At 46.8% G+C, this 288,358-nt stretch overlaps 1 protein-coding gene across 2 annotated transcripts; it reads left to right on the top strand.

The window, feature by feature from the left end:
• The first annotated feature begins 74,359 nt into the window (after positions 1–74,359).
• On the top strand, positions 74,360–283,954 carry HDAC11 (histone deacetylase 11). Of its 2 annotated transcripts, XM_075320630.1 has the most exons (10): positions 74,361–74,511; positions 147,826–147,974; positions 154,672–154,772; positions 162,877–162,993; positions 182,812–182,854; positions 204,284–204,360; positions 242,829–242,891; positions 245,499–245,595; positions 259,952–260,130; positions 283,368–283,954. In XM_075320630.1, coding segments are annotated over exons 1-10 (1,011 nt in total). In that variant the 5' UTR covers positions 74,361–74,509; the 3' UTR covers positions 283,551–283,954. The 2 variants fall into 2 exon arrangements, with proteins under 2 accessions (XP_075176746.1, XP_075176745.1); XM_075320631.1 differs by lacking the exon at positions 242,829–242,891 and having other exon boundaries at positions 74,360–74,511.
• Positions 283,955–288,358: the final 4,404 nt, after the last annotated feature.

Genomic DNA, 288,358 nt, shown 5'->3' with positions numbered 1-288,358 from the left:
GGAGATGTTACAGCTTGGGGTAATCCAGGCCTCCCATAGCCCTTGGGCCTCCCCTGTGGTGTTAGTACCCAAGAAGGATGGGAGTACTCGATTTTGTGTGGACTATCGGCGACTAAACGACCATACCGTCAGCGATCCTTACCCAATGCCTCGTATTGACGAACTTCTAGACCGACTGGCTGGGTCCCGATATGTCACTACCTTGGATCTCAGTAAGGGATACTGGCAGATCCCTCTAACGGATGAAGGGAGAGAACGGTCCGCTTTTATAACCCCCTTTGGTCTGTATGAATTTCTAAGCATGCCTTTTGGAATGAAAAATGCCCCGGCCACCTTCCAGAGAATGGTGGATCAGATCCTCCGGGGATGTGATGACTTTGCTTGTGCCTACTTGGATGATATCGCCGTCTTCAGCCACACATGGGAGGAACATCTGAATCAAGTAGCCATTATTTTGGACCTGATTCTTGCAGCCGGCCTAACTATTCGACCCGATAAATGCCAATTGGGGATGGGGGAAGTCCAGTACCTAGGACATAGAGTGGGAGGAGGGAAGCTCCGACCTGAGCCTGCCAAAATCCAGGCTATTAGAGACTGGCCTGTACCCCAAACTAAGAAACAAGTTATGGCTTTTCTGGGCACTGCCAGTTATTACCGAAAATTTGTTTCTCATTTCAGTACTGTGGCCAAGCCTCTTACCGACCTGACCAAGAAAACAATGCCCCGGCTGGTGATCTGGACTCCAGCCTGTGATGAGGCTTTTCACCGGCTGAAGGATGCTTTGATCTGCGATCCTGTCCTGGCTGCTCCAGACTACAAGAGGAGATTCATTGTGCAAACGGATGCCTCTGCTTATGGACTGGGAGCTGTCCTCAGCCAGGTGAATGCAGCTGGGGACGAGCACCCCATCGCCTATCTCAGCCGGAAACTGCTGGACCGAGAAGTGGCCTATGCAACTGTTGAGAAGGAATGTCTGGCTGTAGTGTGGGCCCTTAAGAAACTACGGCCGTATCTGTATGGACGGGAATTCACTGTGGTTACTGATCACAATCCCCTCACCTGGCTGAACAGAGTCTCTGGGGACAATGGACGCTTACTGCGATGGAGCCTGGCTCTGCAGCCCTATAACTTTACCATACAATATAGAAGGGGCAGCCAACACCAAAATGCAGATGGACTGTCCAGGCAAGAGGAGCCTTGAGTCCTGTCAGCCATGCCTGCGTGTACTTAACCAGCGACCTGTAGAGGTCCCTAGTACGTACACAAGTTGGGAGGGGAAGGAATTGTCATGATGTATTTTACCTTCTCACTGTATTTGCTGTAATACTATGTCAGGATGTGATGTCACTTTCCTTTGGTTGTACTTACTGAACACTTTGAAATGTCTTGGGATGTAAGTAACCATACCTTCCCCCCATCTCCTGTGTCTCTGGGCCCATAATGCAATTATCTCTTGTCCACACAGCCAGGGGAACTTCTCATTGTTTCGTAAGCAGTGGATAACGCCAACTACACAAACCTGTAGACATCTCGGAGCCAACCTTCTAGAATCTTCTAGTGGGCCCAACCATTGCATAGACCCCTACCCTTGAGGGGCGGGCCCACGAGCTCAAACAATTCACTCCTGTTTCTAAATGCAGTTGGGAGTTGAGTTTTGAAGAGGAAGGGAGCGAGATCTGAATCTGCGGACAGACCTCGCCGTCCAGTGGATTGTGTGGGATTTCTGGGACTCTGAAAAGGACTATTACGTTGTGATCTGGCACTTTGGATTATCGGGAGGTGCCCCCGAATCTGTTTTATTTGGACTTGTCGTGTGCTGTTCCTGTATTCCTGTTAGTAAACCTGTTGGATCATCCTCGGCCTGTTGTCTCTCTTTGCTCTGATGTACACCCCGTCACAGTTAATACAATATTAATATGTTGATATGACATTGTCAATTTGGATACATTACTGATAACAATTGATACAATACGATACAATATTAATAATGTTGATAAAATACCGATGATGTTGAATACCAATAACATTGTTAGAATATTGACAGTGTTGCAAAGTCCTGATATTGATACATTTCCCTTCATTATAGGGAGGGTGGGTGGGACAACTGCTGGTTCAGTCTTTGAGTCCAGGACAAAGGAATGACACCTTAACATGGGACCTATTTCTTATATGGCCCCTGCCCCCCGTCTCTCCTCCTGCTCGCTCGCCCACCACCACATTCCTTAGGTAAAACCCCCCATCCCTTACTCCTTAACCCTTTCCTGGATCTATCACTGCCTCAGTCATGTACGTTACGGCTATCTGCCTTCACTCTGCTTGACTGATGGACTAGTGAATTGCGCTCCTGGTAACCTAATAAATAAGACACCACACACTGCGTGACATGGATTAAAATTTTGGCCACAGCAGCCCTTTATTTTTAATAAGAAAAAACATCAACAAGAAAAAACAAGATTATCGGCCCAGAGATGTGGTTGTTATAAATCCCAGCCCCATATCCCCCTCCGCCGTGTACACCTAGCTCAAGGGGGAATCTGGGTATACCCCTTGATCATTTTCCTTGTGTCCGCTGAGCTCCTCCCCAGGGACCCATCTATTCCACTGTCCACTGAGCTCCTCCCCAGGGACCCATATTCCACTGTCCGCTGAGCTCTGGCCCAGGGACCCCATTAAAAACATAATTCTCCAACCAACAAAGAGGGGGTTTAAACAACCACATCCCGCCAAGACTCGCTCTTGTGACACCTTACAAGAGTGAGTTCCTCCACAACTTAATGGCTCGTTCTACTCCTTCTTGTATTCCCAACATCCATATATCAATGCCAATGTCATTAAGATGTACCTTATCATCTCTCCAAAAATGTTCCTTTGTATTTTCCAGCATCTGGTGACGTATGGCCACCCCTCCGTTTTCCAACACAAATTTTGTTATTTTTTTATTAACCTTTATCCTTGTATTATTGATGCGAGCCACTGATCGCGCTGTTCTCCACATTTGTCTAGCTACTATATCCGACCAGACCACCACTGTTTCTGGGTAAGACCTCCATAAATTCAACATATCAAGCTTTATGTTCCTAACTAAATGTCTTGATGTTCTTATTGCTAAATCATTACCACCTAAATGGATAAGTAAGACGTCCGGGGGGCGGTAGAACTCCACATGATACTGGATTTCTTTTAACAGCTGATGCCACTGCATTCCCCTCTTTCCTATCCATGTCACCCGTGCCAAGGAACTGGGCAACCCCAACTGTTTACCATTAGGCCTGACTGCTGCACGTAAGGCCCCCCAAAAAACAAATGAATGTCCCATGATCCAAACCAGGCATTGCTGTTCAGCTAAAACAAAAAACAAAAACACAATTATCACACAATTATCTAAATGAAGACACAACTACTATAAGATTGCCACAATGTACACATATATATACATGTACGCCATTTATAATAAATGTAATCGAATGTAGCTCTTAAATCTGCTCGATTCCCATCTCCCGATTTTTTTAACTATGTCAGGCTCTAAGCCCCATCTAGCAGCTTCTGTGGCTGCTCCTATCCTAAATGAGTGTGAAGTGAATGCGTTTGGAGACTCTCCCAATATTGTCAGGCATTTTTTAAGAACTGCTGTGAATTGAAATTGTGACAATGACTTACAATCCTCATGAATTAGTAATGAACCTTGGATATTTGGCCTTCTTGAGACATAGTTTCTAAAACAGATGACCGGGCAGGCCCTGGAACCGCTTAAAGGAAACAATGTGATCCATTTTCCTCTACCCTGTTGATCAGTTTTTGACTTTGCCAGAAAACATTCCAATCTGTCTGTGTACTGATGCACGTCCTCGTCTTGTAGACCCCCACTTCTGGTGGAGCTACTCGCCACCAACTCGCTGATTCTAAAAGCGCCAAAAAAGGCCAGTGTGAATGCACAACTAAAGAGAAACACTTCAAAGGGACTGCTACAGACTCGGCCTCGTACACTCAGTATCTGCTGCAATAACTGGAAAGAAATCGGACGCCGTTTATCTCTGGTCTTCTTACAACTTTTCCTGTAACCCTTTAGGGCCTGCTTAACTAAAAAATGCTTTGTGTAATCAGTGAAGTCGAGCAACTTAAACCAAAAAGCTAATCCAGACATTTTACTATCAATACTGGACAATGAAGTACCATCCACAAAGGCCCTGCTAATGTAAAATAACAACAAGGAAACATTGTCATGTAACCTGGCATCATGTCCCACTAGAGCACACAAGTCTTCCCATTCCCTCCATGCTGACTGGTACCTCTGCCATGTGCTTACACCCACAGACCGTTCTATCAGAGCGTATGCAGTGTCACTGGCAGTGACCACAGAAAATCCGGACACTTCTTGCCTTGTACCTCTGCCATCGGGGCTAACGAACGGAATCTGTCCCACTGAAAACGAGACAGAGCATCAGCCACAGAATTGCAAACACCGGGGACATGCACAGCTGTAATCTGACAATTTGACTTTAAACAGCGCAGCACTAGATGACGCAGCAACGTAACAACAGGCAGGGAAGAAGCTGATTGTTTGTTGATGACTTCTACAACTCCCAAGTTATCACAATGAAATCTCACTTTTCGGTTTTGGAAAATATTGTACCAAATTTCACAAGCAACCACTATGGGGAACAATTCAAGGAGTACTAAGTTTCGTGTTAACCCATTGTTTCTCCAACTCTCTGGCCACCTATCTGCACACCACTGTCCCGAACAATATGCACCAAAACCAGTTGACCCCGCTGCATCAGTGTGGATGTCTAGATCAAAATTTGAAACCGGTGGTCTGATCCACAATGACCTCCCATTAAACTCTATTAAGAACTGTTCCCATACCGCCAGATCGTCCTTTAATGTTCTAGCCAGCCGCACAAAGTGATGTGGAAAGGTTATGCCTGAGGTAGCTGCAGCTAGGCGCCTACAAAAAACTCTACCCATTGGAATAATGCGACACGCAAAGTTCATTTTTCCTAACAGCGATTGTAGATCCTTTAATCTGATCTTACGGTGAGATCTAGCTTCTCTGACTGCCTCCAGCAGATCACTGACCTTGTCATCCGGTAATCTGCACTCCATTGCTTCACTGTCAATCAAAATTCCTAAAAACTTGATAAGTGTAGACGGGCCTTCTGTTTTATCTGATGCTAACGGTACTCCAAAACACTTAAAAACCGACTGAATCGCTGACAATAATGAAGCACAAACAAATGACTTTGGTGGACCTATACATAGGAAATCATCTAGATAATGCAGGACAGAACGCACGCCGGCTTCCTTCTTTACTACCCACTCCAAAAATGTGCTAAATGAATCAAACAAGGAGCATGAGATGGAGCAGCCCATGGGTAAACACAAGTCTACATAAAACCTTCCCTGCCACTGACAACCCAAGAGATGGAAGCTTTCTGGATGGACTGGTAAGAGTCTAAAGGCAGCTTCAATGTCTGTTTTTGCCATTAAAGCTCCTCTGCCGTACTTCTGAACCCATGCAATCGCTGTATCAAATGAAGTATACGAGACTGTGCAAAGTTCCTGATCGATTCCATCATTAACTGAGCTTCCATGAGGGAAGGACAGATGATGGATCAGCCTAAACTTATTGGGTTCCTTCTTTGGGACCACCCCCAATGGAGAGACCCTTAAGTTTTCTATTGGCATTTTGGGGAATGGACCTGCCATGCGGCCCAGGTCAATTTCTTTGTTTAGTTTTGTGGAGACAATGTGAGAATATGTATAAGCTGAAGCAAGGTTACGAGAACAGGTTAATGGGCCTGAAGTAGATGGGATCTTAAAACCTTCTGAGAAACCCTCCCCCAGCAATTGTGCTGCTTTTCTATCTGGGTACCTGCTTAGATAGCCCACCATCTCCCCGAGTCTAATTGGGGTTTCCCCCTTTTTGGTTAATCTCTGCTGTTGGGGTTTTATTTCGTGTAAAGCATTTTGATAGGCTATGGTTTCCACTACAGAAGGTGCATTCATGTCTGTACCTGCATGTGTTTCCGAATCTGCACTGGCTATCATTGAACTGCCAGCAGCAACCTTTTCTGTTTGCTGCCGACAATCCGATTGCTGATGATCTGCCGACATAGCCCTGAAAGGGCTGATTAACCCCACGTGGCGCTGTCATGAGACGCATCCATAAACCAATATCTTTGTGATCCCAACGAATCCCTTGGCGACCAGCCTTTCGTTGGCGAAACTGCTCATCATAGCGCAGCCATGCTAAACCTCCATACACACGGTGCGCCTCCCAGATAGAATTCATGTAACAAAAATAAGGCAGAGCAATGTTCAGGAGTTTTTTGGCCTATTACACTTGCTAATATGGCAAAGGCATGGAACCAATTGCTAAATGTTTGGGGGATGAGACAATACCGTCTTTCTTGTTCCTCTCTTTTCCTCTCATCAAACCTTACTCTATCCAAGTTATATTTTTCTAAGGGCAATAATGAAAATATTTCCACATATTCGTCGGCCCAAATCTTCTCCCTAACCTCCTGTTTCAAATGAATTCCTAGAGGACCCTCAAAACATACATATAATTCTCCTTTTGCTGCATCAGATAATGGAACCCCTTGTGAAATTACTGCGTCCTCCTGTGTGTCTGGATCAGCACACGACTGACTTACCACCTCCGATGTCCGGCGACCATTCCCGCACCATGCAGCAATAGGAGAAGAGGTTATGGGTAAGCTAGACTGACTCAAAGCCTCCTTAACCCCTGACACTAATTGCTGTACTACTGAATTAAGATCCCATCCTACATTGCCGGGACCTGTACCCCCAACTGCGCCCACTGGATTCATTACGGGTGTTGTTACACTAGATATAGGACAAGAAAAAGTGTTCTCACCAATACCTGGCTGCGTCCTAGGCTGACCAGCCGTCCGTGACGTATTAGTTATAGTCTCTACAGCCCCTCCATTATTGAAGTGCTGCGTGCTGCTGCCCTCTAGTGGGGAGTCGTTATCTGTGTCATAGTCATTGTCTGGAATCTCTTCTGAGTCTTGTAGCTGTAGATTTATTGCCTGACTCACATCCTGAGCCGGCTGAAGAAGTCTTTGTCTGGTTAAAGTACTTTTGCGCAGTTGTCTTTTTGGATTCCTACCACTCCTCGTGTAATGAGAACCCGGATCCGGAAATGTTGTGTGTCCTAAGCCCGTCCCCCCGTGGGGTGAGGCCGTATGATGTCCTCTAGAATGATACAAAGTTTGTTGAGGAAGTTCTAAGGATTCATGGTGGGCTGTCGTCACGTCAGTTGTAGCTTGTGTGGCTGCTTCTCTGGCTGGCACATCAGTAGAGCCGGACTTTCTCCTTGCACTTCTTGGTGTCTCTCTGGTTAGATGGTCGGGCTCTTTTCTCTGTCCCTTGTTATTCTTGTACTGTAGTTTCCTTCCTGGTTTGTAAGCAGGATCAGAGGCCGTGCTACGCTTTGCTCTTTTCCTAGAAGTAACGGAAGGACTTATGATCCTATTGTGAGTCCTATTGGCCATTTCAGAAGTTAGTCTCTCAGGAGGTCTTGATCTTCTTAGAGTTTGATGTTCAGAAAGTTCAGAAGGGACAGATGCTGTATCCCGGGCACTCTTCAGCAATTCGTCTAGCTGGGCCTGAATCCATTCGGGCCTACATGTCAAAGCCGCGGCCTGAACGCTCTTCAGCAAGGCATCCATACTGCTGGTTCAGTCTTTGAGTCCAGGACAAAGGAATGACACCTTAACATGGGACCTATTTCTTATATGGCCCCTGCCCCACCCCCCCCCCCCCCCCCGTCTCTCCTCCTGCTCGCTCGCCCACCACCACATTCCTTAGGTAAAACCCCCCATCCCTTACTCCTTAACCCTTTCCTGGATCTATCACTGCCTCAGTCATGTACGTTACGGCTATCTGCCTTCACTCTGCTCATCTGACAGCACATAACACATCAGACAGCACATAACACATCAGACAGCACATAACACATACAGGCAGCACATAACACATCAGACAGCACATAACACATCAGACAGCACATAACACATCAGACAGCACATAACACATACAGGCAGCACATAACACATACAGACAGCACATAAACACATCAGACAGCACATAACACATCAGACAGCACATAACACATACAGGCAGCACATAACACATACAGGCAGCACATAACACGTACAGACAGCACATAACACATCTGACAGCATATAACACATCAGACAGCACATAACACATCAGGCAGCACATAACACATACAGACAGCACATAAACACACCAGGCAGCACATAACACATCAGACAGCACATAACACATACAGGCAGCACATAACACATACAGGCAGCACATAACACATCAGACAGCACATACCACATACAGGCAGCACATAACACATACAGACAGCACATAAACACATACAGGCAGCACAAAAACACATACAGGCAGCACATAACACATACAGGCAGCATATAACACATCAGGCAGCACATAACACATCAGGCAGCACATAACACATCTGACAGCACATAACACATACAGGCAGTACATAACACATCAGACAGCACATAACACATACAGGCAGCACATAACACATCAGACAGCACATAACACATACAGACAGCACATAACACATACAGGCAGCACATAACACATACAGACAGCACATAACACATCAGACAGCACATAACACATCAGACAGCACATAACACATCAGACAGCACATAACACATACAGACAGCACATAACACATACAGACAGCACATAACACATACAGACAGCACATAACACATCAGACAGCACATAACACATCAGACAGCACATAACACATACAGACAGCACATAACACATCAGGCAGCACATAACACATCAGGCAGAACAGAACACATCAGACAACACATAACACATCAGACAGCACATAACACATACAGACAGCACATTACACATACAGGCAGCACATAACACATACAGGCAGCACATAACACATCAGACAGCACATAAAACATACAGGCAGCACATAACACATACAGGCAGCACATAACACATACAGACAGCACATAACACATACAGGCAGCACATAACACATACAGACAGCACATAACACATACAGGCAGCACATAACACATACAGGCAGCACATAACACATCAGACAGCACATAACACATACAGGCAGCACATAACACATACAGGCAGCACATAACACATCAGACAACACATAACACATCAGACAGCACATAACACATCAGACAGCACATAACACATACAGGCAGCACATAACACATACAGGCAGCACATAACACATCAGGCAGAACATAACACATCAGACAACACATAACACATCAGACAGCACATACCACATACAGGCAGCACATAACACATCAGACAGCACATACCACATACAGGCAGCACATAACACATAAAGGCAGCACATAACACATCAGACAGCACATAACACATACAGGCAGCACATAACACATCAGGCAGAACAGAACACATCAGACAGAACATAACACATCAGACAGCACATAACACATCAGACAGCACATAACACATACAGTACATGCAGCACATAACACATACAGGCAGCACATAACACATAGAGGCAGCACATAACACATCAGACAACACATAACACATACAGGCAGCACATTACACATACAGGCAGCACATAACACATACAGACAGCACATAAACACACCAGGCAGCACATAACACATCAGGCAGCACATAACACATCAGACAGCACATAACACATCTGACAGCACATAACACATACAGACAACACATAACACATCAGACAGCACATAACACATCAGACAGCACATAACACATCAGACAGCACATAACACATACAGGCAGCACATAACACATATAGGCAGCACAGAACACATCAGGCAGCACATAACATAAGACAGACATAACACATCAGACAGCACATAACACATACAGGCAGCACATAACACATCAGACAGCACATAACACATATAGGCAGCACATAACACATACAGGCAGCACATAACACATACAGGCAGCACATAACACATACAGGCAGCACATAACACATACAGGCAGCACATAACACATCAGACAGCACATAACACATACAGGCAGCACATAACACATCAGACAGCACTTAACACATACAGGCAGCACATAACACATCAGGCAGCACATAACACATCAGACAGCACATAACACATACAGGCAGCACATAACACATCTGACAGCACATAACACATCAGACAGCACATAACACATCAGACAGCACATAACACATTAGACAGCACATAACACATCAAACAGCACATAACACATACAGGCAGCACATAACACATCAGGCAGCACATAACACATCAGACAGCACATAACACATACAGGCAGCACATAACACATCAGGCAGCACATAACACATCAGGCAGCACATAACACATCAGACAGCACATAACACATACAGGCAGCACATAACACATCTGACAGCACATAACACATCAGACAGCACATAACACATACAGGCAGCACATAACACATTAGACAGCACATAACACATCAAACAGCACATAACACATCAGACAGCACATAACGCATCAGACAGCACATACCACATACAGGCAGCACATAACACATACAGACAGCACATAACACGTACAGACAGCACATAACACATCAAACAGCACATAACACATCAGACAGCACATAACACATCAGACAGCACATACCACATACAGGCAGCACATAACACATACAGGCAGCATATAACACATCAGGCAGCACATAACACATCAGGCAGTACATAACACATACAGGCAGCACATAACACATACAGGCAGTACATAACACATACAGACAGCACATAACACATACAGACAGCACATAACACATCAGACAGCACATAACACATACAGGCAGCACATAACACATCAGACAGCACATAACACATACAGGCAGCACATAACACATCAGACAGCACATAACACATACAGGCAGCACATAACACATACAGGCAGCACATAACACATCAGACAGCACATAACACATACAGGCAGCACATAACACATCAGATAGCACATAACACATCAGACAGCACATAACACATACAGGCACCACATAACACATACAGACAGCACATAAACACATCAGACAGCACATAACACATACAGGCAGCACATAACACATACAGGCAGCACATAACACATCAGACAGCACATACCACATACAGGCAGCACATAACACATACAGACAGCACATAACACATCAGACAGCACATACCACATATAGGCAGCACATAACACATACAGGCAGCACATAACACATCAGACAGCACATACCACATACAGGCAGCACATAACACATCAGACAGCACATAACACATCAGACAGCACATAACACATACAGGCAGCACATAACACATCAGGCAGCACATAACACATCAGACAGCACATAACACATACAGGCAGCACATAACACATTAGACAGCACATAACACATCAAACAGCACATAACACATCAGACAGCACATAACACATCAGACAGCACATACCACATACAGGCAGCACATAACACATACAGGGAGCACATAACACGTACAGACAGCACATAACACATCAAACAGCACATAACACATCAGACAGCACATAACACATACAGACAGCACATAACACATACAGACAGCACATAACACATACAGGCAGCACATAACACATCAGACAGCACATAACACATACAGGCAGCACATAACACATCAGACAGCACATAACACATACAGCCAGTACATAACACATACAGGCAGCACATAACACATACAGGCAGCATATAACACATCAGACAGCACATAACACATACAGGCAGCACATAACACATCAGATAGCACATAACACATCAGACAGCACATAACACATACAGGCACCACAAAACACATACAGACAGCACATAAACACATCAGACAGCACATAACACATACAGGCAGCACATAACACATACAGGCAGCACATAACACATCAGACAGCACATACCACATACAGGCAGCACATAACACATACAGACAGCACATAACACATCAGACAGCACATACCACATACAGGCAGCACATAACACATACAGGCAGCACATAACACATCAGACAGCACATACCACATACAGGCAGCACATAACACATCAGACTGCACATAACACATACAGGCAGCACATAACACATCAGACAGCACATAACACATCAGACAGCACATAACACATACAGGCAGCACATAACACATCAGGCAGCACATAACACATCAGACAGCACATAACACATACAGGCAGCACATAACACATCAGACAGCACATAACACATACAGGCAGCACATAACACATACAGGCAGCACATAACACATTAGACAGCACATAACACATCAAACAGCACATAACACATCAGACAGCACATAACACATCAGACAGCACATACCACATACAGGCAGCACATAACACATACAGGCAGCACATAACACGTACAGACAGCACATAACACATCAAACAGCACATAACACATCAGACAGCACATAACACATACAGACAGCACATAACACATACAGACAGCACATAACACATACAGGCAGCACATAACACATCAGACAGCACATAACACATACAGGCAGCACATAACACATCAGACAGCACATAACACATACAGGCAGTACATAACACATACAGGCAGCACATAACACATACAGGCAGCATATAACACATCAGACAGCACATAACACATACAGGCAGCACATAACACATCAGACAGCACATAACACATACAGACAGCACATAACACATACAGGCAGCACATAACACATACAGGCAGCACATAACACATCAGACAGCACATAACACATACAGGCAGCACATAACACATCTGACAGCACATAACACATCAGACAGCACATAACACATACAGGCAGCACATAACACATTAGACAGCACATAACACATCAAACAGCACATAACACATCAGACAGCACATAACACATACAGGCAGCACATACCACATACAGGCAGCACATAACACATACAGGCAGCACATAACACATACAGGTAGCACATAACACATACAGGCAGCACATAACACATCAAACAGCACATAACACATCAGACAGCACATAACACATCAGACAGCACATAACACATACAGGCAGCACATAACACATACAGGCAGCACATAACACATACAGACAGCACATAACACATCTGACAGCACATAACACATCAGACAGCACATAACACATCAGACAGCACATAACACATACAGGCAGCACATAACACATACAGACAGCACATAACACATCAGATAGCACATAACACATCTGACAGCACATAACACATGAGACAGCACATAACACATCAGGCAGCACATAACACATACAGACAGCACATAACACATACAGACAGCACATAACACATACAGGCAGCACATAACACATCAGGCAGCACATAACACATCAGGCAGCACATAACACATCAGACAGCACAGAACACATACAGGCAGCACATAACACATACAGGCAGCACATAACACATCAGACAGCACATACCACATACAGGCAGCACATAACACATACAGACAGCACATAAACACATACAGGCAGCATATAAACACATACAGGCAGCACATAACACATACAGGCAGCATATAACACATCAGGCAGCACATAACACATCAGGCAGCACATAACACATACAGGCAGTACATAACACATACAGACAGCACATAACACATACAGACAGCACATAACACATCAGACAGCACATAACACATCAGACAGCACATAACACATACAGGCAGCACAGAACACATCAGGCAGCACATAACATAAGACAGACATAACACATCAGACAGCACATAACACATACAGGCAGCACATAACACATACAGGCAGCACATAACACATACAGGCAGCACATAACACATCTGACAGCACAAAACACATCAGACAGCACATAACACATCAGACAGCACATAACACATACAGGCAGCACATAACACGTACAGACAGCACATAACACATACAGGCAGCACATAACACATACAGGCAGCACATAACACGTACAGACAGCACATAACACATACAGGCAGCACATAACACATACAGGCACCACATAACACATCAGACAGCACATAACACACCAGGCAGCACATAACACATCAGGCAGCACATAACAGATCAGACAGCACATAACACATACAGGCAGCACATAACACATACAGGCAGCACATAACACATCAGACAGCACATACCACATACAGGCAGCACATAACACATACAGACAGCACATAAACACATACAGGCAGCACATAACACATACAGGCAGCACATAACACATCAGGCAGCACATAACACATCAGGCAGCACATAACACATACAAGCAGTACATAACACATACAGACAGCACATAACACATCAGACAGCACATAACACATCAGACAGCACATAACACATACAGACAGCACATAACACATACAGACAGCACATAACACATACAGGCAGCACATAACACATACAGGCAGCACATAAACACATCAGACAGCACATAACACATCAGACAGCACATAACACATCAGGCAGAACAGAACACATGAGACAGAACATAACACATCAGACAGCACATAACACAACAGACAGCACATAACACATACAGTACATACAGCACATAACACATACAGGCAGCACATAACACATAGAGGCAGCACATAAAACATCAGACAACACATAACACATACAGGCAGCACATAACGGCAGCACATAACACATACAAACAGCACATAAACACAACAGGCAGCACATAACACATACAGGCAGCACATAACACATACAGGCAGCACATAACACATCAGACAGCACATACCACATACAGGAAGCACATAACACATACAGACAGCACATAAACATATACAGGCAGCACATAAACACATACAGGCAGCACATAACACATACAGGCAGCATATAACACATCAGGCAGCACATAACACATACAGGCAGTACATAACACATACAGACAGCACATAACACATACAGGCAGCACATAACACATCAGACAGCACATAACACATACAGGCAGCACATAACACATACAGACAGCACATAACACATCAGACAGCACATAACACATCAGACAGCACATAACACATACAGGCAGCATATAACACATCAGGCAGCACAGAACACATCAGGCAGCACATAACATAGACAGACATAACACATCAGACAGCACATAACACATACAGGCAGCACATGACACATACAGACAGCACATAAACACATCAGACAGCACATAACACATACAGGCAGCACATAACACATACAGGCAGCACATAACACATCAGACAGCACATAACACATACAGGCAGCACATAACACATCTGACAGCACATAACACATCAGCCAGCACATAACACATCAGACAGCACATAACACATCAGACAGCACATAACACATCTGACAGCACATAACACATACAGGCAGCACATACAGACAGCACATAACACGTACAGACAGCACATAACACATCTGACAGCACATAACACATCAGACAGCACATAACACATCAGACAGCACATAACACATACAGGCAGCACATAACACATCAGACAGCACATAACACATCAGACCACACATAACACATCAGACAGCACATAACACATACAGGCAGCACATAACACATCAGACAGCACATAACACATCTGACAGCACATAACACATACAGGCAGCACATACAGACAGCACATAACACATCAGACAGCACATAACACATCTGACAGCACATAACACATACAGGCAGCACATACAGACAGCACATAACACGTACAGACAGCACATAACACATCAGACAGCACATAACACATACAGGCAGCACATAACGCATACAGACAGCACATAACACATCAGACAGCACATAACACATCAGACAGCACATAACACATACAGGCAGCACATAACGCATACAGACAGCACATAACACATCAGACCACACATAACACATCAGACAGCACATAACACATACAGGCAGCACATAACACATCAGGCAGCACATAACACATCAGACAGCACATAACACATCTGACAGCACATAACACATCAGACAGCACATAACACATCTGACAGCACATAACACATACAGGCAGCACATACAGACAGCACATAACACGTACAGACAGCACATAACACATCTGACAGCACATAACACATCAGGCAGCACATAACACATCAGGCAGCACATAACACATCAGGCAGCACATAACACATACAGACAGCACATAACACATCAGACAGCACATAACACATCAGACAGCACATAACACATACAGGCAGCACATAACACATACAGGCAGCACAGAACACATCAGGCAGCACGTAACACATCAGACATGTGCTGCCTGATGTGTTATGTGCTGCCTGATGTGTTATGTGCTGTCTGATGTGTTATGTGCTGTCTGTATGTGTTATGTATGTGTTATGTGCTGTCAGATGTGTTATGTGCTGTCTGTACGTGTTATGTGCTGCCTGTATGTGTTATGTGCTGTCTGATGTGTTATGTGTGGTCTGATGTGTTTATGTGCTGTCTGTATGTAACACATCAGATGTGTTATGTGCTGCCTGATGTGTTATGTGCTGTCTGATGTGTTATGTGGGGTCTGATGTGTTTATGTGCTGTCTGTATGTAACACATCAGATGTGTTATGTGCTGCCTGATGTGTTATGTGCTGTCTGATGTGTTTATGTGCTGTCTGTATGTGTTATGTGCTGCCTGTATGTGTTATGTGCTGCCTGATGTGTTATGTGCTGTCTGTATGTGTTATGTGCTGTCTGATGTGTTATGTGCTGTCTGATGTGTTATGTGCTGTCTGATGTGTTATGTGCTGCCTGATGTGTTATGTGCTGTCTGTATGTGTTATGTGCTGTCTGTATGTGTTATGTGCTGTCTGATGTGTTATGTGCTGTCAGATGTGTTATGTGCTGTCTGTACGTGTTATGTGCTGCCTGTATGTGTTATGTGCTGTCTGATGTGTTATGTGCTGTCTGATGTGTTATGTGCTGCCTGATGTGTTATGTGCTGCCTGTATGTGTTATATGCTGCCTGTATGTGTTATGTGCTGCCTGTATGTGTTTATGTGCTGCCTGTATGTGTTTATGTGCTGCCTGTATGTGTTTATGTGCTGTCTGTATGTGTTATGTGCTGTCTTATGTGTTATGTGCTGTCTGATGTGCTATATGCTGCTGTTAGGGCCAGGTGGACGGGCAGACCCAGGAGGTGGATCCACTGGGCTGAACACCTCACCGAGGGCAAGGTGTCCGGTAGCCGGAGCACTACAGGTAGCAGGACAGTCCGTTCAGAGGAGTGTAGAAGTCCCTCGGACCACGGAGTCACTGAAGGTAGTCCGGGGTGACGGAGCTCAGGTTCGGAGGCTGAGATGACGTCAGGCAGAGTCCGGAACCGACGGAGCGAGAAGACGGGTCACCACAGGGATCGGAGATGGTATGAACTTGACGGGATGGCAGACCGTCACCGTTCGGGGTTCGGGTATCGTCAGAACCGGTTGGCGAGGCAGGAGCGGCTCTAGGAGAGAGATAGGTAAGTATACCACAAAACACAAGGAGACCTAACTCCTAGCTTAGCAAAACACGAAGAACAGGCCCCGCCCACTTGGAAAGGATCTCCCTATATACCCTGTACCTGATTCTTCAATATCCTGTTGGAGGACACTGGCCCTTTAAGGGAGGGTCAATGACCGCGCGCGCGCCCTAATGCGCATGCGCGAGGCCCGGGTGCCAGAAGCCAGAGCAGGGAGCGGTGAACAGGAGGCAGGAGAGCCGGGCTGGAGCAGGCTTGCCGACGGGCGCTGGGAGCGGGGACCAGGCTGCCTGGGGACCGCAGGTGATGGGGCATGGAGGCTGTGCAGCGGGCGACGCCTGGCAGAGGAGCCGGGGAGCGTGGCAGGGAAGCCGGGAAGCGAGGTAGGGGAGCCGGAGAGCGTGGCCGAGGAGCCGGGGAGCGTGACAGTACCCCCTCCCCCACGCCCCTCCTCCCCGCAACCGGAACAGGAAGGCACGTATCAGGGGAGTACCCACATTCTCCCGGGGTTCCCAGGACCTATCCTCAGGACCATACCTTGCCCAGTCCACCAGGAAGAACTGTCGGCCCCGCACGGTTTTCATGGCCGCGATATCCCTTACCACATAGATGTCATCATCAGCAATAGGAGGAGGAGCAGAACTGGCAGCAGCGGAGAAGGGACCAAGGACAACCGGCTTGAGCAGGGAGACGTGGAAGGAGTTGGGTATCCTCATCGTGGCCGGGAGCTGCAGCTTGTAGGAGAGCTCATTTATTTTGCTGAGGACTTTAAACGGCCCGATGTAGCGAGGACCCAGCTTGTATGATGGTAGCTTCAATCGGACGTACTTGGAAGCAAGCCAGACCAGAGCTCCTGGAGAGAAACACGGAGGATCCAGACGCCTCTTGTCTGCGTGTCTCTTCATCCGCAGGGAAGCACGTCCAAGGGACGTCTTGACAGAGTCCCAAATTGTCGTAAAGTCACGGACTACAGCATCAGCAGCAGGAACATCCGAGGAAGAGGATACAGGTAAAAGGACGGAAGGCTGAAGTCCGTAAATGACGTGGAAGGGAGAGCTGGAGGAGGACTCACTGACGTGGTGGTTATGGGAGAATTCAGCCCAAGGAAGAAGCGTGGACCAGTCGTCGTGATGGGCGTTAACGTAGTGACGTAAGAAGGAGGTCAAGATCTGATTGACTCGTTCCACTTGGCCATTCGACTGAGGATGGTAGGCTGAAGAAAAGTCCAGAGTCACTCCCAGATGTTTGCAGAGGGCCCTCCAGAAGCGGGAGGTAAACTGAGTTCCTCTGTCGGACACAATGTGTGATGGAAAGCCATGCAACCGGAAGATGTGCTGTATGTAAGCGTCAGCGAGTTCCTGGGCAGAGGGCAGTCCAGCCATAGGGACGAAATGAGCCATTTTGGAGAACCGATCCACCACGACCCATATGACTGTGTGTCCGGAGGACAGGGGCAAGTCCGTAATAAAGTCCATTGCAATGTGTTGCCACGGAACGGAGGGTATAGGCAGAGGCAGAAGACGACCATATGGCAGGTGTTTGGCCGTCTTGTTCCTGGCACAAGAGGAGCATGCTGAGACAAAAGAAGCGACGTCCGTGCGAAGGGATGGCCACCAGTAGTGACGTACAATTGTACTCTATGTTTTCTTCTGACCAGCATGGCCGGCTATTTTCGAGGCATGGCCCCAGTGCAACACTTTTTGCCTGTCAGTCTCAGAGACATAGGTCTTCCCGGGCGGTATCTGGGCCAGGGTGACAGGGGCCACCGGAATGATTTTACTAGGGCAGATGATGGGCTGGGATGTCTCCTCCTCCTGCTCCATGGGCATGAATGACCTGGACAGAGCATCTGCTCGTACATTCTTGTCCGCGGGTTGAAAATGGATTAAATCGAACCTGGCAAAGAACAAGGACCACCTGGCTTGCCGTGGGTTCAGTCGCTGAGCGGACCGCAGGTATTCCAGGTTCTTGTGGTCCGTGTAAATGATCACGGGGTACACTGCTCCCTCCAGAAGGTAGCGCCATTCCTCCAGAGCCAGTTTGACTGCCAATAGCTCTCGGTCACCGATGGTGTAGTTGCGTTCAGGCGCTGAGAAGCTCTTGGAGTAGAAACCGCAAGTAACCATCTTCCCGGAGGAGGACTTCTGCATGAGCACAGCTCCGGCTCCCGAGGAGGAGGCATCCACCTCCAAGGTGAACTGTCGGTTTAACTCAGGACGGTGGAGCACAGGGGAAGAAGCAAATGCCTGTTTCAGGGAGCCAAACGCGGCGTCGGCCGCAGGTGACCAGTCCTTTGGATTAGCCCCCTTCTTGGTCAAGGCGGAGAGAGGTGCAGTCAGAGCAGAGAAGTGAGGGATGAACTGACGGTAATAGTTTGCGAATCCCAGAAAGCGTTGGATTGCCTTCAGTCCGGAAGGAGGGGGCCAGTTGAGAATGGAAGAGACCTTCTCCGGGTCCATCTGCAGACCAGTATCGGAGATTACGTAACCCAGGAAGGGAAGAGAAGACTGCTCGAAGACACACTTCTCATACTTGGCGTACAGACGATTCTCTCTCAGTCTTTGTAGTACCAGCTGCACGTTCTCTCTGTGGGTCTGGAGGTCCGGAGAGAAGACCAGGATATCATCAAGATACACCACCACACAGACGTAGAGAAGGTCCCGGAACACGTCGTTCACCAATTCCTGAAAGACTGCTGGTGCGTTACACAGGCCGAAGGGCATCACACAGTATTCATAGTGCCCATCGCGAGTATTGAATGCGGTCTTCCATTCGTCCCCAGAGCGGATGCGGACCAGGTTGTAGGCACCCCGAAGATCCAACTTGGTAAACACACGAGCTCCTCTAAGCCGATCAAACAATTCGGGGATGAGCGGCAGGGGGTATTTATTTTTCACGGTGATTTGGTTCAATCCCCGGTAGTCGATGCATGGGCGTAGGTCGCCCTCTTTCTTCTTAACGAAGAAGCCTGCTCCCGCAGGAGAGGAGGATCTCCGAATGAATCCCCTTGCCAGGTTCTCCGTGATGTAGGCAGACATGGCCCTTGTTTCAGCAGGAGACAGCGGATATATCCGTCCTCGAGGTGGTGTAGTTCCCGGGAGTAGGTCGATGGCACAGTCATAAGGACGATGTGGCGGAAGTACCTCTGACTCCTTTTTATCAAAGACGTCCGCGAAGGACCAATAGGCCGAGGGCAGTCCCGGTAGGGACTCCGGAACCGGAGGTCGTCGGATGGGCTGTATCATCTTCAGACAGTTCTCGTGGCAAGAGGAGCCCCATCGGGTGATTTCACCAGTACCCCAGCTGACTGACGGTTCATGTGTCCGTAACCAGGGGAGTCCCAGCAGGATTTGATGAGACATGTGTGGGAGGACGTAGAGAGCGATGTTCTCGGTGTGCAGGGCACCGATACGTAGTTCCACCGGCTTGGTGATCCACGAGATGGTGTCAGAGAGGGGTCTCCCATCTACAGAGGCAATCACGAGGGGTTTGTCGAGTGGAGTAACAGGCACCTGGTACTTGTCCACCGTGGCCTGCTGGATGAAATTGCCTGCTGCCCCGGAATCGAGGTACGCCTCGGCCGTGAACTGCGTCTCTCCCGTTGTCACTTGAACAGTCCACGTAACCGGGTCTGAGAGAGTCCCAGCACCTAGGGTGGCCTCTCCTACCAACCCTAGGCTTTGGAGTTTCCCTGCCTCTCTGGACAGGAGCGTAGAAGGTGTGTGCCCTCTCCGCAGTAGAAGCAGAGGCCCTTGGCGAGCCGTTCTGCTCGGCGTTGTTCGGACTGCCGCAAACGGTCAATCTGCATGGGCTCGTGGACAGAGACACCAGACGACGCTGACTGAAGTACGGCGGGCTTCTGCGGAGGAGAGGAATGCCGTATCGGACGTCTCTCACGGGACACCTCATTGGATCGTTCCTGGAATCTGAGGTCCACACGGGTGGCTAGTGCGATCAGGGCATCCAGGGTGGAAGGAACATCGTGGCCTGCCAGCTCGTCCTTAATACGGCTGGAGAGTCCTTCCCAGAAGGCGGCGGTGAGGGTTTCATTGTTCCACCCCAATTCTGAGGCCAAAGTGCGGAAGCGGATGGCATACTGCCCCACCGTCATGGTCCCCTGACGTAGCCTGAGGAGTGATGAGGCGGATGCGGCGGCACGTCCGGGTTCGTCAAAGCTGTTTCTAAATGCCTGCAGGAAGTCCTGGATGTTAGTGGTCACAGGGTCCTCCTTCTCCCACAAGGGGTTCATCCAGGCCAGTGCCTCACACTCTAGATGGGACATCACAAACGCCACCTTGGCTTGGTCGGAGGCAAACAAGTGCGGAAGCAGCTTGAAATGGAGGGAGCACTGGTTTAGGAATCCTCTGCAGGTCTTGGGATCTCCGGCATATCGGGGTGGAGAGGCCAAGCGGAGTTTAGAAGCTTCCGAGGTAGCCGCCACGGGAACCGTGGCCGTGGACTATGCAGTAGTAACCTGAGATGCCAGGGACGTGGCAGATGCTTGCAGCGTGTGCAGGCGGGTATCCACCGAGGACATGAAGGCCAGCATGCGGGACTGGGTCTCGCGCTGTCGTACGAGTTCCTGCTGCAGGGTGCCCAGCTGGGCCGCTAGTGCTTCGGCGGGATCCATGGCCTGTTCTTACTGTTAGGGCCAGGTGGACGGGCAGACCATGGAGGTGGATCCACTGTGCTGAACACCTCACCGAGGGCAAGGTGCCCGGTAGCCGGAGCACTACAGGTAGCAGGACAGTCCGTTCAGAGGAGTGTAGAAGTCCCTGGGACCACGGAGTCACTGAAGGTAGTCCGGGTGACGGAGCTCAGGTTCGGAGGCCGAGATGACGTCAGGCAGAGTCCGGAACCGATGGAGCGAGAAGACAGGTCACCACAGGGATCGGAGATGGTATGAACTTGACGGGATGGCAGACCGTCACCGTTCGGGGTTCGGGTATCGTCAGAACCGGTTGGCGAGGCAGGAGCGGCTCTAGGAGAGAGATAGGTAAGTATACCACAAAACACAAGGAAGCATTGTTGACCTTAGGGAGATCAACATATCCACTGCGGAGACACCATCACGTGTTTCTCAACGCAGTGATTCTAGAGCATTGCCCCCTGGGAAGTATGCAAATAAGAAAGCCGCGGAGACACCATCACGTGTTTCTCAACGCTGGCAGGAAACTAGCCAGGTCTTTCACCGGGAAGGAACAACCACGGGAAGGGCAGTCTCCAGTCAAGGAGACCACCTATACCAAACATGGTATCCATCCACAGACAGCCGTTTCGGGGTATTTGCCCCTCATCAGTGTGGAGTAGGAATCTGGCTAGTGGGGGCAATGCCTAGTATAAGACTACTTAAGCAAGCATTGTTGACCTTAGGGAGATCAACATATCCACTGCGGAGACACCATCACGTGTTTCTCAACGCAGTGATTCTAGAGCATTGCCCCCTGGGAAGTATGCAAATAAGAAAGCCGCGGAGACACCATCACGTGTTTCTCAACGCTGGCAGGAAACTAGCCAGGTCTTTCACCGGGAAGGAACAACCACGGGAAGGGCAGTCTCCAGTCAAGGAGACCACCTATACCAAACATGGTATCCATCCACAGACAGCCGTTTCGGGGTATTTGCCCCTCATCAGTGTGGAGTAGGAATCTGGCTAGTGGGGGCAATGCCTAGTATAAGACTACTTAAGCAAGCATTGTTGACCTTAGGGAGATCAACATATCCACTGCGGAGACACCATCACGTGTTTCTCAACGCAGTGATTCTAGAGCATTGCCCCCTGGGAAGTATGCAAATAAGAAAGCCGCGGAGACACCATCACGTGTTTCTCAACGCTGGCAGGAAACTACCCAGGTCTTTCACCGGGAAGGAACAACCACGGGAAGGGCAGTCTCCAGTCAAGGAGACCACCTATACCAAACATGGTATCCATCCACAGACAGCCGTTTCGGGGTATTTGCCCCTCATCAGTGTGGAGTAGGAATCTGGCTAGTGGGGGCAATGCCTAGTATAAGACTACTTAAGCAAGCATTGTTGACCTTAGGGAGATCAACATATCCACTGCGGAGACACCATCACGTGTTTCTCAACGCAGTGATTCTAGAGCATTGCCCCCTGGGAAGTATGCAAATAAGAAACAGCCCTGGAAAGAGACAGAGAGATAGACGGCCAAAGAGAGACCTGGAAAGAAACCGCCCTGGAAAGAGACAGCCGGGCAAAGAGACAACGAGGCAAAGAGACAGACGGACAAAGAGACAGACCTGGAAAGAGACAGACGGGGAAAGCGACAGCCGGGGAAAGAGACAGCCGGGAAAGAGACAGCCCTGGAAAGAGACAGCCTGGCAAAGAGACAGACGGACAAAGACACAGACCTGGAAAGAGACAGATGGGGAAAGCGACAGCCGGGGAAAGAGACAGCTGGGAAAGAGACAGCCCTGGAAAGAGACAGCCGGGCAAAGAGATAGCCGGGCAAAGACACAGACCTAGAAAGAGACAACCAGGCAAAGAGACAGACCTAGAAAGATACAGACCGGGCAAAGAGACAGCCGGGCAAAGAGACAGAGGGGCAAAGAGACAGATGGGCAAAGAGACAGCCCTGGAAAAAGACAGCCCTGGAAAGAGACAGCCCTGGAAAGAGACAGACGGGCAAAGAGACAGACGGGGAAAGAGAGAAACAGACAGACACACACATAGAGACAGACACAGATAGAGAGAGACAGACAAACAAGGAAAAAGACAGACAGAGGGACAGACAGACAGCGACACACAGACAGAGACTGGGAGAGAGACAGAGAGACAGTTACTATCCCAGGCAACGCCGGGTACTACAGCTAGTCTATATATATAATTGCCTTATTCTGTCTGTCTGTCTGTCTGTCATGCTCCGAAATTGTGTCCTTATGGTGACACAAAGCTGATTGGCCGCTGGGCTCGCCATGGCCCCGCCCCCCCACACGGATTGGCCTCTCGCCCCGGCTCTCTGCAGGCCCCGCCCCCCTCACGCAATGCACGCTCGCTCTGGCCCAACTGACACGGAGCTCCGATTCCCAGGTGAGTACACACACACATCAGATCACACTCACTCTCACACTCACTCTCACACACACCTCACACATCACAACATGCTGGGATATCGCTTGCTTCTACACCGGCTCCGTCAGGATCCCGGCAGCGCCAGACATAACCTTGCGATGCTGGGATCTTGACGGAGGCCGTGAAAGCTGGTAACCATTATACACATCGGGTAACTAAGGTCCCTTAGTTACCCGATGTGTATCATAGTTACCAGTGTACACCGGCTCACACTCACTCTCACACACACCTCACACACACATCACATCGCATCCACACATCAAGGTCCTGCAGCTGCGGAACATACACACACATAACAGCACACACACACACACATACACACACAAATCAGATCACTCTCACACACACCTCACACATCACATCGCATCCACATACTCACAACATCCTGGGATATCGCTTGCTTCTCGGCGGCGATACTGTGCTGTTGTGAGCTTCCAGGACCTGCCGGGGGATCACATGGCCAGAAGCATGTGATATCCCCGGATGTTGTGAGTATCAGCGCGTATGTGCAATATCGTCAGTGTGTGTGTCTTTGTGTGTGAGTGTATGCGATCGGGTGTGTGTCCCTGTACTGTGCATCCATATATTAATAATGTCCCCGTACTGTGCATCCATATATTAATAATGTCCCCGTACTGTGCATCCATATATTAATAATGTCCCCGTACTGTGCATCCATATATTAATAATGTCCCCGTACTGTGCATCCATATATTAATAATACCCCGTACTGTGCATCCATATATTAATAATGTCCCCGTACTGTGCATCCATATATTAATAATGTCCCCGTACTGTGCATCCATATATTAATAATGCCCCCATACTGTGCATCCATATATTAATAATGTCCCCGTACTGTGCATCCATATATTAATAATACCCCGTACTGTGCATCCATATATTAATAATGTCCCCGTACTGTGCATCCATATATTAATAATGCCCCGTACTGTGCATCCATATATTAATAATGCCCCGTACTGTGCATCCATATATTAATAATGCCCCGTACTGTGCATCCATATATTAATAATGTCCCCGTACTGTGCATCCATATATTAATAATGTCCCCGTACTGTGCATCCATATATTAATAATACCCAGTACTGTGCATCCATATATTAATAATGTCCCCGTACTGTGCATCCATATATTAATAATACCCCGTACTGTGCATCCATATATTAATAATGTCCCCGTACTGTGCATCCATATATTAATAATGCCCCGTACTGTGCATCCATATATTAATAATGCCCCGTACTGTGCATCCATATATTAATAATGTCCCCGTACTGTGCATCCATATATTAATAATGTCCCCGTACTGTGCATCCATATATTAATAATGCCCCGTACTGTGCATCCATATATTAATAATGTCCCCGTACTGTGCATCCATATATTAATAATGTCCCCATACTGTGCATCCATATATTAATAATACCCCCGTAATGTGCATCCATATATTAATAATGCCCCGTACTGTGCATCCATATATTAATAATGTCCCCGTACTGTGTATCCATATATTAATAATGCCCCCGTACTGTGCATCCATATATTAATAATGCCCCCGTACTGTGCATCCATATATTAATAATGTCCCCATACTGTGCATCCATATATTAATAATGCCCCGTACTGTGCATCCATATATTAATAATGTCCCTGTACTGTGCATCCATATATTAATAATACCCCCGTACTGTGCATCTATATATTAAAAATACCCCCGTACTGTGCATCCATATATTAATAATGCCCCCGTACTGTGCATCCATATATTAATAATGGCTGATGCTGAGGACAGAGAGGCTGATGCTGGGGACAGAGAGGCTGATGCTGGAGACAGAGAGGCTGATGCTGGGGACAGAGAAGCTGATGCTGGGGACAGAGAGGCTGATGCTGGGGACAGAGAGGCTGATGCTGGGGACAGAGAGGCTGATGCTGGGGACAGAGGCTGATGCTGGGGACAGAGAGGCTGATGCTGGGGACAGAGAGGCTGATGCTGGGGACAGAGAGGCTGATGCTGGCGACAGAGAGGCTGATGCTAGGGACAGAGAGGCTGATGCTGGAGACAGAGAGGCTGATGCTGGAGACAGAGAGGCTGATGCTGGAGACAGAGAGGCTGATGCTGGAGACAGAGAGGCTGATGCTGGGGACAGAGAGGCTGATGCTGGGAGGAGAGAGGCTGATGCTGCAGGTAGAGAGGCTGATGCTGGCGCAGCATGGCGGATGGAGCACCTTTGGGAGTGCGCAGCATGGCGGATGGAGCACGTTTGGGAGTGCGCAGCATGGCGGATGGAGCACGTTTGGGAGTGCGCAGCATGGCGGATGGAGCACGTTTGGGAGTGCGCAGCATGGCGGATGGAGCACGTTTGGGAGTGTGCAGCATGGCGGATGGAGCACGTTTGGAAATGCGCAGCATGGCGGATGGAGCACGTTTGGGAGTGCGCAGCATGGGGGATGCAGCACGATGGGGAGTGCGGAGTATGGCGGATGGAGCACGTTTGGGAGTGCGCAGCATGGAGGATGCAGCACGATGGGGAGTGCGGAGTATGGCGGATGGAGCACGTTTGGGAGTGCGCAGCATGGCGGATGGACCACGTTTGGGAGTGCGCAGCATGGCGGATGGAGCACGTTTGGGAGTGCGCAGCATGGGAGATGGAGCACGATGGGGAGTGCGCAGCATGGCGGATGGAGCACGTTTGGGAGTGCGCAGCATGGGGGATGGAGCACGATGGGGAGTGTGCAGCATGGCGGATGGAGCACGTTTGGGAGTGCGCAGCATGGCGGATGGAGCACGTTTGGGAGTGCGCAGCATGGCGAATGGAGCACGTTTGGGAGTGCGCAGGATGGGAGATGGAGCACGATGGGGGGTGCGCAGCATAGGGGATGGAGCACGTTTGGGAGTGCGCAGCATGGCGGATGGAGCACGTTTGGGAGTGCGCAGCATGGGGGATGGAGCACGTTTGGGAGTGCGCAGCATGGCGGATGGAGCACGTTTGGGAGTGCGCAGCATGGGAGATGGAGCACGATGGGGAGTGCGCAGCATGGCGGATGGAGCACGTTTGGGAGTGCGCAGCATGGGGGATGGAGCACGATGGGGAGTGCGCTGCATGGCGGATGGAGCACGTTTGGGAGTGCGCAGGATGGGAGATGGAGCACGATAGGGGGTGCGCAGCATACGGGATGGAGCACGATGGGGAGTGCGCTGCATGGGGGATGGAGCACGATGGGAAGTGCACACCTCCCCCCAACACACACACATACGCGCGCGCACTGCACAACACACCACACCACACACACACACTGGGAACCACAAACAACTGCCCTACACAGACACCCACACACACAGACAACGCTGCACACACAAATATACGCACATACCGCACAACACGCACATTGCACAAAACATACCTCCCCCCAAAACACACCACACACACACAAACTGCGCAACACACACACAACGCTACAGACACACAGCGCTCCACAAACAACGCAACACACAAACAACACCGCTCTCACCCCCCATCACACCCAGACAACATCCAGAACATGTACAGCGCCCTACACAAACACTTGGTAACTACACACAACAACATCTATATATATATATATATATATATATATAACAAAAATCATACATGAGCTACACAATACGTAAATTCTAGAATACCCGATGCGTAGAATCGGGCCACCTTCTAGTATAATATATTTACGTACACTTTGTGAGGTAGCGACCACCAATGTTGTGGATGGTCGCAGTGGAGAAGGATCCCCCTGTGATATTAAACTGAAGGTGTGACTGTGGGACTTGTAGTTCCACAGAACTTGGGTTGTAATTAAGGGTTAGGTTCCCTTTAAACTGTGACCAGTGTGATGGACAGAGCTGGAGAATCACATACCTCCACCTGTGGGTGTGTCCGGTTGGGTTTTAAGAGACTGTTAGTTTTAGAAACAGAGAGAAGCCTGAGAGTGCTGCACATGGAGGATGTGTGCTGGAGAGGAGCCTGAGAGTGCTGCACATGGAGGATGTGTGCTGGAGGGAAGCCTGAGAGTGCTGCACATGGAGGATGTGTGCTGGAGATCTCAGTCTGTGTCAAGACTGAAGAGAGACCCCTGGAAATCAGTCCCGGTGATGACTGGGGAAAAATACTGCAGCCTGGCTGAAGAGGGCTGGAGGCTGCAGGAACCACCACAGTGATTTGTGTTCGCTGGCTGGAGCCAGAGTGTGGAGAATCCACTATGGACATTTAATTGGACTGGAAGCCCACGGTATGTGGATGTTATATTTTCCTTTAAGCCAGGAGAGGCTTTGTTACATTTGGAAGGGCAGTTTATGTTGTACTAATAAACTGCTGCATTTTTGAGAGACTGCGTTGCCTGTGTATGCCTAAGCTACCCTGCATCGCTGCAAGCGAGTAAACCCCCTGGGTTGCGGTAAGCAACATTCACAACTTGAATGAGGCAATCTACAGTGATAAGGACTAAAACAGGTCATTTTATTTTCCACACCATTGTAAACTATCATGTATAAAAAGGATGGAAAGTTTACCGCATTTTTCGGACTATAAGATGCACTTTTTTTCCCCCAAATGTTGGGGGAAAGTTGGGTGTGCATCTTATAGTCTGAATGTACGTGGGCTGGGTGATGGGCGGAGTGATGGGTGGGGGGTGCACGCATAGTAAACAGCCGGCCCACATGATCACCCCTGGCAACTACGGCCTGGATTGATCATGTGTGGCTGTATTCACTGCTCCCCGCGCATCATCATCAGCGTGGGGGGCAGTGAATAAGTACGCTATACTCACCGTTCCCCTGCAGCATCGTGATGTTCTCCTGTCTCCCGGCCAGCTGATCTGTGTAGAGAGAGATGAGCACAGCGATGACGTCATCCCTGTGCGCACCGGTCTCCACACACATCAGCGAGCCGGCAGACAAGAGGACATCGCGATGCTGCAGGGGACGGCTCCACACAGGTCAGCGACACTGCTGCTGACACAGACAGGAGGAGGAGTGATGCTGCTGCAGTGAGGAAAGGTGAGTATAAACGTTTATTTTTTCTGTACCATAGGCTACAGGCCATATAGCAGAATGGGGTATTTAGCAGGATGGGGGTATATACCAGGATGGGAGTATATTATGAGCAGGATGGGGGTATATAGCAGGATGGGGGTATTTAGCAGGATGGGGGTATATAGCAGGATGATGGTATATTATGAGCAGGATGGGGGTATTTATCAGAATGTGGGGTATATAGCAGGATGGGAGAATATAGCAGAATAGGGGTATTTAGCAGGATGGGGGTATATAGCAGGATGGGTGTATATTATGAGCAGGATGGGGGTATATAGCAGGATGGGTGTATATAGCAGGATGGTGGTATATTATGAGCAGGATGGGGGTATATTATGAGCAGGATGGGGGTATATTATGAGCAGGATGGGGGTATATAGCAGGATGGGGGTATATAGCAGGATGGGTGTATATTATGAGCAGGATGGGGGTATATTATGAGCAGGATGGGGGTATATTATGAGCAGGATGGGGGTATATGAGCAGGATGGGGGTATATGAGCAGGATGGGGGTATATGACCAGGATTTGGGTATATAGCAGGATGGGGGTATTTAGCAGGATGGTGGTATATTATGAGCAGGATGGGGGTATATAGCAGGATGGGGGTATAATATGAGCAGGATAGGGGTATATAGCAGGATGGGGGTATATTTTGAGCAGGATAGGGGTATATAGCAGGATGGGGGTATATTATGAGCAAGATGGGGGTATATAGCAGGATGGGGGTTTATTATGAGCAGGATGTGGGTATATAGCAGGATGGGGGTATATTATGAGCAGGATGGGGGTATATATCAGGATGGGGGATATTATGAGCAGGATGGGGGTATATAGCAGGATGGGGTATATAGCAGGATGGGGGTATTTAGCAGGATGGGGGTATATAGCAGGATGGGGGTATATAGCAGGATAAAGGTATATATCAGGATGGGGGCTATACCAGGATGAGGGACATATATACAAGGCTGGGTATCATAGACAAGGCAGGAGGATCATTACCAGGATGGGGTACCTTAGTAGAGAATTTGGGGACATTACCCCCCATAACAGTGTCAGCAGCAGATCCTCGCCCCATAAGTGTGTCATGACCACATTTTTTGCTTAAAATTTTATTTTCCTCCTCTAAAACCAGGGTGTGTCTTATGGTCCGAAAAATACGGTACATTTTTTAAATCCTGGACAAGCATTTTCTGTGGATGTTCCTGCGGACATTCTATGAGTAACTAAGGAGTATTTCCAGCCATATTTTCCTACCATATACTGTATGTCATCGGACATGGAGAGAAAATTGCATACATATGATCAGCAAAATTCTCAATGATTTTACAGTTGTTAATTTAACTATCTATTTTAGTTGGAACAATTAAATGCTGGAAAAACATTTCTTGCTGTGGGTAATCTGGTGAAAAAATTTCCTATTCATCTGCAAAAACCAGAGTCAGGAGCACACATTGGGAAAGAGCAGGTTGACCTAGTGAGAGTAGTGAACCAGCCGGTGGCAGCGGCTGGGGGCAACAGCTCAGAACACACAACCCAACTACAATGAGGAGAACAGCTTCAGACACAGAGCAGAGCGGACGTGCAGTGAGCAGCTCTGTGGGTCAGGGCTTTCAATATGGTGGCTGGGTAGAAGCAACCGGCTGCTTCCACAGGATCGGCGCTGTCAGAATACAGAATCCTAGGGCAGATACACTTCACGTTATCTACCAACTCTGCAAGGGTCACGGGGAACGGCAGAACAGTCACCGGACCCTTCCCAATGAGTCTGCAGCAAATAGCATATAGGATCCGGGGTTGAGTACCGGCCCCACAATGGAACTGTAAGGGGGCAGTCGGACCCCCGAGCAGTAAAAGAGAATCCCCCCCTGAAGACGCCACACGGTGTGGTGGTGAATGTTTGTTAAATGTATAACAGTAATGATAAAATGTTATTGTGGCGCCCTGGACAAGCCAGGGGCCACAGAGCACAACACCCACACACCCCACACTCCCGGTCAGGCACACCAAAGTCAGACAAAAACCCTTGTTGCCTTCCTCCAGGGGCTGATGTCCACACCAGGGGGTGGGCCAGGCGGTTGGCCCCGCCCACCGAGGAGTTCACAGTCCTGGAGGCGGGAAAAGTAAAGAGATCAGCTAGGGAAGTGAAAATGGAAGGAAGGAAAGTGGCAGCTGAGCAGACTGAAGTTGGTCCGGGTGTGTGGCCCGGACAGATCAGCAAGGTTGGCAGACGGTGGTGACCGTCTGCAGGAGTGGTCTATCGGAGTCTACCGTAAGGACCGTGGACGGGCGGTGGCCCGGCGGTACCGGACCGGTACACAAAGAGAAGCCAGCACCATCTGGCAGGGGCTTACGGACCCCGGCAAGGCTAGGAGTCGCCGTGAATTTGCCGAATTAGTTAGTGAAGGGAACCTCCTGGGTTTCCCAGCAGCCAAGTCCCGACAGAAGGCAACAGTCCAACCAAGAGAGGGAGACACCGCCACCGCCATGGCAACCGTTTCCCAGGGCCAGAGCCTGCGGGCAAAAGGGGCTCCTCCAGCCCATATCCAAGCTGGGGAGCGGGTTACCGGTGGGAACCCATTGGAACCATCTACCGTACATAGGTGCAGGGAAAGGCAGTCACCATCAACCTGCCGGGAGAAACAACACCGCAGCCGTCTGTGGGACCCGTCTATCCAGCCGTGTGTTTTACCGAGAACTGTGTCCTCATCATTGGCTGAGCGAGTACCACCGTGCCGTGCGGCACAGTGCTGCCCCCGCGACCCTGCACCTCACCAGGCCCTGTAACCCGCCTGTCATCCACCCCTACCCCCATCACCGGGCCCCGGGACAACCAACCCCCTACCCACGGAGGGGAGAACTAACAACAAGGCTGCTCCCTGTCATCGCTCCCGGGATCCCCGTCCAGAGCAGCGGTGGTGTCACCAATATCACCACAACCGTGGGTGGCGTCACGGACAATACTCAAATCCCCCACAATCAAATCCCCACCCTTTTCACTCACGGGCGAGGAGCGCCGCTCGAGTCCCCGGGATCCGGCCCACCGCTCGAGCCACCACAGAGCAGCGGCAGCAGCGGCCGGACCCGAGCAGTGGGAGAGCGAAGCGTCCCCTCCTCCGCCCGCGACATTATCTGCTGTGTTAGGTAGTAAACAGATTCCCCGCTAGGTGTCAGTAGAGAGTAGGTGGTTCCCCTGGTAACAGTGGCAGGGAGGGAGGAGTAGTGTAGTAGTGATGGGCAGTCCGGCTCTTTTTGGTGATCCGGTTCCTATGGCTCCGTTCACCAAAAAGAGACGGATCTTTCAGCTCGTTCTTGGCTCCTTATTAAATATGTGTTCACCCCAGGTGAACACATATTTAAGATTATAGTGACGCCGCTAAAGCCCCGCCCACCCGCGGCTAAACCCCGCCCACTTACAAGCGGCCAATTACATTGCTGAGTAGGCGGAGTTTAGCCACGGGTGGGCGGGGTTTGACGGCGAAAAGAGCCGTTTAGATATTTTTAATGGCTCACACTAGTGATCCGGCTCCTTTCGTTCACAGCAGGGCGCCGGATCTTTGTGTCGGATCGTTCGTGACCGACACATCACTATAGTGTAGCCTAGTTGGGGGATGGGCTCTGAATGCAGGGCCAGAGTTCAGTCAGACGTGACAGGGCAGAGTGTCAGTGTGGGAACTGATTAGAGAAGCGAAGGTGATACAGGAACGCCTGTAAGCAGAGAAGAGACCTTCGGGAAACAGGAACGCCTGTAACCAGCAAACAGAGTAGACCTTTAAGAAAGGTTAGAAAACTTGGAACTTGTCCTGAACCGGTAGCATGTACTGGATCCACTCCATAGTCTGAGAAGCCCCTGGGATAGGGCTTGACAAAATCCAGGTCGGAGTGCAGCTATCAGGGGGGTAACACGTGGCTTTTGCAGGAGAAGGAAAGTGTCCGGAGGAAAATGTTTAAGGCAGTGAGAAAAGGAAACTGTCAGTAAGAAGTGTGCTGTAAAGAGAACCTGTAATGTTAAAATTGTGGTACTGAAGTAAACCTGAGAGTTGAGAGTTGAGAATTGGATGCAAGCAAAGCATGGAAACCTTGTACAATAAACTGTTGTTTAGTTTATCATCTGCCTGTCAACAAATCTTTTCTGTGAATGATAAAGGAGCCGGCGAGCTGAAGCAGAAAGGCGTTGCTGAGAGCCAAGGTGCTGATATGAATGTGTCCCTGCCACTCACACTCTGCCCACCAAACACTCCTGCGGGGGTCAGCCTGTCGCCCTCAGGGCAGGAGACCATGACTACACCCCTCGAGGCCCCCCCTGCCCCCGTTACAGAACCACGCTATCAGCATACAGAACAAGACACTTTACTGACACTGGGACCCTCAAGTGCTTCACGCCATGGGGGTCCGATACTTAGTGCATCAAAGGAGGAAAGGGTTCACAGGCTGACACACACACCGGACTTGACCTTTCACGGATCCGGGATCAGCTGGAGCCCATCGTGGCGGAGACTGGTACTCTGGGTCAGCGCCTGAATTACTTGTGAGTAAAAAGACCTGGAAGTGGAGCCCCTGTCTCTGCCTCTCCTTTACAGGCAGATAACAGAGAGTAATAGGGATGGGTTTCAAAGCCGCGCCAAAGACCACTGGATCAGAGAGTAATAGAGATGGGTTTCAAATAGGGTTTTGTAAGACCCTATTGCGCTTCTTTTTCCACAGTTTTTCTCCTCTCCTTTACAGGCGCCAGCGCCCAGCGCTGCGGCACCAACAGGGACTACCATCACCTCCACTATCTTCCCGGGGTAATTCCGCTCCGCCTGTGGGGAGCGACTCCATTCTGGCTGCACCCAACATCTGCTCCGGTGAGAGACCCTGCAGCGGCGGCCCCATCCCTGGCCGAGTATCACATGTGGCGTCACGATCATCTAATACTCTTTCCAAACCTCCAACTACTACCTCCATCCTCCCTACCACATTCCAATCCTCCATTCTGTACGCCTCGGGGCAACGGAACTGGGCCAGGACACCCCGTGACGATGCAGAGGATCTGCATCCCCGGCCCAGCAACGAGTAGGGTAAAACACCTGCCCCGTGGGGCGCTACATTTGGCGTCACAAACAGGATAATCATGCCCTTAACAACCGGGTACTGTGCGCTTTATGGAAAAGAGACTGTTTATTTAAGTCTGGACTTAGCTGCCCTTACAGAATACCAGTTGGCAGTAAAATTCCCGCTCTTTGCGGGCTGGCGGGCTGGAGTGGCGCGAAAGTTAAGCTCCGCCCCTGGATGTCAACAGACTGCAAAAAACAAAACCAGAGATGACCAAAAGAGAGAGTCTACCCTGGAGCTCCAAGGAGGTGGTCTCACCCTGACTTCATGCGATGAGGAGTTTTCAGCATGGCAGAACCCGGCCGCCAAGGGGGCAAACCCATGCACCTATGCATGTGGACACTGAAGGACCTGGAGGTGGAGGTGCTGCACCTGACATCAGCAGATGAGGCCGCAGCAGCTGGACACCATCAAGGAATGGGAGGCTTCCATGATGGGCTCGGTTGTGGTGATGCGGGCCTACACTCGACCAAGACCACCACACCTGGAAGAAGAGCACAGCGGAGGAGTGATAACTGACCTGGTTTCCCCTGCTGAAAGCGACGCCATCCAGAAACCACCGACCTGTCTGCCTGCTCCAACCCTTGATCAGGTCTGTGACCCAACCCTGGAACCGGCCGCCGATGACCAGGCAGCTGAGGACCCAGCCACCGACACTCCGGTCGCTGAAGACCCCGCTGCTTCGAACTCGGCAGCCAATGCCCAGGCCGATGCCGACCAGGTAGTAGAGGATCCGGTATTCGACATCCCGGTAACCGAAGACCCCGCTGCTTCCAACCTGGCAGCCAACGCCCAGGCCGACGACGATCAGAGTGGAGAAGACCAGATCATTGACCCAGACCAGGATCCAGCTGCTGCTCACCAGGCAGCCACAGAACAGGCTACCGTCGACGAGACCGCCTGCAATGTTTCCCTAGCATCGGTGGCAGAGAAACCGGTTGCCTTTGAATGGGAAGCTTGTACAGAACTGCAGAACCGGGAGCTGAGGCTCGCACCGGACAACCGGAGGACACCCACCCGGGACTGGTGTGGGAGAAGTCCTATTGCACCTCTTTTGCTGATGCAACGGGGGAGTCCATGTGTGTGGACACTGATGCAGAGGAGTACCGTCGGGCCACATTTGTCCAGCTATCCGCTGGAGAAAGTAAGCGACGGGCTCGGCTGGCAGAGGTGGAACGGAGGAATTTGGCCAACAAGGAGTGTCTCCGACGGGCCTGACGATCAACCCGAGGATAGATCCACAAAGGAACTGTCTCAAAGTTTGACCTGAATAGGGGGTGGGGGTTCATCGTTGAACCGGGACTGGCCAGGGAGGTGTTTGTGTCCCGGCGGGATGTGGAAGGCCATCTCTCCAAAGGTCATCCTGGCAGAGACCTGTACCCCGGTGATGGAGTTATTTACACTTGACAAAAGGGAGAGCGGGGCTGGTCTGCCCTGGATGTGGGACTGTGTAGTCTTGAGGCGGCAGCTGCAGCATCAGTACCCACCCCAGTAGCTAAGCCAAAACCAGTGCCCATTGTCCCTCAAGAGCCCTCCAAAGACAGAAAGTCGAACTGTGATAAGGCCACCCAAACCCCAAAGGAGAATTACCTGAAACCGGCCGGTCAGGAATTCCCAAGATCCCAGTAATTGTGTTTATAATGTTCCCTGTTTGAAATAATAGACAACCGGGCCACTGGACATTGTGTGGTCGAAACGTTACCTGTAAATAACTGCACCTGTTGTGCACCCTTCCAGAATTATTGCAACATTTTGGTCCTTTGGGATATCTACTAAAAGTGGTGCACCGACCGGTGGCACACTGGACTATAGCGTCATGCGTTAATGACCGTTTTTTCCTTAATGAAGGTGTGATAATTTTCTGCTGAAAAATGTAAATACTGCTGAACCCGTGTATAAAATGTAGTTAATGTGTAATTGTGCTTTGCTAACTAGTGTAAATCGTGCTATATGACTTGGTTTGGTTTAAATGCATAACTAAAATGTGATCACTGTGAAATGTTGTGGCCCCGGAGTGCCGCAATTTGCCACAGGGGAATGTGGCACCCCTGCAGCTTCAGGCGCCACAGGGTATTGCACCCCCATTGGGGTGAAGTACTTATCCCAGGTTCAGGGAAGGTCGATGCCAGTTTAAACATACACCAACATCCAGTCAGTGGTTTGCCCTCCCCAATGGGGACTGGGCTAGGGTCATATCACAGTAGGTGGTCACTACAGCGGTGGGTTTACAGGAAGCCACCGCACCAGGATGTTGTGAATGTCATCCGAGTGTGTGCTGGTGTGGAGCTCCCTCTGGTGGTCAGAAATGGTAATGAAGCTGAGTTTGATACTGTCATTCAAACAGGTGATGTAATTAATTGGGAATCCAGGAAATCCTATTGCAGATCAGCCTAGTCTATTTAGGAAAGCCTTTTGTGCTTGATGGCCGCCGTTGATAAATGATCCTGCCTGCTTCTGAAGATGGCTGGGAGTTTTCACTTCTGTTTCTCCCATTTAACCTACGCCAGATAAGTTTACTGTTTCTGTGCTTAATTGCTGGATCTGCACTTCAGAGTGTTTCTGCTTATTCCATTTGGTTCTGTGTTTGGTTTCTTGTATATGAGGATCTGTCTTTCTGCTTTTGTGAACAGGGCAGTTCCTTCAGCAAGAAAGGGAGCTTGCTCCCTGTTCATGTTTGGAGTATTTGTACTTTAGAATATTATTTGTTCTGTGATTTTGTTTCTTCCCATTATATCTGCAGTTCTGTTTAAAGTTTCTGGCACAAGAGTACCTGATATAATGGGGGAGAGACCCAGTGGTCTCAGATCTTCTTTCCTATCAGGAGATTGGCGTTTTTTTTGCAGGGTTTTTTGTTGGCCGCAATCAGTTATCTGTCCTGTCCTGTTCTATCTAGTAAGTTGGGCCTCACCTTTGCTGATCTATATTTTCTGTGTATTGTGTTTTCTTACATCACTGTTGTTTACATGTTGGGGGCTTGCTATTTCTTTCGGGACTGCTCTGAGGCAAGTTAGGATTCCTTATTTCTATCTTTGAGGTGTAGCTACTTTCTCCAGCAGTGACGAGGTGTCTAGGTGTGTTAGAAACATCCCACTGCTACTTCTAGTGTTGTCGGATAGATAGGGGATTGCAGTCAGCTTAGTTTCCAACTACACTTGTGGTTTTGTTTTTTCTTGATTTAATGGGATTTTTCGTGATTGTGAACGGTTACCAGATCATAACACTATCACTGGCCACACAAAAAAACAGGTACTCAAAAGAAGGAAAAGAAAAATTTTTATTCTGCATATTTTTCCTCTTATTCTTTGGGTTCCGTGGAAGATTTTTTACTGGCATGGATATTAACCAGTTGTCTGATCGTGTTGAGTATCTTGCTTTTGAGGTTCAGGGTATAGCAGCTTATCTGAGACAGACTCCTGTTATAGAACCTAAAATTCCCGTTCCTGAATTTTTCTCGGGGGATAGGTCTAAATTCCTGAACTTTCAAAATAATTGTAAATTATTTTTTGCCTTAAGACCTAAGTCCTCAGGGAGTCCTGTGCAGCAGGTTAGGATTGTCATCTCCTTGTTGCGGTGACCCTCAGGACTGGGCCTTTTCCTTGGTACCTGGTGATCCGATTCTTGCTGATGTGGATTCCTTTTTTCAGGCTCTGGGATTGTTGTATGACAAACCTAATGTTGTGGATCAAGCTGAGAAGGCTTTGATGGCATTGATCCAGGGTCAGGATTCCGTTGAAAATTTTTGTCAGAGATTCAGAAAGTGGGCGGTCCTTACCAAATGGAAAGATGATGATCTTGCGGCACTTTTTCAGAAGGGTCTTGCGGATACTTTGAAAAATGTTAAGGTGGGATTTCCTATCCCTTCGGGCCTCAATGAGTCTATGACCTTAGCCATTCAGATTGATAGACGTTTACGCGAGCACAAAACGATACATACTGATGTATTGCTTGAGGAACAGTCTTCGGAGCCTATGCAGTGTGATAGGTTTCCCTCTAATGCTGATCGGCAATGATTTTAGATGGAGAAACAAGTTGTGTTTCTATTGTGGAGACGCTTCTCACACTATTTCTGTCTACCCTAAATGAGAAAAGAGATTTGCTCGTTCATTTACTGTGGGTACTGTGCAACATAAATTTCTTTTGTCAATCTCTTTAAAGGGAACTTGTCACCAGATTTTTCCCTATAAAACGAAAAGAATCACCTTCTGCAGCTCCTGGGCTGCATTCTAGGAAGGTGCACCATGGCCCTGACTCCCCTTTTAGACCTCAAAAATAACTTTATAAAACTTGGCCCTTAGGTATGCTAATTACCTTTGTGGGCCACAGGGGCTGGCTCATTTTCTGCTCCGTTTCCCCCCCTTCTGCCTCTGATTGCCGGCCTCCTTCCATGATTGACGGGATGACGCCCTCTGTCATCCTCTTCGTCGCATTTTCAAATCTCGCACCTTAGGTCTGCTCGCGCAGGCGCTGTTCACTCTGCCATATCTTGGGCAGAGCGCCGGTGAGCTAAATGCGCAGGTGCGAGATTATAGTCGGGTACTAGGATGACGCTGGTGAGGTCATGCACAGCAAACACCTCACCAGCTTCATTCTGAAGAGATGTCCTGTGGGAAAACTGTATGTTCCTGAGCAATGGAGGAGTAGAGTTATGACCGAGATTCATTGTTCTGTTTTGCCTGGTCATCCTGGAATTTTTGGTACTAGGGATCTAGTGAGTAGGTCTTTTTGGGGGCCTTCTTTATCTCGGGATGTCAGGAGTTTTGTGCAATCTTGTGGGGTTTGTTCTAGATCCAAGCCTTGTTGTTCACGTTCTAATGGGTTGTTATTGCCATTGCCTGTACCTAAAAGACCTTGGACTCATATCGCTATGGATTTTATTTCTGATCTTCCTGGCACTCAGAGGATGATGGTTATTTGGGTTATTTGTGATAGATTTTCTAAGATGGTCCATTTGGTACCATTGCCTAAGTTGCCGTCTTCATCAGAGTTGGTGCACTTGTTTTTTCAACAGGTGGTTCGTTTACATGGTATTCCTGAGAATATTCTGTCAGACAGAGGAGTTCAGTTTCTGCCCCGATTTTGGAGAGCATTTTGTTCTAAATTGCGAATTGAGTTGTCTTTCTCTTCTGCGTTTCATCCTCAGACAAATGGTCAGACTGAGAAAGCAAAACCAGACCTTGGAAACCTATTTGAGGTGTTTTGTATCTGCGGATCAGGATGACTGGGTTTCATTTTTGCCATTGTCAGAGTTTGCTCTCAATAATAGGGCTAGCTCTGCTACTTTGATGTTTTTCTGCAATTTTGGGTTTCATCCCAGGTTTTCTTCAGGTCAGGTTGAGGCTTCGGCCTGTCCGAGAGTTGATTCTGTGGTGGAGAGAATGCAGCAGATTTGGAGTCAGGTAATGGAAAAATTGTTTCAGTCCCAGGAGAATGCCCAACCGGTGTAAAACTGTTGGTCCCTGGTTTAAAGTGGCGGACATGGTTTGGTTTTCCTCCAAAAATATTCCTATGAGAGTTACTTCTAAATTTAAGCCAAGATTTATTGGGCCTTAAAAGATTTCAGAGATTATTAATGCCGTATCTTTTCGTTTGTCTCTCCCTGAGTCTTTTAAAATTCACAATGTTTTTCATAAGTCTTTGTTGAAGAAACATGTGGAGGGGGCTTGGCTTGACCATGGTGGCGTGAGGACGCGTTCTCTAGGAGCTCCATAGATCCAGGCGACATCTAACAGCTAAATCCCCACGTGGAGTAACTGAAAATGCCCAGGAGGAAGAATGCGGGGTCACAGAGTGCGCTCCCCGCTTTACGGAGCAGCAGTGGAACCGCCAGGAACAGCGAACACACATGGTGGAAGTGCTGGTGGAAGTGCTGGCGGCTGAGGAGCAGAGGGTAGCGGACACCTTACCGTCGGGACCTCGGGCTTGTCAGGTGCCTCAGATGTCGGCAAGTCCTGGGAGAGAAGAAGCGGGTGCTGCTGAGCGGGCTGCTAAGGAAGATGGTGGCGGTGAGCTCCAGTTCCCACAGACACAGCACGACTTAGAGAGCCACTCTGGAGCGGTGAGTGGGGATTCATGCCCCAGGGGTGTCCTCTTTGGGGGCAATGGGAGTGTGATGCCCTGGACTAGTCAGGTCGTCCCAGGTAGTCACACACACCCCCCTCCCTGATTAGGTGACAGCAGCCAACCTAGAAACCCTTGTCACCACCCCCCAGGTTTGATGTCCACACCAGGGGGGGGCGAGGCCAGGCAGTTGGCCTCACCCACCGAGGAGTTCACAGGCCTGGAGGAGGGAAAACAGACGACACAAGTGGTAGTGCAGAGTAGAGAGAAGTCAAGTTCAAGGGCAGACCTGTGTCCAGGCCTGCCAACAAGCTACCCCGGTGGCTGGGTCGGAGCCCAGTCACCTTTGGCAAGGAGGCAGACGGTGGTGGCTGCCTGCAGGAGCTGGGATTACAGCCGGTGGAACCGTAGGGACCCAGGTCGGGTGGTGGCCTGCCGGTACCGAACCGGGGAACCGATTGGAAACCGGAGCACCAGGAGGGGTACTCAGACCCAGTACGAGGCCAGGAAACAACTGGGATGAGTCAAATCAACTGATTGAGGACTGGACTTTAGGCCCTTTCCCACCTAAGACCCGACTGAAGACAACAGCCCAACCATTAGGGTAAAGCCACCGCCCAGGCATAGAGACCCGACGGGCCAGCGTCTGCGGGCGAAAAGGGCTCTCCTGGCACATACCAGGCTGGGGAGCGGACTACCATTGTTCAGGCATAGGAGTCGTCATTTCTGCATAAGTGAGGTGCAGGAGAAAGGCGGAAACCACCAACTTGAGAAGGGGAAAAGCGCAGCCGGCTGCGGGCACCGTTCACCATCTTGTTTGGTTTACCAGAGACTCCAGCGTGTTTGTAATAGTGAGTACAACAGTGCCTTCGGGCCGCGCACCGCGCCGCACCGACACGCCAGTACCATCCATTCCCCCGCCTCAGCACCTCCTTCGGGCCCCCGGGACCATCATCCCCCTACCCACGGAGGGGTCAACACCAAGCTGCACAACACCGTCCCTGGGAGCCTAGTCAATGGCAGTGGTGGTGTCCATCCATTCACCACAACCCGTGGGTGGCGTGACAAACTCAAATCCCCTACAAACAACTGCAGCTCCGGCCGTGGACCTACCCACCGAAGTCCCTGCGTATAGCGCCAACCCCCTTTCAGAGCGACATGACCCCCGGACCCGTGAGGAGCTCGAGCCACCCACCGACGAGCATGGATCCGAGCAGCTCGGCAGCCGGCCGAGCCCCGGGGCGGTACAGTTCCATTCTCTCTGAAGGAGTGGCAGGAAGTGGGGGAGGGAAAGCGGGACTCTTTAGGCTTCAGGGCCTGAAGAGGGTACCCTATATGTGGCCCAATGTTAAGTACACATACTTATTCCTTTCCCTAGGCCGATGGACTCTATGCCACATTTAATACGTTACATAGGTTCTCTTTCCTGAGGTTTTATTATTAATTTGGTTAATGCAATTCAAGCAATGTGCCTCTCACCTCGATGCCTCAAAGCGGAGGGGTGGGACATTGGATTTAGCTCAGTGTATTATTTCATTGATGCCTGGAGTTTGTATAGCTCTGACCCCTGGTGTTTCATGTACCCCAAGGGGTGTTCTCCCGCTCGGAGAGCATCAGGTCTCAAAAGTTTAGTGAGACTGTAAAGATTTGTACATTCCTACTCACTGGCCTGCTACTTGGCATGTTTTCTGCCTACTCTTCTCTCTTATTGTGCGTGTCATTTGCCTAACCTTTATTTCACTCTTTCTTATTTCCTCTTCATTCCGCTCACTCTTTCTCTACCTCTAAGGGTCCCCTCCCTTTGTCTTCTCCTCCCACCCCGTCCTCCACTGGTAGGGGGTCATATTTTGCCCATCGTTCGCTATGCGTGGAACAGGGAACTCGGAGGTGAAATGTGGGACAATAAATGTGAAAGGACTACATAGTCCTGGTAAGAGATCTATTTTGTGAAATATACTGAGAAGGGCTCATGTTCAAATTGCTTTCTTGCAGGAAATGCACATGTGCGAACACAAGCCGTTCAAGTTGTCAACTCGGTGGTTCCCTGATATATAGAAAGAGAAGACTCTGGCACACTACCCCAAAAATTGAGAGAAACAAAATCCTTGCAGTTAAAAAAACGTTTTTATTTGTTGTATAAGCAAATAAAGAAAAAGAAAAAAGTCCATCATAAATCAAAAGCCATGACGTTTCGACCTGACTGGCCTTCATCTGACCGGACTATCTGTGTGGTTTATGTGAATTTAGTGTGACGCCCTGGACCAGCCAGGTAGTCACAGATAAGGCCCCGCACAACACCAGTCCCCTCACTAGGTAACACCAGCCAACCATATAACACCCTAGTCACCTCCCTCATGGCTGGATGGACACACCAGGGGGTGGAGCCAGGTGGTTGGACACGCCCATCGAGGAGTTCAGAGAGCCTGGAAAGAGCAGGAAAGCAGTTGAGTTTTGTCAGTTGAGTCTGACAGTGAGTTCGGAGAGTTTCTGTCTACAGTTCAGTGGAGGAGGTCAGGCCTGTGTGACAGGCCTGTGACAGACTGACAGGTGCCGGGGTTGGAGCCCGGGCACCTTTGGCTAGGAGGCATACGGAGGCCTCTGTCTGCAGGAGCCAGGAAGATGGCTCGGTAGAACCGTGGTGGACCGGGACAGGGTAGTGGCCCGCCGGTACCGACCAGGGGAACCGACTCGGAACCGGAGCACAAGAGGGGGTACTCAGACCCTGAAACAAGGTCTAGAAACTACTGGACTGAGTTAATTAACTGATTGCGGTCTGGACTTTAGGTCCTTTCCCACCCAAAGTCCCTCATAGAAGACAACAGCCCAACGAGGGGGATAGAAAGCCACCGCCAAGGCTCAGAGATCCCACGGGCCAGCGTCTGTGGGCAAACGGGCTCTTCCGAGATACACAAGCCGGGGAGCGGACTCCTGATGCTGCAAGCGCAGGCAGTCCAACAACTCAAACAGGTGCAGGAGAAAGGCAGAGACCACCAACCGGGTGCGGGAACACGACTGCAGCCGGCTGCGGGCACCGACCACCATCATCTTGGTTTACCAGAGATTCGAGTGTTTCATTCCAATAGTGAGTACACCAGTGCCCTCCGGCCGCCCATCTCCCTGCACCACCAAAACACCAACGGGTCCCGGGGCCACCATCCCTGCCCACGGAGGGGTTAACAACTTGCTGCATACCATCTCCCCCGGGTGCCCCGTAACTGCAGCGGTGGTGTCCACCTTCACCACATCCCGTGGGTGGCGTCACAAACTTAAAACATGGCTCCAGCCGTACACCTACGTCCCCAAACTGCCAACCCCCTTTTTGGTCGGAGTGACCGCAGGACCCCCGGGTCCGGAGACCCTCGAGCCACCCACTGAAGGTCCGGACCCAAGCGGCTCGGTTGCAGCCGAGCACGGGGCAGCACATTAGCAAGAATGGTAAGTCAAACCCTGGAGGTGCAATATGGCGGGCTCCAAAGGAAAGTTACCAGGGTGAAAAGACCCAAATCCGGGTTCCTGCATATAAGTTCACACTTAAAAGGAGTAGAGGCCCAAAATTTTAATATATAATTAGCTCATAATCCACAGGGCTTCTAATGAACAGATTGCCAGCCTGAGGAAAAACTGCTGTTCATTAGAAGCCCTATGGAGAGCACACATTACAGTATTACCGAAGGCAGGGAACGATCCGACACAGTGCTCCAGTTATCGCCAAATACCGCTGTTGAATGTGGCATTAAACTTTTCGCTAAAATTCTAGCAAATAGGCTGGCACCTTTACTTCCACGGATTATCCATCCAGATCAGGCAGGGTTTATGGCGGGTCGCGAGGCCCGGGATAACAAAATTAAGACCTTTAATCTAATACATAAAGCTAAAATAGGGGGAATACCGACCATGCTACTGTCAAAAGACGCCGAAAAGGCATTCAACAGAGTGGATTAGACATTTATGGAAGCCACGCTCAGAAATCTGGGGTTGGAGAACGGAATGTTGGGATGGATATTGTCTCGACTCTCGGTACCCTCGGCGAGGGTCCAGGTGAGTGGGATTCTTTCAGACCCATTTAATATTTCAAATGGTACCCGTCAGTGATGCCTGCTATCTCCTCTAATATTCATCCTAACGCTGGAACCCTTCCTCAGACATGTACAAGCTAATGAGGATATTGCGGGCGTTGAGGTGCGCCAGGTCACGCATAAAGTTGCTGCATATGCAGATTATCTCCTATTCTTTGTTTTAGCTCCCAGAATTTCCTTCCCCAACTTGATGAAAGAGTTCTGTGCCGCCCCCACACCTGTAGCAGCGAGACTGCTCGGATCTGGACCCGCTGTGTGGCTTGAGGGATCCTCCGGACCCGGGGGTCACGCGGACACGCCCAATAAAGAAGGGGTCGTAGTTGTACGGCCTTGGCCGTATTCAGTTCGTGATGCCACCCACGGTGTGTGGTGAAGTGGGACACCACCGCTGCTGTTATGGGACACCCGGGGGAGATGTAGTGGCAGCTGGATGGTAACCCCTCCGTGGGTAGGGATGGTTGCCCCGGGACCCAGTGTCTCTGTGCAGGGTATGGCGATGACAGGGGCTTGCGCACCCAGACGTACCAGGGGGTGTTTGGTTACCCACAATTAAATGAATCACACGAGTCTTTTAGTAAACCAAGGTGCTGGTGGCCGGCCGCCGTGGCCGGTTGTACTCTGGTCCCCCACCCGGGCTGGTGGTTGTCGTCTCTTACTCTGCACTATTGTTGTTGTTTGTTTGGACTTCCCGGTATGGAACACGGGAGTCCGCTCCCGGCCTTTTGTGTACCTCAGGAGCTGTGCTCGTCTGACGCTGACCTTGGGATCTACAGGCCCTGGCGGTGGCCCTATCCCTCTCTGTGGGTGGTTGTCTACTTTTCAGGACTTAGGTTGGGACAGGACCTAAAATCCTGCCCTCAATCGGTTGATTAGCTAGGCCGTTGGTTCCGGTCCTGGCTTCAGGGTCCCAGTACCCCCATTTGTGCACGGTTCCGGGTCGGGTCTCTGGTGTCTGTACCGGCGGGTTCCAACCCTGTCCCGGTCCACCTCGGATTTCCAGCTGCCATCTTCCTGTCGCTTGCCGATGGAGGCCACCATCTACCACCTAGCCAAGGTACCAGGGCTCTGATCCTGGCGCCTGTCAGATTGGGACCTCTACTCCCGACTTGAACTTGAGCAGAACTCTAACTGCACTCTCTGTTTTCCCACCCTGGGCTCTCCAGACCCCTAGGTGGGCGTTTCCTAACCACCTGGTCCCGCCCACTGGTGTGTCTGTCTTGCCCTGAGGGGGGTGACTAGGGTTTCAGGTCGGCTGTATGTTTCCTAGGTGAGGGAAGGTGTTATGCATGGGCCTAATGTGTGACTACCTGGTTTTGCCAGGGCGTCACAGTTCCAGATATATTCCCATTTATAAAATTTTAAAATTAACTTTTCAAAATCTGAAGCTCTTAACATCAATCTCCCCCCCCAGGGAGGTGAAAGAGATGAAAACATATTTTAGCTTTCGATAGGCGGCCCAATCCCTTGGTTATTTGGGGATACGTCTGACCAGCGACTTGGGTCTCCTTTATCTACATAACTTTCCAGCCTTGCTCGCCTCTATTAGGAAGATCTGTGACCGGTGGGTGAAATCTTTGTTCTCATGGTTTGGCAGATGCCAGATCTATAAGATGAATATTGTGCCCAGGATCTTGTATCCTCTACAAGCTCTCCCAGTTAAAATTCCATCCACCTTTTTAGGACGCTTGAGTCGATCCAGTCATCTTTTACAGTCATATGAAAAAGTTTGGGCACCCCTATTAATGTTAACCTTTTTTCTTTATAACAATTTGGGGTTTTGCTATTTCCGTTTCATATATCTAATAACTGATGGACTGAGTAATATTTCTGGATTGAAATGAGGTTTATTGTACTAACAGAAAATGTGCAATCCGCATTTAAACAAAATGTGACCGGTGCAAAAGTATGGGCACCTCAACATAACAGTGACATTAATATTTTGTAGATCCTCCTTTTGCAAAAATAACAGCCTCTAGTCGCTTCCTGTAGCTTTTAATGAGTCCCTGGATCCTGGATGAAGGTATATTTGACCATTCCTATTTACAAAACAATTCCAGTTCAGTTAAGTTTGATGGTCGCCGAGCATGGACAGCCGCTTCAAATCATCCCACAGATGTTCAATGATATTCAGGTCTGGGGACTGGAATGGCCATTCCAGAACATTGTAATTGTTCCTCTGCATGAATGCCTGAGTAGATTTGGAGCGGTGTTTTGGATCATTGTCTTGCTGAAATATCCATCCCCTGCGTAACTTCAACTTCGTCACTGATTCTTGCACATTATTGTCAAGAATCTGCTGATACTGAGTTGAATCCATGAGACCCTCAACTTTAACAAGATTTCCGATGCCGGCATTGGCCACACAGCCCCAAAGCATGATGGAACCTCCACCAAATTTTACTGTGGGTAGCAAGTGCTTTTCTTGGAATGCCGTGTTTTTTTTGCCTCCATGTATAACGCCTTTTTGTATGACCAAACAACTCAATCTTTGTTTCATCAGTCCACAGGACCATCTTCCAAAATGTAACTGGCTTGTCCAAATGTGCTTTTACAAACCTCAGGCGACTCTGTTTGTGGCGTGCTTGCAGAAACGGCTTCTTTCGCATCACTCTCCCATACAGCTTTTCCTTGTGTAACGTGTGCTGTATTGTTGACCGATGCACATTGACACTATCTGCAGCAAGATGATGCTGCAGGTCTTTGGAGGTGGTCTGTGGATTGTCCTTAACTGTTCTCACCATTCTTCTTCTCTGCCTTTCTGATATTTTTTCTTGGCCTGACACTTCTGGGCTTAACAAGAACTGTACCTGTGTTCTTCCATTTCATAGTATCATAGTTTTTAAGGTTGAAGGGAGACTCTAAGTCCATCTAGTTCAACCCGTAGCCTAACACGTTGATCCAGAGGAAGGCAAAAAAAACCCCCAATGTGGCAAACAAGTTCCAATGGGGAAAAAATTTCCTTCCTTCGTCCACATCCGGCAATCAGACTAGTTCCCTGGATCAATACCCTGTCATAAAATCTAATATACATAACTGGTAATATTAAATTTTTCAAGAAAGGCATCCAGGCTCTGCTTAAATGTTAGTAGTGAATCACTCATTACAACATCATGCGGCAGAGCGTTCCATAGTCTCACTGCTCGTACAGTAAAGAATCCTCGTCTGTGATTATGATTAAACCTTCTTTCCTCAAGACGTAGCGGATGCCCCCGTGTTCCAGTCGCAGGCCTAGGTGTAAATAGATCTTTGGAAAGGTCTCTGTACTGTCCCCTCATATATTTATACATTGTGATTAGATCTCCCCTAAGCCTTCGTTTTTCCAGACTAAATAACCCCAAGTTTAATAACCTGTCTTGGTATTGCAGCCCACCCATTCCTCTAATAATCTTGGTCGCTCTTCTCTGCACCCTCTCCAGTTCAGCTATGTCCTTCTTATATATCGGTGACCAGAATTGTACACAGTATTCTAAGTGCGGTCGCACTAGTGACTTGTACAGAGGTAGAACTATATTTTTTTCATGAACACTTATACCTCTTTTAATACATCCCATTATTTTATTAGCCCTGGCAGCAGCTGCCTGACACTGTCCACTAAAGTGAAGTTTACCATCCACCCATACACCCAAGTCTTTTTCTGTGTCTGTTTTACCCAGTGTTCTACAATTAAGTACATAATCATAAATGTTATTTCCTCTACCCAAGTGCATGACCTTACATTTATCTACATTAAACTTCAATTGCCACTTCTCAGCCCAATCCTCCAATTTACATAAATCTCCCTGTAATATAAAATTATCCTCCTCTGTATTGATTACCCTGCAGAGTTTAGTATCATCTGCAAATATTGAAATTCTACTTCGCATGCCCCCAACAAGGTCATTTATAAATATGTTGAAAAGAAGCGGGCCCAATACTGACCCCTGTGGTACCCCACTATGAACTGAGACCCAGTCCGAGTACGTACCATTAATAACCACCCTTTGTTTCCTATCACTGAGCCAGTTTTTAACCCAGTTACACATATTTTCCCCTATCCCCATTATTCTCATTTTATGTACCAACCTTTTGTGTGGCACCGTATCAAAAGCTTTTGAAAAGTCCATATACACAACATCCACTGCATTTCCCTGGTCCAAGCTTGAACTTACCTCTTCATAGAAGCTGATCAAATTAGTTTGACAGGATCGATCCCTCATAAACCCATGTTGATACTCTGTCATAAGGTTATTTTTCTTGAGATACTCCAGTATAGCATCTCTCAAGAAACCCTCAAGGATTTTACCAACCGTAGAGGTTAAAATTACCGGCCTATAATTTCCCGGCTCAGTTTTTGTCCCCTTTTTGAATATTGGCACCACATTTGCTATGCGCCAGTCCTGCGGTACCGACCCTGTTATTAAGGAATCTGAGAAGATTAAAAATAATGGTCTATCTATCACAGAACTCAATTCCTGTAGTACTCTGGGGTGTATGCCATCCGGGCCCGGAGATTTGTCAACCTTAGTGATTTCGAGGCGGCGGCGTACTTCCTGCTGGGTTAAGCAGGTAATATTCAAGGGTGAATTTATGGTATCACTGGTCATGTCATCTGCCATGGCATTTTCTTGTATAAAAACTGTAGAAAAAAAGTCATTCAGCAGGTTGGCTTTACCCTCATCCCCTTCCACCATTTCACCAAGACTATTTTTAAGGGGGCCAACACTATCACTTTTCAGTTTTTTACTGTTTATGTAGTTAAAGAATATTTTAGGATTATTTTTACTTTCTCTCGCAATGAGTCTCTCTGTCTCAAACTTAGCTAACTTAATTTGCTTTTTACATATTTTATTTAATTTTCTATAATTATATAATGCCTCATCACTACCTAGCCTCTTTAATTCTTTTAAGGCTTTCTGTTTTTCTTTTATTGCTTCCCTTACAGCTCTATTTAGCCATAGGGGTTTCCTCCTATTTCTAGAATGTTTGTTCCCATAGGGTATATTTTCTGCACAAGCCCTATTCAGGATGCTCATAAAAGTCTCCCATTTGCTTTGTGTACTTTTATTACTTAGTACATCATCCCAGTTTGTTGCACTAAGATCATCTCTCAACCGTTTAAAATTTGCTTTCCTGAAGTTTAGTGTCCTTGTAGCCCCTCTACTATACATCTTACTAAAGAATACATGAAAACTTATTATTTTGTGATCACTATTCCCCAAGTAACCCCCAACTTGTATATTTGATATGCGGTCTGGCCTATTGGTTAGTACAAGGTCTAGTAGTGCTCCCCCTCTTGTGGGGTCCTGTACCATTTGTGAAAGGTAATTATCTTTCATTGTTATCAAAAATCTATTTCCTTTGCTGGAACTGCAAGTTTCTGTTCCCCAATTTATATCAGGATAGTTAAAGTCCCCCATAATAATTACCTCTCCGAGACTCGCTGCTTTATCAATTTGCTTTATGAGGAGATTCTCTACCTCTTCCATAATATTCGGCGTCTTATAACACACCCCTATCAGTATTTTATTATTCATTCTCCCCCCCCTTATCTCCACCCATAGGGACTCTACATTCTCAGTACCCTCACATATGTTGTCACGCAGGATGGGTTTTAAGGATGATTTTACATATAGACACACACCTCCCCCTCGCTTATTTGTACGGTCATTCCTGAATAGGCTATAACCCTGTAAATTAACAGCCCAGTCATAGCTCTCATCCAGCCATGTCTCTGATATCCCCACTATATCATAATTTTCTTCCAACAATATTAATTCTAATTCCTCCACCTTATTTGTGAGGCTTCGGGCATTAGTGTACATGCACGTTACGTATGACTCTGTACCTATATTCCTGCTTACTGTATTGACTGTCCTAACCCTTCCCCCCCGTACCACCCCCAATTTCATTACTTGTGCCCTGGTCACTATCTGCACTACATTCCCCTTCTATAAAGTGAATACCCTCGCCCCCCCATTCCTAGTTTAAACACTCCTCCAACCTTCTAGCCATTTTCTGCCCCAGCAGAGCTGCACCCTCCCCATTAAGATGCAGCCCATCCCTAGCATAGAATCTGTAGCCAACTGAAAAGTCGGCCCAATTCTCCAGGAACCCAAAACCCTCTTTCCTACACCAATTCTTGAGCCACCTGTTAACCTCCCTGATCTCTCAGGGATTTCCTTACTATGTTCCTCACAGTTCCCCCTGACAGTTTAAATCTCTGAAACAATTTTTTTGTATCCTTCCCCTGAACAACTATGTTGAATAATCTTTGTTTTCAGATCATTTGAGAGTTGTTTTGAGGAGCCCATGATGCCTTTCTTTATAGGAGATTCAAATAGGAGAACAACTTGCAAGTGGCCACCTTAAATACCTTTTCTCATGATTGGATACACCTGCCTATGAAGTTCAAAGCTAAATGAGGTTACAAAACCAATTTAGTGCTTTAGTAAGTTAGCAAAAAGTAGTTAGGAGTGTTCAAATCAAGAAATTGATAAGGGTGCCCATACTTTTGCACCGGTCAAATTTTGTTTAAATGCGGATTGCACATTTTCTGTTAGTACAATAAACCTCATTTCAATCCAGAAATATTACTCAGTCCATCAGTTATTAGATATATGAAACAGAAATAGCTGTTGCAAAAACCCAAATTGTTATAAAGAAAAAAGGTTAACATTAATAGGGGTGCCCAAACTTTTTCATATGACTGTATATGGGCAGGCAAATTGGTACACATAAAAAGAACTATCCTATTTAGAGCTGTGATGCCCCTGACCTATTCAGGGTGTCACAGGGTACTGCACTCCTTTCTCTTTGGTGCAGGACTCAACCCCCCATGGTTCTGGGATCCCAACCGTTGGTATTGCTCCATCAGCATCCAAATCCTAGTCACACCTCACACCACACCCTGTCAGGCACACCAGTGGGTGGTCTAGCTGGAAAAGGGCCACTCGCCTAGGGGTCAGGCAGACTGGTGAGAGGGAGGAGGTCAGTGAGAGGAAGTGGAGAGCAGAGCTTAGAGTCAGTTGAGTAGTAGCTCCAAAAAAGTGAAGAGCTGGGAGTTGGAGCTCCCTGGCGACTTTTGGCTAGATCGCAGGCAGTGGTCTGGGACCGAAGGAGTCGGAGACCCGATCACACGATATTGGAGAAGGGTGCCAGGCTTAGTTTTAGAGAACGGTCGCCACCGGAGTACCTAGTAACCAAACCGGTACCGAGCACGGCGGGGTACTGGACCCTAGATTAGGGAGTAGCTTCAAGCACCCTGATAAAGAAACCATCCTCCACAGGTTAATTATGAACTTTCCCCAAGAGCTCAGAGATCGAAGGCACCAACACAAAGAGGGGGAGAGGGCTTTCCAGCTTATGCGGCCCACTGAAATTCCAAGTGTCAGCTATTGAGAGCACAGCTCCCCTACTTAACAGTAGGAAGCAGGACCCCGACAGCTTCAAGCCGAGGGGTCACTCAGAACATCTAAAACACACTGCATGGAATCAAGGTACCATCAGCAATACCAACGAGAGCGGACTCCCGGACGAGCTCCCCTGAAGTGGCAGCGGCACCCAGAGACTTGGTTTACGTCTGTGTCAGAGTCTGCTTTCTGGTCGCATCCATACCAACACAGCCTGAGTGAGTACGCTGTCCTCCCCTGCGTCCAACCTGCACCACGCACCCCTGCACCTCATCATCCCGAGTCCCGGGGCCTACCCTACCAATGGAGGAAACGTCATCTGGCTGCCCTTCTCCTTCTCCCCCGGGTATTCCCATCAGCAGCGGCGGTACTCCCCTTACCACGAACCAGGGATGGCGTCACAAACTACTATCCCCCTGTAAATATTCCCCTTTTCATTTGAAGTGGCCACGAGCCCCCGGGTCCAGAGACCCTCAAGCCACGGTAACCCTGGATCCGAGCAGTGAAACTGCTGCAAGGGCGGCACACCTCAAATTTCTGGTGTCACAAACAGGATTCGGACTGATGCCTATCCTGAGTCATCCCTCTTTTAATCCAGGAAGAGCGGATCACATATTTCAATTGTGGGTACACAATGGGGTGGATCAGGTGGAAGACTTTGGAGATCAGGATACATGGTCCTCGGCTGCCTTGTTGGCTGATGGACAGGCCCCACTTGGACAGTGGAGATGCCTGCAACTGGCACACTTTTTCAGTAAACTCCCATCTAAGACCCACTTCCAGCGGCCCAAGACACAATTTGAACTTACTTGAGTGGGAACGGGCCCGATACGGCATTCGCTCTCGGCGGTGTACGCTCTTCTATCCTCTCCCTCGGACCAACCCCCTCCTCCGTTTGCACCACAATGGGAACGGGACCGTGTCATCAGTCTCACCCCGGACCAGTGGGACCGTGTTTTTCTGCTTGCACATAGTTCATCCATTAGCTCTAGATTTCAGAAGGCCAGTTATAAATTATTACCCAGATGGTACAGGGTGCCGTCTAAGGTTCATGCCATATTTCCATCGGTGGATCCCACCTGCTGGAGGTGTGGAAGAGAGGAAGGCACTATGCTTCATGTGTTTTGGGAATGCGAGGCGATCCAACCATTCTGGAAGGGAGTGTCTGATACCATTCGATTGGTTACTGGAAACACTGAGGAGATGGGACATGCTATCTTCCTGTTGCATCACTGTGAGATCCCATTAAAAACATACCAAAACTTCCCTGAGGAAATTCCTCATAATGGCAGCTAGATTATGTATTCCAGAGAGATGGCGGAATTAGTCGCCTCCCACGATGGTACAGTGGATAACCAAGGTCAATGACCCCATGAATATGGAGGACCTGACCTCCACACTGCATGACTCTTATATGAAATTGTGGGCCACCTGGCAGGAGTGGATGGATTTCCAACAATCGGAGGAATATAGAGTTCTGGTGGGTGATCGCATGGGTGCCAACGATTCTGCAGCTCTGTAATTCCTCTGGTGATGGTGGGTTGGAATAGATGCCTGCCTACTCTCCCTCTCCCCTCCCCATGTCCACCACTACCCCCCCCACACACACTTCTTTTCTTCTGTAACCCCCTTCCTTTTTCCTCTATAAACTTTTCCTTTCTCTTTCTTGCCTTCTTCTATTCTTCTCAATTCTTCGCCTATCTTTGCTCTACATTATATCACTTTTTAAACTTGCAAAATATAAAGAAAATCTTATTGGAACCTTGAATATTCACACCCTCAGAACGGGATGCACGTTGGTTTACTGACTGGTGTTTTTTTATCTGTTAGTTTTGTTGTACTCTCTGTTTTGGGTACAATGGTGTTATTGCAGGTCGGCCGTTAGGTCCAATGACTTGTATTTTGTTGTCATGATGGTTTCTAAATAAATAAAGAATTAAAAAAAAAAAAAGAAACATGTGGAGCCAGCAGTTTCCATCGTGGCGCCTCCTGATCCTGTGTTGGTAGATGGGGATCTAGAGTATGAAGTAGAAAAAATTTTGTATTCCCGCCTTAATAGAAGTAAGCTTCAGTACATTGTTAAGTGGAAGGGTTATGGTCAGGAGGACATTTCCTGGGTTTTTGCTTCTGACATTCACGCTGACAGATTGGTTCATGCTTTTCATCGTGCCCATCCTGACAGACCCGATGGCTCTAGTGAAGGTTCGGTGACCCCCTCCTCAAAGGGGGGGACTGTTGTAAATGTCTTCCGAGTGGGTGTTGGTGTGGAGCTCCCTCTGGTGGCTAGGAATAGTAATGAAGCTTAGTTTCAATCTGTTATTCAAACAGGTGATGGAATTAATTGGGAATCCAGGAAATCCTATTGCAGATCAGCCTAGTCTATTTAGGAGAGCATTTTTTGCTTGATGGCCGCCGGTGATAAATATTCCTGCCTGCTTCTGAAAATGGCCGGGAATTTTCCCTTCTGTTTCTCCCGTTTATTTGGTGCCCGAATCTACTCCAGATAAGTTTACTGTTTCTCTGCTTAATTGCTGGATTTGCACTTAAGAGTGTTTCTGCTTATTCCATTTGGTTTTGTGTTTGGTTTCTTGTATGTGAGGATCTGTCTTTCTGCTTTTGTGAGCAGGGCAGTTCCTCCAGCAAGAAAGGGAGCTTGCTCCCTGTTCATGTTTGGAGTATTTGCACTTTAGAATATTACTTGTTCTGTAATTTTATTTCTTCCCATTATATCTTCAGTTTTGTTTAAAGTTTCTGGCACAAGAGTACCTGATATAGTGGGGGAGAGACCCAGTGGTCTCAGATCTTTTTCCTATCAGGGGATTGGTATTTTTTGTAGGGTTTTTTGCTGGCTGCAATCAGTTATCTGTCCTGTCCTGTTCTATCTAGTAAGTTGGGCCTCACCTTTGCTGATCTATATTTTCTATCTGTGTATTGTGTTTTCTTACATCACTGTCGTTTACATGTTAGGGGCTTGCTATTCCTTTGGGGACTGCTCTGAGGCAAGTTAGGATTCCTCATTTCTATCTTTGAGGTTTAGCTAGTTTCTCCAGCAGTGACGAGGTGTCTAGGTGTGTTAGGAACATCCCACTGCTACATCTTGTGTTGTCTGATAGATAGGGGATTGCGGTCAGCTTAGTTTACAATTACTCTTGTGGTTTTGTTTTTTCTTGATTAATTTTTCGTGATTGTCCATAGTTACCAGATCATAAAACCAGGGCCTCCCTGATCCACTGGAACTGGGGACACAGGGTCAGGGCGTAGCAACCACCAGGGGGAGTCAGGAGCACACAGAGGGAAGAGCAGGTTGACCTAGAGAGAGGAGTGAACTAGCCAGTGGCAGCAGCTGGGGGCAACAGCTCAGAACACACAACACAACTACAATGAGGAGAACAGCTTCAGACACAGAGCAGAGCGGACGTGCCGCAAGCAGCTCTGTGGGCCAGGGCGTTCAACACGGTCACTGTAGAGAAGCAGGCGGCTGCTTCCACAGGATCGGCGCTGTTGAGATACAGAATCCTAGGGCAGATACAAGTCACGTTATCTACCAACTCTGCAAAGGTCACGGGGAACAGCTAGAACAGTCACCGGACCCGTCCCAATGAGTCTGCAGCAAATAGCATATAGGATCCGGGGTTGAGGACTGGCCCCACAACGGAACCGCGCTATCAGCATACAGAATGGGACACTGTACTGACACTGGGTCCCTCAAGTGCTTCACGCCACGGGGGTCCGATACTTAGCGCATCAAAGGAGGAAAGGGCTCACAGGCTGACACACACACCAGACTTGACCTTTCATGGATCCGGGATCGTCTGGAGCCCATCGTGGCGGAGACCGGTACTCTGGGGCAGTGCCTGAAATACTTGTGAATAAAAAGACCTGGAACTGCAGCCCCTGTCTTTGCCTCTCCTTTACCGGCGCCGGCGCCCAGCGCTGCGGCGCCAACGAAGACTACCATCACCCCCACCAATCTCCCGGGGTAATCCCGCTCCACCCGTGGGGAGCGACACCATCCCGGCTCGACCCAACATCTGCCCCGGTGAGAGACCCTGCAGCGACGGCCCCATCCCTGGCCGCATACCACAGGTGGCGTCATGATCATCTAATACAGGGGTGGGCAATTCATTTTTCCATGGGGCCGCATAAGAAATTGGGATGGTTTTAGAGGGCCGGACTAATATAATTAACTCAGTTTTACCCAATACTGTATATAGTATATACACTAACCCTTCATAAACAAACAGTAAGTTAAGCAATACAAAGATTCAATGAAAATATGGAGGACCTAATTACATCATTATTTAATGAGATGATGAACTTTAATGAACTTGTGATTGTTCACTTTAGAAAATTGTCAACTTTAGGCCGGTTTCATTCGTCCATGTTTCAGGTACGTGTGACATCTGTTTTTAATACGGATGCCACACGTACCCATGTTGTTATTTGCTGTTACTTACACGGCCGTGTTTTCACACGGACCGTGTAACCCCTCATGGCCCCACACATACACACGCAGACATGTCTGTTTTTTCACCGGTAGCACAGGTGTCACACGGATCGCACACTGATGTGATCCGTGTGACATCAGTGTGACACTTACCGCAGAAAACACGGGTCTTTTTAATAAAAAGATTTTCTATATTTACCTCTCTCCAGCGATGCTGTTTCCGGCTCTGCTGCATCCTGCTCCTGACCCCCCGCTCATTATACTCACTGAATATTCAGTCCACAGAGGAGCTGGAAGCAGCAACCTCGCGCAGACTTCAGTGCCGGGAAACGCATCGCTGGGTGAGTATACAGCAGAGTGTGTGTTCAGTGTATACATGCATGTGCGCTATACGTGTATATGTGCTCGGTGTATCCATGTGTGTCTGCTTTGTGTGTATACATATATGTATATATGTGCTCGGTGTGTGTGTGTGTGTGTGTGTGTGTGTGTGTGGTGAGAACCTGGAAGCCGGAGCATCGCGGGGACAACATCGGGGACTCATTACAGTTCCCAGTTAACTCTGATGAACCCATGAAGCTGTAGCGCGGGTGTCGCAGGGGGGTCATCAGAGTTCATTGATAACTCCGATGACCTCCTGGATGTCACTGTGCTTGCAGAATACTCACCTGTCCCCGCAGTAATGTCCTCAGCGATGCTGTGCCCGGCGCTGTCACCGCGATGCTCCGGCTTCCAGGTCCTGAGTGCGATGAATAATCGATGAATGAGCGGGGGTCATGAGCGTGAGGGCAGCAGAGCCGAAGAAAGCAGATAAATATGGAAAATCTTTTTTTATTTCACAGACTCATGTTTTCTCCGATACCTGTCACACGTATGCAAACAGGTACCGGAGAAACGCAATCAGGCCCTGTAATGGCGGCACGCCGCTGCAGGGCGCGGGGTGGGAGCGCGTGGTAGCCGATGTAACTCCAGTACCATTCGCAGTTACGGGCTTTTCTCTGCGCTGATTCTAGGTACCAGACCCGCCCTAGTTATGTTTGAGCTCCACACGGAGCCAATGTCGGGAGCTCCACAATCAAGTGTCTGCTAGTCTGCAGTGTCTGCAAGTGTCTCAGCAGCAGGGGCGGACACTGACAGCTTGGGGCCCCTTTTCAAGAAATTGTATCTGGACCCCCCCTTCTATGGCGACAAGGCTGCATATTATATATATATATACAGCTGAGTGGAGGATACCGGGCACCACCGATCCCTGTATGGCTGACAAAGCTGTGCTTTCAGGCAGGTGGAGACCTGGGTGCGTGTCCCAAAGCAAAGGCGATACAAGATCCACAATGAAGAGATGAAAGGTCGCACTCCAAAGGTCGAATAAAATATTTTTCTTTTTATTCCACGATCACATCAGGGGTACAGGTAGTGAGGGAGGATGAGGGTGTGCCACGTCGGACGACGGCAGCCGTTTCGCAAGTGAACTTGCTTCTACGGGTCCAGTGCATGCAAAGGTGCTGCATCCACCCTTAAATAACAGGTGAATTGGGTGCAGCATCCTTGCGTGAGTAAAGTGCAAATTAAAAACATATACCAGCTGTACATATATCAAATTCACATAGAAACTTATTACATATCAAATTCCGAAATGGATTATAAATAATCGTAACATACATGGGTATAGTTAGAGAAAAAAAATTAAATATAATGTTCATTATAGTCTAACCAAGGACATCTCAGAAAACACTATAAAAAACAGGCTTATAGGAAAAAACCAGCATTATAGGAACACTGACAAGTCATTTTTGTCGTTCAGGCCAAGGGGACCGAGAGCATTTAAGTCTGTAATCAATCTCGATTCCTTTCTAAGTAAAGAACGGTGCATATCACCTCCTGTGGGACAGGGATTGATTTTTATTACGCCTGCAAATTTTAAAAGGCGTGGATTACCACTATGATGTTCCTGCATATGGGCAATTAAACGTGGAGAACCTATCCCGGAGGTTATAGACTTAAAATGCTCCCTAAATCGAACATATAAAGGCCGAATTGTTTTACCTATATAATATTTTTGACAGGGGCAAAAAATAACATATACCAGATAATTAGACTTACATGTGATAAGATCTTTTATTTTGAATAGCTCAGTACCAATTTTTAAAGTGTCTCCTGTACAGTGATATTCACAAAAGGGGCAGCCGCCGCATCTATAGTTTCCTTTGATTTTATTTCGATCTAGCCACGTACCTAGTTTGGGTGTAGTAATACGATTATCTACCAGAATATCTCCTATGTTTTTGCATCGCCTATATGAAATAAGAGGGCCCTCGTTTGTCATTTCACAGAGATCCTTATCTTTATTAATTAGATGCCAGTGTTTTTTGATGCTTGATTTTATTGCATCATACATGGAATTAAATTTAAAATTAAAAACGCATCTATTTGAACTTTCGATTTTTGTTTTTTTCGAAATGGCATTTACGTTTTTGTTCTTATTCTCACTTTTATTTTTGTATTCTTTATTTTTATTTTTATTTTTATCATTTGGATCATAATTTAGGGATTTTTCGAGGGCAGAATTGATAACTGATATGGGATATCCTCGTTCTAATAGACGTTTTTTCAAGTCTGATGCTTGATGCAGAAAGGTTTCAGGATTATTATGTACTCTTTTTAGCCGCAAAAATTGTCCGTATGGAAGGGCTTTCTTTGTATGGGAGGGGTGCGCACTATTAAAATGAAGCAGAGTATTCACTGCAGTTGGTTTTCTATATACTTGTCTGTCAATAATACCATCCGATATATTGAGTGTGACATCCAAAAAGTCTAATTTTTGGTCACCAAAAGTATGTGTAAAGTACATGTTGTAGGAATTGTTATTATTTAGATATAACACAAAATTTTCAAAATCCTGCGCAGAACCATCCCATACAAAGAAGCCATCGTCCATGTATCTGGCATATTTTTTTATATGTTTCAGATATGGATTTTTAGGACTATAAATAAAGTCTTCCTCAAATGCTGCCAAAAAGAGATTTGCAAAAGTACATGCGGCGGGGGTACCCATCGCGGTACCCCCGCATTGCAAGTACCACTGATTGTCAAATTTAAATGCGTTGTGATGCAAAATAAAACTTAAGGCTTCTGTGATGAAGTCTACTAAGATTGGATTCTGATCAAAATTCAGCAAGACTCTCTTAATGGTCTGTACACCCTGATCCTGTGGGATACGGGTGTACAGACTCTCAATATCCAAAGCGGCAAGAGAGAAACCTTTCTGCCATTGAAAATTGTCAAGCATTTTAATTAGATCTCCTGTATCTTTTAAGAACGAGGGAATGCGGGTCAATAATGGTTTAAGTAGCCATTCTAGGTAGTGAGATAAAGGTTCTGTCACTGAACCTATTCCTGCCACAATGGGGCGGCCAGGGGGGGAGACACTGTTCTTGTGAATCTTTGGCAGATAATACCAATGAGGTTTTTTCGGATAAAGAGGGAGTAATTTTTCAGCAGTTTTTTTAGAAATAGTACCTAAACTTACATATTTATGTAGAAGGCTTCTGAGTTTTTTAACAAAAGACCCAGTGGGATCACTAGATAATTTCTGATATACTCTTATATCCTGAAGTTGCCTATTGGCTTCTTGCAAATAGGCTTCTTTTGTTAATAGAACAGTGGCGCCCCCCTTGTCCGCCCTGCGGATAATAATATTTTTTTGTGACTGCAGGATTTTTAGTGCCGCGGTTTCCCCCTGAGGGAGGTTCTGAGGAGGAGAGGGGTATTTTAGAGCTTGTATATCTTTTATTACCAGCTCCTGAAATAAGTCTATGCTGTTCCCAGGGGTTAGTGGGGGGCAAAAGGTAGATTTTATCCCTTTATTGAAAAATGAAGAACTAGATGTAGGATTTATTTGGGTATTTACAACACCTGAAGAATCGAATTCAATGTGACTGGGGTCCGCTAAACTTAAAAGAACAGACGCATCTTTTTCAATAGCAGTGTATTCATTATTTGTACCAAAGAAGCCAAGTGGACCTATTTCACATTGTAAATCGGTTGCTTCAGAAGTGGGTAAACTTTTCTTTTGACTATAAAATTTCTTTAAATGCAGTTTTCTACAGCCCTTAAATAAATCAATATGAAAATCAGTCAAATCAAATGATTCTGGTATACAATAGTTTAAGCCCTTTTCCAACACAGATGACATATCAGGTGTTAATACCAACGAAGTAAGATTATATACTTTACGCAAACAAGGCATGATGTTATTCGCTGAACAGGAAAGATTATTTTCTGTACTTATTACAGGGAATGTCTCTGACACTACAGCCTCACGTTCAAGGCATGGAGATGTTAGTCCCTCCAGGAGACGCTCTTGCGCTTCCCTGGTGTCGGTTTTGTTCCTGCGTCTTCTTCTGCCTCCTCTCCTTGTAGATCTTCTAAAGGGAGATTGTCAGATGTAGAAGCTCGTGAGACCGCAGGTGTTTTTAATTTCTTTGCGGGTGCCAAATCCTCAGCCCCGCTCGAGTCAGAGTCTGTGGTCCAGGCATTTTTCTTGGCGGTTTTAGATGTATGTTTTTTCTGGTATCTCTGAAAAAACCTTCTATTCCCAGGTGTAGAAGACTTCTTCCAGGAAAAAATCTGGTTGTTTTCGTAGTCTAACTTGTCTCTGATAAATTTTTCTTTTTTATTTTCTTTTATCAAAGTTTGGTATGGTAAAAGTTTTTTATCTAATCTTGATAGGAAAGTATTCCATGCTTCTTTTGAGATGCGACTTTCCATTTCTTGTCTCAATTTTAATAATTCATTAGTGATTTTTAGATGTTCCTCTTGATTTTTTTTGAGTACAATGTCCAGAAAGCGCAATGAGCATTCTTGCTGTATATTGTCCCATTCTTTTTTAAAAGATAAATCATCTTGGTAGAAAGATATATTTTTTGAGATGCGTAGACCTCTAGGGACTCGTCCACTATCTTGATAAGATTTAAGTGACTGTACTGTCCAAAATAAGCTGGTCTCCTTTTCGGCCAAATTAAAGATTTTAAGCTCTAAACTCTTAGTGCCCATGATTTCTATGTTCACTTTATCATTACAGCTGGTAAAAAAAAAAAATCAAAATCAATCCCTGTCCCACAGGAGGTGATATGCACCGTTCTTTACTTAGAAAGGAATCGAGATTGATTATAGACTTAAATGCTCTCGGTCCCCTTGGCCTGAACGACAAAAATGACTTGTCAGTGTTCCTATAATGCTGGTTTTTTCCTATAAGCCTGTTTTTTATAGTATTTTCTGAGATGTCCTTGGTTAGACTATAATGAACATTATATTTAATTTTTTTTCTCTAACTATACCCATATATGTTACGATTATTTATAATCCATTTCGGAATTTGATATGTAATAAGTTTCTATGTGAATTTGATATATGTACAGCTGGTATATGTTTTTAATTTGCACTTTACTCACGCAAGGATGCTGCACCCAATTCACCTGTTATTTAAGGGTGGATGCAGCACCTTTGCATGCACTGGACCCGTAGAAGCAAGTTCACTTGCGAAACGGCTGCCGTCGTCCGACGTGGCACACCCTCATCCTCCCTCACTACCTGTACCCCTGATGTGATCGTGGAATAAAAAGAAAAATATTTTATTCGACCTTTGGAGTGCGACCTTTCATCTCTTCATTGTGGATCATATATATATATACAGTTAGGTCCAGAAATATTTGGACAGTGACACAAGTTTTGTTATTTTAGCTGTTTACAAAAACATGGTCAGAAATACAATTATATATATAATATGGGCTGAAAGTGCACACTCCCAGCTGCAATATGAGAGTTTTCACATCCAAATCGGAGAAAGGGTTTAGGAATCATAGCTCTGTAATGCATAGCCTCCTCTTTTTCAAGGGACCAAAAGTAATTGTAAAAGGGACTCTAAGGGCTGCAATTAACTCTGAAGGCGTCTCCCTCGTTAACCTGTAATCAATGAAGTAGTTAAAAGGTCTGGGGTTGATTACAGGTGTGTGGTTTTGCATTTGGAAGCTGTTGCTGTGACCAGACAACATGCGGTCTAAGGAACTCTCAATTGAGGTGAAGCAGAACATCCTGAGGCTGAAAAAAAAGAAAAAATCCATCAGAGAGATAGCAGACATGCTTGGAGTAGCAAAATCAACAGTCGGGTACATTCTGAGAAAAAAGGAATTGACTGGTGAGCTTGGGAACTAAAAAAGGCCTGGGCGTCCACGGATGACAACAGTGGTGGATGATCGCCGCATACTTTCTTTGGTGAAGAAGAACCCGTTCACAACATCAACTGAAGTCCAGAACACTCTCAGTGAAGTAGGTGTATCTGTCTCTAAGTCAACAGTAAAGAGAAGACTCCATGAAAGTAAATACAAAGGGTTCACATCTAGATGCAAACCATTCATCAATTCCAAAAATAGACAGGCCAGAGTAAAGGTCCGGTCACACTAAACAACTTACCAGCGATCCCAACAACGATAGGGATCGCTGGTAAGTTGCTAGGAGGTTGCTGGTGAGATGTCACACTGCGACGCTCCAGCGATCCCACCAGCAACCTGACCTGGCAGGGATCGCTGGAGCGTGGCTACACGAGTTGCTGGTGAGCTCACCAGCAACCAGTGACCAGCCCCCAGCGCTGCGTGGAAGATGCTGCGCTTGGTAACTAAGGTAAATATCGGGTAACCAACCCGATATTTACCTTGGTTACCAGCTCACGCAGCTACACGTGCAGAGAGCAGGGAGCAGCGCACACTGAGTGCTGGCTCCCTGCTCTCCTAGTACAGCACACATGGGGTTAATTACCCGATGTGTACTGCAGCGACATGTGCACAGAGCAGGGAGCAGCGCACACTGCTTAGCGCTGGCTCCCTGCTCTCCTAGTTACAGCACACATCGGGTTAATTACCCGATGTGTGCTGCAGCTACATGTGCACAGAGCAGGGAGCAGCGCACAATGCTTAGTGCTGGCTCCCTGCTCTCCTAGTTACAGCACACATGGGGTTAATTAACCCGATGTGTCCTGCAGCTACATGTGCACAGAGCAGGAGCCGGCACTGACAGTGAGAGCGACGGAGGCTGGTATCAAAGGTAAATATCGGGTAACCAAGGACAGGGCTTCTTGGTTACCCGATGTTTACATTGGTTACCAGCCTCCGCAGAAGCCGGCTCCCTGCTCACTGCACATTCAGTTGTTGCTGTCTCGCTGTCACCCACAGCGATCTGTGCTTCACAGCGGGACAGCAACAACTAAAAAATGGCCCAGGACATTCAGCAACAACCAACGACCTCACAGCAGGGGCCAGGTTGTTGCTGGATGTCACACACAGCAACATCGCTAGTAACGTCACAAAAGTTGTTCGTTAGCAGCGATGTTGCTAGCGATGTTGCTTAGTGTGACGGGGCCTTTAAATTTGCTGAAAAACACCTCATGAAGCCAGCTCAGTTCTGGAAAAGTATTCTATGGACAGATGAGACAAAGATCAACCTGTACCAGAATGATGGGAAGAAAAAAGTTTGGAGAAGAAAGGGAACGGCACATGATCCAAGGCACACCACATCCTCTGTAAAACATGGTGGAGGCAACGTGATGGCATGGGCATGCATGGCTTTCAATGGCACTGGGTCACTTTTGTTTATTGATGACATAACAGCAGACAAGAGTAGCCGGATGAATTCTGAAGTGTACCGGGATATACTTTCAGCCCAGATTCAGCCAAATGCCGCAAAGTTGATTGGACGGCGCTTCATAGTACAGATGGACAATGACCCCAAGCATACAGCCAAAGCTACCCAGGAGTTCATGAGTGCAAAAAAGTGGAACATTCTGCAATGGCCAAGTCAATCACCAGATCTTAACCCAATTGAGCATGCATTTCACTTGCTCAAATCCAGACTTAAGACGGAAAGACCCACAAACAAGCAAGACCTGAAGGCTGCGGCTGTAAAGGCCTGGCAAAGCATTAAGAAGGAGGAAACCCAGCGTTTGGTGATGTCCATGGGTTCCAGACTTAAGGCAGTGATTGCCTCCATAATTATAATAAAATAAAAATATTTTGTTTGGGTTTGGTTTATTTGTCCAATTACTTTTGACCTCCTAAAATGTGGAGTGTTTGTAAAGAAATGTGTACAATTCCTACAATTTCTATCAGATATTTTTGTTCAAACCTTCAAATTAAACGTTACAATCTGCACTTGAATTCTGTTGTAGAGGTTTCATTTCAAATCCAATGTGGTGGCATGCAGAGCCCAACTCGCGAAAATTGTGTCACTGTCCAAATATTTCTGGACCTAACTGTACATCACTACACCCCTATATACTACACCTGTAAAACTACATTCCCATATGCTATATCACTACACCCCAAATATTAGTGAACAGTTACCCCGCCACCCGTTGTCCCCTCAGGTTACTAGTCACCACTCACCTCTCCCTCCTTAGGCACGTCCGTACGGGCCCCCGCCGAGATGCTTCTTCTGTTGTACGGGCCCCTGCTGCTGCTTCTCTCCGTACAGGCCCCGGCTGCTGCAGCTTCTTCTCCTGCCGGGCGGGTACTTTTCAAATGACACACACGCGCACCGCACTGACGACATCAGGGCGCACGTGTGTGTCATAGAGAAAGGTGCTGGGCAGGGAACAGAGGAGAGATTCCTGTGTTCCGCTGCCTACACTGTGCGGATCTGCAGGATCGCTCCCTGCCCGGCACGCAGCATGTGATGAGGGCGATCTGACAAGGGACTTCTCCGGAGCCTGGAGCTCCAGGCAACAGGTCAGATTGCCCTCATCACTGACCGGCCAGCAAGGACGCCCTGAACCAGGCGGGCCGGTTACAAACGGTAGGCGGGCCGGATGTGGCCCACGGGCAGCCCCTTGCCCAGGTCTGATCTAATAGACTTTCCTAACCTCCAACTACTACCTCCATCCTCCCTACAACCCTCCAATCCCCGATTCTGTACACCTAGGGGCAACGGAATCGGACCAGGCCACCCCGTGACGACGCAGAGGATCTGCATCCTTGGTCTGGCATTAGGGTCTGAGTAGGTTAAAACACCTGCCCCATGGGGAGCCACACATGTTCTATCCATATTTTTGCATAGAATACTGTACGTACACATTACAGGTTATGGGGCTTTAAGCCTATGTTCATGTGTGCCGCCCCCGTGCCAGCAGCCGGTCGCTGCTCGGGCCTGGACATTCAGGGGTGGTGGCTCGAGGGTCTCCGGACCCGGGGGTCTCGCGGACACGCCGAATAAATGGGGGGACGTAGATGTACGGGCTAGGCCATAGTAAGTTCGTGACGCCACCGCTGCTGGTACGGGGCATCCGGGGGAGATGTTGTGCAGCAAGTTGTTAACCCTCTGTGGACAGGGATGGTGGCCCCGGGACCCGGTTGGTGCGTGCAGGGGATGGCGACCGCAGGGGGGTTCTGGTGTACTCACAGTTAGTAAAACACACAAGTCTCTGGTAAACCAAGGTGGCGGTGGACGGTGCCGCGGCCGGTTACGTTCGGGATCCACCACCCAGCTGGTGGTCCTTTTCCTGCACTGTTGTGTAAGGTGGACTTTCCCAGTATAAAACTCAGGAGTCTGCTCCCGGCTGGATGTGGCCTAAGGAGCTGTGCCCGCAGACGCTGGCCCGTGGGATCTATGGGCCCTGGCGGTGACCTCTTATCCCTAATCGGTGGGCTGCTGTCTTCTATTATAGACTTTGGGTGGGACAGGACCTCTAGACCTGGCCTCAATTGGTTAATTAACCAGTTCCACTTGTTTCTGGTTCCTGGCTTCAGGGTCCGAGTACCCCCCTTTGCGCTACGGTTTCCGGGTCGGTTCTCCGTGTCGGTACCGGCGGGCTACTACCCTGGCCCGGTCCACCTCGGTTCCACCGAGCCGTCTTCCCGTCTCCTGCTGACGGAGACCACCGTCTGCCTCCAACCCTGGTACCTCTCAGCCAGCTTCAGGCCTGACACACAGGCCTGTCCTCCACTCCACTCCAAACTGAACTCCACTAAAGGCCCCGTCACACTAAGCAACATCGCTAGCAACATCGCTGCTAACGAACAACTTTTGTGACGTTGCTAGCGATGTTGCTGTGTGTGACATCCAGCAACAACCTGGCCCCTGCTGTGAGGTCGTTGGTTGTTGCTGAATGTCCTGGGCCATTTTTTAGTTGTTGCTGTCCTGCTGTGAAGCACAGATCGCTGTGTGTGACCGCGAGACAGCAACAACTAATGTGCAGGCAGCAGGAGCCGGCTTCTGCGGAGGCTGGTAACCAATGTAAACATCGGGTAACCAAGAAGCCCTGTCCTTGGTTACCCGATATTTACCTTTGTTACCAGCCTCAGCCGCTCTCACTGTCAGTGCCGGCTCCTGCTCTGTGCACATGTAGCTGCAGGACACATCGGGTTAATTAACCCGATGTGTGCTGTAGCTAGGAGAGCAAGGAGCCAGCGCTAAGCATTGTGCGCTGCTCCCTGCTCTGTGCACATTTAGCTGCAGCACACATCAGGTAATTAACCCCATGTGTGCTGTAACTAGGAGAGCAGGGAGCCAGCGCTCAGTGTGCGCTGCTCCCTGCTCTCTGCACGTGTGGCTGGACACTGGTTGCTGGTGAGCTCACCAGCAACTCGTGTAGCCACGCTCCAGCGATCCCTGCCAGGTCAGGTTGCTGGTGGGATCGCTGGAGCGTCGGGGTGTGACATCTCACCAGCAACCTCCTAGCAACTTAACAGCGATCCCTATCGTTGTTGGGATCGCTGGTAAGTTGCTTAGTGTGACTGGACCTTTTAGAACTACTGTTTTTCCCGCCCCGGGCTGCCAAGACCCCTGGGTGGGCGTGTCCCAACCGCCTGGTCACGCCCACTGGTGTCTATCTTTCCCTAAGGGGGGGTGACTAGGGTTTACTGGTTGGCTGTGTTATGCGGGGGCCTAGCTGTGACTACATGGTTTTGCCAGGGCGCCACACATGCACTTCTGTAGACTGAGTATCATAAAAATAAGAAATCTTTTTTTTTTTTCCCGAGGCACAGATCAATCTCGTATTTGTGCAAAGCTGCCAAAAGTGAAGACACCAAAACTGGCAATGTTTTTTGCACAACTTTTCATTGCATAAAAAATTAGTGACTTTTCAAAGTGCTTTAGGTTATGTGCGCATGTAGTGTTTTTGTTAGCGTTTCTGCAGTGCTTTAACCCCTTCAGCCCTCGGGCACTTTCCGTTTTTGCGTTTTTGTTTTTTGCTCCTTTTCTTCCGAGAGCCGTAACTTTTTTATTGTTCCGTCAATCTTGCCATATGAGGGCTTTTTTTTTGCGGGACGAGTTGTACTTTTAAATGAAACCATTGGTTTTACCATATAGTGTACTGGAAAACAGCAAAAAAATTCCAAGTGTGGAAAAACTGCAAAAAAGTGTGATCGCACAATAGTTTTTGGGATGTTTTATTAACCGTGTTCACTATATGGTAAAACTGATGTATCTATGTGATGCCTCAGGTCGGTGCGAGTTTGTAGATACCAAACATGTATAGGTTTACTTGTTTCTAAGGGGTTAAAAAAAACCACAAGTTTGTCCAATAAAAGTGGTGCACGTTTTGCGCCATTTTCCGAAACACGTAGCGTTCTCATTTTTCGGGATCTATGGCTCAGTGATGGCTTATTTTTTGCGTCTCGAGCTAACATTTTAATGGTACCATTTTTGCGCAGATGCTACGTTTTGATCGCCTGTTATTGCATTTTGCGTAAAACATGCGGCGACCAAAAAACCTAATTTTGGCGTTTGGAATTTTTTTGCCACTACGCCGTTTACCAATCAGATTAATCGATTTTATATTTTGATAGATCGGGCATTTCTGAACGCGGCAATACCAAATATGTGTATATTTGTTTATTTTTGAACCCTTTAATTTTTAATGGGGTGAAAGGAGGGTGATTTGAACTTTTAGTTTTTTGGGTTTTTTTATTATTTTTTAAAACTTTTTTTCACTTTTTTTTTTATTTTACTAGTCCCCCTAGGGGGCTATAGCGATCAGCAATCCGATCGCTCTTATTTATCTGCTGATCACAGCTATACAGCTGTAAACAGCAGATACAGTCACTTCCTGTTTCATTTGGCTCCAGGCCAGGTGAAAACGAAAGTGAAACTTCGTAGCTGCAGGCGTCATCACATGACCCTGTGCTACGATGGCAACCACCGAAAGTCACGTGATCACTCACGTGACTTCCAGTGGGGGCGGCGGTTAGTAAAAAACATGGCCGCGCGCATATAGGTCTTGCTGCCAGACTTTGGCAGCAAAATTTAAGGGGTTAAATGTTGCGAGAGGAAGCGATTCCACTCGCAACATGCAGGCCCACGTGTCAGCTGTTGAAAACAGCTGATATGTGTGCCGACCGCCACCGCCTGCCCGCGGCAGGGGGCGGGGCTTAAGGGGCGTAATGGGACACGATCCATGACGGATAGATCCGTCCAAGGTCGTGAAGGGGTTAAGCTGCAACGTCACATTGTCAAAATGTATGCGTTCTGCTTTCCAAGCAAAGTCTATGGGAATCATGCTAAAACTGTACGCACGATGCTTTTTTGAACGCAGTGTTTTGAGAGTAAAAAATTTGACAAAATCTCTGCGTTTAAAAAAGCAACATGTCCCTTATTTTATGCGCTTTGGATGCTACTCCCACTCTGTCTATGGGAGAGGCAGCATCCTGAGCGCATGAAATCAGCATCGATTCTGCATGCATGGGTACGAGAACGTCTAAGGGCTCATGCGCACAAAACTGCTGAATATTCTGCAGCGATTTGACAGCACATATGCACTGCACAAAAAAAAGCGACAAAAAAAAAGTAACAAAAACTGCAGCTGGGGTTTTTTAGGCATTTTTTCAGTCGTTTCATCTGGGGGTTGTGCATAGTCTTCACTGGTGGCGTTTGTTTGAGCTTTTTAATGTGAAGAAGCAAGCAGTTCCCATGTTCCCTCTGAAGAACAGTCAGGTGACTTCTATTAATTGGCTTGAATCTTTTGAAGCCTGAAGAATCTTAAAGAAGCTCAAAACTAAACTTTTGAGCAGCAATTCATTTTAACATTGCAAGGCATTTGTAGCACCCACGGGGCAAGGGGTTAACCTTTCTTGTCACCGGGTCGGTGATGTCGGGTCTGGGAATGTCACGGGTGGCCCTGCCCGACTTCGTGGCCCCCAGGGCGTACAATAAAAGGGAAGAGGATGATGGAATAATAATTTGTCTCGTGACGCCACCTGTGGTACACGGCCAGGGATTAGCCGCCGCTGCGGGTAATGACCTCCAGAGCTGGAGGTGTCACAGCAAGGATGGTTCTGCTCCCCACAGGTGGAGTGGGCCCCGGGGAGGATGATGAAGGTGGTAGTGGTGAACGGTGGTGCCAAAGCGCACGGCGATGGCGACGGCAATAAGAGGCTGAGACAGCTGCTGTGGTTCCAGGTCTTTTTACATAGTTACATAGGTTGAAAAAAGACCTAAGTCTAGTTCAACCTTCCTCCACCAACTCTAACCCTAACCCAGTGCTGCCTTCAGGGTACTGATCTATGCCGTCATGGGCCCCAGCCGATCCCGGGTAAGTCAAAGGTCAGAACTGGTGCAATAGTCTGTGTGCCCTTCCTTCTTGCGCTGGAAAGTGTGGATCCCCGTGACTTGAAGTGCTTGGGGACCCCGGTTTAGTGTCACAGTTCCTGTCCCATGTGCAGGCAGCACAAGCCTTCTTGGTGCCTGACCGTGATCATGACTCCGGGCTCTCTGTTGCTACTGTGCTCTGGGATCCTGTGGTGGCCAGAGGGACATGAAATCCCTTTGTCCGGCAGATTCTGGTGGCGCAACCTGAAGTATGCACCAGCCTAGGGCTCTGCACCCTGAACAGCGCCGGTTCCAAGGGAGCAATAAAGCTCTCCCCTCGGCAACCATGTTCCTCTTACGTCCCTACCGGTAATCCAGCTACTTCACTAGTCATCTCTTGCTCCTTCCAGTCGGGCCGGGCCTAACATGGGAAGCTCTGAAGCACTCTCCCCTGCGACCGTGTTGTTCTGTATCCCAGGCCATTCTGAGGTAAACACGTGTGTGTTCTCTCTCTTCCCTCTGCTGCCCCCACCTTCCTGATGATTCGCTGGGGAAGTCCTGTTGTTATGGTGACCACCTTAGTCCAGTTCCAGTGGCTAGCTGCAAAGCTGTGTGTTGTGTAATGCTTACTCACTTCCTGGCTGTGTTGTGTAAGTGAAAACCAGTGGTTAACCTCTTCCTTATCTGGGATGAGTACTGCACCTTGAGATGCAATACCCTGTAGCGACTGAAGCCTCACAGGTGTTACACATACATTCCTTCTTTTTAGCATTTATTAAGCACTTTCCCAGGTGGGTTTTGGAGCGGATCTGCCTGAAACAGGCATTGTTTAAGCATAGCTTTTTATTTTTTCACTTCTTTTATTCTTCTATCAATTTTTTAAAACAAACTGGAAACCGGTCTAGTTCATTATGCATAATTAAGAATTAGCCAGTCAGAAGCCTAGTAAAGTTGGGTGGCAATCCCTCGGGAGGCAAAGAGACTAAGAAAGTGGTGGATCCTTGTGCAGCAACAATATAAAAATATATAGGCCTGTGGCTCTCCATAAAGTACTTGCTTTATGTCTTTCTAGAAACTGATCGTTAAAGGGAAGGTGTCGCACTTTTTTATTTTTGTACTAATAATAGTGATTATGAAATTAAGTACTGTATTTTTAATACAAGATTGAATTCACTGTTTATTTAGTTTTTATTTAATTCTAGTTTTACTGCAACATTTTGGGCTGCCATCTTGGAGTTGCTGTGTGTAACGACAGTTACTCACCTCAAATACGGCAGCCCCTGTAAACAGAAGACAGTTGTCGGGCTGCGACCCTATCTCCTGCAATGTATCTGGTTCCTGCTGTGATTTGGACAAGCCCCCTGGGCTGTCCAGATTACAGCAGAGGGATCACCGCCATCTTTGTGGAGCTCACAGCGTATGGTGTGTGCTGCACTTTCACCCTGTCACCCACCGGGATGTGTGAGTACCGGTGCCGGGCCGCTGCCGCTACCCTCCCCCCTCCGCTGCTGCTACCCTCTGTCCCCCCTCCGTTGCCACTATCCCCTCCTCCCCGCCGCCGCTCCCCCCACTCTCATGTGCTCACCTCGGGCCTCCGCTCCTCAGCTCAGCGGAGCGCGGTATACACGGGCGTGTGTGCGGCAGAGCATTGCGGGCGGGCATGCACGCGGCAGAGATTTGTGGGTGTGTGTGCGGCAGAGCATTGCTGATACGGGGCATGCAGAGCGCTATGTGGGGAGTACTCTGCAGCTGTCCTTGGTAACACTTTAGACATTAGGATCACTTTGCGGTCACCAACAAAATGGCTCCACACTGTGATCATAAACTATTTTCTTTTATCCTTTTGGAATCACCCAGATTGGGAGGGGGAGGTGACATCACACACAGGAGAGCAGACTCCACCCACTTTTACTGCAGTTGTAATGTGAGCTAGTTCTACAGTATTCTACAGTAGGATTTCAACAGCTGCTCGCCTTAGTGTTTATGAGGGGAAATATCAAACTTGCTTAATTAAAAACAAATAATAATATTTAAATAAAACATTAATACTTTACATTTTCAGTTATTGAATTTTTTTTTTTTTGGCGACACCTTCCCTTTAATTAGGTGCTAAGTTTATCATCTCACACCTTTGCCATGGAATTTAATGGATTGTAACTTAAGAAGCTGCTTACAAGGTGAGATTGGTGCCTCCTACTTGGCCTATGTACAGAGGTGTAACTTGATGCTTATGGACTCCAATGCAGAGTCTCCAACAGGGATCTGAACTATCGCGGGTCTTTAATAGAATAGGCCTTCTCATATTGGCCCAGGGAACTATTTGTCCCCACTCAGTCTCTAAAGTCAGGTGCAAATGTAACCCCTGCCCATGAGCATATGCACAGTTTGCACATCTAGTATGTCCGACCCTGTTCGGAGGTTATTGTTCCAATGTTCCCTAACCATGAGTCCTTCGCCTCTCGTTCAGAGGCCGGCAGTGCGCTCTCAGAGGACGGCAGTGCGCTCTCAGAGGACGGCAGTGCGCTCTCGCAGGAAGGCAGTGCGCTCTCGCAGGAAGGCAGTGCGCTCTCGCAGGGCGGCAGTGCGCTCTCGCAGGGCGGCAGTGCGCTCTCGCAGGACGGCAGTGCGCTCTCGCAGGACGGCAGTGCGCTCTCGCAGGGCGGCAGTGCGCTCTCGCAGGGCGGCAGTGCGCTCTCGCAGGGCGGCAGTGCGCTCTCGCAGGACGGCAGTGCGCTCTCGCAGGAAGGCAGTGCGCTCTCGCAGGACGGCAGTGCGCTCTCGCAGGACGGCAGTGCGCTCTCGCAGGACGGCAGTGCGCTCTCGCAGGAAGGCAGTGCGCTCTCGCAGGACGGCAGTGCGCTCTCGCAGGACGGCAGTGCGCTCTCGCAGGAAGGCAGTGCGCTCTCGCAGGACGGCAGTGCGCTCTCGCAGGACGGCAGTGCGCTCTCGCAGGAAGGCAGTGCGCTCTCGCAGGAAGGCAGTGCGCTCTCGCAGGACGGCAGTGCGCTCTCGCAGGAAGGCAGTGCGCTCTCGCAGGAAGGCAGTGCGCTCTCGCAGGACGGCAGTGCGCTCTCGCAGGACGGCAGTGCGCTCTCGCAGGACGGCAGTGCGCTCTCGCAGGAAGGCAGTGCGCTCTCGCAGGACGGCAGTGCGCTCTCGCAGGAAGGCAGTGCGCTCTCGCAGGAAGGCAGTGCGCTCTCGCAGGACGGCAGTGCGCTCTCGCAGGGCGGCAGTGCGCTCTCGCAGGGCGGCAGTGCGCTCTCGCAGGGCGGCAGTGCGCTCTCGCAGGGCGGCAGTGCGCTCTCGCAGGACGGCAGTGCGCTCTCGCAGGACGGCAGTGCGCTCTCGCAGGAAGGCAGTGCGCTCTCGCAGGGCGGCAGTGCGCTCTCGCAGGACGGCAGTGCGCTCTCGCAGGGCGGCAGTGCGCTCTCGCAGGGCGGCAGTGCGCTCTCGCAGGGCGGCAGTGCGCTCTCGCAGGAAGGCAGTGCGCTCTCGCAGGGCGGCAGTGCGCTCTCGCAGGGCGGCAGTGCGCTCTCGCAGGGCGGCAGTGCGCTCTCGCAGGGCGGCAGTGCGCTCTCGCAGGGCGGCAGTGCGCTCTCGCAGGACGGCAGTGCGCTCTCGCAGGAAGGCAGTGCGCTCTCGCAGGAAGGCAGTGCGCTCTCGCAGGACGGCAGTGCGCTCTCGCAGGGCGGCAGTGCGCTCTCGCAGGGCGGCAGTGCGCTCTCGCAGGGCGGCAGTGCGCTCTCGCAGGACGGCAGTGCGCTCTCGCAGGACGGCAGTGCGCTCTCGCAGGAAGGCAGTGCGCTCTCGCAGGAAGGCAGTGCGCTCTCGCAGGGCGGCAGTGCGCTCTCGCAGGGCGGCAGTGCGCTCTCGCAGGGCGGCAGTGCGCTCTCGCAGGGCGGCAGTGCGCTCTCGCAGGGCGGCAGTGCGCTCTCGCAGGGCGGCAGTGCGCTCTCAGAGGACACAAACCTCTCACATTGCCTTCAGCTCAGGTTCTTGCTTATGTATTGTGTAGCAGATTCTCATGACGTCACAATGACGAGGGCATAACCCAGCCTTCTCCGTGATGTAACCTGTTGGAGGAGGAAACCAGTCCCACGGAAGGAAACAACATGTGAGTAACCAGAGTGGGGGGAGATGTGTTACATGGAGGGCAAGCAGGCGGCTGTCAGTGTATAGACAGGATGGGAGGGACGCCAGCTGCCTGGGTATATATAGGAAGGCAGGGGCTGCATGCAGAGACTGGGGGAGAGGTTTGCAAATGTCTAGCATCTGGTTATACAGTATGGTAAGATTTCTGGATTCTCTGTGCTTAGTAATTAAGACAATTGGTGAATTTGCTGGTCAATAAATACAAGCATTCAGGCCTGCTAGACATTATATAAGAAGGGGATGTGGTATACTGGAGTACAGAGATGGCTATGGCCCCCAGCACTGTGTATACACAATAAGGCTATGTGCGCACGTTGCGTACAAGCCCTGCAGAAATTTCTGCTGCGATCTGAAGAGCACATGTGCGCGCTGCAGAAATGTCCGTAGTGAGCGCCGATTCCATGCGCTCTGCCTGCAGCTCCTGCCATAGACAGAGCAGGAGCTGCCGGCAAAGCGCAGGAAAGAAGTGACATGTCACTTCTTTTTGCGCAGCGCTTCGGCAGTAGCCGAAGCGCTGCGCTCTTAAACGCCACGTGCGCACGGCCCCTGCACAATCTCCATAGACTGTGCAGGGGACGCAGGACGCATGCAGTTACGCTGCGCTACAAAGCGCAGCGTAACTGCATGTTTTTACGCGACGTGCGCACATAGCCTAAGGCTATGTGCACACGTTGCGTATTGTCATGCTGAAAATTCTGCAGCGATTTGGCAGCGCATGTGCATTTCAAAACTCAGCCGATACGATGCATTATGGATGTATTGTAACTGCCGAATTGATGTAGAATTCATGCGCTCTGGATGCTGCGTCTCCCATATACAGAGTGGGAAGCGCACAAAACGAATGCAGGAATTCGGCAACAAATTTCAGCATGCAAATCGCTGCATTCTAAAATGCAACGTGCGCATGGAATTTGCAGAATTTACACAGACTTTGTAGGGGACGCATAATGCATGCGTTTACACTGCAGTGCAAAGCGCTGTGTAAACGCATGGAAATACACAACGTGTGAACATAGCCTAAAGCGGGCTTTACACGCTACGATATATCTAACGAGATGTCGGCGGGTTCACGTCGTAAGTGGCGCACATCCGGCATCGTTCGTGATATCGTAGTGTGTGACAGCTATGAACGAGCAGAAATACTCACCTTCTCGTTCATCGCTGACACGTTGCTCATTTTCAAAAAATCGCACGTCCTGTTGTTCATTGTTCCCGAGGCAGCACACGTTGCTCCGTGTGACACCCCAGGAACGATGAACACAGCTTACCTGCGTCTCGCCGGCAATGCGGAAGGAAGGAGGTGGGCGGGATGTTTACGTCCCGCACATCTCCGCTTCTATTGGCTGGCCGCTGTGTGACGTCGCTGTGACGCCGAACGTCCCTCCCCCTTCAGGAAGTGGATGTTCGCCGCCCACAGCGAGGTCGTTTGGAAGGTAAGTACGGGGGGTTACAACATTGTGCAACACAGGCAAGAAATTGCCCGTGCCGCACAAACGATGGGGGCGGGTGCGATCGCAGGAGAAATCGACACATGTAAAGCAACCTTAAGACTTCATTAAAATGTCTGTGTTTTTCATGGATCGGTCACCCATGGGTGTGTGACGCCCTAGCAGCAGTCGGACTGCTCGGCAGACACTTTGATGAAAAACAAAAAGGTTTTTTACGGGGGAGAATATTTGTGACGCCACCTGCGGTGTGCGGTAATAAGGAATACCGCCGCTGCTGTATGGGAGTGCCGGGGCTGATGGTGTTGGGGCAGCCTGGTGGTGATTCCCTCCGCAGGTAGGGGCCCCGGGACTCAGGGTAGGGAATAGGTAGGAACAGCCTATATTGATATAGGGCCGGCAGGGCGCTGGGGAGCCAGGGTACTCACTCAGGTGTGATGACGCATTCAGTGGACACAGACTCTGAGGTAAACAAAGTCTCTTGGTACTGCTGCACTCGGTGACTGCACGTGCGGTGGTCCCTTTCAGTGATTCTGTGGTGGACTGGAGCCTTCCTCCATACACTGTATACTGTGTGTGTCCCTGGCCCCGTTGGCTTGAAACCTTCGGGTCCCGTCCCTCTTTTTAATTGGGACCTGCTCTTAGCAGCTGGCACGTGGGATTTTCTGTGACTGCTCTGTGTGGGAAGTCCTATCCCTCCGCTGTGCTGACGCCGCTAATCTCTGAGCCGTCAAGTACAGGCCACTGTCTGCGACCCAGCCAGGCTCTCCTCAGGGAGCTCTTAATCCCCAGGTCCTCTCTCTTTTTCAGTTACTACCAACTGTCTAACTGACTCCTCCCACCAGCCTGTCTGACTCATAGGTGGGCGGTTCCTTTCCCAGCTGGAACCACGCCCCTGGTGTGCCTGACAAGTGTAGTGTTTGGGTGACTAGGATTTGTGCTGTTAGTACAGAATCACTGTTGCGGACCCCGGAACCAAGGAGGGTGGGCCCTGCACCAAGGATAGAGAATAGTGCAGTTCCCTGTGACACCCTGGACTAGTCCAGGGGCGTCACATTCCCCCTTGGTTAAACGTAGCTCGTCCCCGAGCTACAGTGCACCCAGAGTGTTTATTTTTATCTGCAAAAAGTGAACATTTTAATAAGAAAAACATATCTATCCATCCCACGCAGGGGAGGCACTTGAACCCAACGTTTCACTTTCCCAATCCTTCATCCCACCCCCAAAGTTCCAAAAGGAGGCAAGCCACCGCTCCTGTTGGTGGCCAGACCTGGGCCATATGTCTCCCAGGTCTCTCCTCCACCTGTGTCTTCTCCTGTAGGTGGGGATGCAGTCCGTGGCTATGAATGGGAAATAACCATTTACAATAGCACCAGTTCGTGCTGGCTACCACCAGTCCTGTAGCCAAAGGTCCATTTTCAATAAAACTTATCATTGGTCGTCAATCAGGTCATGAATCCAGGTAATTAAAATAAAATCAACATTCTTCTTATCAACACTCTATATCAACATGTCTTACATGACTATCTTTAGCATGGAAAATAGTAGAATTAAAAGCATGGAAAATACTAAACATTTTTAAATTTACTCTATATTTAGACTATTTACATTAGGGTAGAGTAGCCGGGTTCCGCTACCATTCCTCATCTCTGAACCTATGTGGGGGCTGACCAAAGTTCACACGGGTGGACCTTCTCAGCTCCTGGCTTCCCTCTAACCCTTGTACTGTGGTGTTTGCTACTACCTGTTCCCCACTACTGGTGCTAGGTGTTGTAGGTGGTAATCTACGTGTTCGTGGTGCTGGTATGGGTACTTCTCTAGGTGCAATGATTTCAGGCCTCCTTGGATCTGGTTCTTCCGCGGGTTGCGGGAATGTGAGTACAGGCACAATCACTGCTCCATTGTACATAGGCCAATCTTCCGGGAAGTCACCTAGGATGGTGTGGATCACTCTCTTCTTTTTCTCAGTCACTTGAGGTTGGGGCTGTTCTTCCTTCTGGATGTTCAGGGGTTCAGGGCACTTTTTCAAGTGGTCACGGGAAATTACAGCTGTGGTTCTTCCTTGGTCCTTGCTGACAAGACAGGTCTTCTGGTTGTTGAAATTGGAAGGCTGGACCACATATGGCTCTCTTTCCCACTGGTCGTCCAGTTTATGCATCTTTCTTTTTCTTTTTAAGACCACTTCTCCTGGTGAAAATGGAGGGGCTTGGGCTTGCTTGTTAAAGCTTCTTTCTTGCTTTTCCCTACTTTGGTCCAGATTCTCCTCGACATACTCTTGAATTTGCCTGTATTGAGCTCTATGCTTGGTATCCCAATCTGCATTTGGGGAATAAACTTCAGGCATCTCAACTTCCATCTCCAGATCCACTGGCAGTCTCCCAGGTCTAGCCCTCATGAGATAAGCGGGTGTGCATTTAGTGGAACTCACAGGAATACTATTGTACATGTCCACAAGATCTGGCAATTTTTCAGGCCACTCGTTCCGCTCCTCAAGGGGTAGAGTTTTCAGCAGGTTGATGACTACATAGTTCATCTTCTCACACATCCCATTTGTTTGTGCGTGGTAGGGGGCAGTGCGTATCTTCTTAAACCCATACAATTTACAAAATTCCTGGAAGATTTCTGCTTCAAAAGCGGGACCTTGATCTGTTAGGACGTGATCTGGGTAACCGTGGGGTCTGCAGAAATGTGCCTGGAAAGCCTTCGCCGCAGTGCTGGCAGTTAGATCTTTGACAGGTACCACCACCAGGAATCTTGAATAGTGATCTACTATGGTGAGTGCATAGGTGTACCCATTCCTGCTTGGTGTGAGCTTGACGTGGTCTAAGGCAACGAGTTCTAGAGGCTGGGTAGTTACTATTGGTTGCAATGGCGCTCGCTGACTGGTGCTATCTTTTCTCCTTAATGTACATGGACCACAGTTCCTGCACCAAGCTTCTATGGTATCTCTCATCCCAGTCCAATAAAAGCGACTTCTCAGCAACATTTCCAACTTCTTCCAACCAAAGTGCCCAGCTCTATCATGATAGGCCTCCAACACCACTGGTGCATATGCTGTGGGTATTACTATCTGGCATATTCTCTCATGCGTTTTTGGATTAATGAGACTTCTGCACAACTTGCCTCCATGGAAACACAGACGACTTCTTTCTTTCCACAATTTCTTAGCTTCTTCTGGAGCATCTGGTTCAAGGTGTGAATCAGCCTCGGATATCAATGCCTTTATCAATCTGATTGCAGGGTCATTATCTTGGGCTTCTTGCCAACCATGGTGGGGCAATGGGTTGAAGGTCGCCTCTTGCTGATCACTATAATATCGGGGTTTCACTCTATCAGTAGGGCGATGGAAAGCAGGTATCTCAATCTCCTCCAGGTCATCTTCATGCCTCCCATCATCACACAACTGGGGCATCCTGGACAACGCATCAGCGTTAGCGTTCTTGCGACCAGCCCTGTACTTTATAGTGAAATCGTAATTTGCCAGTCGTGCTACCCACCGCTGCTCCAAAGCTCCAAGCTTCGCCGTGTCCAGGTGTGTCAACGGGTTATTGTCTGTATATACGGTGAATTTTGCAGAAGCCAGGTAATGCTTAAACTTCTCTGTCACTGCCCAAACAAGTGCTAAGAACTCCAGCTTGAAAGAACTATAGTTCTCAGGATTTCTTTCTGTTGGACGGAGTTTCCTGCTGGCGTATGCAATCACCTTTTCCTTGCCATCCTGTACCTGGGATAGAACAGCTCCCAGCCCCACGTTGCTGGCATCAGTGTACAGCACAAATGGGAGGTTATAGTCAGGATATGCCAGAATCTCATCTCCTGTCAAAGCTGACTTCATCCACTTGAAGGACTTCTCCTGCTCCTCACCCCATGTGAATGGAGAGCCAGAAGTCTTGCCGTGCTTTCTTTGTCCGACTAGGAGATCTTGTAAGGGGGATGTCATATTGGTATAGCCTTTCACGAACCTCCGGTAGTACCCCATCAATCCCAGGAATTGGCGCACCTCTTTGATGTTCTGAGGCCTGGGCCAGTTCTGGATAGCTGTGATTTTCTCAGGGTCCGGAGCCACACCTTCGGCACTTACCACATGCCCCAGGTATTGGACTTTGGGCTTCAGCAGGTGACATTTGGAGGGTTTTAGTTTTCATCCCGTACCTGGAAAGGGCTTCAAATACTTCTGCCAGATGTCCCAGATGCTCCTCATAGGTCTTGGAATATACAATTACGTCGTCCAGGTACAGCAGGACAGTCTCGAAGTTGCAATGGCCTAAACAGCTCTCCATGAGTCGTTGAAACGTACCAGGTGCATTGCACAGCCCGAATGGCATGCTGTTAAATTCACATAATCCCATCGGGGTGGCAAAGGCGGTCTTCTCGCGATCCTCCTCAGCAACGGACACTTGCCAATAACCACTAGTGAGGTCAAGGGTAGAGAAGTAATTTGCAGATCTTAATGCAGTCAAGGACTCTTCAATTCTGGGCAGTGGATAGGCATCCTTATGTGTGATGTTGTTAATTCTCCTATAGTCCACGCACATCCTCATAGTGCCGTCTTTCTTCTTCACTAGGACTAGCGGGGCTGCCCAGGGGCTGCAACTATCACGGATGACCCCAGCCTCCTTCATACTTCTCAGCATGTCTTTGGCACACTGGTAGTGAGCAGGTGGTATGGGCCTATACCTTTCCTTTATAGGTGGATGAATGCCTGTGGGTATATGATGCTGAACCCCTTTCACCCTCCCAAAGTCTAATGGGTGTTTACTAAACACTTGCTCATACTCCTGAACCACCCTGTAGACCCCTTGTTTTTGATGTAGTGGAGTGGAGTCAGTACCTACATGTAACTCTTGACACCACTGTTCTTGCTGAATCTGGGAACTGTCTGTGGCTGACTGATCTGTGTAATACTTATTATATGTTCTGAGGATTTCGATAGCGTAGGGCAATGATCAGCAGAGACGAGTCTTTGATACAAGATGTTTTATAATCTGTAACCACGGTAGATAACAACGGAACAAACACAGCAATACAAATACACACAATACCTTCCCGAAACGGAGCGGAGGGAATTCCCGGGGCCACGCACCGGACTCCCCCAGGGAGACCACCAGAGCGAACCCCTATACAGGGACTGTCCGGCAATCACCCCGGAAGGCCTAAATGCGCAGCAGCCGGGACACAAGGGGCAAGCGGTAAAAGTCCAGGAGTGTCCGTACGGGATGATTGTCCAGAGTGGTTACGAACCAGAGAGAACCGGGCAGAGTGCTGACCGAAGATGGCAGACGGAATCCGGGCACAGCTTGAGAAACCGGGTAAGGTCCAGAGTCGGTCGGTCGGTAGTCTTTAGGAGGATCCAAAAGCAATCAGGATTAGCAGCAGCAAAGCAGGAGCACACAGCAAGCAGTATACTCAGGCACTGGACCGGGCTGAGAGGCGGCCTTTTAAGCAGCTGGACAGGAAGTAGGGCAACAGAACCTTAAACTCCCATGTTAACTGAGGGCAAGCTCATTCAAAAGAGAACTGGAAAACCTGGAAACCTGACAATCTGGTGTGGCTGAGGACTTTACTGTCTGGATGAAATTCTCACTCACAGTGTACAATTTGGCTATGGTAGCATACCTGGGCAGTCTAACCTCTTCCTCCCCGCAATTCAACACTCGCACGGGCACTCTCCCCTTACGGACATCGACTACCCCTCTGGCTGTCAGTACTGTAGACCAGTGCTCTGAAGGCAGGGCCTCTACCACTGCCTGGTAATTCTGTCCACGGGAGCCTACAGCTGCCCTGCACCATATCATCATCTCACTCCGTGGGGGCACTACCACAGGAGCTGCATCCATTACCCGTACACCGCCAATTTCCCCACCAGACAAATTTACCTGTTGCCTCTGCTGGAGGTCTCGAATCTCTCTTTGCAGGACCCTCTGGCGTCCCGTTCCTGCAGTTTCAGAGAGCTGTTGGAGAAGAAACAATACTTCCCCCATACAATTCTCAATAACATTAGTCCCCAAAATCATCTTAGGGTTCCGGTCACTAGGGTCATTCTGCACTACTATGAGTCCTTGGCGTGCTAACTCCACCCTGCCCACCTTGATGGTTACCTCCTTGAACCCGAGTTGTGTTACTGGTAAACCATTTACAGCATAAATGGTGAGGTCATTGTCCGGTGGGGCGAGTTCCTCAGTTGACCAGAATTTGGTATACAGTACTTGGGGTATAGTTGTTACCTGGGAGCCGGTATCAAGAAGTGCTGAAGTCGGAATCCCATCCAAGGTGATGGAAACGATGGTCCTTCCTCCAACATACCGCTCCCGCCAGTCTGCTGGGCCTTGTTGATTTAGTCCTGGGGAGTGGCCCTTGGCCCCAGGGGTGGCCCGTTTAAAGGACAATAACGGGCGTAGTGACCAGTCTTGTTGCACCTATAACAAACAAGGTTTTCATACCGGTCACGGTTCCTTCCTCTGTATGTCGAGGTCCTCCCTCTCATCCAAGGGACGTCATCTGGGCAGTTAGCAAGCTGGATCTTCTCCGCCGGCTTGGTCTTGGGCTTGAGCTGCATTGCCTCTAGGATCCTTGCAACATCACTGCTCAGCTGCTGCACCTGTAAAGACAAATCACTGGTATCGCCTGCAGGCGCTGCTGGGGTCTTTGGCTCTGGCAGTGCTCTAACAGGAGGTGGCACATGTAGAGGAGAAGTGCCGGCTTGCCAGGACGTAGCAGGAGAATCAGTTGGCTCTAGGGTTTGCAAAGCCTTGATGGCTCGGTCTTTTAAAACAGCAAAGTCCATTGCAGGATATTCCAGAGTCCACAGCCGTAGCTGCTTGCGGTCCTCCACTGACCCCAGGCCTTGCAGAAACTGTTCAACAAGCACCTTGTTTCCTTCAGCTTCACTGATGGGAATGGTTAGTTTGAGAGTCCGTAGCGCTGATTGCAGCCTCAGAGCATAGTCTCTAATGCTTTCTTGTGGGCGCTGCTTGCAGTTGTAAAACTTTATCCGGAGTTCTGCCTCAGTGCGGTTTTCAAAGGAAAGTCGCAGACGTTCAAAAATGGCAGTTACCGAGGCCCGGTCCTGATCTGTCCAGGTCTCCGCCTCCAGCTCTGCGGCGCCTGATAACTGGCCGAGTAGTACAGACGCTTGCTGCCGGTCATTCATCCCAAACATATCCAGGAGTGTGCGGATTTTTCTTTTGAATCCTTGCAGTGTCAGGGGAACCATCATATTGTGGTAGCCAGGTAGCGCCTGGCACATACGGTAAACTCATTGGCATTATCTGCGCGGTCGCTCGTGCGTCCATGTCACCTTGATCTTGAGGGGGAACTGCCGCTGCGCTCGCTTCACCCGGCGCCGACATCTTTCTATGCCCCCTTGGTTTTCAGCAGCAAGATGGCGGCAACTGAATTTTTTTTTTTTTTATTCACTTTGGGCTCAACAGTTTTGGAGAAGGCGCACGTCACCCAGGTTAGTGGGTCCAGTCCAATCCTGTTCGTGACGCCAAAAATCAATGTGTGACGCCCTAGCAGCAGTCGGACTGCTCGGCAGACACTTTGATGAAAAACAAAAAGGTTTTTTACGGGGGAGAATATTTGTGACGCCACCTGCGGTGTGCGGTAATAAGGAATACCGCCGCTGCTGTATGGGAGTGCCGGGGCTGATGGTGTTGGGGCAGCCTGGTGGTGATTCCCTCCGCAGGTAGGGGCCCCGGGACTCAGGGTAGGGAATAGGTAGGAACAGCCTATATTGATATAGGGCCGGCAGGGCGCTGGGGAGCCAGGGTACTCACTCAGGTGTGATGACGCATTCAGTGGACACAGACTCTGAGGTAAACAAAGTCTCTTGGTACTGCTGCACTCGGTGACTGCACGTGCGGTGGTCCCTTTCAGTGATTCTGTGGTGGACTGGAGCCTTCCTCCATACACTGTATACTGTGTGTGTCCCTGGCCCCGTTGGCTTGAAACCTTCGGGTCCCGTCCCTCTTTTTAATTGGGACCTGCTCTTAGCAGCTGGCACGTGGGATTTTCTGTGACTGCTCTGTGTGGGAAGTCCTATCCCTCCGCTGTGCTGACGCCGCTAATCTCTGAGCCGTCAAGTACAGGCCACTGTCTGCGACCCAGCCAGGCTCTCCTCAGGGAGCTCTTAATCCCCAGGTCCTCTCTCTTTTTCAGTTACTACCAACTGTCTAACTGACTCCTCCCACCAGCCTGTCTGACTCATAGGTGGGCGGTTCCTTTCCCAGCTGGAACCACGCCCCTGGTGTGCCTGACAAGTGTAGTGTTTGGGTGACTAGGATTTGTGCTGTTAGTACAGAATCACTGTTGCGGACCCCGGAACCAAGGAGGGTGGGCCCTGCACCAAGGATAGAGAATAGTGCAGTTCCCTGTGACACCCTGGACTAGTCCAGGGGCGTCACAGGTGCGTGTGCTATAAGACTTTTCACATGTACATTTTTTTGCACACTGAGAGTTCATATAAAGAAAAAAATAAGTCTATTTTGATCTGAGTCATGGATGAAACTTGCTAATGTAAGTCTACGGGTCTGTGGAAAAACTTGTACAGCACATTGAGTATGAGAAAAGTCAGGTTTTTTTTTTTGCACATTAAAAATACTGACTAGTGATAAGTGAGTGTGCTGGGCTCAATACACAATCGAGCATCAGAGTGCTTAGGTATACTTGTTACTCAGCCAAGTATCATGGATGCTCGAGCGCCATGCTTGCGTCTCCGCCCTGCATGGCCATAAGGCTGGGGCCACACAGGGATCTACTGCGATCCTCTCGCATGACACTCGGCTCGCGCTGGCAGTACAGCAGAGCCGAGTGTCATGCGTGTGTCCCTGCGACTGAGGTCCGACCGTGCGAGCGGGGGGCAGGCCGGCTCTGCAGAGGGGCGGGCAGGTGCTGCGGAGTGGAGAGAGGGATTTCTCTCCCTCTCTCCTCCGTAGCTGTCTATTGCGATTCTCGCTCTGCACTCGTGGTACACTGGTGTACCGCGAGTGCAGTGCGATTTTTCTCTCGCCCCATACACTTGAATGGGTGCGAGGGAAAGGAGTCACACCTTACAATCGCAGCATGCTGCGATTGTTTTCTCGGTCCGATTAGGGCTGAGAAAATAATCTCTCATGTGCGCTGACACACAGGCTAATATTGGTCCGAGTGGAATGCGATGTTTTATCGCACTCCACTCGCACCGTTTTTCTCGCCTTGTGTCTTACGGCTGCTTTACACAATGATATCGCTAGCGATCTCGTTAGCGATGTCACACGCCCAGATCGTTGTTACGATTTGGCGAGATCGCTCATAGGTCGTTTTGTAGCGGTCACTCGTACACCTCTCACAATCAACGCTACTTCGTTCAACGATATATTGACCAAGGCGGTCGTGTGGCTATTCTTCGTCGTTTGCAGGGTGTCAAATGTAGCAATATGTCTGCTGCGTTCCAAACGATGAACAATATTTTGAAACTGAACGACGTGTCAACGATCAACGATTTTCACCCTATTTGCGATCGTGCGGAGTCGCACATAGGTGTCACATGCAACTACGTCCCTAACGATGACAGAAGTGCGTCACGAAAACCGTGACCCCGACGACATATCGTCACATAATTCGTAGCGTGTAAAGCGGCCTTTAAGGGGGCTTTACATGCTACAATATCGTTAATGTTTTATCGTCGGGGTCACGTTAGTGACGCACATCCGGCGTCATTAACGATATTGCAGCGTGTGACACTTACCAGCGTCCTTAAACGACCTCAAAAATGGTGAAAATCGTTCACCATGGAGAGGCCGTCCCAAAGGTAAGGGTTGTTTATCCATGTTGTTCATCGCTCATGCGGCAGCACACATCGCTGTGTGTGACACCGCAGGAGCGAGGAATGTCTCCTTACCTGCCGCCGGCCACAACGCGGAAGGAAGGAGGTGGGCGGGATGTTACGTCCTGCTCATCTCCACCCCTCCGCTTTGATTGGCCAGCCGCTTAGTGACGTTGCGGTGACGCCGAACGTCACTCCCCCTTGAGGGAGGGATTGTTCGGCAGTCACAGCGACGACGCCGACCAGGTAAGTGCGTGTGACGCTGCCGTAGCGATAATGTTCGCTGCGGCAGCGATCACACGATATAGCATGTGTGACGGGGGCGGGTGCTTACACGCTCGATATCGCTAGAAATTGCTAGCGATATCGTAGCGTGTAAAGCCAGCCTTAGGCCTTAGACAACCAACCAATCAATCAACCTGCAATATAAGGTAATGACATAGCCATGTTGGTTAGTGGCACTACTGGGATTGGCAGGTTATATATAAGACCCGGGGGCTGGATGCTCGGCACACTGTCCTCTCGAAGCAGTTCACTGAGAATTCTTCTAGGAGTGAGAGCTTAGATTAGAGCAGGGTTTGTACACTTGTACCCTGTAGTGCCTTTATGTGGCGCTAAAGAGGGGTGTTTTTTTTTTAAGCCATGTTTAATAAATAATAATTAAAAAAAAATGTCTTGGGGTCCCTCCTATTTTTGATAACCAGCCAAGATAAAGCGGACAGTTGGGGGCTGCTATTATGAGGTTGGGCATGCCCATGGCTGGTATCAAGCCAGTGTGCGGTGTTCAGCGTTTCACTCCTTGGGTGTCATGGTGGCGTCAGACTCAGTTCACACTGCAGAGTCTGATAAACAGCCTGGGATCAATCACTTAGTTACGAGCCTGTCATGGGCGTTGGCTGGTTCTGGCTTCACTGCTCTCCAGTACAGCTTAAGTTAATGACTGCTGGCTTGTGATCATCTACTGAGAGCTCAGGCTGCTGATTATCAGCTGCCTTCATCCTTTACCCCTGGTAAACTCCATCCTTGTGCCTTCTTTTTTAGGAATTTGTCACCAGCCGAATATAACTACGATATTGGAAATAAAGTTACTTGCCATCAATTTGGCATTTGAAAAATGGGCGCACTTCTTGGAGGGGGCTGTCAACCCGGTTGTTGTCATCACCGATCACTAGCACGAGTCAGCTAAACGTCTTTCTCCGAGACAAGCTCGGTGCTCCTGGTTTTTCAGTAGGTTTAACTTTATCGTCACCTACCAACCTGGGTCTAAAAACACCAAGTTGGATGCGTTATCAAGCTGTTTTCCAGGTAGAGAACCTCAGGAGGAACTGGTGCTCGTACTACAGAAAGGTATTGTGGTTTCAGCTCTCAGTACACTGAGGTGGAGTCTGAGATTGCTGAGGCTCAGGATGATTCACCATATGGGGTTCCTGCTAAAAAGTAAAAAAATTGTTTAAAAGAACTGGAGTCCTCAGTGGTTGATACTAACTGAAAAGATGGTAATAATAGCAAGCTTTCGAGACGACTCAGGTCTCTTCATCAGGCATGGTATAACACTGTCATGGGAGGAATTTGCGTTGAAGACTGCTAATGGAGTCCTCATTTGGGATATCCAAAGACGATGCCGTATTAGCTGTATATCAGTGCCAATATATATATATATATATATATATATATATATATATATATATATATATATATATATATATATATATATATATATATATATATATATATATATATATATATATATATATATATATATATATATTGGCACTGATATACAGCTAATACGGCATCGTCTTTGGATATCCCAAATGAGGACTCCATTAGCAGTCTTCAACGCAAATTCCTCCCATGACAGTGTTATACCATGCCTGATGAAGAGACCTGAGTCGTCTCGAAAGCTTGCTATTATTACCATATATATATATATATATATATATATATATAATCTCAATGTATATAAGACAAAGAACACAGACATGCTCTCTTTTCAGCCAGTGTCACCAACTGACTCGTATAATATGATAGATCCAATTATACAGTAAGTAAGCATAAATAACCTTGAAACTAACGAAGGAGTGCTTTCACTCCCCTATTTCTCCCAGCATTTGTACAATACATCTGTTCATTAAAACATTCTTTCTGTGTGGACACTACTGATAAGAGTTTGTAGCTTCACATTTTGGCTTCATTATCTTTGGTTAACTCCTTCATGACTATACAACTTTGAATTATACTATAGGTCTGTGCAATTGCTACATAGACAGACAGATAATTTTGCATCTACATCTACATTTTGATTAGTTATATACACAGATATTCCTATTACGTTTAAACAAACATACAACCGTCCTCTGGGTCCCGTGTGACACTCGATCCACACCTCAGGGCTGGGATCGTGCTCTGAGCTCCAGCAGGCACTACCCCTGAGTCACAATCAGGTACCTTTTAACACCGATAAGGACACACAGCCCGTCACTCCCTCCTCTCCAAAACCAACCACAAAGGTAGTGAATACACAGTATGTAACACTTACCCGTGGGGTCGGAGGTGATCAGCCTGTTTGGAGGAGAGGGAGATCTCAGTCCGCGACGTCCAAACCATCGGTATCTCCAGGTCGGTAATGCGTCCTTGAAGGAGCTCCACGCTGGTGCGCCAAACTGTCAAGGGAGGAATTTGCGTTGAAGACTGCTAATGGAGTCCTCATTTGGGATATCCAAAGACGATGCCGTATTAGCTGTATATCAGTGCCAATATATATATATTATATTATAATCTCAATGTATATAAGACAAAGAACACAGACATGCTCTCTTTTCAGCCAGTGTCACCAACTGACTCGTATAATACGATAGATCCAATTATACAGTAAGTAAGCATAAATAACCTTGAAACTAACGAAGGAGTGCTTTCACTCCCCTATTTCTCCCAGCATTTGTACAATACATCTGTTCATTAAAACATTCTTTCTGTGTGGACACTACTGATAAGAGTTTGTAGCTTCACATTTTGGCTTCATTATCTTTGGTTAACTCCTTCATGACTATACAACTTTGAATTATACTATAGGTCTGTGCAATTGCTACATAGACAGACAGATAATTTTGCATCTACATCTACATTTTGATTAGTTATATACACAGTTATTCCTATTACGTTTAAACAAACATACTACAGCTTAGGTGACCTCCACAACACAAAATCTGAAGAGTCACATATTTATACACAACAGGACATAGAATAGTGAAGTAAAAAAAAAAAAAAAAACAACCAAGTTATAAGAAACTTGTTTTGTTTTTTTTTTGTTTACTGCACTATTCTATGTCCTGTTATGTATAAATATGTGACTCTTCAGATTTTGTGTTATACCATGCCTGATGAAGAGACCTGAGTAGTCTCGAAAGCTTGCTATTATTACCATCTTTTCAGTTGGCCATTAAAAGGTATCAACCACTGAGGACTTCAGTTCTTTTAAACAATTTTTTATCTCTACTGGCTAACACGGTACAAAGATATATTTTACCTGCTAAAAAGTAATTTGTTCCTTTGAACCTTCATTTTAAGGTTTTGGAGGAGCACCACGATTTAGCTTCAGCTGGTCATCCAGGGTGAAGGATACTCTGGACCTCCTGTTGTGTCGTTTTTGGGGGCCTAAGATACGTAGGGATGTTGTCTCTTATGTGTCCACATATACCATATGTGCGTGATCTAAGCCATCACACGCCCATCCGTCTGGGTGTTTGCTACCGTTGTCCATTGCTAACAAACCATGGAAGGATATATTGATGGATTTTATTACTGATCTGCCCTCCTCTGTTGGTAATACGGTGTTTTTTGTAGTGGTTGACAGATTCTCCCAGATGACCCATTTTGTTGCTTTTCCTTTTTTACCTAATGCCAAGGCATTATCCCAAGTATTCATACGAGAGGTTTTCAGGCTCCATGGTGTTCCGTCTGATAGGGTTACTCAATTAATCGCAAGTTTTTGGAAGGCATTCTGTTCTCACTTGGGCATTACATTGTTGCATTAATCTGCTTTACACCCACAATCTAGGAGCAGTGGTCGACGTTCTTTCCCCTGGCTGAGTTTGCCATTAACAACCACTGTCATGAGTCCTCCAGTGTATCACCATTTTTTTATGTCTATGGTTTACATCAGGGGTGGCAAACCTTTATTCTACCGGGGGCCATTTGGAAACTTCTACCAACCTTCTGGGGCCACGAAAAAATAATCAGCTTGAAAATTACCCTAATGTATTTAATCAATTGGTGGCTGTAGCTGCTTCTCTTTTGTACAGCTGTGATGTTCGGTTATATTGATCATGTGGCTTCTCACAACTCCTTTTCCCGGTTTGTTTCGGTCTGGAGCACAGTCAACAGATTGGTATATCATTTACATCATGCAGGAGACGCTGAATGCACATACATCACAGGAGAGGCTGGGGGCATATATATATATATACATTACATGAGAGGCTGGGGGCATATATATATATATATACATTACATGAGAGGCTGGGGGCATATATATATATACATTACATGAGAGGCTGGGGGCATATATATATATATATATATATATATATATATATATATATATATATATATATATATATATATATATATATATATATATATATATATATATATATATATATATATATATATATATATATATATATATATATATATCTCCCGGGAGGGGCTGGGGACATATATACATCACAGGAGGGGCTGTGAACATATCTATACATCACAGGAGGCGCTGGGGCATATATACACATCACAGGAGGGGCTGGGGACATATACACACATCACAGGAGGGCCTGGAGACATATACACACATCACAACAGGAGGGGCTGGGGACATGTATATACATCACAGGAGGGGCTGGGGGCATATACACATCACAGGAGGAGCTGGGGCTCGGACAGTACTGCTGGGCACGGACAGCAATAGCGGTGGCACAGACAACACTAGAGGATCACAAACAGGACTCAGAAGACATGAACAGGACTGAGGGAGCACAGACAGCACTGGAGGGAGGGTGGCACACAGCACTGGAGGGAGGGTGGCACACAGCACTGGAGGGAGGGTGGCACACAGCACTGGAGGGAGGGTGGCACACAGCACTGGAGGGAGGGTGGCACACAGCACTGGGAGGGTGGCACACAGCACTGGGAGGCAGGCACACAGCACTGGGAGGCAGGCACAGCAGCAGGAAGTGGGAGGCATACACAGCAGCGAGAGGCAGGTACAGTAGGGAGGCAGGAGGCTCACAGCATCGGGAGGCAGGAGGCTCACAGCATCGGGAGGCAGGAGGCTCACAGCATCGGGAGGCAGGAGGCTCACAGCATCGGGAGGCAGGAGGCTCACAGCATCGGGAGGCAGGAGGCTCACAGCATCGGGAGGCAGGAGGCTCACAGCATCGGGAGGCAGGAGGCTCACAGCATCGGGAGGCAGGAGGCTCACAGCAGTTGGAGGCAGGAGGCTCACAGCAGTGGGAGGCAGGAGGCTCACAGCAGTGGGAGGCAGGAGGCTCACAGCAGTGGGAGGCAGGAGGCTCACAGCAGTGGGAGGCAGGAGGCTCACAGCAGGGAGGCATGCACAGCAGTGGGAGGCAGGCGGCTCACAGCAGTGGGAGGCAGGCGGCTCACAGCAGTGGGAGGCAGGCGGCTCACAGCAGTGGGAGGCAGGCGGCTCACAGCAGTGGGAGGCAGGCGGCTCACAGCAGTGGGAGGCAGGCGGCTCACAGCAGTGGGAGGCAGGCGGCTCACAGCAGTGGGAGGCCGGAGGTGCACAGCAGGAGGCGGCAAGTACAGCAGGAAGGCAGGAGGCTCACAGCAGGCAGTCATGTAGAGCAAGGAGGCTCACAGCATCGAGAGGCAGGAGGCTCACAGCAGCAGGAGGCTGGTACAGCAGGGAGGCAAGGAGGCTCACAGCAGCAGGAAGTAGACACAGAAAAGGGAAAGGAAGCCCATAGCAGCGGGAGGCAGGTACAGCAGGGAGGCAGGAGGCTCAAAGCATTGGGAGGCAGACACAGCAGGTAGGCCAGAGGCTCACAGCAGGGAGGAATTTCACTGCAGGGAGGCAGGAGGCTCACAGCAGTTGGAGGCAAAAGGTGCACAGCAGGAGGCGGCAGGTACAGCAGGCAGGCAGGAGGCTCACAGCAGGCAGGCATGTACAGCAAGGAGTGTCACAGCAGGGAGGCAGAAAGCTCACAGCAGTGGGAGACAAGACACAGCAGGGAGACAAGACACAGCAGGGAGACAAGACACAGCAGGGAGACAAGACACAGCAGGGAGACAAGACACAGCAGGGAGGCTTGCACAGCAGGGAGGCTTGCATAACAGGTAGGCAGGAGACTCACAGTAGGGGGGGCATGCACAGCAGGGAGGCAGGTAGCTCACAGCAAGGAGGCAGGAGTCACACAGCACGTACAGCTGGGAGGCCAGTAAACCTGCCGTTCCTCTACTTCTGTGGGACAGGAGCGCAGCACAACTTATGCTTACCCTGCCCACAAGTACGTACCAGCACGCTGGCACAGGCCACACATTGTGATTTAAAGGGCCGGCAGCCGACAACCACGGCTGCCGCCTGAGTATTGAGCTCCCCGGAATGTGTCCAGGGGCCGCATAACAAGTAATCGCAGGCCGCATATGGCCCAAGGACCGGAGGTTCCCCACACCTGGTTTACATCCTCACTTTTTGACATTACATAAGGGTCACTCTTCAGGGGTACCGGAGGAGGATTAGTTAGGGTCTGTGTTGACATCCACTTGGAGAAAACTTCAGCGACATTTGCTTAGCATGGGGACTAGATATAAGTGTGTGGCTGACTGTGGACGTGTGCCATGTTCCAACCTATGTATTGGTGATTGGGTGAGGCTTTCCACTAGAAACATCAAGCTTAAGTTACCATTGCTGAAGTTGGGGACCATGTTTCAGTAGTCCATTTCAGATTTCTGCCATCATCAATCCGCTTGCTTTCCGGTTGGCATTACCGGCTGTCTACAAGATCCATAATGTGTTCCATAAATCGCTTTTAAAGAGAGTTGTGGGTTCAGTGACCTCTGTTTCCAGCCCTCCACCTCGGGTTTTGGTTCTTTTGGAGTTTGAAGTATCTAGGATCATTGGTTCCCGGTTGGTTCATTGTTCGCTGCAATATCTGGTGCACTGGTAGGGTTATGGTCTGGAGGAGAGGACTTTGGCACCAGTGGCAGATGCATGCAGAGTGTTTGGTTAGGGCCTTTCATCACTGCCATCATGAGAAGCCGGGGTTGATGGTCTCTGAGGGTCCAGAGGCCCCTTGTAGAAGAGGTACGGTTGTGTGGTGTTCAGCATTTCACTCGTTGGGTGTCATGGCAGCGTCAGATTCAGTTCACACTGCAGAGTCTGACAGCCTGGGATCACTTAGTTGCACAGCCTGTCATGGGCGTCGGCTGGTTCTGGTTTCACTGTGCTCCAGTACAGCAGGAGTTTAATTACTTGGAGCTCAGGCTTCTGATCACCAGCTGTCTTCACCCTTTATAAGGATCTGGATACTGGGGCTGAATGCCGGATATAGCTTTGCTTCCTGTTTCCTGTGGTTATCCTGTTATACGGTGATCTACAAGTTGTGGTTTTGCATGGTGTGTGAGTCTTCCAATTGTGCATTAATTCCCTACCCCTTTTGCTTTACTCCCCTATTCACATACTGTCCCCCCTTTGTGTTTAAGTGCAGTGTGTGCGAGTTTTCGCTTACCCTTGTCTTTGACTATTTGTGGAGTTTTAGTTACTGGGTTTCCGGCCCCTCCTAGGGTGGGGGAGAGGAGTACTAGAGCACAGACAGGAGACAGGGTCACGCTGGGGGCTCAAACCTAGCTACCATCGAGCATACCTTCAAGATAAAGGACAGCGCAAGCGCCTTAGGGTCAGCCTAGAGGCCCCTGTTTCATCTGTACATACACCGTGACAGGAGTCTATCAGCCACCCCATTACTAACTTAGTAATAAACAATTTTTCTGTATGTTTTTTTTTTTATTTGATTAATGACTCCTCCTCCACATCTACCATGCTCTGACTAGGGGAAGTTCACCACAGCAAACAAGGGGTTACACTACAATAAACAAGGTGTACACCAGGAACACATTACCAACGGAGGGCCCTAGGACTAGTATGGGGTAAGAAGGACACCTCCTCCACTTACCTGCCACTGTACACTACACGTCTAGCCAGTCCCTATACAGGTTCCTCATTTGTTGCCGAGCAGGAACTTGAAGCTCTAAGAGACCCTACAATAGTCCCTGGTTAGGGAAGGGGCAGGTAAGGGACACTAGCCCCACCGCTGCACTGAAACATCACACCAGTGAAGGAAGACAGGGGGAAAACACTGCAACAAACTACTGCAGTCAGCACCAAGACTGCAGCCACCACAGCAACTTCAACAGAGGGTTTAAGCAGCTCTTTCCAACTCCTGGACCAGCATCCAAATAGCAAAGAGAATAACAGGCACCCTCTGCAGGTAATGTAGCGCCCCACGGGGCCTAACGGGTTTACTCGTCACCGGGCCAGTGGTTTCGTGGGGTTCATGCTGTGACTGGACTGACCCAGCTCCGTGGCCCCGTCGGCAACAGGTAAAGACGGGTGCAAGGTTGTCCGGTGTAAAAGGAGGGATGGAAGGAAGGAGGGCGAAGGGTCCCTGGCAAGCGTCACCGGTGGCAGTGGTGAGCGGGGTCTCGGCCGCCGACCCCTCCTGTGACTATTCCTGTCCGAGGAGCGGTGTTGGATGGGGATGGGGGATGCTTTGCAGCTCCACTTGTGCGTAGCCAAGAATCAGCCGCTGATGCGAAATGTCGTTGTTCTCCTCCGGGGCTGATGTTCTTGCAGCTCAGGTAGTCCAGCTCCCCACAGGTGAGGCCCGGGGAGGACGGTGGCGACCGGGGGAGGGGGCTGTTGGCGCCGAAGCGCGGGGTGACGGCGCCAGTAATAGTAAGCCAAGGCAGCGACTGCGGTCCATAACTTTTACTTACAGTTCTTTAAGAAGGCTGCCCTCGGGGTACCGGTCACTGTTGTGCTAGGCCCCAGCCGATCCTGGGTAAGCAAGGCGCAACCACCGGTGTCCGTGAACATATAAGCCCTTTCTCCTCTGCGCTCGTAGTGTAATGTGGATCCCCGTGGCATGAAGCGACTTGGAGACTCCACTTCCACGTTGTGTCCCATTCGAAAAGGGGGTAGTCTGGGGACTACCTAGTCTTCTTGCGACCCTGCAGAATTGATGAAGCAACATGAAGTATGGTCCATCCTAGGGGTCTGCAACCTGTCTGCGCCGGCCTCCAAGGGAGCGGTTTAGTAAGCTTCCCCTCGGCTGCCGTGTCCTCCTCAGTCTCACAGGCTCACCCGACCGTCTGCAGCTACTCCTGGTCCACCCGGTTCCGGTTCCCACCAGTCTGCCAGCTTCTACGAGTCCATGATGTCCTGGTACTCTCTCTTTCCGTCTGTGTCTCTGACTGACTGTTCTGCCCGGTCGGTCCCCCCCTGGGGGGATATGGGTCGCAGACCCCATAGGGACCTGTTGTTAGTTCTCTATCTCAGGCTTAAGTCTTGTGATTTTCTGTCTGCTCTTTCTCTTCACTCCCAGTGTTTCCTCCTTTCGGATGACCCACTCTGCCCGGGAAGTTACCCACCGCCATGGTAACCACCTCTACCCTGATTTCAGTGTAAATCAGTGGCGTAGCTACTGCTTTTGCCGCCCGGGGTGGTCGTCAAATTTGCCGCCCCCCACAATTGGCTGTCGATAATCCAGAAACTTTCAAAAATCCGGAAAACCATCAAAATATTTATTTTTCATGGAACTACAATCAAAGATCTAATTGTAGACTGCTGCTATTAGTCCTAGATTTTCACCTTTTTACACACATGTAGGCCTATTATACACACACAGCTCTGCTGCATACATACAGACAACTCTGCTGCATACATACACACACAACTCTGCTGCATACATACACACACAACTCTGCTGCATACATACACACACAACTCTGCTGCATACATACACTACATACACACACAACTCTGCTGCATACATACAGACACATACAACTCTGCTGCATACATACAGACACAGCTCTGCTGCATATATATAGACACACACAGCTCTGCTGCATACATACAGACACACACAGTTCTGCTGCATACATACAGACATACACCTCTGCTACATACATACAGACACACACACAGCTCTGCTGCATACATATACACAACTCTGCTGCATACATACAGACACACACAACTCTGCAGCATACAGACAGACAGACACACACAACTCTGCAGCATACATACAGACACACACAGCTCTGTAGCTGCATACATGCATGCATACAGACACACACAACTCTGTAGCTGCTGCATACATGCATACATACAGACACACAACTCTGTAGCTGCTGCATACATGCATACATACAGACACACACAACTCTGTAGCTGCTGCATACATACTGTGAGGTAGCAGCGTTGTTTGGGCAAAAACGTGAGGCAGTGAGGCAGCAGCGTGTTCACACCAACAGTCTATTTATTGTTGCAGCATAAATAGATCCAATTTCCCACAGTCAAAGTCTCTTCCGGATCACAGCCGGTGCATATAGACAAATTCTTTGCATCAAAAAGTCTTGTTACCTTAGGACCCCGATAACCGCAGGGATCTGTATAAGGTTCTCCTAGGCTGACACTCTTGGCCTGTGTTCACTCCACACAGAGCCAGCCTAGCTCACACCGCATGTGTTAGCTTCACCAAGCCTGGCTCTCAACTGAGACACACCCTGCTGTGCTCTGCATGAGTTTAAATGAAAATGCTGGACATGAGAATTGCTACAAAACCTGGACTGGGAGGAGGGATCTGTCTCCCTGTTACCCTTTGTGCTATACTCCCAGTAATAGCTATAGCAAACTCAGAGGGTTTCCAGACACATTCTGGGGGACACATAGCGGTCTTCAAATATTACCCCTGTCACTGCCTCACATATCCCCCCCCTCAGTTCAAATGGGCGGGGTTGAACTTTTGCCAACATACAGGGACCTCTGGACAGGGCATCCGCATTGCCCTGCAACCTACCAGCCCGGTGTTCCACAGAAAAGTGAAAGTTCTGCAAGGAGAGAAACCACCTGGTGACTCTAGCATTTCTCTCCTTAGCATTCCTCATCCAGACCAAAGGGGAGTGGTCTGTCACCAGGCGAAAGTGTCGCCCCAGCAGGTAGTAGCGGAGGGATTCCAGAGCCCATTTTATGGCCAGGCACTCCTTCTCCACTATGCTATAGTTCTTCTCTGCCGGGGTGAGTTTTCTACTCAAATAGGTGACCGGGTGCTCTTCTCCATCTACCTCCTGGGACAGAACCGCACCCAGACCCACCTCAGAGGCATCTGCCTGTACTATAAACTCCTTTTGAAAGTCAGGGTTGACAAGGACAGGCTGACCACATAGGACTACCTTTAGCACCTGAAAGGCTTCCTCTGCTTGTGTATTCCAGTGGACCATGACCGACTTCTTCCCTTTTAAAAGATCGGACAAAGGCGCCGACCGTCCAGCAAAATTGGGTATGAATCGTCGGTAATACCCCATTATACCCAGAAAGGCTCTTACCTGTTTTGTGGTAAGGGGACGAGGCCAGTTTTGAATGGCTTCGATTTTGTTTACTTGTGGCTTGATAACCCCTTGGCCTATCACATACCCCAAGTAACGGGCTTCTTTGAGACCCATAGCACATTTGCTTGGATTCGCCGTCAGACCAGCCGCTCTGAGCGAATCCACTACCGCTTGTACCTGAGATAAGTGGGTGCTCCAGTCACTGCTATAGATGATGATGTCATCCAAATATGCAGAGGCATATGGTTGATGGGGTTCTAACACTATGTCCATTAATCTCTGAAACGTGGCCGGAGCCCCATGTAAACCAAATGGCAAGACGACATAGTGATAGAGCCCCCCTGGCGTGACAAAAGCGGTCTTTTCTTTTGCCGCCTCTGTCAGCGGCACCTGCCAGTAACCTTTAGTGAGATCGAGAGTCGTGAAGTACTGGGCCCGTCCCAGTCTCTCTATCAGCTCGTCGACCCTGGGCATGGGATACATATCAAACTTCGATACCTCATTTAACTTTCGGAAGTCATTACAGAATCTTAAAGAACCGTCTGGTTTCGGGATCAGCACAATGGGACTGGCCCATTCGCTCGTGGATTTTTCAATAACCCCTAGTTGGAGCATCTTTTTTACCTCCTCCGCAATGGCTTGCCTACGAGCCTCTGGTACCCGGTATGGCCTCAGGCGTACCCTTACTTGAGGCTCGGTGACAATATCATGGTGGATTACGGTTGTTCGGCCGGGTAGGCTTGAGAACACATCCGTATTCCGCTGTACTAATCTCCGAGACTCCCGTCTCTGCTGTTTTGAGAGAGAATCCCCTATCCTTACTCCCAATTCATCATCAGGGGACTCCTCCTTTGTTGTTGTCAAGGCACCTGAAAAGGTTAGGTCCAACGTTACGTCAGCCACCATACATTCCCTGTCTTTCCATGCCTTCAGCAGGTTTACATGGTAGATTTGCTCTGGTTTTCTTCTACCTGGCTGATACACCTTATAGTTTACTTCCCCCACTTTCTCCCGGATCTCATAGGGACCTTGCCATTTGGCTAAGAACTTACTTTCTGCAGTAGGTATTAGGACTAAGACACGATCTCCTGGTTTAAAAGACCTGATGGAGGCCTTTCTATTATACTGAGTACTTTGGGCTGCCCGAGCATCCAGCAAATGCTCTTTAACAATGGGCATTATTGCCGTGATACGATCCTGCATACCCATAACTTATTCCACTGTGCTTTTGTGAGGGGTGGGCTCCTGTTCCCAAGTTTCCTTAACTATATCCAGCAGTCCCCGCGGATGTCTGCCATACAGTAACTCAAATGGCGAGAACCCGGTGGAAGATTGTGGGACCTCGCGGATAGCAAACATTAAATAGGGCAATAACATGTCCCAATCTTTCCCCTCTTTGGAGACCACCTTTTTCAACATAGCCTTTAGAGTTTTATTAAAAGTTCCACAAGACCATCAGTCTGGGGATGGTACACCGACGTGCGTAGCTGCTTGATCTGGAGGAGTTTGCACAGTTCCTTTGTAATTTTAGACATAAAGGGAGTGCCCTGATCGGTCAGGATTTCTTTGGGTAACCCCACGCGACAGAACATAGCAAACAACTCCCGAGCAATAAGCCTCGCCGAGGTGTGACGTAGTGGAATGGCCTCCGGATAACGTGTCGCGTAATCCATCACTACCAGGATGTGCTGGTGACCACGGGCTGATTTTACAATGGGTCCGATCAGATCCATAGCAATCCGCTCAAAAGGCACCTCTATAATGGGTAAAGGTATCAGAGGACTACGGAAACGGTGCGTTGGTGCGGTCAACTGACAAACTGGGCAGGACTCACAGAACCTCTTAATTTCTGCGCCGACCCCTGGCCAGTAAAACCGCTGAAACATGCGTTCCCGCGTTTTCTCTTCACCTAGGTGCCCACTCATTAGGTGGTTATGAGCCAATTCCAAGGTCTGACGGCGGTACGGCTGAGGGACCACCAACTGTTCCACTATTTCCCCCCGGATTGTATCAACCCGATAGAGCAACTCTCGCTTTAGAGCCATGTAGGGAGTTTCCAGCCTGGCACCAGGCCGCTGGGGTACCCCATCAATTACCTGTACATTTCCACGTCCAGGAGCCAATGTGGGGTCCCGGAGCTGTGCTGTTCCGAAATTATCTGGAGACACGTTCAACTCCGGGATTGCCTCGGGTGGCTCAACCTCTCCTGCCATTACCTCTAGGGGGAACCTGGCAGGGTTACACTCTGTCCCTATACTGGTGACCCCTACGGCAGGTATCCCTGAGTCGGGATCGTCCGGCTCAGGGCCTGGTTCAATCATACACCTCGGAGGGCTAGGTCGCCTCCCACATAATGTCCAGAACAGGGGCAAGTCTCTTCCCAAAATAACAGCATATGGAAGTCTTTTCATCACCCCCACTTCATGTTGTACCTCTCCACACGAGGTAGCAATGGTGACCCTTTCCATAGGGTATTCACGTAGGTCTCCATGAATACAAAGTACCCCTACTTTATGTCCCGTAGGGTTTTCCCCGGAGACCAAGGAGGCATGTACAAGAGTCACTACACTTCCTGAGTCCAACAAAGCCTCTGCTGTATAGCCATTAACACGTACTTTGCAGAGATGGGGCTCCTCCCCCATAGTAACAGTGCTTACGGTACAAACAGTATGGGCATACATTGATACCCGGCGAGCGTACCGGCAGTCCATGGGTTCTGTTGTGAGTGGGCACTGTGCCATCACATGCCCGAGCTGATGGCACCGCCAGCACATAACAGCAGAGGTGTCCCTGTTTCGGGTGTCTGACTTTGGGGAACCGGGACTCCTGCTGACCTTAGTCTGGGGTTTACTCTCTGCCAGGGCTGAAGACGGGGCAGCACCCGAGGAGGGACAGGAGTCTTTTACCAACTGTGAAGGGGGCGTATCCCTACGGAGTGCCCGCCGTGAAGCAGAGTCCCGGACCAACTCCTGGGTAGCTGTGTAGCGTTCCACCAAATTCACTAGCTGGTCTAGGGTACCGGGGTCCCCCTGTCCCACCCACCGTTGAATGGGGGCTGGCAAAGTCCGCACAAACCGTTCAATCACCACCCGCTCAATCATCTGTCCGGGGTTCAAGGTCTCCGGCTGCAGCCATTTTTTTTACAAGGTCCAGTAAGACATGGGCCTGTGAGCGTGCAGGTTTTCCCTCCTCAAAGGACCACTGATTCACTCGTTGGGCCCGGAGATAAGTGTTAACCCCAATCCGTGCAAGGATCTCACCTTTCAGTATGCCATAGTCCTTGGCATCCTCCGTGCTGAGATCCAGGTAGGCTTTTTGGGGTTCACCTACCAGGAACGGGGCCACGACATCAGTCCAACGGTCGGTAGACAATTTCTCTCGCTCAGCGGTCCTCTCAAACACGGAGAGAAAGGCTTCTGGGTCATCCTCTGCACTCATCTTCGTAAGTGCCGCCCTTACTCTGTCCTGGGCCGCAAGAAGGAGTGGATGACCTGGAGTTACCGTTGGGAGCGCTTCTCGCAGAGAAGAAAGCTGCTTAGTCAACAAGCTGTTTGTCTCCTGTTGCTGAGCTAACGCCCGCTGGTGCTGAGCATTAGCTTGTTGCTGCTGTGCACTGGTTTGTGCAAAAACCTGCTGCAGTTGAGCAGTAGACTGGGCCAGCTGCTTTACAAGATCCTCCATAGTGGCTGCTGAGGTAAACTGTAACTTTGCAGGCTTGATCATAAACATGTGAAAACTGGGTTGTTGCCCCTAGCAACCAGGCTGCAACGCCTGCAGGCTTCGTGGACCCGCCGATCCACCGCAAACAGTCAGTAGAAAATTTTTTTTTTTTCTTCTTCTTCCGGGTAAGTACCTCTTAGGCCATTGCCCTTAGCAACCAGGCTTCCATGCCCGCATTCTCCACCATAATGTGAGGTAGCAGCGTTGTTTGGGCAAAAACGTGAGGCAGTGAGGCAGCAGCGTGTTCACACCAACAGTCTATTTATTGTTGCAGCATAAATAGATCCAATTTCCCACAGTCAAAGTCTCTTCCGGATCACAGCCGGTGCATATAGACAAATTCTTTGCATCAAAAAGTCTTGTTACCTTAGGACCCCGATAACCGCAGGGATCTGTATAAGGTTCTCCTAGGCTGACACTCTTGGCCTGTGTTCACTCCACACAGAGCCAGCCTAGCTCACACCGCATGTGTTAGCTTCACCAAGCCTGGCTCTCAACTGAGACACACCCTGCTGTGCTCTGCATGAGTTTAAATGAAAATGCTGGACATGAGAATTGCTACAAAACCTGGACTGGGAGGAGGGATCTGTCTCCCTGTTACCCTTTGTGCTATACTCCCAGTAATAGCTATAGCAAACTCAGAGGGTTTCCAGACACATTCTGGGGGACACATAGCGGTCTTCAAATATTAACCCTATCACTGCCTCACAATACACACACAACTCTGTAGCTGCTGCATACATACATACAGACACACACAACTCTGTAGCTGCTGCATACATACACACACAACTCTGTAGCTGCTGCATAGATACACACACAACTCTGTAGCTGCTGCATACATACATACACACACACAACTCTGTAGCTGCTGCATACATACATACACACACACAACTCTGTAGCTGCTGCATACATGCATACATACACACACAAATCTGCTACATACAGACAGACACAGCTCTACTGCATACATACAGTTAGGTCCAGAAATATTTGGACAGTGACACAATTTTCGCGAGTTAGGCTCTGCATGCCACCACATTGGATTTGAAATGAAACCTCTACAACAGAATTCAAGTGCAGATTGTAACGTTTAATTTGAAGGTTTGAACAAAAATATCTGTTAGAAATTGTAGGAATTGTACACATTTCTTTACAAACACTCCACATTTTAGGAGGTCAAAAGTAATTGGACAAATAAACCAAACCCAAACAAAATATTTTTATTTTCAATATTTTGTTGCAAATCCTTTGGAGGTAATCACTGCCTTAAGTCTGGAACCCATGGACATCACCAAACGCTGGGTTTCCTCCTTCTTAATGCTTTGCCAGGCCTTTACAGCCGCAGCCTTCAGGTCTTGCTTGTTTGTGGGTCTTTCCGTCTTAAGTCTGGATTTGAGCAAGTGAAATGCATGCTCAATTAGGTTAAGATCTGGTGATTGACTTGGCCATTGCAGAATGTTCCACTTTTTTGCACTCATGAACTCCTGGGTAGCTTTGGCTGTATGCTTGGGGTCATTGTCCATCTGTACTATGAAGCGCCGTCCGATCAACTTTGCGGCATTTGGCTGAATCTGGGCTGAAAGTATATCCCGGTACACTTCAGAATTCATCCGGCTACTCTTGTCTGCTGTTATGTCATCAATAAACACAAGTGACCCAGTGCCATTAAAAGCCATGCATGCCCATGCCATCACGTTGCCTCCACCATGTTTTACAGAGTATGTGGTGTGCCTTGGATCATGTGCCGTTCCCTTTCTTCTCCAAACTTTTTTCTTCCCATAATTCTGGTACAGGTTGATCTTTGTCTCATCTGTCCATAGAATACTTTTCCAGAACTGAGCTGGCTTCATGAGGTGTTTTTCAGCAAATGTAACTCTGGCCTGTCTATTTTTGGAATTGATGAATGGTTTGCATCTAGATGTGAACGCTTTGTATTTACTTTCATGGAGTCTTCTCTTTACTGTTGACTTAGAGACAGATACACCTACTTCACTGAGAGTGTTCTGGACTTCAGTTGATGTTGTGAACGGGTTCTTCTTCACCAAAGAAAGTATGCGGCGATCATCCACCACTGTTGTCATCTGTGGACGCCCAGGCCTTTTTGAGTTCCCAAACTCACCAGTCAATTCCTTTTTTCTCAGAATGTTCCCGACTGTTGATTTTGCTACTCCAAGCATGTCTGCTATCTCTCTGATGGATTTTTCTTTTTTTTCAGCCTCAGGATGTTCTGCTTCACCTCAATTGAGAGTTCCTTAGACCGCATGTTGTCTGGTCACAGCAACAGCTTCCAAATGCAAAACCACACACCTGTAATCAATTCCAGACCTTTTAACTACTTCATTGATTACAGGTTAACGAGGGAGACGCCTTCAGAGTTAATTGCAGCCCTTAGAGTCCCTTGAAAAAGAGGAGGCTATGCATTACAGAGCTATGATTCCTAAACCCTTTCTCTGATTTGGATGTGAAAACTCTCATATTGCAGCTGGGAGTGTGCACTTTCAGCCCATATTATATATATAATTGTATTTCTGAACATGTTTTTGTAAACAGCTAAAATAACAAAACTTGTGTCACTGTCCAAATATTTCTGGACCTAACTGTACATATACACACAACTCTGCTGCACATATAGACACACACGCGGCTTTTGGGGCCCTGCACATGTGGCTGCTGCAGAGCTGAGCCTGCACCAAGCACAGGGCAGATGTAGCAGAGCTGAGCCTGCACCAAGCACAGGGCAGATGTAGCAGAGCTGAGCCTGCACCAAGCACAGGGCAGATGTAGCAGAGCTGAGCCTGCACCAAGCACAGGGCAGATGTAGCAGAGCTGAGCCTGCACCAAGCACAGGGCAGATGTAGCAGAGCTGAGCCTGCACCAAGCACAGGGCAGATGTAGCAGAGCTGAGCCTGCACCAAGCACAGGGCAGATGTAGAGGAGCTGATCCTGCACAGGGCAGATGTAGAGGAGCTGAGCCTGCACCGAGCACAGGGCAGATGTAGAGGAGCTGAGCCTGCACCGGGCAGATGTAGATTAGCTGAGCCTGCACTGAGCACAGGGCAGATGTAGAGGAGCTGAGACTGCACCGAGCACAGGGCAGATGTAGAGGAGCTGAACCTGCACCGAGCACAGGGCAGATGTAGAGGAGTTGAGCCTGCACCCAGCACAGAGCAGATGTAGCGGAGCTGAGGCTGCACCGAGCACAGGGCAGATGTAGCGGAGCTGAGGCTGCACCGAGCACAGGGCAGATGTAGCGGAGCTGAGGCTGCACAGGGCAGATGTAGCGGAGCTGAGCCTGCACCGAGCACAGGGCAGATGTAGAGGAGCTGAGCCTGCACCGAGCACAGGGCAGATGTAGAGGAGCTGAGCCTGCACCGAGCACAGGGCAGATGTAGAGGAGCTGAGCCTGCACCGAGCACAGGGCAGATGTAGAGGAGCTGAGGCTGCACCGAGCACAGGGCAGATGTAGAGGAGCTGAGGCTGCACCGAGCACAGGGCAGATGTAGCGGAGCTGAGCCTGCACAGGGCAGATGTAGCGGAGCTGAGCCTGCACCGAGCACAGGGCAGATGTAGCGGAGCTGAGCCTGCACCAAGCACAGGGCAGATGTAGCAGAGCTGAGCCTGCACCGACACACGGCTCCTGGGGGGGAAAGCCAATGCAGCTCACTGGGGCCCATAAACCGGGTGGCTGGGAGGGAGTATACAGGTCGAGGTGGGAGGGGGATAGCACTTACCACTCGGTCACGGAAGAGAGGGGGCCCACAGTGCCGGAGGCCAGCGCTGTGCTGGGGGTCGTTAGCTGGCACTCCTTCATCTGTCAGACTGATCAGGACGCCGGGCGGTAGCTCCTCCCACAGATGAAGCTCAATCCAGTAGGACGCTGTGGTCTGCACGCCTTAAAGGGACGGCAGCCACAGTTTCCTGCCGAGGACTTCGGTCCCCGGAACTCGGCCCGGGGGCAGCAGAACTGAAGGCGAGTGGCCAAAATGCCGCCCCCCAGACACGTGCCGCCCCTCCGACACGTGCCGCCCGGGGCTGACCCGCCCCCCCTTTGCAACGCCACTGGTGTAAATTCACCTGGTTTTCTGCTTGTGTAGCTTGATATGAACACAGGATGTTGTGTAAAGCTCCAGACACCAGCAATTAAGGCTGCTTTCACACTACGTTTTTTTAATATGCGTTATGAACATTTGTTTGCTGCAAAAGCGGATCCTGTTTTTCTAAAGAAAAACGCATGCAAATGCAAGTGTTATTTTACAGTATCCTGCCACTTGAAGTTTATGGGCGGGCATTGTAGTTATGTGATTGGGAGTCAGTGGAACTGAACGTGACAGACTGGAAATTCAGATGCCACTGGGGAAAAAAGAGGAAAGCAGAGAGAGAGAGCGAGAAAGAAAGAAAAAAAGAGTAAGAGAGAAACCAACTCACTCTCTGTGGTTTCTGGGAATGCTCAGTACACCAAACAGGAGCCTGTTCTATCAGCATACCACTGTTCACATGTGTTTGCGCGCAGTTTTGTCAGAATCCAGCGACTTGCAGTATTTGGACACAGCTCAAAAACGCTACAAGTAGCGTTTTTAAACAATGTTAAAAAACTACAAGTCGCTGGATTCTGACAAAACTGCATGCAAACGCATGTTGACGCGAGTCCATTGCAAATGCATTGAAATGAAAACGCATTTGTACTGGATCCGCTTTTGCAGCAAAAAAACATTCAGGACGCATGTTAAAAAAACGTAGTGTGAAAGCAGCCTAACTCCCTCTCACCTGGATGAGCACAGCACCTCAACTCAAATGCAGTTCCCTGTGGCGACCGAGACCCCAGGGTGTCACAGTAGCAGAGGGTATATAAAGGGACTGTGAGTGGTCCCAAACCGTAAACGCCTGGCCAGGAGTCAGAAGCTGCTGGAAAGCAAACTGACATTAACGCTATGACCGCCAAAGGACAGGAAAACATGTTTAATATTGAGAGTCAAATATGGAAATGAGTCTCAAGTCCTGGATCTGTCACAAGTCTCATATTGCAGAGAGATGACCATGACACTATCACTATCATTCACCAATTTATTAAAAATGTTCCCATGATGTTCTGTTAGCCACGTTCCCAGAATGCAGCTCCAGGGACTGTGAATAACAGTAAAGTACAGCTATTCCCAGGTTCCAGGTAGTGACGACAACTTTCATCAGCGCCACCAGCAAAACGTGGTGAGGCATGGCAACACAGATGAGTCATCACTATCCAGCGCCTGTCAATACCTGTACTTTATTACTATTCACAGTTTCCAGAGCTGCATTCTGGGATTGTGTACTACGATGGAGGAGTTTTGTGGAAACATTTCTTATAATAAATTAGTGAACGAAAGATAATACAGGTGAGTCTTTATTCAAACAAACTTTTTTTTTTTGTGTTAATCTTTTTTTTTTTTGTCACCCTCCATGACAGCACCACAGGAGTTAACTCCATGCCTTAATAGGGACAGGAAACACAAAGAGGTTAAATAAGCCCTCCCCACCTCCCATCTCCAGTGTTGTTTCCTGTCCCTAGAGGGGCATGAAGAGGACCAGTGGTGCTCTGTGGCTGGTAATTAGAGTACTACAGAGAAAAAGAAAAGATCCTTACCACCGGGCAGCTGAGGTCGAAGCTTGCTGCCTCCCTCCTCCATCGCTGCTCCAGTCTCCCCAGGATTAGGGACCTGCCTGCTCTCTCTGCCGCTATGATGTACTTTCAGGGATTTACGTTCCACCCTGGAACGCACATGCCGTTCACAGCCCCACTGCAGCACCAGTAGGTTCACCTCTCACCAGGAGACCTACTCGGACTGGATGAGGTGGAGGAGTCTCCCACATGGGATAACGGTGCTGGGGCCTTGCACTTACGTATAAGTGCCTGGCCTGAAGTCATTCTCATGTAGGACTGCATAATGGAGGGTGATCTTCCCCGCTCTGGTCTGTAGAGCCTAGCTCTGCACCCGGTCCATTGAGTATAATGTAATGGGGTAAGGTTGGGACACATGTGCCCCTTTTTGAGTAGAGTAGTTCTGTCTTCCTTGGTTGCAGTATCTTATGGGCTCTCCTTTCCTTTTTTTTTCAGGGAGGCAAGAATCCTGCCCCCCAAAAAGTAGAAAACTCTGAGCTGCAAATGTATCATGTGAGCCAAGAAGCCCCCTTCATCCTATAAGGAAACTGTGCAATCCTGCTGATCAGGTGGTTAGGGAGGAACAACCTTCCCTCATCAGTGAGATTAAAAATGTTGTACTTCAAGAGGTGCAGTCCTCTATGGCCTCCTTCTCCCAAACCCTACCCTCAGCGTGCCCGACTCCAAAAAAAAGGAAGCTGAACCCCATTGAAGTTTCGGACTCTGACTCAGAAGAGAACCCATACTCATCTCCCAGACCTTTATGTGAGTATGACGATCTTGCATCAGAGTCAGAAGGAGTGTCTGAAAGCAAAAGATTTTTTTTTTTTCTCATCAGAAGACATGGAGGAGCTGTTGGGAGCGATACAAAGCACCATGGGGGTTGAAGTGAAGAGGAATACCAAATCAGTGCAGGATGAGATGTTCGGCGGCCTGAGAGCCCGAAAGAGAGCTGGATTCCTCGTCCATAGGAAGATTCAGGACTTAATCCTCCAAGAATGGGAAGTTCTGGAAAGACACCTAAAGATGCTTAAACATTGATTCCCACTTGATGATGATACAACCAGAACTTGAGAAAATCCTAAAGTTGATGTCCAGGTGGCTAGAGTTGCCAAAAAACAGCGCTCCCATTTGAAGACTCTTCACAACACAGTGATCCAATGGATAGGAAGATAGAAAGCCTGCTGAGGAAATCTTGGGAGATGTCATCAATCCTAAGGAACACTAACGTGGCTTTCGTGTGTGCCAAGATCTTTGTACACATGGCTGGGACAACTTGAAGAGCACCTCTCTCTGGGCACCCCTGAGAAGATCTGTTAACTTCCCTTCTATTGCTCTAGAAAACACCAGGGTTTCTAACTGACGCCTCGCCTGAGTCAGTACGCGTAGTTGCCAAAGCGGCTGTACTATCTAACTCTGCAAGAAGAGCCCTGTGGTTCAAACTCTGGAGTGGTGATGCAACCTTGGAAATTAAACTATGTTCCATGCCCTTCCAGGGAGAGTATGTTTTCAGGTCGGCTCTAGACGACTTCCTAGAAAAGGCTACCGACAAGAAAAAATTTCTCCCTGAACAAATACCGAAGAAATATTTTTTTTGGTCCCCTTCAGGGCCAACCCTCTCAGTACAGAGGAAAAGGGAAGTCAGGGTGGTGGAGCTACGCCAAAGGAGGGAAAGGTAGGAATATTTTTTCCTTCCAGAAGACAGAAGATCGTACCCAGCGCCTGGACAAGCAATGACGCCAACACAGTAGGGGGATGCCTATCAAGATTCTTTCCCCCAATGGTCAACTGTTTCATCAAATCAGTGGAAAACAAGAATGCTGTGGAGACACCATCACATGTTTTTCAACACTGGCAGGAAACTAGCCAGGTCTTTCACCGGGAAGGAACAACCATGGGAAGGGCAGTCTCCAGTCAAGGAAACCGCCTATACCAAAACATGGTATCCATCCAGAGACAGCTGTTTCGGGGTATTTGCCCCTCATCAATGTGGAGTAGGAAACTGGCTAGTGGGAGCAATGCCTAGTAGAAGACTACATAGGTAAGGATGGTTGACCTCAGGGAGATCAACATCCAACACCGCGGAGACACCGTCACGGGTTTCTCTATGTAGTCTTCTCCTAGGCATTGTTCCCACTAGCCAGTTTCCTACTCCACACTGATGAGGGGCAAATACCCCGAAACAGCTGTCTGTGGATAAATACCATGTTTTGGTATAGGCGGTTTCCTTGACTGGAGACTGCCCTTCCCGTGGTTGTTCCTTCCCGGTGAAAGACCTGGCTAGTTTCCTGCCAGTGTTGAGAAACATGTGATAGTGTCTCCGCGGCATTCTTGTTTTGCATATTTTCCCAGGGGGCCTTGTTCTAGTGTTACTGCGTTGAGAAACATATGATGGTGTCTCTGCGGTGTTGAATGTTGATCTCCCCGAGGTCAACCATCCTTACCTATGTCATCAAATCAGTGGGTCCTGAACACCATCAAGGATGGATTGAAGATAGAGTTCACCTCCTCCCCTCCACACTGCCTGACTATCACCCCACCCTTCTGCTCAAGGCTGGCAAAACCCACTCATGTCAGGTCTTCAAGAACTACAAAATTCTGGGGTAATATCACAAGTCCCAGAAACAGAAGTCAAACGGACACATTACTCTCGGCTGTTCCTAGTGAAGATACCAACGGCTCTCACAGGATCATAACAAACATTTAACCCTTGAACAAGTTCGTGACTTACAAGCGATTCAAGATGGAGTCTATCAGGGCCGTAATTCCTCTTATCGGACTGGGATTTGTAATGGCAATAGTCAACGTAAGGGATGCATACTACCTCATCACTATCCACCAATGCTACAAGAAGTTCTGATACAGGAAGTCCCATGGACATCAGAAACTTCATTACTAACACAATGCACCTCCGTTCAGTATTTCTTCAGCACCTTGGGTCTTTACCAAGCTGATGGCAGAAGAGGTTGCGTTCCTCAGACGACAAAATATCTGCATAATGTCCTATCTCGATGACTTTCTCATAATTGCTCCCTCAGCACTGGCGCTCGAGCAGCATGTTCAAATAACCCTCGAGGTCCTGGAGAGACTGGGATGGATGGTAAACCAACAAAAGTCTGATCTCAGACCATCTATAAGGAAACTCTTCCTTACTGGATTCAAACAGACAGACATCCTTTCTGCCCAAGAACAGACAGACTGAGATCAAATCCAGGGATCTGGCTCTCCACAGCCAAAGATCGATAACCTTGAGGTCAGCCATGTCGGTACTAGGATCTATGACATCCTGTGTGGCGCCCCTGACCTGGTCAGGCACCACTGAGTACTGCACCCATGCTGGGGACAGTACAAAACAGGTAATCCAGAAGGCTGACCGAGGTGTGACTACACAGGCGCATAGTGATCAGGTCTCACACATGTACCTTTGGGAGGACCCCTGGGGATCCCAGGAGGGGGCGAGGCCTCCATCTCCACTCAAGGGGTGTGGTAGAGAGCCTGGTTGCTAGGTGACGTAGGCAGGCACAAAGGGAAAAGTGAAGGAGAGAGCAGTCTGAAGCAGAGTGTGGAGGAGTGAGGAGCATGGAAGTGGAGCTCAGACAGGAGCAGCAGTGCAGGTCCCACGAGTGAGCCGGTTTAGTGTGCAGCTCAGGGAAAGCAGACGTGAGGAGCAGACCCTGGGGCTGTGGCAGTCTAACAGCGTCCGCGCAGTGACTACCGACGGGGGAGAACGGTCACCTGGGAGTGCTGCCCGAAATCCACACACAGCTAAAGATAGAGCAACGGAGTGGAAAGTAAGGAGACTGTCAGGGAGATACCAGGCCCAACGGGTAGCAGGTCCCAGTGCAGGGATAGATCCACCTTTCCCTTGCCAAACCTGCATGAGGGGGCACTTTACACCCCCAAGACAACACTACAGAGTCCGCAGCCACGTAGCCACAGTTAGGGCCCATAGTTCACAGGAGGCAAGCAGCTGGAGTGATCTGGTCCAGGCTACAAGCAAACGAGCCAAAAAGAAGGGGAGAGAGGCACCAGCAACTTCCCTGGGCGACCCCAGCAGGGCTTCAAGCAGGGGTTACCCCAAAACGGAAAGGGCTAAGGAAGGCGAGTCGGTAGCCACCCTCATCAGTCAGCCTAAAGGACACCTGGTTCCAGCCTGGTTCATCCCAGCTACGCCCGGGTTACTCACCCTGCCACCATCAGTGAGTAAAACCCCTGAAAGACATCCTGCTTGTGCGTGTGAGTCATTCTGCGACTTGTAGTTCCACACACTTACACAGGGCCCTGGGGCTTGCCTCACTCTCAGGAGGCTATTACAACTGACTGCACCCACCATCAGCCCCAGGCGTCCCTTAATCTGCAGTGGCGGTCCCCACTGACCGCAATTCTGAGAGTGGCGTCACGACAATCCTAGATAGAAGATTTCCTACCTGTGACAGGATCCAGCTGCGTGGAGTCCCTGAAGGTAATGCACCGATACAATACTTGCGGGGCTTCACATCTGCATTCAAATAACAGGATGGCTGGGAGAAAACCGGGTTAAATGCTGCGCTAGAAAACCACGATTCCGATGGATAAAATAAATCCTTTCCTTTATTGGCACAAGTCAACGCGTTTCGAAGGCATATCCGCCTTCTTCATCAGGACAAGACAGTACAAGAAAAGAACAGCATGACATGTGCTGCTGCACGGCGTGAGATATAAATCCTTGAACAAAATGAGTGAACACGTCATCAGGATTGACGTCAAAGAACCAGTGACTCATTGCCACGTGGAGCTTTTCAGAAAAAAGAGAAAACGGAGAAAGGAAAAAAAGGAAAAAAAGGGAGAGAGAAAAAAAGAGAGAAGGAAAAGAAAAAAAGGTTTATGGTTGTGATTAGAGGTAGGGTGTAACCAGTTGCACTTGCTGAAGTGTTAGATATATAAACAAGTTCAATATAATCAGGACGAAGAAAACAGTGACACTGGAAGATTGACGTGAGCTATCGTGAATAATGAAGAAAAAAATATATATATATGTGTATAAATAAAAAAAATTTTTTAAAAATTTTTTTTTGCTGTGAATAAATATAAATGTAAATAAATATGCAAATAAAATGATATGATATGATAAAAAATGATAAAAAGGTGAAAAAGATGTATATCAATTTAATTATACATATATGAATATACCTTTGTGGAAAAAAAAATTTCTTTGCATATATATAACATGTGTAAATATAAAATGTGTATATGTAAAAACGTGTATGGAGTGTAAAAAATACTAATGCGAATGGACTAAGAAATGAAAAAAATCATATAGACTGGTATATTAAATGTGTATGGGAAAAATTTAATATTCGTGTTCTCATCCAATACTTATAAAGAATGATGAACAAAAAAATCTTTTGTTTCATTGGAAGTGTAAGACAGTGTATTTAGAGAAGCAGAACCGCTGCAATAGTGGATGTGTGAGGCAGGGGTGAGGAGAGTTCAAGCCACACCGTGAGAAAAAATGTACTGAGCATGCGTAAGCAGGCACCGCTCAATACGCTACGATAGTAGGTATGTGAGGCAAGGGTGAAAAGAGTTCAAGCTAGATCGTGGGAAAAAATGTACTGAGCATGCGTAAACAGGCACCGCTCATTATTAACTGAACCCACTGTCAGAGGTGATACTAGGACAAAGCGTGGAAAAAAGTAAAAAACGCATGCGTGAATGAAGAAGATAGTCGGAATGAGACATTCGGATAAATAAATCTGAAAGATCAGAAAGAGCAATTTGAAACAACTGTATATAACAGATACATTAGTGCAGATAGTTGTATGCTAGCGAAACCAGGAAAGGAAGCAAGATGCGAGCAGGAATTAAGAGCCGATTGAGTGCGCTCCCAACAAAATAATAAAGAGAGAGAAATACATGTGTGTATATATATGTCTTATGGTCGCGTTACACAATTAGAAATATTAGTATATATATACTATATATATATAGTATATATATATAATAGTATCACCTCTGACAGTGGGTTCAGTTAATAATGAGCGGTGCCTGTTTACGCATGCTCAGTACATTTTTTCCCACGATCTAGCTTGAACTCTTTTTTCTCCCTTGCCTCACATACCTACTATCGTAGCGTATTGAGCGGTGCCTGCTTACGCATGCTCAGTACATTTTTTCTCACGGTGTGGCTTGAACTCTCCTCACCCCTGCCTCACACATCCACTATTGCAGCGGTTCTGCTTCTCTAAATACACTGTCTTACACTTCCAATGAAACAAAAGATTTTTTTGTTCATCATTCTTTATAAGTATTGGATGAGAACACGAATATTAAATTTTTCCCATACACATTTAATATACCAGTCTATATGATTTTTTTCATTTCTTAGTCCATTCGCATTAGTATTTTTTACACTCCATACACGTTTTTACATATACACATTTTATATTTACACATGTTATATATATGCAAAGAAAAATTTTTTTCCACAAAGGTATATTCATATATGTATAATTAAATTGATATACATCTTTTTCACCTTTTTATCATTTTTTATCATATCATATCATTTTATTTGCATATTTATTTACATTTATATTTATTCACAGCAAAAAAATTTTTTTAAAAATTTTTTTTTATTTATACACATATATATATTTTTTTCTTCATTATTCACGATAGCTCACGTCAATCTTCCAGTGTCACTGTTTTCTTCGTCCTGATTATATTGAACTTGTTTATATATCTAACACTTCAGCAAGTGCAACTGGTTACACCCTACCTCTAATCACAACCATAAACCTTTTTTTCTTTTCCTTCTCTCTTTTTTTCTCTCTCCCTTTTTTTCCTTTTTTTCCTTTCTCCGTTTTCTCTTTTTTCTGAAAAGCTCCACGTGGCAATGAGTCACTGGTTCTTTGACGTCAATCCTGATGACGTGTTCACTCATTTTGTTCAAGGATTTATATCTCACGCCGTGCAGCAGCACATGTCATGCTGTTCTTTTCTTGTACTGTCTTGTCCTGATGAAGAAGGCGGATATGCCTTCGAAACGCGTTGACTTGTGCCAATAAAGGAAAGGATTTATTTTATCCATCGGAATCGTGGTTTTCTAGCGCAGCATTTAACCCGGTTTTCTCCCAGCCATCCTGTTATCTGCTATTTCTGCATCGGGGCTGCTGCTGACCATTTCTGACCACTGCTGCATAATCTGCCTATATGCTTGCATAGGAGTTGTGCCTGTCACAACTGAAACAGGTGAGTACCTGTCTCTACTTGTGTATCCCCTTATCTACCAGATAAGACCCTATTTCTGCGCTTGTTTATTCCACAGTTTTTTTCCTGATCCTGCATTCAAGCGGTAGCTTGGGCCCAATTCCATACAAGTAGTCTTCAAGCAGCCATCCTATCATCCTGGGACAGATCACCCTGATCTCTAAACAGGAAGATCCTCCTATCTGGACCAGTAAGATCACCTCTCCCATGATGGATATCCCAAAAAAACCTCCAGAAAGGAGTCTGTTGCAATCAGAACCTTTTGGTGATGACAACAATGCACTCCAGCCAGCGAGGTAGGGGGGCCATGGTCGCCGGGATATCCTTTCAGGAACTCTGGACACAAGAAATTAGTCAAAGGTCCTCAAATGTAGAGTTAAAAGCGGTAGGCGAAGCCCTCAGAGCAGCAGCTACACTGATCCAAGGACATCATATAAAAATATACTCAGACAACATTACGACAGTGACCCTCCTTCGTCACCAAGGAAGCCCTCGACATACAAGCCTAACAAAATACTTGCCTGGGCAGAAAAACGCCTATCGCTCTCTGCATTCCATCTAAAAGGCTCTGTGAACATACAAGAGGACTTTCTCAGTTTAAGAGATGTTCACCCAGGCGAGTGGGCACTAAATCAGACATTGTTCCAGAGTTTAGTAGAGCGATGGGGCGATCCAGAAATAGACCTCTTTGCAAGCCACAAAACGCAAAGACAAACCTCTTCTTCTCACTAAACCCAAAAGATCGGTGCCTTGCTGTGGATTTCCTCTCCCATCCGTTGAGCTTCAGGCTAGCCTATGCCTTCCCACAAATCCCGATGTTGGCCAAGATACTGCAAAAAATTCAGATGGACAGGATCACCACAACTCTGGTTGCCCTAATGTGGCCGAGAAGGAGCTGGTTCGGGACCATCACCAACCTAGGATATGAGGGGTCTATATGGCTACCCCAGAGATACAACCTTGTTCACCAAGGTCCACTATTCCATCAGGATTTTCACAAGCTCAACCTACCAGCCTGGCTTCTGAAGCCAAGATCCTAAGAGCCAGAGGCCTGTCTGATAAAGTGATCAAGACTCTACAGAAAAGCCGGAAACCGGTAACTAATGCCATATACGGGAAAATCTGGAAGACCTTTTCCTCCTCCCGATGTACCAGATCCATTCCATCCTAATGTGGCACAGATACTGGACTTCCTTCAAAATGGACTAGACAAAGGCCTAAGACCTGTAACCCTCAAAGTTCAGATCTCGGCCCTAAGCTCATACTCTTCGATCAAGATCTAGCAGGCAATTGATGGGTCAGGAGGTTTATGATGTCAGAGGTGAGGTTGCAACCCAGACAAATGTATCCTTTCCGCCCTTGGGACTTGAATATAGTCTTTAATGGCCTAGCGCAACCACCCTTTGAGCCTATTGCCTCATCAGATCTCAGAATCCTGTCTTGTAAAACTACATTCCTGGTAGCAATTGAATCAGCCAGACGAGTGGGTGAACTACAGGTCCTATCTACAAGAAAGCCATACCTATGACTTCTGGATGACAGAATTAGCTTCTGTTATGACCAGTACATTCCTCCAAAGGGAGTACTTAAGTTCCACAGATCTCAAGGCATCATACTACCATCCTTCTGTCAGAATCCATTGAACGATAGAGCAGGGGAATTCTATTCCTTGGACATACGCAAAATGTTTGTAAACTACCTCCAGAGAAACAAACCCGTATGGAAGGACCATAACCTCTTTTTCCAGATTATGGGGCAGAATAAGGGTAAAAGGCTGCCAAGAACACAATCTGTGAAGCTTACAAGAACCAAGACCTGCTTCCTCCAGAAAACTTCACAACTCATTCCACCAGATCAGTGTCAGTCTGTTTGGCTGAGAAGGCAGACTCATCCGTGGAGCAGATCTGCAGAGCCGCCACCTGGTCCTCAGTCCATACCTTTATAAAACACTATAGACTGAACTTGCTGTCCAATAAGGACCTAGCCTTTGGCCAAAAGGTCCTTCAGGCTGTTGTTCACCCCATAAATATGTTCATTGGTTCTCCTCCTGTAGTACTGTCGTGGAGGGCGACTAGAGAAAATAGAATTAGTTCTTACTAGTAATTCAGTTTCTAGGAACCCTCCACGACAGCATGGATATTCCCTCCCTTCTTGTTAAGCAATTAATGGTTTATTACTGAAATAAAGTTTTAGACCATTCATGCCAGTGTTGTTACTTGGAAAAAACACTGGCGATGGCAGGTGGGGAGGGGTTATTTAACATCTTTGTGTTTCCTGTCCTGATCAGGGCATGGAGTTAACTCCTGTGGTGCTGTTGTGGAAGATTCCTAGAAACCGAATTACCGGTAAGAACTAATTCTATTTTCTTTTCACTTACTGGGTTAGTAATGGGGATCTCTGCTAGATGCCTCTCCATTACTAACCCCTGGGCTTGATGCCATCTGACACAGCTGACATCAACCCCAAAAGTATTACTCCAATTGCCACCGCACCAGGGCAATCGTGAAGAGCATGTTAGAATGCTGTATATAAGAGCCCACTGGTGGTGGACGCAGCTTATAGGGCCCAAATCTGGTGACTGGTTTACTTTAATGCTGTGCCTTAAATAAGCCCTGTGCTGTGCCTCTGAAAAAATAATTGCTCTTCACTGTGCTCCCTGTAAAAAAAAATATTACTCCACACTATGCCTCTTACAGTACATGGCCTCCACGCTATCCTTTCCTATAAAATATTCCCACCACTAACCCTTGTATACTATGACCGCCACAGTGTGCCACCCTTGTGTACTATGAATGTCACACTGCCCACTAATAAGCTAAAACACCACATCCTGCCCTCCTATAGCTAATACCCAACACACCTTCATCAATAATGATTCATGATCTGCACACTGTCCTAACAATGTTCCATGCATGCTGCCCCTGTCCATACTGAACACTCACACTGCCCCTCTCCATACTGAACCTCCCGTGCTGCCCCATCTCTATAATGAGCTCCCAATGCTGCCTGCCTCTTATCCATAATGAGACCCCAACGCTGCTCCACTCATCATATTGAGACCACTAAGCTACCTCACACCTAATGCTGAGACCCCCCTACACTATCCTATTTTCATACGGAGTATCCTTCATTGCTCCACTCCACACCGAGCCCACCTATGCTGCCCCCTTTCCATACTGAGTCTTTACACTGCCCCTCCCCATATTGAATCATCATGCTGTCCCTTCTCCATAATGAGCTCCCCATGTTGCTCCCCCCTCTCCATACTGTCCTTACTTTTCCCCATCGATTTTGTCCCTTGCACTTTCTCACTCTATAAACACTAACCCCCCTCTCTACAGCAATAGCCCCCCTAATCTCCCTCTACAGCAATAGGCCCCCTAACCCCCCCCCCCCTCTACAGCAATAGGCCCCCTAACCCCCCCCCTCTACTGTAATAGGCCCCCTAACCCCCCCCTCTACAGCAGTAGGCCCCCTAACCCCCCCTTTACAGCAATAGGCTCCCTTACCCCCACTACAGGAATAGGCCCCCTTTTCCCCCTTTGACGGGGTCCTTCTCCCATATCACACAATCAACAGAGCGAGAGATGAGTGAAAAATCCAAAGTTGCTTTATTCCGTGCAATCCAGAAGGTTCATAAAAATAATCCACCATACAGAGGGTAAAAAAGTCCAGAAACATGAATATAGTCCAGTAAGCGCGTAAATGTCGAGGTCTCTCTGGGGAGCCAAATCTTCTCCCAGAGAATCAATCCTTCTCTCTTGAAGTTCTCAAACAGACTGCCTCGTCCCTCTAGGTAAGGAAAGAGGTTAGGTGGATTTCAGGCCCCCTTCCTCCAGACCTAGGGACAAACACTACAGGGGGTGATTACTTACAGACAATACAATGTACACTCAAGGCAACACTCCCAGCATCTGGACATAGACATCCTCCCATATTCCACCATTAAAACCTCTCCCTCCTTCTGAATAAGTGAGTATGCCATGAGGTCTACACAAACCTCTGGCCACCTCACCTGAGTCCATGTTGCTCAGCTGTGGACAGTTTATGGTTCTTCTTGCCGGACCAGTCCATCAGCGTTCTGGTGTTGGCTTCCACGCTTGTATTGAATGGAGAAGCTGTAGGGTTGTAAGGACAAGCTCCACCGCAGTAATCCTCCATTGTCCCCTGACATGCAGTTCAGCCATGTGAGGGGGTTGTGGTCTGTCAGAGTTGTAAAGTCTCTGCCATACAAGTAAGTAGTAAGTTGCAGTTATTTTAGTGCCCATACAATGGCAAGGCACTTTTTTTTTTTGATGGTGGCATAGGCAACCTCCCGATCTACTAGTTTTCGACTGACAAAAGCAACAGAGTATTCCTCCCCAGCGACAGTCACCTGGCTAAGAACTAGCCCAATCCCGAATGTGGACGCATCTGTTTGCACGAAGAACCTGCACTTATAGTCCAGGGCAGCCAAGACAGGAGCAGTGATGAGGGCGGTCTTTAATGCTGAGAAGGCATCCTCGCATGCAGTTGTCAACGTCACATTTCTAGGCATGTTCTTGCGGGTCAGGTCAGTTAGGGGCTTGGCCATAGAGCTGAAATTGGGAACAAATTTTCTATAGTAACCCACAGTTTCCAAAAAAGCAACTACCTGCTTCTTAGTCTTGGGTCTACACCAGTTACTAATGGCTTCGCAGGCTCAGGCCTTAGGGTCCTTCCCCCTACTCTGTGCCCAAGGAACTGCACCTCAACCATCCCCAACTGGCATTTATCAGGGCTAATGGTCAGTCCTGCAGTCAGGATACGGTCTAGCACTATGGCCAAGTGTTTAAGATGGTCCTCCCAGGTTGTGCTGAAAATGGCAATGTCATGCAGATAAGCACAGGCAAAGTCCTGATATTGTTCCAACAGTCGATCCACTAGTCTCTGGAAGGTAGCGGGGGCATTTTTCATCCCGTAGGGCATTCCCAGGAACTCAAATAGTCCAAAGGGAGTACTGAAAGCAGAGCGCTCCCGAGTGTCCTCCGTTAGGGGTATCGGCCAGTACCCCTTACTCAAGACAACATTTGTGGAGTAAATAAATACTCAACAAGAAAAACAGTGATTTCAATATATAAAACCCTAATTTATTAAATAATTATTGTAAAAGCTTGCATGTCAAAATTCATAAAATGATAATAATGATACTTCAAAAACACGAGGGACGATATATGAGCAATATAATAACAATAATTAGTGCACAACAATACTATGGAGCCAGCTTGATTGTTATATAAAAAAAATATATAATGGAAAATAAAAAATAAATATTTGTTTCATTCTATATCATTTGAGTAAAAAACCATACTAGAAAAATCTATAAAATATTTTTACAGTGAAACTAATGCATCCGGAAAAAAGGGATGTGTACTAAAACAGAGGAATATTGTGAAATACAAATGCAAAATATCAATCCAATAAAAATCTGCCAGCCAGATCATACAACGTGTATGTGCCGTCTATAAAAAAATGAAAAAATACAAAAGGACACGAAAGTAATGAAAATCTCTGTAAATGAGCAAAATCAGTGTAAAAAAAAATATAGAAAAGACACAAGGTGACTAGTGTATCAGATTAATAAATTCACAATAAAAACTAGTGAAAAACTGGCTGGAAGATACAAATGAAAAATATACGATAAAGTGCTAAGTGCTAACCAGTACTAATGTATTTTATAAAAAACATATGTGAATAAAGTGCATAGTGCTCACAAATAACAAAAAAAAATCCACAAAATTCCGGATACCAGTAAAAACACTGCAAAAATTCCTAGATCTCTGGATCAAAATGTATATATTGAGTCAAATGAGTTAATTAATCAAAAGATCATGTAGAACGAAATAAATAAATCACCAGAATAATTTAGCTGAAAATCGCATAATCCGTGAAAGAGCACAGGTGAACTTAACACAGGGAATGTAGCACGGTCTTCCACATAATAAAGTGCCGTGTGCAGGTAACGGTGGATCAGACCAAGGTACATATGCTGTGCAAGGAAAGGACGGCAAAGTCCAATTCAAATACAAAAAACAAACAAGCAGCCAACCGATGAATCAAATAATGCTAAGGTGCTACAGAACAATTCGTTACCTGAAGTATAGCGCTAAATCGTCCCTCTACCCCGATGTACGTTTCAATGTATTTTTCCTCAGGGGGCGTAACTTACTCAAGTCTAGCGTGGTTACAAATTGTGCACTAGGTAGGCGATCCAATAGATTATTATTTATTATTATTATTATTATTATTATTATTATTATTATTATTTATTTATAGAGCACCATTAATTCCATGGTGCTGTACATGAGAAGGGGTTACATACAGAATACATATACAAGTTACAGTAGACAGACTAGTACAGAGAGAAGAGGGCCCTGCCCTTGCGGGCTTACATTCTATAGGATTTTTGGGAGGAGACAGTAGGTGGGGTATAGGTCAGGCGGCGGCTCCGCACGGTGGTCAGGCGGCGGCTCCGCACGGTGGTCAGGCGGCGGCTCCGCACAGTGGTCAGGCGGCAGCTCCACACGGTGGTCAGGCGGCACCTCCGCACGGTGGTCAAGCAGTGAGGTCATTGTAGATTATAGGCCTTTCTGAACAGATGAGTTTTCAGGTTCTGTTTTGAAGCTTGCAAGGGTAGCAGATAGTCTGACGTGTCGAGGCAGCGAGTTCCAGAAGACTGGGGACGCTGGGGAGAAGTCTTGGAGTCGGTTGCATGAGATGCAAATGAGAGAAGGAGATCTTGGGAGGACTGGAGGTGACGTGTTGGAGTGTAGTGGGAGATTAGTTCAGAGATATATGCAGGAGACAGATTATGGACGGTTTTGTAGGTCAGTGTTAGTAGTTTGAATTGGATACGGTGGAAGATTGGGAGCCAATGGAGGGACTTGCAGAGAGGAGAAGCGGAGTGGTATTGAGGTGAGAGATGGATCAGTCGGGCAGCAGAATTAAGGATGGACTGGAGAGGGGCGAGTGTGTTAGCAGGGAGGCCACAGAGGAAGATGTTGCAGTAATGCAGGCGGGAGATTATGAGGGCATGCACTAGCATTTTTGTAGATTGCGAATTGAGAAAAGGACGGATTCTTGAAATATTTTTGAGTTGAAGACTGCAGGAGGTGGTGAGGGATTGGATGTGGGGTATGAAGGACAAGGCTGAGTCAAAGGTCACTCCGAGGCACCGAACTTTGGGTACTGGCGAGAGCGTGATGTCATTGTAATAGATAGATCAGGTGAAGAGTGTAGGTGAGATGGAGTAAAGATGATTAGTTCAGTTTTGGCCACATTAAGCTTTAGGAAGCGAGAGGAGGAAAAGGAGGATATAGCAGATACAGTCCGGGATTCTGGACAGCAGAGATGTGACATCTGGGCCAGAGAGGTCAATCTGAGGGTCATCGGCATATAGGTGGTACTGGAATCCAGGGGACTTTGAGTTATCCCAGGCCAAATGTATAGATAGAAAAAAGTAAGGGTCTCAGGACAGAGCCTTGAGGGATGCCAACAGAGAGAGGCCGGGATGAACAGGTTGTGTGGGAATGGGAGACACTAAAAGTGCGGTTGGAAAAGTATGAAGAGATCCAAGAGAGGGCAAGATTTCTGACACCAAGGGAAGAGAGGATCTGTAATAGGAGGGAGTGGTCGAAAGTGTTAAAGGCTGAGGACAGGTCTAAAAGTAGGAGTATGGAGAAGTGCTTGTTAGCTTTGGCAGTAAGCAAGTCATTTGTGATTTTAGTCAGGGCAGTTTTGGTAGAATGATGTGGACAGAAGCCGGACTGTAGGTTGTCAAAGAGAGAGTTAGATGAGAGGTGGGAGGAAAGTTCAGCATGGACATGCTGTTCCAGGAGCTTTGAGGTGAACGGGAGTAGTCATATGGGGCGATAGCTGGTAGTAGAGGTTGGGTTGAGGGAAGGTTTCTTTTAGGATAGGTGTGACTGTTGCATGTTTAAAGGCAGAAGGGAAGGTACCAGTCGTTAAAGATAGGTTGAAAAGATGGGTTAAGGCTGGAATAAGGATAGTGGTGAGGTTGGGGAGGAGGTGGGATGGGATGGGGTCAAGTGCGCAGGTAGTGAGGTGCGCTTTTGAGAGAAGACGTGCAAGCTCTCCTTCGGTAATGGTGGGGAGAAAGTTTATGGGGGAGGGGCAGTGGTCTGTTATATGAAGGGATTGTGTTGGCTGAGCAGAGAAGACTTGCCTTATTTGGTTGATTTTTTTTCTTTGAAATAAGTGGCAAAGTCTTCTGCAGAAATGAGGGGGGTTGGAGGGGGCAGTGGTGGGCAAAGGAGGGAGTTGAAAGTATTGAATAACTGTTTGGGGTTGTGTGTTTAAAGAGGATATGAGGTTTCTAAAGTATTCCTGTTTAGCACAGGTGAAGGCTGAACGAAATGTGTGAATTGCATTTTTGAATGTAGTGAAGTCTTCCTGGGAGTGCATTTTCTTCCACCTCCGCTCTGCAGCCCTAGACACTTGTCGAAGTTTTTTAGTGAGGCTGTTATGCCTGGGCTGTCTATTGATTTGTCTCACTCTGCCATGCACAAGGAGAGCAACAATAGCTGATGTGAGAGTGGTGTTGTAGAAAGTGGTAGCACTGTTTGTGTCGTGGAGTGATGATATGGAGGACAGTGGTCGGATACAGTCAGAGAGGGTGTGCATGTTGAGGTGTGCAAGATATCTGCGGGGGGGTGCTAGGTGCTGGACAGGGGGGGGGCAGGTGAGGAGGACAGGGCTGAAAAGGTCAGTAGATTGTGGGAGATAGGGGGAGGGGGGATGTTATGAGGTCAGAAAGGGAACAGAGACGGGTGAAGATTATGTCTAGTGTGTCTCCATCTTTATGAGTGGCAGAGGTGGACCACTGAGTTAGACCAAGAGATGAAGCTAGGGACAGGAGTTTGGAGGCTGCCGACTGGCGGGTGTCAGTGGGGATGTTGAAGTCACCCATGATGTTAGTGGGAATGTCAGCAGAGAGAAAGTGTAGAAGCCAGGCAGAGAGCTGGTCGAGGAAGGCAGTGGTAGGGCCTGGGGGTCTGTATATGACGGCCACTTGGAGGTTGGAGGGAGAGTAGATTCGGACAGAGTGCACTTCATAGGAAGGCAGGACAAGGGAGGGTAGAGGTGGGATTGGGTTAAAGCTGCAGTTGTTAGAAAAAAGGAGACCCACTCCTCCACCCTGTCTATTGCCAGGGCGAGGAGTGTTGGTGAAATGAATGCCACTGTAGCATAGTGCAGCAGGGGAGGCAGTGTCAGAGGGTGTCAGCCATGTTTTGGTGAGGCCCTGAAATTATAGATTGGTAGAGGTAAAGAGATTGTGAATGACGTGCAGTTTGTTTCAGACAGAGCGGGTGTTCCAGAGCGCTCCAGAGAAAGGGAGCGGTGGAGTGGGTGAGAGGGGAATGGATTTTATATTGGAGAGGTTGCGGTAGTTACTAGTATGTGGGGAGTGATAAGTGGATGATAAAGAGGGGTGTACCATCTGTGGGGGGCCAGGATTGGGGGATATGTCACCAGCAGTGAGAAGAAGTAGAGAAAGGGAGAGCAGGTGGGAAAAGGAGAGTGGACGGCATGTTCTGTGTGATATTAGGAGTGATCTGAGGCTTAGGAGCAGGTCAGCAGATGAGGACAGATGAGAAGGCAGGAGGGAAGGGGAGATAAATATTTGTTTGGAGAGTGCTGGGGTTTAGCGATAGCGAAGGAGAGTGAGGAGGAGAGGGGCAAGGACTGTGAGGGCATATTTTAAATATGGGAAAAACAAACAAACAGACCGTGACAAACACAGTTATTTTTTTTACCTTCTGGTCACTTCTGTTACATTTCTGGTATATTTCTGACGCCCCACTTAATAAATCCCACTAATGAAATCACACCAGACCAGACCAATAGATCATCAATCCTGGGCATGAGGTAAGACTCACTCTTTGTGGCATCGTTTAATCTCCGGTAATCGACACAGAATCGCGTTGTACCATCCTTTTTGGGGACCAGAACAACAGGAGAGGCCCAGGGGCTATGAGATGGCTGAATAAACCCCAGCTGTTTCATCTCCTCCAGTTCATTCTTTATCATGCCTTAAACAGCCTCGGGGACCCAGTAAGGCTGCTTTCACACATCCGGCTGTAGCAGTGCGGCACAATCCGGCGCTCTGCTGAAAAAACGAAACCGGGTTTTTTTGCCGCCGGTTTCGTTTTTCCAGCATTGACTTGCATTGGCGCCGCATTGGCTTGCGTTCCGTCCGTTTTTTGCCCCGCATGCGGCAGATTTAGCCAATGCGGCGGCCGGATGGAACGTTCCCTGGCACGTTTTTTGCTCCGGCGAAAAAAACCACATTGCGCCGCATCCATTTTTCAATGCATCCCTATGGACGCCGGATGCGGCGCAATGCGACAAAAAACGCATCCGGCCGCCGCATGTGGTTTGTCCACTGCGCATGCTCAGTAGCATGCCGCAAGCGGCAAAACCCGGACGGGCCGCATGTAAAAAACTTATGCAAAGGATGCGGTGTTTTCACTGCATCCGTTGCATAGGTTTCACAGCTGGATTGAGCCGCACGGATGTGTGAAAGCAGCTTATGCCGCCTGCTGGATGGTGCTTTGTCCGGAGGTTTCCACATGGTGGCTGGTGAGAGTAGTCTGCCCTGGCTTTGAGGAGAAAGTGGAAGCCCTTGGTCTTACTGCAGAGATAATATTGTCCTTTTGTATATCCGATAAGTGTGAGCCCAGGGGCACTTGTTCCAGGGATCCTCCCGCTTGGTGGACTTGAAGAAGATAGGGGAGATAAACGTCCTATGAGTTATCACTAGGGGCGTGGCAGACAGCCAGAGCAGGCAGAGATCGGTCATGATATTCTTTCAGCATATTGATAATTTGATAGTATTTTCTGTACATTGTCCTGAGGAAGGGGACGGATATGTCCCTGAAACGCGTAGACCTGTGAAAATAAAGAAAAAGGGATTTACTATTAACATTTTTGACTCCTGTGGTGTGGCGTGGTATATCAACCTGCTTTCCATTACTTTTTGAACCAGCATATTGATGTGGACAGTCTTTTGTCGTCGACCACTAGGGTTCAGAGCAATGATGTAGTTAGTGTCATTCATTTTCTTGACAACCTGATAAGGGCCTTCACACGTTGCTTGAAGCTTGTTGGCAGGGAAGCAATAATCATGAGCCCTGTTGTCCTTCTATAAATTCCCGGGTCCTTGCTTTACGGTCATACCAGGTCTTTTGTCTGGAATGGGCCGTTCACTGGTGTTCTTTAGCCAAGATAGCTCACTGGGTGAGCTGGTCTCGGAACTCCAAGAAGTAGGGAAGTACAAGCACTCCGGTGTCTGAGACATCTCCCTCCCAGTGTTCCTTCAGAAGAGCAAGAGGACCATGGACCTTCTGTCCAAACAGTAGTTCAAAGGGTGAGAACCCTGTGGACTCCTGGGGAACCTCTCAATATGCGAAGAGGAGATGTGGCAGGTATTTTTCCCAGTCCTTTTAAATGTCAGCAAAAGCCTGCAGCATATTTTTGAGAGTTCCATTAAAGCGTTCACATATTCCGTTGGTCTGCGGGTGGTATGGAGTGGTGCGAATGGCTCGAACTCCACCGGTGTGCCAGAGGGACTGGAACAGGTCTGACATAAACTGAGTCCCTTGATCTGATAATATTTCACTGGGGAACCCTACCCGGGTAAAGATGGTAACAAGAGCCTCGGATACCTTTACGGCTGTAATACTGGACAGGGCCATGGCTTCAGGATACCGAGTGGCATAGTCCACCACTGTCAGGATGTCTATTTTCCCCAACCGGCTGGAATGGGCCAGAAGTAATATGATGTCCACAGCTACACAATGAAATGGTTGTTCAATTATGGGCAGGGGTTGCAGAGGTACCTAGTGTCGGGCTCCAGGATGCCGCATTCGCTGGCACACATCAAAGGTGCAGCAATAATGGGCTACCGACTGCGAGATGCTATGCCAGTAAAAACTTTGGGTGAGTCTCTTTTCAGTCTTTTTCCACCCTTGTTGCCCAGCCAAGGGGATGTCATGGGCCAGTTGGAGTACCTGTGCCCTGTACTTCTGGGGGACAATGAGTTGCTTGCTCACCATGTCAAGGATGCACAGGCCACTGGCCTTCGTGACATGATAATACAATCCCTGTTTTCGGTTGAAGCAGTCTCCATTATCTCCCACATGCCCAGTCTCTGCCCTTAACCTAAGAGCTTCCAAAGTACTGTCACCTTCTGTTTAACTTCTAAACTCCTCTCTATCCCAAGACTCTCCCAATGTAGTAGCAGGGGACGGATGGCTTACCGACTCTGATGGGGGTTGTGGTAGTTGCTCCCCGGTGAAGTCCTGATGTTGTCATGCTTGAATTGCTTGTAGTCGGGTGATGGCTGCAACAAAATGGCACTGTAACTCTCCAATGTCGTTTCCCAGGAGGATATCGGCAGGCAGTCCTCCCATAACTCCAATCCAGAACAGTTTTTCTCCATGACCATAATCCGAACACACAGAAGCTCGCAGTGTATATTTGCGACTCCTGCCAGGACAATAGGGATTCCAGAGTCCGGGTGAATTGCCTCGGGTCGAACTACACGAGGGTCAGCGATAGGCGTTTCCGTTGCTCGGGGTAGCTTGGGGACAAAGGCAGCAGGCCGTACACTCCAGAAGATATGTCTATGGTGCAGGGGTTGGCAGTCCACTGCGGTGGAGGTGGTGGTAGCTCTTCCTCAGGCAGGATGGAGTGCACAACATTCACCGGATGAGATGGAAGTGCATGGGGATCCCTCCGAGTCCTTGCAGGACAACTGGATTGCAGGTGCCCAGGTTGCCCGCACCCATAACATCTCTTTTCTGTGATTCCCACAGGGCATGGTCGGAACTGTTGGGGCCCAGAATTGTGAGCTGTGGTTGACATTGTTCTGCGGCTGGTTGGCGGGGCAGATATAACCAGAGAGGGCCGGGGCGCAGGAGCAAGCTGTGGCTTATTGTCCAGTTGTCCAGAAGCCTCCTACATTGTGGTCGGATAGTAAGGGCCTCATCAGCCAGGGCTGCAGCTCTATCCAAGGTTCACAGCGTGCGCTCTATGACCCATTCCCGTATTTCTATGGGACACTTGTAAAGAAATTGTTCTATAAAAAATACCCGCATAACATCTTCCACAGTGAAGGCATTTTCAGCTTCCAACCATCTCGACATGCCTGGGACATTTTATGGGCATACATCCTAAACGATCCCCCCGTGGTGCATGAGAGGTCTCGGAATTGTGCCCTATGTGAGTCTGGGGTGAGAGCATGGTAATCCAGGATGGTCCGCTTTACAATGTTGTAATCCTGGTTCTGCTGTGAGTCAATGGTGCTATAAGCCAGCGCATCCAGCCAGAGTGGTGCACCTCCATCACAGCACACTGCTGCTCAAAGTCCTTGAAGAACCCCTCCACATCTCTGGAAGCCTCATCAAATGGCTTGAAGTCCGCCCAGGTAATCTGTACAAGCTCCCGGATCGCTAAATTTACACTCCAACTCACATTACTCCCTCTGTCGGACTCCATTGCTTCTTGTCTCCTCTGTGCTCGGCGAGCAGCCTCCTTCTTATACTCCTGAGATACACCTGGGCCCAGAACTGCCATCTCTTTTTCGAACCACACCATCCACTGTTTTTTTGAGGCAGGGATCCCTGTCCTCGGTGCTTGTCTGTCAGACATCTGGGAGGAGGTATTCTGGCTCGCACCCACCAGTAGATCAATTAAGACCTCTTCACTCAGTCCCTGGTAGCTCAGGCCCAGATCTCTGGCTCTCTCCTGTTGACTGGATGCAGTCTAGTTTCTGTACTCACTCTGTGGTTGGAACTCCATTGGGCTGTGCTCTGTTGTTCCCACCGCTGCCACCAGTTGTGACTGGGTCCTTCTCCCATATCACACAATCAACAGGGTGAGAGATGAGTGAAAAATCCAAAGTTCCTTTATTCCATGCAATCCAGAAGGTTCATAAAAATAATATACCGAACAGAGGGTTAAAAATGTACAGAAACACAAATATAGTCCAGTAAGCGCATAAATGTCCAGATCTCTCTGGGGAGAGCTGCAGCTTCTCCCAGAGGATCGATCCTTCTCTCTTGAAGTTCTCAAACAGACTGCCCCATCCCTCCAGGTAAGCAAAGAGGTTAGGTGGATTCCAGGCACCCTTCCCCCAGACCTAGGGACAAACATTACAGGGGGTGATTACTTACAGATAATACAATGTACACTCAAGGCAACACTCCCAGCATCTGCACATACACATCCCCCCATATTCCACCATCACATCTCCCTACAGCAATAGGCCCACTTACCCCCCTCTACAGCAATAGGCCCTCTAACACACCCTCTACAGAAATAGGCCCCCTTACCACCCACTACAGCAATATTCCCCCTAATCCCCCCCTCTGCAGCAATAGGCCCCCTAACACCCCCTCTACAGCAATAGGCCCCTTTACCCCCCTCTACAGCAATAGGCCCCCCTAACACCCCCTCTACAGCAAGAGGCGCCCTTACCACCTCTACAGCAATAGGCCCCTTTACACCCCTCTACGACAATAGGCCCCCTCACCCCCCTCTACAGCAATAGGCCCCCTTACCCCCTCTACAGCAATAAGCCCCCTAACCCCCTCTCTACAGCTATAGACCCTATCTTCCCCTCCTTCGCCCCTCCAGTCTCTAGTATTAGCCTCTCTTCCCCTCCTCTCCCCCTCCAGTCTCTAGTATTATCCTTCTCTCCCCCTCCAGTCTTTAGTATTAGCATCTTTTCCCCTCCTCTCCCCTCCAGTCTCTAGTATTAACCTCTCTTCCCCTCCCCCCTCCAGTCTCTAGTATCAGCCTTTAACCCCCTCCCCCTCATGCCCAGTCTGTAGCTTCAGCGACAAGAAGGGGTGGGTGCAGGGCCCCCCCTTGCATGATTCCTCAAAAAGAAACATTGCTACGCTCACCAACCAACCACTAACCTGGAAGGCGCCCATACATTCTAGGCTCAGCCTCTAGGGTGCCCGCCACCCTCATCCTCCTCCTGCTGCTCCGGTGAGTCTTCTGTTTTGGCTACAGCATCAGTCGCGTGCTCCTCTGCAGCATGTGTCTGCAGTATTGGATGCCACAGCATGGAGCAGGGAGCTGATTGGCGCCCGCACACCTCTGACCCCGGAAGTGCAGGTGCTAGTTCTTCCGGGGTCAATCAGCTCACTGTGCCTGGCGCCCGCAGTGTATTTGTATCTGCGTGTTAAAGACGCGGATACAATTAAATAGCGGTGCACCCCCCCTCCCCCAAAAACACAGCGGAATTATTAGAATGTGTAACAGAGGGGGAGAGGATGTAAAAAAAAAAAAATATTTTTTTTTGCTGCCAGAAAGTCCCGCTCCGCCTCAGGCAAGTGACCATGAGTGCCTAGTGGCAAATACGGCCCTGGCTGTCACAAATGTCTATCCTGCTCCTTTCTCCTGCCAATAGTTCTTTACTTTTTCCACTTTGTATTCTTGTTTACTTCTTCCATCTCAAACTATTGGATTTCTACGCTGATAAGGAGCGTTTTTCTGTGCTCCATGTGCAATTTACTGACTCAGATGAGCTGTCAATTTCCTTTTTGATTATAGAGATGAACGGATCCGGTGAAGTTCGGGTTCAGCGGGTTCAGTTGAACTGTAGATAAATTTCAGTTCTGGACCCGGAGTTCACCTGAACCCCATTGGAAGTCACTGATTGGGCAATTCGGCTCTCCGCACACATGTAGCCAGCCATAAACAGAGCACTTCCAGAGGAGGGGAGGCAGGCTTTTGTTTTTGTTTTTACTTTTTTTTTGGACACACTATACCCGATAACACTATATTTACCCCCAGCACAGCAATGCTCGTTTGAGTGGTCAGCATACGTAAAGTACCCAAACTCAAACTATTTTTTAAAAGTCTTTGTTTGGTACGAACACTGAATTTTACTATTCGTGTTTCAATCTTTTTTATTACATAACCGTCATAGAATTTCAAACACTCTTATGTAAATATATCCAAAAGTAGATAAGTAATCATAAAGATGTTTAACCATTGAAATTTAAGGGATAGGAGGATATTGGAAGGGAGGGAGGAAAAATAAGGAAAAAGGGTTTTATTAGAGAAATTTTGGAAATATATAGGGAAAACCACAGGGGGGAGGGAAATGGAAAAACATATAGGATTAAACTATTTACAAAAATCGTATCAGACTACTGAATATTGTAGACTTGCAGATGTTGACACCCATAACGTTTGCTATTACTTATGTTAGGGATGCGGGACACAAGTGATCCCTTTTCGATCTGACCGTTGTTCCAAATTAAAATGTCGTTTGTGCACAGCGAAAAAGAATAATAATTGAATCAATTATGACTGTTCCTCTCACGACAAAAGCTGAGGCAAGACTAACTTTATTCTCAAGATCCTGCCCCGAAACCAGAAGTAAAGGGATGTAGACAAACGTTTTAGTCCAATCAAATATCGTAGGTCGGGGCTTCATGACGTTTAGGATCTGCATATCCTCTCTTTGATTGGACAGTCCAGACTCCAGGAATTTCTTTTGTCCATCTGTCTCGGGTGCAAACAGGATACGGCAGCCATCTTTGAGAATACATGTGCTGATATATACAGTGCCTACAAGTAGTATTCAACCCCCTGCAGATTTAGCAGGTTTACACATTCGGAATTAACTTGGCATTGTGACATTTGGACTGTAGATCAGCCTGGAAGTGTGAAATGCACTGCAGCAAAAAAGAATGTTATTTCTTTTTTTATTTTTTTTTTAAATTGTGAAAAGTTTATTCAGAGGGTCATTTATTATTCAACCCCTCAAACCACAAGAATTCTGTTTGGTTCCCCTAAAGTAATAAGAAGTATTTCAGGCACAAAGAACAATGAGCTTCACATGTTTGGATTAATTATCTCTTTTTCCAGCCTTTTCTGACTAATTAAGACCCTCCCCAAACTTGTGAACAGCACTCATACTTGGTCAACATGGGAAAGACAAAGGAGCATTCCAAGGCCATCAGAGACAAGATCGTGGAGGGTCACAAGGCTGGCAAGGGGTACAAAACCTATTCCAAGGAGTTGGGCCTACCTGTCTCCACTGTTGGGAGCATCATCTGGAAGTGGAAGGCTTATGGAACTACTGTTAGCCTTCCACGGCCTGGACAGCCTTTGAAAGTTTCCACCCGTGCCGAAGCCAGGCTTGTCCGAAGAGTCAAGGCTAACCCAAGGACAACAAGGAAGGAGCTCCGGGAAGATCTCATGGCAGTGGGGACATTGGTTTCAGTCAATACCATAAGTAACGTACTCCACCGCAATTGTCTCCGTTCCAGACGAGCCCGTAAGGTACCTTTACTTTCAAAGCGTCATGTCAAGGCTCGTCTACAGTTTGCTCATGATCACTTGGAGGACTCTGAGACAGACTGGTTCAAGGTTCTCTGGTCTGATGAGACCAAGATCGAGATCTTTGGTGCCAACCACACACGTGACGTTTGGAGACTGGATGGCACTGCATACGACTCCAAGAATACCATCCCTACAGTCAAGCATGGTGGTGGCAGCATCATGCTGTTGGGCTGTTTCTCAGCCAAGGGGCCTGGCCATCTGGTCCGCATCCATGGGAAGATGGATAGCACGGCCTACCTGGAGATTTTGGCCAAGAACCTCCACTCCTCCATCAAGGATCTTAAGATGGGTCGTCATTTCATCTTCCAACAAGACAACGACCCAAAGCACACAGCCAAGAAAACAAAGGCCTGGTTCAAGAGGGAAAAAATCAAGGTGTTGCAGTGGCCTAGTCAGTCTCCTGACCTTAACCCAATTGAAAACTTGTGGAAGGAGCTCAAGATTAAAGTCCACATGAGACACCCAAAGAACCTAGATAACAGAGAAGATCTGCATGGAGGAGTGGGCCAAGATAACTCCAGAGACCTGTGCCGGCCTGATCAGGTCTTATAAAAGACGATTATTAGCTATAATTGCAAACAAGGGTTATTCCACAAAATATTAAACCATGGGGTTGAATAATAATTGACCCACACTTTTATGTTGAAAATTTATTAAAATGTAACCGAGCAACATAACTTGTTGGTTTGTAAGATTTATGCATCTGTTAATAAATCCTGCTCTTGTTTGAAGTTTGCAGGCTCTAACTTATTTGCATCTTATCAAACCTGCTAAATCTGCAGGGGGTTGAATACTACTTGTAGGCACTGTATATATTGTTTTAAGGGAGAATATACTGAATATGTAATATACATATATACATGTTAGTAAAAAACAAAAGCATTCACAAATATGTGTGTTAGTTTACATCTACTGAACTATATACCTGAGTCTAGGAAATGGCTGAATTAAGTATTTTTGTATACTCCATTCTTGTCCTCAACAGTCCCCCCTAAAGACTTACTTCTGCCATTTCTGAATTCTAAGGGTACTGTGTTCCCTTAGGAAGAGAGGTAGAAAGATCTGTTGAAAAACCTGCCTAACTGAATGTTGAGGCATGGGCGGAAAGGGGTTTTCTTCACCGGTTTGAGACCAAGGACTCCTAGGAGAGTCCTCACCCTTTGTAGTTGGACTTTCCCATGTCTCAAGGTTTTCTAAGTCCCCTCTTCTAACTGTTCTGGCAATGCTGGTCTGAAACTGTACAGGGTTTTCTGAAAAGGATAAGTATGAGCAGAACGCTCAGTGCAGCTCTGGTGGTTCGACCCTTCTGCAATGCGAGGTGTGGATCCATAGATGTTTCTGCGGTTGGATCGGCTCCTCTAGTGTTGACTCATGGCTCTTTCTCTCTTGTCGTTTAGGATCAATCAGTCTCCTGACTGGAGACCATATGCTAATAGCTCTGATTTAAGATCTGGAATTGGAAAATACACCTGTTTATCACACTATTCAGTCAATTATATAAAAATTGTACATGCCTGTGCTAAACCAAAAAACATCTTACATAAAGACCTGTTTATTACGAAAAGAAAACAAAATATATACATTTAAGGCTATGTGCACACAGTGCGTTTTTCTCGGCGTTTTTGCGCGTTTTTCGGGTGCGTTTTTGGCCTCAAAACTGCATGACTTTGCTTCCCCAGCAAAGTCTAATGAGTTTTCATTTTTGCTGTCCCCACACAGCGTTTTTTTTTTCGGGTGCGTTTTTGTGGTGACCACAAAAGCGCAGCATGTCAATTATTCCCGCGTTTTTCACTGCACTTTTCATCCATTGAGTTCAATGGGATGTTGAAAGACGCAATGAGAAACGCAAATAGCTGCGTTTTGGTGCGTTTCTAAGACCAAAAACGCAGCTATAAACGCAGGAGGTGGGTAGTAAAGTGACATGTACAGGAAGAGGATTCCTTCTGTCAGTAAACACAGAAGCGTGAATCCTCCCGGTACCGTCACCGCCGCTTCCATCTCCCGTCCTGTGCATGTATGCTGCCGTGCGGCGCCATGTCTGGGTGGGAGGTGGAAGCGGCTGCGAAAACAAAAGTTAACAGTAGAAAAAAAAAAAAAAAAGTTATACTCACCTGTCTGCAGCCTCCCGGTGCCATGCCCGCTCCCAGCTCCTCTCACGGTATCGCCACCCCCGCTCCGGCTGTGTGCAGACGGCCGGGAAAGCTCCAATGGATGCAGGACCTGGCGATGGATCACCTGACGCATCAGGTGATCGTAAGTATCGCGGTGATGCGGGCGCCCGGCCGGTATCAGCGGATGCGTCAGGAGACTTCATCCCTGATTACCGGCAGCTGCTGCAGCGATCGGACAGGATCAGACTCCCGCCCCAATGCTGCAGCAGCTGCCGGTAATCAGCACATAAGTGAGTATTATTTTTTTTTTTTTTTGCACCGATGCATCTGCTGATTTGTGTAAACGGCTTTTATACAATCAGCTGATGTGTGATGGGATTCAGGCACTTGATCCTGACACATCATCTGATCGCTTTGCCTTCCAGCAAACCGATCAGATGATATTGGATCCGGATTGGACGGCGCGGGACCCTGACCCAGGATTACTGCGGAGGGGGGTTCTTTATTTCAATAAAGATGGAGTCACTAATTGTGTTGTGTTTTATTTCTAATAAAAATATTTTTCTGTGTGTTTTTTTTTTATCTTTACTAGAAATTCATGGTGGCCATGTCTAATATTGGCGTGACACCATGAATTTCGGGCTTAGGGCTAGCTGATAATATACAGCTAGCCCTAACTCCATTATTACCTAGCTAGCCACCCGGCTTCAGGGCAGCTGGAAGAGTTGGATACAGCGCCAGAAGATGGCGCTTCTATGAAAGCGCCATTTTCTGGGGTGGCTGCAGGACTGCAATTCACAGCGGGGGTGCCCAGAAAGCATGGGTACCCTGCACTGTGGATTCCAATCCCCAGCTGCCTAGTTGTACCCGGCTGTACTCAAAAATTGGGCGAAGCTCATGTCATTTTTTTTTTAAATTATTTCATGAAATTCATGAAATAATTTAAAAAAAAAAAAAGGGCTTCCCTATATTTTTGGTTCCCAGCCGGGTACAAATAGGCAGCTGGGGGTTGGGGGCAGCCCGTACCTGCCTGCTGTACCCGGCTAGCATACAAAAATATGGCGAAGCCCACGTCATTTTTTTTGTTTGGGGGGGCAAAGAAATCCTGCATACAGTCCTGGAAGGAGGATGCTGAGCCTTGTAGTTCGACAGCTGCTGTCTGCTCTCCTGCATACACTATTGGATGGAGGATGCTGAGCCTTGTAGTTCGACAGCTGCTGTCTGCTCTTCTGCATACACTAGTGGAGAATGAAGAACACATTGAAGAAGGAAATGACATCAGACCTTTTTTTTTTTTTTTGTTCACTGATAAAAAACACATAAGGACGCAGTGAGCAAAAACGCAGCAAAAAACCGCACCAAATCGCGGCAAAACGCGTGCGTTTTTTGCCACGTTTTTTCGACGCAGGTGCGTTTTTAACGGCCAAAAACGCAGCGTCAAAAAAACGCAGTGTGTGCACGTACCCTTATACACAATTTACTAGTTTCCACTTTTCTATAAAATATACACTTTTTTGTGAACACTTTTTTTTTTTTTTTTTTTTTTTTTTTTTTTTTACATACCACCTTCATGTACTTCTCAACAATAATGTCGTTTTCTGCACTGGAATGCCTCTGACTAAACCTGGAGGGAAATCTACACAACACGCACAGCGCACAGACTTGCATACAACGTGCTCATGATATACAGCTATAATCAGTCTGCAGTCTCTAAAAAAATGGGTAGAGTAGGTGCAGGGTGTTTCTACGGACTCTTTACAATTCTCCTCCTCACTTCGTTCTAGGCACATGTCTTACAAGACTGGGTGAATCTGCCCACCTGAGTACTGAACCCTGGTGTCACCTAAGCACACACTGATAATTGTCTTTCACAGATGTTACCTGGGCCATCATTAAGAAGAGCTCTCATGGCAGAGAAAGCTTACCACCCTTTATCCACAGACCTTCCTCAGTCAGCTGGCTCCCTGCATGTCACATTCCATTCCTTGTTGATTCATTTGTTCCTGTAGGGATTTAAGAACACAAGGAGTGACAGAAGTCATTGACGTGACCGGTGTCACCGAGGCATGGTCTTTATGCATGGTAAAGGACTCCTCAACTCTAGGCCCGTTCACTGCTTCTTGGTCAGCTGCACCTGTGCGGGGATCTCCATCCGATTCCGTCAGCTCAGATCTAGACTTTCTCTTCAGCATACCTAATTCATTTGACAACAGGAAAAAAAATCTACAACCTACATACACCTCTAAAGACTCTTACCCACTCCTGTTCTACCCATCTAGAGAGGCATTTAATGCGGCACTGTCTCCTGTACCCATAGGATTTGAGGGAGTGGTCGAATTTAACTACCTCATGTTGTGTAACCTGTAGCATATCCAGTGCAGAATCGACCACCATTGGGTTTCATCTATAAAAACAAAACTAAAAAAAATATAGATTAGATCATTCTTATAACTTTAACTCTGACCATAATACACTTAGTGGTCATCTATACTTCATATGACTGAAAATACTAAATAAATAAACAAATAAACATATAGGACAAGATTTTTCCCATTTCAGTTAACAGATATACCTCATAGTAATCTAATAAACATAGCCTGTGGGAAAAAGGTCAACTTCAAAACCTATCTAATATGCCTGCTGCAACCTCTACTGTTGGAGAATATAATTATTACCTTCGTGTCCCCCCTTGTGTAATTGAGTATTTATTTACCAATGTAACAAAATTCAGAATTTTTATGCTGGTAAAAGAAAAATAAAACAGCAGGTAATAAATTAGCTACATACTAAAACTAAAAATGAACAAACACTGAAAATAACGTATATCTTACAACAATATACATTGCTGGGGAATTTTAAAACCTTACGATAAACACTGTATCCATAAAGAAAAGAAAAACCTTTCATAATAGAAATAACTGAGACGTGATTAAATGACAGCTGTGACCGGGCGACTAACCTGCAAAAATATATAAATTGTTTAGAAATAATCGTAAAAACAGAAAAGGTGATAGTCACAAAATAAAAATATATTGTTCGAATAAATCGCCATTAAAAAACAAAACAACACAGAAATTAAATCGCACATCCCATGAAATCTAATATTCCCTATTCAGATATAAGCAGTAAACTAAAAATGGGAAATCCTGAACTCTTAAGGCGGGCTTTGCACCCTACGACATCGCAGGTGCGATGTCGGTGGGGTCAAATTGAAAGTGACGCACATCCGGCATCGCATGCAACATCGTAGTGTGTAAAGCCTAGATGATACGATTAACGAGCGCAAAATCGTCGTAATCGTATCATCGGTGCAGCGTTGGCGTAATCCATAATTACGCTGACGCGACGGTACGATGTTGTTCCTCGCTCATGCGACAGCACACATCGCTGTGTGTGAAGTCGCAGGAGCGATGAATATCTCCTACCGGCGTCACCGCGGCTTCCGTAGGATATGCGGAAGGAAGGAGGTGGGCAGGATGTTTACATCCTGCTCATCTCCGCCCCTCCGCCGCTATTGGCCGTGTGACGTCGCTATGACGCCGCACGACCCGCCCCCTTAGGAAGGAGGCGGGGCGCCGGCCAGAGCGACGGTCGAAGGGCAGGTGAGTGCATGTGAAGCTGGCGTAGCGATAATTTTCGCTACGCCAGCTATCACACGATATCGTACCTGTGACGGGGGCGGGGACTATCGCGTGCGACATCGCAGCATCGGCTTGCGATGTCGCAACGTGCAAAGCCCGCCTAAGGGTTAAACCAAACTTACATCACTATTGGGGAAAGACACATTCCATCCTTATCTCTTAAAAGCGAGAGAGGAAGAAGAAAAAAACCTCATCCTTTGTTATAACAAAGACGTAGCAGTGAACACATCCATTTCCCACATCTACATTGGATGCATTATACATGTTTCCTTATTTCTTTTTACAAATGGATTTGATACATTTTGACATCAGTGGGGGTAAGTCGTTTACAATTTTTGTTTTAAATTAACTAACAGTACAAAGATATATATTTACCTTCCTCTATTCTATTTTATGATATAATGCTGCAGGACTTCTAAAATACCAATTGATTTTATGTGAACAGATATCTTTCTATTCATAAATTCTGTAAAAGTTTCACTTACTTATCTTTGACTTGCATTTATGTGATAGCTGAGTAAACAAATATACTGTTTTATACTTTATTCAAATGTGTTAATTATATATACCAGAGAACACCTCCCACCGGGGATGGGTGGAGAGCTTTGAACAAAGAGCCATTGCGAGGGGTGTGGCTTATGAGGTGTACTGCCATCAGTGGGTGTAGCAAGACGGCTTCCACAGGAAGTTCCAGGCACCTTACTTCCGGGTGTAGCATCCATATTGTGACTCCCTGGGTGTACTGGGAGTGGCTGGAACTACCTAGTGAACCAGGGATACTTTTAGTGCCTATAAACCAATTTGCATTTCAGCATACAAAGGAGAGATTTGATTAGTACCAGATATGAGTGACTTCTAAAGGAGAACAATAAGGCACAGCTAGAGAAAAACATTTAGTGATTCCACAAACAGCAACACACAGTGAATAGGGTCTTTGTCCTCCAGTATACCCTCACTGGACATTAATCTGAACTTCAGTACATGGGTTGCAGCCTGCCATCTACTGGTAGTCCAACGATTTTACACAACTTTTTACAATCTTTTTTTTTGTTTCCTGCTCTTTTTTTTTTTTTTTTTTTTGTAACTAGGGCGACCGCGTTCTCAGCTCCTACTAAAAACAATCTCTTCTTGAACAGAGTATACAGTGCTCTAATTGGACCGGCCGTTCCAACGGAATTCTTTCTCGCCTCGTCCGCGTTTGTAATGCGCAGACAGTGACTCGCGTCTAATACGCAGGAGAATACGCTAATTCCAGCACCTTTTAACTTAACTAAAATGAAATCCTTTCCCGCCTCGTCTGCTACACAGACAGTGACAGGCGTCTAAAACACAGGGGAATACGCTAATTCCACTTTAAGTTACCAGAACCCTTCCCGCCTCGTTTATTATCTATTCAATATTTGATATTTAATACAGTGGCTGTGTCATCTGCAATACAGGGGAATCGCTAGTTCTCATACTTCTGTTCAAAAAGAAACTCAATTGTAAATACTGAAAAACGCATGAACCTGTTAGTTTCTGTTCCAATCCAAACCAAAATAGCACTTGTCTTTCTTTCAAATCATTACAACTCCTTCTTTGCTTTACTACACAAAGGCTGCAGCTACCTCCTGTATGTTAGCCCACTGACCCCTCCTTTCTCCTCACTCCGAGCAAATGCCTGGGCTGTCTTCACCCCCCCTTCTTCTCAGCTAAAAGACGGCAGGGACGTAGCTGTGTAATTCGATCTCCTCTGTTTCAAGCAGCCAGTGGACATATGGCTAACACACACTGTCCCCCCTTCCTGCTGCCCTCTCAGCGAAAGAATGTAGCTGCATCTGTGGGCTCTATCAGCCCCCCTTCTTTTTTTGTTCACAGCGAAGAAGAAAAACTGCAGGCACTGGGCTTTCCTCCACGTCTCTATAGGTAGCAGCAGGCAAGTAACTCTTTGAAAACTAAATCAGAGCATAGAATCTACACTTTTTCTATGAAGCTAAGAACTCCACAACTCAGCAATAAAAACAGACGGTCAGATCGTATGACCCACGGACCCTATGACGCTATGGGGTCTGGGTCCGTCTCTTTGTTCTTAAACTACCAGCGAAAGATTTAGGCCCGCTAAGGGTCAATAGCGTCAACACCCCTCTCAGATCATAGATCAAAACCCTTCGCCACAGACCGTCGAAATCACAGGTAGTAATCATATACATTATATATGACACTTACCTGCGATTTTGAGTGATCAGCTCTGTTTCGGCAGCCTCCGGGTACTAGGAAACGATCCCCTCGATCCGAGAGAGACGTTCGGCCAATCTTTCTTACGGTTATCTCAGCAGTGCCTCCAACTGTTAGGGACGCGGGACACAAGTGATCCCTTTTCGATCTGACCGTTGTTCCAAATTAAAATGTCTTTTGTGCACAGCGAAAAAGAATAATAATTGAATCAATTATGATTCTTCCTCTCACGACAAAAGCTGAGGCAAGACTAACTTTATTCTCAAGATCCTGCCCCGAGACCAGAAGTAAAGGGGTGTAGACAAAAGTTTTAGTCCAATCAAGTATCGTAGGTCGGGGCTTCATGACGTATAGGATCTGCATATCCTCTCTTTGATTGGACAGTCCAGACTCCAGGAATTTCTTTTGTCCATCTGTCTCGGGTGCAAACAGGATACGGCAGCCATCTTTGATAATACATGTGCTGATTATATATATATATATATATATATATATATATATATATATATATATATATATATATATATATATATATATATATATATATATATATTGTTTTAAGGGAGAATATACTGAATATGTAATATACATATATACATGTTAGTAAAAAACAAAAGCATTCACAAATATGTGTGTTAGTTTACATCTACTGAACTATATACCTGAGTCTATGAAATGGCTGAATTAAGTATTTGTATACTCAATTCTTGTCCTCAACACTTGCATCATTATTTGACTGTATGAAGACATATTTAAATGCAATAACAAGCAAAGAATGATAAAGAAAAGAGAGAGAAAAAGAGAAAAAAGAAAAAAAGGGGGGGGGGCAGGGGTTCATTCCATTTACATTGAGGCATTACTGATATTTGTAGGTCATAAACTCCATCTTTTATAGTTTGAACTGAAAAGATTATTGTATATTGCATACTTTCTCTCATATTCTTGGTGTTTATTCATGAGCTTAATTTATTTCCGAGGTGGTGGGGCTAAATTACTTCTCCAGTTTACTGTTAAAAGTTGCTTAATAATCAGAAATCTAGCTAATATATAAAGCTGAATGTGTGTATGTCCGGGATTGGCATCTGCACCGTCGCAGCTACAGCCACAAAATTTTGCACACTCACACTTCTGGACCCCGAGAGCATCATAGGCTATGTTTTGAGGGGAAATTTTAACCTTTACAGTTATTCGCCAAAAAACCTGCCTCCATTAAAGCGAATGGAGCTGGGAGCCACATTGCAGCCAGAACTTCAGAAGAATGCGCAGCCACGCCCTTATATGGAATGTTGGCGTGTCACAATGCAGCCAGGGAAAGAGACAGACACAGACAGGGAAAGAGACAGACACATACAGGGTAAGAAACAGAAATAGGGTAAGAGATAGACACAAAGAGACAGACACAGACAAAGACAGGGAAACAGACAGACAGGGGAACAGACAGACAGGGAAAGAGAGGGAAAGAGACAGACAGGGTAAGAGACAGACAAAGAGACAGACACAGGGAAATAGAAGGAAAGAGAGGGACAGAGACAGACAGGGAAAGAAACAGACAGGGAAAGAGAGAGAGACAGATATATATATATATATATATATATATATATATATATATATATATATATATATATATATATATATATATATATATATATATATATATATATATATATATATATATATATAGACAAGGTGAGACAGACAGAGAATGGGAGAGAAACAGAGAGACAGTTGCTATCCCGGGCAGCGGATATTGTGTGCAGAATAAATTTTTGTTAATACATTCTATTTTGTTAACAACAGTTATTAACCCGGGCGAAGCCAGGTAGTACAGCTATTATATGTACGAGGGGCGATCCAAAAGTAATGATAATCAATAATAAACACAATGAATATATAAAAAAAAATATATTTTTCTACATAGTCTCCTAACAAGTCTATACATTTAGTCAATCTCTTTTCTAAACTTAGAATTCCCTTCGAAAAAAATTCTTGATCTTGACCCTCAAAAAAATCCCCAACAGCAGTTATCACGTCGCTATTGTCGTCAAATTTCTTGCCCCGGAGGTGTTCCTTGAGGCGAGGAAAGAGAAAGACGTCACTGGGGGCTAGATCTGGCGACTAGGGGGGTGTTCCTCCAGTTCAAAGCCCGCTTCTTGAATGGTTGCCATGGCAACTGCAGCTTTGTGAGCCGGTGCGTTATCTTGGTGAAACAGCACTCCAGCCCGCAGTTTGCCGCGCCTTTTCTTCTTGATAGCCTCCCGCAATCTTCTTATTTGTTCTGCGTAGTAGGAGCCCGTAATAGTGGCTCCCTTCTCCAAATAGTCCACCATAATAATTCCTTCAGCGTCCCAAAAAACGGACGCCATAACCTTCCCTGCTGAGCTTGACACTTTGAATTTCTTCGGCGTCGGTTCGTCGGCTTGTTTCCATGTCATCGATTGTTGTTTAGTTTCGGGATCAAAGTGGTGGATCCAGGTCTCGTCCATGGTCAAAAAACGTGACAAAAAATTCTCCTTGTCTGCTTGGAACTTTTCGAGATTTGCTATTGAAATGTCATCTCGTTTCTTCTTTTGCTTGTCGGTTAACATTTTTGTCACCCAACGCGCGGAGACCTTTCTCATATGCAATTCTTTTGCAAGGATTCTTTTGAATACTGCCATATGAGATCCCTGTGACCTCAGCTACATGCCTGATAGTCACTCTTCGATCTGCCAATACAACTTCTTCAACTTTTTTCACGTTTTCTTCATTGAGAGACGTGGATGGGCGTCCTTCACGATGTTCATCTTCCGTCGATGTTCTTCCCAGCTTAAATTCCTTGGCCCAGCGTGTAACTGTGGAATATGGAGGAGAAGAATCCCCCAATGTTTCCACCAAGTAGCTGTGTATGTCTTTGGTAGTCATTTTTTTCAAGCAGAGGTATTTGATGACCGCTCAGAGCTCTTTTTTTTTTTCTTCCAGTTTGATGTTCACTCCTCAGCAGTTCATATTCAAATGAATGTAGCTCCCGGGAATCGTGGCCTATTTAAGTGATTTTTTTTTTCCTGGACTAGTGGGTACCTAAGAGAGAAGAAAACATTTTATTTTAATTTCTGTGTGCAATAGAAATAACCGATTATCATTACTTTTGGATCACCCCTCGTATAAATATGGGGACTAAGGCATGGTTAGTGTCCTCCAAATCTAGGGACAGAAGGGCCATTTGTGGGGAGACTGTAACCTTTGAAGTATTCGATTCAAGAGGTTGTTGATCTCTGACCACATGTTTCCAATTATAGGACACTCCCATAGGATATGCAATAGACTACCCTTATGTCCACATCCTCTCCAACAATCAGGAAACTTTGATTTATCAAATTTGTTTAAATGTACCGGAGTAAGATACCATCTTGATAAAGTTTTATAAAAGGTTTCTTGCAAGATAGTGGAGATGGTGGAGGAGTACGTAGCTTTTAGGCAGTTTTGCCATTTCTCATCCGAGAAACACATCTTTAAATCCTTCTCCCATCTTTCCATGTAGGTTTGCTTACAAAATATATAGTCATCAATTAAGAATCTATATATGGTACTAGTACTCCAGATGCTTTGTTTTTCTAAGTTGCAGAATAGGATACTAATAAAGTCCGGGAGGGGGTAGTTAGTGTTTAGGATTTTCCAGATGGAGGTCCTCAGAGAAATTAGGAACTTAAAGTCAGAGTCAGGTATATCATATTTTATTTTAATGTCTCAGAATGAGATGAAATCTCTGCCATTGTGTATGTCTTTTATTAGTTTTAGGCCTAAAGTATTCCATGTTTCAGGAATGGTCTCATTTGTCATTAAGGCAAGGAATTTTAGGGGGAAATTACTGATTTGTTCAAATTTGGTTAATTTGGATTTTTGCTTGGTAAAGTTTTTCCAGATTGATATAGTGGATGCAATTGTAGGGGCATTTGGGAGAGGTAGCTTAGGGTTCAGGATATGAAGTAGGATAAGGGATCATAGGGAAGAGTAGTTATTGAGGGATATTTCCAAATCGAGCCATGGGAGGGTGTGAATGTTTAGAATCCAATTTATACTCTGATGATATTAGTCTTATAGTAACATATTTTATTGGGTAAGCTGAACCCATCTCTTCTTTTGTGTTTTGTCAGTGTATTCTTGGCAATTCTTGGCTTTTTCTTGTCCCAGATGAACTCATTCAAGAGACTTTGTAGTTTGTATAGATAATTTAATGGGATTAAGAGGGGTATCGCTCTAAAGTAGTATAAAATCTTAGGTAATATAATCATTTTGAATGTCATAATTTTTCCCAACCAACTTATATTGTTCTTGCGTATTTCTGTAATCTTTCTTTGAGTAATCTTGACAAGGTCCTCCATATTTGTTTCCACTAAAGAATCCAGGTTATTGGTAATTTTGATCCCTAATTAGGCAAATGAGTTTTCTTCCCAAGTTAAAAGAGGAAACTTTTTTAATGAGACTAATAGTAATAATTTTAAGGAAAAAGGGAAGAAGTTTAGATTTATTGTTGTTTAATTTATAATAGGAGGCCTTCTGACTAGTCATTCAGAATTTTTTGGGCTTCTATGATAGAGTTTAGGGGTCCGAGACGGAAAGAATAATGTCATCCGCAAAAAGTCCAATTTTATGATGGCGGTTACTTGTTTTTATACCTAAAATGTTGGAATTGTTTCTGATTAAGGGTACTTTCACACTTGCGTTGAACGGTATCCGTTGCATTGCGTTGTGTAACGGATGCAACGGATGTGTTGCATATAGTGACACAACGGATGCAACGGATGCTGCAAAACAACGCAATTCGTTTTGATTTTTTTTTTTTTTTTTTCCCGGTTTTACCAGCGGCAGACTATAGTGAACGATCAGCTGATCGTTCCCTGCAGCCGGCCGCTGGGTGATCAGCTGATCGCTCCCGCCCGCCGGGTGATCAGCTGATCGCTCCCGGCTGCCGGGTGATCAGCTGATCGCTCCCTGCAGCCGGCCGCCGGGTGATCAGCTGATCGCTCCCGGCCGCCGGGTGATCAGCTGATCGCTCCCTGCAGCCGGCCGCCGGGTGATCAGCTGATCGCTGTCACTTGCCGGCGCCCGGGCATGCCGGCGGGCGGGCGCTCAGCTGAGCGCTGTGACTTGCCGGCGGCCGGGCATGCTGGTGGCCGGTCATTCAGCTGAGCGCTGTCGCTTGCCGACGGCCGGGCGCTCAGCTGAACGTTCGGCCACCGCGAGCCAAAATAAAGTTTGATTTAAAAAAAAAAAAAAAAAAAGAGCATGCGCAGTGAAATCCAGAGGATTCCGCTGCTCAAAATAACGTTACATGCTGCGTTCCTCCCGCTGGGCGGAAGCAACGGAGCGTCGCCCAGCGGAAGCAACGCAGCTCCTTTTGGTACAATCCGTCACCCATACAAGTCTATGGGAAACAGCGGAATCCGTTAACGGATTCCGCTGTTTCCCAAAAGGGCGGATTGTAACGGAAGGAAAATAACGCAAGTGTGAAAGTACCCTAACTCTGCAAGGGGTTCTATAGCCAGGACGAAAAGGAGGGGAGAAAGGGGGCATCCTTGTCTGGTACCATTTGTAATTGGGAAGGGATTTGATAAGTGATTATTGGTGTATATTTTTGCAGTGGGATTAGAATAGAGTGCCAAAATGGTTTTAACAATTTTTTTTGTCGAATCCAAATTTATATAAAGCCAATTCCAAATATTTCCAATTGATTCTATCAAAAGCCTTCTCTGCATCCAATGCCAACAGCAGAGAAGGGATTTTTCTATTGTTGATATGGGAGACTAGATTTATTACTCTCCTTTATACCATCAGAAGTCTGTCAGTTTTCCACGAATCCCATCTGGTCATTATTGACAATATCAGGTAGTATTTTTTTTAACCTGTCCGTGATCAACTTGGCATAAATGTTTACATCAGCATTTATCAAGGATATAGGCCTGAAGTTGCTTACGAGGTCTTCATTTCCCTTTTGATTTTGGGATCATAATAATTGTAGCTTCTAGCATTTCTTTGGGAAATGTTCCTGTGTCAGCGGCTATATTAAAAATCTTGACCAGATGGGGGAGAGGATAAGGGGAAAAGCTTTATAGTAGTCATTGGTAAACCCATCTGGCCCTGGGGATTTTTTGGATTTTAAGTTTGATATTGTTCTAATGAATTTTACTATTCGGTTACGTTTGTCTCTAGTTATAAATCTTTGGTAGTATGGCAGGAACTCCAAGCAGGAATATAGCCAGCAGAGATATTTAAGGTATAAATAGCTACATGCGCAATGTGATAGGGAAGACTAAATGACAATTGAAAACTCCTGCTGACTGAAAAGAATGAAACAAAGTTAAAAGATAATCCGCACTCTGACAGAGACTCAACTTGCTGTGGCTCAGCGCAGAAAAAAGCCGATCACATATCACAAGCAAACCTGTTTGATAAATGCTCACCAAACTCTGGTTCAGTATGAGCCTGAGTTTGTTTGTTCGGACTCGGCAAACCTGAGCCCCTCCCCCAAAATCGATAATGTTCGTTTATATTTGTTTGCCCCCGAACGCTGGCCGTGTTTCCAAAATTGCTTTTTTAATAGCATTTTCTGGTTTTGGATAGGATTGCGGTGCTGTTTGATGTGGGGATGTGTAAAATCAGTGGAGGAAGTGAGGACTCTGGAATGAGAGAAGCCAGACACTCACGGCACAGCAAACACTCTCAAGGTCAAGACAGAAGGTCTTTTGTGATTGGCTTGCTAAGTCACATGTCAATGTGCATATAAATAGCGGCCATTTTGCGTGGGCTCCATTTTCTGATTGTTATTCGTCAGGAAAGGTGCTGCTGGTAGACAGTGAGATTAGGGGTTTAATGCTAGGCAATTTAGCTAGATAGGCTAGCGACAGTTTAGACTAGGGACGTGCACTGAAGGGAGAAATGTTGTGCCACAAATTGGTAACTACATAATTTATCTGTTGTGTCAAGTGTCTGAGAGGTGTTGGCGTAGGGTTGCGAAACATCTGTTTTTAAAAGAGGAAGGATACATTAACCATGAGTGGTAAATCAGGACGAGGTTGTCATAGAGCGGGCAATAGGCGGTGTGTTGTTGGTGTACATGTGGGAAGCTCTGTTAGTCAAAGATCTTGTGAGCAAATGGCAGCTCATCCTATCCGAAGAGAAATGAGAACAACTTCCATTAGTAAATAGCCTATTCCTCGATTTGTTTGGCAGCCGCACATCGCTTCAACTTCGAAATGAGGCTGATAAACAGCAAGTGCTATAGTGGATGACAAGTGCCGCATCAAGTGGCCTCTCCTCTTCTTCCACCTCAACTTCACACACACTTCATTCCCCAGAGGTGTCATCCCAATTACACTTGTTTGTGCCTCGTCACAAATGTTCAACAGGCAAATTGACTGTGGGGAACTACACATGGGTGAGTATGAAGAGCTGTTCACAGATTCTATCCCATGGGCATCACAGGTCCGCTCAAGAGTCCCCGAGTCTTGAGGAAGAAAGAATCTGTACTGATGCCCAAAATCTTTGTGAATTGGATCCTGGCAGATAGTGGAAGTTAAAACATTTTTTGCAGTCTCAAAAAAAGGCCCAGGCTAGGCAAACCTTCCTCTGAATTGCAGACTCACAGCTGATGCAGGCCCAGTTGTGATGGGGGATGCACTACTTCTCATGGTTGCATCACTACGTGTTTGTGCCGGAATTGCCACTGTAACATCCTCTGCTTTCTCCTAATCACACACACTCCTGCCACTGACTCTGCAGGATAAGATGGCGTTGGAACAGTCTGCTGACTGAGCTGCCGTGATAGAGAATGACTCTCGCGTGCCAATGGGCGTGGTTACGAACCTTTTATAGCCACGTACCTGGCCCAGACCACATGGCATGTGGTAATGGCACCGTTGCGGCCATCCTGCGTCCACCACATGACCGCTGACGTCACCGCAACCAATTAGTGGCAATCGCGTCAGCGTGAGCAAATCAGCGGCCACCACATCAGCGATGATATCACACACATGCGTGATAGCGGTAATCATGCACTTAGTACCTGGAGAGGCTGCAGGAACCCACGCATGCACAGTAGCGCTAAATGAGCACTTAAGCTCAGGATGGTACAAGACTCTAGCCACCTGATGGCTGTCAGCCTGACACCTCGAGCGACGGACAGGTGGCGCTGCGAAGTCGACTATTCCCAACGTGGGAGTCAATGACGGGACTAGACTGGTTCAGGACTCAGACGGAGCCCGAACCATAACAAAGGACTTGATGAATTTGCCATTTCATTTCAGACCATTTATTCTAGTGCAGTTATGGCAAGATATGGTTTAATGACATACCCAGTTCTTATAGAAAAATATACCAAGAATATAGTAATGTCATATAATTTAAGTAATATTGAAATGCTTGGGTGCTTTTTTTAGGCCTCATGAAACCAGACTGTATCAGGATGTCCCTGCAAGTTGCTGGCCGATTGTATATTCTACTGATTATAACATCACATTTATTGGACTGGAGAAGCTTCATCCATTTGATGCCGGCAAATGGGGAAAAATTATCAACTTTCTTAGGGGTAATTATTTAGCTTATGGAGTTCAATTTTTTTACTAAAATAGAAATAAGAGAATTGCTTCATGCAACCACTGTTAATGTTTCAAGTCAGTAATCTTTGGCCATGGACAGAGGCCGCACAAATATTCCTACCCGCTCTGATCCCACTTTTGGCTTAAGATTAGCTGACCTGGCAAGACATTACCTGGACGCCGCACAAAGGACATCAGACCAGCAAATCAAACCCTAAGTTGGGGAATTAGGAAATTTCCGCTACACCTTTCCACAGCCAGAGAGCAGTGACCTGAACCATGGATGCATGAAACAGTTTGCTCATTTGTAGTGAGAAATTATAACTTTATATTAACGTGGTTATCTAGTCACAACCTTTTGATCACCAAAGCACAAGATAGGTCAACCTTATCTAATCAGTGGGGGGGCCAACCCACGGTACACGGTTGGCTCTTATTACCTCTGATGGCCACCAAAAGTTAACACTTTTAACAAAGCTACACTGTGCAGTTCCATTGAGTGTGTAGAGACAACTGCCAGGCAGCACAGAACAACTTCTATTCTAGTGTTTAGTAGCTGTTCTTCAGTCCAGAGCAGTGCACTCTACATGCTCAATGGAGCTGTCCATTTCACAAAGTGTCTACACCAGGGGTCTCAAACTCGACTAAGTATAAGACCAAAGCCTGTCTGTCTTTGTCTCTGTCTCTGCCTGTCTGTCTCTTTCCCTGTCTGTCTCTCTATCTGTCTGTCTCTTTCCCTGTCTGTCTCTCTAACATTCTCCCTGTCTGTCTCTTTCCCTGTCTTTCCCTGTGTCTGTCTCTTTCCCTGTGTCTGTCTCTTTGTCTGTGTCTATCTGTGTCTGTCTGTGAGTCTCTGTTTCTTTGTCTGTCTCTGCCTTTCTCTTCCTGTCTGTCTTTCTCTTTTCCTGTCTGTCTCTTTCCCTGTCTCTTTGTCTGTCTCTCTGTATCTGTCTGTGACTGTCTGTCATTTTCCCTGTCTGTCTTTATCTCTTTTCTTGTCTGTCTCTGTCTGTCTCTCTTCCATTCTGTCTCTGTGTCTTTTGTCTGTCTCTTTCCCTGGTTGCATTGTGACACGCCAACATTCGTCGATGACGTTTCCGGAGTCAAATGGGGTGGCTGTTCAAAATGTTGTGATTGTACACGTGACTGTGCAAATTTCTTTGGCGGAGATACATACATACATACATACATACATACATACATACAAACACTCAGCGTTATATATTAGACTAGTTGTAGCAGCCATCATTGCCCGGGATAATAACTGTCTATTTCTCTCCCAGTCTCTGTCTGTCTCCCTCTGTCTGTTTCTCTCTGTCTTTGTCTGTATTTCTCGATCTCTTTGTCTCTTTCCCTGTCTGTCTCTCTTTCCTTGTCTGTCTCTTTCTCTCTTTCCCTGTCTCTCTTTCCCTGTCTCTCTTACCTTGTGTCTATCTCTTTTGTCTGTCTCTTTCCCTCTTTGTTTCTTTCCCTGTCTGCGTCTGTCTACATCTGTTTACGTCTGTCTGTCTGTGTCTGTCTCTTTCTCTGGCTGCATTGTGACATGCCAACATTTCATTCTAGGGCATGACTGCGCATTTTTCTGAAGTTCTGGCTGCATTGTGGCTCCCAGCTCCATTGATTTTAATAAAGGCAGTTTTTTTGGCAAATAACTGTAAAGTGCGTGGTTAAAATGTCCCCTCAAAACATAGTCAATGACGTTCCCTGAGTCACATGGGGTGTCTGTGCAAAATGTTGTGATTGTACATGCGACGGTTCAAATTCCTTTAGCGGACACACACACACACACACACACGATAGCAACTGTCTCTCTGTCTCTCTCCCAGTCTCTGTCTGTGTGTCTCTGTGTGTTTCATTCCTTGTCTGTCTGTGTCTATGTCTCTGTCTGTCTATTTCTATCTCTGTCTGTCTTTGTATCTGTCTATCTCTATGTCTGTCTCTGCGTCTGTCTGTCTCTCTCTTTCCCGGTCTGTCTCTTTCCCGGTCTGTCTCTTTCCCGGTCTGTCTCTTTCCCGGTCTGTCTCTTTCCCGGTCTGTCTTTTTCCTGGTCTGTCTGTCTCTTTCCCGGTCTCTTTCCCTTTCCCTGTCTCTTTCCCTGTCTGTCTCCGTTTGTCTATATCTGTCTGTCTTTTTGTGTCTGTCTCTTTCCCTGTCTCTGTCTGCCTCTTTCCCTGTCTGCCTCTTTCCCTGTCTGCCTCTTTCCCTGTCTGCCTCTTTCCCTGTCTGCCTCTTTCCCTGTCTGCCTCTTTCCCTGTCTGCCTCTTTCCCTGTCTGCCTCTTTCCCTGTCTGCCTCTTTCCCTGTCTGCCTCTTTCCCTGTCTGTCTGTGCCTATGTCTGTCTGTCTCTGTATGTATATGCCTATATCTGTCTGTCTCTACCTGTCTGTCCACAGAAGTCATATTACCTCACGCATAAGCTTTTTATACTAAGTTCCTATAGTAACCAATCAGCTGCTATTAATTACCAGTAGTTCCCAGCTCCATTGACTTTAATGGAGGCAGGTTTTTTTGGAGAATAACTGTAAAGCGCGGGGTTAAATTTTCTGATTAAAACATTGTCTATGACATTCACTGAGTCACATGGGGTGCCTGTGCAAAACTTTGTGCTTGGAAATGTGACGGTGCAGATTCCTTTAGTGGACACACATACATACACATACATACACTCAGCTTTATATATTAGACTAGCTGTAGCACCTGGCGTTGCCCAGTATAGTAACTATCTCTGTTTCTCTGTCTGTCTTTCTCCCAGTCTCTCTCTGTCTGCCTCTCTCTATCTTTGTCTGTCTGTATCTTTCCTTGTCTGTCTGTCTCTTTTCCTCTCTGTCTCTTTGTCTTTGTCTCTTTCCCTGTCTCTTTCCCTGTCTCTTTCCCTGTCTCTTTCCCTGTCTCTTTGTCTCTGTCTCTTTATCTTTCCCTGCCTGTCTCTTTGTCTGTATATTTCCCTATCTCTCTGTCTGTCTCTTTCCCTATCTGTCTCTTTCCCTGTCTGCCTCTGTCTGCCTCTTTCCTTGTCTGCCTCTGTTTGTCTCTCTCTTTCCCTTTCTGCCTCTGTCTCTCTCTTTCCCTGTCTGTCTGTGCCTATGTCTGTCTCCCTGTCTATATCTGTCTCTCCACCGATATTATATTACCTCACACATAAGCTTCTAATACTAAGAATGTCCTTCGTTCCTATAGTAACCAATCAGAGCTGCTATTAATGACCAGTAGTTCCCAGCTCCATTGACTTTAATGGAGGTAGGTTTTTTGGAGAGTAACTGTAAAGCGTGGGTTAAATTTTCCCATCAAAACATAGTCTATAATGTTACCTGAGTCACATGGGGTGTCTGTGCAAAATTTTGTGATATACATACATACATACATACATACATACATACATACACACATACACACATACATAAACTCAGCTTTATATATTAGACTAGCTGTAGCACCAGGCGTTGCCCGGGATAGTAACTGTCTCTATGTTTCTCTCCCAGCCTCTGTCTGTCTCCCTCTCTGTCTGTCTCTCTATCTGTCTCTTTCCCTGTCTGTCTATCTCTTTATCTGTCTATTTATCTTTTTCCCTGTGCCTCTTTCCCTGTGCCTATTTCCCTGTGCCTATTTTCCTGTCTGTCTCTTTGTCTGTATCTGTCTCTTTGTCTGTATCTGTCTCTTTGTCTGTATCTGTCTCTTTGTCTGTATCTGTCTCTTTGTCTGTATCTGTCTCTTTGTCTCTCTGATTTTGTCTCTCTGCCTGTCTGTCTGTCTCTTTCCCTGTTTCTTTCCCTTTCTGTGTTTATCTGTGTCTGTCTGTGTCTTTCCCTGACTGCATTGGGACATGCCAACATTCCATTCAAGGGCATAGCTGTGCATTCTTCTGAAGTTCTGGTTGTATTGTGGCTCCCAGGTCCATTGACTTAAATGGAGGCAGGTTTTTTGGCGCATAACTGTAAAGTGCAGGGTTAAAATTTCCCCTCAAAACATAGTCTATGACATTCCCTGAGTCAAATGGAGTGTCTGTGCAAAATTTTGTGATTGTATATGCGACGGTAGGCATTCCTTTAGCGGACACACACACATACATACATACATACATACATACATACATACATACATACATACATACATACATACATACATACATACATACATACATACATACACTCAGCTTTATATATTAGATTCTTAATGTTAAAAAAAATGTTCACACTTTATTTTGAATTTATTTTTTTACATTGTAGCCTCCTCTTGTCAGTAATATGGTTTTACAATTACTAATGTTCCCATCATGGTCCCCTTCTTGTAATAATGTTCCCATCTATGTGCCCATTATTGTCCCCTTGTAGTAATGTGCCAAACCTTGTAGTAATGTGTCCATCCTTGTCCCCATCTTGTAGTAATGTGCCCCATCCTTGTCACCATCCTTGTCCTCTTGTAGTAATGGGCCCATCCTTGCCCCCATCCTGTAGTAATGTACCCATCCTTGTCACTATCCTGTAGTAATGGGCCCATCTTTGTCCCCATCCTGTAGTAATGCACCCATCCTTGTTACCATCCTTGTCCCTATCCTGTAGTATTGTGCCCATCTTTGTCCCCTTATAGTAATGTGCCTATCCTTGTCCCCTTGTAGTAATGTGCCCATGCTGGTCCTCTTCTTGTAGTAATGTGCCCTTTCCTAGTCCCCTTCTTTTAGCAATGTCTTATCTTGTGGTAATGTCCCCTATTACCGTATTTTTCGCTTTATAAGACGCACCGGAATATAAGACGCACCCCAAACTTAGACATAAAAAAAGGTAAAAAAAAGAAAAATGGGGTCCGTCTTATACTCCGGTGTTCTCTTACCGGAGGGGGGCAGCAGTGGTGGTGAAGCGGGGTCACAGGAGGCACAGGTTGTGCTGGCAGGCGCGGCAGGTCAGTGGCAGCAGGGTCCGTGGTTGCAGGTGCTGTGGCGTCCGTGGTTGCAGGCGCGGTGGCGTCCGTGGTGGCGGCAGCAGCCGTGGCGGGTGAGCCGTGCAGCAGGCCGGTGCAGTGAGTGTCCGCGGTCCCGGTTCAGTGGTGGCAGCGGCGGCGACTGCTCAGTGGTGGCAGGGACTGCTCAGTGGTGGAGTGTGTCCGCGGTCCTGGTTCAGTGGTGGCAGCGGCGGCGACGGCTCAGTGGTGGGAGTGGAGGCGACGGCTCAGTGGTGGGAGTGGAGACGACGGCTCAGTGGTGGGAGTGGAGGCGACGGCTCAGTGGTGGGAGCTGCGGCAACTGCTCAGTGGTGGCAGCGGCAGGGACTGCTCAGTGGTGGAGTGTGTTCGCGGTCCCGGTTCAGTGGTGGCGGCGACGGCTCAGTGGTGGGAGCGGCGGTGACGGCTCAGTGGTGGAGTGTGTCCGCGGTCCCGATTCAAGTAATGGCGCCCGGAGCGACGCATGCGCAGATGGAGCTCTCATCCAAGAGCTCCACCGGCGCCATCATTTGAAAGTGGGACCGCGGACAACTGGTAAGCTGCACAGCCGCCCGCCCCGCATGCACAGAGTGGCAGCCAGCAGGCTGCCCGCCCACCCTGCGTACAAGCCGCCGGGTACCTGTGCTTGCGTGCGGTGGCAGCCGGGTACCCATGGCTGTGTGCGGGCGGCAGCTGGGTGACTGTGTGAGGGCGGCAGCCGGGTACCTGTGTGAGGGCGGCAGCCGGCTGCTGCCCACACGGGCACCCGACTGCCGCTCACACACAGCACCCGGTTGCCGCCCGCACACAGCCATGGGTACCCGTCTGCCACCGCATGCAAGCACAGGTACCCGGCTGCCGACCCCACACAGCACCCGCTGCCGCCTGCACACAGCCACGGGTACCCGGCTGCCGCTGCACGCAAGTACAGGTACCCGGCCGCTTGCATGCAGCCACAGGCACCTGGCCGCCCGATCGCCTCAGACAGGACCCCCCTCCCCCGCTACCGCTTTATAAGACGCACCCCCCATTTTCATCCCAAAATTTAGGGAGGAAAAGTGCGTCTTATAAAGCGAAAAATACGGTATGTCATTGTTCACATACAACAAAAACATTTGTTCTCACCTGTCCTCCATTTCCTTGGTGTCCTCTTTTATGCTTCTTGCAGCCCACAGGCACGTAGACCCTGTGATGAACGCGGTTGGTGCAGGGGCCACCGCCGTCAGAGCTTCAGAGGCTAGCAGCTGTCGTCAGCTGCTGGCCTCTGATTGGTTGGCGGCTGCCATTGGTAAAGATGTGTAGAGAGCTTCTCTGCGCGGTGTCACAAATCATTCAACTGAAGTAAAATGTTAACGGCGGTGGACCCATGTACTGGGCCACAATCATCACAGGCCACAAGAAGCAGCCTCAAGTGCTGTATGTTTCTGTGTTTGAGAGCCGTGGTTTACACCCAGAGCCGATCAATGGGTTTGTCAGGTGTCAGACCCCCACCATTCTGATGTCTGATGTTGATAATTTATCCTATTGTTAGTTCATCAATATGTTGTGACTGGACAACCCACATTTAATGTTGAATCTGTGTAGGTAATTGTAAACTTGCTAAACTACCGTAACTCTTCTGTATTGCAAGGGGCTGCCACATTGTCTAAAGCCCATTTCCAAAGATGATTTTTAACCCCAAATATATACATCTAAGTGAAAGGAAAAAAATAAATTAAAATTGTCTCTAAAGGTGAACAATCCATTTATTTAATGTTAATTTTTTTCCCCTGTTAGATGAAAAGTTAATCACAGATGACACTATTGTAGCTGCAAAGGAGGCAACAGAAGATGATTTACTTGTTGTACATACAAGACGCTACATAAATAAATTAAAGGTAGTGTATTTTTTATGTAAACCATACACAGAAGCTCTGATTCATCATTTGTGTTTTTTTGAGTCAACTTTACTTTTAGTCTATTGGTATTTTTTCCTGTTTGTTATGACAAAGTCTTCAAAATGACACATGGAGTTCTATGCAAAAAAAAAAAAAAATGACTGAGCACAATTTACTTTATTTTTCTCTTTAACAGTTTTTACATCTTTTTAGCTTATATAAAATAAATCCAGGGCAAAATGGAGAACATTTGCACAAGCATTTTGTTATGTCAAAAAAGTAGCAAATGAAGAACCTAGTGAAAACATCTGGAAAGCCTTAACCCTGCCTACAATGGTGGACTAAAAAAATAGGAAGCAAGACGTTACTGTGCCGCCTCCATGTCAGTAGCAGCTGGGCTGCTCGGATCCGGACCCGGTGTGTGGCTCGAGGAATCCTCCGGACCCGGGGGACGCGCAGACACTCCGAATGAAAGGGGGAAGTATTTGTACGGCGGTTGCCGTAGTCCGTCTGTGACGCTACCCACGGTGTGTGGTGAAGTATGGTACCACCGCTGCTGTTGTGGGACACCCGGGGCGATGGACTGGCAGCTGGTTGTTAACCCCTCCGTGGGTAGGGATGGTTGCCCCGGGACTCGGTGACTTGGTGCAGGGGACGATGATGGTAGGGGCCGGTGCGCCTGGTCAGACCAGGGAGTCTCAGCTTACTCACGGTTAAAGAAATCAAACAAGTCCAGTAATTAACCAAGGTGCTGGTGGCCGGCCGCCGTGGCCGTTTGTACTCTGGTCCCCCACCCGGGCTGGTGGTCTGTCACTTTCCTCTGCACTGTATTGTGTGAGTTGGACTTCCCGGTCTTGAATGCGTGAGTCCGCTCCCGGTACTATGGTTGGGAGCTGTGCCCGCTGACCATGACCCGTGGGATCTATCGGGCCCTGGTGGTTGCCCTATCCCTCTCTGTGGGTGGTTGTCTCTTTTCGGGACTTAGGTTGGGACAGGACCTATGATCCTGCCCTAAATCGGTTAATTAGCTAGGCCGTTGGTGCCGGTCCTGGCTTCAGGGTCCGAGTACCCCCTCAGTGCACGGTTTCCGGGTCGGTTCTCTGGTGTCTGTACCGGCGGGCTCCAACCCTGCCCCGGTCCACCTCGGATCTCCGGCTGCCATCTTCCCGTCTCCTGCTACAACCACTGTCTGCCACCTAGCCAATGTGTCAGGGCACTGACCCTGACACCTGTCAGCTACACCTCCACTCGACTTCTCACTTGAACTTCACTTAACTGACTGTGCTTTTCCCGTCCCGGACTCTCTAGACCCCTAGGCGGGCCTTCCCTTCCGCCTGGTCCCACCCACTGGTGTGCCTGTCTTTCCCTGAGGGGGGCGTGACTAGGGTTTCAGGTCAGCTGCATGGAACCCTGTGAGGGAAGGTGTTGTGCGTGGGCCTAAGTGTGTGACTACCTGGTTTTGCCAGGGCGTCACATTACCGTACCTTGGAAAAGGCTCAAAAGCAATGGTGAATCGGCACCATTTTTCTTGTGTTGCCTTTACTGTGGGTACTAGTACAAGTGTGTCATGCAAATTACATTTAAGGGCTCTTACAAACATCCGACAAACTCAATTCTACTCATGGACCTGCCATGGGTCCCCCAACCCAAACTCTGCATGCTCATATACACGTGGTCAAAATTGTTGGTACCCCTTGTTTAATGAAAGAAAAACCCAGAATGGTCACAGAAGTAACTTGAATCCTACAAAATGAATAATAAATAAAAAAAACTTTGAAAATGAAGAAATGAAAGTCAGTCATTGCTTATCAACCATGCTTCCACAGGATTTTTAAAAAAATAAAACTCATGAAATAGGCCTGGACAGAAATGATGGTACCCTTAACTTAATATTTTGTTGCACAACCTTTTGAGGCAATCACTGCAATCAAACTATTCCTGTAACTGTCAATGAGAATTCTGTACCCTTTAACACGTATTTTGGCCCATTCCTGAAGAGCAAACTGCTCCGGTTGTCTCATGTTTGAAGGTTGCCTTTTCCAGACAGCATGTTTGAGCTCTTTCCAAAGATGCTCAATAGAATTTAGGTCAGGGCTCATCGAAGCCACTTCAGAGTAGTCCATTGTTGTCGTCTTAGCCATTCTTGGGTGTTTAGCTGTGTTTTTTGGGTCACTATCCTGTTGTGAGACCCATGACCTGCGACTGAGACCAAACTTTCTGACACTAGACAGCACATTTCTCTCTAGAATCCCTTGATAGTCTTGAAATTTCATTGTACGCTGCCCAGCTTCAATACACCCTGTGCCAGATGCAGAAAAGCAGCCCCAGAATATAACAGAGCCTCCTCCATGTTTCACAGTAGGGACAGTGTTCTTTTCTTGATATAATTATTGTTTCCGTCTGTGAACATAGAGCTGATGTGCCTTGCCAAAAAGGTCCATTTTTGTCTCATCTGTCCATAGGACATTCGCCCAGAAGCTTTGTGGCTTGTCAACATGTAGTTTGGCAAATTCCAGTCTGACTTTTTTTATGATTTTTTTTCAACAATGGTGTCCTCCTTGGTTGTCTCGCATGAAGTCCACTTTGGGTGAAACAACGACGGATGGTGTGATCTGACACTGATGTTCCTTGAGCTTGAAGTACAACTTTAATCTCTTTAGACGTTTTTCTGGGTTCTATTGTTACCATTTGTATTATCCATCTCTTTGATTTGTCATCAATTTTCCTCCTGCAATCACATCCAGGGAGGTTGTAATAGTGCCATGGATCTTTAAATTTCTGAATAATATGTGCAACTGTTGTCACAGGAATATCAAGCTGCTTGGAGATGGTTTTTAAAACCTTTACCATTACCATGCATATCTATAATTTTCTTTCTAATCTCCTGAGACAACTCTTTCCTTAGCTTCCTCTGGTCCATGTTGAGTGAGGTACACACCATGTCACCAAACAGCACGATGAGTATCTGTAGCCCTATATACAGGCCCACTGACTGATTACAAGATTGTAGACACCTGTAATGCTAATTAGTGGACACATCTTGATTTAACATGCCCCTTTTGTCACAATATTTTCAAGGGTGTGAAGATGTAATTTACCCTCTCACTGTATATGCTGTACAGATTCCTATTTCAAGCTGGGTTCATTGTCTTATTTGAACTACTTCTGTGTACATTTCTATTGATGTAGCTAATCACCCCCTAAAATGCAAGGTTATATCCTCTTGAGGCACTTCCATCCCTGGGAGTAGGGGGAGGTGGGCCTAGAGTTCAACTAGTGTAAACTCTGCTTACCTGGGAGATTCAGTCAGTCTGTGTGAAACTTGAAGAAGGAAGATTGATCCTCTGGGAGAGAATAGCTGAGGCTGGATCCTAGAGCCGGTGTATGGACAGTTACAGACTGGAGATCAGTGGCCCGTGGGATTGTGTGGAACTCTTTGGACTACTGTAAGGACGATTACTTTGTTATCCGGTCCGAGAATTGTCGGGAAGGGCCCCCGAATCTGTTTTACGTGGACTTATCGTGTGCTGTTCCAGTGTCCTTGTGAATAAACCTGTTGGATCGTCCCTCGGCCTCGTCCATCCTTTGCTCTGTTGTACACTCCCGTCACAAACTGGTTGGCAGCGCTGGGATCAGAGCAGAAAGAATGGAGGACAACGGCCCATTAACATCTGGAATCAGAACCTCAGAGTACAAGAGCTGGACTGTGGTGAGCCTACAAACAATGGCCCGTGAATTAGGAGTCGGTTACAAAGGACTCTCTAAGGAGCAACTAATTGAGGCATTGGAAAACGCTTGCCTGCAAGATGGCACCGAGGAAGGATTTCCACAGCAAGAGGAGGAAAGACGGCAGCCGGAGGTAAATACCCAAAAAAGTCAATGGATTGTGTGGTATGAGGAGGAAATGGCAGTGCTTGGAGATGAGGCCACCATAGAAGATAAGAGGGAGGCCATGCGTGGAGCTAAAGAGAAGGAGCGCAGGATGGAGGAGATGGCATTGCTGGATAAGCAGCTCGCTGTGGAAGCAGCTAGAGGCTCCAGACAGACTGTAACCCCAGCACCCACCATGAGGGAACTTCCCAGGGTGTCCCGCAAAGACTTTAAGCCGTTTAATGAGGCTTCAGGCGACATTGAGGGCTTCTTCCAGGACTTTGAGCATCAGTGTCGATTAATGGAAGTCCCGGACAGGGAGCGTGTCCGGTATCTGGTTGGGCTCCTAGAGGGGGGAGCTGCTGAAGCCTATAGAGCTATGGACCCTCGGTGGAACTGTGAGTATGCGGATATTAAACAGACTATTCTAGAACATTATGCTGTGACCCCAGACACTTACAGGACTCAGTTCCGTGCTTTAGCCTGTGATGGGGAAGTGTCTTTTAAGATATATGCTCATAGACTCAAACAAATATGTAATCGCTGGCTGGAGGCAGAGGAGGCCTTATCTTGGGAGACCTTCCTGCAGGTCATCCTAAAAGAACAATTCTTTGCCCAGTGCCCAGCGGAAATCAGAGAATGGGTGCGTGAGAGAAAGCCGTCAACTGTGGAACAAGCTGCTGCTCTCGCTGATGAGGTGCTCACCATCAAGCCTCAGTGGAGGGTTCTGTTGGAGGATGGAGAGACGCCTAACAGCTCCACAACACCGGATGCCCCCAGTTATTCTGTCCCCATTGTTCCCCGTTCCTCCAAGCCACCACATGTTGATACCCGTGTTAATGTGCCTCCAGTTGCTTCTACTGCACTTTCTGGAATACGCCGGGGAGAGGAAGTAACAGAGCGCAGGTGTTATGTTTGTAGGCATCCCGGGCATTTGCAGGCCTCATGCCCAGCCAGGCCATGGAGGAATCATCCTCAAACCCCTACAGCACCTTCAGGTGGGAGCCGGCCTCCAAGTTCCCCTACCCCTTACCCAAGAGGACGCCTTGGATGGAGGGAGACCCAGCTCAGATGCTATCAATGTGGACAGCCAGGGCATCGGCAAGTCTCCTGCCCAGCTGTTCAAATGAGGACTGATCCTGCACCCAATCGGATTGTTAATTATTTACAGCCCAGTGCAATGGAGGAAGATGTGGCACCGTTATGTGAGGACTGGCCTAGTGACTCAGCCCCCCATGTTGCACCACCAGGAGTTTACGGGGTGCGACCCGCAGTTATGACGACTTCTGCTCATCGAGGTAAGCACTTGCAGGAGGTTGTGCTGGATGGACAGAGACTTGTTGGATTTTGTGACTCGGGTGCTTTCCTCACACTGGCTGATCCCCGAGTGGTTCGGCCTGAGGCAATCCATAGAGGACCTGGGATTGTCATTGAACTGGCTGGTGGACAATGGAGGACTATTCCCACAGCCACTGTGGATCTGAACTTTGGTTTTGGGGTCAGGCGATGTGTGGTTGGGGTGATGGGTGGTCTGCCTGCAGCTGTTCTCCTGGGCAATGATGTGGGAGAGCTACGATGCCAATTCGTGGCTGCATGAAGCCACATGTAAGTAACGCTCTGCCTGTGTGTACTTAACCAGTGACCTGTAGAGGTCCCTAGTACGTACACAAGTTGGGAGGGGGAGGGATTGTGAAGATGTAATTTACCCTCTCACTGTATATGCTGTACAGATTCCTATTTCAAGCTGGGTTCATTGTCTTATTTGAACTACTTCTGTGTACATTTCTATTGTTGTAGCTAATCACCCCCTAAAATGCAAGGTTATATCCTCTTGAGGCACTTCCATCCCTGGGAGTAGGGGGAGGTGGGCCTAGAGTCCAACTAGTGTAAACTCTGCTTACCTGGGAGATTCAGTCAGTCTGTGTGAAACTTGAAGAAGGAAGATTGATCCTCTGGGAGGGAATAGCTGAGGCTGGATCCTAGAGCCGGTGTATGGACAGTTACAGACTGGAGATCAGTGGCCCGTGGGATTGTGTGGAACTCTTTGGACTACTGTAAGGACGATTACTTTGTTATCCGGTCCGAGAATTGTCGGGAAGGGCCCCCGAATCTGTTTTACGTGGACTTATCGTGTGCTGTTCCAGTGTCCTTGTGAATAAACCTGTTGGATCGTCCCTCGGCCTCGTCCATCCTTTGCTCTGTTGTACACTCCCGTCACAAAGGGTACCATCATTTCTGTCCAGGGCTATTTCATGATGTTTTTTGTTTTTTTTTTGTTTGTTTTTTAAATTCTGTGGAAGCATGGTTGAAAAGCAGTGTCTGACTTTCATTTGTTAATTTTCATAACTTTTTTATTTATTATTACTTTTGTCAGATTCAAGTTATTTCTGTGACCATTGTGGGATTTTCTTTCATTAGACGAGGGGTACCAACAATTTTGACCACGTGTATATGACTATTAGGTTGTTGAAATCAGTTCGGAAGACTCATGTACAGTCTGCGCATTGTGGTCCATGCTCAGACCATGTTTCATGGAAGTCTGTAGTTCTATTTATCATGCTGCACCAATACTCACAACTTGACACCGCAAAATATTAAAATGTGCATGAAAAGGAAAGCAAGAAAAGAGAATTGTGGCCAAAGCAAAGGGCAAAGGACTCAGCGTGTTCTTGTATCCCTTGGTTCTAGTGATTGGGGTGGTTTTTAATTAATTTAATTATCAGAAAAAAAGTTACTCATTAATTGTATATGGCCTTATTCGTATGTGACGCCCTGGCCTATCAGGTCGTCACAGGGTATTGTGCAATCTGCCCTTCAGTGCAATATCCACTTTCTCCTTGGTTACGGGTCTCCAACTTATGGTGTTGCCAATACCAGCCAATTAAAATCCTAGGAACACTCTGCACCACACCCACCAGACACACCAGTGGACGGCCTGAGTGGAATAGGGTCGCCCACTTGAGGGGTTGGTAAGGTGAGGTCAGGAGTGTCAGGGGTAGGTCAGTGAAGTGTTGGAAGTGAAGGAGAGAAGAGGTCAGGAGCTGGCATCCTTGGAAGTACTAGGTGGCAGACGGTGGTCTGGAGCTGGACCCCGGTCGCAGAGGATCGTGACAAGGGGCACAGAACTGTTGAGGAGTACAGCCGGCGGACTTGTACCATCACCGGACTGGGACCAGGGCACGACGGGATACGTGGACCCTAGGTCAGGGAGTAGCTTCAGGCAACCTGACAATTCACCCGACGAGAACGGAACCTTCAAGATCCGCTCTCCACCCGCTGCAGAATCGTGGTACTAGCGCAACGAGGGGGATAGGACTTTCCACAAAAACAGTCTAGGAAATTCCAAGCGTGAACCCTGAGAGCAAACTCCCACAGTTAGCCACACTGGGGAGCGGGACCCGACAAGTTTTACACTACAGAGGCCAACCAGCAGAGAACTCTGTGCCAAAGGAAAGGTCACAGATCATCAGGCAACACCAGTGAGAATGGGACTCAAACTAGCTCCCCTAGGCGGCAGTGGTGAACTTTGGTTTATCAAGTCGTCGGTGTCAGTTTTATGGACTGAGTGAGTACATAATTGACCCCTTCGCACCCAACGGCACTTCCCATTTCCATCACCGAGTCCCGGGGCATTCCCCCTACCCGTGGAGGGTTGCAACACCTGGCTGCCCCTGTCATCACCCCAGGTACCGACCCCCCCCCCACCCCACCCCACCCACCGGCAGCGGTGGTACACCACCTTACCACACACCACGGGTGGTGTCACGAACGTTAACTACACAAACCCCTGTAAAAACCCCCTTCATTTGAGTGGCCACACGACCCCCGGGTCCGGACACTCCTCGAGTCACCGCGGATTCGGATCCGAGCAGCCTGGCTGCTGACACGAGGGCGGCACACATATACGAAGATCAAGAATATGGCTGGTTTTACACTTCTGAAAGTAGTATGACTGGACTGTCTGGAGGACTTCTGACCCAAACTCAACAGACTCATAGGCATATATGAGGCTGTATAGTTTTGATCAGAAGACCCATAGCCAGTCTGGGCCCGGGATGTCGAATGTGTGAAGATAGAGCAAGATTTGTCTTTAGTTAGAAACTTTTTTCTTTAGGTAGAAACATGTAATTAGCCATTTTAGACATTAAGGGTATCAACCCTTGAGAATTCTCACATTTTTATATCTTTCAAACGTAATAAGTGAATTCCTCACTGCAATATTTATGTCTTCTAGTGGTCATTTGTTGTTGCCACCATAACTGAGATCCCACCGCTGGTTCTGCTTCCTAACTTTTTAGTTCAAAGAAGAGTATTGAGGCCATTGAGGACTCAGACAGGAGGCACCATAATGGTAGGTAATAGGAATATATTATGTATAATCACAGAATGGTAATATCTGGATTGGACTGATTTGGAGTTCGCCGTGCCTTTTATAAGTCATTATAATGGCTATCAATCATCCAGGGGCATCAATCAAAAATGGAAACGTTGAAGCAGATGTAAGCCCTATTACGATAATTTGCATAGTTATACTTCCAAAATTAACCCAGATTTAAATCTAAAAAGAGACAGACTTTTCTACCAGGCCAGGTAGACATCATAGAGAGGACTTTACTTTTTGGAACCCACCTCCATGGGCCAAAATGGAGAGCTTCTTTATATGAACAGCTCCTAAATGTCCTTGCAGTGATGTACAAAAGGGCAACAATGTGTTGAACTTTTGACTTTTAGGTTCTGTATCTCACCATCCACTGCAGCTTTGAGTGTGAGACTACCTTCATCTTATAGACAATCATCTTGGCTATCTCATACATAAATTTAACTTGCAACTATTAAGCATATGATTTAGTTATGCAGATCCTTGTCATGTCAACGCATTGTTACTGTTTTGCTCCTAAAAAACAATCTAAATTTTTATTATTTTGTAAGTCCACCTAATGCTCTCAGCACTTCCTGAATTTTTCTAGGCATGCTGATGATCAGATTCAAGCATGTGTCAACCGAAATCTGATCCTAGGTCTCTTTTCCATATTCCTAATCTTGGTGTATACTGGTTGACTCATTTGGGTAAGTATACAGCTTTTTCTTCAACTCTACTCACAAGTGTTCAATTGGGTTGAGGTCAGGAGGCTGTGGGAGTCAGTCCAGCCTCTCTACTTCATTGCCGTGGAACCTTTTTCTTCACCAATCTCAACTTATGCTTCGGGTCGTTGTCCTGCTGGAACACTATGTCATCCTTTTCATACTCCTAGTACTCGATTGTATGAAGTAACTTCATCTTGTAGGATACACACGTATAGCTCAGAAAAGAGGTCAAGTATCCAACGCTTTTGGCTGTGAATTAACTCCATATCATCAAGATTCCTTCACCAAACTTGACAGTTCCTACAATTTCTCAATCCATTAACTCCTTTTTCCCTTGTTTCTTCCAGACCCATTTGCACCCATCAGAGCCTAGTCTATTGACTTTCATCTCATCACTCCGAATCGCCCGTTTCCAATCTTCTAATGTTCACTTTTCATACTCTTTTTGCAATCTCGAGCCAATGCTTCTTATGAAGATATTGAAGTTGATGATTCTACATCTGTTTTCGGGCTACCATACCAGACTTGTGTCACGTGCATCGCACAGTGCTTCTATGGATGTTTATGATCTTGCTATTATGAATCCTCTGAACCACCTCCACTGCCGGGTTGGTTTGTCACACCAGAATTTAAAGACCTTGTGATTAGCCATATTGTTGACTCCGATATTTTGCATGGACATCCACTGCTTTGCTTTTAAATGGATGGACGGACTTCATTTCATATTATAACTGTCATGGCACTCACATGATGCAATTGGCAATTTTCTTGATCGAGACACTGCTATTGTTAAGCAGGATGATGTAGTTTCTCTTTTTTTGGAAAATCTTCTTCATGAGTGCTTCTTGATTTGAACCAGTGACCTTTTGCTTGGGAATCAACCTGTTAAAGCACAAAGCTATTAGGGAATGGGAACAGGTTGTAATTTGTGGTATACAGGAAGAAAAAATAATGTAAATATCAGGAGCAAAACAGTAACAATACACTTGCATGACAAGAATCTGCATAACTAATCATATGCTAAATAGTTGCAAGTCAAGTTTCTGTATGAGATAGCCAAAATGATTGTCTATAAATTGATGGTAGTTTCATGTTTTAGGCTATGTGCGCACGTTGCGTTCTATTACGCAGCGTAAATAGTCACTGCATGTGCGTCTCAGAACGCAGCCGAAAAGCTGCGTTCTGAGACGCATTCGGCAGAACGCAACGTATGCACATTCCTGCAGAATTCATGAGTTCTGGATGCTTTCTCTGCCATGGGAAAAGCATCCAGAGCGCACGGACAGTGCAGTCCCACTCAGCTCTGCCGCATCCCCATAGACTTGCAGCAGAGCCAACTGGGACCGGAATGTCAAAGAGCACATGGCTGGCTGCGGGAGACAGCAGTGCGATCAGAATGAACTCGGGTGAACTTCACCCGACTTCATTGTGATCGCGCGGCTGTCTGTGTGCCGCGGCTTGATTTGCGGTCACAGGTGAAGGACTTACCTGTGACCGCAAATCTGAGTGACTGCAGTGAGCCGCGCGATCGCCGGTGCCATCACTCAGGTTACCCGCGGCCAGCTCAAGTCCTCCACCCGAGACCTGTGGCCGTGGGTAACCTGAGAGACGTCCCCGCACACATCCCGACATCCCCGCACACATCCCGACATCCCCGCACACATCCCGACATCCCCGCACACATCCCGACATTACCGCACACATCCCCGCACACATCCTAACATTACCGCCGACATCCCCGCACACATCCTAACATTACCGCCGACATCCCCGCACACAACCCGACATCCCCGCACACATCCTAACATTACCGCCGACATCCCCGCACACATCCCGACATCCCCGCACACATCTCGACATTCACTTTTCATACTCTTTTTGCAATCTCGAGCCAATGCTTCTTATGATGATATTGAAGTTGATGATTCTACATCTGTTTTCGGGCTATATATATTGTGAGGTAGCAGCGTTGTTTGGGCAAAAACGTGAGGCAGTGAGGCAGCAGCGTGTTCACACCAACAGTCTATTTATTGTTGCAGCATAAATAGATCCAATTTCCCACAGTCAAAGTCTCTTCCGGATCACAGCCGGTGCATATAGACAAATTCTTTGCATCAAAAAGTCTTGTTACCTTAGGACCCCGATAACCGCAGGGATCTGTATAAGGTTCTCCTAGGCTGACACTCTTGGCCTGTGTTCACTCCACACAGAGCCAGCCTAGCTCACACCGCATGTGTTAGCTTCACCAAGCCTGGCTCTCAACTGAGACACACCCTGCTGTGCTCTACATGAGTTTAAATGAAAATGCTGGACATGAGAATTGCTACAAAACCTGGACTGGGAGGAGGGATCTGTCTCCCTGTTACCCTTTGTGCTATACTCCCAGTAATAGCTATAGCAAACTCAGAGGGTTTCCAGACACATTCTGGGGGACACATAGCGGTCTTCAAATATTACCCCTGTCACTGCCTCACATATCCCCCCCCTCAGTTCAAATGGGCGGGGTTGAACTTTTGCCAACATACAGGGACCTCTGGACAGGGCATCCGCATTGCCCTGCAACCTACCAGCCCGGTGTTCCACAGAAAAGTGAAAGTTCTGCAAGGAGAGAAACCACCTGGTGACTCTAGCATTTCTCTCCTTAGCATTCCTCATCCAGACCAAAGGGGAGTGGTCTGTCACCAGGCGAAAGTGTCGCCCCAGCAGGTAGTAGCGGAGGGATTCCAGAGCCCATTTTATGGCCAGGCACTCCTTCTCCACTATGCTATAGTTCTTCTCTGCCGGGGTGAGTTTTCTACTCAAATAGGTGACCGGGTGCTCTTCTCCATCTACCTCCTGGGACAGAACCGCACCCAGACCCACCTCAGAGGCATCTGCCTGTACTATAAACTCCTTTTGAAAGTCAGGGTTGACAAGGACAGGCTGACCACATAGGACTACCTTTAGCACCTGAAAGGCTTCCTCTGCTTGTGTATTCCAGTGGACCATGACCGACTTCTTCCCTTTTAAAAGATCGGACAAAGGCGCCGACCGTCCAGCAAAATTGGGTATGAATCGTCGGTAATACCCCATTATACCCAGAAAGGCTCTTACTTGTTTTGTGGTAAGGGGACGAGGCCAGTTTTGAATGGCTTCGATTTTGTTTACTTGTGGCTTGATAACCCCTTGGCCTATCACATACCCCAAGTAACGGGCTTCTTTGAGACCCATAGCACATTTGCTTGGATTCGCCGTCAGACCAGCCGCTCTGAGCGAATCCACTACCGCTTGTACCTGAGATAAGTGGGTGCTCCAGTCACTGCTATAGATGATGATGTCATCCAAATATGCAGAGGCATATGGTTGATGGGGTTCTAACACTATGTCCATTAATCTCTGAAACGTGGCCGGAGCCCCATGTAAACCAAATGGCAAGACGACATAGTGATAGAGCCCCCCTGGCGTGACAAAAGCGGTCTTTTCTTTTGCCGCCTCTGTCAGCGGCACCTGCCAGTAACCTTTAGTGAGATCGAGAGTCGTGAAGTACTGGGCCCGTCCCAGTCTCTCTATCAGCTCGTCGACCCTGGGCATGGGATACATATCAAACTTCGATACCTCATTTAACTTTTGGAAGTCATTACAGAATCTTAAAGAACCGTCTGGTTTCGGGATCAGCACAATGGGACTGGCCCATTCGCTCGTGGATTTTTCAATAACCCCTAGTTGGAGCATCTTTTTTACCTCCTCCGCAATGGCTTGCCTACGAGCCTCTGGTACCCGGTATGGCCTCAGGCGTACCCTTACTTGAGGCTCGGTGACAATATCATGGTGGATTACGGTTGTTCGGCCGGGTAGGCTTGAGAACACATCCGTATTCCGCTGTACTAATCTCCGAGACTCCCGTCTCTGCTGTTTTGAGAGAGAATCCCCTATCCTTACTCCCAATTCATCATCAGGGGACTCCTCCTTTGTTGTTGTCAAGGCACCTGAAAAGGTTAGGTCCAACGTTACGTCAGCCACCATACATTCCCTGTCTTTCCATGCCTTCAGCAGGTTTACATGGTAGATTTGCTCTGGTTTTCTTCTACCTGGCTGATACACCTTATAGTTTACTTCCCCCACTTTCTCCCGGATCTCATAGGGACCTTGCCATTTGGCTAAGAACTTACTTTCTGCAGTAGGTATTAGGACTAAGACACGATCTCCTGGTTTAAAAGACCTGATGGAGGCCTTTCTATTATACTGAGTACTTTGGGCTGCCCGAGCATCCAGCAAATGCTCTTTAACAATGGGCATTATTGCCGTGATACGATCCTGCATACCCATAACTTATTCCACTGTGCTTTTGTGAGGGGTGGGTTCCTGTTCCCAAGTTTCCTTAACTATATCCAGCAGTCCCCGCGGATGTCTGCCATACAGTAACTCAAATGGCGAGAACCCGGTGGAAGATTGTGGGACCTCACGGATAGCGAACATTAAATAGGGCAATAACATGTCCCAATCTTTCCCCTCTTTGGAGACCACCTTTTTCAACATAGCCTTTAGAGTTTTATTAAAAGTTCCACAAGACCATCAGTCTGGGGATGGTACACCGACGTGCGTAGCTGCTTGATCTGGAGGAGTTTGCACAGTTCCTTTGTAATTTTAGACATAAAGGGAGTGCCCTGATCGGTCAGGATTTCTTTGGGTAACCCCACGCGACAGAACATAGCAAACAAATCCCGAGCAATAAGCCTCGCCGAGGTGTGACGTAGTGGAATGGCCTCCGGATAACGTGTCGCGTAATCCATCACTACCAGGATGTGCTGGTGACCACGGGCTGATTTTACAATGGGTCCGATCAGATCCATAGCAATCCGCTCAAAAGGCACCTCTATAATGGGTAAAGGTATCAGAGGACTACGGAAACGGTGCGTTGGTGCGGTCAACTGACAAACTGGGCAGGACTCACAGAACCTCTTAATTTCTGCGCCGACCCCTGGCCAGTAAAACCGCTGAAACATGCGTTCCCGCGTTTTCTCTTCACCTAGGTGCCCACTCATTAGGTGGTTATGAGCCAATTCCAAGGTCTGACGGCGGTACGGCTGAGGGACCACCAACTGTTCCACTATTTCCCCCCGGATTGTATCAACCCGATAGAGCAACTCTCGCTTTAGAGCCATGTAGGGAGTTTCCAGCCTGGCACCAGGCCGCTGGGGTACCCCATCAATTACCTGTACATTTCCACGTCCAGGAGCCAATGTGGGGTCCCGGAGCTGTGCTGTTCCGAAATTATCTGGAGACACGTTCAACTCCGGGATTGCCTCGGGTGGCTCAACCTCTCCTGCCATTACCTCTAGGGGGAACCTGGCAGGGTTACACTCTGTCCCTATACTGGTGACCCCTACGGCAGGTATCCCTGAGTCGGGATCGTCCGGCTCAGGGCCTGGTTCAATCATACACCTCGGAGGGCTAGGTCGCCTCCCACATAATGTCCAGAACAGGGGCAAGTCTCTTCCCAAAATAACAGCATATGGAAGTCTTTTCATCACCCCCACTTCATGTTGTACCTCTCCACACGAGGTAGCAATGGTGACCCTTTCCATAGGGTATTCACGTAGGTCTCCATGAATACAAAGTACCCCTACTTTATGTCCCGTAGGGTTTTCCCCGGAGACCAAGGAGGCATGTACAAGAGTCACTACACTTCCTGAGTCCAACAAAGCCTCTGCTGTATAGCCATTAACACGTACTTTGCAGAGATGGGGCTCCTCCCCCATAGTAACAGTGCTTACGGTACAAACAGTATGGGCATACATTGATACCCGGCGAGCGTACCGGCAGTCCATGGGTTCTGTTGTGAGTGGGCACTGTGCCATCACATGCCCGAGCTGATGGCACCGCCAGCACATAATAGCAGAGGTGTCCCTGTTTCGGGTGTCTGACTTTGGGGAACCGGGACTCCTGCTGACCTTAGTCTGGGGTTTACTCTCTGCCAGGGCTGAAGACGGGGCAGCACCCGAGGAGGGACAGGAGTCTTTTACCAACTGTGAAGGGGGCGTATCCCTACGGAGTGCCCGCCGTGAAGCAGAGTCCCGGACCAACTCCTGGGTAGCTGTGTAGCGTTCCACCAAATTCACTAGCTGGTCTAGGGTACCGGGGTCCCCCTGTCCCACCCACCGTTGAATGGGGGCTGGCAAAGTCCGCACAAACCGTTCAATCACCACCCGCTCAATCATCTGTCCGGGGTTCAAGGTCTCCGGCTGCAGCCATTTTTTTTACAAGGTCCAGTAAGACATGGGCCTGTGAGCGTGCAGGTTTTCCCTCCTCAAAGGACCACTGATTCACTCGTTGGGTCCGGAGATAAGTGTTAACCCCCATCCGTGCAAGGATCTCACCTTTCAGTATGCCATAGTCCTTGGCATCCTCCTTGCTGAGATCCAGGTAGGCTTTTTGGGGTTCACCTACCAGGAACGGGGCCACGACATCAGTCCAACGGTCGGTAGACAATTTCTCTCGCTCAGCGGTCCTCTCAAACACGGAGAAAGGCTTCTGGGTCATCCTCTGCACTCATCTTCGTAAGTGCCGCCCTTACTCTGTCCTGGGCCGCAGGAAGGAGTGGATGACCTGGAGTTACCGCTGGGAGCGCTTCTCGCAGAGCAGAAAGCTGCTTAGTCAACAAGCTGTTTGTCTCCTGTTGCTGAGCTAACGCCCGCTGGTGCTGAGCATTAGCTTGTTGCTGCTGTGCACTGGTTTGTGCAAAAACCTGCTGTAGTTGAGCAGTAGACTGGGCCAGCTGCTTTACAAGATCCTCCATAGTGGCTGCTGAGGTAAACTGTAACTTTGCAGGCTTGATCATAAACATGTGAAAACTGGGTTGTTGCCCCTAGCAACCAGGCTGCAACGCCTGCAGGCTTCGTGGACCCGCCGATTCACCGCAAACAGTCAGTAGAAATTTTTTTTTTTTTTCTTCCGGGTAAGTACCTCTTAGGCCATTGCCCTTAGCAACCAGGCTGTCATGCCCGCATTCTCCACCATAATGTGAGGTAGCAGCGTTGTTTGGGCAAAAACGTGAGGCAGTGAGGCAGCAGCGTGTTCACACCAACAGTCTATTTATTGTTGCAGCATAAATAGATCCAATTTCCCACAGTCAAAGTCTCTTCCGGATCACAGCCGGTGCATATAGACAAATTCTTTGCATCAAAAAGTCTTGTTACCTTAGGACCCCGATAACCGCAGGGATCTGTATAAGGTTCTCCTAGGCTGACACTCTTGGCCTGTGTTCACTCCACACAGAGCCAGCCTAGCTCACACCGCATGTGTTAGCTTCACCAAGCCTGGCTCTCAACTGAGACACACCCTGCTGTGCTCTACATGAGTTTAAATGAAAATGCTGGACATGAGAATTGCTACAAAACCTGGACTGGGAGGAGGGATCTGTCTCCCTGTTACCCTTTGTGCTATACTCCCAGTAATAGCTATAGCAAACTCAGAGGGTTTCCAGACACATTCTGGGGGACACATAGCGGTCTTCAAATATTACCCCTGTCACTGCCTCACATATCCCCCCCCTCAGTTCAAATGGGCGGGGTTGAACTTTTGCCAACATACAGGGACCTCTGGACAGGGCATCCGCATTGCCCTGCAACCTACCAGCCCGGTGTTCCACAGAAAAGTGAAAGTTCTGCAAGGAGAGAAACCACCTGGTGACTCTAGCATTTCTCTCCTTAGCATTCCTCATCCAGACCAAAGGGGAGTGGTCTGTCACCAGGCGAAAGTGTCGCCCCAGCAGGTAGTAGCGGAGGGATTCCAGAGCCCATTTTATGGCCAGGCACTCCTTCTCCACTATGCTATAGTTCTTCTCTGCCGGGGTGAGTTTTCTACTCAAATAGGTGACCGGGTGCTCTTCTCCATCTACCTCCTGGGACAGAACCGCACCCAGACCCACCTCAGAGGCATCTGCCTGTACTATAAACTCCTTTTGAAAGTCAGGGTTGACAAGGACAGGCTGACCACATAGGACTACCTTTAGCACCTGAAAGGCTTCCTCTGCTTGTGTATTCCAGTGGACCATGACCGACTTCTTCCCTTTTAAAAGATCGGACAAAGGCGCCGACCGTCCAGCAAAATTGGGTATGAATCGTCGGTAATACCCCATTATACCCAGAAAGGCTCTTACCTGTTTTGTGGTAAGGGGACGAGGCCAGTTTTGAATGGCTTCGATTTTGTTTACTTGTGGCTTGATAACCCCTTGGCCTATCACATACCCCAAGTAACGGGCTTCTTTGAGACCCATAGCACATTTGCTTGGATTCGCCGTCAGACCAGCCGCTCTGAGCGAATCCACTACCGCTTGTACCTGAGATAAGTGGGTGCTCCAGTCACTGCTATAAATGATGATGTCATCCAAATATGCAGAGGCATATGGTTGATGGGGTTCTAACACTATGTCCATTAATCTCTGAAACGTGGCCGGAGCCCCATGTAAACCAAATGGCAAGACGACATAGTGATAGAGCCCCCCTGGCATGACAAAAGCGGTCTTTTCTTTTGCCGCCTCTGTCAGCGGCACCTGCCAGTAACCTTTAGTGAGATCGAGAGTCGTGAAGTACTGGGCCCGTCCCAGTAATAGCTATAGCAAACTCAGAGGGTTTCCAGACACATTCTGGGGGACACATAGCGGTCTTCAAATATTACCCCTGTCACTGCCTCACTAATATATATATATATATATATATATATATATATATATAATATGTGTATATATATACGAAGCTCCGGCGAAACGCGTTGGGGTGTGGGGCAGTGTGACCTGAGACCTGGCACGGTAATATTGGGTAGTTATCCTAGGAGTTGTGTCCCTATTACTGCATATAGTGGTGGTTGTTTGTTTTAATTGCTGGGCTTACTATGATTGCCCATACATGCTGCAAATCTCTCCATTCAACCTGCCACTAGGAGCTACCGTTCATCTCTGCATTTAGTTTGAGCACCAATTCTTGCTAACAAGCCATTCTATGTTTTTATGTGTCCAGTTTAACTGTGGATAAATTTTGATGGTTGGGGTATGTGCAATATGATAAATGTGCAAATAAAATTAGTACTACAATGAAGCACTTTATCCAACCTATTACTTGCAAAGTTTGTGCTGGGATATGTGCAATATGACTAATGTGCAATAGGACAGTATATGGGATCGATTATTAAGCACTATAGTAAAGCACTTTATCCAATTGTTCATTTGCAAATATACTGCTGTGCACACATATTTATTTAGGGTGCTCCCTGGATGCTGAACACATTTCTAATATATACATCAAAATATATTGATTTATGTAATTGCCGTGCGTGATCTTAGGTCGCATTGTCCTTTGTTTTTTGTCACTTTAACGTATTTGTGTTTTTATATTGCACTCTCTGCACTGTATGTATCCAAAAATATATATCAAAAAAATAATTTAATAAAGCAATATATTGAATCCATTTGGAAAGTACTCTAATTATATGTAACTATGAGTCAGTTGTAAGATTGTAGTGGCATCAGGTAATTATGCATGCCATATCACTAAGTGTCAGTGTGCCATTTAAGGGTATGTGCGCACGTTGCTTTTTACCTGCTTTTTACCTGCTTTTTTGCTGCTTTTTCTTGTGCGCTGTTTAATGCCAAAATGGATGTGTTCTTCTATTCAAGCAAAGTCTATGGGAATTTGGGTTTCTTGATCACACTATGTTGTTCAAAATGCTGCCTTTTTGTGGCAGAACTTTGGTCAAAAACTCAGCTTTGCTGTGCAAAACCCAAATGGCAAAAACAATTGACATGTTGTTTCTTTGAAAAGCTGAGTTTTTGACCAAAGTTCTGCCACAAAAAGGCAGCATTTTGAACAACATAGTGTGAACAAGAAACCCAAATTCCCATAGACTTTGCTTGAATAGAAGAATACATCCATTTTGGCATTAAACAGCGCAGAAGAAAAAGCAGCAAAAAAGCAGGTAAAAAGCAACGTGCGCACATACCCTGACATTAAAAAAGATTCAAACACCAAACCAAACCGGTTGTGCACTCAGCATAAGTATGTAGAAGATAACTATCATGTGCACACACTCAGTGAAAATTATAAGCACAATCCCAATACCAAATGCTATAGCCCAATTATATATAATCAATCCATTTGTCAAACAGCCAAAAAGATCCATACCAATTCCCATAAGTAAAGGAGCTCACCTATGCAGCATTCAGATAGGATTCAGCAGGAGCGTCAGGGAGCTCCTATCCATTCCCACACATGATCCTGCAGCTGTCATTACATCAGATAATAATGGCAATGTGCATATTCAGGGTGCCTTTAAATACCTAGTGCCTCTCAGCCATAGGCCAAGAGGCACTTCCAAGTTAGAGCGTGCTGTCCCTTTAAGAATAGGTGTGTGCGCGCCTTAAGTGCATTCCCAGGAGACCTGCATGGTGTGGTCAAATTGTTGGAACAGGTGGCAGGGATCGGGGACGCAGAAGCTATCGCTGAGCAGCTGAGAGGGTGAGTGTGCCGGCATCTCTCAGGGGGAGGAAGGCAGGAGAGTGCAGGGACGCCGGTAACTGTGTTACAGATATTTTTTCTCGACGTCCACCTCTTGGCTTTTGAATGCATGAACGGACTTCATTTCATATTCTTCCAACTCTGAAGGCACTCAGATGATGCAGTTCGGCAATTTTCTTGGCTAAGAGACTGCTATCGATGAGCTGTATGATGCTGTTTTTCTTTTCTAGGGAAATCTTCTTCATGGCTGCTCCTTTGCTCTGGAATCAACCTAATAAAACAGTGAGCTATTAGGGAATGTGAGAACATGTTGTAAATTGTAGTATATAGAAAAAAAAGATTTTTCAAACATCATGAGCAAAACCGTAACAATGCAGTAACATGACAAGAATTTCCATAACTAATCATATGCTAAATAGTTGCAAGTCAAATTTATGTATGAGATAGCCAAAATGATTGTCTATAAATTGATGGTAGTTTCATGTTTTAGGCTATGTGCGCACGTTGCGTTCTATTACGCAGCGTAAATAGTCACAGCATGTGCGTCTCAGAACGCAGCCGAAAAGCTGCGTTCTGAGACGCATTCGGCAGAACGCAACGTACGCACATTCCTGCAGAATTCATGCGTTCTGGATGCTTTCTCTGCCATGGGAAAAGCATCCAGAGCGCACGGACAGTGCAGTCCCACTCGGCTCTGCTGCATCCCCTTAGACTTGCAGCAGAGCCAACTGGGACCGGAATGTAAAAAAGAGCACATGGCTGGCTGCGGGAGACAGCAGCGCGATCAGAATTAACTCTGGTGAACTTCACCCGACTTCATTGTGATCGCGCGGCTGTCTGTGTGCCGCGGCTTGATTTGCGGTCACAGGTGAAGGACTTACCTGTGACCGCAAATCTGAGTGACTGCAGTGAGCCGTGCGATCACTGGTGCCGTCACTCAGGTTACCCGCGGCCAGCTTGAGTCCTCCACCCGAGACCTGTGGCCATGGGTAACCTGAGAGACGTCCCCGCACACATCCCGACATTACCTCCGACATCCCCGCACACATCCCGACATCCCCGCACACATCCCGACATCCCCGCACACATCCCGACATCCCCGCACACATCCCGACATCCCCGCACACATCCCGACATCCCCGCACACATCCCGACATTACCGCACACATCCCCGCACACATCCTAACATTACCGCCGACATCCCCGCACACATCCCGACATCCCCGCACACATCCCGACATCCCCGCACACATCCCGACATCCCCGCACACATCCCGACATCCCCGCACACATCCCGACATCCCCGCACACATCCCGACATCCCCGCACACATCCCGACATCCCCGCACACATCCCGACATCCCCGCACACATCCCGACATTACCGCACACATCCCCGCACACATCCTAACATTACCGCCGACATCCCCGCACACAACCCGACATCCCCGCACACAACCCGACATCCCTGCACACATCCTAACATTACCGCCGACATCCCCGCACACATCCCGACATCCCCGCACACATCCCGACATTACCGCCGACATCCCCGTACACAACCCGATGTCCCCGCACACACCCCGACATTCCCGCACACACCCCGACATTCCCGCACACACCCCGACATTCCCGCACACACCCCGACATTCCCGCACACACCCCGACATTCCCGCACACACCCCGACATTCCCGCACACACCCCGACATTCCCGCACACACCCCGACATTCCCGCACACACCCCGACATTCCCGCACACACCCCGACATTCCCGCACACACCCCGACATTCCCGCACACACCCCGACATTCCCGCACACACCCCGACATTCCCGCACACACCCCGACATCCCCGCACACATTCCGACACTACAGCCCTCATCATCCCCGCACACACACCGGCATTACCTCAGTGACGTCCCCGCTGACAGCGCGACTCACTTCAGTTTCTGCATGGAGCGGACAGGAGCGGCGGTGTTGTACTTCCGCACCAGTCAGCTTCATGTAGCAGAGCTGGATGCGTCACGGGACCTCGTGGATTACGCCGGACCTGGAGGGGTTTTTGGGGACTAATAAAGTGGTGAAAGAGGGTGGTTTTTGTCTTTTATTTGAAATAAAGGATTTTTCGGGTGTATGTGTTTATTTACTTTCAGATTAATCATTGGGGGTGTCTCATAGACATCTGCAACGATTAACTAGGACTTAGTGGCAGCTATGGGCTACTGCCATTAACTCCTTATTACCCAGATTGCCACCGCACCAGGGCAGTTCTGGATGAACCGGGTACAGTCCCGGGACTGTCGCATCTAATCCATGCGGCAATTCCGGACGGCTGCTGGCTGATATTTTTAGGCTGGGGGGGCTCCCCATAACGTGGGGCTCCCCATCCTGAGAATACCAGCCTTCAGCCATGTGGCTTTACTCTCGCTGGTATCAAAATTGGGGGGGACCACACGCTGTTTTTTTTAATTATTTATTTTACTGCACTACATAGACCCGCCCACCGGCGGCTGTGATTGGTTGCAGTGAGACAGCTGTCACTCAGCATGGGGGCGTATCTGACTGCAACCAATCATAGGCGCCGGTGGGCGGGGGAAGCAGGGAATACGAGATTGAATAATGGGCGGCCAGCATTTTCAAAAGCAGGAGAAGCCGCTGGAGCAGTGTGACAGCCGTGCAGCGCCACGCCGGTGATCGGTGAGTATGAGAGAGGGTGGAGAGGGATATACCGACAGAGAGAGAGAGAGACCGACTAACAGGGAGACACAGAGACCGACAGACAGAGAGAGAGACCGACATTACAACCAATACGCACAAAAGAAGTGACATGTCACTTCTTAGAACGTGCTCTTTGGGCAGCAGCCGAAGCACTGCTCTTTAATACGCCACGTGCGCACGGCTCCTGCATAATCTTCATAGATTATTCTGGGGACGCAGGACGCATGCAGTTACACTGCGGTGCAGATCGCAGCGTAACTGCATGCAAATACGCAACGTTGCGCGCATAGCCTAAACCTGTAGTGGATGGTGAGATATGGAGCTTGAAAGTCAAAAGTTCAAAACATTGTTACCCTTTTGCTTATCACTGTAAATGGGTTTTTCCCTAAAAAGGTAAACTTATCTGATAGGTAAGGAATAACTTGCTGATACCCTGGGCTTTAACCACTGGGTCTCCCAGGCAGCCCAAGATCGGTGCACCGGATCCCCAAAATTGTTGCTTTGCAGCGCTGTACTGAATAATGTGTAGGTGCCCATGCACAATTTCTACTTTGGTAATTGTCTATTGACTTGAGGGAAATAGCTAAGCGCTGTTCCTGGCAGTACCATAGACAATAGAGCAGAGGCCGAGTATGTGCACCTATGTTCTATTTAAGACAGAGCTTCCAAACCCTGTTCTTGGAGTCCCAGAGTCACAGTTGCTTTTAAGTTCCGTAGCTGCGTATGATACTTCCTCACCAGTCCCATAGGCTTCAAATAGAGCAGTCACATGCTTGCTCAATGCAGCTTCATTCCAATTGGGAATCTGAGCGCATGTTCTTGTGATTATAAGTAGAGATGAGCGAACCTCTAGAGGCTCGAGTTCGGCTCGGTTCGTCGAACTGAGGCCGCGTTAGAGTTCGGTTCGGCGAACCTCTTGAACCCCATTGAAAACAATCACAAACGCATAAAAACACATTTTAAATGTACACATACAGTTAATAAACATTGCCATAACACTTACCTGTCCCCGCGATGCGTCCTGCACTCTGTCTCCCACAGCTTTTCCATCGGATAATCGCTGCGTCCTCCCGGTAACCAGCAGTGATGACAGGACCTATCGTGACGTCAAAATAGCATGTGTCTATTATCTCATTGGCTACAGACTGGTCACATGGCTTTGACGTCATGCTAGCTCCTGTCATTGCATCTCTCCAGTACACGGTGCACGTTTGTGTATCGCCATGTACCGGCGACATGCTCTGGCACACGGTCGACTCCCCGTTCTGCTTCCCCGTTCCGTTATTGACCGGCTGATACAGCCGGTCAATAACGGAGATCACCGTTGCTATAGCAACGCGCCTGTTAGTGGTGACGTCACCGCTAACAGCACGCAGCGGCATCGGGAATCACGTGATCGGAGCACCGTTGCTATGGTAACCCGTCTGTCAGCGGTGACATCACCGCTAACAGCCAGCAGGCTCAGCCCACTTACGGAGTGAAAAGCCTGCACGGGGAGCAGCAGCATCTTCCTCACATGCAGTGCTGCTGATGTAGCAGAGCTGTATGGGTTGAAGGAGAAAGAAGACCATGGATCGTGGAGGGATAAGAGGGATTAATAAACATGGAGTCTCTAAGTGTGTCTGTGTATTTATTTCTATTAAAGTATTTTTTCTCTGTGTGGTGTCTTTCTTTTTTAACCCTTTATTGGAGATCTTTAATGGCTGGGTCAAACTTGCCTGACATTAAGAATCTCTGACTTAATACTAGCTAGTAAAACAAAGCTAGTATTAACTCATTATTACCCAGCAAGCCACCGTCACCAGGGCAGCTGGAAGAGTTGGATACAGCGCCAGATGATGGCGCTTCTATGAAAGCGCCATTTTCTGGGGCGGCTGCGGATTGCAATTCGCAGCAGAGGGGCCCAGAAAGCTCGGGCCAACCTGTGCTGCGGATTCCAAACCCAGCTACCTAGTTGTACCTGGCTGGACACAAAAATGGGGCAAAGCCCACGTCATTTGTTTTTTAATTATTTAATGAAATTCGTGAAATAATTAAAAAAACGGGCTTCCCTATATTTTTGGTTCTTGGCCGGTTACAAATAGGCAGCTGGGGGTTGGGGGCAGCCTGTTGGTGCCTGCTGTACCTGGCTAGCATACAAAAATATGACGAAGCCCACATCTTTTTTTTGGTGGGCAAAAAACTCCTGCATACAGTCCTGGATGGAGTATGCTGAGCCTTGTAGTTCTGCAGCTGCTGTCTGCTCTCCTCCATACAGACAGACAGACAGCAGCTGCAGAACTACAAGGCTCAGCTTACTCCATCCAGGACTGTATGCAGGAGTTTTTTTTGCCCCCCCAAAAAATTACGTGGGCTTCGCCATATTTTTGTATGCTAGCCAGGTACAGCAGGCAGCTACGGGCTTCCCCCAACCCCCAGCTGCCCATTTGTACCCGGCTGGGAACCAAAAAATATAGGGAAGCCCTTTTTTTATTAATTATTTCATGAATTTCATGAAATAATCAAAAACAAAGATTACGTGGGCTTCGCACAATTTTTGTGTCCATCCAGGTACAACTAGGCAGCTAGGGATTGGAATCCGCAGCTCAGGGTGCCCAAGTTTTCTAGGCACTCATGCTGTGAATTGCAGTCCGCAGCCGCCCCAGAAAATGGCGCTTTCATAGAAGCGCCATCTTCTGGCGCTGTATCCAACTCTTCCAGCTGCCCTGAAGCCAGGTGGCTCGCTGGGTAATAATGTGGTTAGAGCTAGCTGTATATTATGAACTGGCCCTAAGCCCGAAATTCATGGTGTCACGCCAATATTAGACATGGCCACCATAAATTTCTAGTACCGATAAAAAGAACCACAACACACAGAAAAATATTTTTATTAGAAATAAAACGCAACACAATTAGTGACTCCATCTTTATTGAAATAAAGAACCCCCCCTCCGCAGTAATCCTGGGTCAAGGGTCCTGCACCGTCCAATCCCAATCCAATATCATCTGATCGGTTTGCTGGAAGGCAAAGCAATCAGATGATGTGTCAGGTTCAAGGGCCTGAATCACACGATACAGCAGCTGATTGTGTAAACAGCTTTTATACAATCAGCTGATGCATCAGTGCAAAAAAACAAAAACAAACTACACACTTCAGTGCAGACTCCTGTCCGACAGCATCAGATGATCGTTTAGCCGTCCCGGCGGTAAAAAGCCGGCCTCGCCGCTCGACTTATAGTGTCAGCTGATTCCGTCAGGTGACCGCATCAGGTGATCATCACCATGTCTGAGAAAGGAGAGAGAGAAAGAAGAGAGCGAGAGAAAAAAGAGAGAGAAAGAAGAGAGAGAGGAGAAAGAAGAGGAGAAGGAAGAGAGAGAGAGAGAGAAGGAAGAGAGAGAGAGAAGGAAGAGAGAGAGAAGGAAAGAGAGAGAAGGAAGAGAGAGAAAGAAAGAAGAAAGAGAGGGAAAAAAGAGAGAGAGAAGAGAAAGAAAGGAGAGCGAGTAGAGAGAGCTCACAGCTGATGTCTGGCTCCTCCCCTCAGTGCATAATTAAAATTATAAATATATTATAAATATAATTACAATTAAAAATAAAAAAAATTCAACCGGGATTAGAACTCACAACCTCATGCTTCATATGCAAGCTCCCAATCCACTGAGCTATTACCTCTCTTTATAAACATAGGCAGATTTTGTAATCTTGACTTCTGCAGTGCTGATTTATTATTTATTTATTATTGTTTATTTATAGAGCACCATTGATTCCATGGTGCTGTACATGAGGGGGTTACATACAGAATACATGTACACGTTACAATAGACAGACTAGCACAGGGGGAAGAGGGCCCTGCCCTTGCGGGCTTACATCCTAAAGGATTTTGGGGAGGAGACAGTAGGTGGGGTGTAGGTGGGGCGGCAGCTCCGCACGGTGGTGGGGCGGCAGCTCCGCACGGTGGTGGGGCGGCAGCTCCGCACGGTGGTGGGGCGGCAGCTCCGCACGGTGGTGGGGCTGACTGAAGTCTCTGCTGACAGCGCGATTCACTTCATTGTTACTTGGACCTGATGCAGCGCGATGGTGTTCTACGGTGCTGCTACATCTTCAGGGAGCTGAGCTGACAGTGTCGTGTGGATTACGTTGGACCTGGAGGGGTATTTGTGGGTTAATAAAGGGGTGAAAGAGGGGGGTGTTTTTTTGTCTTTTATTCCAAATAAAGGATTTTTCGCTGTGTGTTTCTTTACTTTCACTTACAGTTTAATCATGGAAGGTATCTTGGGGAGACGCCTGGCATGAGTAAACTCATTATTACCCTGATTGCCACCGCACCAGGGCAATTCGGGATGAGCCGGGTAGAGTCCGCTGGGACAGTCGCATCTAATGGAAGCGGCTATTCCGGGCGGCTGCTGGGTGATATTGTTAGGGTGGTGGGCTCCCGATGATGTGGCACTCCCCATCCTGACAATACCAGCCTCCAGCCTTGTGGCTTTATCCTGGCTGGTATGAAATATGGGGGGGAACTGCATTTTTTTAAATTTATTTATTTATTTTTTTATTTTACTGCACGATATAATTAGAAATAAAAAAATAAAAAAAAATTTAATTTATTGACCGGGATTAGAACTTGCGACCTCATGCTTCATATGCAAGCCCCCAATCCACTGAGCTATTACCTCTATTGATAAACATTGGCAGATTTTGTAATCTTGACTTCTGCAGTGCTGACTGAAGTCTCTGCTGACAGCGCGATTCACTTCATTGTTACTTGGACCTGATGCAGCGCGATGATGTTCTATGGTGCTGCTACATCTTCAGGGAGCAGAGCTGACAGTGTCGTGTGGATTACGTCGGACCTGGAGGGGTATTTGTGGGTTAATAAAGGGGTGAAAGAGTTTTTTTTTTTTTTTTGTCTTTTATTCCAAATAAAGGATTTTTCTATGTGTGTGTTTCTTTACTTTCACTTTCAGTTTAATCATGGAAGGTGACTCGGGGAGACGCCTGGCATGATTAAACTCATTATTACCTCAATTGCCACTGCACCAGGGCAATTCGTGATGAGCCGGGTAGAGTCCCCTGGGACAGTCGCATCTAATGGATGTGGCTATTCCAGGCGGCTGCTGGGTGATATTGTTAGGGTGGTGCTCCCCATCCTGACAATACCAGCCTCCAGCCATGTGGCTTTATCCTGGCTGGTATCAAATATGGGGGAAACCGCATTTTTTTTTTTCTTTTATTATTTATTTATTTATTTTACTGCACGATATAGACCCACCCGCCGGTGGCTGTGATTGGTTGCACTGACACAGCTGTCACTCAGCTTGGGGACATGTCTGACTGCAACCAATCATGGGCGACGGTGGGCGGGGAAAGCACGGAATATCTATTGAATAATGAAGCGGCAGCCATTTTCTAAAGAGGAAAAGACACCGCAGATTTGTGACAGACGTGGAGCGAGACGCCCGTGATCGGTGAGTAGGAAAGGGAGAGGGATTGTGCTGGGGATGCAGGACGCATGCAGATAGCAACATGTGCACATAGCCTTACTGTGAAAAGCCACATTTATGGTGATCGAGCCATTCTCGAACGTAACTCGAACTGCCGAACTTTTAGCAAAAAGCTCGAGTTCGATCTCGAGCACCCCCCAAAATCACTCGAACATGAAATTGGCGAACCTCGAACATCGCTCATCTCTAATTATAAGGTCCCCATAATGGGATCCTGGCACTTCATACCTAATCTGTGAATAGGAAAAAGGTGGTGATTATAAGAAAACCCCTTTGATTCCTCTAATGTCAGATGTCTGATCAATATTAAGTCTATGGAATAGCACAGTAAGTCCCAGCGGAGAATTATATAATGTCTATTGCCATCATGGCTTTAACCAAAGTTATCTTCTTTTCTTTCAGGCTGGAAAACTGGCTATTGAAAGAGGCTGGGCAATCAATGTTGGCAAGTATAAGATGTCTTCTTTATTATCTGCCCCATGATAGTAATGTCACTAGACTGATCTCTTGATGGAGAATAATAAAGACTTCCAGATAAAATGATTCCCACATCCTAAGTGTTCTTCAGTCTGTCTTCACTAGGAAGTTAATCTTATGTGAAAAACAAGACACAGCATTCATGTATTTCTACTTAAATAAGTAAGGAATTAAAAAATATAAATATGTCATTTGACATCAAAGATTTAAGATCTAAGTCCCTCAGTTGTGGGGCTTGCAGGCACTCGCTTTGGATACAATGATTGTTCCAGGGTCATGCCTGTCCTATACAATGGAGATTAGCAATTCATATTTATAGGGTTTTTTATTTGACAATAATCTTTAAATTTCTGAGTTAAAGGGAATATTTCATCAAAACATGATCTATAGCTTCCAATTTTTGCACATTACTGTTATTCCTCCTTTATTTTTTAGAGCTATAACTTTTTTTTTTTTCCAGTGATGTAGCTGTATGAGAGAATTTATTTTACAATATAATGTAATCAGAGGCATACATAGAAATCATGGGACCCCATAGCAGAATTTCTAAGTGCCCTTAAAAAAAAGTATGGATTATGTCGGACTAAGGATTGTTTTTATAATAAAGATGGAATCTCTAAATTTTCTTTTTGTTTTATTTCTAATAAAAAAAATGTTTTCCCTGTGTTGTGGTTTTTTTTTTTTTTTACTGTGAAATTCATGAAATAATTAAAAAAAGGGCTTCCCTATATTTTTAGTTCCCAGCCGGGTACAAATAGGCAGCTGGGGGTTGGGAGCAGCTGTACCTGCCTGCTGTACCTGGCTAGCATACAAAAATATGGCGAAGCCCACGTCATTTTTTTTTTGATGGGCAAAAAACTCCTGCATACAGTCCTGGATGGAGTATGCTGAGCCTTGTAGTTCTGCAGCTGCTGTCTGCTCTCTTGCATACACTAGTGAATGGAGAATGCTAAGTCTTGCAGTTCTGCTTCCCCTGCCTCTCCCTCCAGCATACAGTCCTGGATGGAGGATGCTGAGCCTTGTAGTGCTGCAGCTGCTTTCTGCTCTCCTACATACACTAGTGGATGAAGAATGCTGAGCCTTGCAGTTCTGCTCCCCCTGACTCTCCCTCCAGCATACAGTCCTAAATGGAGGATGCCGAGCCTTGTAGTTCTGCAGCTGCTGTCTACTCTCCTCCATACAGACAGACAGCAGACTGCAGCTGCAGAACTACAAGGCTCAGCTTACTCCATCCAGGACTGTATGCAGGAGTTTTTTTTGCCCCCCCCCCCCCAAAACATTAAGTGGGCTTGGCCATATTTTTGTATGCTAGCCAGGTACAGCAGGCAGCTACGGGCTTCCCCCAACCCCCAGCTGCCTATTTGTACCCGGCTGGGAACCAAAAATATAGGGAAGCCCTTTTTTTTTTTTTTTCTAATTATTTCATGAATTGAAATAAAAATAACGTGGGCTTCGCCCAATTTTTGTATCCAGCCGGGTACAACTAGACAGCTGTGGATTGGAATCCTCAGTGCAGGGTGCCCCTGCTGTGGATTGCAGTCCGCAGCCGCCCCAGAAAATGGCGCTTTCATAGAAGTGCCATCTTCTGGCGCTGTATCCAACTCTTCCAGCTGCCCTGGTGACGGGTGGCTCGCTGGGTAATAATGGGGTTATGGCTAGCTGTATATGATCAACTGGCCCTAAGCCCGAAATTCATGGTGTCACGCCAATATTAGACATGGCCACCATGAATTTCTAGTACAGATAAAAAAAAAAACACAACACACAGAAAAATATTTTTATTATAAATAAAACACAACACAATTAGAGACTCCATCTTTATTGAAATAAAGAACCCCCCTCCGCAGTAATCCTGGGTCAAGGGTCCCACGCCATCCAATCCGGATTCAATACCATCTGATCGGTTTGCTGGAAGGCAAAGCGATCAGATGATGTCAGGTTCAAGGGCCTGAATCACATGACACAGCAGCTGATTGTATAAACTGCTTTTTTACAATCAGCTGATGCATCTGTGCAAAAAAAACCCAAAAACTACACACTTCTGTGCAGACTCCTGTCCGACAGCATCAGCTGATAGTTTAGCCGACCGGGCGGTAAAAAGCCAGCCTCACCGCTCGACTTAGTGTCAGCTGATTCCGTCAGGTGACTGCATCAGCTGATCATCGCCAGGTCTGAGAGAGAAGAGAGAGGGGAGCAGAGAGAGAGAAGTGAGAAAGAAGAGAGAGAGAGGAGAGAGCAATGCAGCCTCATTCTGCGAACTGCTCTGATTTTAGAGGTGTGACCCGCGGCTCACAGCTGATGTCCGGCTCCTCCCCTCAGTGCATAATTAAATTAAATTATAATTATAAATAAATAATAATTATAATTTCAAATTAAATTCTTTACTGGGACGGTCGGGACTCGAATTCATGAACTAATTCTCCTTAGGCAGTAGCTCTACCCATTGAGCCACTGTCTGTAATGAAAAGCATAGGAAGATTTGGTAATCTTGACCTCTGTATTGCAGTAGAGAATCTAGAAGTGGATTATTCAGCTACAAAGATGAGCGAGAGAGATGAGTGAGAGAGTGAGATGAGTGAGAGAGAAGAGAGAGAGAGGAAAGAGCAATGCAGCCTCATTCCGCGAACTCCTCCGATTTTAGAGGTGTGTCCCGAGGCTCACAGCTGATGTCCGGCTCCTCCCCTCAGTGCATAATTAAATTAAATTATAATTATAAATAAATAATAATTATAATTTAAAATGATAAATAAATTCAATTCTTTACAGGGACGGCCGGGACTCGAACTTGTGAACTAATTCTCCTTAGGCAGTAGCTCTAACCACTGAGCCACTGCCTGTAATGAAAAGCATAGGAAGATTTGGTAATCTTGACCTCTGTATTGCAGTAGAGAAACCAGAAGCAGATTGTTCAGCTGCAAGGATGGATGGATGGATGGAGAGAGGGATGGATGGATGGAGGGAGGGATGGAGGGAGGGAGGAATGAATGGATGGAGAAATTGAGGGATGGAAGGAAAGATGAAGGGAGGGATGGATGAATGGATGGAGGGATGAATAGATGGAGGGAGGGATGGATGTATGGATGGAGGGATGGATTGATGGAAGGATAGAGGGATGGATGGAGGAAGGGAGGGATGAATGGATGGAGAGATGGAGGGAGGGATGGAGGGAGGGATTAATGGGTGGAGGGATGGATGGATGGGAGGGCAAACACTGGCACTACCGCACTCACCGCACACACGCAGACTCTACTGCACGTATCATCACCGCACAAAAACCGACACTATTGCCCAAATCATCACCGCACACTCAGGCATTACCTCAATGAAGTCTCCAGTGACAGCGCAATTCACTTCAGTTGCTGTGTGGAGCTCCCAGGTGCAGCGGTGTTCTACTGCCGCTCCTGTCAGCTTCATGTAGCAGAGCTGAAATCGTCGTGGGACCTCTGTGGATTACGTCGGACCTGGAGGGGTATTGGGGGATTTTAATAAAATGGTGAAAGAGGGTAGTTTTTTTGTCTTTTATTCCAAATAAAGAATTTTTCGTTGTGTGTGTTTATTTACTTTCACTTACAGGTTAATCATGGAAGGTATCACTGGGAGACGCCTGCCATGATTAACCCCTTATTACTCCGATTGCCACCGCACCAGGGCAATTCGGGATGAGCCGGGTAGAGTCCCGGGACTGTAGCATCTAATGGATGCAGCAATTCTGGGCGGCTGCTGGCTGATATTGTTAGAGTGGTGGGCTCCCCATAATGAGTCGCTCCCCATCCTGATAATACCAGCCTCCAGCCGTGTGGCTTTATCCTGGCTGGTATCAAAATTGGGGGGAACCGCAGTTTTTTTTTTTATTATTTATTTAGTTTACTGCATGATATAGACCCTCCTGCCGGCGGCTGTGATTGGTTGCAGTGAGACAGCTGTCACTCATCATGGGGGCGTGTCTGACTGCAACCAATCATGGGCGCCAGTGGGCGGGGAAAGCAGGGAATACCAGATTGAATAATGAGCCATTTTCAAAAGAGGAAAAGCCGCTGGAGCTTTGTGGCAGCCGTGCAGCTGGGGACGCAGGACGCATGCAAATACACAATGTGCACACATAGCCTTACTGTGAATAGCCACACTTTTGGTGATCGAACGGTAACTCGAACGGCCGAACGTGAAGCAAATCGTTCGAGTTCGTCGAACGACTCGAACACCGCCCAAAATCACTCGAATTTAAAATTGGCGAACGGTTCGAATCGAACATCGCTCATCTCTACACAGGATATCCATTGAGCACCGTCAAGTAACAGGAGAAAACTGCTCAGTTATGTAGTCCAATCTGAAATACCTGATTGCCAGTCCTCCACAGATGTGTGGCTTTAATTCCACACATCCACTGCAATGCCAGCAGTGACCACAAGAGGGAGCCCCAAACTGGAAAAGGGATTCACAACAGTACCCCCCCTTGAGGAGGGGTCACCGAACCCTCACCGGAACCCCGGGGTTTGTCACGATGGGCTCGATGAAAAGCACGGATCAAGCGATCAGCATGTATGTCGGAAGCAACCACCCAAGAATTATCCTCCTGACCATAACCTTTCCACTTGACCAGATACTGGAGCTTCTATCCAGCAATATCGGAATCCAAATTTTTTTCCACTACATATTCCAGATCCCCCTCGACCAACACAAGATCTGGAGGCGCTGCCATGGGCACAAAAGGTTCAACATATTTTTTCAACAAATACTTATGAAAGACATTGTGAATCTTGAAAGTCTCTGGAAGAGCCAAACGGAAAGAAACAGGATTAATTATCCTCGAAATTTTATAAGGTCCAATAAACCTTGGCTTAAATTTCGGAGAAGAAACTTTCATAGGAACATGTCTGGAAGACAACCAGACCAAGTCCCCTACCTCAAACCGGGGACCCACAGTCCTACGTCGGTTGGCAAACCATTGGGCATTTTCCTGGGAGTGGGACAATTTATCCACCACCTGAAAAGGAATAGATACATCAGGCTTCCGCAAGACTGGAGCAGAAGTAAACCTCCTTTTAAGCTCCTGAAAAGCCAAGACTGCCTCTGAAGACCAATTCACAACATCAGCTCCCTTCTTGGTCAAATCAGTCAAATTATTAATTATTACTATTATTATTATTATGGCTTGACAATACTGAAAAAGTTGCCTATGAATTTATGATGGAAAACCCAAAAACTTCTGAAGGCCTTTCAAAGAAGTAGGCTGAACCCAATCATGAATGGCCTGGACCTTAACCGGATCCATCTCAATAGAAGATGGGGACAAAATAAACCACAAAAAAGAGATCTTTTATATGCCAAACAGACATTTTGACATATAATGCATTGTCCCTGAGAACCTGAAATACTGTCCGAACCTGTTCAACATGAGAATCTCAGTCGTGAGAAAAAATCAAAATGTCATCCAAATAGACAATCATAAACTGGTCCACAAAGTCCCGGAAAATATCATTCATGAAAGATTGGAAGACGGAAGGGGCATTAGTGAGCCCAAAGGGCATCACTAGGTACTCAAAATGCCCCTCGGGGTATTAAATGCCATCTTCCATTCCGCACCCTGCTTAATGCGAATGAGATTATATGCTCCGTGAAGATCGAGCTTAGGAAACCAACTAGCACCCGTCACTCTAGAAAACAGGTCAGAAGTCAGAGGCAATGGATACTGATATTTAACCGTGATTTTATTAAGGAGACGATAATTAATACAGGGCCGCAATGAGCCATCCTTCTTGGCCACAAAGAAAAAACGGCGCCCAAAGGTGAATATGATGGTCTAATGTGACCCTCCTCCAAAGACTCCTTAATATGAGTTCACATAGCAACATGTTCAGGCACAGAGAAATTGAAAAGCCATCCCTTAGGAAATTTATAACCAGGCACTAATTCAATAGCACAATCATAGTCCCTATGCAGAGGCAAAGACGCAGCCTCGGTCTCATTAAATACATCCATGAAATCCGCCAAAAAGTCATCGACCTCCCGTGTCTGAGATGAAATGGCCAAAACAGGAGTATCACTATGAACACATTGGCAGCCACAACTAGTCACAGATAAAGAAGTCCAATGAATAACTGGATTATGGGCTTGCAACCAAGGGAATCCCAGTACGAAAATGTCATGCAAATTATGTAAGACCAAAAACTTACAAACCTCCTGATGGTCAGACATGACCCGCATCGTCACCTGGGTCCAAAACTGGGGCTTATTTTCAGCTGAAGGAGTAGCATCAATACCCCTCAAAGGTATAGGAGCATGCAAAGGTACCATAGGAAAACCACAATGCTCAGCAAACCCAAAATCCATCAAGTTCAGGGCAGCTCCTGAATCAATATAAGCCATAGCTGAAAATGATGATAGGGGAACAGATCAAAGAAACCGACAAAAGAAACTTAGACTGTAAACCGCACAAAGTAAACAAACGGGCAAATCGTTTCTCGCGCTTAGGGCAGACAGAAATAGTATGAGAGGCGTCTCCACAGAAGAAACACAGCTTATTACGCCGTCTAAAATCCTGCAGTTCTGCCCTAGAAAGGACTCTATCACACTGCATAGGCTCTGGAGACCGTTCTGAGCGCGAAACCTCTGCACGCATTGTTTTACGTTCACGTAAAGGTCTATCAATCTGAATGGCCAATGTCGTAGAGGCATCGAGACCAGAGGGGACAGGAAAGCCCACCATAATATCCTTTACAGACTCTGCCAACCCCTTCCGAGAGAAAGACGCAAGAGCCGCATCATTCCACTTAGTAAGGACCGCCCACTTACGAAACTTCTGACAATATATCTCTGCAGGTTCCTCACCCTGGATCAAAGCCAATAAAGTTTTCTCAGCTGAATCAATATCAATAGGTTCATCATATAATGACCCCAGAGCCTGAAAAAAAAATCCACAACAGCAAGAGCAGGATCTTCAGGCACCAGGGAACAGGCCCAATCCTGGGGGTCACCACGCAGCAGAGAGATAACAATCTGAACTCGCTGCCTAGAAGACCCTGAGGACTTAGGTTTCAAGGAAAAAAATAACCTACAATTGTTCTTGAAGATCAAAAATTTAGACCGATCCCCAGAAAACAAATCCGGTAAAGGTATCTTAGGTTCTACAGCAGGTGTCTAGGCAAGATAATCGGATATATCCTTAACCCGAGATGTAAGCTGATCAACTCGACCAGCTAATTGTGTGACATCCATAACAGCACAAAATCCTCCACACCACTCAGAGATAAAAGAGGAAAAAACACACAAAAAAAAAATTCTGGCACACTTTTTTTTTTTTTTTTTTCCTTCTTTTGAGTACCCTGGAATCTAGGTGAGGCCGGTGCTGCTGTTATGATTCTGGGACCATGATTTTTGGTAAGGAGATGGATGTTTGAACACCGCGCCAAAGACCACTGATGCAGGAGATGAATTTAACGTGACTTTATTCCATGTTCAGGTCTACGCGTTTCAGGAGCGTCCGCTCCCTTCCTCAGGACAATACAGGCACAAGCAACATCAAAATCAGCAATCAAAGAATGAGCCGAAAACTATATACCTTCCGGTGTGACGTCATTAATACGCCCACTTTAACAGCAAAAAGAAAAAAATCGGCGGGAATTCCATACATTCATTGGATAACTCAGTAACATGATTTCAATGCAAAATCCGCTTTTCCTTATCATAAACATGTCTATTAAAATTATCATAAAACTTCCAGTTTAATAAAAAGAAAAATAGAGTCTCGTGTGATTTGTGACAATTGAAAAAAATATATATATATGTAAAAAATAGTTATATATGTAATATTTTTTTCAATTGTCACAAATCACACGAATGAATGTATGGAATTCCCGCCGATTTTTTTCTTTTTGCTGTTAAAGTGGGCGTATTAATGACGTCACACCGGAAGGTATATAGTTTTCGGCTCATTCTTTGATTGCTGATTTTGATGTTGCTTGTGCCTGTATTGTCCTGAGGAAGGGAGCGGACGCTCCTGAAACGCGTAGACCTGAACATGGAATAAAGTCACGTTAAATTCATCTCCTGCATCAGTGGTCTTTGGCGCGGTGTTCAAACATCCATCTCCTTACCAAAAATCATTATCACAGGGATGACTGCTGCCTTTGACCCAGTATATATACCTGCATAGTGGTTGTGACTTTCACAACTACACTTGGTGAGTAACCTCTGTGAATCATACCCTTTCTGTTTTGTGGGGTAAGACCCTATTGCGCTCTCTTTCCACAGTGTTTTTCATGATTCTGGGACCAAGGAGGATCAAAAAATACGAAAACCCAAAAGATTGGCTAGAACCTTAACGGACTGCAGACCTAATCCTGACACAGAACTAGATGTAGCCGTGGGACGAGCCTACAATGACCTAGTTGTCTCGACACAGCCGGAGAACTAAATATTCTTACATATAGAGATATAAGAAAGCTAATCTGCCTTGGAGCAATCCCCAAAGTTATAGCTAGCTCCCCACATGTAAAGACTACGGTGATATAGGAAAACACAATACAAAGCTAGAAAAACAGATTCAGCAAAGGTGAGGCCCAAACTATCTTTATAGGAAAGGATAGGAAGGAGCACTGTCTGCAGCCGTAAAAACCCTAATAAATACCAGCACGCCTGATATGGAAAAAACCCCGAGGTCACACGACCTCTCCCCCACTATATCAGTACACTTTTACTGGAATCCAAAAACACTAATATAGATGAGGGACTGAATTAATACCAAGCACGACAAAACACATTGCAGAATCATAGAGCTAAGTATACAGACACTCCCAGCAGGGAATGATCCAATTCCACCAAGAACTCCACACAGACAAAATAGGAATCAAGCATTAGTTCTGAGAGGAGTTCTGGTAGTGAGCAGGGCTGGCTTCAGAATGTCCTTAACACACAGGATATCCATTGAGCATCGGCAAGTAACAGGAGAAAACTGCACAGTTATATAGTCCAATCTGAAATACCTGATTGCCAGTACTCCACAGGTGTGTGACTTTCATTCCACACATCAACTGCACCACCAGCACTGACCACAAGAGGGAGCTCCAAACTGGAAAATGTATTCACAACAGAGAACTAATACTTTATTAGAAATAAATACACAGACACACTTGGGGACTCCATCTTTATTACTCCTGTTAAGGGAGCCATAAATTTACAGTGATGCAATCTAATTATTTATCTATCTTAACCTCGTCTGCATCGAAATCATGAGTCATTTGTTAGTAGCATGCATACTATTCTTCCATACAGACCAGAGAAATGTACATGGATCCGCATAGAAAATATGACTGGTTTAATTACGGAAGTTGACACACATTTAAAAGAACTAGTTGGCTAGGAGCCAAGAATACGTAACACGTCTCCTATTGGATAAAATAGTAAACAGCTTAGTCTGTAATATACAATATACTGTAATGTACAATGTATTTCCTCATTTATGTTAAGCTAAGTCAGCATGATTCACTTGTCACATGAAAGTCCAGTCTGTCTGATAAGTCTTATGATGTCTGAATGCAAATATAGGTGTTGGACACAGTTCAAGCACTATCTTAAATCCTGGTTTTTGGATATCTTCATATAACTCTTAATACTCATAATAGTTCATAATCTTGTCCATAACATTCCCCCCTTTGGAGATAGCCAAACGTCTGTCCTTACTTTTTTCCGAGTCTATTGATCTGTCCTAATGCCGATGGTTATCTCACTCGCATACGACATAACCCATCCCTTGTAGATGAATCTCTCCACCCAACAGACTATGCATAGGAAGTCAAATCCTGACCGTATCCTCTTGACTGTCCTCATGGCTATGTTCCACGCTGGCACACATTTTTCAGGAAGGGGGGAAAGTGGAGGTAGTTCTCTCATCAGCTCATCTTTATCACGGTTGGTTTCACTCAGAATCTCATATTCCTCAGTCCGGAGGCGGTAATGGTGGGACATCATCAAAGGTGGGATGCACAGTTATCTTCAGGTTCTCAGGCTTGGATATCATCATCTTGGCACAAAAGTATCGGGTAGAAGAGGGAAGACAGCCATCTCCTGGTCCCAGGTCCGACATCTGTTGTAGTGGGATGCATGGATCTTTGTAAGAAAGAGAGACGGAGAAAGAGATAGAGAGAAAGAGAAAGATTGAGAAGAGCGGAAGAGAGAAGAGGGGAAGAGAGAGAGAGAAGAGAGGAAGAGAGAGATAAAGATTGAGAAGAGGAAGAGAGAGAGAGGAAGAGAGCGAGGAAGAGAGAGAGAGAAAGATCTAGATCTGGTTGGATCTGGAGGAGAAATTCAAGAACGTATATTAGGCAAATGTTTAGTTAAACAAACAACAAGTTTAGTTAAAGTATCTGGGGGTACTTATAAACAGGATTTCATAGGGTCTCAACTTAGTGGTCCCTGCTGGGGTGTGTCTGACACTGAACAATGCAAGAGGAAGACTCTCATGCCCTTGCTTTCTACACTGCCCCAACCTCCCAACCTTCCCTCTATGCTGTGGCTGGTATGGGGTGTGTAGGGTCAGTTCTGTGTTTAAGGTCTGCCATATCTTTTTGGCTGGCAGTAAAAGCAGGTCACTAGCCACTTTTTATGGTCTCCGGGAGCCCACAGCTGCACCCTATCTCAGTCCTCTTCTTCTGAGACTTGCTCTTGTAGGGTCAGGACAATGTTTTCTCAAGACTTTCCATCTTTCCTTTCTTCTTCACATTGAGGTCATTTAAAAAGCACAGATTGACTGACTGTTTCTGTGGTAAGTGGTCTTGGGGCTTCTTTGGATGTTCTGTCAGTGAGGGCACTTCTTACTGCTTCCCTTGACTCCTCCAATGTAGGCCTCAACCCTGCTCACCATGACTCTATCTGGCAATAGCAAAGCTCCCATCAGTTCTTCTATGGCCTCATGGCGGCGTACAGTTCCATTGGCGGTGATCAAGTCTCTTGTCTTCCATACAGAGTAGATGTTGGCTGCCATCTCGCAGGCTTCAGTGAGAGCACATACCTCTGCTTCTTTTGCAGACAGAGCAGTCGCTACCCACATGCCTATCAGCACAGCGTCCTCTTCTACCACCACCATACCCGTATGGAACTGTCTTCTTGATCCACATCTTGATCCATCCGCATAGGGGTTAAGTCAGGGTCCAAAAGTGTATCCGTCAGTGTATCGAATCTAGAGGTTCCTGCCTCAGCTATGTCAGAGTTTACTACCTCTTCCACCAAGGTGTCAGAGGTGGGACACACCCCCTTGGAAGAGGGAGAAGTGTAGCAGGATTAAGGACCGCACATCGGGAGATGGTGACTTTGTCAGGGAGCAGTGATGTCATACGGGCATTGATCTTCAACTGGTGCTTTAGGTAGGTGTTCAATCTGGCTGAGTAGTATTCAAAGGGCTGCTGTCTTCCTCCATGGCAAACAGGTAGAATGACTTCTGGGCTGGAGATGACGTGATGATACTCTTCAGGTGGCTATGAATGCAGCACATCTGCATGTGGGGTGGTCTTGTAAGCTGTTAGATTCATCTCTATACGTCTTGCCTGAAAGGGAGTGTCTTGGTCCTTTACTCTATAATCAGGAGTTACCAGCTGTAGTTGTTTGCATATGGGCTCTCGGAGACCTGATACAAAGGACTATACCCAGGTTTGTAAGAAAGAGCGATGGGTGTAAATTGGGGTCAGGAGAACACTGACATTCTAAAAACTAAGATCCCCTAAAACCCCGGGGGAAAAAAAGAGCACAAGAGTGTTTGGTAACTAACAAGCAGCACCCCCCTGACTATATACACACAACTAGAAATAGCAGTGGAGCGTGCCTACTCTACCTCTCCCGTGCTGACCCTGTAACTGGGGACCCTGCACTCTCCCTCATCCCTACGGTAGACCTAATGGTGGTTAGGGCCAAACCTCCAGCGTATCCCTATCTCCTGACAGACCCTGATAACTAAGACACAAAGGATCACTGGGTGCTGCCAACAAAAACCCTTATATACGCCAACTCCTGATGAATAAAATCCCCTTAGGACCACACGATCCTCCACCCTCTATATCAGGGAACTAGTGTGCAAGATACCAGGCAGGATAACATACAAGCGAGAATATCTCTAAACTAGGCTAAGCAGCAACTGCCATAGGCAGAAAAATATTCACTGTCCACCAGGACTAATAGTGAGCAGTCTATATGGTCTAATAAATTGTATACTAGGTACAGCAAATACAAATATGCGAAAGTGAAGGGTAAAGGTTTCCACAGGACTATCAGCAATGTCCTTTGTTAAGGTTCATTAGTGGGAACACAATGGTGTACAACTGCATTTATGGCCAAAAATGTAGTGTGGATTTCAGGTCCCTCCTCTGCAGCCTCTGCTGCATCAGCAATAAACAGAGCAGTGGCTTTTGGTCCTATGATGGCGGCTGAAAACAAAAAATAGGGAACTGGGTGTCGGCTAGACTAAAATGGTGTCAAAAAAGGAACTATGTAGTGACTAGGATGAAATGGCCACTAAAAGAGGAAGTAGGTGTTGGCCAAAAATGGCATCTGAAGAGGCCTGGGAGGGAGGGACATGGGTTGTGCCATCTACATTCAGGAGGTATTCAATCTGTCACCAGGAATATGGATTATACAGGGACCCCTGGGCTGACTCTGTGACTAGGACCCTGTGCTCTCCCTCATCTCGACGGTAGACCTAATGGTGGTCAGGGCCGAGCCTCCAGCATATCCCTATCTCCTGTCAGACCCTGACATAATATCCCCATACCATACCCCACTCCAGGGCTGGGCAAAACACAGAGTGACAGGAATAAATCTACATTCAGGACAGGAAATAATGGGGTGGTCTTACGTGGACACAGTGCTCCATAGACAGTACACAAGTCCAACTTATGGAAAAGCTTATAGGGTGGAGGCCGGTGCTGCTTCTTTTTTTTTTTTTTTTTTTTAATCCAATCAATTTTTATTGTAGGAAGTTACATTACAAAAAGGAGAAATTCAGGTATCATTGGCAATAATACACAAAGAGAACAACGCTGTAACATGTGGTAGTATCACCTTTGATTATGATTCACATTTCCTGTCACACCACCAACAATCATGTCTGATGCAAGTTGCAACTTTTTTAGGTTAATCAATACCCAATACGTATAGAGTCAACCTACCAATTTACTCTTTAATCCTCAAACGAGGGTTCCAAACAACGAGAACCAGAGAGTAAGAAAGGAAGATAAGAAAAGGGAGGGGGGAGAGAGATGGGGGGGGAGAACCATGGATGGTTGCAAGGAGGCAACCAGGGAGGAGGGGGAGGTAGGGAATTAGATGGTGTTTCGGGGTAGCCCGAGCAGTAACAACAGAGATTTAAAGACCTTGAATATTGACATGTGGTGCGGGTGAACTCCCTGCGTAACACTCTCTTTGACCCTATTTGACCCATTTTTAATTATCAACAGTTTGCCCTGGAAACAGATGCCTGACAGGGGATGCATATACAGAGTTTAGCCACGTGTCCCAAATCTGAAGTATTTTGTTTTTGGCGCGGATGGAGTGAGCCAGACAGAAGAGATTAATTCGGTTATATAGTTCAACTAATGTAGGTGTCTTTGGGGATTTCCAATGCAAACTTATGCAATATCTGGCAGCAACTAGAATGTGAACTAATAAACCCCTGGATTCCCAAGAGAACTCCTCTATACCCACGATTGAAGTTTCATCAGGGTTTTGTGAGAAATTTTGATGGGAAGGCATCTGAGCACATACAATATTTTGGGTAAGAAAACCATTTTAAAGGACTGTATCCTGGCCATCCAGGACAATGATATTTTTTCATACCTTCCCAATTCCTTTTCTAAATTTTGGATCAGAGGTTCCAAATTTTCTTTAATTAACATCTGCGATGGTGTCAGCTTAATACCCAAATAAGGTATCCCCCTGTTGCACCATTTGAATTGAAAGGCCCCCTCCAGCGCACTCCTGGCCTCTACCGGTACATTAAACGGCAGTATCAAAGACTTTGCCGCATTAAGCTTATAATACGACACTTTAGAAAAGTTCTATAATGTGTTCACCACTGCTGGAATCGACACTGCAGGGTTAGAACAGGAAATTATCACATCGTCTGGGTATAAACCAAGTTTATGTTCAAATTCCCCAACTCTTATACCACAAATGGCTATGTTTTTTCAGATAGCTTCCGCCAGAGGTTCTACCACTAAAGCAAAAATAGCGGGAGACAATGGACACCCCTGGTGGGTGCCATTACTTATTTGAAATTTAGATGACAGAAACCCCGATGCCAACACTGACGCATTTGGGTAAGAGTAGAGGGCTAGAATGGATGACTTGATTTTTCCCAAGAACCCGAATTTTGTTAGAACTCTCTCCAGGTATCCCCAGTGCACCCTGTCAAAGGCTTTTTCAGCATCAAGAGACAGGAATGCACTGGGTTCACCCGATATCTCCACCAGTCCAATCAAGTCAAGCATCCGTCTGGTGCCATCCTTAGATTGCCTGCCTGTCACAAAACCAACTTGGTCTGGAGCCACTAAGGTCGGGATCACTTTATGAAGTCTATCTGCCACTAGTTTGGCATAAATTTTAACATCACAATTTAGGAGTGAAATGGGCCTAAAATTACCCGGGGTGTCTGCAAGTTTCCCTGGCTTGGGTAGCGTGATAATAATCGCTTCTAAGTTGTCTGGGGAAATTGACCCTTTATTTTGCCAAAAATTGAAGGTTTTTTTTTTTTTAAAACATCTTTTTATTGAATTTTAACCGAATTTCTTATACAATCTGCTCTTATACAAAGAACATTTCATTGATGACATTATAATCAAAACAGTCCCGCCCACCCCTCCCCCCGCTCTGCGTGCGACCAGAAGCAACTTAAAATGGTAACTTATGCAATTGGTATGTGTCCATTGAGCAGTTCAAGAAGGTACCAAGAGGTCTGTCCAAACTGAGATTTAAGTCTATCCTTAAGCACTGTAGCCAAGTTAGGTATAAATAAAGACCATGTTTCAAAGAAACGCTTAGTCAGCTTCTCCTTATTCGACAGTGCATCCAGCCAGTCCATTTTTAATATGAACATTAGTTTTGTTTGGATAAACGCTAGAGAGGGTGCTTCAGGATTTACCCAGAGATGTAGGATACTTTTCCTAGTGGCCGAGGCCCAAATAGTTAACATTGCCCTGGTACCTCTCGGAAAACTTTGTTGAGCCTCCTCCAACATGTTAAAAATCGCCCACTGTGGTGTCAGAGCAAACTGAATATTGTATGTGTTTTGTAAGACTGAGTGAACGCTTCTCCATACTCCCTGTATCTGAACACAGTCCCATAAGTGGTAAAACAGGTCAGTGTCTCTTATGCCACATTTAGAACAAGAGTATAAGGCATTTGTGTCCATTTTTGATTGAATTTTTGGAGTAATATATGCTCTATGTAGAATCATCAAGGCCATATCTGTGTAGCTACTGGACAACAGAAATTTACGTTGCAACAGCGTGGCTTGTAAAAAATCCTTTACCTCGAACTCTGGCATGTCTACCTTCCATTTTGCTGGACCTGTTGTTTTCCCCTCCCATGTCCAAACTGTACGCAACATTGAATAAACCTGACTAGTCGAGGACGCCTGGCTTCTTGCCCTCCTAAGAAAGTTATCCACACTTCCTCCAAGATCTCCCTTTGGCTTGTCAACAAGATATTTTTGTGCCAAGCTACGCGCCTGAAGAAAAAGAAAAGGCTGACCCACAAAAGCTGGAAATCGGTGTGCCGCCTTCTCGTAAGAAAGCAACGACCAATCAGGCTCCATTAGATCTGCAGCATAAGCACAACCCTGCATTGACAATGTTTCATAAATCCTCGGAGGGCGACCCTGGAGGAATCTCGGATTTCCAATAAAGGGTTGAAATGGGGAACTTGAAGTGTTAATTTGACCAAGTTTCCTCACCTTCCTCCACGTTTGTATAGTATGCCATAGTGTTGGATGATCCCTAACCTCACTCGGTATTTCCTCGTTCCCTAAATGCAGCAATGCTGTTAACGAGACTTGTGAACATAGCTGTTGTTACAATTGTACATTGGCAAAGTGAGATAAATTGAAGGTTTTTAACATAAAGGGGGACAGAGTGGATGTAAATTGTTTGTAATATTCGTATGGCAGCCCATCGGGGCCCGGGGCAGAGTTAGACTTAGTCATTTTGATGGCACCTAGGATTTCATGTGTAGTAAAGGGAAGACTAAGTTCCTCTAATTGCTCATCTGAGACCCGGGGAAGATCCAGGGTGTCTAGGAAACCCTGTTTATCCACTTGAGTCGGCTGTGACGTATTGGAATCATATTTTAGATTATACAGGGCCTCATAGTATTTCGCAAATGCTTCTGCTATTTCAATGGGATGTCTACTGATTGTTCCGTTTGGGTCCCTGAGGAATTCTATTTTAGATTGAATCTCACGTTTTTTCGTCCTTCTTGCCAATAAGGACCCCGCTCTATCCCCCATAGCATAAAATGTCGATCTATTTTTTTTAAGATTATGTTCGTATTTTTGCAGGAGTAGGGATCTTAGTTGGAATCTATAGGTTACAATTTCTTTAGTCAAGTTAGGGGTTGCTTTGGCTTTATTCAGGGATTCAAGGTGATGAATACGGGTTAATATATATTTAATATCTGCGTCTTTTTGCCATTTTTGGATGGAGGCTATTTTTATGAGCTGCCCTCTGACTACTGCTTTATGAGCAGCCCACAGGGTCTCGTCAGAAATTTCCCCATTATTATTAAGTTTGAAATATTCTGTTAACACTGACTCTACTTCATCATGTACCTTCTGCCTACCAAGCAAGCTGGTATTCAGTCTCCACCTAGTGGAATTTTGAAAATTAAAGCTACCCTGAACAGACAAAGAGATCGGCGCATGATCTGTCCAAGTAATTAAACCAATATCAGCTGCCCCACAATTACTTATAGATTTGCTGTCGACCAAAAAAAATCAATTCTACTGTATGAGCGATGCCTGGAAGAGAAGAATGTATAGTCTCTTTCTGATGCGTGCAAATATCTCCAGATGTCATGAAAATGGAATTCATTGATGAGATGCTTAAGTTCCTTAGCATGTGGGATGCTGATGTTGGAGCAATCCATGGAGCGTATAACAGGTATATTAAAGTCTCCACAGATGATTTCCGCCCCTGTGGCAGTATCTTTGAATGCTTGGAAAAATTTCCTAGTAAAGGTCAATTGTGATGAATTTGGGGAGTAGACCGTTGCCAAGGTATAAGGGATGTTGTTGATATAACAAGACAAAATAATATATCTTCCATCTGCTCCATAACTGACATTTATCACTTTAAAGGCCACTGAGTTCTTTATTAAAATGGCCACTCCTCCTCTTTCTTTTGAGTCATTAGCAAAAAAGGTGTGTTGGAACCTTGGATGAAGTAGCCGTTTATTATCTGTGGAAAGAAGGTGGGTCTCCTGAATGCACGCTATATCACAGTTAGATGCCTTCACCTCTCTCCACATCATTGACCTTTTTGCTGGGGAGTTGAGTCCGTTCACATTAATAGACAATATCTTAATTCTCATATTGGAGCCGCAGGGGAATTTGAATTCCTAGGAACGCCATCAGGGATGAGAGGGGCTAGACCAGCAAGGAATTGGGAGAAATTTCCCAAAAAAATTAAGGAACATGTGTGAGAAGAGGAACAAAAACAAAAAAAAGTTCCAACAACACCGGTTTGCCCCGAGTAGGGTGCCCGGTGTATAACCGCTCGCCATAGGCGAGAACATCAGGGTGGCTACGTGACATCCCGTGTCACAGGAGCAGGGACAGCAGGTGCCATAAACACGAAGGAGTCCCAGCTAAGCTACTGACCATTCAGGGTTAATCCTGTCTGGAAGGCCTCTTTGATTCTCCCGCCCACCAGGGTTTGGTGGGTGGGCTAGTCCCCAGTCATCCAGCAATTTGCCCAGCTGAGGAGTGTGACATATGTGAGTGCCTCCATCTTTGAAAATTATCATCTTCACCGGAAAACCCCACTTGTACTTGATGTCTTGATCTCTAAGTAGTTTAGAAAGGTGGGCAAATTCTCTTCTTTTATTAAGAGTTGCAGCAGAAAGATCTGGGAAGATTTTTAGTCCCATGAAAGTGTCTGGCAGGGCTGGACGTCCCCTCAGTGTGTGCAGCACAGCTTCTTTTTGTTTTATAGAAATGAAGTCTAGCCAGGACATCTTTAGGCAGAGCTGGATCTATGCCTTTGGATTTAGGGACTCTATGAATCCTGTCCACTATTAGGTATCTGGTGTCCCATCCAGGGAGTATAAGCTGCAGAAACTTGTGGAAGTATTCCTGGAGGTCTTTATCTGCTACTGATGAGGGAATCCCTCTGATTTTTAGGTTATTTCTTCGGGATCTGTCCTCTATATCACTGATTTTAAGTTTTAGTGCCTCCACCTCCTTTTCCAAAGCTGTGTTAGCATCTATCAGATTGTTATGTGATGTTGCAAATTCAGCCATTTTAGTTTCTACATGCTCTGTGTGATCACCCAGAGACCTGATTTTCTTCCTTCAGCTCTCTTACTATTTCTCTGAGATCAGCCTGCAGGGAAGCCCTCAGCGTTTTCAGCAGAGATTGCATTGTTTCCTCTGTCAGAGGAATGCCTGTGCTGCCTCTCAAGCAGCCTGTATCTCCTTGTGAGGAGTGGGGAGAAGCTGAGTGGGAAGCCAGTGCCATCTTGCTTGGTAAGGAGAGATCCCTATCCCGGGGGTAGAAGTCTGTCAGTTTGGCTGGAGTGCCAGTTTTTTTAGGTCTCCCCTTAGGCATCGCTGGGGGCTGGGGTTACTCGCACCTCCTGTAGCTGGTAATCCTGTTTTCTGTGAGCTGATAAGAGCTGGTTTATCCTGCTTCAGCACAGAGCTCTCCTTCAAGCAGCCTTCACCATCAGCGTGCAGGCCACGCCCCCGGCGGTGCTGCTTCTAATAATGGGCCTGGAGAAGCCATTTTCACAGACAGGTAAAATACACATAGCGTAGTTACTAGATTCAGAATTACATTTCTTCAAATCATCTCAAAACTTTCACTTTCGTTGACGTTCAATATCACATCCTGTACCTTCAATCAATTCTCATCTAATCCCCCCCATTGGGAGAATTCTCTATTTTATTTTCCAACATGCGTCTCACCATCTGTCACTTACAATTAAACTTGCTGGTCTAATTTGACTTCATCCACAGATTTTCAAATAGAAAACTAACACTTCATTTTTTCAATTTCAATATTCCTACGGTGTTCTACATCTCAGTGCACAACAATAACAGAACAGCTTAATCCAGAAAGAACTAGGGCACATGTCAAACCAGTGTCACATGGGTGGTAAGAAATTACACTCACCCTCACTATACGCCAGCTGTTGTTGATACCTCGAGTACTAGCAAAATCTGTTCACACTACATACACCTCATGAGGACGGTCCATCCAAGTACTAAATAACTCTGATTAAAGCCAAGGTTAAGGATTCTCTCTCTAATGCTCCTCCTACCTAGGCTTGCGGAGAACACATTATATTCCAGTATTCCACCAGATACAGTCAGGGCTCTCAAGGCACTATCAAGGCACTCACCATAACTGTGTACCTGGACCCTCAGCCTTATCAATTATTGATTATTGACCGGACACGTCACACATTGGTGTATATCGCAGTCTATTTACTGCCACATGAACAGTTAACTACAAAGTACAAGTTTCCTTTTCATTTTTTTTTCTTCAGTCAAAGAAACAACTGCTATTATACCGTGAACACTTCCTCATTTTTGCTACAATGCCAGCGGAGCACAGAACTTCCTGTTTTCCACAAACAGGTCTGCTATATTCTTTTCCGTCTTCCAGACAGTCAAAATAATGAACCAACACATTGATTGACATAACAATAAAAACACTAGATATACCAATACCATGCAGGTGGCTGAACTCACCTGTATTACACACTTACACATGTAACCATATAACCTGGATCATACCAGAAGTCACCGTATATCACAACTTCCTCATTTTCCTCTAACGCTAACTCAAGAAAAACGAAACTTGGAACTTCTGCTTTTTCCACAGGACAGACAAAGACACAAAACACCTACATTTAACATTATGCAGACGTATTAAGATAAAAAAAAATGACCAGGTTCGACTAGGACGTTTATCTCATTCGACATGGCGGTCATTAGGTGTCTAGACTAGGACAGCCCCTCCCCCTCCAAATGGCAGCATGGTAGACCAGGTAAGATAAGAACATTTTCTCACCTGTTTGTGGAGTGTGCAGTGAAGGACTCCCCTCTCATGTCTGCCGTTTGGAAGCAAAGATAACATGGCTATCTGTCGTCCAGATTGTTCGTCCTAAGGTACGTTGGGCGCCATTTGTTAAGGGGGCCATAAATTTAAGGGGCCATAAAGATCGTGTTATCTCGATCTCGATCTTTACAAAACGATCGGGCGAGTCTCCCCGATCCCGACCATCGGGGGGATTCCTCATCACTAATGATGACCCTACTGTAACCCCCCTTCAATGACCCTGGCAATGAATGTTGACCCCCGACACAGTAAGATCCCCATCTGTGACCCCCCCACATGACTCTCTGCACACTATGATAGACCCCACACAAACCTTCACACTGTATATATGCTTGCATACAGTATAATGGCCCTCTAATAACTATACATATACAGTAGAGACCAAAGGTTTGGACACCTTCTTATTCAAAGAGTTTTCTTTATTTTCATGACTCTGAAAATTGTAGATTCACATTGAAGGCATCACAACTATGAATTAACACACGTGGAATGAAATACTTAAAAAAAATTGTGAAACACTGCAAATATGTCTTGGTGCTCCTGGTTTTCCTATTAGTGATTGGGGGTGCTTAGCATCCCAACCTTCTATGATAAAAACCTCTGATATGTTGCTATCAATATACAGGAATGCTTCATCTCTATTATGAATTTCACCATAAAGGAATGTTACACCTTTTTAGACTTTTTTTTTTTACTTTAATGCATATTTTTGGGGCTTAAAATAATATTTCAAAAATTGGTATTTATTAATAATGTGGCTCTGTTTTGCCTTTTATAATCACTGTGTTGCAATGTCTATTGGCTGCCTGCAGACTGGGCTAACTGAGATTTTGTCAGCCTTCTATAACAGTCTGGTGAGGATATCTGTAACTCATTCCTCTGCCTTTTCCTGAGCCCTTTTCAGCTGATTTATGACCACAGACCATATCAAAGAAGACAGTACAAGTCAAACTGTGCAAACTTTTTAATGAAATCCAAATGCGAAAATAATGTTTAGCCCCAAATACATGCACAAAAAAGTCCCCAAAGGTGGCCAATTCCTTTAACTTACACTTATTCTGAAATTATTTTTTAAGGTGGAGGCTTTCATCATTGTTCCAGTGACAAAGGAGGAGGATTTTGTGCATATGCTGACATAACGTTAACTATCAAGGTACAGTACAAGAGGCATTACGTTGAAATGGTAGTTTATTTGAAAACTTTATTATCATAGATCATGATACAAATGATAGTTAACGCCATATGCATAAAAGAAAAGATATATGAACTTTCCACTTTCGGTGGTACCTGCTGATCATTAAATTTGTATGTCAGCCAATAAGGACTAGAGTTGTACAGTGATATGAGGAGAGAGAACATCAGAAGTAGCGGATGGATGAAACTGAGGCTTTGGAAACCAAATCAACTGTCTGCCTTCATTTCAGATTCAGGAAAGAAAATAAATAGACTTTGGTTGCATTAGTGTAAGCAGATGGTTTGGTGCAACAACCCAGACAATGAAGAGATGGTGGTGAAAGAATGGTTTATTACGAGGGGCTGCTAAGTCTCTGGCTTTACCCAGAAAGAAACAAGATAGGATAATTAAACTTTACATTTATTCCACATACTCTCCACCGATGACAACACACTTCTTACATTGGTATTCCAAGTTCTGTAAGCCTAACAAAAAGAAGCATTTCGGTTATGTCTCAAACCAGGCATTCGTAGCAGCATTGGCATCATAAATGGTGTGAAATTTGGTACCCTTGAGGTGTTTCTTCAGGTTTGGAAACAGAGGATAGTCAGAGGGAGCTAGATCTGGTGAATACGGTGGATGGTCACCAGCTGAAAGCCCAGCTCTGCCAGTGTTTGGCCGTGGTCGCTTGAGCAGTGTGAGTGGAGGCGTTGTCTTGCAGAACAAAGATTCCTTTGGACAGCTTACCGCGCCTTTTGGCCTTCAGAGTTGACTTCAATTGGTCCAAAAGTTCAATGTAATACCTTGCATTGATCGGGGAACCCTTTTTAAGGTAGTCCACTAGCAGCACGCCCTCCTTATCCCAGAACACAAGGAAAAAAGTTTCGGGGGCAGCACTCAAAGGTAAATGGTGCTCAGGTCTATGGAAGGCATCCGCAATCCAAATGAAGAAAACGACCGACACTCCTTGTATTCTTTATGATGACAAATCTTTAATCGGCGCCCTGAACGTCTTTGGACAAGGAGAACCACTGTGCCTTCACTCTTTTTTTGACTGCTCCTTGTTTTCAGGGTCGCACAAATAAATCCAGGTCTCATCCATAGTGACCAGTTGATCCGTGACGTTTTTATCAGTCCGGGAAGGTTTCACTCGCATGCTTCTCTGATCTATTGTCAAACATTTGGGGACCCACTTTGCAGATGCTTCCTCATGTCCAAATGTTAATGGATAATGACACAAACACGATCACGGGAAATCCCTATGATGTCTGCTATTGCTTTAGCTGAAACTTGTCGATTCTCCAGTATGAGGTTGTGTGCAGCATCGACGATCTCCGGAACAACAACCACTCTCGGTCGTCCAAGATGTTCCTCATCATTGTTGCTGAAGTGGTCCGCTTTAAATTTGGCAATTCAGTTCTAAACTGTGGAGTATGAAGGGCATTGATCCCCCAATGTCTGCAACATATCACTATGAATATCCTTTGCAGACTTTCCTTGCAGAAACAAGAATTTTATCACTCCTCTTCTCTCAGTTGCTATGAATATTGTATTAGACTCTGCCATTTTGTTTCCCCGCGTTTGCCGTAAGCAACAAACACAACATTTTGAAAACATATAGACACATAAGGCTTTCATGTGATGCAACATGCGTTACCATAGAAACAAAAAAGATCACAAAGCCAATGTGCCCAATCCCTCGTATACCCTTCCTGGGCACATTCTCTTATATATGTCCCCATCCTGGTTTTTGTCCCCTTCCTGGTATATATATACATAGCCTTCTGGTATATATGTCCTCTTCCTGGGCACCTCCTGGCATATTTGTGTGCTGCAAAAGAGAATAAAACCAAAAACATTTTACTCACCTTCCTCAGCTCCGACATTGCACAGCGTCCTCTCTGAGCGGTGATGCCTTTATGCTGGATGTGCACCACTCCAACATGCATTCAGCTGAAGGAAGGCAGGGTCTGGGGTCGGCGGGAAATCACCCCCCCCCCGGCAATCGTCTACAGCTCACTGAGCATTTACCTGTCCTGACTGGCTGCAGCCTCGCTACCTCCGTGGTTCTGTTAACTGCAGCAGTGTGTGATGAGGTCACAGCAGGGGCAGACACTGTGAGCAAAAGGCCCCTTTGCAAGAATTGACCATGAAGCCCCTTCCTCCGAACCCCTCCCACACCTTCCCCCACCTCTTGGGATCTTCCATTTTACCATTTTAAGTTTTATTGTGCTCATCATCTTGCGCTGGGAAAAATGTTTTAAAAAGTTACTCATTTTCACCTGGTCTAGTGCTGCTGCTTCATCTACATTTATAGGCTGCAGTGATAATGTCATATGTGACCACTTTAGCTAATCACTGGGCTCCACAACTGACGCCATATATCTTGGCGTGACTGCTGAGCTCAGTGTTTTGGCTCCAGCAGTCACATGTTTTAGTTATGACATCACGGCTGCAAACAGACCAGAGCAGTAGTAAAGAGGAATTGCTGGTGCTGAGTGACCCTGAATTTATTGTTTTTCCCTACCACAAGACTAAAGCGGGCTTTACACGCTGCGATCTCGCTAGCGAGATCGCAAGCGATCGTACCCGCCCCTGTTGGTTGTGCGACATGGGCATACGCTCTGGCCTGCGACCCGCCTCCTTCCTAATGGGGCAGGTCATGCGGCGTCACAGCGACGTCACACGGCAGGTGGCCAATAGAAGCGGAGGGGCGGAGATGAGCGGGACGTAACATCCCGCCCACCTTCTTCCTTCCTCATTGGTGGTGGACGCAGGTAAGGAGATGTTCCTCGCTCCTGCGGTGTCACACACAGCGATGTGTGCTGCCGCAGGAACGAGGAACAACATCGCTAATGAGAGGAAAACGATTTTTTGTTTTAGGACGACCTCTACGCGGCAAACGATTTTGGCCGCTTTTGCGATTGTGTTACGTCACCGCCGGAGTCTGCTCCAGCGACTTCTGCTCCGATCGCCAGGCGACGCCGTGTTCCTGCTGTGGATGGTGCTGGTGATGGGAGAGAAGTCGATGCCAGCGGCACCAGTGGGCGCAGGCTCCGATCATCCACTGGGCTGGGTTAGCTTGGGATCTGCAGTACCGCTGGCTGACTGTGGGTGGCATGTGTCTTCCAGCTGAAGTTGCCAGCGTTCAGCTACAGCCAATGGGAAGACACCACACCCTTCTTATTTCCCCTCCTGTCACATGATTACTGCCAGATATAGTTCTGATTTTCCTGGCTCCTGTTACGTCCTATTCTGTTTTGTGATTCCTGTGTGCTGACTTCTGCGTGTTTTCTGACTACCCTTCTGCCTACTGTTTTTGTACCTTGCTGCCCGACCCGGATCTGACCTCTGCTACGTTTGCTGACTACGTCACTGCCTGCCGATTCTGTCCCTGTTCCGCAATTCCTGGTTTGACCCTGCCTGACTACTACTCTCATCGGATTGCAGCCTTCAACAGGTAGTGATCTCCAGTTCCCTGTGTAATTCCAAATCCCTGTATAGGGATTAAAGGGTTTCAGGGATCTTACTTGGTGAGTGGCTTCCCTCTAGCCTCCCCTTTACAGCCCATCTGAGTCTGTGGATCCAGGCAGGCGTTACAGATTGTTTAAGGTCGCACATAAGTGTTAAATGCTGCGATATCGTTAATGATGCTGGATGTGCGTCACAAACAACGTGACCCCGACGATAATTCATTAACGATATCATAGCGTGTAAAGCCCGCTTAAGGGCATTAAAAAAATTACAACATAAAATATATTTACCATACTATGAAGAAAAAAGACATGGATCGCACATCCCAAAAATACATTGATCTAAAGCCGCTAGGCAAAAAATTAAATAGAACATGAGGTTCTTTTGTTACCATTCTGATCAGATTGTATTAAGCCCACTGCCACGTCACGGCAAACCTCTTGAGTGGGTCCCTAACCTGACCTTTTTGTGTGGCACTCTGCACTGACCACCGCCGCAGCGACAAGACGCCAGCAGGGCGGGCGACCTGGTGCCTCACAGCACCCATGCTGCAAGGCGAAGCCCCCAAGGCTCCAGGCCGCGCCGCCCCACTGACACGACACCACTACGACAGCAGCCACCACACAGCACCAGCACACAGTGAGAGGAGCTGTGCACCCACCTCCCACTGGCTCCCATATGTGAACTGGGAGCAAAAAGAAGGCTGGCCCCTCTTGCAGTCTCCTGCTGATTAAAAACACCTGTGTCAAATGGGGAGAGTGCAGATCCAAGCAAAAAAAGAGGGAGATAGCCTGATATAAATACCATACTATGAAGAAAAAAGACATGGATCGCACATCCCAAAAATACATTGATCTAAAGCCGCTAGGCAAAAAATTAAATAGAACATGAGGTTCTTTTGTTACCATTCTGATCAGATTGTATTAAGCCCACTGCCACGTCACGGCAAACCTCTTGAGTGGGTCCCTAACCTGACCTTTTTGTGTGGCACTGTGCACTGACCACCGCCGCAGCGACAAAACGCCAGCAGGGCGGGCGACCTGGTGCCTCACAGCACCCATGCTGCAAGGCGAAGCCCCCAAGGCTCCAGGCCGCGCCGCCCCACTGACACGACACCACCACGACAGCAGCCACCACACAGCACCAGCACACAGTGAGAGGAGCTGTGCACCCACCTCCCACTGGCTCCCATATGTGAACTGGGAGCAAAAAGAAGGCTGGCCCCTCTTGCAGTCTCCTGCTGATTAAAAACACCTCTGTCAAATGGGGAGAGTGCAGATCCAAGCAAAAAAAGAGGGGGATAGCCTGATATAAATACCATACTATGAAGAAAAAAGACATGGATCGCACATCCCAAAAATACATTGATCTAAAGCCGCTAGGCAAAAAATTAAATAGAACATGAGGTTCTTTTGTTACCATTCTGATCAGATTGTATTAAGCCCACTGCCACGTCACGGCAAACCTCTTGAGTGGGTCCCTAACCTGACTTTTTTGTGTGGCACTGTGCACTGACCACCGCCGCAGCGACAAAACGCCAGCAGGGCGGGCGACCTGGTGCCTCACAGCACCCATGCTGCAAGGCGAAGCCCCCAAGGCTCCAGGCCGCGCCGCCCCACTGACACGACACCACCACGACAGCAGCCACCACACAGCACCAGCACACAGTGAGAGGAGCTGTGCACCCACCTCCCACTGGCTCCCATATGTGAACTGGGAGCAAAAAGAAGGCTGGCCCCTCTTGCAGTCTCCTGCTGATTAATAACACCTGTGTCAAATGGGGAGAGTGCAGATCCAAGCAAAAAAAGAGGGGAATAGCCTGATATAAATACCATACTATGGATAAAATATATTTACACACAGGCACATATATACATACTATTTATGCACAGAGATACATACAGTATACTGTATAAACACATGCAGATACACACATATACTATATATACACACACAAGCACATATACACACAAGCGCATATACTATATATACACACAGGTATATATACACAAGCACATATACTATATACACACACGGGTACATACACATACTATTTATGCACAGAGATACATGTACTATATATACACACATGCACATATATACTATATACACTCCCTGACAGAAGTTCTGTCGCTTATCCATGTTATGTAAATAAAAGCTTATAATCTGACTTTAAATTCATCCATTGGTTTTATAAATTACTCTTTTGAAAGCTGAAACCCTCCCAAATTTGGTTTAGGTTATGAAAATAAAGTTGCTGCAAAGCTGAAATATTGATCATTTAATGAACACAGAAAGGTCAGATTTTGGCAAGACAAAAGTTTTGTCGCCCACAGAAAGTAATGTGAAATTCAAACAAATAATTATCTTCTAATACAAAGATATGTTGCATAACATTGGTGAATTAAGTTGTGGTGCTATTAGAGCCATATTTAATATTTTGTGTGACTTCCATGAGCTTGAAGGACTGCATCTATGCGGCTCAACAATGATTCATACAATTTATTGATGAAGTCATCAGGAATAGCAGAGAATGCAGTCTTACACGCCTCCCAGAGGTCATCTAGATTCTTTGGTTTTGTCTTCCAAGCTTCTTCTTTCATCCTACTCCGAACATGCTCAATGATGTTCATGTCTGGTGACTGGGCTGGCCAGTCCTTGATCACCTTGATTCTCTTTGCCAGGATGAACTTTGTTGTAGAGATGGATGTATGAGATGGTGCACCATCCTGCTGCAGAATTTGACCCCTTTTATGATTGGGAATGTTAGAGGTAGCTAATACCTCTTGATGTTTTAGGCTATTGATATTGCCTTCCACCTTGCAAATGTTTTGCACACCCCCATACTGAATGTAACCCCAGACTATAATCTTTCCACCACCAAACTTAACTGTTTTCTGGGTGTATTTTGGATCCATACGGGCTCCAGTAGGTCTCCTGCAGTATTTGCTGTAGCTGTGGTGTAATTCAACTGAAGATTCATCAGAGAAATCCACCTTCTGCCACTTTTCCAGAGTCCATCTGTTTAACAGGCTGTGGGACTTGGCAAATGCCACATGGTATTTAATTGCCTTTTGTTTAATGCTGGCTTCTGGGCACGGATTCGATCATGGAGGCCATTTCGAGACAGAATCCTACAAACTGTTCTAGTTGACACAGGGTCTTGAGGTGACCAGGCCTGTTGGAGCTCTGCTGCAGTGGAAGAGGGGCTGGCTTTGGATTTTCTAACCAACAAACGTTCCTCCTAAGCAGTTGTCTTGCAGGGTCTGCTGGACCTGGGCTTGTCATAAACACCTTCAGTCTCTTCAAATCTTTTTTCAATTATTTGTACTTGACGCTGACACACATTAAAGGTGCCAGCCACCTCTGCAGTGGATCTGGTCTTCAGCCTCTTGATAATCAAGGCTTTGGTCGCAGGGTGGATTTTTGGCATGTTGTCAGAGGTCAAGTTGCAGTTCAATTGAAGGTCTGGGGTGCTGGGCTTCTTTTTATACACACCCACTAATTAAGCAATCATTTAGTGAGCACAGGTGAGGATGTAAACTAGGATTGGGTGCATGATATATTATATTAAAACGTTTGTCTTGCCAAAATCTGACCTTTCTGTGTTCATTAACTGATCAATATTTCAGCTTTGCAGCAACTTTATTTTCATAACCTAAACCAAATTTGGGAGGGTTTCAGCTTTCAAAAGAGTAATTTATAAAACCGATGGATGAATTTAAAGTCAGGTTATAAGCTTTTATTTACATAACACGGATAAGTGACAGAACGTCTGTCAGGGAGTGTATGCACATAAGCACATATACTATATATACACACAGGGACATATATGCCTACTAATTCTAGATACATATACTTAGAGATACATATACTATATACACACATGCAAATACACACACATACTATATATAAACACAAGGACATATACTATATGTACAGAAAGGCACACACACACACACACACACATATATATAGGAACATACACAGGCACATACTATATATACATATAGGCACATATACTATTTATACACAGATCTTCATATACTATATACACACATCATATATACAGTCACATACACACATATAATATATATACACAGACACATGCACAATTATATAAAGTACAAGCAACATAAGTATGTAAAAAGAAGCAGACAGATCCAACAAGTATATACTCACTTTTCTGTTTCTTCACAAGTTGGGAGGACGGGCCAGGGCCAGAGGCTTAACAAAGCTAAGTAATTACCCCTGGCCAGGCCGAGCAACCCTCTTCACTGGGTCCCCTACACCACTCATGGTTGTAATCCCTGATTAGCGGCCCTGCCCTTCTCTATGAGAAGGCAAAGAAGAACCCCTACGAAGTCTGCAGGGCCAAAATCATGGAGGAGTAGAAGTTTGTGGAACAGTTCACAGAGGAATGGCTGGAGATCCCACAGGGAGAAGCAGCTGAATAGCAGTTGGTCCAGGGGACTGTCCTCAGCTTCATCCAGGCATATGGACCTATTCAGAAACACGGCACTCTCCATGATATCTTCATCAACAGGTGTTCTATAAAAAGGGGCTATCTCCATCAGCACCTCCATAACCTTCTGCGAGGGTTTGTATTTCATGAGGGTGTGGAGACCCAGGCGCTGGTATGCTGTCACGATGTTCATCGTAGAGGAGATGGGCGACCAACACCCAGATGATTGGGACAATGCCACTAACCACATGCAGAAGGCCAGACACCCTGCGTATACCAGACCCTCTTGGGATACAGTTTTAGAGTTCTGCCCATGCGATCAGCTAAGCCACAACATTGGCCAGGCCCAACAGAGCTCCAGCTCCAACTATTCCCCTACTCGTCCAACATTCAGGCCACCCACAGCCAGGTTATGGTGGTGTACTTTTTACCAACCTGCCCTACTGAGGTCCAGGTGTCACTAACCGAGAATGAACCTTCTGCCAAGTGAGCCACCAGAAGAAGCGAAATCCACTAAGTTGTGGCGTTGCACATGATTACTATTAAGAGACAGTTTCTAATCTGTTTGTTGATGTTCCTGCTTCCCAATCAGGCCTCTGGCTCCAATTGATTGTTGTTTTTTTTCCTGTTTGGCTGGAAAAACCATGTGTTCTTTTTGGCGGTGTGTCCTTCCTCCCCCTGGCCTGTATTCATGTCCTCTATGCCATATAGGGTCATGTAGGTTGCTTTGCTGTTTTTGCTTTTCTCAGCTGGGGATGACTCCAGTAGACAGGCCTGTGGCAGACAATGGAGCCATGAGCTTCTGGAGACTTCTCCATAGATTGCCACATACTCAAAAGTGGGTGTGAACCCTTCCCCTCCAGGAGTGATCCACAGGCACTAGAGGACACACTCTTGGATCAGTCAGTTGAGTGTGTGCTGAGATTCAAGCAGCTGGGATCTTCGCTGAGGCAAGACCCCGACACCTGTGTGTGGATTTATGGAAGATGTCATGTGGGATTGGGTTGTGTCCCTAATATGTTGGATACATTGACTTCTTCCAAGGATTATTTCTACGTGTTCTCTGGCATTAGATTGCCGGGTGGCATCCCCAGAACTTTGAGGACTCATTGTGGACTCTAAAGAACAATATTGATATTGGATGTTCTATGCTCCCTGCTTCAATAAAACTTGTTGGATTGTTCATTGGCCTGGTGTCCCTGCCTGCTCTGTCGCACACCCCGTCACATTCTTAAATATGCAAGGGACTATTTCGAAATCCTTTAAGGCTGAAGCTAGGCCAATGGCACTTGACTAAGGATTAACACTTTAAATGTGAGATATTCATATAGCGCAAGTAACAGTAGTAAATCAGATTATTTCACAGTGGATTAATCGGCAGCACAGGTGTACAAAATGCAATCACAGTATTATTTAGATGTTATTACTCTTATCACTAACTTAACATCTTCATCGACATTATTGTACTCTAATGCGGGCGTCACACGGTACGATATATCTGGCGATATGTCGTCGGGGGTCACGTCGTTAGTGACACACATCCGGCATCGTCAGAGATATCGTACCATGTGACACCTCCGAACGACTGTGAACGAGCAAAAATACTCACCTTATCATTGCTCGTTGACACGTCGTTCATTTTCATAATCTCGTTCCTCCTTCTGTGCGCCGGTTGTTCGTCGCTTCCGTGGCAGCACACATCGCTCCGTGTGACACCCTGGGAGCGATGGACACAGCTTACCTGTGTCCCGCCGGCAATGCGGAAGGAAGGAGGTGGGCGGGATGTTTACGTCCCGCTCATCTCCGCCCCTCCGCTTCTATTGACCGGCTGCCGTGTGACGTCGCTGAGACGCCGAACGTCCCTCCTTCAGGAAGAGGATGTTCGCCGTCCACAGCGACGTCGCCTGGGAGGTAAGTACGTGTGACGGGGTTAACGACTTTGTGCTCCACAGGCAACTAATTGCCCGTGACGCACAAACGATGGGGGCGGGTGCGATCGCTTAAGTGATCGCACGATTTATCGTCCCGTGTGACGCCCGCATGAATCCCTTTAGCAGTGAAATGTCATTGTAGCGCCCCGGAGAACCTCAGGGCATTACAGGGAACTGCATCCTCTAGGGGATGCAGGACCTGGCCCCTGGAACCTGGTGTACCATTGCCGATTCCACCAAAACAGAATTTAAATCCTAGTTCTCCACTCCGCACTGGGCATAGAGGGTTAACCATGTAAGGGGATGGTCGTCATGGGAACGAGTCCCTGGGTATAGCCAGCCTGGTAGGAGGTGTCATCAGTCAGTTAGGAGAGTGTAGCACACAGGAGAGGTGTGCGGACATGCCTGAGCTGGGTCTGTGTAACAGTGACCCCCGGGGGCACAGGAGAGAGGTCGCCAGGACGGGTACCGGAGATACCGCTGGGACCGGAGCACGAACGGGGCACAGGGCTCTAGGTCAAGCGCAAGTTTTAAACTGTTTGGCAAATACCTGCCCGGTGAGGACACCTTCACGGATTTCACCAAACCAAATAATCCGGGGGCATCAGCAGTAAACTAGGATCGGGGTTCGAACACTTACCTCCCCGCAGGGTCTGCCGTACAGAGAAGGAGACTGTACCCCAAAAGGGACAGTCAGGGCCCCCAAACGCTCTATGCTACGGGGACCCAATCTACAGAGAGTGCTGGGGAAAGAGCAATGTGTAGATGTAGTTCACTACATTGCACTACACTACACACTACACAAGTGTAGGTCACTACACTGGCACTGGTCTTCCAAGGGACCTGAACCAGCAACCCCTGGGTCCACAGTGAGTAGAGACTGTTAAAGAGAACCTGGTGTGGTCTCCGTTATTGTCCCTGTTACATCTCCCAGGCACAGCCCTACCTGCGGAGGGCCTACCATCACAACTGCCACTACCATCAGCTCTGGTAATACCCACATTTAGCAGCGGCAGTTCTCAATCCTTAACCACAACCCGCAGGTGGCGTCACATGACAAAAACTCTTATCTCCCCTGTAAATACTCCCCATTACAAAAGGGGCCCAGGACACGGGACACGGCCACCAGAGTGACATTCCCAATTGCAACTGCCCTGGACCAAATACCCCATATCTCTGGGTGCTACATCAGTATCACTCGATTCGTTACTGTAGTCTACTCATCTAAAAATACTAAACAGTGCACAGTCCCTAGTGGGGTTGGAGACACAACTTGCTAGGCTGCAAGTCCTAGACAAGGTATCTCCGCCTTTATGCTCTGAAGCATATTGTTTGCCTGCGCAGGAAGCAATGGCCCATGAAAATCATCCTCTGCTACAGCCGGGTAGTCTCTCGGCCCTTTTGTGGATCAGTTCAGTGTTCCACTGACACTGATCACAGGTCTTCAACATGCGCAGGTAACGATCCTGTACTGGTGCAGGTCATGGTCTTCTACTGGTGCGTGTCACTCTCTGTACCATTTTACTCACTGCTCTTGTCGCACCCCAGGGCTATGAGGTACTCGGTCCCGGGGCCTGGTTTCACTGGGAAGTGTCACGTGTGTAATGGCTGGTGCCCGGTTCCATGACCTTGGGGGGGTGGTGTAGCTTTTAAAAAGGGGTATTTACAGGGATAATAATAGAGTTTTTATTATGACGCCACTTGCGGGCTGCGGCTATATGGATGGAGCCGCCGCTGCACAGTCTCTCATCGCTGGGGCTGATGTTAATGGCAGCCTGGATGTTGTGGCCCCCCGCAAGTAGGGCCAGGCCCCAGGGGGATAGATGATGGTGGTTGTTATTATGTCCATTAATAATACTGAGGCACAGAAAGAAGGTAGACCACACAAGGGATTGCAGTGTAACTGGTTCTTTATTCACTGAGATGTTTCTGGCAACCCGATGGAGGCTGGTCCCCTTAGTTCCAGTGCCAGTATGGTGACCTGGTGGCTTACTTCACCTGCACCTGTCTCTGGTTGGTGGGTCCCCATGGCTTGGAGCGTCTGGGAGTCCCCTCCTGGTTGTCTTTCAGTCTTAGTCCGTACGGCAGGTAACTTGAACCCTGTTGGGTCAGATCTCTGTCTCGTTCCCAGGTTCTCCCGACGTTACTGTGCCCCAAACTTTACGGTCCGGAGAGGTCCTGGATGGTCCCCTCACTGTGCAGATTTTATCAGGTCTGCCTGGAGCGTTTCCATGACCTAAGGCTCTGCACCTCGTCGGTGCTATGGTTCTGAGAGTACTCCGCAGTACTCCTTCGGCTACCACACGCCTGAGCCCGACAGGCCACGGCTACACTCTCCCGTCAGTACCATTTACGTCCGTCTTCTTTCACCTCCTCTTACTGTTTTTTGACCCTTCTCCCTGGATGTAATTTAGTGGACTGGATCAGTCCCACCCCTATGTGGCCATCCATTGGGTCCAACCATAGCCTGTCACCAGTTTGGGGGGAAATAAAACAGGGATTGTATGAGTATTTTGGTGTTACCGGCACTGGTCTTCTAGGTCCCTGGGGGCAGGCTGTGCATCTCTGACAGGATGCAGTACCCTGTAGCTCCTGATGGCTCATGGGCGCTACACTCAGGTCACGCATGTTCAGCTGCAAATCTGCTACACTGCGCACACAACTGCTCTCTTCCAAGCCTAGGTGCCGACTCCTGCGCCTCTTGGCCAGGTTTTTTATATCAAGTAATTGTGACACAACTTACACCTGAACCAATTTTTCTTCTAAACTCTTCCCTTGAGGAAACACACACTGAGCTCATTAGCTCCTGTTTGCTCCTATTACCTCAGCCAACAGATGACGATGTTTACTTGCAAGCTGCTTCCAAGCCACACCCTCACTTCTGGAGCATCTAGTTAACATTCATTGAATATACACTGCTTTCTCCATCCACCGGTGCCTGTGATTGGTTGCAGCCAGCCAAGCCCCCACACTCAGTGGCAGCAAGTCTGCGTGTCAGCTGACTGCTTTCATTCATAGGCGCTATGTGCATCTATATCGTAGGCCGGGGTCACACTGGCATATGGAATCCGATGCAAGAGCATCAGAAGCGATATGCTAATGACCCTCGGCTCAGGCTCTGCTGCGAGGTTGGTCCGAGTGTCATTTGACTGTGATCCAATCCTGTAATCGGAGCACAGCCTCGGAGGACAGGGGGAGATTAATCACCGCATCTCCTCCATTGTCAGCATGTGCGTATATCGCACTGCACTTGAATGTCATCTGAGTGCAGTCCTATGTTTCTCTCGCGCCGATAGACTTGTATGGGTACAAATAATAGGAGACTCGCGACAATTGCAGCATGCTGTAATTTTTTTTTTTCCTCAGTCTGGTTAGGGCTGAGCAAAAACTCACAAATGTGAGCTGCAGCCTTGTCTTAGATGGGGCCGAGTGCAATGGAATATTTTCTCACTGCACTCGTGTGATTCTACCCGTACAGTAAAAATAAATAAATAAAAAAAATTGGTGCAGGGTCTCCCTATTCTGTCCCCACTTAGAGGCGATTGAAGGCAGGTAGTTGTGTAGAGGTGTGAGGAGTCTTACCTTCATTTCTACTATGCGAGGCAGACATGACCAGAGTGCTCCAGGGTGGATAGATTCAAATGTACACACGCTGAGATGAAGCAACGGTGGTTTATTTTTTCCTCCATGAACAAAAACGTGCAGCAGTACTGTGATCAAGTGGCTGTAACTGTGGTAGTCTTGTGATGGTTGTCCTAGAGCTGCTACCGGTCAAAAACGTTTCCTTTCTGGAGGCCAAAGGACAGAGATGTGCTCCTCGCGATGCACTGACTAAAAGTGAAAGTAACTTGGAGTCAGGATGTGAGGTCACATGTAGGGCTGAAAACACTCCCACAGGCTGGACTAAAAAGAACCAGGGGAACAGAATGGTCTGACTAGTAGATGGCAGCAAAGGACAAGCATGAACATATATACATTGAATTACATTAATTAAATAACAGTGGATATGTCATTAAAGTTTTTAAAGAAAACAGATAGGAACAGCACACTCCCCATATTATGATACCCAGCACAGATAAAGCCCATGGCTACAGGCTGCAGCCCCAGTCTTGCGCTTATCTTGGCTGTGTATCAAAATAAAAGGAACTGCATGCACCTTTTTTTTTTTTAAAGTATGTAAATAAATAACAAAAAAAACAGCATGCGTTCCCCCCCAATTTTGATACCCAACCAAGATAAAGCCCGACAGCTGGGGGCTGGTTTCCTCAGATTGAGGAGGGCCATGGTTATTGGCCGCCCTCAGCCTAAAAATAGCAACCTGCACCCGCCCAAGATTGTTGCATATATTAGATGTGCAAGCCCAGTGCTTTACCGGCTCTTTCCGATTGCGCTGTTGCAGTTGCAATCGGGGTAATAAGGAGTTAATGACAGCACACAGCAGCCACTAAATCCTAGATTAGTGATGGCAGGAGTCTATGAGACATCCCCCAACACTAATCTGTAAGTGAAAGTAAATAAACACAGACACCAAAAAAATCCTTTATTTAGAATAAAATACAACAAACCCCCCTTTTACCACTTTATTAACCTTCTAAACACCCATGCAGGTCCAATGTAATCCACATGAGGATCCACGACAATTCAGCTCTGCTACAGCTCAGTCACAGTGAGCGGCCATAGAGCATGACTGTCCGTTAAGAGTACAGACAGACAAAGACTGAGCCACGATGAGCGATGGCTGGTTGCAGGCAGATGCTCTGTCACACAGGCTGGGGGTGCGTCTGACTGCAACCAATCACAGACTCCAGCCTCGGTAATTATGAAGCGCTTGCTTCATTCTTATTTTCTTTGTTTCCTTTATTTTCTTTTTTTAATTTCTTGAGTATATATACGCAACACATTCCACTATACCAAGACCAATGATACCACATGCAAGGAAAATACCGCCACACCATGACCAGATAACATATTACCACCACATAGTGATGGTAACCACATACAAGAGAGAAATACAACCACTCCATGCAGGGCCGGTGTCAGCACCTGGCGCAACCGGGCAAGTGCAGGGGCCCTGGACCGCCAGGGTCAGTTCACGCAACCACTTTGGGGCCTGTCAGTCAGGGGGCCCCCTCGCTGAGGATCGCCCTTTCAATTGCATCAGCATCGCAAATGCCAATACAATTGAAAGCAATGATTAGAGGGAGAGAGGTGCTCTCCCTCTCTCATCATTCTCACACTGTGTCTGCAGCACTCTGAAAGTTAAGCACAGTGGAACGTGATGGCGTAACTATTGTGCACATGCTCTGCTGAGATGTCAGAGCGGCATAACAATGGACATGCTGACGAGAGCGGAGCAGCGCTGGAACAAGGAGAAGTGAGTATGTATTTAATCACGGTGGCCAGAGGACTATGGGAATGCATTAAACGATATGGGAACTGCATACTATATTAGGGTGCATAGTGCTATGTGGTGGCTGAATAGTGCTATATGGAGGCTGTATAGTGCTATATGGTGGTTGCATAGTGCTATATGGGGACTGCATAGTGCTATATGGGGGCTGCATAGCGCTATATGGGGGCTGCATAGCACTAGATGGGGGCTGCATAGTGCTAGATGGTGGCTGCATAGAGCTATATGGGGGCAGCATAGTGCTGTATGGGGACTGCATAGAGCTATATGGGGGCTGCATACTGCTGTATGGGGGCTGCATAGTGGTATATGGGGGCTGCATAATGCTATATGGGGGCTGCATGATATATGTAGAAATATGGGGGCTGCATAACACTATATGGAGGAATATGAGGCTGCATTATATTATGTGGAGCAATATAGGGTGCATTATGTTATATGGAGGAATATTAGGTGCATTATACTATATGGAGGAATATGGGGGCTTCATAACACTATATGGAGGAATATGAGGCTGCATTATATTATGTGGAGCAATATGGGGTGCATTATATTATATGGAGGAATATTGGGGGCATTATACTATATGATGGAATATGGGGGCAGCATAACACTATATGGAGGAATATAGGGGCTGCATAACACTATATGGAGAAATATGGGGGCTGCATACTACTATACCCCCCAGAGCTGTATATCTCCTCCACCCCAGTGCTGCATACCCCCCAGACCTATATGTCCCCTCCACGCCAGGTGCAGGAAGACCCTTTGCTACAGAGGTTGAGGAGTGCAGCAGCCAAAGAAGGGTCTGAGGGAGAGGGAGTCCCCATTACATGGGAAAGAGGATTGACGTATCTGTTGACACGAGACACAACTGGAGAGGATACCAAGCATTTGGTGGTGCTGGAGAAATACAGAAGGAAAATCCTGTTTTTAGCCCACAAAGGTCCAATGGGAGGACACCTGGGAGTGAGAAAGACACAACAAAAAGTTATAAGCAGGTTCTTCTGGCCTGGGGTGTCTCATGAAATAGAAATGATTTGTTAGCTCCTGTGACACCTGCCAATGGGTGGAAGGCCCCCTGCACAGAGCTCCTTCACAACCCATGCCTTTAATAGCAGAACCTTTTCAACCGGTTGAGGTGGATTTGATAGGCCCCCTGCGATGACGCAGTCACTCAGGGAAGAGATATATACTAAGTTGTTAATTTTGCCACCAGATACCCTGATGCAGTAGCTCTCTGAGGAATAGATGCTATTAGGGTGGCCCATGCATCAGTGGAGATATTTAGCTGAGTGAGTTTCCCCAAGGAGGTTATGTCGAATCGGGGTACGCAATTAACGGGGGACGTATTGCGTGCCCTGTGGAGTCAGTCTGGGGTCCTACCAGTGTTCACCTCCGCATACCACCCACAGACAAACGGACTCTTCGAGCTGTTCAATGGAACCCTGAAGCAGTTGACCTGTGCCTACTTAGAAGCAGAGGGGGGACTGGGAAGAAGCTCTGCCACAGCTCCTGTTTGCCTACTGAAAGGTGCTGCTGGCTTCTACTGTTTTTTTCTCTGTTCAAACTCTTATCCAGTATGCAGCCTCTGGGCCCGCTAGACTTGTTGCGAAAACACGGGAAACTGGTCCGATTCTAGGGGTACCAGCGCTCCACTACATGGGAGAGTTGCGAGAGATGATGCAGCACATTTGGACGGTTTGCACGGGTGCACTTAGGTAAGGTAAAAGGCTAACAGAAAACCTACTGTGATACGGAAACCCTGCCCTGGGAGTTTAACATGGGTCAGCAAGTGATGCTACTAATTCCCATCCGCCATGACAAGTTGCAGGCCAACTGGGAGGGTCCCTACACCATAGTCGACAAAAAGGGGGAAGTTATCTATCAGGTAGCATTCGGTATGCACCACACCCAAACTAAGAGGATTCATATTAACCAATTAAAAGCGTACCAGACCAGAGATACATATGTAGTACCTATATCCTCTCCCCCTCCAGATGCCTCAGGACCCAATCTCCTCTCGAACTTGTTACAGCACACCAAAGAAAAGTGATGGGTGGAGCAAGTCACTTTAGGTGAGATCACCTCACTTCAGCACAATCCAGTAAACTGCGTGGCTTCATAGATCAGTTTTGTGGACTCTTTTCTAACCAGCCTGGCCAAAACACTCTGACTGAGCAGTGGATGGACACCAAGGCCAATTCAACAGCCGCTGTACTGAGTAGCACCCGAGGTTCAGCAGTTGATTTCTTAGGAAGTTGCGAAAATTTTGAAGTTGGAGCACAGTCCTTGTCCCAAAAAAGGACCAGAGCACAAGTGTTCTTGGGTACAACAGGATATTACTGAAAATTAATCTCAGGATACAGCACCATAGCCAAGCCCCTGATTGACCTAACAACAAAGAAATTTCGAAGCCAGATAGAATGGACCAATCTATGTGAACAAGCTTTTGTGCAGCTCAAAAAAGTCCTAGCAGGGTCCTCTGTGCTGGCTCCTGCGAATTATGCTAAGAAATTCCTGTTGCAGACTGATGCAAGATAGTGGGTTGGGCGCTGTCCTTAGTTAGGTGAATGGCACAGGGCACACCCAGTGGTGTACCTTTCAAGGAAACCAAGAGAAAGCGTACGCCACCATAGAAAAGGAATACCTGGTCATTATCTGGGCAAAGAAAAAACTTTCCATTTACCTGGCTACACCAGGTGGTGGGGGAGAATGTGTGATTCTTATAATGGAGCCTGGCATTTCAACTGTTCAACTTTACCATTTCTCACAAAAAGGGGAGAGATCATGGCAACGCTAATGGTGTATCGAGTCAAAATGAGGAAGCAGAGGCGTAACAATCTCTGTTGCAGGGGTTGTGGCCACGACCAGGTATACACCGACCCCTGTGTGTCCTTTAGCTAGGTGTGCGTCCGAGGACAAACAGCCAGCTGAAATGCATTGCAGCCAGTAGTGTATCTACCGGGGAGCAGAGGGTGCGATCACCCCATGACCAGTGCAGTACCGATATAACTGTGGCGCCCCTGAGGCTTCCGTCGCCACAGGTCATTGCACCCCATCCAGCGGTGTGATGCCCCATTCTGGGAGAGGAAGAGAGTGAACTCCGGTCCCCTGGTAAATCCACACTACACCCATTGTTAGGTACATACTGGGACCAGGGAAAGTGGCAGGCAACCCTCCCATGCTGCATGCTGAGAGGGGCTGTAAGACCCATCCCTGCTCCCATAGGGTGGTAGCTTAGCAACTGGGGAGGTGGGAGGAGCCATCTGAGAGCAGATAGAGAAAGGAAGGTCAAGTTTAGTTAGTCTACCTCAGGGAGTGAGAGTGAGCATGTAGTTGGAGAAGAAGAACGAGAGAAAGGAGGGAGGAGGAGGCCTGCTGGAGGCAGGCAAGGAGGAGGAAAGAAAGACAAGAAAGAAGGAAAGAAAGCTCCAAGTCAGACAGGAGCAGAGAAACTGAAGGAGACGCTTCCTGGTGAAGATCCTGGGACCCAGAGGTCCAGGTGACACCACGTAGGAAACAGAAGGAGTCGCAGGGCCACGGGTAGTCCTGGAGGTACCACGAGCAGTCCTAGAGGTCCCAAGGAGAGAGGGCCTAGAGGCGCCACGGGTAGTTGTAGGCTGCGGTGGCCTGTTCCACATTAACATCGGTGGAGTGATCAAGCTGTGACAGGGGATGGTCCCTAGAGACTGGAGGAGTGCAAAGACAATCTCCAAACAGTAAAAACCGAGGCCCAGGGAAGGTTGTAGACTCCCAGGGCCAGAACCCATAGCAGACTTCCAGAAAAGGGGTAATCAGCCGACAGGTGACCCCCCCAGCCTGGAGGCTGTAGTGGAGGCCAAGCCAGGTCCATCATAACAAAGGCAAGGCTAAGGAAGACAGCAGAAGAAAGAGACACTAAGAGAAGGGCACCGGCATTCACTCTCAGAATCACCCAGAAACGGCGGAGGTCCCTGACAGTGGTCCCAGCAGTCCAAGGGTCCCTGCAGAGCTCTGACAAGAACTGTGAGTAAAGAACTTGAACTGCACCCTTGAAGTGGTCTCTGTTATTTCAGCTGCATAGACATTCACAAGCACCAACTGTGCCCCGGGGCATTGCTCCACCTGTGGGGAGTAGTACTACCATTTCTGCCATATCATCCCCCGGAGGCCTCATACAGCAGCGGCGGCTTATTAGCCGCATACCACAGGTGGCGTCACGAACACAAACTTTATTCATATAGCCACTTATTCTTCTGACACCCACCAGGGCCACGGAGCCGGGCCCAGCCACCACTGACTACCTCCGGACTAGTCCGGCCCGGCACCGGGTGTCCCATAGCCCTGGGGTGGGCGAGTCAATTTTGGCGTCACGAACAGGATTTCGTGCCCGGTCACACCGGGTACTGTGCGCCTGAAGAATCGTGAAGTAGCCTGTGTTTTACTGTGAGAAACTGCCGCCATTGAAGACCCTGAGCGCGGGAAGAAGGGGGGCGTGCCAGAAGAAAGGGCGCGAAGAGAAGCCCCGCCCCCTTGTCCAAGAAAAGAGCGCGAAGCAGTGCCCGCCATAGAAGGTGGAGGAAGAAAAGATGGCGCGTGAAGAAGCTAAAAGGATGGACGCCGAGCAACGAGCGGCCAGAGGAGGAGTGGCCGAGCTGGGACACGCACCTGAGAACCGGGTGGTGTCCTGCGTCCTGGAGAGCGGAGAAGATCCAGCAGCCGCTGCAGAGCCGGGTAAAGAGAGTGACACCCCCAGCCGGTGGAGCCAGGATTGCCAGGTGGGGTTCCTGCCCGGTCCTCCTGCAGGCGCGCGTGCCACCACCGCAGCTCCGATACCAGCACCCTGCAGCAAGACAGCGACCACCAGAATACCGGAGATGCTACTGAGGGGTGAGTTATTTAATGCCCCTGCCGGCGCGAGAGCCCCAACCCCCGCTGCCATGCCCGCGGTCCCTGGAGAGACGCCCGGCACGGCGACGCCGATCCGGGCCGCAGCTACGCCAGGTGCGGCCCGCCAAGATTCCACCGCCGGAGCGACGCCCATCCACACCGCAGCAGCGACTCCAACCCAGGCCGCCGCCATGCCAGGCGCGGCCTGCCAAGACAAGGAGGCAGCTCCAGAAGAGCCAAAGTGGTGCCGTACGGCTGGTAACCCCCTGCAAGCCAGCAGCCTCGCGCCAGCCAGTAACCCTATGCAAGCCAGCAGCCTCGCGCCAGCCAGTAACCCTATGCAAGCCAGCAGCACTACCTCAGAGCAGGCCCAGGCCGCAGCATCTTGCAGCAGGCCTGCTACAGCCACGCAGGAGACGCAGACTGTGCTGACCGCTGTCTACCTGCTGCCAGGTGGGGAGCCGGAGAAGAATCCCTACATGTAAAGAAGTAAGAAAAGAAGCTGAACTGTATATAGCCCCTGTCTGCCCCTCATTCTTTTTGAAGAAGTCCCTTGTGTTCTGCCCCTCATTCTTTTCGAAGATGACACCCTTTCCTGCTGTACTGCCCCTCATGCTTTTTGAAGACGTCACCCCCATGTTTATGTGTTACCGGGCCACTGAACTGGAATGTGGGCCCCGGTGAATGTGTATGTGTCTTATGTAACCAGGCCATTGGACTTAATGGCTGGTTGATTATGTCCCATTGATGTTTGAAAGAAACGAACTGCCAGGCTACTGGACTTGTTGTAGCCGAAAATGTATATAGTTGCACCCGTTGTGCCCCCTACCAGAATTATGGGGGATGTGCCCAAACCGTGCAATGAACTGGAAGTGCACACATAGTTTCTTTATAAGAAGTTTGCAACGTTAAAGTGATTGTGCCTCCCATAAAGGGAAGAAATGTTTTATTGTTTTATGTTTTGCATACCAAAAATGTTTTGCAGTTCTCCCATGTTTTTGTTGTTTTTCAGCCCGAGAACGTGCTGGGATTTGCTGTGGGGGAGTGTGGCGCCCCTGAGGCTTCCGTCGCCACAGGTCATTGCACCCCATCCAGCGGTGTGATGCCCCATTCTGGGAGAGGAAGAGAGTGAACTCCGGTCCCCTGGTAAATCCACACTACACCCATTGTTAGGTACATACTGGGACCAGGGAAAGTGGCAGGCAACCCTCACATGCTGCATGCTGAGAGGGGCTGTAAGACCCATCCCTGCTCCCATAGGGTGGTAGCTTAGCAACTGGGGAGGTGGGAGGAGCCATCTGAGAGCAGATAGAGAAAGGAAGGTCAAGTTTAGTTAGTCTACCTCAGGGAGTGAGAGAGTGAGCATGTAGTTGGAGAAGAAGAACGAGAGAAGGGAGGGAGGAGGCCTGCTGGAGGCAGGCAAGGAGGAGGAAAGAAAGACAAGAAAGAAGGAAAGAAAGCTCCAAGTCAGACAGGAGCAGAGAAACTGAAGGAGACGCTTCCTGGTGAAGATCCTCGGACCCAGAGGTCCAGATGACACCACGTAGGAAACAGAAGGAGTCGCAGGGCCACGGGTAGTCCTGGAGGTACCACGAGCAGTCCTAGAGGTCCCAAGGAGAGAGGGCCTAGAGGCGCCACGGGTAGTTGTAGGCTGCGGTGGCCTGTTCCACATTAACATCGGTGGAGTGATCAAGCTGTGACAGGGGACGGTCCCTAGAGACTGGAGGAGTGCAAAGACAATCTCCAAACAGTAAAAACCGAGGCCCAGGGAAGGTTGTAGACTCCCAGGGCCAGAACCCATAGCAGACTTCCAGAAAAGGGGTAATCAGCCGACAGGTGACCCCCCAGCTTGGAGGCTGTAGTGGAGGCCAAGCCAGGTCCATCCTAACAAAGGCAAGGCTAAGGAAGACAGCAGAAGAAAGAGACACTAAGAGAAGGGCACCGGCATTCACTCTCAGAATCACCCAGAAACGGCGGAGGTCCCTGACAGTGGTCCCAGCAGTCCAAGGGTCCCTGCAGAGCTCTGACAAGAACTGTGAGTAAAGAACTTGAACTGCACCCTTGAAGTGGTCTCTGTTATTTCAGCTGCATAGACATTCACAAGCACCAACTGTGCCCCGGGGCATTGCTCCACCTGTGGGGAGTAGTACTACCATTGCTGCCATATCATCCCCCGGAGGCCTCATACAGCAGCGGCGGCTTATTAGCCGCATACCACAGGTGGCGTCACGAACACAAACTTTATTCATATAGCCACACATTCAACTGACACCCACCAGGGCCACGGAGCCGGGCCCAGCCACCACTGACTACCACCGGACTAGTCCAGCCCGGCACCGGGTGTCCCATAGCCCTGGGGTGGGCGAGTCATAACTAACCTCTGTGGTAGTGACGGGAGACTTGATCTCCCTGCACTGCTGCTGATGACAGTGTATTCGCAGGACATTAGAATCCCAGCATGGTGACTAGAGTTGAGCGCGGTTCGTGGTTCTCCAGTTCGCGGCTCGAGTGATTTTGGCGGCTGTTCTAGATCGAACTAGAACTCGAGCTTTTTTGCAAAAGCTCGATAGTTCTAGATACATTCGAGAACGGTTCTAGCAGCAAAAAGCAGGGCTTTTTACAGCTACAGCGTGCAGGAGCCATCGCTGGCAGCCTGCCAGAAGCTGGTAACCAAGATAAACATCGGGTATCCAACCAAAGCGCTTTGGTTAGTAACCCGATGTTTATCCTAGTTACGTGCAGGAAGCCCACACTTCCCCGCTCAGCTCGCTCCACCCCCTCCTGCCCGCGGCATGTACACACGTACACACACACACACACACACACACTCTGCACACATGGCCCCGCTCGGCTTACCTGCGGTGATGAAGTCCCGCCATCCCGACCTCAGCGCTGTCACTGTCCTCCATGGCCGCCGCTTGTCACATCACCTTCTCTCGCTTCCGACCCGAGACTGACTAGCGGTGACGTCACGGGCCTCTCGCGATACTTGGCTGTGAAGGCGGCGGTCATTGAACTCAGTGACAGGTGCTGTCGGCAGTGCAGGAGATCAGCGCAGGTAATGTACCTCGCTGACAGAAGCACTTGTCATGCCCTGCAGTGACCTGGGCTGACCTATTGATGTTAGCTCATGTCACTGCACTGCTCTCCCAGCCAATGGGGAACATTCTGCTCTTCATTGACTGGGACAGTGTGGATCGTCATGGCAACCCCTTGGATTACACCAGACCTGGATTTGTTTTTCTTTCTAATAAATTGGTTAAAGAGGGAATGTTTTGGGGAGTGTTTTTTCAAATAAAAATGTGTTTGTCGTCTATTTTTTTTATTACTGACTGGGTTGGTGATGTCGGGTATCTGATAGACGCCTGACCTCACCAACCCCAGGGCTTGATGCCAGGTGACATTACACATCTGGTATTAACCCCATATATTACCCCGTTTGCCACCGCACCAGGGCACGGGATGAGCTGGGGCGAAGCACCAGGATTGGCGCATCTAATGGATGCGCCACTTCTGGGGCGGCTGCGGCCTGCTATTTTTAGGCTGGGGAGAGTCCAATAACCATGAGAATATCAGGCCCCAGCTGTCTGCTTTACCTTGGCTGGTGATCCAATTTTGGGGGGACCCCTACGTGTTTTTTTAATTATTTATTTAATTTAAAATAACAGCGTGGGGTGCCCTCAGTTTTGGATTACCAGCCAAGGTGAGGTTGCCAGCTGTGGTCTGCAGGCTGCAGCCATCTGCTTTACCCTAGCTGGCTACAAAACTAGGGGGAACCCTACGTCATTTTTTTTTTTTTCATTTTTTTTGGCTAAATACAAAGCTAAGCACCCCTTAGTGCCACATGAAAGGCACCAAAGGGTGCAAAATTACAAAATGCAGGAGAGTGGGACATTATGTGTCTTTCTGCCATTATAATGACAGAAAAGACTGATATGAAGTGCACAAGCACAGGAAAATCACCAGAGCGCTCTACGCTGTGAAAACCAGTAGAAAATGGCACTGGAGGGAACATGTGACCGCCTCATGTAGGATGAAGCTATGGATCCTGGGTAAATTTATGCATTTACCCTCCTTCAGTTTTTTTGCAGTACACAAAAAAAACGGAAGGCACACGGATGACAAACAGATGACATACGGACTGTCTACGGAACGGAAACGGATGCCACACGGATGCCCCCGTGAAAAAAAACGGACTGTTTTTTGCAGACCGCAAAAATGGATTGGTCGTGTTAATGTAGCCTTATTCTGATCTGCCGTTTATAAACAGCAGGCAGAAATAAGTGAATAGCACCCCCCCCCGGCGTCAGAAAATCTCCGGGGTTTCAGGGCTAGCTGAGACCCTGGAGATCATGATTCAGGACGGTTTTTCCGGTCCCCGCTCACGTGATCACAGGTATACACCGTACACCGATGATCACGTTACAGTAAATGACAGCGCCGGTAAAAAATTATTTATCTCCCATCTGGCATGAACAAACACTTATTTTCCACTTCTTCTCCACTTCTCCACTTCTTCTCCACTTCTCCACTTCTTCTCCACTTTTTCTCCATTTTTTCTCCACTTTTTCTACATTTTTTTCTCCACTTTTTCTCCATTTTTTCTCCACTTTTTCTCCACTTTCTACTTTTTCTCCACTTTTTCTCCACTTTTTCTCCACTTTTTCTCCACTTTTTCTCCACTTTTTCTCCATTTTTTCTCCATTTTTTCTCCACTTTTTCTCCACTTTTTCTCCACTTTTTCTCCACTTTTTCTCCACTTTCTCTCCACTGTTTCTCCACTTTTTCTCCACTTTTTCTCCACTTCTTCACTTTTTCTCCACTTTTTCTCCACTTTTTTTCAACTTTATCTCCATTTTTTCTCCATTTTTTTCTCCATTTTTTCTCCATTTTTTCTCCACTTTTTCTCCACTTTTTCTCCACTTTTTCTCCACTTTTTCTCCACTTTTTCTCCACTTTTTTTCTACTTTTTCTCCACTTTTTCTCCACTTTTTCTCCACTTTCTCTCCACTTTTTCTCCACTTCTTCTCCACTTCTTCTCCACTTCTTCTCCACTTTTTCTCCATTTTTTCTCCACTTTTTCTCCATTTTTTTCTCCACTTCTTCTCCACTTTTTCTCCACTTTTTCTCCACTTTTTCTCCACTTTCTCTCCACTTTTTCTCCACTTTTTCTCCATTTTTTCTCCACTTTTTCTACATTTTTTTTCACCACTTTTTCTCCACCTTTTCTCCACTTTTTCTCCACTTTTTCTCCACTTTTTCTCCATTTTTTTCTCCATTTTTTTCTCCACTTTTTCTCCACTTTTTCTCCACTTTTTCTCCACTTTTTCTCCATTTTTTTCTCCATTTTTTTCTCCACTTTTTCTACATTTTTTTCTCCACTTCTCCACTTCTTCTCCACTTTTTCTCCATTTTTTTCTACATTTTTTCTCCACTTTTTCTACATTTTTTTCTCCACTTCTTCTCCATTTTTTCTCCACTTTTTCTCCACTTTCTACTTTTTCTCCACTTTTTCTCCACTTTTTCTCCACTTTTTCTCCACTTTTTCTCCACTTTCTCTCCACTTTTTCTCCACTTCTTCACTTTTTCTCCACTTTTTCTCCACTTTTTTTCTCCACTTTTTCTCCACTTTTTCTCCATTTTTTTCTCCACTTTTTCTCCACTTTTTCTCCACTTTCTCTCCACTTTCTCTCCACTTTTTCTCCACTTTTTCTCCATTTTTTCTCCACTTTTTCTACATTTTTTTCACCACTTTTTCTCCACTTTTTCTCCACTTTTTCTCCATTTTTTTCTCCATTTTTTTCTCCACTTTTTCTCCACTTTTTCTCCACTTTTTCTCCACTTTCTCTCCACTTCTCCACTTTTTCTCCACTTTTTCTCCACTTTTTCTCCACTTTTTCTCCATTTTTTTCTCCATTTTTTTCTCCAGTTTTTCTACATTTTTTTCTCCACTTCTCCACTTCTTCTCCACTTTTTCTCCACCTTTTCTCAACTTTTTCTCCACTTTTTCTCCACTTTTTTCAACTTTTTCTCCATTTTTTCTCCATTTTTTTCTCCATTTTTTCTCCATTTTTTCTCCATTTTTTCTCCACTTTTTCTCCACCTTTTCTCCACTTTTTCTCCATTTTTTCTCCACTTTTTCTACATTTTTTTCACCACTTTTTCTCCACCTTTTCTCCACTTTTTCTCCACTTTTTCTCCATTTTTTCTCCATTTTTTCTCCACTTTTTCTACATTTTTTTCACCACTTTTTCTCCACTTTTTCTCCACTTTTTCTCCACTTTTTTCTCCATTTTTTTCTCCACTTTTTCTCTACTTTTTCTCCACTTTTTCTCCACTTTTTCTCCACTTTTTCTCCACTTTTTCTCCACTTTCTCTCCACTTTCTCTCCACTTTCTCTCCACTTTCTCTCCACTTTTTCTCCACTTTTTCTCCACTTTCTCTCCACTTTTTCTCCACTTTTTCTCCATTTTTTCTCCACTTTTTCTACATTTTTTTCACCACTTTTTCTCCACCTTTTCTCCACTTTTTCTCCACTTTTTCTCCACTTTTTCTCCACTTTTTTCTCCACTTTTTTCTCCACTTTTTTCTCCACTTTTTTCTCCACTTTTTCTCCACTTTCTCTCCACTTTTTCTCCACTTTTTCTGCATTTTTTTCTCCACTTTTTCTACATTTTTTTCACCACTTTTTCTCCACCTTTTCTCCACTTTTTCTCCACTTTTTCTCCACTTTTTTCTCCATTTTTTTCTCCACTTTTTCTCCACTTTTTCTCCACTTTTTCTCCACTTTTTCTACATTTTTTTCTCCACTTTTTCTCCATTTTTTTCTCCATTTTTTCTCCACTTTTTCTACATTTTTTTCTCCACTTTTTCTCCACTTTTTCTACATTTGTTTCTCCACTTTTTCTCCATTTTTTTCTCCACTTTTTCTCCACTTTTTCTACATTTTTTTCTCCACTTTTTCTCCACTTTTTCTCCACTTTTTCTCCATTTTTTTCTCCATTTTTTTCTCCATTTTTTTCTCCATTTTTTTCTCCATTTTTTTCTCCACTTTTTCTCCACTTTTTCTCCACCTTTTCTCCACTTTTTCTCCATTTTTTTCTCCACTTTTTCTACATTTTTTTTCACCACTTTTTCTCCACCTTTTCTCCACTTTTTCTCCACTTTCTCCACTTTTTTCTCCATTTTTTTCTCCACTTTTTTCTCCACTTTTTCTCCACTTTTTTCTCCACTTTTTCTCCACTTTCTCTCCACTTTTTCTCCACTTTTTCTGCATTTTTTTCTCCACTTTTTCTACATTTTTTTCACCACTTTTTCTCCACCTTTTCTCCACTTTTTCTCCACTTTTTCTCCACTTTTTTCTCCATTTTTTTCTCCACTTTTTCTCCACTTTTTCTCCACTTTTTCTCCACTTTTTCTACATTTTTTTCTCCACTTTTTCTCCATTTTTTTCTCCATTTTTTCTCCACTTTTTCTACATTTTTTTCTCCACTTTTTCTCCACTTTTTCTACATTTGTTTCTCCACTTTTTCTCCATTTTTTTCTCCACTTTTTCTCCACTTTTTCTACATTTTTTTCTCCACTTTTTCTCCACTTTTTCTCCACTTTTTCTCCATTTTTTTCTCCATTTTTTTCTCCATTTTTTTCTCCATTTTTTTCTCCATTTTTTTCTCCACTTTTTCTCCACTTTTTCTCCACCTTTTCTCCACTTTTTCTCCATTTTTTTCTCCACTTTTTCTACATTTTTTTTCACCACTTTTTCTCCACCTTTTCTCCACTTTTTCTCCACTTTCTCCACTTTTTTCTCCATTTTTTTCTCCACTTTTTCTCCACTTTTTCTCCACTTTTTCTACATTTTTTTCTCCACTTTTTCTCCACTTTTTCTACATTTGTTTCTCCACTTTTTCTCCATTTTTTTCTCCACTTTTTCTCCACTTTTTCTACATTTTTTTCTCCACTTTTTCTCCACTTTTTCTCCACTTTTTCTCCATTTTTTTCTCCATTTGTTTCTCCATTTTTTTCTCCATTTTTTTCTCCATTTTTTTCTCCATTTTTTTCTCCACTTTTTCTCCACTTTTTCTCCACTTTTTCTCCACCTTTTCTCCACTTTTTCTCCATTTTTTTCTCCACTTTTTCTACATTTTTTTTCGCCACTTTTTCTCCACCTTTTCTCCACTTTTTCTGCACTTTTTCTACATTTTTTTTCTCCATTTTTTTTCTCCACTTTTTCTCCACTTTTTCTCTACTTTTTCTCTACTTTTTCTCCATTTTTTTCTCCACTTTTTCTACATTTTTTTCGCCACTTTTTCTCCACCTTTTCTCCACTTTTTCTGCACTTTTTCTACATTTTTTTTCTCCATTTTTTTTCTCCACTTTTTCTCCACTTTTTCTCTACTTTTTCTCCATTTTTTTCTCCACTTTTTCTACATTTTTTTTCGCCACTTTTTCTCCACCTTTTCTCCACTTTTTCTGCACTTTTTCTACATTTTTTTTCTCCATTTTTTTTCTCCACTTTTTCTCCACTTTTTCTCTACTTTTTCTCTACTTTTTCTCCACTTCTTCTCCACTTTTTCTCCACCTTTTCTCCACTTTTTCTACATTTTTTTTCTCCACTTTTTCTCCACTTTTTCTCCATTTTTTTCTCCATTTTTTTCTCCATTTTTTTCTCCACTTTTTCTCCGTTCTTTTTCTATGGTCGGTCTACCCATTCGCTCTGCCATGCATAGTGTAGCTCTACACCTACTGCACATGTTACTTTATGATTGACATCTCTTTCGTACCAGAGCTGTCTAAGCCTACTCTGACCCCATATTTGTCATTACTATATTGTCCTTGTACTGTATTATGACATTTGTATCATGTGTTTCATTTCTTGCTGTGTTGCAGTTTTTTTGCTGCATCCCAATTGTACCTCTACATTGTTCGAGTTTATGTTATTGTTCTCTCACTCTTATGTGATACTGATTATTGTCATTTTTCATGATTACATGCAGATAAGTCCAATCTGACGAAGGCTCAGGCCGAAACGTCATTTGTAACTTGTTTTGGACAAAAACATATATGCTTATGAAAAAATTTTTTTTCTTAATACGGACCAATAAAGAGTGATTTTGCATTACTATCCGTTGTGACTTACTGACTTAGTCTGGGAGATTTAGAGTGCCGAGGTTACTCACTAATTTTATCTATTATTACCTCTGAGCACCTATATACCAGTGAACAGAGCTTCCTCTACAGTAGTTCTCCTGATTAGGCATGCCCTTACCTCATGAGCAGGGCATTGCAGCTTTGGTAGCAACCATTACGACATGGACTCTGCTGCTGTGGACCCGGGGAGAGTGAGTGCAGATTCATTGCACCCACACTCCTCACATGAAGGGTCCGCACTCCTAGAAAATGGGGGATACGTTCCCTGAGTGTCTCCCCCCCATATTCTAGACGGTCCAGAGTCGTCGTGGGACCCCTTTTATTTTTTTTCTTACAATAAATTGGTGAAAGAGGAAATGTTTTGGGGACTGTTTTTTCAAATAAATTTCTTTTGTCGATTTTTTTTTTTTTTTTTTTTTTTTTTTTTGTTAGTACTGACAGTTTATGATGTTGGGTATCTAGTGGATGCGCCACGTCTGGGGTGCCTGCGGCCTGCTATTTTTAGGCTGTGAAGGCCCAATAACTATGGACCTTCCCACCCTGAGAATACCAGACCAAAGCTGTCCGCTTTACCTTGGCTGGTGATCCAATTTGGGGGGGACCCTACTTTTATTGTGTAATTATTAATATTTATAAAATATTTATAAAAAAGAGCCTAAGGGGACCTCCACATTGGATCCCCAACCACGGTAAAGCTTCCAGCTGTGGTTTTCAGGCTACAGCCGTCTGCTTTACCCTAGCTGGCTATCAAAAATGGGGGGACCCAACGTCATTTTTTTTTTTTAACTATTTTTTAAATAGAAAAAATTAATGGGCTTCCCTGTATTTTGATTGACAACCAAGGTAACGGCAGGCAGATGGGGGTGGCAACCCATAGCTGTCTGCTTTATCTGCGCTGAGAATCAAAAATACCGCGGAGCGCTACGTCATTTTTTTAAAGATTTATTTTTACAGCACTGTAATGTCCAGCAATCAAAATACAGGGAAGCCCATTTTGTTTTTAGTTATTTAAATAAATAATTAAAAAAAAAATATGGGCTCCCGCTGCATTTTTTGTATTGCTAGCTAAGGGTAATCCAAGCAGCTACTGGCTGCTAACCCCCACTGCTTGGTGTTACCTTCACTGGCAATGGAAAATCCAGGGAAGCATTTTTTATTTTTTTTTGCCAAAAAACTACAAAAAAAGGACGTGAGCTTCACCATATTTTTGTATGCTAGCCAGGTATAGCAGGCAGGTGCTGGAAGAGTTGTATATAGCGCCAGAAGATGGCGCTTCTATGAAAATGCCATTTTCTGAGGCGGCTGCAGACTGCAATTCGCAGCAGTGGGGCCCAGAAAGCTCAGGCCAACCTGTGCTGCGGATTCCAATCCCCAGCTGCCTAGTTGTACCTGGCTGGACACAAAAATGGGGCAAAGCCTACGTCATTTGTTTTCTAATTATTTCATGAAATTCATGAAATAATAAAAAAAGGGCTTCCCTTTATTTTTGGTTCCCAGCCGGGTACAAATAGGCAACTGGGGGTTGGGGGCAGCCGTACCTGCCTGCTGTACCTGAGCCTTGTAGTTCTGCAGCTGCTGTCTGTCTGTATGGAGAAGAGCAGACAGCAGCTGCAGAACTACAAGGCTCAGCATACTCCATCCAGGACTGTATGCAGACGTTTTTTGCCCACCAAAAAAATGACGTGGGCTTCGCCATATTTTTGTATGCTAGCCAGGTACAGCAGGCAGCCACGGGCTGCCTCCAACCCCCAGTTGCCTATTTGTACCCGGCTGGGAACCAAAAATATAGGGAAGCCCGTTTTTTTTAATTATTTCACTTATTTCATGAAATAATTAAAAAACAAATGACGTGGGCTTCGCCCCATTTTTGTGTCCAGCCAGGTACAACTAGGCAGCTGAGGATTGGAATCCGCAGCACAGGTTAGCCCGAGGTTTCTGGGCGCCTCTGCTGCGAATTGCAGTCCGCAGCCGTCCCAGAAAATGGCGCTCTCATAGAAGCGCCATCATCTGGCGCTGTATCCAACTCTTCCAACAGCCCTGGAGCCGGGTGGCTTGTTGGGTAATCATGAGTTAATACAGGCTTTGTTTTACTAGCCAGTATTAAGCCAGAGATTCTTAATGTCAGGCACGTTTGACCCGGCCATTAAGAATCTCCAATAAAGGGTTAAAAAAAAGACACCACACAGAGAAAAAATACTTTAATAGAAATAAATACACAGACACATTAGAGACTCCATCTTTATTACCCCCTGTCAGCCCTCCACGATTCATGGTCTTCTGTCTTTCTCGTTCAACAAATGCAGCTCTGCTACATCACTGCTGCATGGGGGAAGACACTGCTTCCCGTGGAGCATTCACTCCGTGAAAGCTGCACGAGAAGCAGCGTGCAGCCTTCACTCCGTGAGTGATCAGTGCTGCTAGCGGTAACAGCGGTAACGCTGACAGACGCGTTACCATAGCAACGGTGCTCCCGGAGCCGCGGGGTAGCGGTGACGTCACCGCTAACTGCGTTGCCATGGCAACGGTGATCTCCGTTAATGACCGGCTGTGTCAGCCGGTCCCTAACGGAGAGGGGAGTCGACCGTGTGCTAGAGCATGTCGCCGGTACACGGCGATACACAAATGTGCACCGTGTACCGGAGAGATGCACTCGCAGGTCCTACATGACGCGTCATAGTCATGTGACCAGTCTGTAGCCAATGAGATAATAGCCACGTGACTGGTCACATGGCTATTTTGACGTCACGATAGGTCCTGCATCTCTGCTGGCAGTGCCGGTCACCGGGAGGATTCAACGAACCGAACTCGAACGGGACCTCAGCTCGGCGAACCGACCTCGAGCCGAACCGCGACCGGTTCGCTCATCTCTAATGGTGACTTCATTGCTAATTGCTGCAACTCTGATGTCTTGTGGGCGCGATGACAGCAATGTGATCCGCCCATGCTGGAACCATCAGGACCCTGGAGTAGGTGAATATATGATATTTCAGGGGGCTGGGGGACATCTATATATATAAGAGCCGTTGTGATTACTTGTGGTTACTCACTAATCCTTCCCCTCCATGTGATGTCATCACAGCCGAGCCGTCCCACACATAAACTCGCATGCGCCGCCACTGCCTCCTCCTCTCCTGCCACGCCTCCTCTCTTGTGGATCCGCCCACCTGCTCCTGCCTGCGTTCCAGAGCTTCGAGCACCCGCCGCCTGCCGTGCACCCGACATAAACTCACATGCACTGCCACCGCCTCCTCCTCTCCTGTGGAACTGCCCACCTGCTCCTGGTCACATTCCCAAGCTTCGCGCACCTGCCGCCTGCCATGCACCTGCCGGGAAACCCGCCAATATTCAAGGCTGCAGTGTAGTGTCATGGTGATTAACCTGTCATGTTGATTAACCCTCACACCGCCAGCCCGCCGGGAAAGCCGCCAATTTTCAAGGCTGCAGTGGAGTGCCACAGTGATTAACCCTTACACCGCCAGCCTGCCGGGAAACCCAATATTCAAGGCTACAGTATAGTGCCACGATTGTTAACCCTTACACCCCAACCCACCGGGAAACTCGCCAATATTCAACTCTGCAGTGTAGTGCCACGGTGATTAACCCTTACAACCTAGCTGTATACAGATGGGGGGCAGTATACCCTTGGGGGGAGCTGTATACCCTTTGGGGAGAAGGACAGCTGTATACCATTGGGGGAGGGGAGCTGTATACCATTGGGGGAGAGCTGTATACCCTTGAGGGAGAGCTGTATACCAGGGAGGTGAGCTGTATACCCTTGGGGGGAAGAGAGCTGTATATCCTTGGGGGGAGAGCTGTATACCCTTGGGGACGAGAGCTGTATACCCTTGGGGGAGGGGGAGCTGTATACTCTTGGGGGGGAAAGCTGTATACCTTTGGGGAGGGGAGATGCATACCTTTGAGGAGAGGGGAGCTGTATACCCTTGGGGGAGGGGAGCTGTATACCCTTGAAGGGAGAGCTGTATACTCTTGAAGGGAGAGCTGTATACCCTTTGGGGGAAGGACAGCTGTATACCCTTGGGGAAGAAAGATGTATACCTTTGGGGGAGCTATACACCAGGGAGGTTAGCTGTATACCCTTAGGGGGAGGAGAGCGGTATACCCTTGAGGATGAGTGCTGTATACCTTTGAGGAAGCTATATACCATAGACATGAGCTGTATACACTTGGGGGGGGTAAAGATGTATACCCTTGGGGGAGGAGAGCTGTATTCCCTTGGGGGGGAATCTGTATACCCTTGGGGGAGGAGAGCTGTATTCCCTTGGGGGGAAATCTGTATACCCTTGGGGGGAGGGGAGCTGTATAACCTTGGTGAGAAGGGTGCAGTATATCTTTGGGGGCAGAGCTGTATACCCTTTGGGGGAAGGACAGCTGAATACTCTTGGGGGGAGGACAGCTGTATACATTTGGTGAGCTATATACCAGGGAGGTGAGCTGTATACCCTTGGGGGAGGAGAGCTGTATACCTTTTGAGGGTGACAGCTGTATACCTTTGGAGGGAGCTATATACCATGAAGGTGAGCTGTAAACCTTTGGGGGGGGAGAAGAGCTGTATACCCTTGGGGGAAAGCAGTATACCCTTGGGGGGGAGTTGTATACCCACAGCAGAGTCCTGCATACACTGAGGAGCTGATCATGTGACCCGTGACTCCTCCCCTCCATGTGACATCATCACAGGTCCTGTAAGCATAAACACAAATCCTGTTGTGTAAATTGCACACTCACATATCTCAAGCTGACCTCATTCAGCCAATGACAGACAAAGGCGGTGTAATGCTAAATTGCAACTTCCAGCATTTTTCAGGTCACGTTTTCGTTGCCAGTCGACAATTATCTACTTCCTTTACACGTAATTCAACCACTTCAACGCTTCTAAATGTTGTCATTATTAACTGTAGTTTAATTAATCACCAGCAGCGTTAATTAGATAGGAATGGGCATGCCGAGCATTATCTGGCTGGGACCAGCTAGTATATATATACACCAGGATGGGGCTCTGGCTGGGGGACATATATATACCAGGATGGGGCCCAGGCTCAGGTTGGGATATATATATATATATATATATATATATATATATATATATATATATATATATATATATATATATATATCATGATGGAGCTCAGGCTGGTGGATATACTGGAGATCAAAATTAGAGAACAACACAAAATTTCCTAAATATTAAGGTCATTGTGTGGTCCTATGTGATTATATCCTAACATGAGTAAACTAGCAGTATTTTAAGCTTATTTCATAAATTGAATTTATTGTAAATCACATAATAAAAATGTAAATGAGAAAAATGAAAAAGAACACTAATCAAAATTAGACAACACTTTAGGATACCTGCAAGTTATAGGTGTTAATCTGGCACCTGGTGCTAATTTCCTTAATTATCTAACAAACCCTATGTAACTGGCAGCCTAACTTTCCAGTTTGCACTGACTTTGTAAAAATGGTGTGTCGTTCCAAAGTGACTGAAAGCCTCCTGCAGTGTTTTTCTCGCCAGGCGAGCAGAGGTGTTTAGCGTACCCACTGCACACATATAACCCAGAGGGGCTTGACTATGGACCTGAGCCTGGTCTTCTCCAGAGCACCAGAAGGTGAGGGTGTTATGTTGCAGGTATGGGTCTGGGTGCCACTCGGGAAAACTGGTGCTGTGTCGGCTGGTCCCAGGGGTACAGGAGCGACAGTCACAGGTGGTAGGGACAGCAGCAGCAAGCGTATAGGATCCGTCGTATTGTATTTTATTATAGATTTGTTTGCTGATCAGTTTAAGGTCACTTGTCCTTCAATTGGTGTCATCCTAGTTCACCTCCATGGAGTCTGTTATCAGGCCTATTGTAGGTTTCATTGTCCTGCATCTGGTGAGGTGTTGTGCGTCTTTGTTCCTCTCCACAGGAGCCTTCCCCAATGCACAGCTTTTCAGACTGGGCTTCTAGACCCTTTTACATACTTTGCGTTAAGGCTAGGTTCACACACTGCGTTTTTTTTGACGCTGCGTTTTTGTGCGTTTTTTGCGGCAAAAACCGCACAAAAACGCACCCGCATCAAAAAACGCGGCAAAAAACGCACGCGTTTTGCCGCGATTTGGTGCGTTTTTTGCTGCGTTTTTGCTCACTGCGTATTTATGCGTTTTTTTATCAGTGACCAATGCCATTAAAGATTGTTGAAAAAAGAAAAAAAAAAGGTCTGATGTCATTTCCTTCTTCAATATGTTCTTCATTCTCCACTAGTGTATGCAGGAGAGCAGACAGCTGCAGAACTATAAGGCTCAGCATACTCCATCCAATAGTGTATGCAGGAGAGCAGACAGTAGCTTCAGAACTACAAGGCTCAGCATCCTCCATCTAGGACTGTATGCAGGATGGAGAGGCAGGGGGAGCAGAACTAGAAGGCTCAGCATACTACATCCAATAGTGTATGCAGGAGAGCAGACAGCAGCTGCAGAACTACAAGGCTTAGCATCCTCCATCCAGGACTGTACGCAGGAGTTTTCTGCCCCCAAAAAAATGACGTGGACTTCGCCATATTTTTGTATGCTAGCCAGGTACAGCAGGCAGGTACGGGCTGCCCCCAACCCCCAGCTGCCTATTTATATCCGGCTGGGAACTAAAAATATAGGGAAGCACTTTTTTTTTATTTCATGAATTTCATGAAATAATTAAAAAAAAATGACGTGGGCTTCGCCTAATTTTTGAGTCCAGCCAGGTACAACTAGGCAGCTGGGGATTGGAATCCACAGTGCAGGGTGCCCATGCTTTCTGGGCACCCCCGCTGCGAATTGCAGTCTGTAGCCGCCACAGAAAATGGCGCTTTCATAGAAGCGCCATCTTCTGGCGCTGTATCCAACTCTTCCAGCTGCCCTGGTGACGGGTGGCTCGCTGGGTAATAATGGGGTTAGGGCTAGCTGTATATTATCAACTGGCCCTGAGCCCGAAATTCACGGTGTCACGCCAATATTAGACATGGCCACCATGAATTTCTAGTAAAGATAAAAAAAAAACACAATTAATGACTCCATCTTTATTGAAATAAAGAACCCCCCCTCCGCAGTAATCCTGGGTCAGGGTCCCGCGCTGTCCAATCCGGATCCAGTATCATCTGATCGGTTTGCTGGAAGGCAAAGTGATCAGATGATGTGTCAGGTTCCAGGACGTGAATCACATAACACATCAGCTGATTGTATAAAAGCCGTTTATACACTCAGATGATGCATCAGGGCAAAAAAAAAAAAATACTCACTTATGTGCTGATTACCGGCAGCTCCTGGAGCGGAGTCTGATCCCGTCCGATCGCTGCAGGAGCTGCCGGTAATCAGGGATGAAGTCTCCTGACGGCATCTGCTGACAGGTTAAGCCGGCCAGGCGCCGGCGTCACCGCGAGACTTACGATCAGCTGATGCGTCAGGTGACCGCATCAGGTGATCAGCGCCAGGTCCTGCAGATATCGGAGGTGTCCCGGCCATCTGCACACAGCCGGAGTGGCGGTACCGGGAAGAGGAGCTGGGAGCGGACATGTCGGGACTCTGCAGACAGAGGTGAGTATGACATTTTTTTTTCTACTGTTCACTTTTGTTTTCGCAGTTGCCTCCACCTCCCGCCCAGACATGGCGCCGCACGGGAGCAGACATGCACAGGACTGGAGGTGGAAGCGGCAGTGACGGTACCAGGAGGATTCACGCTTCTGTATTTACTGACAGAAGGAATCCTCTTCCTGTACATGTCACTTTACTGCCCACCCCTTGCGTTTATAGTTGCGTTTTTAGTCATAGAAACGCACTAAAATGCAGCTATATTTGCAATTTGCGTTTTTCATTGCATTTTGAACATCTCATTGAACTCAATGGGTGCAAAACGCAGTGAAAAATGCAAAAATAATTGACATGCTGCGTTTTTGTGTGAACCACAAAAATGCAGCTAAAAAAACGCTGTGTGCAGACAGCAAAAATGAAAACTCCTAGACTTTGCTGAGGAAGCAAAGTCATGCAGTTTTCTGAGCAGAAACGTTCAAAAACGCCGCGAAAAATGCACTGTGTGAACTTACCCTAATTTGACAAATGTTTAATGAGACGGGATTTGATTGTGCCGCCCCCGTGAAAGCAGCCGGGCTGCTCTTATCCGAATCCGCAGTGGCTCGAGGGGTCTTCAGACCCGGGGGTCGTGCGGCCACTCAATAAAGGGGGGGCTATGTACAGGGGATAGTATGGAAAGTTCGTGACGTCACCCATGGTGCGTGGTAAGATGGAGTACCACCACTGCTGTTGGGAGCGCCCGGTGGCAGTGGTATGGCAGCAAGGTGTTTAACCCCTACGTGGTTAGGGGGTGGATGCCCGGGGCTCTGTGATGGAAGGGGGGAACTGTTGGCTGTAGGCCTGGGAGACAGGGAGCAGAGAAACTCACAGTTGGTATTTGTGGTGCTGGATGAGGCTATGCTGATTTGGAGTGTCAGTAAACAAACAGACTGTGATTAAACCAAATGTCCTGCAGTACCGCTGCCGCTGAGAGGGGAGCACGTCCAGGTGACCATTCCCTATGATGTTGCTTGGTGTGTTCCAGTCTATTCCGACCCTCCGGGAGCTTTCCAGCCCTTAGCCCCTCACTCTTGGAGGGCTACTCTCTCACACTGTTCTGGAAGCTCCAACTCCCCAGCCTGCTCTCCTCCTGAGAGCTACTTGAGAGGCACCACTCTCCTTTATCCCTGCCGACGACTAACTAGTCACCTCCCCCCCAGTCTGCTTAACCCTTCGGTGGGCGGCCCTTTCCTCACTGGACCTTCCCACCGGTGTGTGTGTGTGGGGTTTACATTCTGGTCTTAGCAACATCATTGGGTGGCACCTGGAACCAAGGAGGAGATGGGTACTGCACGGAAAGGAAAATTGTGCGATACCCTGTGACGACCTGATAGGCCAGGGCGTCACATGATCACCTCTCTTAAACCAGGGGGCTGATCCCAGGAGAAGTGGAAGAGAGAGCCACATGCTTAGTAAGTGAGTTGGTGCTGTGATGTGGAGGGTGAGGATCTGTTGCTGTGACCAGGTCCTGGTGCCCATAAATGGACTATAGAGATTATATTTGTAACCTAAAAGAGATATCAATAATAAACGTTATATATTTTTTTTTTATAGTTCTTATTTGAGCGTCTTGAAGGTATTTCCAAAGCTACCATAATAGATCTGGATGCCCATCAGGTACTAAACTAAACAAATATATTTGACATCAAATCAATGATTAAGGTTCACTATGGGTTCTGCTTCTGTACCCCAGTAATCAGCTGTCATTTATCATTTTCTATTATGTCACATAAACATCATAGAACAGGGACTCACTCTATGAACCAGAGGGAAAACCACCAAAATATTACGTTATATCAACGGCCAGTCATCTATAGGGAAAATGATCAGTAGATGACAACTTCCCATGGCAGATACAGCTGCTTCTTGGATCTCGGTAGCCCGATGGCTTAAGCAGCTCTTGTATTGAAAGGGAACCTGTCACATGGTTTTTCACTTATAAACCCTGCCCATCACATTTAAGATTATGTGAATGTTGTTCCCTTTTTAGCCTCAGATGTGCCCCTGCATACTTCAGAAAAAAAGTATTTTATACTTGTCTCGCACTGCATTCAAATTGCGGAACCCTGTCCTATGGGTGGTCCGAGATAATGATCAGCAGCACCGCCCTTGTCCCTTCAAATGCCATACTGGTCGCTTCAAACACCACCTCTTCTAACTGCATGTAAGTGAATGTTGTCTCTACATCACCCACATAGTGCCAAATTCTGAGTAGTGGAATCAGAGACTTGCACAGGCGCGCTTCACTATGCCCCATTGAACAGCCAGTGACTCCACTGCACAGGTGCGAGACCTCAGGCACTTTGTGGATGACAAAGAGATGTCATCCACTTACATTCAGTTAGAATAGGGGGCATTTGAAGGGACCAGGATGGTGCTGATTGGAATCTTGAGACACCCACCAAACTACGTAATTTACATGCAGTACAGGACAAGTATATCAAACTTTTTCTGAGGTATGCAGGGGTATGTCTGAGGATATAAAGGGGTTACAGGATTGACATTCACATGATTGTAAAGGTGATGGGCATAGTTTATAAGCGAAAAAACTGGTGACAGATTCCCTTTCAGGTATTCTCTGTGATGAGACAATACCTTTAATGGAATGAACTTTCTCGTTTTACCGTGTTTTTCCAAAAATAAGACACTGTCTTATACTTTTTTTGACGCGAAAAAAGAGCTAGGACTTATTTTCGGGTAGGTCTTATTCTTGGGGAAAGTTTACACCCCCCAAAAAAAAAGACCCCCCCTTCCCAGGAAACTCATACTTACCAGACTACGGGTGTCTGCGTGGCTCCCAGATCCTCCTGAAATCCTCAGGCTCTCCGAGCAGGTATGCTCCATGTTGTCTCTCCTGCTTCTGGCCAACACACTCACAAACAGATCACACACACACACACTCGCCACATCTGGCGATATCGATTTGCTTCCGGCCAGCAGGGGAAGATGGGACGCAGTGCAGTAGAATGCATGGAGGACTCTGTGGTGGAATATATCAATGCATTCCACCGCCTGTCCTATGCATTCCACCGCACTGTGTCCCAGGATTCTCTGCTGGCCAGAAGCAATCAGTATATCTGGATGTGGTGTGTGTGTGTGGGGGTGATCTGGTGTGTGATTGTGTTCTCAATCTGATGTGTGATTGTGTGTATGAGTGTGTGATCTGATTGTATGCATGATCTGATGTGTGTGAGTGTGCGTTCCACTGCAGGGCCTCCCATTCGGTGTCTAGTGAGTATGATTGCAGGGTTTTCTCTCTTCTTTCTTCTCTCTTTTGGGGGTGTCTGCTTTCTATAATGAAGTGTCCTGCAGTATTCTTTAACTTTTTAGCTGCATGAGCACTTCACTATTGAACCATGACTAAAGGGGGCTTTACACGCTACGACATCGCTAATGCGAACTCGTTGGGGTCACGGATTTGGTGACGCACATCCGGCCGCATTAGCGATGCCGTTGCATGTGACACCAATGAGCAATTTTGCATCGTTGCAAAAACGTGCAAAATCGCTCATTGGTGACATGGGGGTCCATTCTCAAAAATCGTTACTGCAGCAGTAACGAGGTTGTTCTTCGTTCCTGCGGAAGCACACATCGCTCCGTGTGACACCGCAGGAACGAGGAAGCTCTCCTTACCTGCCTCCCGGCCACTATGCGGAGGGAAGGAGGTGGGCGGGATGTTACATCCCGCTCATCTCCGCCCCTCTGCTTCTATCGGGCGGCCGCTCAGTGACGTCGCTGTGATGCCGCACGGACCGCCCCCTTAGAAAGGAGGCGGTTCGCCGGTCACAGCGACGTCGCCGGGCAGGTAAGTATGTGTGACGGGTCCGGGTTATGTTGTGCACCACGGGCAGCGATTTGCCCGTGTCGCGCAACAGATGGGGGCGGGTACCCACACTAGCAATATCGGGACCGATATCACAGTGTGTAAAACCCGCTTAAGGCTTATTTTCAGGGTAGGGCTTATATTTAAGCCTAGCTCTGAAAAGGCAGAAAATTCCTGCTAGGGCTTATTTTTGTAAAAACACGGTAGATTACTGTTTTAACATATGTAATATATAAGAATAGTGTCTAGTTTTTAGATCATATTATATTGAATTATAGCTGAAACATAACCAGGAATAAAATGATGAAATCTGAACAAACAATTAGCCAAAAATGGAACATTTTCCCATTATAAGACATTGATACTAAATTTGGATATGTATATGCTTTTCTTTTCAATAGGGTAACGGGCATGCAAGAGATTTTATGGATGATAATAGGGTGTACATCATGGACATGTACAATCAGCACATATATCCTGGAGATACATTTGCAAAACGTACGTAAAATGCATTTCATAATATTATCTTTGTATCAGAATTGGTACCGGAGGATGTCATTATCAGTGATAATGCAGTGTTTAGTGTGTTAGTATAGCAGCATTGTTGTAGAAATTATTGTATGCTACATAGTGTCAATGGGAATTTTGTCTTGATGGGATTTTGTTTTATAAATTCTTAACCTCTTCATCCTGTCATGGAGAAATTCCATAGTTTCGGAAATCACCTTCTTAATAGTGAATGTCTGCTAAAATCTCTGATTAATGGTTACTGAGTGTCAGCAAAGGAATTTAGACCAAACAAACATCTGGTTTAAACCCTACTCAGTGAGAGCAGGTGCACAAGAGCATTGGTTTATTTTTTTACAAGCTTTTTATAGAGAATTGGAATGGGTTAATCTTTTAGTAAACTTCATATGTATGTAGCACCCAGGGATATGGGGTACTCGGTTCCGGGTAGTGTACGTGTTGGGAATGTCACGATGGTGGCCGTTACCCGATTCCGTGCCCTGGCCCCTTTTTGTAATGGGGATATTTACAGGGGTTTTGGTGAATAAAGTTTATTCGTGACGCCACTTGCGGTATTGCGGCTAAGTTTAGGGAGCCACCGCTGCAGAATGTCTCCACTGGGGCTGATGGTATTAGCAGCTAGTATGCTAGTCCCTCCGCAAGTCGGGTTTTGCCCCAGCGGGTGTATGGTGCAGTAGGCGTCGGAAGCAGGGAGTCCAGACAGGTATTTAGTGCAACTGGTTTACTCACTTGAAATGTTAACTGGTTGCCTGAGGCTGGCTGGTTTCCCCTTCAGGTCCCCTTCGTCCCAGTTCGGTTCTCTGGTACCTTCTTCCCCTGCACATGTCTCTGGTAAGTGGGTCCCCGTGGTATAGAACACTGGGGGACCCTCCCCGTTCTGTGGTTTGTTCTCTTCAGTCCGCCTGATGGTAGCGTGAACGTGAGCGTGGGGTTGAAGTCTCTGGTCCTGTTCCCGGTTCTCCCTTTGCTACTGAGTCTTCGGATTCTTTAGGGCAGGAAAAGTCCTTGATGGTTCCCTTTGCTGTGCAGGTATTAACAGGTCGGCTTGAAGCTCTTTCCTGTCCTAGGGTCCTGTACCCTTCGGTGCGTAGTTCCGGGAGTACTCCATCGGCAACCACCTCTCCTGGGTAACAGGTCATTGTCAACCCGAGTCCGTCTGGACGTTGCTCAGTCACACCTTCACACTTCTGATGTCAACTCTCGACTCTCTACTCTCCACTCTCCACAGTCTGCCCCTCCCACCTAGTCAACTAGTGGACTGGAGTGGCTCCACGTCTAGACGGCCATCCATTGGTCCCACTCTAGCTGAGTACCATTGTATGGGGGAATGTTGGGGAAAACTGGGATTACCTGGGTTTTTGGTGTTACCGGCACTGGGGTTCTGGGTCCCTAAGCGGGTAGGCCCTGCATCTTGGTGGGGATGCATAACCTTGTAGCACCTGAAGGGTTCAGGGGCGCTACATGTATGCCATTGGCTATATTAAAAAATATGCAAAAAGTCTGTGACGTTTATCTATTTTGGAAATTCCTCTCAGTGCCTCCTATTTTCAGACTGGCAATGTCTCTGGCATGTAACATCTTCAGACTTGAATTTGGACTTGCGCAGATAGCCAGTCTTTGTTATCACATCTGCATTCCGTTGCTTTGTATCAGTCTGCAGCTGGTTACCTTGGTATACAGTACACACACTTCCTCCTGATACCAGCGGTAATCAGAGAACAGACCCTTCCATGTATCAAACATCAACTTCGTCTTGCTCCTCATATACAAAAAAAACCTTGGTTATAAAAAGGTATATAGTGGTTATATAAAAAAAATATAGAGAAAAATATATTATATATATATATATATATATATATATAATACAGTACAGATCAATAGTTTGGACACACCTTCTCATTCAAAGACTCATGACATTCATGACTCTGAAAATTGTAAATTCACATTGAAGGCATCAAAACTATGAATTAGCACATGTAGAATGAAATACTTAACAAAAAAGTGTGAAACAACTGAAAATATGTCTTATATTCTAGGTTCTTCAAAGTAGCCACCTTTTGCTTTGATTACTGCTTTGCACACTCTTGGCATTCTCTTGATGAGCTTCAAGAGGTAGTCACCGGAAATAGTCTTCCAACAGTCTTAAAGGAGTTCCCAGAGATGCTTAGCACTTGTTGGCCCTTTTACATTCACTCTGCGGTCCAGCGTACCCCAAACCATCTCGATTGGGTTCAGTTCTGGTGACTGTTTAGGCCAGGTCATCTGGCGTAGCACCCCATCACTCTCCTTCTTAGTCAAATAGCCCTTACACAGCCTGGAGGTGTGTTTGGGGTCATTGTCCTGTTGAAAAATAAATGATGGTCAAACTAAACGCAAACCGGATGGAATAGCATGCCGCTGCATGATGCTGTGGTAGCCATGCTGGTGCAGTATGCCTTCAATTTTGTATAAATCCCCAACAGTGTTACCAGCAAAGCACCTCCACACCATTACACCTCCTCCTCCATGCTTCACGGTGGGAACCAGGCATGTCCATCCGTTCACCTTTTCTGCGTCGCACAAAGACACGGTAGTTGGATCCAAAGATCTCAAATTTGGACTCACCAGACTAAAGCACAGATTTCCATTGGTCTAATGTCCATTCCTTATGTTCTTTAGCCCAAACAAGTCTCTTCTGCTTGTTGTCTGTCCTTAGCAGTGGTTTCTTAGCAGCTATTTTACCATGAAGGCCTACTGCACAAAGTCTCCTCTTAACAGTTGTTCTAGAGATGTGTCTGATGCTAGAACTCTGTGTGGCATTGACCTTTTCTCTAATCTGAGCTGCTGTTAACCTGCGATTTCTGAGGCTGGTGACTCTGATAAACTTATCCTCTACAGCAGAGGTGACTCTTGGTCTTCCTTTCCTGGGGCGGTCCTCATGTAAGCCAGTTTCTTTGTAGCGTTTGATGGTTTTTGCCACTGCACTTGGGGACACTTTCAAAGTTTTCCCAATTTTTCGGAATGACTGACCTTCATTTCTGAAAGTAATGATGGCCACTCGTTTTTCTTTACTTAGTTGTTTTTTTTCTTGCCATAATACAAATTCTAACAGTCTATTCAGTAGGACTATCAGCTGTGTATCCACCAGACTTCTGCACAACACAACTGATGGTCCCAACCCCATTTATAAGGCAAGAAATCCCACTTATTAGACCTGACAGGGCACACCTGTGAAGTGAAAACCATTTCCGGTGACTACCTCTTGAAGCTCATCAAGAGAATGCCAAGAGTGTGCAAAGCAGTGATCAAAGCAAAAGGTGGCTACTTTGAAGAACCTAGAATATAAGACATATTTTCAGTTGTTTCACACTTTTTTAAGTATTTCATTCCACATGTGTTAAAAATATTTAGTATTCTCACAGTCCCCCCTAAAATATTTTTTTATCTGATTCACTAAGTCCATCCTTGTTAATTCCCTCTACTGTCATTATTTTCCTATGTCATCAATATAAACATGGGGGTCTAAACTTACCTTGTTCTATACTTCTCTTCTATTTCTGTGTATATATTTATATATATACTGACTGAGTACAGGGCTATGGGAAATCTCTCAGGCCAGGAAAGGGACAGTTCCTGACTGGCTTTTAGGATTTTATTCTTCAGGGTCCCATTGAGTCTTTGAACTTTGCCACTCCTCTGGGGTTGGTAGGGTGTGTGAAGACCTAAGTTTGCTCCCACTAGGGACCAGAGCTCTCTGGTCACATCTTCTCTAAAGGCAAGGGCTTGATCACTCTCCATAACTTCTGGGATTCCAAAGTGGCAGACTACTTCTGTAACCAATCTCTTGATAGTTGTTTTGGCTGTCATGTTGGAAACTGGGTAGGCCTCGGGCCATGCTGAGAACATATTTGTTACCACCAATACATATTCCTTTTTCTCATTTTTCCCGGCCTTGAGTAGCTGTATATGATCAATTTGGATTCCTTGGAATGGGTGTAGTGGTTTGGCCAGATATTTAGCCGGTGTCTTCACTGATCCTCCCGCATTACATGTCTGACAGATCTGACAGTCCTGTACTAGTTGGTTAATGATTGAAGATATTCCTGGTGCCATATAGAGACCTGTGATCTCCAAAAGTGTTTGATTTTTTCCTCTGTGAGTAATCCCACTGTGATACTGCATGATACAGGCTCCTTGGTAGGCAAACTTTCTTCCCTTTTCTCCAAATCCCGTCTGTGTCGTACTCTGCACCTTTCTCTTTCCATCGAGTTTTTTCTTCAGGTAAAGCCTTGTCTTGGAAGATCTTGAATTGGTGTATTCCTCAGACATCTTCTTATTTGTTCTGTTCATCTTTCTTTTGTTCTCTTATCATGACATAGACTCCTGTTTCCTCTTGAATGTCACAAATGGCCGCTTATTTGGCTGCTTGATCTGCTAGTTCATTCCCTTTAGCTTCTTCTGAGTTTAGTTTCCTGTGTACTTTAGTTTTTTATGACTGCCACGGCCGTTGGTAGTTTGAGAGCTGTGATCAATGCTTCATCAGCTTCAGAGTTCTTTATGGGTGCTCCACTGGCTGTTTTGTAGCCTTGTAGTGCCCACAGAGACGCATATCTGAAGTCTGTGTAGATATCTGGAGTCCCTGTAGATATTGGGTGTTTTTTCCTTCCACCAGTTCGCAGCCTTAGTGAGGGCCGTCAGTTTGGCTTCCTGTGCTGACTTGAGTGGAGGCAATTAGTGATGAGCGAGTACTAAAAAGCTCGGGTGCTCGAAGCTCGGGCCGAGCCTCCCAAGATACTCGTGTACTCGGCCCGAGCAACGAGCCCAATGTTATCCTATGGGAGACCCGAGTATTTTTGTGAAATGACCACCGGCAGCATGTAGAAACCCTAAAAATGGCACAAAAGTCTCCGAAGAGTGCTCAAATGACATGGCAACAGCATGGGGAAGACCCCTTGAAGCATTTATCACTCAAAAGTCACAGCTGTGAACAATTTTGTCCGCGTTTTACGCCATTTTTACGGACTCACCAGAAAACCTTCCAAAATGACATCAAAATGAATTTTCATGGCGGAAATGTTAAGGGCACATACCCAATAGTGAGATAGAGCTAATGTATGTTACTTTTTGAGATCAATACATGAAAGATTTTACGTAAAACATTGTGTGGCACTCCGATGTCCCTGAGAAGAGACGTACATAAAGGCCTCTGAGTCTAATGTGCCCATTTTGAGGAACTGAGTCTTTGTAGTATTTTCCTTTGCCAGGGCAGTCCAAAATTTTGAGGTTCACCAATGACCCTGCATACAGACGTGCATGAGGGCCTGTAAACCTGAAGTGCCCATTGGAAGGAAGTGGGTCTTTTGTAGTATAGCCCTTAGGCAGGGCAGCCAAAAATTGGGAGGCTCCACGTTGTCCCTGGATAGAGACGTGCATGAGGGCCTGTAAACCTGAAGTGCCCATTGTAAGGAAGTGGGTCTATTGTAGTATAGCCCTTTGGCAGGGCAGCCAAAAATTGGGAGGCTCCACGTTGTCCCTGGATAGAGACGTGCATGAGGGCATGTAAACCTGAAGTGCCCATTGGAAGGAAGTGGGTCTATTGTAGTATAGCCCTTAGGCAGGGCAGCCAAAAATTGGGAGGCTCCACGTTGTCCCTGGATAGAGACGTGCATGAGGGCCTGTAAACCTGAAGTGCCCATTGTAAGGAAGTGGGTGTATTGTAGTATAGCCCTTTGGCAGGGCAGCCAAAAATTGGGAGGCTCCACGTTGTCCCTGGATAGAGACGTGCATGAGGGCCTGTAAACCTGAAGTGCCCATTGGAAGGAAGTGGGTCTATTGTAGTATAGCCCTTAGGCAGGGCAGCCAAAAATTGGGAGGCTCCACGTTGTCCCTGGATAGAGACGTGCATGAGGGCCTGTAAACCTGAAGTGCCCATTGGAAGGAAGTGGGTCTTTTGTAGTATAGCCCTTAGGCAGGGCAGCCAAAAATTGGGAGGCTCCACGTTGTCCCTGCATAGAGACGTGTATGAGGGCCTCAAAACATTGTTCCTATTGCAAAGGAGCGGGTCTCCTGTCGTTGTAATGTCCATTCTGCAAAGAATGGGCGAAAAAATTTACCACTGGGGGTATACCTGAAACAAAGGCCTAACTCTTGTAACGGTCATCATGGTGGCGCATGAGGAGAAGGAGGAGCAGTCCAGCGATTATCCAAAGTCCAGAAGTGTGTACCCATGGGTGACTGGAGGTACATGGCAAATTCCCGTTACAAACTTTAAATTCCGCTCTCATTTTCTGGTGGTGTGGTGAAGTCTGGCCCAATCCAACCCTTGTTCATCTTGATCAGAGTCAGCCTGTCAGCATTTTCAGTTGACAGGCGGGTGCGTTTATCTGTAATGATTCCACCTGCGGCACTAAAAACACGCTCTGACAAAACGCTAGCGGCAGGGCAGGCCAGGACTTCCAAGGCGTAGAGAGCCAATTCATGCCACGTGTCCACCTTGGATACCCAATAATTGTAAGGCACAGAGGAATGTCGGAGTACAGTTGTTCGATCTGCAAGGTACTCCTTGAGCATCTGGGCAAACTTAGGATTTCTTGTGGCACTACCCCGCACCTCAGGGGCTGTGGTATGTGAGGGGCTGAGAAAACTGTCCCACATCTTAAAGACTGTTCCCCTACCTCTGGCGGATTGGACTTGTGTCTCTCTCGGCTGTACGCCTTGGTTGTCCACTGATTCATGACCTATGCCGCTAGCGTTTTGTGAGGGGAATGTTTTGCCTACTTCCGTGACTATAGCCTTCCGGAACTGCTGCATTTTGGTTGACCTCTCCGCCTCAGGAATAAGAGACATAAAGTTCTCCTTGTAGCGTGGGTCTAACAGTGTTACCAACCAGTAATGATTGTCGGCCAAGATGTTCTTAACGCGAGGGTCACGAGACAGGCAGCTTACCATAAAGTCAGCCATGTGCGCCAGACTCTTAACAGCCAGGACTTCAGTAGCCTGACCAACACGTTGACTGAACATGCTGTCCTCCTCCTCCTCCTCCTCCTCCTCCTCCTCATCTACCCTGTCCTCTTGCCAGCCACGATGAACCGAGGATATGACTGGTGTGCATGTCATATCCTCAATTTGGCCGGAGATTTGCTCCATGTCTTCATCCTCCTCCTCGTCATAGTCCTCCACTGCACGTTGTGATGAGACGAGGCTGGGCTGTGTGTTATCACCCACACCCACTACTGTTTCTTGCTGCAACTCATCGCGCTCCGCCTGCAATGCATCATGTTTGGTTTTGAGCAGAGACCGTTTTAGAAGGCAGAGTAGCGGTATGGTGATGCTAATAATGGCGTTATCACCACTCACCATCTTGGTGGAGTCCTCAAAGTTTTGGAGGATGGTACATAGGTCGGACATCCATCTCCACTCCTCAGGTGTTGTGTGGAGTTTGACCCATTTCCCGACGGCTTAGGTGATGCAGGTACTCAACAACTGCCCTCTTCTGCTCACATATCCTGACCAACATGTGCAGAGTTGAATTCCAACGCGTGGGGACATCACACACCAGTCTGTGAGCCGGAAGATGCAAACTGCGCTGAAAGCCGGCAAGGCCGGCTGAAGCAGTAGGTGACTTTCGAAAATGTGCAGACAGGCGGCGAACTTTTACCAGCAGATCAGACAGCTCTGGGTATGACTTTAGAAACCGCTGAACCACGAGGTTGAGCACATGGGCCACGCATGGAACATGTGTCAGCTGGCCTCGCCTCAAAGCCGCCACCAGGTTCCGGCCATTGTCACACACGACCTTTCCTGGCTTTAGGTTCAGAGGTGTGAGCCAGTGATCTGCCTGCTGTTTCAGAGCTGTCCACAGCTCTTCTGCATTGTGGGGTTTGTCACCTATGCAGATTAGCTTCAGCACAGCCTGTTGCCGCTTCGCCGAGGCAGTGCTGCAGTGCTTCCAGCTTGGGACTGGTGTGGAGGGTACAGTGGATGAGGATGCGCAGGAGGAGGCTGAAGAGCATGACATTCCGGAGCTGTAGAGTGTGGGTGAAACACTGACTGAGGTAGGGCCTGCAAACCTTGATGTGGGAAGGACGTGTTCCGTCCCTCGCTCAGACTGGGTCCCAGCTTCCACAATATTAACCCAGTGTGCCGTCAACGAGATGTAGCGGCCTTGCCCACAAGCACTTGTCCACGTGTCTGTGGTTAGGTGGACTTTGGGTGAAACAGCGTTGTTCAGGGCACGTATGATGTTTTAAGACACGTGGTTATGCAACGCGGGGACGGCACACCGGGAGAAATAGTGGCGGCTGGGGACCGAGTAACGTGGGACAGCTGCCGCCATCAGGTCGCGGAATGCTTCTGTCTCCACCAGCCTAAAAGGCAACATTTCCAGCGCAAGCAGTCGCGAAATGTTAGCATTTAGAACTGTGGCATGTGGGGTGTTGGCAGTGTATTTGCGCCTGCGTTCAAAGGTTTGCTGAATGGATAACTGAACGCTGCGCTGGGACAAGGACGTGCTTGATGATGGTGTTATTTCTGCGTAGGCAACTGCAGGACCGGAGGAGGCTTGTTCGCAGGCAGCATGGACAGGGGATTGGCTCGCAAGCACAACCAGCGAAGACGTAGCAGTGACATTAGCAAGCACTGCTCCTCGACACTGTTGTACTTCCCACAAAGTCGGGTGCTTGACTGACATGTGCCTGATCATGCTGGTGGTGGTCAGGCTGCTAGTTTTGGTACCCCTGCTGATGCTGGCACGGCAGGTGTTGCAAATGGCCTTTTTAGAATCATCTGGATCCAACTTAAAAAACTGCCAGACTCGGGAAGACCTAACATTTGTACAGGCACCTTGTGTCGTGTTGTTGTTCCGGGGAACGGTTGCCTGACTTCTGCCTGGAGCCACCACCCTGCTTCTTACTGCCTGTTGGGATGCTACGCCTCTCTCCCCCTGTGCACTGCTGTCCTCGCTCTGCATATCCTCCTGCCAGGTTGGGTCAGTTACTGGATCATCCACCACGTCGTCTTCCTCTTCCGCACCCTGCTCCTCCTCCTGACTTCCTGACAATTGTGTCTCATCATCGTCCACCCCTTGTTGAGACACGTTGCCAACTTCGTGAGAACGTGGCTGCTCAAATATTTGGCCATCTGTACATACGATCTCCTCATGACCCACTTCAACATGAGCTGGCGAGAGGCCAGAATGTGCGAATGGAAACGTGAACAGCTCTTCCGAGTGTCCAAGTGTGGGATCATTAATGTCCGAGGACGTGTACTCAGCCTTGTGGTAGGAAGGAGGATCAGGTTCTGAAATGTGCGGTGCAGTATCACGGCTACTGACACTTGACCGTGTGGAAGACAGAGTGTTTGTGGTGGTGCCAATCTGACTGGAAGCATTATCCGCTATCCAACTAACAACCTGTTGACACTGGTCTTGGTTCAAGAGCGGTGTACTGCTGCGGTCCCCAAGAATTTGGGACAGGACGTGCGAGCGACTAGATGTGGCCCTTTGTTGTGGCAAAATTAGAGCTTGCCCACGACCTCGGCCTCTGCCTGCACCACCATCACGTCCACTTCCTTGTTCCTTGCCAATGCCCTTGCGCATTTTGCAATGCTGTGCTGACGTGTATTCACTAGACTTGGGCGTTATATCAAAGTTTGTGCAAATCGTGCACCTGTACGCTGCCACCGACAGGCACACACGTGCGGTTTTTAAATGCAAGCACGGACGCACTAAGAACCTAACACAGGTTTTAGGAGCAAAAATTAAGAACTCTGACACTATCAGCCACTGCTGACTGACATGTATTATACACTACACTTGTGCGTTATATAATATTTTTGTAAAAACGCACACAAGTGCACCTGTACGCTGCCACCGACAGGCACACACGTGCGGTTTTTAAATGCAAGCACGGACGCACTAAGAACCTAACACAGGTTTGAGGAGCAAAAATTAAGAACTCTGACACTATCAGCCACTGCTGACTGACGTGTATTATACACTACACTTGTGCGTTATATAATATTTTTGTAAAAACGCACACAAGTGCACCTGTACGCTGCCACCGACAGGCACACACGTGCGGTTTTTAAATGCAAGCATGGACGCACTAAGAACCTAACAGGTTTTAGGAGCGACAATTGCTGAGAAGTCTGACACTATCAGGACTGTTTTAGACTGTGTACACCAGCCACAGATATGATGAAGGCTGGTATACGGTCACCACTAGGAATGGCTATATACCCTGCCTGCCTGCCTGCCTGTATACTGCTACAATAGTCCTGACAAGGACTCTTTTGGTCACTAGCCTGTATTCCAACCTGGCTATACCCTGCCTGTATACAGCAACAATAGTCCTGAGAAGGACTCTGCTACTGTACTCCGACCTGGCTATACCCTGCCTGCCTGTATACAACTAGAATAGTCCTGAGAAGGACTTTTGGTCACACTGTTTGCAGCCCTGATACGGAAATAGCTATAAAGGGCCGCAAAACTTTCCCTGAAGCAGCGACACTCTCCCTGCACTGACTGTCTGGATAGCTGTGAGCAGAGCACAGCGCGCCCGCCGGTATAAAGGCTCGGTCACGCTGTGCAGGCCGGCCAATCACTGCAATTCCACAACTAACAGGGCTGTGGCATTGCAGTGGTCTGCCAGCCAATCCCTGCATGAGGGCTGGCTCTCAAAAGAGCGCCAACATGCAGGGATGAAGACCACGAGTACAGCACGAGTATCGCGAGATTACTCGGTCCCCGCCGAGTAGACCGAGTACAGTGATACTCGTGCGAGTACCGAGTAGTAACAAGCATGCTCGCTCATCACTAGAGGCAATGGTTCCGCAATAATGATATCCGGAGGCGCCACAACAGCTCTCCCCCCAAGGGTATACAGCTCCTCTCCCCCCAATGGTATACAGCTGTCCTTCCCCCCCAAAGGGTATACAGCTCTCCCCAATGGTATATAGCCCCCCGATCTATATACAGCTATCTGTATACAGCTGGGGGTGTAAGGGTTAATCACCGTGGCACTACACTGCAGTGTTGAATATTGGTGGGTTTCCCGGCAGGTTGTGGGTGTAAGGGTCCGGGCCTAGATGGCATACACCCCAGAGTACTACAGGAATTGAGTTCTGTAATAGATAGACCATTATTTTTAATCTTCACAGATTCCTTAATAACAGGGTCGGTACCGCAGGACTGGCGCATAGCAAATGTGGTGCCAATAATCAGAGAGGGGACAAAAACTGAGCCGGAAAATTATAGGGCGGTAAGTTTAACCTCTACGGTTGGTAAAATACTTGAGGGTTTCTTGAGAGATGCTATACTGGAGTATCTCAAGAAAAATAACCTTATGACAGAGTATCAACATGGGTTTATGAGGGAACGATCCTGTCAAACTAATTTGATCAGCTTCTATGAAGAGGTGAGTTCAAGCCTAGACCAGGGAAATGCAGTGGATGTTGTTTATATGGACTTTTCAAAAGCTTTTGATACGGTGCCACACAAAATGTTGGTACATAAAATGAGAATAATGGGGATAGGGGAAAATATGTGTAACTGGGTTAAAAACTGGCTCAGTGATAGGAAACAAAGGGTGGTACGTACTCGGACTGGGTCTCAGTTCATAGTGGGGTACCACAGGGGTCAGTATTGGGCCCGCTTCTTTTCAACATATTTATTAATGACCTTGTTGGGGGCATGCGGAGTAGAATTTCAATATTTGCAGATGATAGTAAATTCTGCAGGGTAATCAATACTGAGGAGGATAATTTTATATTAAATGGAGATTTATGTAAATTGGAGGATTGGGCTGAGAAGTGGCAATTGAAGTTTAATGTAGATAAATGTAAGGTCATGCACTTGGGTAGAGGAAATTAAAATTTATAATTATGTACTTAATTGTAGAACACTGGGTAAAACAGACACAGAAAAAGACTTGGGTGTATGGGTGGATGGTAAACTTAACTTTAGTGGACAGTGTCAGGCAACTGCTGCCAGGGCTAATAAAATAATGGGATGTATTAAAAGAGGTATAAGTGTTCATGAAAAAAGTATAGTTCTGCCTCTGTACAAGTCACTAGTGCGACTGCACTTAGAATACTGTGTACAATTCTGCTCACCGATATATAAGAAGGACATAACTGAACTGGAGAGTGTGCAGAGAAGAGCGACCAAGATTATCAGAGGAATGGGTGGGCTGCAATACCAAGACAGGTTATTAAACTTGGGGTTATTTAGTTTGGAAAAACGAAGGCTTAGGGGGGATCTAATCACAATGTATAAATATATGAGGGGACAGTACAGAGACCTTTCCAAGGATCTCTTTACACCTAGGCCTGCGACTGGAACACGGGGGCATCCGCTACGTCTTGAGGAAAGAAGGTTTAATCATAATCACAGACGAGGATTCTTTACTGTACGAGCAGTGAGACTATGGAACTCTCTGCCACATGATGTTGTAATGAGTGATTCACTACTAACATTTAAGCAGAGCCTGGATGCCTTTCTTGAAAAATGTAATATTAGCAGTTATGTATATTATATTTTATGACAGGGTGTTGATCCAGGGAACTAGTCTGATTGCCGTATGTGGAGTCAGTAAGGAATTTTTTTCCCCATTGGAGCTTGTTTGCCACATTTGGGTTTTTTTTTGCCTTCCTCTGGATCAACATGTTACGCTACGGGTTGAACTAGATGGACTAAGGCGGGCTTTGCACGTTGCGACATCGCAAGCCGATGCTGCAATGTCGCACGCGATAGTCCCCGCCCCCGTCGCAGGTACGATATCTTGTGATAGCTGGCGTAGCGAAAATTATCGCTATGCCAGCTTCACATGCGCTCACCTGCCCTGCGACCGTTGCTCTGGCCGGCGACCCGCCTCCATCCTAAGGGGGCGGGTCGTGCGGCATCATAGCGACGTCACACGGCAGGCGGCCAATAGCGGTGGAGGGGCGGAGATGAGCAGGATGTAAACATCCCGCCCACCTCCTTCCTTCCGTAGAGCCGCCGGCGGCAGGTAGGAGATGTTCCTCGCTCCTGCGGCTTCACACACAGCGATGTGTGCTGCCGCAGGAACGAGGAACAGCATTATACCTGTCGCGGCACCGTAATTATGGAAAAGTCGGAGCCTGCACTGATGATACGATAACGACGCTTTTGAGCTCGGTAATCATATCATCTAGAATTTACACACAACGATGTCGAAAGTGGCGCCGGATGTGCGTCACTTTCGATTTGATCCCACCGACATCGCACGTGCGATGTTGCAACGTGCAAAGCCGCCCTTAGAGTTTCCCTATAACCTTAAAAACTATGATACTATGATACTATGAAGGGTTAATCACCGTTGCACGATACTGCAGCCTTAAATATTGGGTTTCTGGTGGGCTGGCGGTATAAGGGTTAATCACTGTGGCACTCCACTGCAGCCTTTAATATTGGCGGCTTTCCTGGTGGGCTGAGGTGTAAGGGTTAATCACCGTGACAGGTTAATTATCGTGACAATACACTGCAGCCTTGAATATTGGGAATATTGGCGGGTTTCCCAGCAGGTGCATGGCAGGCGGCAGGTGCGCAAACTCGGCAACCCGGCCAGGAGCAGGCGGGCGGATCCACAGGAGAGGAGGCATGGCAGGAGAAGTGGAGATAGTGGCGGCGAATGCTAGTTTATGTCGGGTGCACAGCAGGCGGCGGGTGGGCGAAGCTTGGGAACGCGGCCAGGACCAGGCGGCAGCTCCACAAAGGAGGAGGTGGTGGCGGCGCATGCGAGTTTATGCGTGGGATGGCTCTCGGCTGTGATGACGTCACATGGAGTGGAGGGATTAGCGAGTAACCATGAGTAATCACAACTGCTCTTTTATTTTTATATATATATATATATATATATATATATATATATATACATATAATATTATAGAGCGAGAGAGAGATAGGGGTCATATGTTTGCATTCTTGGTTTCTCTAGAGACTATATAACAAATAACATATGTACATGTGGTGTTATATGTAAATACCATTGGCATAAGGATAATTTTACATACATTCTTGTTTATATTGCCCTTGGTTATATAGTGTGCTATAATATATATCTTCATCATTACTTCTTTGTTATAACCATTTTTAAATTATATTTTTTATATCTTAACTATGTAAGAAAAGAAAACTATTGTTTTAATGAAGATGGGCTCATTTTTGTAGGTTAGGTATTACATACTGTTAATGATCACTAGTGCATGATTAGTGCTATTTCTCTAGTCTATAGGCTTACTGCCTATCTTTGTAGGTTTTTATATTGTTTAGATGGTGAAATGAATAAACTCAATATGGCTTTTGTTTTGAACGTTCTAAAATATTTAGGTGCAATTAAAAGGAGAATAGAGCTAGACTGGGGCACAGAAGACAAAGAATATTTGGAAAAAGTAAAGACTCATGTGAAAGGGGCACTTAATGAGGTCACCCCGGATGTGATCATATACAACGCTGGGACAGATATACTGGATGGAGATCCACTTGGTGGACTCTCAATTTCCCCTCAAGTGAGTAGCAAATGTTTCACTACAATAAAATTGTACAGATATTCTGATCCCATATATCCCCACATGGCTTCATAAGCATGTTTGATTTTACATCATTGTTGGTACTGTAAATAGGACAGATTTGAAAAACTGTCTAAGGTCTCATTCAGACGTCCATGTTAGTGTTGTATCCATTATTTTTCACTGATACAGCAAGTACCCATTATAGCCTATGGGGCTGCTCACATGTCCATGTTTTTCCAGTATCACGGATGACAATGTCCCATGCAAGTCTATGGGTCAGTGAAAAACACGTACAGCACACAGATGGCATCAGTGTACAATCTGTGTGCTGTATGTGTTTAACATTGAAAATGATAGAAGAATGTTTGTAATTTATTTATTTCCTAGCTGTAGTACCTGGCATTGCCCGGGATAGTAACTAAGTGTGTCTCTGTCTCTCTCCCTCTCCCTCTTTGTCTGTCTCCATCTCTGTCTGTCTCTCTCTGTCTGTCTTTCTCCCTGTCTGCCTGTCTCTCTGTTTCTTTCTCTCTGTCTCTCTCTCTCTATCCATCTCTCTCTGTCAATCTCTGTCGCCGTCTGTCTCTCTGACTCTCTACTCTCTTTCTGTCTCTCTTCCTCTATCTGTTTCCCTCTCTGTTTGTCTAGAAATGTTACACTTATTCCCATACAAAATATATTTTTAATAAGATATTAAAATTTTTAAATCACAACCACCAGTGTATAAAAATTACAGATACTGACCAATAATTGGTCAATTCTGTATATGGAAATTACAGAGACCAAAATGATTGACACTATGCAAATAAATATAGAGTGAGGTTCACATACAAGAAATCACACCATTAGCCAGACTTAACTTAAGGACTGTAAATGATCAGGCAAAGCCATGCATAGATGAAAAGATCACTTGAATGGTGCAGTCCATATAGGTCCAAGTAGCCATAGGCAAACATTGTCCAGGTGTCCTTTTTAGCAAGGTGAACTGTAAGCCATGATAGACAATTGGATTAAATCTCCACCTCGACGCGTTTTCCCACATATACGTGGTTCATCAGGAGGCTATAAGAGTAAATTCAATCTATCAGAGATCAGAGATCCAAACTTACAATACATATAATCCATAGTGAAATCTACACCAAACATGTGGCATATAGATGAAGGAAAAACAAAACAGTATAAAGATAGCAATGCTGCATTTAATATAGGAACTCTAAGGTTCAGCGGTGTTACATAGACAGTGGCGTTGCACTGCTGATCTAGACGGTCCTATAGCAACCAATCACAGCTCCTATTAATAAGTTGTAGTTCCAGTCTCCATTCACTTTAATGGAGGCAGCTTTTCGGAGAGTAACTGTAAAGAGCAGGGGCAAATTTTCCTGTCAAAACATAGTTCCCTAGGTCACATGAGGCATCTGTGCAAAATTTCATGATTGTGAATGCGATGGTGCGGATTCCTTTAGCGGACATACATACATACATACATACATACATACCTACACTCAGCTTTATATTAGATATATCAGACAGTTGCTAAAATATTTAAAAAATGTGCAAGTTTTAAACTTTGAAAGTTATAACTCTAAAGCGGTTGTCCGGTCTAAATCCAAATTGTACAGTCCTGTGCAATATGTTGCTGCAATGTAAATAAAAAAATATTATTATTAATATTATTATTATTAAATCCACAAGTCTGCAGTCACTCTGTGTCACTCTGTGACTGCAGACTTGTGAATTCTCACATTGCAAGCACTTCTGTGAGGATTCATTGGTGTCAGAGCCGGGAATGTACCTCCTAAAGAATCTTGGAGATGGTACAGTGTAAAATAAGGGAAACCAAAAGTTATAGTGTGCTTTGAGAAACACAAGAAAAACAGGCTGTAGTTCTAAGCAGGGTCCAATTCCGAAATATCACCAGTGGGAAATAGAAGCCTAGAGAAGCTTCAAATAGTTACACAAGCCGGGTGATAGGGCAGACTCAATTGATGCATTGGTAACATTTGTTGACAGGAAGTTGATGAACATAACTAGCTGCTAAGGGTTCAAAACCAAGACAGCGACTGAACCTGACTGTGGCTCAATGGACAGCCAAGCAGACCACAGCACCAGAGGTCACCGTCAGATCAAATCTGAGGCATGACAGTACCGTCTCCCTTGCACAAGGGGCCACTGGGTCCTCCAAAATTGCCACCCTCTGACATTGCTGATAAATCTATTTTACCAGAAGATCAGCATGCAGATCTTCGGTATTAATTTAGGAGTTATCCTCTGGACAGTAACTCTTTTTATTTAACAAGATACTGCATCTAGAATCTGACGTGTCTGGGCACCCAGTACTCGCTCCATCTCATACTCCCGATTCTCCTCCAAATCCACCTCAATTATGTCCTGAAAACCAGGTGTCCCCTTAAATCTTTTAAAGTGAGAGGAATGGAAAGAATTATTGATCATCCATGCCATCGTGAGTTGGAGCGTCACAGGATTAAGGATGTTAATTACCTTATTTGGACCAACGTATTTGATATCAAATTTTTTAGATGGTACTTTAAGGCTGAGATTTAAGGGTTAGGGTTAAGGATAACCAAACAAATTCTCTGACCCTAAAGATAGATGTCCTCCTATGGATAACCCTAACCCAATTACCATAAGACGTTTTCTACCTCCCTCCATACCTTTATCATAAATGAAGAAAATCTCTCTTACTCTGGTACAGAGGACTGTTAGCCAGAAACATTTTCAAAAGCAGGATGAAAAAAGGCGAAGTACTGGTAGCTGTAGAGTTGAGTGAACTCAGTAAGAAGCAGAAAATCCACCCAGTCCTCATTATTAGATGAAACAAAATATCTTAAATACTGTTCTACATCTTGCTTATCTTGCTTCATCCTTTCTGTCTGTCCATTGGTCTCTGGAACCTGAGGAGAATGAAAGTCAAGTTTAATACCCAATCTGGAGCATAAACTGCTTCAAAAGCTAGCTAAAAACTGGACCGCTCTATCAGACATAATGTTCTAAGGCACTCTATGTAATATCACAATTGGCAAGATGAATAATATAGATAGACTCATAGCCGTAGGCAATCTTTGAAGGGGAACAAAATTAACCATTTTGTTGAAATGGTCCACCACTCAATATATAGTATTACTTCCATAATTAGGTAACTTAGTGACAAAGTCCATTGGTAAGTGCGTCCAGGGCTGAGATGAGACATTGTTAGGTAAAATAAAACCCACAGAGGACTGGCGTGAAGCTTTAGCCCTGGTACAACTCTGCATTTATGGACATATTCATCAACATTCTTTCCAGCATTCTGCCACCTAAAGGCCCTCAAAATCAAATATAAATAGCTCTCCAAGTGGTAGAAGGACCAATGTGACCAGCCAACACAGAATCATGCATTCCACTTCACTAATAAGAACCTTGCGTGAAGAAGATTGTACAAAACGTTTGTTTACAGGCAATCCCTCCAGTGCACTATTCTGAACCTCCTGAATGTGATGTCTGAGATCAATCCCCGTAGCACCCACCACCACCCCTTTGCTAAGAATCTTAACCGGATTTTCCTCCCTCGACTCTGAAACACAGCTATGTGACAAAGAATCTGCCTTAACAATCTTAGATCCATAGAGATAAGTCACAGAAAAATCAAACCGGGCAAAGAAAAGAGCCCACCGGGCCTGTTTTGTATTTAGACATTTGACAGTGTCAACATACAGGTTTTCATGGTCAGTAAAGACTGTCACCTTATCTTTAGTCCCCTCTAACCAATGACTCCACTCCTTAAATTCTCTCTTAACTGCCAGAAGCTCTCAGTCCCCAATATCATAGTTAGACTTGGTTTGTGAGAACTTATGAGAAAAAAAAACACAAAGATGAAGGTAACATCTTTCTTTTGGGAATGAGCCGCACTCACTCCCATAAAAGATACATCAAGTTCGACCACAAAAGGTAAAGCAACCTTAAGTTGCCTGATGACTGGTGCCTAAGAGAAGGCTGTCTTGAGAGCAGCAAAGGCCTCAACAGCCTCTTTAGACCAGGAGGAAAAGTCAGTCCCCTACTTGGTCATATTAGTAAAAAGCTTTACAATAACTGAGAAATGTTTAATGAACTTTTGTTAGTAATTTGCAAAGTCTAATAATCTCTGATTAGCTTTAAATGTAGCGCCCACAGGGCAGATGTTTTAACCTACTTGTTGCTGGGCCAGGGTGCAGATCCTCTGTGTCATCACTAGAGATGAGCGAACCGGCCGTGGTTCGGCTCGAGTTCGGTTCGTCGAACGGGTGTCCCGTTCGAGTTCGGTTCGGCGAACGTTCGACGAACCGAACTCGAACCGCATAGGAAACAATGGCAGGCAATCACAAACACATAAAAACACCTAGAAAACACCCTCAAAGGTGTCCAAAAGGTGACAAACAACTCACAACACAACACAAACACATGGGAAAGTGACAAGGATATATACTCATGCGAAAACAAAAGAGCTGGACAAGGAAAAAGAGGAGGAGACACAGAGATAGGCATGGCACGCCCTTCTAAAATCATGTAAAACACCACAAGGTGACTCCAAGCGGAGTTCTCCCTTTTTTCCAAAAATTGGGCCACACACACACCCACCCCTTCAGTGGCAGCACTTATGCCCCAGTTGTACACTTCACAGCTAGATTTGCATCAAGCACATTCAAAAATACGCCATACTTTTCCGTCCTCAGGATTGCACCGGGGTAGGTAGCAAAGTCTTTGCTGAACCATGACTTGTTCATCTTGGCTCCTTTTAAAAAACACAGCAAGCAAGGGTTACTCCAAACGAAGTCTCCCTTTTTTTCCAAAAATTGGGCCACACAGACACTCACCCCTTCAGTGGCAGCACTTGTGCCCCAGTTGTACACTTCACAGCTAGATTTGCATCAAGCACATTCAAAAATACGCCATACTTAACCGTCCCCAGGATGACCCCGGGGTAGGTAGCAAAGTCTTTGCTGAACCATGACTTGTTCATCTTGGCTCCTTTTAAAAAACACAGCAAGCAAGGGTTACTCCAAGCGGAGTCTCCCTTTTTTCCAAAAATTGGGCCACACAGACTCTCACCCCTTCAGTGGCAGCACTTGTGCCCCAGTTGTACACTTCACAGGTAGATTTGCATCAAGCACATTCAAAATCCACAAGCATTTACTCTCCCCAGGATGACACAGGGGTAGTAAATTCCTTGTGGATCCATGACTTGTTCATTTTGATGAACGTTAAGCGGGCTTTACACGCTGCGACATCGCTAATGCGGAGTCGTTGGGGTCACGGAATTTGTGACGCACATCCGGCCGCATTAGCGATGCCGTTGCGTGTGACACCGATAAGCGATTTTGCATCGTTGCAAAAACGTGCAAAATCGCTAATCGGCGACATGGGGGTCCATTCTCAAATCTCGTTACTGCAGCAGTAACGAGGTTGTTCCTCGTTCCTGCGGCAGCACACATCGCTCCGTGTGACGCCGCGGGAACGAGTAACCTCTCCTTACCTGCCTCCCGGCCGCTATGAGGAAGGAAGGAGGTGGGCGGGATGTTACGTCCCGCTCATCTCCGCCCCTCCGCTGCTATTGGGCGGCGGTTCAGTGACGTTTCAGTGACGTCGCTGTGACGCCGCACGGACCGCCCCCTTAGAAAGGAGGCAGTTCGCCGGTCACAGCGACGTCGCCGGACAGGTAAGTATGTGTGACAGGTATGGGCGATGTTGTGCGCCACGGGCAGCGATATGCCCGTGTCGCGCAACAGATGGGGGCGGGTACCCACGCTAGCGATATCTGGACCGATATCGCAGTGTGTAAAGTAGCCTTTAGTCTGTCCACATTGTCACTGGACAGACGCGTCCGCTTATCTGTCAGCACACACCCAGCAGCACTGAAGACACGTTCAGAGACAACGCTGGCAGCTGGACACGACAAAATCTCCAAGGCGTAAGTTGAGAGCTCTGGCCATTTTTCAAGATTTGAAGCCCAAAATGAGCAAAGCTCCATTTGCAAAGTCATGGCATCGATGTTCATTTGGAGATACTCCTGTATCATCCTCTCCAGCCGTTGACTATGTGTCAGACTTGTTGTCTCTGGTGGCCTTGCAAAGGACGGTCTAAAAAAATTATGAAAAGATTCAATAAAATTGCTGTTACCAGCACCAGATACGGTGCTACTGGTACGGGTAGACTGTTGAAGATGACGAGACCGTCCCATGTTTGTCAAGTTACAACTGGGAGATTCACTCCCTGCACCTGCACGGTTGTTTGGTGAAAAGCCAAGATAAGATCGAGTAACAGCTTCTGCTGATACTCCTGCATACGTGCGTCCCTTTCTATGGCTGGAATTATGTCACAAAATTTGGACTTGTACCGGGGATCTAATAGTGTGGCAAGCCAGTAATCATCATCACTTCTAATTTTGACAATACGATTGTCATGTTGGAGGTAGTGCAGCAAGAAGGCGCTCATGTGTCTTGCGCAGCCATGCGGACCAAGTCCACGCTGTGTTTGTGGCATAGAGGTGCTAACCGTTTTTTCTTCCTCTGACATCTCCCCCCAACCTCTTTCAACTGAAATTTGACCAAGGTCTCCCTCATCCGCTGAGTCTTCCATGTCCATGGACAGTTCGTCCTCCATTTCTTCATGTTCTCCTGCACCTTCATCAACATTTCGCCTGCTACCATGTGCCCTTGTTGATCCCTGTCCCCCATGGTCCCATGCCTGCCGCGCGTTGGTGATGATGAACGTCTGGACCTTGGTGATGTCGTTGTGTCTTGCGCATATGAATCCTCCTGTAGTTCCTCCCCTTCCTGTTGTCCCACCCCCTGACTCCGAATAGTGTTTAGCGTGTGCTCCAGCATGTAAATGACTGGAATTGTCATGCTGATAATGGCACTGTCAGCGCTAAACATATTCGTCGCCATGTCGAAACTGTGCAGAAGGGTGCATAGGTCCTTAATCTGAGACCACTCCATCAGGGTGATCTTCCCCACCTCTGCATCTCGTTGGCCCAGGCTATACATCATGACGTATTGCACCAGGGCTTGGCGGTGCTGCCACAGTCGCTGTAACATGTGGAGAGTTGAATTCCAGCGTGTCGCCACATCGCATTTCAGGCGATGAACCGGCAGGCCGAAAGACTTCTGGAGCGATACAAGTCACTCAGCTGCGGCGGTTGAACGGCGGAAGTGAGCAGACATTTTTCGTGCCCTGGTCAGAAGGCCATCTAGGCCGGGATAGTGTGTTAAAAATTGCTGGACAACAAGGTTCAACACGTGAGCCATACAAGGCACGGGTGTCACCTTGCCCAGGCGAAGGGCCGCACCCAGGTTTGCAGCATTGTCGCACACGGCCTTACCAGGCTGCAGGTTGAGTGGAGACAACCATTTACCAAACTCAGTCTCCAGAGCTGCCCACAACTCAGCCGCTGTGTGACTCCTATTTCCAAGACATGTCAAGCTAAAGACCGCCTGATGCCGTTGTGCTCTGCTGCCAGCATAGTAATGAGGGGTGCGTGATTCCTTCTGCGCAGTGAGAACGCTGGTGGCCTGACCAGGCAGGCTTGGGGCGGAGGTGGAGGACCCAGATGAGGTGGAGGAGGCAGAAGCAGTGGCGGAACTTGGACAGACAGAGGATTGACACACAAGTCGTGGGGACGGCAAGACTTGTGCAGCAGACCCTTCACCATCTATCACCATAGTTACCCATTGCCCAGTCAGCGACATGTAACGTCCCTGTCCATGCTTACTGGTCCAAGTATCGGTGGTGAAATGCACCCGATGACACACAGAGTTTCTCAAGGAAGCGGTGATGTTTTGTGCGACATGCTGGTGTAGCGCGGGCACACCTTTCTTAGAGAAGTAGTGGCGACTGGGCATCTGGTACTGGGGCACAGCGACAGACATAAGGTCTCTAAAATCCTGTGTGTCCACCAGGCGGAAAGGCAGCATTTCGGTAGCCAAGAGCTTACAGAGGGATAAAGTCAACCTCTTAGCTTTGTCATGGGTCGCAGGAAATGGCCTTTTATTTGTTTATAGTGTGACTGAACAGCTCTGCAGACTCAGCCACCTCAGTTCCACCATACTGTGCAGGGCGGATGGAGACTTCAGAGCTGGGAGAATGCAAGTGTGATTGGGCTGACAACTCAGAGGACTGGTGTTTTTTGGATGCGGTAGTTGAGGTGGCGGAGAGGGCACTTGTTGGACCACTTGAGATCCATTCAAGCATTTTCCTTTTTTGGCCATCATCTACCTTTGTTCCAGTTGTTTGTGTCCGTAAAAAAGGGAGCACATCGGATTGTCCACGGTAAGTAGTAGACATCTTACTTTTGCTGGAAGATGGTCTATCTTCAGCAGATGTTAATGGAGCTTTGCCACCTTCCCCACGGACAAACCCTTTTTTTCCTTTTCCAACACGCCTCTTCCCCTTTCCACCAGCATCTGTCATTTTGCCACTCATTTTGATTGCGACAAGATTGTGCACTTAAAATGTGGTAGTAAAAATTGAGAGGTGGTGTAGATTTCAGCGGTGGTCTAGCTTTATTAACAGCAGAATAAACAACAATAATTATCGCTGACAATGCAACTACGGCCCTTAAACTGGCAGCATAGTTTGCTAGTATAATGGCTTAGTAACAATGAGTTTGAGTGTGCAATGCAGGCAGACGTGCTGCAAATATCTTTACACTAGTGGGACAATAATGAAGTCCAACAGCCACTTTTAGGATGCCACTAAGTTTCCTCAGTGTTTGCTAGTATAATGGCTTAGTAACAATGAGTTTTGAGTGTGCAATGCAGGCAGACGTGCTGCAAATATCTTTGCACTAGTGGGACAATAATGAAGTCCAACAGCCACTTTTAGGATGCCACTAAGTTTCCTCAGTGTTTGCTAGTATAATGGCTTAGTAACAATGAGTTTGAGTGTGCAGTGCAGGCAGACGTGCTGCAAATATCTTTGCACTAGTGGGACAATAATGAAGTCCAACAGCCACTTTTAGGATGCCACTAAGTTTCCTCAGTGTTTGCTAGTATAATGGCTTAGTAACAATGAGTTTGAGTGTGCAAAGGGCAGGAGGGTACAGTGGCAGGGTTGTGGGTCTGGGTAGAGGAAAGGAAGCGTCCCTTTCTATCCCTCCTAATGGGGAAATGCAGCGAAGAAATCCCTGACCTTAGCTACACAGACGCTGTCATCTTATGTAGCTGTTAAAATCTGTTTTCACGGACCTGACTGTCACCTATGGCTCTGACCCTGCCGGTATTAGCCCTTACAAGGGCTGAAAGAAACTTCTATCCCTATTCTGTATAGCGCTGTGTATAGAGCGTACACAGCAGTATCGGAGACAGGAGCTACGCCAGCGGTGACTGACACCAAGACGCAGAAGGCAGATACTGGCGTGCTGGAGGAAAATGTCCGTTTTTATAATGCAGGGACATGTGACATGGACATCCTATCACACATGCCGTTGCTTCTCTGGCTAAAAGTCCACTTAGCTGTGTGTGTGTCTGGGATTGGGTGACATGCTGGCCCGCCCCACTACATGCGCACGCTTAGGGAAGGAAGACAAGGAAAAAAAAAAAATGGCGATCGCCATTATCCAAACAGCAGTGATCTGAATGCGCTGTTCCCGCACACTATACACTGAAATTTCATAATAGTGTGAGTCACAGAGTGACTTACACTATTACAGCGGAAAGCCAGCTAGTAATTAGTTTGTCTTTTTGCTGCTAGAACCGTTCTCGAACGTATCTAGAACTATCGAGCTTTAGCAAAAAGCTCGAGTTCTAGTTTGATCTAGAACAGCCCCCAAAATCACTCGAGCCGCCAACTGGAGAACCTCAAATCGCGAACCGCGCTCAACTTTAGTCATCACGGAGTGGCCTGGCTCAATTCTGTTACCCCGAGGTGTACAGCAGGGGTGTGCAATTATGATTGTAAATAAATAACTTACATCACTATATACTGCACCTGTAATAACTTACATCACTATATACTGCACCTGTAATAAATTACATCACTATATACTGCACCTGTAATAAATTACATCACTATATACTGCACCTGTAATAAATTACATCACTATATACTGCACCTGTAAAACTACATCACTATATACTGCACCTGTAAAACTACATGATTACAATCCCATATACTACATCACTACACCCCAAATATTAGTCACCAGTTCCCCCCTCCCCCCATTGTCCCCTCCTCAGGTTTTTAGTCACCACTCACCTCTCTCTCCTCAGGCACCTCCGTACGGGTCCCCCGCCAAGCTGCTTCGTCCCTTGTACAGGCCCCAGCCACTGCTTCTCTCTGTACAGGCACCGGCTGGTGTCGCTTATCCTGCCGGGTGGGAACTTTTCAAATGACACACACGTGCGCCGTATTGACGACATCAGGGCGTGTGTCACAGAGAAAGGTGCCAGGCAGGGAACAGAGGACAGATCCTGAAGCTCCACACAGTGTAGCAGCGGAAAGCAGGAATCTGTCCTCTGTTCCCTGCCCGGCACCTTTCTCTGTGACATGCGCACCATGATGTCGTCAGTATGGCGCGTGTGTCATTTGAAAAGTTCCCACCCGGCAGGAGAAACGGCACCACGTCTCCAACTATGATCTAATGGGCAAGTCGGTCACAGACAGTAGGCGGGCCAGATGTGGCCCGCGGGCTGCCCCTTGCCCAGGTCTGATGTACAGGAAGGAGGGTTGGACAGTGGCAGGGAGGATGGAGGTAGTAGTTGGAGGTTAGGAAAGTCTTTTAAGGTGAGCGTGACACCACCTGTGGTATGCGGCCAGGGTTGGGAGCCGCTGCTGCAGGGTCTCTCACCGGGGGGGATTTAATGTTGATAAATGTAAAGTAATGCACAGAGTAATGACAGAGTAGTCCTATAGCTGCGTATACATTAAATGGAAGTAAACTCAGGACTTCAGAACAGGAGAAAGACTTGCGTATTCTGGTTACAAGTAAGCTGAGCAGCAGCTGCAAAAGCAAACAAGATTTTGGGTGTATAAAAAGAGAGATTAGATATCGTGATCCCAACGTATTGTTACCCCTCTATAAATCATTTGTAAAGCCATATGTAGAATATGGGAACCAGTTTTGGGCTCCACATTTTAAAAAGAACATTCAGAAGTTAATGTCAGTTCAAAGGTGGTTAACTAGACTACTATATGGAATGGAGGCCGCCCATATGATGAAAGGTTGAAAAAGTTAGATTTGTTTAACTTAGAAAAAAGACGTCTCATTTACATGTATAAATACGTGTGGTCAATATAAAGGACTGGCACATGACTTATTCCTTCCAAAGACAATACTAAGGACAAGGGGGCACTCACTGCGAGTGGAAGAAAAGCAATTCTGGCAGCTACATAGGAAAGAGTTCTTTTCAGTTAGAGCAGCCAGACTGTGGAATTCCCTACCGAAAGAGGTAGTAATGGCAAATACTATAACAGCTTTTAAAAAAGGGCTGAATGATTTCCTCAGTACACACAACATTGTTGGTTATAAATGACTTAATGACAAAATGTAAAATTGATAGAGGAAGGTTGAACTAGATGGACCTAGGTCTTTTTCCAATCTATGTAACTATGTGTCACTTCTGTGTATTAAATGCCATTTTCTTCTCATCCCCTTGTTTGACCTGGATCAGATTATAGGCCCCCCTAAGGTCAAGTTTAGAGAACCATTTAGCTTTGACAATCTGATGAAGAAGGTCAGGAATGAGTAGAAGAGGATAAGGATCCCGAATAAGTGTTTGTTTGAGCTCCCAGAAGTTGAGGCATGGCCATAATACATCATCCTTCTTTTTGGCAAGGAAGAATCCAGCCGCAACTGGTGACAAGGATGGCCTAATGTGCTCTCTGTTATGCACTCTTTGAGAGCTGATCTCTCAGGACGAGACAAATTATACACTGTGTGCAGAATTATTAGGCAAATGAGTATATTGATCACTTGATAATTTGTATGCATGTTGTTCTACTCCAAACTATATAAGCTTGAGAGCCAACTACCAATTTAGTAAATCAGGTGATGTGCATCTCTGTAATGAGAAGGGGTGTGGTGTAATGACATCAACACCCTATATAAGGTGTGCTTAATTATTAGGCAACTTCCTTTCCATTGGCAAAATGGGTCAGAAGAGAGATTTGATGGGATCTGAAAAGTCCAAAATTGTGAGATGTCTTGCAGAGGGATGCAGCAGTCTTGAAATTGCCAAACGTTTGAAGCGTGATCACCGAACAATCAAGTGTTTCATGGCAAATAGCCAGAAGAGAATAGCCACGCAAGAAGTGTGTTGGGCAAAAAAGGCGCAAAATAACTGCCCTTGAATTGAGGAAAATCAAGAGTGAAGCTGCCAAGATTGCCATTTGCCACGAGTTTGGTCATATTTCAGAGCTGCAACATTACTGGAGTATCAAAAAGTACAAGGTCTGCCATACTCAGGGACATGGCCAAGGTAAGGAAGACTGAAAAACGACCACCTTTGACTACCTTTGACAAGAAACATAAGATAAAACGTCAAGACTGGGCCAAGAAATATCTTAAGACTGATTTTTTTCAAAAGTTATACTGACTGATGAAATGAGAGTGACTCTTGATAGGCCAGATGGATGGGTCAAAAGCTGGATCAGTAAAGGGCAGTAAGCTCCACTCTGACTCAGACACTAGCAAGGTGGAGGTGGGATACTGGTATGGGCTGGTATCATCGAAGATGAACTTGTGGGACCTTTTCGGGTTGAGGATGGAGTGAAGCTCAACTCCCAGACCTACATCCAATTTCTGGAAGACAACTTCTTCAAGCAGTGGTACAGGAAGAAGTCGGTATCGTTCAAGAACTCCACAGCATGGCTGGCCAGTAAAGGTCTAAAAGATGAAAAAATAATGACTTGGCCTCCTTGTTCACCTGATCTGAACCCTATAGAGAACCTGTGGTCCCTCATAAAATGTAAGATCTACAGGGAGAGAAAGCAGTACACCTCTCGGAACAGTCTCTGGGAGGCTGTGGTGGCTGCTGCACTAATGTTGATCCTAAACAGATCAAGCAACTACCAGAATCTATGGATGGTAGGCTGTTGAGTGTCATCATAAAGAAAGGTGGCAATATTGGTCACTCATTTTTTGGGGTTTTCTTTTTACATGTCAGAAATGTTTATTTCTACATTTTGTGCAGTTATATTGGTTTATCTGGTGAAAATAAACAAGTGAGAAGGGAATATATTCAGTTTTAATTAAGTTGCCTAATAATTCTGCACAGTAATAGTTACCTGTACAAACAGATATCCTCCTAGGATAGCCAAATCTAAAACCCCACTCCAACTTCCAAAAATATAAAGCTTTGATATTTATGAGTCTTTTGGATTGATTGAGAACATAGTTATTGATCAATAAAAAAAAATACTCTAAAATACAACTTGCCTAATAATTCTGCACACAGTGTAAAGTTTTCACTTGGGCAATTTTACCCCCGGGATCAACCTTTTGGTGCAGTCACAAGGCCTATGGAGTGGCAACTCCTGACTTCCTGTCTCTGAGAATACATCACAAAAATCAGAGAGAAGACCAGGAAAGCTTGTGATGACTGCCAAAATACAGGTTCCTGTTGTGATCTGGTAACAATGGACGATCACAAAAAATCCCATTAATCAAGAGAAAACAAAACCACAAGAGTAGTTGGAAACTGAGCTAACCGCAATCCCCTATCTATCAGACAACACTAGAAGTAGCAGTGGGATGTTCCTAACACACCTAGACACTTCATCACTGCCTGAGAAACGTGCTACACCTGAAAGATAGAAAAGAGGAATCTTAACTTGCCTCGGAGCAGTCCCCAAAGAAATAGCAAGCCCCCAACATGCAACAATGGTGATGTAAGAAATCACAATAGACAGAAAATATAAATTAGCAAAGGTGAGGCCCGACTTACTAGATACGACAGGACAGATAACTGATTGCGGGCAGCAAAAAACCCTGCAAAAATACCAAACTCCTGCTACGAAAGAAAATACAAAGACTACACGGTCTCTCCCTCACTATATCAGGTGTTCATCTGCCAGACACTTTAAACAGAACTGCAGATGTAATGGGAAGGAACAAAATCACAGAACAAATTAATATTAAAGTTCAAATAATCCAAACATGAACAGGGAGCAAGCTCCCTTTTTTGCTGGAGAAACTGCCCTGCTCACAGAAACAGAAAGACAGATTCTCACATACAAGAAACCAAACACAGAACCAAATGGAATAAACAAAAACAACCTTAAGTGCAATTTCAGAAATTAAGCACAGAAACTAGCAAACTTATCTGGAGTAGATTCAAGCACAGAATAAATGGGAAAAACTGAAGGGAAAACTCCCAGACATCTTCATAAGCAGGCAGGAGCAATATCACTGCTGGCCGCCAGGCAGAAAATGCTCTCCTAAATACACTAGGCTGATTTGCAATAGGATTTCCTGGATTCCCAATTAACTCCAACACCTGTCTTGATCACAGATTCAGACTCAGCTGCATTACCATTCCTGGCCACCAAAGGGAGCTCCATACCAGCACTCACTCAGATGATATTCACAACAGATGCTCAAACAGTGGTGTTTATAATATGTGCTCTATTTCCTTAACTCCCGAATTTGCAAATCTACAGTAGGGTTATGTAAGGCTAACCAGGGAAACCCAATACCATTTGTGCAGGAAGGTCTTTGAGAATGTAACATGATATCCACTCTAAATGCAATACCCTTATACCTATTCCCCAAACAACCTGGACCTAGCAGTTTTCCGACCTCCATCTTTCCTTGGGCATCGAGAGACAGGCATAGGTAAAGTGCCCTTTTAGCAACAGAAAAAACAGACTCCACCTCTTTTTTGTGGAGTGGAGGTTTTTACCTTATGGGACATCCGCCAGAGCTGCATGGGCTCTGGTCAGGCCTCTGAAGGTAATATAGGTTTAGAAACACCCTCCTTAGATGTTTTAGATTCATGGGTCCGTTGCTGAAATTGACGATCATTACATATTACCAATGATACAGCACATGATATAGAAGGAGGGGTCTTATACATAACCAATGCCTCCGTTATCCTCTCTGATATTCTCTGGAAAAACTGGGTTTTCAGTGGAGGGTGATTCCACTCTGTGTTCGTGGACCAGCATCAGAATTCAGCGCAATAATCCTCTACAGGTCGATTCCACTGTTGCAGTGAATGGATCTTAAACTCATCAAATGATATTCTATCCATATCATCATAGAACAGTCCAAGTGCCGAGAAAAACCTGTCCAATGTCATAATACAAGAGAATCAGAGGGGACAAAGAAAAGGCTCATGCTTGTTGGTACCCACTCGAAAGAGAGACAATTATTCCAATTGTTCCTCACCACCAGAGGAGTGGGACATAAACAGAAATATAACTTACACGCATCTCTGAACAGAGCAAACCGGCTGCGCTTCTCTGAAAATCTTTCTGGGAGAGGCAGTTTGGTGTTGTGAATGTCGTCTGTATGGGTGCTATTTTGCAAGTGCAGCTTAAAGTGGGGGACATGGTTTGGTTGTCCTCCAGGAATGTTCCTATGAGAGTTTCTTTGCCTAAATTTAAGCCTAGATTTATTGGGCCCTATAAGATTTTGGAGATTATTAATTCCGTATCTTTTCGTCCTGCTGTCTTTTCTGGCCACCAGATGGTGGCGTTCTGCCACAGACACTGTAAGATGTTACTTCTGTGTGTCTTCGGCTCTCATCTTATAGTCTCATGGTTAAATATTACAGTTTTCCTATAGTTATATTATCTACTCCCTAGGACTAATTTAGATCACTGTTGATGGTTATCAAATCTAGAAGTATTATATAGAATGACTCCAAAAGTTTTTTTTCTCTGTGGTTTAGATTCAGTTCACATTTCTGTTTGTACATTCTGTTTGTCTGACCTATTTAAAGCAACATACAAGTGGAACTAATGCAAAGCAGATCCATTACACAATTGATGCAAACGGAAGCAGAGGTACCTGAAGGATTATTATTGGGTCTGTCTAGGTTCCTTTTTCTGCCTCTTTTTAGAATGGAAGAATAAGAACATCAAGCATAACTTTTCTTCAGTTCTAAAAACATACACATAATTGAACCGATACAGAACCCGCATAATCAATAGGGCCTCTCAGCTTCTGTTTCGACCAGTTATGAAGTGCATCTGTTTTGCAACTGAATTCTGTTTCTTTCCTTATAAATAGAACCAGCAAACAGTATGTGTAAACTGAAATGTGAATTTAGCCCTATACTACAAATCATAACGTTTACATTAAATTAACAATTCTTGACCCTCTGGATAGACTCCCATCCTGACCCCCTGCTGAGCCACTAAGTGTGTCCCCATGAGTGATACATATAGAAAGATATGATGTTAACTGTTATCTCGAAATTGCACCTGGTTATTAATAAGACATTCTATAATGTTATACATAGAGTATCCTCTGCTTATTGACTGATATAAGAGGTATAATATGCCCCAGATTATGATGTTATACAGTGTACAAATATACCAGTTGCCAGGATGTTCTTCCTTGGTAAGGATCCACCTCCTTCTTCCCCCCTTCCCCCTTGTAACACTTATCGTTGGAGATGGTAAGGCGGCAAGCTGGAGTAGACCCACTGGACCACAGGGGGGACCCAGGCTTACCCTCTGGTGGGGGAGGTTGACTAAGCACCCCCCGTGAAGCAGATACCAAGTGCCACTCCCAGGGCAGTAACCGGGACTGTGGCAGCTGACCCCCAGGGCAAGGATGGACACAATTACAGACAGGCAGATTCTTTAGTGTAGACAGGGGCCACCGGGACAGCTGAGACAGATAGGATGGCCAGATCAGACATGTTCAGTTACTAGTATAGACAGGAATCACCAGGATGGCTGAGGCAGATAGCATGGCCAGGATGGACAGGTACAGTCACTAGAATAGACAGAGACCACTGGGATGGCTGAGGCAGATAGGATGGTCAGTATACACAGGCATATTCACTAGTATAGACAGTAGTGTGACGACATGGACTCTCATGGGTTAAAGTTTCTTAAAATTCAGCCAGACAGGATGATAGATTGTTTATAGACGGGGGATAAGTCCCTCATTGTTTTTACAAGACTCTTGTTAACTCATGTTTGCTTACCTATTGTTTCTCCAGACCCTTCCAGTAATCATTGTAATGTAGTTGTGTATTGCTAATGTAATTACCTTAGTAGTCATTGTCTAGTCTGTGCATTCCAGACTACATGTATACCCTCAGTCTTTCTGTAGACATCATTTGGTTGAACATTGTCCATGCAGCTTGAGATTCATCCAATGGGATAGGCGATCTTGTCCAGCCAATCGATGAGGACGCAGTGTGTCCAGAGGGAGCGCTGTGGCTATAAGAGAGGACTTCTTTAAGCCACCAGGGTTGATGAAGGTGGATGAATGCTGATGGACCCAGTCTAAGCTCTTAGGAGCTGGCTAGGGGATCATACCCAAGATACCTTATGGACTCAGTCTAGGGACTTTGGCTCCGACGTGAGGATCACTTGGCTACATGGCTTCAATCTAGGGACTTCGATTCCGATTGGAGACCATATCCACAGTCTAGGGATTTCGACTCCGGCTGCCAGGATTATATCATCATACCACAGACTATTTAAGGAGAAAACCCAGGTTGGGACAATTCGGTCACCTGGTACGGACTTTGCAGACCTCAGCCAGCTTCGTAAATCCGGCGTTATTCCAGTCTCGGGTGCCCGCTGAAAGCGGGGTGCTGCTGGAATGGAGTAAATAGTCCTGGAACTTCTGAGGCACGGACATTCTAATCCCCGGTGAGCCAGCGGAAGGGTGAGACTCTGTTGCCTGTTACATTTGTGTGTTTTGTTGTTTATGTGTTATGTGCCGTTAATTGTTTGGGGATCCAATAAAGTCTAATTATTGTGGTTCCCTCACCCTGTGTTGTCTGAGTAGTGTTACGCCCACGGTTAAGGAGGCCAGCTCAGTTGGGATGAGCCCTGAGCCACGCTGTCTTTCTAAAGGCGGCGGGTTTTAGCAGACGAGAGCACCCACTGAGCCCCGTGTCTCCACAATTGGTGGCAGCAGTGGGATACTACTCAGCCTGGTTTACCCAGGGGAGCTGCAGTGGACTGGTGTTCGTGGACACCGTCCAGGGCTCAACAACCAGGGAGGCACATAAGCATACCTAGCAGGCCATAAGGGAGGCATTCAGGTTTCGAACGCTGCCATGTCCAACCCCACCAGCTCAGCCATGGCACAAGGACAAGAGAGGAGTTACGACCGCAGCAGTAAATGGATGCTACAGGATCTATGCCGGAGGCGAAAGATTGACTACAGGAACGCTGACACTCGGTCAGACTTGATCTGGAAATTAGTCCGTTGGGATGCCCTGAATGATGCAGAGGACGATGAGGATCCCGCCAATATTGACCCAGAGGATTTAAACTATGTGTCACATCATGGATCTAGTGACAATCGGGAATCAACTTGGTCCAAAATGGTCCAAGCCACAGCGTTGTTGGCTGCATTGGGGCCTAAATCCTCAAGAGAAGAGAGGGCTTGGGTTCTGGAATATGTTTATGGGATTCCAGCTGCCGTACTGCTAGCACCAGCCGCTCGAGAAGGATGGTCCCACTACCCAGCAGAAGCTGCACCAAAACAAAGGACCACAAACAGGGCCGGTGACTTGCCCAATCTATGGCGCTGTTATACATGTGGGCGCCATGGACATATAGATAAAAATTGTCTCCAAAACCGAGGCCGCATGCTTGGAGCCCATCTGCCAGCTCAGCCGGTCAAGAGCCAGGGACTACGAGACACTGGTTCCTCCATTACCCTGGTAAGCCCAGTTATTGTTTCCCCAGAAGACCCTTTACCAGATTCCCAATTATCCATCTCCCTGGCTGAGGGCCAGTGCTCAGACGTCCCTCTGGCATGTGTGCAGTTGGACCTAAGGACCGACCAGGGAGAGGTCGAGGTGAAGCTTGTGGATAGCCTCCCCACACCTGGTATTTTGGGGACCAACCAGGAAGTGATCGATGTGGGGATTGTGAACAGCCTCCCCATATTGGTCATTGTGGAGACTGACCAGAGCAAGGCTGATGTGGAGCTTATGAACAGCATCCCCACCCCTGGTATTTTGGGAACTAACCAGGAAGCGATCGATGTGGGACTTGTGAACAGTCTCCCTATACCTGTCATTGTGGAGACTGACCAGAGCAAGGCTGATATGGAGCTTATGGACACTGTCCCCACACAAGTTATTTCGGGAAAAGACCAGGGAGAGGTTGATGTGAGACTTGTGAACAGCCTCCCCACACCTGTCATTGTGGAGACTAACCAGAGCAAGGCTGATGTGGAGCTTATGGACACCATCCCCACACCAGTTACTTTGGGGTCTGGCCAGGAATAGGTCCATATGGAGTTTATGGACAGCCTCCCCACACCTGTTGTTTCGGGGACTAGCCAGGAGGAAATTGATATCGGGTTCATGGATGGCCCACCAAGCCTGTTGTTTTGGGTACCACCCAGAGGGGAGTGGAAGTGGGGCGTGTGGATTACCTGCTCACACCAGTTATTTTGGAGTATGACCTAGGACAAGGACTATCCAGTCAGTTTGAAGCAGCCCTCACCCACTTCCAAGCCAAGCAGGACCCTGACGTGGATCTTTCTAACATCTTTTCCAGGGATGGTTCGCATTCCCGGTCTCCATCATCCACTTATGAGCCAAGAACCGTGAGTAAGCCTAACCACACTGTGGCTATTGACTGGGGGAGGATTGATAGTGGGAGATTTGTGCAGGCCCAACTCACGGACCCCACCTTAGTGCTTGTCCGCAATATAGCTGCTCAACCTGGGGGAGGTAATCTGGGGGTGGTGTATAGATGTGAGCCTCTGTTGCTGACCTCACCATTTAAGAGGACAGTGCCGTCAAGAGGAGAAGGATGATCGGAAGCCTATCATGTCTGGCTAATATTAAGAAGGGGGATGAATGTGACGACATGGATTCTCATGGGTTAAAGTTTCTTAAAATTCAACCAGACAGGATGATTGTTTATAGACGGGGGATAAGGCCCTCATTGTTTTTACAAGACTCTTGTTAACTCATGTTTGTTGACCTATTGTTTCTCCAGATCCTTCCAGTAATCATTGTAATGTAGTTGTGTATTGCTAATGTAATTACCTTAGTAGTCATTGTCTAGTCTGTGCATTCCAGACTACATGTATACCCTCAGTCTTTCTGTAGACATCATTTGGTTGAACATTGTCCATGCAGCTTGAGATTCATCCAATGGGAGAGGCGATCTTGTCCAACCAATCGATGAGGACGCAGTGTGTCCAGAGGGAAGGCTGTGGCTATAAGAGAGGACTTCTTTAAGCCACCAGGATTCATGAAGGTGGATGAATGCTGATGGACCCAGTCTAAGCTCTTAGGAGCTGGCTAGGGGATCATAACCAAGATACCTTGTGGACTCAGTCTAGGGACTTTGGCTCCAACGTGAGGATCACTTGGCTACATGTCTTCAATCCAGGGACTTCGATTCCGATTGGAGACCATATCCACAGTCTAGGGATTTTGACTCCGGCTGCCAGGATTATATCATCATACCACAGACAATTCGGTCACCTGGTACGGACTTTGCAGACCTCAGCCAGCTTCCTAAATACGGCGTTATTCCAGTCTCGGTGGGTGCCCGCCTTAAGCGGGGTGCTGCTGGATTGGAGTAAATAGCCCTGGAACCTCTGAGGCACGGACATTCTAATCCCCGGTGAGCCAGCGGAAGGGTGAGACTCTGTTGCCTGTTATATTTGTGTTTTTTGCTGGTTATGTTTTATGTGCCGTTAATTGTTTGGGGATCCAATAAAGTCTAATTATTGTGGTTCCCTTACCCTGTGTTGTCTGAGTAGTGTTACGCCCACGGTTAAGGAGGCCAACGTTCAGTTGGGATGAGCCCTGAGCCACGCTGTCTTTCTAAAGGCGGCGGGTTCTAGTGGACGAGAGCACCCACTGAGCCCCGTGTCTCCACAAGTAGCATGGGAAGGATGGACAGGCACAGTCATTATTATAGACAGGAACCACCTGGATGGCTGAAGTTGAAAGCATAGACATGGATTTTGACATAGGAGACAAGTATTACATCTGTTGTCTCTGTATAGGCTGGGTTTATGTCAATATATCATTTATTGTATACTGGGGAATCATCCTTGATGTTATATTGATTTTTGTGAGAAGATGCAGTTTTGTATAATCCATTGGCATGGAATGATTGTAAATGTTTTTAAATGTTTTTAAACCTGTATACATATGATTTTGTTACAATAAAAATATAATCTTTTGCACGTCATTTCCAGCATATATTTGACTTATTGACTAATATAGAATTACTGGTGCCGTTTGGATACCACCTTGTTTTGTTGTAGTCTCGATATGCTGGGTATCTGGCACACGCACCTTGGATTACGAGCATAATTGGTTCTGGGAGTCTGCTCTTAAACCAAGTTACTCTTTTATATCAAAGCAAATTTTCCCATAGGAAATAATTGAAACACAGACAATTCGTTCCACAACCCAAAAATATTTACTGTATTCATACAAATTTGTTACAGTAATACAATATAATGTACTGTATTCATATAAAATTATTACACTACAGAAATACAAAATTCTGTACAGTAAAAGCATATAAAACAAATTAAACTGTACATTAGCTTACAATAGAAATGTTGGTGTGCGGGAGGTACAATACAAGCAATGTGCTGTACTAGTTATTAATAAGAAAGTACACTACTGTATCCACAAATGCAAATTGATATGCTTTATACCATATACTGTACTGTGTAATGGTATACTGTATATAGTACACATGTACAGAAAGTTACCTCTAGAGCAGGTCGGAGTTTGGTGAAAGGACGGAACCAGAAGTGTGCACAGTGAGTATTTGCTCTTATTGCAAAGCATTGCTCTTAAACCAAGTTACAAATGTTTAGAAAGCTTTGCTTTTCTTGCAAAATGCTCTCAATCCAAGTTACTCTTAATCCAAGGTTCCACTGTAATTATAGGGGGTGCTCATATTCCCCCTCTTTTTCTCAGGTAGCATTGTGTGGGCTGGCCACACTGGTGAGTGAGTCGGCATCCCTGAAAAGGTGGAGAACGAGCAGTGCAGGGGCACTAGCACTACACCCCCTGCCCCCACTTTTTTTTCTTATTTTCATTTGTACTTATTTGAATGTCAGAATATATACCTTTATAATTGTTTCCTCCATGTTAACCCTAACCCTAAACCCTAGTATCCACACTACTTGGGACATTTACCCCTGCCAGGCTTCCTGATGAACCTGGAACACAGGAGAAATGCGTTGAGGCCATTTTTCTGTAGAAATTACATCTATGAAGGAAGTGGTTATGCTTTTCTTTTCTTTTAATTCTGACCTTTAACTTAAGCCTTGTACATTTATAAGAAGGATTTTCATTCCCATTCATTGCTGGGCACTGTGGTGCACACCAGTAACCTTAGCGGTTTGGATTTGTTTTTTTATGCTGGATCTATTAGGGTTCAGCATATTATGTGGCTAGTGGATGCAAGTTTTTGAGATTATCAGTGTCTGAGTCATTGTACCTTATGGTCAGAATTATTTATTTATCTATCTTTTTGTGGTGGATATCACTTGTGTTGCTTGGACTTATTTTAGGGACTCCATAGGGTCTCTGAGGGTGAGAAGTCGGTGGTTAGGGGCCCCATTTGCATTTTATTTAGGGCGCCGACCTCCGTAGTAAGGCAGTGTGAAACTTTAGGGGTAACATCAGGGCCTCTTAGGTATATTAATACATCTTTACCTTTTTTCACCTGCAATTACCCTCTAGTCTACCCTCTTTTTATGGAGTGTGTTTTTCGTACATGCAAATACAAATTCATAATCAAAAAAATCTCTTTAAAATTTTAATTTCTAATCATGATCATTAAAAACACTATAAAGTGTTTTTAATGATCATGATTAGAAATTAAAATTTTAAAGAGATTTTTTTGATTATGAATTTGTATTTGGATCTCTTCTTTATCTGATATTGGTTTTTGATCCCCCCCCCCATATGGGGAAATCATTCTGCATTGAACTGTATATCTTATGTTGTTAAAAGTTACAAATTTCAATAAAACATTTTAGAAACTAAATTAAGAATTATTTTTCCCATAAACAGTTGATATTTATTATTTTATATCTTTTGTATTTCTTTTATGATTAGGGAATTGTAAAGAGAGATGAAATTGTGTTCAGCATTGCCAGGAGCCGTTCCATTCCAATATTGATGGTCACCTCTGGAGGATACCAAAAAAGGACAGCACGTATAATTGCTGATTCCATAATCAATCTGCACAACCTTGGCCTGATTTCTAATTCTCTAGCAAATGAACCCCTGTATGAGTGATAATACAGAAAATTAATGATCTCTGTATGGCAATAATTTACATTTAAAAAAAGAATGTAATATATGAGTCTAAAATACTGTGTATTTATTTTAGTAGGGAAACATTTGAAAACAAAAATGAGAAATTCTTAAAACACTTTAATTTATTAATTTTATTTATGCTATTAATGGGGAATTCCACCTGAAAAGCATAGAGTCGTGCAGGAACTGTTTGAGATTTCCAATTGAACTCTGAAGGGGTTTAGAGCAACATAGTTTACTATCAGATGAGGCTTTAATAGAATTTCCTCTTTAGGCTACGTTCCCACGATGTGCTTTGTTGAGGTTTTGATGTTGCAGAATGTTTTTGATGTTGCTGGGTTTATGCGCAGTTAGAACAGTATTCCTCAACTCCAGTCCTCAAGGCCCACCAACAGATCAGGTTTTCAAGATTTCCTTAGTATTGCACAGGGGATAGAATTATTCCCTGTACAATACTGTGAAAGTCCTGAAAAAATGATCTGCTGGTGGGCCTTGAGGACTGGAGTTGAGAAACACTGAGTAAGGCTACATTCACATGACCGTTCCGTTTTTGCGGTCCGCAAAAAAGGTCCATTTTTTTTCTTGGATGCATCCGTGTGGCATCCGTGTGCCTTACGTTTTTTTTTGCAGACTGCAAAAAAACGGAAGCAGCTAGAAAGATAAATAGATGGGTAGATATAGAGCTGTATAAATAGATGTAGAGACAGAGAGATACAGGGATTGATGGAGGAATGAATGGAGGGATAGATAGATGAGAAAGTCATATATAATGTACCACCCCCCTGCATATTCTAAGCTGGCACCCTTTAGTGACTTTCATGTGGCACTAAAGGGTGCTTAGCCTTGTATTTAGCCAAAAAATAAATAAATAATTTAAAAAAAAAAGACGTGGGGTTCCCCCTATCTTTTGTAGCCAGCTAGGGTAAAGCAGACGGCTGCAGCCTGCAAACCACAGCTGGCAGCTTCACCTTGGCTGATAATACAAAACAGAGGGCACCCCATGCTGTGATTTTAAATTAAATAATTTAAAACAAAAAATGTGGGGTGCCCCCCAAATTGGATCACCAGCCAAGGTGAAGCGGACAACTGTGGTCTGGTATTCCCAGACTAGGGAGGTCCACCGCTATTGGACACTCCCCAGCCTAAAAATAGCAGGCCACAGCCATCTCAGAAGTGGCGCATCCATTAGATGTGCCAATACTGGTGCTTCGCCCCAACTCATTCCGTTGCCCTGGTGCGGTGGCAAATGGGGTAATATATGGGGTTGAGCCAGATGTGTAATTTCACCTGGCATCAAGACATGAGGTTAATGATGTCACGTGTCTATCAGATACCCAACATCACAAACTCAGTCAGTAATTAAAAAAAATAGACAACAAAAAAAGTTGTTTTTGAAAAAACACTCCCCAAAATATTCCCTCTTTTACAAATTTATTGAAAAGAACAATCAAATCCGGGTCCGGCGTAATCCAATAAGGGGGTCCCACGACGATCCATACCATAGTCACTGTCCCAGTCAATGAAGAACAGAATGTTCCCCATCGGCTGGGAGAGTAGTGCAGTGACCTGAGCTGACATGAATAGGTCAGCCCAGATCACAGCAGGGGATGATGAGTGCTGCTGTCAGGAGGTTAGATGAGATCATTACCTGCTGTGACGATCTCCTGCACTCCTGACGTCAGCGCTGTCACTGACTTCCATTATCCGCCGCGTTCACAGCGAAGAATATCGGGAGCCCGTGACGTCACCGCTAGTGACAGTCTCGGGCCGCCCACGAGACGTGATGTGAGAACTCGGCAGGTTATAGATGGCAGTGACAGCGATGACATCAGGAGAGCAGGAGATCATCACAGCAGGTAATGATCTCATATAACCTCTTGACAGCAGCGCTTGTCATCCCCGTACTGCAGTGTGAGAAGCTGCTGATACTGCACTGCAGGCAGACACTGACACACTGCAGTGTGGGCAGACACTGACACACTGCAGTGCGGGCAGCCGCGGAGCTGGCAGGGAGCTGGGCACAGACTTCACGGGCACCCGACGGAGGTCACACGGAAATGCTTCCGTACGGCTTCAGGGATTTTGCAGGCCCATTGACTTGTATTGAGTCACGGTCCGTTATTACGGAACAGAATAGGACATGTTCCATAATAACGTAACGGACATACGGCATCCGATGTGGTTTTTTTTGTAGGATTGGATGCACACGGAAGTTCTTCCGTGTGCCATCCGATCCTACTCAAAAGACAATGAAAAAATGATCCTGTAAGTAGGTCCGCAAAAAAACAGGAACTGACCAGGACAAACTGAACGGTCATGTGAATGAGCCCTTAGAAAGATAAGTAGGAATGACTGGTTACAAATCCCCATTTTATGGCATTTTGCAAGAGGTAAAATGGAGACCATTAGTGTCATTTAGGTTTCTGTGTGTGGAGTTGTGCAGCCTTCCAGCGGTGTTGCTCTTGCTAAGAGCTGGACATTATCGTGTGTGGGCAGACCCCAGCATCTATATATGAACTTTTCATATTCAGTTGTATCCTTGTGCTGGAAAAAGGTTGTTTTGAGTTTGTTTTACTGCATGGTTTATAAGGACTGAATAAACCAGCTGGATATTTAAGGATATTTAAACAGAAACGATTCCTACCTCCAACACGCACCCAAGCAATCTTACATAACCTGTGGTAATTTTCATGATTTCGTGTTTTTACATGGACCATATGTCCGTGTGAACCACATTAAGTCATGTCCATTTTTTTCGGAAGCATAGATGACAAGGCCCAAAACAAGTCTATGGACATGTCAAAAACACGTACAGCACACGGAAGTCATCAGTGTACAATCAGTGTACAGTCTTTGTGCAATCTATGTGCTGTAAATGTTTAACATTGCAATATATAGGAGAGTAAAGCCCGCTTTACAAGCTACAATATATCTTACGATGTGTCGGCGGGGTCACGTCGTAAGTGACGAACATCCGGCATCGTAAGGTATATTGTAGTGTGTGACAGCTACATGCGATTGCGATTGAACGTTAAAATGTTCATCGCATGCACGTCATTCAATTCCTAAAAATTTAACGTCCAGTTGTTCATCGTACCTGGGGTAGCACACATCGCTGTGTGTGACACCCCGGGAACGATGAACTGCAGCTTACCTGCATCCCGCGGCTCCCGGCCGGCAATGCGGAAGGAAGGAGGTGGGCGGGATGTTTACATCCGGCTCATCTCCGCCCCTCCACTTCTATTGGACGGCTGCCGCGTGACGTCGATGTGACGCCGAATGTCCCTCTCACTCCAGGAAGTGGACGTTCGCCGATCACATCGAGGTCGTATGGACGGGTAAGTACGTGTGACGGGAAAGAATCGTTTGTGCGACACGTTCAACAAATTGAACGTGCCGCACATACGATGGGGGGGGGGCGGTTACGATCGCATACGATATCGTATGATTAATCGTAACGTGTAAAGCAAGCTTTATTAAATTCCTTCTTTATCCATACATGTATGGCACACTGATGGCAAACATTGATGACACCGATACTGGTTTTTCATGTATGTGTTTGTTATGCACATGTGAAGGGCATGTGGAGACAGGAGGGTCAGTGGATGCTTCCGTCCGCTGGCCTGGCTGTCTTCAAAAAGACCACAAGGACCAGCACTCATCGCACTGAACATCCGCACTCCTTCCCCATGGGCAGAACAATACTGAGACAACACAGAGTGAGGGAACCAAACATTGGTAACACTTTATTGGTTCACAAACAGGCAAAAATATATCATGCATTCCCTACAAGAACAAAAGATGGTACAAACAACAGAGTCTCACCCTTCTGCTGGCCTGCCATGGATTAGAAGTTTTGTGACTCGGGACTTCCAGTGCCAACTATCCCAGCCGGCAGCACAGGGTTTTTGTTGGGCACCCTCTTAGTGGAGATAGTGGCAAGCTTAGGAAGCTGACTGAGCAATGCAAAATATGTAGCTAGGCGACTGAACTGTCCCAACCTGGGTTCATCATGAAAATTTGTGGAATCAGCATTGAGCAGTGAAGCACCTGGAACTGTGGATCTTGGGTTGAAATCTTGTAGAATGAATTAAGTAAAACAGTTCTGTTGTGCTCCAGCTGGAACTATAGATCCTAGGCTTAAGTCCTGTAAACTATGCTTCTGGTGAGGAAGGCCCTTCTTATACCCCTCAGTTCTTATCTCAAGGTATTAGGTCTTACAGGATTAATGAGAGATGGCTGTTCTCTCAATGGTGGCTAGTTTAATACGACTGCATAATTTTTGTCTGAATTATGTAGTCAGAAGGGCTGAGAGCATCCATATTTACAGACAATAGGGCTCCAGTCAGTCTGACATGAGACAATTGCTAACTTCTCTTGAATTACCAAACAAAGGAACCATACGTGTGGCCTAATTAAGAACAGTTCACCCACCACACAAGTGGCCAGACATGGAGTCGTCACATAGTACCAGAAATGTAGATGAAATTTAACATGCTGATTGACACTGTCATTATTATTTGCAAGTAAATTGACGTCCAGTGTGGATATTTATAACAGCAGCATGTCAAAAATAATAATTTGGAATTACTTGCTTACGCCATTTTTGCAATTGACAGGGTGATTGATGTACACTGAAATTTCAAAACAATAATTGCTGTGAAACCCACGTATAGCAAATGTTAATTTTGCAACAAATTTGCAGTGCTTTTACTGCAAAATTAGTGGTGGATTTACTTGTGCCAAATAAACTTCTTGTACTTAAGCCTTATAGTGGTGTGTTCACA

This window comes from Anomaloglossus baeobatrachus, chromosome 8, assembly GCF_048569485.1.
Source record: "Anomaloglossus baeobatrachus isolate aAnoBae1 chromosome 8, aAnoBae1.hap1, whole genome shotgun sequence".
Taxonomy (NCBI): Eukaryota; Metazoa; Chordata; class Amphibia; order Anura; family Aromobatidae; genus Anomaloglossus; species Anomaloglossus baeobatrachus.
The sequence above is the reverse complement of the archived record's forward strand: the minus strand, read 5'-3'. Positions and strand labels throughout refer to the sequence as shown.

Coding starts and splice junctions, on each gene's coding strand:
- HDAC11 (XM_075320630.1), top strand. Junction 182,855..204,283: donor AGGCTGGGCAATCAATGTTG/GCAAGTATAAGA, acceptor TTATTTTTTAAG/GTGGAGGCTTTCATCATTGT. Junction 260,131..283,367: donor GACTCTCAATTTCCCCTCAA/GTGAGTAGCAAA, acceptor TTTTATGATTAG/GGAATTGTAAAGAGAGATGA.